Source organism: Oryzias latipes, chromosome 12 (assembly GCF_053564925.1).
Source record: "Oryzias latipes strain Hd-rR chromosome 12, Olatipes_Hd-rR_3.1".
In the NCBI taxonomy this organism is placed as follows: Eukaryota; Metazoa; Chordata; class Actinopteri; order Beloniformes; family Adrianichthyidae; genus Oryzias; species Oryzias latipes.
The window spans coordinates 15,081,251-15,316,944 of NC_136248.1; the positions used below are offsets into that span (position 1 = coordinate 15,081,251).

At 40.3% G+C, this 235,694-nt stretch overlaps 4 protein-coding genes across 6 annotated transcripts; 3 read left to right on the forward strand and 1 right to left on the reverse strand.

Annotated features, from left to right (window-relative positions):
* The first annotated feature begins 86,387 nt into the window (after positions 1-86,387).
* mmp17a (matrix metallopeptidase 17a) lies at positions 86,388-208,781 on the forward strand. 2 transcript variants are annotated; one of them, XM_023960393.2, is made up of 10 exons: positions 86,388-87,023; positions 126,591-126,723; positions 126,858-126,993; positions 156,367-156,653; positions 176,713-176,889; positions 178,186-178,288; positions 185,150-185,232; positions 185,724-185,876; positions 189,142-189,399; positions 205,371-208,781. In XM_023960393.2, exons 1-10 carry the CDS (start codon positions 86,889-86,891, stop codon positions 205,688-205,690), a joined length of 1,785 nt encoding a protein of 594 aa, XP_023816161.1. In that variant the 5' UTR covers positions 86,388-86,888; the 3' UTR covers positions 205,691-208,781. The 2 variants fall into 2 exon arrangements, with proteins under 2 accessions (XP_023816161.1, XP_078811873.1); XM_078955747.1 differs by lacking the exon at positions 86,388-87,023 and adding an exon at positions 98,337-98,449.
* LOC144996348 (uncharacterized) lies at positions 149,755-151,851 on the forward strand. Its single transcript, XM_078955748.1, has 2 exons — positions 149,755-150,284; positions 150,411-151,851. Exons 1-2 carry the CDS (start codon positions 149,852-149,854, stop codon positions 151,706-151,708), a joined length of 1,731 nt encoding a protein of 576 aa, XP_078811874.1. The 5' UTR covers positions 149,755-149,851; the 3' UTR covers positions 151,709-151,851.
* An 8,619-nt stretch (positions 208,782-217,400) lies between the features above and the next one.
* Positions 217,401-220,866, forward strand: LOC101155945 (T-box-containing protein TBX6L-like). 2 transcript variants are annotated; one of them, XM_023960392.2, is made up of 9 exons: positions 217,401-217,511; positions 217,829-217,979; positions 218,060-218,162; positions 218,674-218,838; positions 218,924-219,070; positions 219,155-219,231; positions 219,304-219,362; positions 219,436-219,628; positions 219,722-220,866. In XM_023960392.2, the coding sequence occupies exons 1-9, from the start codon at positions 217,496-217,498 to the stop codon at positions 219,894-219,896; spliced, it is 1,086 nt and encodes a 361-aa protein (XP_023816160.1). In that variant the 5' UTR covers positions 217,401-217,495; the 3' UTR covers positions 219,897-220,866. The 2 variants fall into 2 exon arrangements, with proteins under 2 accessions (XP_023816160.1, XP_020563446.1); XM_020707787.3 differs by lacking the exon at positions 217,401-217,511 and having other exon boundaries at positions 217,674-217,979.
* A 2,908-nt stretch (positions 220,867-223,774) lies between these two features.
* Positions 223,775-233,825, reverse strand: crkl (CRK like proto-oncogene, adaptor protein). Its single transcript, XM_004074855.5, has 3 exons — positions 232,649-233,825; positions 230,756-231,230; positions 223,775-225,367 (listed from the first exon to the last, which is right to left on the reverse strand). The coding sequence occupies exons 1-3, from the start codon at positions 232,957-232,959 to the stop codon at positions 225,233-225,235; spliced, it is 921 nt and encodes a 306-aa protein (XP_004074903.1). The 5' UTR covers positions 232,960-233,825; the 3' UTR covers positions 223,775-225,232.
* Between the last annotated feature and the right edge of the window lie 1,869 nt (positions 233,826-235,694).

A 235,694-nucleotide genomic window follows, 5' to 3' on the forward strand; every position in this document is an offset into this window, starting at 1 on the left:
CTTTAATTTTTCTCAAAAAAAGACAGTTTGCATTATAACTTGGAGTGTCTCATACATGGATTCATCCTGTCTGTGTTTACTAATGTTGAATCTATTTTGAGAGGTACACTGCACTCTGTCAAAATGTTTTTTCACAAGTTCCAAACAAGTTTGGGTGGGACATGAATACACTAACGTGACTAACGTGTAGTGGTGTCGGAACTGTTTTCTTTTTTACCGTGTTACTATCAATTATTAGAGTTAGCAAAGTCACTTTAACATTCGTTTTAGCTGAATCAGTCATTTAGTTATTCTATGTGTTGTAAACAAGTTAGAGAGTTACAGGTATGGTGATGCAGCTAACGCTTCAAAAATGGCTAACGTAACATGTTATAAACAAGTTCTAGAATTACTGTGAACGTATTACTGTGAAAGTCTGACTGGCTAGGTCACTTATCTCTGAATCTTATGTCTTGCTTAATGCGTATTAGAGTTCAGTGTGCCTTATATTCTGTCATGCCCATAGCAAAGCAAAACTGAAGATGAGATCTCGTTTCTGTCACATTTACGTCTCCTAGACATAAATAAGAACTGTTTGAGACTAAACTGCTTTTCTCATTCTTCTCAAACATTTCTCCTGAGAAATAAGTCTCACAGTAAGCACTGTTTGAGATCTCAAAATTCTCTCACAACTGTCTCTTCTCCAGATCTCAATTGAGAGAAAAATGAGCCATATTATGTTGCGCTCAAGTATGTCTCAATTTGATATCCTTACTTCAAATCCCTATCTCAGTTACATCTCAGTGAAAGCCCTAAATGGTTCTGTCTCTTGTGCTCAATAATTTAGATCTTGTTTTAGCCTATTTTTTTATTGTCTCAGCAAAAAGAAAAATGAGTCCCCTAAAATGAGTCTCATGATGACACCATTACAGTTCATCTCGAGAAAATAATATTTTTTATTTTGTTTATGTTCAACTTAAAAAAGTTGTTTATTGCTTACATATTTATATAACTTAATTACAATTTCAAGAAAAAAAGTTAAATCATTAGGACGGGCATGTCCTCAAAAGACATATTTTTGAAACTTTTTAAAAAATATGAAATTTCAAGACAACGTTGCAGTGTCGATTTAATAAACTTTTTTTTTGACTGCTTAGATAAACATAAATGAACAAGAATGTATGTTGGGTTAATGATGCTAGGTTTAGTTAAACACAAACACACGCATGCACTGGCACACATGCATGCACGCACAAGTGCATATACACACACTTATATGTTGGTGGGTATAAAACATTTAACACATTGATGTCTGAACTAAATAAAGGACATTTGGGATCATATTTGGATCACCTTAAAGAACAAGAAACAAAAAATAGATTTTACATTTGAAACAAACAAATAAAATATATAAATAAAAATAATCAAATAAATAAATCAACTTTAGGACGGTACAGATTTATGGGGTTCAGTTTGAGTTACTTTATCTTTGTCTTTAAAAATCCCCCTTCATGCAGCCTTACAAGCTGAAAATATTTTCTGTTTTCTTGATTTTAGTCTGCATCATATTGAACAAACAGAAGCCTGGAGTAACCCGATTTGAATTTTAAATAAACTGTATCACAGCCTCACTTGACACAGATTTCTGATTGGTTGATCACAGTGGGAGGGAAAACTCATTGGTTGACGTCACCAACGGGCCGGAATCTGCAAGCGGGAGAAGTGCAGAGAACGAGAGACTTTTGACGACCGTTTGTCGTATTTTTTCTGCGTTTTAACAATCCGTGGATGAATCTCCAACATTTTTTTTTGCTTTTCTGGAAAAGATTCAAGTAAAATCTTTGAACTTTGCACGGTAAGTTTGCGATTTCTTGGGTCCTTCATAACCCCCCCCCCTTATGTGACATATTCAACAAAAGTTTGAAAATAGACCATTTTTGATGGTGCGCCTTAAAATCTGATTGCGTCCTATAATGCAGACATTTTGGTAATCAAATGACTGCGTATCTTTTACTTGTCTTGCCAAAAAAAATGGATTTCCTGTAGCTTTAATGTTTACCATGACATTATACCTTTTTTTTGTTTGTTTCAGGTTATACTTGTGCATAAAAACAAATCACAAAGCACTCCATGAGGTTGTCTGTAAAAAGTACAACTTGATATTTAATGACCAACAGTTTTAGTTTTTTGTTAAAGAGGCTGGACAGCTCATTTGGCTGCATGCAGGACTGGCGCATGGGAAACCAGGGTTCGTTTCCCAGGAGGCGTGATGAGCTTCATCCAATGTGGGTTCCTAGGTAAGACCCTTCACCCTGCTGCCTAACTATGTAGCCATAAGGGGGACCCAGGTCTGGGTCTTCTTGTGCCAGTCCCCAGCCTGGATATAATTCCGGGTTGTGTCAGGAAGGGCGTCTGGCATAAAAGTCTCTGCCAAGCCAAATGAGCAGATAAGTGACAGTTGATTCGCTATGGCTGCCCGTGAGGGGATATGTCGAAAAGTGTGCAACAAGTTTTAGTTTATCGTTAGTTTTTTAAAGTCCATGTAAGTAAATGTTTCTGCAAACACACTTATGGCAGTTTAGGTTGGCGTTAAAATCCTTGCTGATGACATTCTCCTCTGTCATGCAGCCTTCACTCAAATTTTTTGTCCCACAAATTTCTCCGTCTGCTCCCCGTGTGCAATCAAGCTCATTCTCCATCTACCTATTGTCCTTGCTACCTCCACTTTGGCGCCAGTGCAGAAGGAGTTCTCACATCATGATGTTTCCTTGAATTTTATACAGAGTGAAAGATCACGATTGAGTCTACCATTTTTTCACATTAGCTTTACAATACATTTTACTTTCTGCATTTGTATCAGAGATGTTTCTTGGATGCCCATCAGTCATTAGCATTCTGACGCTACAGCTATTGTAAAGACACCTGTTGTTTCTTTCAATGACTGCAGGATTGTTGAACTTTAGATCACCTCCAGGTTAAATATCTGGTATTATGGGTAAAAATAAGCACAGTTATTCAGTCTAAAATAAAATATTGAACAATCTTATTCGCAGTAATTTCTTCTAGAAGTATTTCTTAGTTTAAAATTTTTAAGCCATGTTCTTACTGTACTTGTTATTGACATGATGCTGAAATACATATATATATATATATATATATATATATATATATATATATATATATATATATATATATATATAAAAACGCCCCTCTCACCCTCCGCGGGTGGTTTCTCCTCCAAGCTCGGGTCCTCTACCAGAGGCCTGGGAGCTTGAGGGTCCTTCGCAGTATCTTAGCTGTTCCTAGCACTGCGCTTTTCTGGACTGAGAGGTCTGAGGTCTTTCCAGATATCTGTTGTAGCCACTCCTCCAGCTTGGGGGTTACTGCCCCGAGTGCTCCAATTACCACAGGCACCACTGTCACCTTCACTTTCCATGCTTTCTCCAGTTCTTCTCTGAGTCCCTGGTATTTCTCCAGTTTCTCATGTTCCTTCTTCCTGATGTTCCCATCGCTTGGTACTGCCACATCCACCACAACGGCTTTCCTCTGTTCTTTATCCACCACTACAATGTCTGGTTGGTTCGCCATTACCATCCTATCAGTCTGGATCTGGAAGTCCCACAGGATCTTTGCCCTCTCATTCTCTACCACCTTCGGAGGTGTTTCCCATTTTGATCTTGGGGTTTCCAGTTCATATTCTGCACACATGTTCCTGTATATTATTCCAGCCACTTGATTGTGGCGCTCCATGTAAGCTTTCCCTGCCAGCATCTTACACCCTGCAGTTATGTGCTGGATTGTTTCAGGCGCCTCTTTGCACAGCCTACACCTTGGGTCTTGTCTGGTGTGGTAGATCTGAGCCTCTATTGCTCTGGTGCTCAGGGCTTGTTCCTGGGCTGCCAGGATGAGCGCTTCGGTGCTGTCCTGTAGGCCAGCCCTTTCTAGCCATTGGTAGGACTTCTTGATATCAGCCACTTCAGTTATGGTCCGGTGGTACATCCCATGCAGGGGTTTGTCCTCCCATGAGAATCTGTCCTCCAGCACTGTATCCTCTGTTCTCCATTGCCTGAGACATTCACTGAGCACACTGTCATTTGGGGCCTTGAGTTTGATATACTCATGCATCTTGGATGTTTCATCCTGGATTGTGGCTTCTACGCTCACTAGTCCTCGGCCTCCTTCCTTGCGGCTAGCATACAGTCTCAGGGTGTTGGATTTGGGATGGAACCCTCCATGCATGGTGAGGAGCTTTCGTGTTTTAACATCCGTGGTCTGTATCTCTTCCTTTGGCTATCTTATTATTCCTGCAGGGTATCTGATAACTGGCAGTGCGTAGCTGTTTATTGCCCCGGTCTTATTTTTGCCATTGAGCTGGCTTCTGGCCTGTGGAATTCCAAGGTACTTGTAACTGTCCTCGATGTCTGCTATTGTTCCTTCTGGGAGTGAGACCCCTCCTGTGTGGAATACCTTGCCTCTCTTAGTCACCATCCGGCTACATTTCTCGAGCCTGAATGACATCCCAATGTCAGTACTGTAGATCCTGGTGGTGTGGATCAGGGAGTCAATGTCACGCTCGCTCTTAGCATATAGCATGATGTCATCCATGTATAGGAGGTGACTGATGTTGGCCCCATTTCTGAGTCGGTATCCATAGCGAGTCTTGGTGATTATTTGGCTGAGGGGGTTCAGACCTATGCAGAACAGCAGTGGGGACAGAGCACCACCTTGGTATATACCACATTTGATGGACACTTGTGCAAGTGGCTTCCCATTGGCTTCAAGGGTGGTTTTCCACAGCTTCATTGAGTTTCCTATGAAGGCTCTTAGAGTCCTGTTGATGTTGTACAGCTCCAAGCATTCAGTGATCCATGTGTGTGGTATTGAGTCATAGGCCTTCTTGTAATCAATCCAGGCTGTGCACAGGTTGGTGTGTCGTGACTTACAGTCTTGAGCGACTGTTCTGTCGACCAGGAGTTGGTGTTTGGCTCCTCTGGAGTCTCTACCAATGCCCTTCTGTGTGTTTCTCATGAATTGATCTATGTGCCTATTTATCTTGGTTGCAATGATGCCTGACATGAGCTTCCATGTTGTGGACAGACAGGTTATTGGCCGGTAGTTGGATGGGACTGCACCCTTTGAAGGATCCTTCTGGATCAGGATCGTTCGCCCTTCCGTTAGCCATTCGGGGTGAGTCCCATCTCTTAGCAGCTGGTTCATTTGTGCTGCCAGGCGCTCGTGGAGTGCGGTAAGCTTCTTTAGCCAGTAGGCATGTATCATGTCAGGGCCCGGTCCTGTCCAGTTCTTCATACCTGAGACTCTTTCTTGGATGTCTGCCACTGTGATGGTTACTGGATTCTGTTCAGGGAGGTTGCTATGTTCTTTTCTCAGAGAGACCAACATCTGGGCATTGCTGTTATGTGCTGTCTCTTTCTCCCATATACTTTTCCAGTACTGTTCAATTTCTAGCCTTGGTGGGTCTGCTCGGCTGTTTTGACCCTGCCACTGACCGTACACTTTTGCAGGTTGAGTTGCGAAGAGCCTGTTTATTCGTCTGGCTTCATTGTCTCTTGTGTACCTCTTTAGGCGGCTGCTCAAGGCTAGGAGCCTTTGTTTGGCAGTTTCCAGTGCTTCAGGTATGGGCATCTGGCTGTATCTCTTAGGTACTTGCTTTCTCATTGTACCTCTTTGAGCCTCTGTCAGCTTACTCACAACCTTCCAAGTTGCCTTGATTTTGGCCTCGGTTTTCCGGCTGGGTAGCTCGGTTGGTAAGGTGCAGGACAGGAAACCCGGGTTCGATTCCCAGGGCGGAACGAACAATTAATGGTAATGGAAAAAATGGCAATGAAATGTGCCAATTACCATAACAATGACGGGCAATTAACATCACCCAGTGAGGGTCCTTGGGCAAGACCCTTAACGCTAATGCCTACCTCACAACATGAGAGACAATGAACCACATGTCATGCTGGCTCAGACGTCGCCCGGCCAAACAAGGTCTGCATCAGGTGCTGAGGGACCAGAGCAACAAGGAACAAGACGGAAATGGACTAGATGTGAGAACAAGGTTCTGTTAGAATGCTACTACTAAAGTAATCCCACCCAGAGAGGTTACATGCAGAGAATGTGGAATGAATGGAGATATATATATATATATATATATATATATATATATATATATATATATATATATATATATATATATATATATATATATATTCTATTACCGTAGAGTCCCCTCTACATAATTATTACACAGGACATTTCTACACAGCTACTTGTGAGTCAGCATCATCAACTCTGTCAGGAGGATTTGTTTCCATTATCTAAATTGACCTTGTGGTACCAAGGTCATGCATGATCATATGTGGTTGTTTTTCTATCCAGGGTGTATCTTGTCTTCACCCAAAGACAGATGGGAAAGGTTGAAGCTCACTCCCATGATCCGAATTATGAGGAGGCAGATAAGAAGAACGAATAGATCTAGATCTGCAGAGCTTTAGAACACATGACAAAGTATGTAACTTGTTAAATGTCTGGAGGATTTTTTAAACAAGTTGAAAAGTTTCATGTTCAAGGTGGTTGATGTTTGTGAGGTACTTTGCTAACTGGATGTCCTTTTAGCATACAGGTCTTTAGCAATTGAGCATGACAATGAGTATAAATTAATGGGTAACCCCTCCACCCCATTCTGATGCATGTGGTGCAGCAAAGCACATTAAGATCCAATATGTCAGAGCTTACTGGTTTTCTGAATTTCTCATGTCTTTTTAAGTCCATTGTACTTTACAGCACTGATGAATATGGTGTGTAATAGATAATGTATGCTTCTGTTTAAAGACAAATCTGCCACATATCAATTAAACTAAAATGTACAAGAATAACAGACTTCCTTTGCATGCTTCACCGTCACCAAAGCAACTGAAGTCTCTCAGCAGGATACCAAAAAGAGAACCCAAAGGTCTGAGGATGGAAGTTGAAATTTGCTGTCTGGATTGTGAGGATGGGACAATATTTTAAAATGCAATGAAGTTTTAGTTGATTAGACCTGACTTTGTCTGAATTTGAATTTTTTTTGTGGTACATTTTTGTGGTTCGTGAAGAGAAAAAAAGGAGGAAAGCGACTTAAAGATTTCCTCTTCTGGTCAGTTAATCAGAAAGTGACAGACATTTACGATAGGGCCTTTGAAAAAGCTGCCAACTTAGCTATCAAACAACATGAAAAGATGTGTTCTTATGTCACTGTCAAGATTATTGTATTTGTCTTTGGTTACTTAATCACTTTTTTACTTAAAATTGCTTTGCACCTGATAAAACAGGGAATTATGAATATTGTAAAATCTACCATAATTCAGTCTCATCCTGCAGTACCAAGCAGATGCATTTCACCTGTTTGAACTGCAATTAAATAGATCGTGTTTCCAACTCCCATTACTCAAATTTCTCTGCAGATATCTATCTTTTCTTGAACCAAGTATTTGCTTTAGACCATCGGACCAGTCTCACTGGTGCCATTGCCTCAGACCTGCCTTCCAGGCTCATCTTTGACCTGTTTGAGATTTTGCCTACTCCGTTCAATACTTGTGCTTGACAGGTTTACACTGTTTGTGATTTTGGAATCTGGATATCGTTGTTTTAGATTTCTTTTTTGCAAAGGATTAGAGAGGGCAGACAGATGGATAGCCCTGTCTTAAAGGCATTAAGTGCTTTTTCAAAAACTTCCTATGATAAAAGATTACCTTGTGACAAAACAGGACACATGAGTCAGTTTGCATTAACATCAAATGCTGATTTTTGCTCCTTCCAGTTAGCCGAGGAAATGCTTGTATATTTGTAGACAACTGCAGCACTTCGAACTAGTGCTGGAATAATCGCCAGAGGACTGTAGTAAAGAAAACTGCAGCTGGGGTCAACAGCCTTAAAATCAAAGCACCAAACCGTTTCTCAGAACTGTGCTTTATATAATTTTAACAAAAATGTGTGTTTTTTGCTGTCGTTATTATTTAAAAATTCAAAAAAGCTCTTAAAAAATAAATAAAATAAATTGAAAAAATTAAAATAAAAAAGAGAGAGAAAAAAAAAGCATTGTTTTCTAAATATTTAAAGATTCAAACTCCATTGAAATTTTTTTGACTCACAGCTCTTCATGCTTTTAAATTGTTCTTCGCAGAAAGAAATTTAAAAGTAACCTGACCCTCCAAAGTGCAGTCATGGACACATCCTAGAGTCAGAGTTGCTCAATGAGATGTCATATTTTAATGGAAGTAAAAGTGAAAGATTTCTGTCTTCCCCTTTATCCACGAATCCATTATTGTGCTAAATGGGCTAAGACAGGGTTAGGATTTGAGTTCTGTGAGACAATGTGAAGGAGTTTAAGGGAAGAACTCAAAGATAAATCACTTGCAATATGTGAGTAGTGTTTCACCTTTGATATTGGAACAATGACAATTTCTCTTTCTATCATATCTGTGGGGCATAAAGTGAACAACTCTATTTAATGTCTGGAAAATCTTTTGGATGTTTTAAATGTAGGTTCTCGGTTGGACTGACAATCCAGATAAAATGGAACATTTAAAGCAATGGTACAGAAATGCATGCTCTTTAAACTTGAAAAAGAGGATAGAGATGAAAATATTTTTTTTTATTTGTTAAAAAACATTTACAAGGAAATGTTTTTCTCAAAACCAGAGTAGAACTCTTTCTGATCCATCAAGAGCCACTGAAATGACGCTATTTTGCTTTATTTTTTCCCTGATACCTCCTTTGTTTGAGTTCAACGACACTCATTTCTGTTAGATAAAAGTTAACAAAAAGCTAAGGGATCATTCAAACAAAGTCTGATTGATATGATTGCTGAAAGCAATCAAAGTATGTTTTTCTACTAAAGCAGGGGTGGCGAACAAGTTTGACACCAAGAGCCAAATTTTTTTGACTGTGTGAGCCAAAGAGCCACACCACACACTGACCTTCCAAGACGTACACACAAACACGCACTTAAAGACATATTATTTTCCATAAAACACTCCTCTCCCAACAACACAACAGCAAGTATTTTACTTGTGTCTATTTCAAGGAAAGTGTTCACCCTCAATACACACATCAAATGCAGCTTAGCCAGAGTTAACACAGCGACTACCATGGAGGTCAGATACACCCTCCACAGACACAGGCACCTCTCTCTCATCTCATACACACACATACACTCTATCTCACTCTTTTTTCTCTCTCTCTGTCTGACACACACAACTACTCAATGACGTGCAGTGAGGTTGATGGCTGGTGAGCCACCAACTCCTCTGAAGTCAGATTTATAAAGATAAAAACGGAATATTTCACTTTTTATCAAACAGCATTTAACTGGTAATTCTTTATATCTCAACATTCCTCTTTCAATAACCCATACACCAACAAATACACAAACATCTGGACAGAGCAAGTAATTCATATTCACAATAAACACATTAAATACATTACATTTCAGATGTCTGTAGCTGTCAGATGTCATGGAGCTGTCTTCTGCTCTTAGCCCTCTGACTCATGGTTTTACATCCAAGATTCCCCACTTCCCGTGAGTCTAAGGGGCTGAAGGTGGGGCTAACCCCCGGGCCAGTTGTAGCCTCTCTGAGCAGTGAGTGTGAGTGTCAGTCAGAATGGACCGATGCCTTGATTTTACGTGTTTCAAGGTAATAAACAGGGACTCGCAGACATATATTGGGGAGAACGTCGACAGCAGCTTGAGAGCAGCTCTTTTACACTCGGGTATTTTTCCATTCTCCAAAACGTAACAGGGCCTTCTTTCAAAGAGATTTCAGCTCAAACATCTCCGGTTCTCTCGCTGCCTCATCAGTGACAAGCGGGGATCTTAGGCAGTCTGCCTCTGCATTAGAAGGATAGATGAGAAAAGTGATCTACTGTCGTTTCTGCTGCAGGTCCTCAAACCGCAAAGTAAAGTTTCCGTCCAGTTGCGCAAGCAGCGTCACTTTCTGCACTTTATTCATTTGGATTGCAGCCTTCTGCAGTGAGCTCCACAAAGAAGAAAAGTTATGGAGAGAAATTAGACTCAGTCGGATTTGTGCGTGCGTAATTCTTGATTTGTGCGTAAATTAGGATTTGTGTATGCAAATTCTTGCTTTGTGTGTGCGTAAATTAGGATTTGTGCATAAATTTGGATTTGTGCGTGATTTGTTACTCACATAATACGTTTTGTGTATAAGTTAAAAAAATGTAAAATGAAAAAAATACAAAATGCAATTTACGTATGCCCAAATTAAGATTACAACAGTTTGAAACTACTTACACACACATCTTTAAAAAACATGCACAAATCCCTTGTTATAAAAAGTGGGAGGATTGCCATATGCACTTTGAAAAGCTTCAACTTGTTAATAGAGGAGACAATTTGTGTCAGATCAGGAAGTTTTTAATTTTCCCCGGAATACGTTTTGTTCTTTTCTGCCATGAACAATTTTACTGCTTCCAAAAGCTCATAATAATAAACATAGTGACTTGAAAAGTGAAAGTAAGAATCGTCCTATTCTTCCAGAAACGTCATGTGTTCATCATTATACTCTGAAATAAGCCATTTTTACCATGAGGGTAACAGTCTGCATGCACATGAAATTTTCACTTATTTTTTCCAGCTTTGGGCGTAACCCGCCCAAATGATTGGCGGTCATGTATGTGTCAGGAGCAGCATCAAAACACACTGCTAAATTACTTTTATTATTATTTTTTTTAATACCCTCTGATGGATTTGAGTGTAGTTTGACAGGGAAAAAACTATGAAATGAAGCACAATATAGAAAATATGATGAGACACAAAGAGCCGCATGCCTATTGGCCGAGAACGCATGCGGCTCGAGAGCCGCGCGTTTGCCACCCCTGTACTAAAGTATTTCACCAATAGCACCCAACCTTGTTTGAAACTCATTAAAAAAAAAAAAAGACTGATATTCAGACAGCGCTATGTACCTCTCAAAATTACTTTGACATCAGTAAACACAACCAAAATTAATGCATATGTTAGGAAATCCAGATTTTTTTTTAAACAATTAAGCCTACCAAGGGCACCTTATAGTGCAGAAAATGCTGTACTTGTAAAAAATAAACAAATGAAATAAAATAAGTCTTTACTGCAGTCCCATGCCTCCCCTTTTTTTTGAAAATTACCTATCAATTACAAAAAAAATATACCATTTTGTCAAGTCTTTGAATGTTTTGAGAGAGTTTTAAATAAAAGTGCAAAAAAGTATTTTCATGCCTAACTGATAAAATGACTCATCAGCTGTGAGGCTGACATGTGTTTTGGTGCAGAGAATTTTAAGCAGGATAAATAATTCATGGACCACAGAGCGCTGTATGTTGTTTAGGAAGAACTGTTCTTCTCTCCAAGTAATGAGGACGTTATCTGCTGTATTGGTTGTTTATTTATTTTTAAGACTAATTATCTTCTTTTGCATCTCAGTTTGTCACTTTAGTTTTTCTCCATGTTTTCACCATTTCTTTATCTTAATTTCTTTTCATTCCCCTTCTCCATTGTTTTTTATTGTTTAAATCCTAGAAGCTTTTTTAAGACAGCTTTTCTTTGTTTCTTATTCGTAAATTGTCCATGGGGATGATGCTGAATGCTCTGCCTTTTGTTGTCTTTTTTGCTTTTAGAAATAACTTAATTTTTAGATTTAAGAAATATTGGGTAGCTGTAACAAACTTTGCACAATGTGTGGAATCCTCTAGATGTGTTAGTTTTATGACAAGGAAAAAAAAGTGAAATTTAAACATACACTACATGCTGCAAATGGTATATGATGTGCAGCATTGCAAACAAGCTGGACAGACTTTAAGTGTCTGACCTTTCAATTATGAACAGGGAAAATGACTGATCCCTGAGGTGGAAACCGGCATAGCCCCCTTCCTACACCCACAGAGACTAACCCTTGACCAGGTCAGGCCCCGCCCTGCCCACGACCTCTCCCATGGACTTGGTCCCAGAGGCCCCTGGAGGAGGTTGGGTGTCAGTCTGCCCTTCATGTGTGCAAACTTAAAGGGCCTATATCATATTTTTCTTAAGCCTTTTAGAGTAAACTTTATCCATATTTAGGACAATATATTACCTTTGGCAAACTAAAGAATCTTTTTTTAAAAGGAAATTTGAGTTATTTTTGTAGCTCCTTTTCCTAAATGGAAGTAAGATGACTTGATGTCTGAGGCACTGCCTTTCACTCCTTGTGGGTGCTGCCCATTTCATGATGTCGACCCGGAGCCTGCCTCGGCAGAGTGTCTGTGTTTCATCGCCAAAAACAAACATCTGAACTTTTGCAAAGATGGATGTGCACCACCAGTAGGAGACCTCAAAAGGGGCCGGTGCAATGTAGTTTGGGTGGCAGTCAAGGGCGGGTCCCTCGACGGCCCAAACCCCGGTCATAGAACTTGGCTTTTGGGACATGGAATGTCACCTCTCTGGGAGGGAAGGAGCCTGAGCTGGTGCGAGAGGTTGAGAGATACCGTCTAGATATAGTCGGGCTCACCTCCACACATAGCCTGGGCTCTGAAACTCAGTCCTTAGAGAGGGGTTGGACTCTCTACCACTCTGGAGTTGCTCAAGGTAAGAGGCGACGGGCTGGTGTGGGCTTACTCGTCAGCCCCCAGTTCAGCCGCCAAGTGTTGGAGTTCATCCAGGTGGATGAGAGGGTCATGTCCCTCCGCTCCGGTTGGGGGACAGGTCTCTAACTGTGGTTTCGACTTACGAGCAGTTTGGAATACCAGACCTTCTTGATGTCTCTCGAAAGGGTACTGGAAAGTGCCCCAACGGGTGACTACATTGTCCTCCTGGGGGACTTCAATGCCCACGTGGGCAATGACAGTGGCACCTGGAGGGGCGTGATTGGTAGGAATGCCCCCCCTGATCTGAACCCGAGTGGTGTTTTGTTATTGGACTTCTGTGCTCGTCATAGTTTGTCCATAACGAACACCATGTATGAGCACAAGGGTGTCCATCAATACACCTGGCATCAGGACACCCTAGGCAGGAGGTCAATGATCGACTTTGTAGTTGTTTCAGGCGAACTTCGGCCTTGTGTCATGGACACTTGGGTGAAGAGAGGGGCAGAGCTGTCCACCGATCACTACCTGGTGGTGAGTTGGATTCGCTGGCGGGGAAGGAGACTGGAAATGGGTTCTGGGGAGCCTTACTGAGTGTAGTCCGATCTCTGTATGACCGGAGTAGAAGCTTGGTTCGCATAGCCGGCAGTAAGTCAGACCTGTTCCTGGTCCACGTTGGACTCCGGCTGGGCTGCCCTTCATCACCAGTTCTGTTCATTGTTTTTATGGACAGAATTTCCAGGCACAGCCAGGGGCCGGAGGGGGTCTGGTTTGGGGCCCACAGGATTTCCTCTCTGCTTTTTGCAGATGATGTTGTCCTATTGGCTTCATCGAGCCAGGACCTCCAGCGTGCATTGGGGCGCTTTGCAGCCAAGTGTGAAGCGGCTGGGATGAGGGTCAGCACCGCTAAATCTGAGGCCATGGTTCTTAACCGGAGAAAGGTAGTTTGCCATCTCTCGGTGGGTGGAGTGTCCCTGCCCCAAGTGGAGGAGTTTAAATACCTTGGGGTCTTGTTCAAGAGTGAGGGAAGACCGGAACGTGAGATTGACAGGCGGATCGGAGCGGCGTCCGTAGTTATGTGGTCGCTGTATCAATCCGTTGTGGTGAAGAGAGAAGTGCAAAGCTCTCAATTTACCGGTCGATCTTTGTTCCAATACTCACCTATGGTCATGAGCTATGGATCATGACCGAAAGAATGAGGTCCCGAATACAAGCGGCTGAAATAAGCTTCCTCCGCACGGTGGCTGGGCGCTCCCTAGGAGATAGGGTGAGAAGCTCGGTCACCCACGGAGAGCTCAGAGTAGAACCGCTTCTCCTCCACATCGAAAGGAGCCAGTTGAGGTGGCCAGTTGTTCCGGGCATGTCCCACTGGGCGGAGGCCCCGGGGAAGACCCTGGACACGCTGAAGAGACTACATCTCTCGGCTGGCCTGGGAATGCCTCGGATTCCCCCTAGAGGAGCTGTAGGAAGTGGTTGGGGCAAGGGAAGTCTGGGCATCTCTGCTTAGATTGCTCCCCCCGCGACCCGGTCCCGGATAAGCGGAGGAAGACGGATGTGCATTTAAAATAAAAGTGTTTTGCTGAACACCGCTAGCTATGTGGAAAAAGTGGGGGGGTGTGTCAGCATGGGGGAAGTACTGGCAGCAAAGACTCTTCCTAGAAGGGGCTGTTCTCACTTTGTTACATCACAATGTAAGAATCCACTCGTTTTTTCGTGGATACGGAAGGGCTGGTGCTCTGAGAGCAGGGTTGATGGGGAATATTTAGAAATGCATGAATGAAGCAAAGCACCAATTTGAGGTTGTTTTTTTTTTGAGGAATTGACATTAAAATACACTTAAAAGCTCAAAAATGTTGATTTTGTATACAAGCCAGGGGGTCGGCAACATGCAGCTCCGAAGCCACATTTGGCTCTTTCATCACTGTGCTGTGGCTCTCTGTGGTTTTGTAAAATAAACTACTATGTTCTAAATTGTCGTGATGCCTTAAACACCGTTGGGTTGTGCAAGCGGGCAGGAGGGAGAGAGCAGCGTGAACGTGCGGAACGGGCGTGTCTGCTGCCTAGAACTCCGACCAGAGTCTGTTATGGGATGGAGAATTCTTCTAAAAAGACACTACATGTTGAATCAGAAGTCATCCATCAGCATAACCTCTATGGGTCGTCTGTCGACAAGGGGTTGTTTTTTTGTGAGCAGGTCTGAACCAGGAGTGGGTCGGAACCAGGTGAGCTGCTCGTCCCCGGAGCGACTCCCCTGTGCTGACGACTATGGTCGGCAAGCAGTAAACAGGAAAGGTTTATAAAATGGATTTTTTCCAAAACAAAACAAATAACTAATGGGCTGATTATTGTGTTTTTAAAAAAATCTAAATGTCGACATTTTCTAAGTGAAGTTCTATGTGACTATCGACACGACTACCGGCCGGTGTCTAATCCCATCAATGTTTCAACCCAGGTATGGACAACGATGGAGAATTTAGAGAAAAGTAAAGCTCCGGAAGAAACAGTACATTTAATGGCACCTCAGCAGAATTGTTTGCTTTCAACAACTTTACCAGTATGATTAATATGTCATGAGGAATTAGCAAACAACAAAGTCTCAAATCTGGAAAGACATTCCAGAATAAACATGCAGCTTTCTGCCCAACAACATCCTGATGGAGATGAGGGGAAAAAGTCATTTGTTGACAAAAATCTGTTCGAGAAGCAGATTACCTATTAGTTAATTACCACATATTTGCTAGTTTTGTGGCCTTTCAGGAAGTAGTTCTCATCTCATCGAAACCTCTCTTTGTGAACTTTAAAAGTGAGTAATATTCTGCCATTCACTGGAAACACCGGGTTTTCCAAAGGGTGTTGCATCTCCCTGTGTTTTAATTTCTGTGGGAAACTGATCCAAATGGCCCTTTGAGTGGTAAAGGTTGCCGACCCCTATTAGGCCCTTTAAAACTATGTGGGTGAAATGTATTCCATTTATTAACTATGCAGTGTCTTTTAGATGCACACAGTGCATTAAAGTGCATAATAATTGCAACTCATTTAATGTTTTTCTGATTTTGTGAGTTTTTAGTGTGGGCAATTCGTGGAAACTTGATGAATATGTTGTGTATGGATAGTGTTGTGTGGTTGCAGGCGGTCAGGGCCATCTAGGATTCTTTCTTTTATTGTTCTTTAAGATGTGATATAGGGGCAGAAATAAAATGTGGAATTCTTCATGAAAGGAAAAAATAAACAGAAAATGTAAAGCAGGATTGTGTTTGCCATTTTACCTTTGTGTGTTGGGTGACCAGGGAACACAGGGAAAACTCCTGTGTTGGACATGTGGTGTGGTTGCTGCACTGATGCTGTCACCAACCAGAGATCCTTTATCAAAGGGAAATTATTTTTTGCTTTTGTTTGCTCCTTTTCTCATCAACAAACTCAGGAAAGTGTATAGCAGAACGCCTCAAGATGATGTGTCTAAAGCTTACATTACTCGCACATGCTGGTTCACTCTAAGACAAAGAGAAACGTTACTAGTGATTTCTGTGGATTTTATTTTAACAATACTGTAATGAGTATTTGTGATGTTTTTGTGATTATTTAAAGTGAGTGACTGAGAAACCGCTTTTATTTGTCTGGGGTTTTCTGTGTTATTCATTGACGGTCTCTGCCTGCCTCTGCAGCCTCACATGCAGCGTCACATCAAGGTAAACTCCGTTTGTAAGGCGTTTTTGTATCACCACTGACAAAAATAAACAGTTCATATTGGTCAGTAAAACTATATCCAATGTTTTGTTCTGTAATGTTAGTGGTTAAAGTCGGTAGGAAGAACAATACAGTCTGGCGATATCGTGATGAGCACATAAACAAAACCGATCATGTCTATGACATGGACACTTTGGGGCTTTTCAACTTTTAATAGCAGCTAATCTTTTAGTTTTGATGAGCAGATGAGGGCAAAAAATCTGGAGTTCTTTAATTTTGTGTTAGTCAGGACAAACATGTCACACATAAAAAAGTCTGTTTTTGTGGATATTAATCATTAATTTAAACTTGATTGACTTATTTACTATGTTTTATAACTTGAATTGTAACTGGTGTTATGTTTAAGCCTAGATAATTACTTTTTTAGATATAATTGCTCAAATGTCTGACTAGTGGTTAGACGTCCTATGTTATTTCTCTTGTCCTCGACAATAGGTCACAATCGTCACCAGTCTTTAAAATTGTGAAAACATTACCCAAATAAAGATATGGGTTGAAAATGTAGAAATATCATAAAAATCAAAAAAAAATTTGAACAATATGAAAAGTAAATTGAACATATTCAGTTTTTCTGAAGGATCTTTTGTCCTGACTGTCAAGAATCAGTGAGTTCTAAAAAAAATTAGAACGAAAACCATGAAAAATTTAAAACGATGATCATTTGTGTCTTTTTTGTTTGTTTTTTAATTGAAGGAAATACACTTCTATGTGTTGCAGTTTCCTTCATACCATCAAGAACCAACACAAACAGCCGTTGATACAGCGACGGCAATTATAACAGCAAGGCAGACAAACTTGCATGTATTAATATGTCTCTTGGTTTGATTTAGCAGCACACACTACAGTCTGACTAAAATGTGTTTCTTTTTGATTTTGGAAATTCTTTGAAAGGTTATGGAAAAGTTATGGAAAACCATTGCTAAAAAATGTGTACAAACCCTGTAAATTCACCAATAAATTCCCTCCTAATGACTCAGTCTGAGAACTCAGGTTCCTATGTGTTTCATCAGCATCTTCGGTGTAAAACCTTTTCGTGTTTCAACACTGACCATTTAAGCTGATGGCCATGCCTTAAGTGGCTCTCCTACTGGGGCTTAACATTAATTCATAATTTTGTTCCTTACTAATGGTTTTTTAGGCAAGTAATGAGTACAGATTCTCTGGAGGCTTTCTTCACTGCTTATTTCTGAGAGTCTGAGCCTGTAAAGGAAAACTTTCCACCAAAAGAAATCGAAGTACATAGATGTTTTTTTTTAAAAACCCAATCCTTTAGTCAAGTTTGATCAAGGTTGGGAAGAGATGATCTTTTTATTGTTTGCTTATAGGCTACAGTTATGTCATGGTGTTATTTTTTGTGTGCAATTAATTAATAATGACCTGTAATTATTTAATTTAATACATTTTTTTCAAAACTAATCTAATAATTGCTGTGAAAAGCCTAATTTTAAAATATTTTTATTTAAGATTGTGATACTGTGCCACAGAAAAAGAACAAAATACAATTTAAAAAAGAGGATTTATGAAGTTTAACAGATTTCCAACCTGTACTTTTACATCACCAAGGGGTATTTCTTTCAATCTCGAACAATTAAGGAAAAATAAAATAAAAACAACAGGTCTAATTGAACAGATCAAAAAACAGCAGTAACACTTATCATAGGAATCCAAAAAGTATTTGCCATGAACGCCTTATTAATATCATATGTTGACATGTCTTATTCCACGACAGCAGGACAGTAGAAAAGACATGAGCATTTTTTTTTTTAGTTTCCTTTCACCTGTTTGGTGAAATTTGAAGAGTGAGATGCAGCAGAAGAGAAAGAGAGAAGAGAATATAAGAAATAGAAGATGACACGAGGAGGTGACTCCGGAGGAATTGAACACTTTAGACTTTCACCTGGACAAAAACAAAAAATGAAAGCAGAACCTTCCCTCTGAAATGATGCATTGTTTGACTTATGATGTTTAGAAAAGTGGTTCAGGCGCACCGTGTTTCAAGTGGTCTACTTTTTGTGAAAAACAATTTTAACTTACAAATATAACAAGAAAAAGTGCTAATAATGATTTATTATTTATTTATTTTGTAAGTGACCATGTTATAAACAATATAATCCCCTTCGAGGTGTGTAATCAGAAATGAATGGACTTCACAATCAGGGCCTTTGTATAGTCATTTAATTTTTTATAATGGAATCCTCATGCATGCCTTACATAATAGTTAAAAGAAAATAATTCACTACATTGTCTGAAATTCATTTATCCAGACTAATGCGATAATTTGACACCACAAATCTATGATATATGGTTTTTGGTCAGAGAGGTGTCAACAGTGCACAACTGTCCATGAAAAAGTCTTGAACATTTTAGGTTTCTCCTCTAAAAGGATCACAATAGACCTGGTTGTTACGGTGTCCCAGACTTTCCATCCAGAATGGCTGAGAAAAGTTCTCCTTCTGCTGGACAAATCCTTGTGTGTGTCTGAATTTGTGTTCGATTATCGTAGCTTCTGATCAGCTCCTACAGCTGTTCTGGCCGAGATAAAGCACAATCGTAAGCTTTTCAGTTGTCCACTAAAAGAACAGATAAATCTGAGTCAAATAGAATTGTGTCAAGAAGCCTCTCAAGAACTAAAAACGTCTTTAATACTGCACATTTTTACTGTATTCTTTTTGAGGAAGTGGGAAAATAATTTATTTAATTATTTGGACAGTTTTCCAGGTGTTGATAAATGCTGTGGGGTAAAGGTGACTGTTTTACCAGGTGGCAAACTTTCAATTGCCCCTGGGAATAAAAGCCAGACAGAGGCTGTAAAGTTAAGATTTATTAGCATTGCCCTTGACCAAATTTCTTTTCCTTACCAGCCTATCATCTGGTTTTAATCAGATCTCATGAAATATGTAGCTTTTTCACAGTCATAAAGCCAGAATGACATGGGAATAAAACATGTGTGAAAGTCTTTCTTCCAGTGCAGATATCTTTTTGGACACTATTATTTTTTTCTTTTTTTTTGATTAATGTGGACCAGTAAACTGTTACGCTGAAAGGCTGAACAGTAACTTACTGAAATGTGCTGCTTATGATAGAGAGGAGAATTGTAACTTTAACATGCACATGTTGAATCTTTGATACCGTTCATAGCATTTTAGCCGTAATGTGTGTGATCCTAATTTAACCCATTTTGTAATTAGTTTAGATGATAGATTTTAGTAGGGTGTACATTTAATCTGTACATGAAAGTAAGAACCTAAAAAAAAAGGATGCATGGACTCAGATTTATTAACTTAAGGCGCTGACCTGGTACTATTTATCATTAGCTATCATGTTTTTAATCTTACCCCTACTTTAAAACACCTGGTTGTAATGACTGTCATTGTTTAAGTCTCTGCAAAGATTGATAATGAGCCGAATCAGGTGCGTTAGAGCAGAGTAGCTGAAAACATGCATGGCAGCGTGCCCTAAGGACCAGGGGGTTGAAAAACACTGCCATGGCTGTCAAATCCATTTGATTAAAGAGGTAATAACAGGGTGCAGGTTGATCTGAGATTATTTAGCACCATTCTCCTCCTAAAACAAGAGATGTAAAACAATTTGTAACAGAGAAACCTTAGGTTTTGAGACTATAATCAAATTAACTTTTATAATAAATAGTTAAGCCTTTGACACTAAACTATATCCATATCGTTATATATATATATATATATATATACATACATATATATATATATATATATATATATATATATATATATATATATATATATATATATATATATATATATATATATATATATATATATATACATATATATATATATATATATTGCTCGTTGTGGGTGTAGCCCATTTCATGACACCAACCTAGAGTTGACCTCGTCCGCGTTTCACCCACGATAACAAGCAACATCTGAACTCTCGCAAAGATGGAAGTGCATATTTTGCATGTGAAAAGAAAGATTTTGAGCCAACTTGTCATGGCCTGTCAGCTACTCCCTCCTCCCCCCTCCTTCCTGTTTTGGACGCGACCAGCTGGATCCACTTACCTCATCTTCTCCTGCCTTCATAAGCTCCTCCTGGATCATCAGCCGGTGCCAGTTCGTTGTTCTTCCTATGGTGCATAGTCTGGTCAGCTCATGCTTTGACTCTTGTCACGTTACCTTTTGCTCATTGCTTCTCTCGCTCTGCTTCAGGACTTAAACCTGTTGGATACTCACCTGGTCACTGTCCACCTACGCCGCAGTCCTCCCTCGGGAATTCTGCCTCAAGATCCCTCCAGCCAGCCGCCGCTCCTTGCCTAAGGAAAAAGCCTGTCAAACTCTGTTCCCGATTAAATCTCTTTAAACTTACCGTTGAGTCCTAGCCTCTTTCCGGGTTCCAGCAGCTGGGTCATTCAGAACTCTCGCCCGAAACATGACACAACTGCCACTAGCTCCGTGGAGAAGGTGGGTATTAGCCTGGAGGCGATGCTGGGAGGGCAGATTCTTCCTGGAAGGGGGTGTTCCTCACTTGTCTAAGTCACAATTGATTTTGCATGATACAGGCCTTTTAACTATTTAATTATTTAATGTTAGTATGCTAAAAGAGGTAGGTAAATTTGAATGATATAATGACAAAAAGTACACAAGTTGCAAACCTTGCTTATTTTAATTTGGCTGGTTTTTTTTCAGGATAAAATCTGCTATCACATTACCATGACACAACAATTTTTTTTTTCTCATGATAAGATAGTAGATGTCATCATCATGAGAACAAATTTCCTTATGAAATGATAACTATGCTTTTTTCTCGATTTTTCTACAATCCGCAGGAAAACAAAGCTACGACGGAGTATTAGGGCCACCAAAAAAAAAAAAAAAAAGTAAAATTACGAGATTTTATCTCGTAAATTTAGGAGATAAAAACTCGTAAATTTACGACTTTTTATCTCATACATTTACGACTTAAAATCTCATAAATTTACGAGAAAAAAGTCGTAGATTAAGGAAAAAACACCGAAGTTGTCCGTTTATCGGAACCTAGCTTGAAGATGAAGTATGTGGAGCCTTTTGTGAAGCTTCATTTCCGGATTATTATAGGTTTAAAACAAAGAGATTCTGAACCTTTTGGCGACTCAAAATCAGATTATTTTCCGTGTAGCAGTCTTTCCGGGGTTCAGTGTCAGTAAAGCGGAGTTTAATATGTAAAATAAGGAGCTCAGAGACACGTTTGGGTGTAGACAATCGCTGCAGCCTTTATTCTCCTTTTCATTCACATTTTCTGAAGTTCATTTGTCTCATTACGTCATGAACCTGTCATCCCAACACCAATGCGGAAGTAAACAGTGTTACATACGCCCACTCCTGCAGATGAAATGTCCCGTTTCAGCATAAAACAATAAAGAGGAATGAAAATAGTGTTTTATATTAGCTTTGGAACGTTGAAAATGCCAAAAAAAAGTGCTCCTCCTTTTGTGTGACGGAAGCGTCACACAGACGTAGAGTCTTGTCTTTGGTGAAGAAAGGATTCAAGCGAACAGCTGCAGGGACACCGACGACGGCTTCATCGGGCTGCAGAGATCCTGCAAACCAACCATCAATAAATAAAACTTTAATGAATCGTAAATCAAACAAATGACCTTCCAGACATTTGGAACGTTATCAATAAACATTCAGCTCACCTGTTCAACAAAGTTTAGTCGGTCTGCTCTGCTGCTGCACGGCGTTCACCTGCTGCTCTGCATGCTAACTTCCACTGTAATCTCCTAAAATTACGACTTTTTTTCTCCTAAATTTACGAGATAAAATCTCGTAATTTTACTTTTTTTTTTTTTTGGTGGCTCAAATTTTTTTTTTTTTTGGTGGCCCTAATACTCCGTCGTACAAAGCAGTTTGTCAGAGAAAATGTTGAACACCAGAAGAACTTAATGATTTATAATTAATTTCTTTAAACGCGGTCTAACTCAGCCTGAGATTGTTCAGTACGGGCTGGCACTGTAAACAGCTCTGACCTACTTCCGGTGGCTCACCTGACTCACAATTGTAAACCGCAACTCATTTTGTCCCATAATATTATCCCGTAGCTCTCAGTAGTGTGAGTTTGGTTGATGAAATGAGCGGATATGTGGCAGAAGTGGCTCTGAGCGCGAACTTCTGACTTTGGCTCACAGCTGATGAGCTGTCACTCTTTCCCCGGAGCGGAATCCACAAGTGAGGCGAGCCCTCAATCATGAGATTTTATTTAGGTGTATAATAAATGAGAAGAGTAGTTTAATTAAAGAAACAATACAGCGTTTAGATCGTTACTGATAGAGAGTTCTGTTCTACCATAACTCCCTCGGTAACTTTTTCATGGCTCTGAGCACTGACTTCTGCCATGAGCTGCTTAATAATATCTTGTTGACATTTCTTATTCCATAGTTTATCACACCAGCATGACAGTAGAAAAGACATGACCATATCCTCCTCTGCTGCTGCTGCAGAGCTATGTCAGGGCGTGCTCTGTTACCATGACAACACATGCACTGCGTAATGAAGAGGTAGTCCACTTTTTGTGAAAAACTATAGATACTGTTAAACAAAATTACAGTACTAATATTTGATTACATTTCTTTTTTTTTTTGTTGCAGAGTGAACACCCTATAAGCAGGTCGTTATCCTTTTTTATTATCAGGCGTATATTTAAAAAAACAAACAAGCTTCACAGAAATCTACCATCTGACGCGATCAAACCTTTGGATTCTCATTTTAAGAACACACAAAGGAAAGATGGGCTAGAACTTCAGGATACAGGTCCTGGTCCTCTTGTGTTGGACACTTGAAACCCAAAACCTCTGTGTGTGGCAGAAACCTTCGGATGGGACCAGGATAGTGGTGCAACTGCAGCTGTGTGAAACACATGTAAATTGGCAACAAGAGTTTTAAAGAAACATTGATTTTCTCATGGTTACGCAGAAGAGACTTGATGAGGAAGAAAATGTTTTGTTCAGTGAAAGCAGAACCATTCAGAGATTTAATTTCACAAGCAGAGTAACCGCTGAACACATCAAACTTTCTGTTTCATTTACAATTTTAATAGAGAAGATGATCGGGGCATAACATGCCTGCATTTTAACAAAAGCGCAACAAAAATAAAGGAAAAACAACCCAATTTCCTCCATCATAAAACCTGGTAATTAGACCTGAATCATAAATTACATCTGTGACACAAATGTTACAGAGTAAAAAATGGAAGACCGGAAGTCTCGATCAGAAACGATCTAAACTTTGCATTGTTTCTTTAATTAAACTCCAAGTCTTTTATGGGAAACAATGTATCCACCATGTCAAAAGTCACTCCGATGCTCAATTTATAGCGGAAAATTACATTGAAGCTTTGGTGAACCAGCTCGTGGGTCACAGCTCACGGCTGTGAGTCGCGACTCAAGTCTCGTGAAACGCTACAGACTTGAGTCACGACTCAGGAGACACGAGTCAGGTAAGCCACCAGAAGAAGATCAGAGTTGTTTTCAGCATTTGCTGTCTCTCAGATATTGCTGATGTTGTGGTCATAAACAACGTCCAAAACAGCAGCCAGTGCAGCTGCAGTTGTTATCAGTTTTATCAGTGACCAGATGAGGGGACCAGGTCATCTTCATGGTTCCAGAATGATGCATGAGACGGGCAAGCTGGAAGGGCTGCATGTCACTTGGGACTTGCTTTGTTATCATAAGATATTAAAGTGTTTTCTTGTGAAAACAAGATAGTAGATATCATTGTCAAAAGGAAACAAAAAAGGAGACAAAAAAAGAAAGCAAGGCAAGTAATTGATGCCTTCTGTAAAAAAGTAATTCTTCATAGTTCATTTAAAAATGTAGCCATTTCTATGCACCATGGTAACTATTAACTTAAGTGGCACCCTCCCCCTGTCCTATTTCTACTTTTTTTGTAAGTAAAAGCTGTGAATTGCTTTAAAAAACTTCTGTAGGGAGAATTAGCTTTTTTCTCAGTATTGTTTTGCAAGTTTAAAGCCCAATCTACTGCCATACTTGGAGCCACTCTGAAGTCTTGTCTTGCTTCTCATTACATCACCTATCTGACAATTTGTCTCTGTCACACATAAACAAAAAGTCAAAAGCTCAAATTCTGTGTAGTAACAGGATTTCTTTCCAAATAACTTTTTTCTCACTCCCAACTCCCACTTTCACACTTTCAGCCAGACTATGGTTCATTTAGCTCTTTCTGATCAATAGCAAGATTGCATATTCTACCTAAAAATAAAACTTGTACAATCACAAACTAATTTAGTAAAAATGTTGAACAATGATGTCTCTTTTGCTTCAAGGCTTTTTACAAAGTCTGATACTCAAGCTTCAGTTCTTTAAAGACAACATTGCCACAACACAGTTGTTTAACATTGGCTAATTTTAAAAGACAATGTGCTCTCATCAGTCACTGTATTGTATACACCTTAATAGTACCGGGTTGGACTCCCTTTTGCCTTCAGAACTGTCTTAATCCTTCATTGTAAACATTACTCAGAGAGTTTGATCCATATTGACATGAAAGCATCACACAGTTGCTGCAGATTTTGTCGGCTGCATATACATGATGCCAATCTCCCATTCCACCACATCCCAAAGGAGCTCTATTGGGTTAATATCTGGTGACTGTGGATGCCATTTGAGTACAGAGAACTCATTGTCATGTTCAATAAACCAGTCTGATATGATTCCAGCTTTGTGGCATGGCGCCTTATCATGCTGGAAGTAGCCATCAGAAGATGGAAGGACACTGCTGTCATAAAGGGATAGACATGGTCAGCAACAATAGTCAGGTAGGGTGTGGCGTTGGAACCATACTCAATCGGTACAAAGGGGCCCAAAGTGTGCCAAAAAATATCCCTCTCACCATTAAACCACCACCACCAGCCTGAAACATTGATATGACCCAGGATGGATCCACGCGTTCGCCAAACTCTGACCCTACCATCTGAATGTGGCAGGAGAAATTGAGACTCATAAGACCAGGCAACATTTTCCCATTCTTCTACTGTCCAATTTTGGTGAGTCTGTGTGAATTGTAGTCTCAGTTTCCTGTTCTTAGCTGACAGGAGTGGCACCTGGTATGGTCCACTGCTGCTGTAGCCCATCTGCCTCAACGTTGGACTTTTTGTGCATTCAAAGATGCTCTTCTGCAAACCTTGGTTGTGATTATTTGAGTTACTATTACCTTTCTATCAGCGGGAACCAGTCTGGCCATTCTCCGCTAATCCCTGGCATCAACAAGGCATTTTCATCAACAGAACAGCCGCTCACTGGATGTTTTCTCCTTTTCTAACCATTCTCTGTAAACCCTAAAAATGGTTGTGGGTGAAGATCCCAGTAGATCCGCAGTTTTTGAATCACTCAGACCAGCCTGTCAGACACAGACAACCATGTCACATTCAGAGTCACTTAAATAACCTTTCTTCCCCATTCTGATGCTCGGTTTGAACTGCAGCAGATGGTCTTGACCATGTTTACATGGCACAATGCATAGAGTTGCTGCCATGTGATTGGCTGATTAGAAATTTGTGTTAACGAGCAATTGGACAGGTGCACCTAAGTGGCCGGTGAGTGTGTAATGTAGCCTATTTATGTTTGTCAAAAAGCATTTTTGTCCTTACAGACGAAAATGGCAATCAAACCTCTGTTATCACCAGAAAACAATACAATGATAAATAATCTTTAGGTAATGCAGATTTGAAGCAAAATGCAGCTCTATTGTAGATCTATATGGAATGAATACTTTTCCTCTTGTGTCTGTACAATGCTTGTTCTGAGACTTTGTTCTGCTCTGAAATATCAACAGACAGTGGAGTAAAGTCTTTACTTTTGGGACATAAAATCGTCCAATTTGAGCTGCTTGGGCTTTCTTTGTATGAAAAGAAACAATCAAGAAAAACATGTTGAGCTCAGGTGTGAAAAAGGCCAGACCTAATGAAATGTCTGTTGTGATCACTTGTTTCTGACAAAGAGAGAGACAAACATGCCAAAGTGGCTGTGGGGACCTTCAATTGACACAAAACAGTCAATTATTTATGACCCTGGATGGATGGATGGATGGATGGATGGATGGATGGATGGATGGATGGAGTTCCTTTCATCCACCAACTCATTCCCTGTAGTTCTTATGTGTGCCGGTATCCACACAAATGCAACAAAAGGTCTTGCTTGTTGTTATTTGTATATTGTCGGTTACATCTCCAAAATATCAGTTCTGCTGTTTGAATATCTGCTTCTTATACCCTCTAATGATGCACTGGAATCTGAGCATACAAGGCTTTTCAGTGGTCTGACCTCCTCAATCCATTGACATCATTGGACTAAAACCACAATTATCTATTCTGTCGTATTTGCCATCCAAAACTCTTGGGATACACCCTATTCTGTGTATCCTATATTTCATTTAGCCCTTGTGCTATCCTTGGCACTTTAACATTGGGGGTTGGGTCATCTAGACCCACTAGACGGTGCGCTGAACCTTTTTTCTTCAATAATTTGTGAACCTCACTGGTGTCCATGGATTACATGAAATCTTTCCAGCTTTATCCATCTTTGTCATGGTAGGGGGAACACGTCAATGTAAGGGTGGGGTCATCTAAGATAGCACAAGGGTTAATATGTTTTTCGTTGGTTAATTCTGTTTATGTCCCTTTAGGTTCGCCCAGTAATGTTGTTCCAGTTGTAACCTCCGTAAATCCAATAGTAGCTCTGCCATCTCAATCTGAAGTGCTGCTGTTTGTGTTGTCTTGAATGCTTCTGTTGAAATTCTTAAGGCTTCAAACTTGGCGCATGTCTAGCTCGCAAAGACACGTTGTTGATGTTGAACCATGTACAACACTGCCATAGTCTAATGTCGCTCTGATGAGCCCTGTATAAATTCTTATGAACTATAGCTTGTCTGCACCCCAGTCCCTTCCCACTAAGCATCTCATCGTATTTAGAATCTTTTTTTAATTTATCTACAACAAGGGTGCTCATTACATCGATCGTGACTGAAGGATGTGACTGTAGATCATAAGCCATCAAAGATAAAAAAAATGTTGTTTTTTTTTTAAATCCGTCACCGAATCATCATCTTCACCGTGTAATACGTCACTTGATTGACATGCAGAACAGCCAATTGAACATCCTCTGAAACATACGTCACTATGTTTAACTACACTAAGAGCACTTATTTTTTTCTTCCTTTCTTCTCCCTGGAAAAGCCCACTCCGGCCAGCAGTAGCACTTATTGAGGCCCGGGTGCCTCCTTGATAGGAAGCAAGACCAAGACGCTATGTCTGACCCAGCCATCCTGCCACAGTACTGCCCATGGAGAATGGGCTGCCATTCGCTCAGCCAAGGTTAAGCCTGTCGCGCTTTAGAAACATCATGCTCCCCCCATAACATGGTTTACAGCAGAGCATGAAACGCCATCATTCCTGCTTTCTGTTTTCATAATAAAACACATTTTTGTTCTAACTATGTATTACTACAAACATACTATTAATACATATGACAAATATTTGTGTAATCTTACTGTGTAATTTTTGAGTCATTACTTTAGTACATAAGCATAGTATTTATGACTAAAGTTGTCAACTTTAAGGTTAAATAAATTTAGTTTGGCGTATAATTCCAGGCCATGACTGGTATACCCTTGTCCTACATGTCATGCACTGCCATATCACAATGATTTGTGTACTTTTACAGTGTAGTTTTCTAATTATTAGTACACGAACATAGCATTTTAGACTAAACATGCTGTAAAAAGTGTCAATTTTGAAGTTGATTATAAGTGACCTTGGTTACTGCCCCGAGATCTCCAATTACCACAGGCACCACTGTCACCTTCACTTTCCAGGCTTTCTCCAGTTCTTCTCTGAGTCCCTGGTATTTCTCCAGTTTCTCATGTTCCTTCTTCCTGATGTTTCCATTGCTTGGCACTGCCACATCCACCACAACGGCTTTCCTCTGTTCTTTATCCACCAATACAATGTCTGATATCTCATATCTGGAAGTCCCACAGGATCTTTGCCCTCTCATTCTCTACCACCTTCGGAGGTGTTTCCCATTTTTACTCTGGGGTTTCCAGTTCATATTCTGCACATGTTTCTGTATGTTATTCCAGCCACTTGATTGTGGCGCTCCATGTATGCTTTCCCTGCCAGCATCTGCAGTTATGTGCTGGATTGTTTCAGGCGCCTCTTTGCACAGCCTACACCTTGGGTCTTGTCTGGTGTGGTAGATCTGAGCCTCTATCGCTCTGGTGCTCAGGGCTTGTTCCTGAGCAGCCAGGATGAGTGCTTCAGTGCTGTCCTGTAAGCCAGCCCTTTCTAGCCATTGGTAGGACTTCTTGATATCAGCCACTTCAGTTATGGTCCGGTGGTACATCACATGCAGGGGTTTGTCCTCCCATGAGGATCTGTCCTCCAGCACTGTATCCTCTGCTCTCCATTGCCTGAGACATTCACTGAGCACACTGTCAGTTGGGGCTTTGAGCTTGATGGATTCATGTATCTAGGATGTTTCATCCTGGAAAGTGGCTTCTACGCTCACTAGTCCTCAGCCTCCTTTCTTATGGCTAGCATACAGTCTCAGGATGCTGGATTTGGGATGGAACCCTCCAAGTATTGTTTCGAGTCTTAACATTCGTGATCTGTATCTCTTCCTTTGGCCATCTTATTATCCCTGCAAGGTATCTGATAACTGGCAGTGAATAGCTGTTTATTGCCCGGCTCTTATTCTTGCCAGTGAGCTGGCTTCCCAGGACATGCAGAGAATGTCGTCACAGGAACTTCAAGCTGCTTAGAGATGGTTTTATGGCCTTTACCTTTACGATGTTTGTCAATAATTTTTTTTTCTAATGTCCTGGGACAATTCTCTCCTTTGCTTTCTGTTGTCCATGTTCAGTGTGGTACACACCTTTTCACCAAAAAGACAACGTGACTTTTTGACTCTCTTTAAATAGGCAGACTGACTGATTATGGGTTTGAAAACAGCGGTGATGTCAATTAAAGGACATACCTGAGTTCATCATGACCCCTTGGCAATTACTTCTCTGTCTTTTATGGAGGTACCATCATTTTTGTCCAGCCCTATTTCATAAGTTTGTTTTTTTAAATACTTCTATTAATCAACAACTCTAAAGTAATGGCTGATTTCACATTTTGAAGTGTATTCTTAAAAAGCATAACCCGCAAAGGTGGACTAGACCCTGACATGGTACATTCCTGTCCTGTCCCATTAGCAACAAAATAGTTCATGGAGCGAAAAATGAATAAAATTTCTTCCTTGCATGGGAGACAATCACAATCTTGTTTGTGGATGATATTTATAATATGTTTAGGAAATGTTTCATTCAAAGAGCAATACTACACCTAGCTGTATTTATGTCTACAACACTCAATGGAATTTGAATACAAGTTTATACAATTTTTTAAAACAGACAAAAAGCTAAACTTCCAGTACTTTTAATGGAACAAACCTTATAAGCTGATAAAACGTTATGATTTAGTTACATGTTTTTTTTAGCTTTTGTGTTTCCTTCAGATGTGCTGCTTAAATACAGTGATCCCTCGTGTATCCCAGGATTTATGTTTTAAAAATAACCAGCATCTTTTTAAATCTGTGACGTAGACGTCATTAATTTAGATATTGAATATGCTTTAAAGCTGTAAAACTTTTCTGTGACACGCATTTAAGAATGTGCTGAACGTGCATTCTTGAACGCAATTTCAGCATATGGTGTTCATTCTGGATAAGCAGGGAGTGGGTTCACCTTTTTTTTTGCTACTGTTTACTAGCGCATCTCCAGAGGAGTTCAAGGTGGAGGTGGGACTACACCAAGGATCAGCTTTGAGTCCTTTTTTGTTTGCTATGCTGATGGACAGGCTGACAGACGAGGTAAGACAGGAATCTCCCTGGACAATGATGTTTGCGGATGACATCGTAATTTGCAGTGAGAGTAGAGAGCAGGTGGAGGAACAGCTAGAGAGGTGGAGGTTTGCTCTGGAAAGAAGAGGCATGAAGGTCAGTCGTAGTAAGACAGAATACATGTGTCTGAACGAGAGGGATCAAGGTAGAAGCGTTAGGTTACAGGGGACTGAGGTGAAGAAGGTGCAGGAGTTTAAGTACTTGGGGTCAACAGTTCAGTGTGATGGGGATTGTGGAAAAGAGGTGAAGAGGCGAGTGCAGGCAGGTTGGAGCGGTTGGAGGAAAGTGTCAGGAGTGTTGTGTGACAGAAGAGTGCCAGCAAGACTCAAAGGAAAGGTGTACAAGACAGTGGTGAGACCAGCTCTGCTCTATGGGTTAGAGACGGTAGCAGTGAGACAGAGACAAGAGGCTGAGATGGAGGTAGCGGAGATGAAGATGTTGAGGTTCTCCTTAGGAGTGACCAGGTTAGACAGGATAAGGAACGAGTACATCAGAGGGACGGCTCATGTTGCCTGTGTCAGCGACAAAGTCAGAGAAGCCAGACTGAGATGGTTTGGACATGTTCAGAGGAGGGATAGTGGATATATTGGTAGAAGGATGTTGGAGATGGAGCTGCCTGGCAGGAGGGCAAGAGGACGGCCAAAGAGGAGATACATGGATGTTTTGACAGAGGACATGAAGTTGGCTAATGTTAGGGTAGAAGATGTCCATGATAGAGTGAGGTGGAAAAGGATGATTCGCTGTGGCGACCCCTGATGGGAAAAGCCGAAAGAGAAAGAAGAAGTTTACTAGCGCATCTCCGCCTCCTACAGTTGGAAGAGGCTCGGTGGGATGTGTCAATTTCTCCTCCATAATCAATTTTATGCTGAGCCCTCCAGGTGCCAGTGGTTTAACAAAAAAATCTGATAAACCGTACACACGAATTGTTAAACCGTGCCCACGGATTAATCAATTGCGTTCGTACTGTTGCGCTATCGTGCGCGCACTGGCTTTGTGTTAGCAGGCAGGGGAAGGTGCTTTGTTACGGTGTGCGCAACGGAGGAGGCTTCGGACCGCAGTCTGTCCGGCTGTTCTGCGTGAGCAAACTGCTGGACTCAGAAGAACCGTGTCTCCCTGGAGATTTGTATCTCCAAGCAGTGGACCGGCTTTCTGACGGGCGGAGGTTGCTTTTGAAGGAGCAGTCCTGAGAAACCGTGCAAACAACCATGTGAATTTGTGTTACCAGTCAAGTCCAGACAAAATTAAAGGCGGATGTTTTTCGAGTTTAAGTTCATCCACAGCTAAATGTTGTTAGCACGGCTAATGTTGTTAGCACGTATAAACCTAATCCTAAACCCATCTTTGGGTTTAGTTCGGCAAGAATGAAGCACTGGCTGCACAGATTTTTAAAAACTATAGGCAAACATGCACTTAGTAATAATCATAATAATAAAAGCCCGTTTAGAAGAACATCTCGCACTACAGTACAAATCAAAAGTTTGGACACACCTTCCATTCATTTGAATGAGAAGGTATATCCAAACTTTTTGTCTGTACCGTATGTTGGAGCTTAGTTTACAATGGGACTCCAATTTCTTCCTCTATGGTCGTACCGTAATTTAACCAGACCAATCGCTATCTAACACGTCATTGGACCCACGTACAGCCAATCAAATAGTGTGATGTCATGATTGGTCACCAATGATGACTGCAAACATGAAGCTACAAGTCCAGCAGCTCTGCTCAGAGTCATGCACATGTAATGTTTGGCAGTACAACAGTACGACCACAATTGATTATTCCGTGGGCACGGTTTAGCAGATTTTTTTTTTACCACTGGCACCTGGAGGGCCCCATAATTTTCAAGCGGTTGGCGCCTCTGTGTATTAAAAGGGGCATTAGCCATTTGTCACTACCAAATCCTGGTCTCTGATTGGTCAAAGTTCAACCTGGTTTAACTTGCCTTGCATGTTTAATGGCTGCATGTTTTGGACGTAGAGCTGGTCAAACTTGCGTAGCGACGATAGTTGTCAACACAGAAGTCTGAAACGCGCACACTGGATCTGCTGCTGTTTGCAAATCAGGAGAACATTTGGGTGGAGGAGACAGTTTACATGCTTCACACAGTTTGTCAGGTTTGGAAACACTGTATCAGGAATTGAACTGTCTTTTAAAAAAGGTCAAACCAGACTCTTCTTTCTAAGAAGGCTCAAATCAGTTAAGGTCTTTTGATGCTAAAAATGTTTTACCAGTCACCTGTTGCCATTGTGTGTTTTTTTTATGCTGTGGGAACAATAAACAAGAGATACAATATACAAGAGACAAGAATTGCTTACAAAAACTGCTGGAGAAGTGTGCGTCAGGTGATGGGGTTTTATCTGTAGAGGAGCTGGTGGAGGGACAATTGAGGAGCATATTGAAGGCCGTCCTTATGCACAAAATGTACCCTCTGCAGGCCTCTCAGAGAAAAAGAGGAATCGTCTCATTGCGCTGCAGAACTGAGAGGTTCCGAAGGTCTTTTATTCCGGCCGTAATACTGCCCCATAAGAGGCACTGCTAACAGAGGATCTTATTTATTTTTATTTTGTAATTTTTGGCATTCTATTTGTTTTTATTGTTGTATTTTAAGTTGACTTTTAACTAATTTATTTATGCATTGCGTATTCATCGTATTTATCTTGTTTTTATAGTGCTAGTTTAGTATAATTTATGTTCATGTGTCCTTTCCGAGTGTGGTTTGTGTGCTAGCCAGACAGTTGAATTTCTCCAGATGGTGTTATAAAAAGTATTCTCTACTCTACTGTACTCTCTACTTGCGTTTACATAGACTTTTTATTGGACGTGGCCATTAAATGCGTGTTGCTGAGCGCAGACTCATCAAGAATAAAAGGAAGGATGTAAAAGACAGTGGTTACACTACCTATGCTTTATTAAAAGCAAAGCACTGAGGAAAAAAACCTTCCCAAAATATTTTATTGCATCCTTGTCCTACATTCTTATACAATAGCAGCACCAAAGCTTGCTTTCTTATTGTCTTAATGGTACAGCCATGCAATGGTTAACAAAGAGTAAGGTCATAACACATCTGAACTTCTTTTTGAGTGGGAGACGCAATGGCCTTCCTGGAATTTCACTGGAAGCATTTTTGTGCATTTAATCAGAGCTTGATGAGGCAGAGCTGGAACCTGACCTAAATATGAGACACAATGGAGAAGCGCCAAACAATGACACAGACCTGTCAGGCTTTTACTGATTAGAACAGCTCCATCGCTCTTTTGGGACCAACGATCTTTTTATCTAACTGTTGTTGACACAAACATTGCCTTATCAACTGCAGGCAGTATTTATTAGGGCTTGACATGTTATCACACTCACTATGAGTAACACATTTATAAATTACTTCCGCTAATTATTTTAGCACAATTTTCTGTTTTGATTCTTAAATCTGAATGGTAAATGGTGTGTACTTGTATAGCGCTTTTCTACATTCCTTGAAGACCCAAAGTACTTTACAGTCGCGGCCCATTCACACACTGATGTGCTGCCGAACAAGGTGGGGTTCAGTGTCTTCCCCAAGGAGTCTTCGGCGCCTGGGTGGGCAGGGCGCCGAAGACTCTGCACTATGGCCGACTATAATGTAAAAGTCTTTCACTCATTGCTTTTGAATGGTGAGTCAGAATGTCGGGCTTCTAAAGGTGGATCGGATCTCTATTCTGTGTCAGCTGATGCCTTAGTCACATGCACCTGTACAAGTGCTGTGGTTTTTTTTATGTTGTCCAGGCCCATTCAGGGTCATGGACAGTCAATTAAGTCCCAGTTTAGCATTTTTAGATAATTGGATTTAAATGTGATCAGACTATTAATTCAAGTATTTATTTGTAAACATCAACATCTTTCTGTTTTAATCAAGGACATTTGTTAGTTATTTGGGATAAGAAATGCGATTGATATACATAGTTATAAATTAATCAGCTTGCCTATATTTGTCATGATCAGAACACGAGACGGACCCAGATGCTGAAACCCAAAAGGAGGAGACAGGTAAGTGGTTGGTAAGTAAGATGATTTATTTTACCGATCCAGGCAAGACTGTAGATAAATGTGGCTGTAGATCTTGGCTGGGAAGCCTGGCGCAGAGCGTGGCTGTCGCTCGAGACGAGGAGCGTGGCTGTGGTTCTTGAGAGAGGCGAGGCTGGAGTTCTTGATGAGTGGCGTGGCTAGAGTTCTTGAGGAGCACAGGGACTGTGGCTCTTGAAGGTGGAAGGCGTCAGCGTGAGTTGAATGAGGCTGCTGCTCGAGGTGGTTAGACTCAGGTGACTCTTGTGGCAGGAGGTAAACCTGAGGAACAGAAGACAAGAGAAGACAAGACAAGACAAGACAAGACAAGACAAGACAAGACAAGACAAGACAAGACAAGACAAGACAAGACAAGACAAACGAGGCACGAGACAAAGGGACCCAGCCGTGGATCTCACTGAGACTAGGCACCATCAGGGTTAACGAACTGGCGAAGAAAGCTGGAGCTGGGTCTCCTTAAGAAGCAGGTGTCTTGATGAGGTGAGTAGTCACAGCTGTGAGTCAGGAGCAGAGCAGAGCTGGGAGGGGGAGGAGTCTGACAGAGGCACCATGACAATATCTTTGTTTATATAGAAAAATATTGTAAAATAGAATAGAATATACTATAATACAATAGAACTTTATTTATCCCACATAGGAGAAATTACCTTGGAACCTTAATTATATTCAAATCAACAGATAGATGATAAATAGCACTAAAAATACAATCTTGGACACTTGTTTTTAAATGAATCAAATATGTATTTTATTATGTATATTATTATGTGTTTTTATTTATTTATTCATTTATTTTTGGTGAATCTATTTCCCCTCAAACAGAGACACTTATCTTTGAACAGGAGCTGTCTGCTGTTCCCTGAGATAAGAAAAAGAAACCTGTTTTTTTTTTAGTTATTGGATAAACAAAAACAATTATTAAATGTTAACATCTTGTTGCTCAATGACTGAGGTTCTGATTACAGTTTGAATATTCAATAAAAATAATATTATCCTCTCATTTTTTATGGGAACTCTTTTTCAGAAAACAATTTTACAATCAAATACATTTGAATATATTATTAAATGTTGCTGCAATGGCGTTAATCTGAAAAAAATCAAGCGATTAATCAGGATTATAAATTTTCCTAGGTTCATAGCACTGGTATTTATATATATAGGTAACATTTTAATGTGCATTTAAGAGATACATAAAGGAAAAAAAGTCCATATTTTTTTGTTTTAGCCTGGCAATGAATATTTTTTTAATGAGTCTTGAACCAATTGACCAGGATTTAGTTGATAGAATTTATGACTAAGCAACAATGATGTTTATCAAGGACTATTTTACACTCAAATATTTTAGATCCAAACCATAAATGGACAATTTTCTGAATATTTCGTTATGCAATGACTCAAAAACTGGTTGATTTATTTCTAAGCATATTGGGAGACACAGCGTTCTGTGAAGTCGTGACCCACCGAGTTCTTTCATGGCAACAAGTTCCATCCCTGTCAGGAAAATTACCACAGTCTTTTTGCACACATTACAGACTGTTGTATGCCATTTTTACAGAGAGATTTTAACTCGAAAGAAACAGCTGTCGTTATAATGTTCAGAACCAGATTTGTTGGCTAACATTCACATCTCCACTGGATAAAAATTTAAAAAATAAACAAGTGTACACTTTTTCAAAAGAATGTTTGTACAAGTTTTATTTTGCAGAATTTTTCAGCTGATGAAAAGTCATTAAACACTAAGAAAATAGAAATAAAAAAGCCTTTCTGCAAAGCGGTAACTTTTAGATCCCTTTTTTAAATAAGATCCGAATGTGGGTGTGCATATGATCACAGGGGAGAGTTCTTACTCTCCGATCATCTTTTGCCAAAGCGTTCCCAGTGGTCTTTTATTTCTGAAATTCACCTCTGAACTGTGGATGGGACTGTTGGAGCAGGGCAACACCGCCTGCCTTCCTTTCCTTCCTTTCCTTTAGCTTTTAGTTTTTGATTAAAGGAAACTGTATTCAAACCCTGAAGGATTAAAATACCTTGATTTTCTTGTCTTATCAGTACTTGTGTTTAAAAATATGCAGAACATCCAGCTCTGTCTATGCTTTTGCATCAGAGTAGATGAGAGCTTGGTTCTATTAGTCACTGGTGTTTTCTATTCTTCCTTGTGACAATTTCTCACATATGAGTGGGGAAGAATGGTAAATGGCGTATACTTGCAGTTTATATCATTTTACTACCTCCTTAGAAGGCCCAATGTGCTTTACTCTTATTCACACACTTGCCATTCACAAATACTTTCACACTGATGGCAGCTCCACGGCTGAACATTGGCGCCAACCTACAACCACAAGAAGCAATGTGGGGTTTTAACTACTTGCCCAAAAACCCTTCTACACATGGACGGACAAAAAAGGAACTGAACTTGCTTTCTTCTGATCAGTGGTTGACCGCTCTACCTCTGCACCACAGCCGCCCCAAATTTTGGCTGCTTTTTCCTAGTAATAAATAAAATGAAACATGTGATCTTCTCATTATTATTTTAATGTAGCCACGATGGGACCCAAGCCAGGGTCTTATTGTGCCGGTCTCAAGCCCGGAAAAATACGGAGGGTTTTTTCAGCATGGGCATCCGACATAAAATCTTTGCTAAACCAAATATGTGAATCAGACCTCTGATGTCCGTACCGGATAGGTCGAGGCCTGGTTAGTAACGGTGTTGGTGGAAGTTGGACAACTAGGAGAGGAAGGTTATAAGTGTTGGACTGAGAGTAGGAACTTTGTATGTTGGAACCACGACAGGAAAAGGTAGAGTGTTAGCTGACAAGAGGAAGGTAGACATACTGTGCGTCCAGGAGACCAGGTGGAAGGGGAGCGAGGTTAGAAGCTCGTTGATCTGGTACAGTAAAGTCCCAATTTTTGTTGAGAAACGGTTCAAAGTGAGATCTATCAAAGTAGCCCTTACTGCCACAAACACACAAGTTTGTGCAGCTAAACGACAAGCCTGATGCCTCAGTTTACTCTAGATCCATGTGGTTTTCTGCAATAGACCTGGTCAAAGCTCTTTGACCATCTGACATCAGTGTTTACAAAAGTATTTTAACTTTGAATTGTAAATCAAGAACTTTTGCTGATTTTGAATTGGTTCCTTCCAAAGCCATTGTTTTTTTCTCTCTCAGACTTCCACTCACGAAAGTCATAACTCATAGCTGCCATCATAAAAGCTTAGCTCTCTCTTGCAGATGACATTAAGGACACATGTGATCTATCATACATAGCCTTTTCTCATCTTCAGTTCTCTCTTAGCTGCACCCCATTTAGCTGACATGAAGGAAGACTGGCCAAAGCTGCTGATTTATTCATGGTAGAGCACCGTCAACAAATTGACATCAACCTTTAAACAGCAGACTGTAAAAAGGTGTTGTCCCCCCCAAAAAGTTTGAGAAGACAAAATTCAAAGGAGAAACCTTGTACGTAAGGTGAGGATGCAAAGCATATGCTTCTCTAAAAATCTCATTTTTGCCAATTAGGTTGAGAAATGACAGTTTTAAGAATTTCCCTTTTTAACACACAGGTTTAACCTTTAATGTTTAAGATGAATTAACCATAAAAGGTTGACCTTTTTTAAAAATAAAAAAGTCTTACTTAAAACAATGTGGTTCACTGATGACTTTTGATTGATGATCTCTTGCATTTTATGGTTGCATATTTTTGCCTTATTTCTCGATGAAAGCAAAACCATTTTATGCTGAGAAAAACCTGTCAAATCAAAAGTCGACTAGCCCGGCTTCTGTTAATTTGGCATGTCAGATAATAGCAATTTTTATGATAATTACTGTCTCTTCCAGGCAAATTGAAATCTGATGCTAAGTGTCTGCTTTTGTGTTGTTATTCAAAAGGGGACTGATAGACCGGCACAAGGCTAAGTGACCTTGTTGAAATGAGAATGTGACTTCATGAATATAAGAAAGTATTAGCAGGAATTAAAATGAGGCGACAGCCATTTTTCAGCTTAGCTGGATTATCATCATCTTCCACTCCATGAAATTGCCTGAGCCCCAAAAGACTTTGATGTATGTTGGTCAAAAAAGATTTCTGTGGCCTTTATTAAGGAAACAAGTGAGTGAAACTATCAACCTCCACATCAATTTGTTCACCACACTCCTCCTCCTGGCTACACTACCCTCTATTTTTTTTATTTCCCATCCTTCCATATTCATTCACTGTCCCAATCTAATCTGGTTAAATGGATCGATCCCCACGTGCAACTCGGTGGAAAAACATTCAATACAACACCCAAATGTCCACGGACAAAGAGAGGGTCACATGAAAGTGCAACGCTCACCTCCCTGCATTCAGATGTGCATGAATAACCAAAATGAAACACTGGGTTTGGAATAAATCAAATGGATTTTCACACACAAGAATAAAAGACTCAGATTTATGTGGCCTGTAGATGAACCGGGCAGCCCTGTTTTAGCACTCTCCTAATTAATAGCTGCTGTGCATCAGTGTGAGTGGCAGAGTGGAGCAGTTGTGGGAAATTAAGTTGACTTTTTTAGGTTTCCTGCAGACTAGAAGGATAGAAAAGGAGAATAGAGCTTTTGATTATGAATGCAAAAAATCTGTTTTTTTTGTCTCATTCATATTTTGGTGGTGCTCAACAGTTACATGTTAGTTTGTTTTTTGCTTTAAAAGTCCCACTCTAATTCTCTAATATCTCCCCAGTGGTATTTTAATTGTATTTATTCTGTATTTAGCCAAATTCAAAAAACCTGTGTTGTTTAGAACATAGTTTCTGCAGAGCGACAGTATTTTATTAGAAATCCACTGCTGAAATGTGGGCAGAACTGTCCCTCTTCCTTTTACATTTATCCCCCCTTTGCTTATAGCCCCTCACATACCCAACCATAACATTAGCAGTGCAAAGTTTGGAGCCAAATGCCAACTAAGACAATAAAAAACCAAGACGTACATGGATTTAGTTGTCTACACTACAAATGGAGCGGAGCAGGGAGTCTGTACGATCTTTTACAAACTGCATTTGTCATCTGCTCCTGATTCACAATGATTTGAATGACAAAATACTCAGAAATACAATTTTAAGCCTAATTTTCTTTGTATATATATGGGTGATTACTTAAAAGAGATGTTCGTTCAGATGACAGGTTGACCAGGAGAGTCTAACTCCTGGTCAGCACGGTTAAGGTAAAGGGCTACAACGCAGGAATCCAGGGTTCAATTCCCGGATGGGAATAAACAATGGTACTGGGGCAATTCATATCACCCAGTGGGGGTTTTGAATGATGAAGAAACTGTGGAACATCTTTTTTTTGAATGTTTGCATTTAAAAAAGTTTTGGTCTTCTTTTCATAATTGGCTTAAATCCAAAAATATCATCAATAACCCTTTAAATTGGAATACAATTAAAATTTGATTACAATTAATTGACAAAAATCTGGTCTTTCTGATTAATGCACTGATTGTAATTTCAAAGCATTTTATTCATACTTGTAAATTCTTAAAGGTAAAACCTCAAGTTAATGGATTACTCAACCGTCTCAACCTAATCTCTAAATCTTTTTTTTTTTTTTTTTTTTTTTTTTTTTTTAAACTTGTCCTGTCCAACAGCTAGGCAAACAGATGAGAGCTGAGGGCCTCTTGTGTTGGACATATTTTATTTTAACAAGAGGGGTTATTAATCTTCAGACAAACCAAAGGTATGTCTGAATAAACCCCTTTTGTAATTGAGGCCAAACTTTATTAATTTCAATCATGTTTGAAAATCTTTGGTGTTGGACCGGACGGAAAAGGAAAGAGGGGAAGAAGAGAGAGGGACGTTAGAGAGAGGGGGGGGTAGGAGGGTGATAATAGGAGGGGAAGGGGGGTAAGACCATGAAGCAGCATAGAGCAGACAGGTTTACTGGTTGTTTATCATTACGGTACGGTTCAAATGTAGTACAAAAAGGGCGGGGCCTGTTCACACACACTCAAATATTATCAACACACCTGCTAGCTGCAAAAATGTCCACATGTCAACATGTACACAAAACAGATAGTGTTCACGAACGCATACCTATGCCTTAAAACCAACTAGTGTGAAATCTTTCATTCATTCAATCATGCAAACTATTAGTGCAAAGGTGAGCTAACACCTGTGCTCAAGTGAGTGTTTATGTTCTTCTACAATGGATGGTGGAATGTGAAAAGAAGGAGGAGCGCCCAGCCACCCCCACACCCAGACCCCCGCCGCAGCAGCAGCGGCAGCCGGAATTCCCCCGACGCCATACGGGAACAGGAAGGGAACAACCGCCCCCCGGGCGACCAAGACCGCCACCCAGGCCAGGGCCAGCAGGACCGCCGCGAGGCCCCCAGAGCCAGAGAGCAGGGAGGCGCGGAGGGAAAGAGAGCGCCGCCCCAGCCCAGCCAGGAAAGCAGCCCCCCCGCCGCGCCGGAAGAGCCCAACGCAGGGCCCCACCGGAGAGGGACGCCCACAGCCCCAGACGAGCACCCCACCACCACCCAGGAGTTCCGGGCACCCACCTTCCTTGTAAAATGTGTGTGCGTGTATGGGTGTTTGAGAGGGTGTTTGTGTGCATGTGTGTGTGTTTATGTTTGAGTGTATATATTGAAGGGGGAGGGGTGTGTGTACTAAGGGGGGTGCAGTTAAAATTGGCGAGTAGGGCACTAAGGGGACATCTCCTGATTACTCATAGTGATGTCCCCTCACCCTCCACACCAAGGGGCCCTAAATGTCTAAGGTGCGGTTAAAATTGGCGGGTAGGGTGCCAGGAGGACATCTGCTGCTTGCTTGCAGTGATGTCCAAGCACCCCCCCCTACCAAGGACCCTACATGTCTAAGGTGCAAATAAAACCGAAAGTAGCCCCCCCCAAGGCGCATCGCAGGCTAGACCCTCCACCCCCTCACCCTAATATGAGGTTATATGAGGAAGGGGGTAAGTTGGGGACAGCTTGTAGACTGTCCCCTGGTGGTCAAACAGCCATCCCCCAGCCCCCCCCCCAGCAAAGGGGCCAGGGCCACCCAGCCCAGGGACCCCACCCCCGGAGGCGCCGACACCCCAGGCCCGGCACCACCCACCCCACACAGAGAGAGAGGAGCCAGAAAGCGTCGCCCCCCCCGGAGCAAGCCCAGGCCCCCACCCCCAGACGCCGGCCCTAGAGGAGCTCTGGTCAGGCCTCGACGGGACCGAGGAGGCCAACCGGCCGAGGCAACCACCGATTGCCTCAGCGGAGACCCCGAACCGTAAGCCCCCTGACCCGTACCAATAATGGGCCCCCCCTCCCCCCCAGAACGCCCCCCCCCCCACAGGACAGGGCCGACAAGCCCCCCACCCCACCCCACCCCGCAGCCGGAGCGGGTGACACCCAGAGCGACCGGGGGCCCCGAGAGGGTTGTCCCGTCCCGTCCCAGAGCCAGGGAAGGGCCGATCCCAGCCCCAGGTGCAGATGGGCAGCCCATCCGGCGCCGCTGGGCCCCCCCCCCCGAGCAGGGCCCCCCGCCAACCCCCCCCCAGCACAGGCAAAGGGACCACCCCCCCAAGCCAAGCCAGACCACCCCCCCCCCCCCCCCACCACGCACCCCCACACCCAAGCCCAGAGGACCACGCAGCGCCCCAGCCCGCCCCACCCAGGCACCAGACCCGACCCCCCGACCAACGGAGCCCCCCATCGCCCCGCCAGGCACCGGAAGCCCCGACCCCCACCCCAAACCACAGCAGAGGGGCAAGGAGCAGCGACGACCAAGCCCCCCACCCCCTAAGTCATGGAGTCAACCACAGGAGACCAGAGAGACTGAATTCTTTCAAAGTTACTTGAGCTTTGGGCTGACATTTTTTCCAAGCTGATATGATCAAACAGCAGATTTCTGTGTTGACTTCTGTTTATATTTTTCTTGTTTTTCCAATTTATTAAAATAGTTTTTTTGGCAATACAAAGAGTTATGAAAATGATAGATGCTAATCCTTCTTCTATATCGATGGCACTCATGTCACCAAGCACACAAAGTGACGGTGAGGCAGTGATTGAAACCTTAAGCCAGACTGATAAATCGGCACATACCTGCTGCCAGAGAGCCTGGACAGGAGTGCAGAACCACAGTGCGTGCATGTAGCTGTCGGGTAGATTATTATCACAGTGCTCGCAAATGTCTGAGTTACTGAGACCCATCTTGAACATCCTCTGTCCAGTGTAGTAAATTCTGTGAAGAGTTTTGAGATGGATTAGCTGCAGATTTGGACTTTTTGTCAGTTTAAAGGTGTTTAGACAGAGTTCTGACCAGAAGCTTTCATCTGTGCTGATGCTCAAATCTGCATCCCATTTTTTTGTTGGAAGGGCAATATTGTTATCTAAATTACATAAAAGTTTGTATATTTTGGAGAGAGTTCTATTCATTGAAAAATTAATCAGAGTGGTAACTACATCTGGTAGCTTTAAATCGTTGTCTTTAAATTTATACTTTTTAGTAATACTTGATTTAAGTTTCTGATATTCCAAGAAGTTATTTATTCCATGTTTGTCTTGAAGTTCCTGGGGAGTTATGAATCTTCTATCAGTAATTATGTGCTCTAGTTGTTTTATGCCCCCTGCTTGCCAAGCTGGGAAGTGAATCATTTTTTTGTTAATAAGGATGTCCGGGTTGTTCCAGATGGGTGTCAATTTGCACGGTTGAATTGATGATTTTGATATTTTGAGAAATTCCCACCAGGCTGTTAAAGTGGCATTTATATTAATGCTTTTGAAACAATCCTGTTTTTTAACTGTTTGGCTAATAAATGGAAGATCTGATAGGTTGATCTTTCCACATAACGCCTGTTCCAAGTCTAACCATGAGTTAGTTTCTGGATTATTTTTTAACTATTTTAAGATGTATTGTAATCTATTTGCAAGAAAGTATTTGTGGAAGTTAGGTAATTCTAATCCTCCACAGCTTTTTGCAGTTTTTAAAGTTTTTAGACTAATTCTTGCAGGTTTGTTGTTCCATAGAAAGCTTGATATGGATGAGTCTAATGTTTTGAACCATTTTAACGGCGGTTGTGTGGGAATCATTGAGAAGAGATAATTAACCTTGGGTAAGATTTTCATTTTAACCGTGGCTACATTGCCCATAAGGGACAGAGGCAGGTTGGTCCAGCGTGTTAGATCGTCCTGTATGCTTTTCAGTAATGGGGTGTGGTTTAGCTGCACCAGTTCTGATAGTTTGGGGGAAAAGTAGATACCCAGATATTTGATATTTCCTGTTTTAACTGGAATTGTGAGTCTTTGATCCATATTTCTGTTGAGTGGTAATAAAACAGACTTATTCCAATTAATGGAATGGTCTGATATGGAGGAGAATTCATTTATGATCATTGCTGTTTCATTTACAGAATGTAAATTCCTTAAAAACAGTAATATGTCATCCGCATAAAGACTAATTTTATGATGGCTGTGTTTGGTTTTTATTCCTATAATGCTCTCATTCTGTCTTATTGCTGCAGCTAAAGGCTCAATGAATATAGCAAAAAGAGAAGGAGAGAGTGGGCAGCCCTGTCTGGTTCTTCTTCCAAGAAAAAACCTGTTTGAAGTCTGTTTATTAGTTCTAACTGATGCATTGGTGTTGTGATATAATATTTTGATCCAATTGATGAATGCTTCTCCAAAACCAAACTTATGGAGGGCAGCAATAAGGAACTTCCAATTTACTCTGTCAAAGGCTTTTTCAGCATCCAGCGATAGTACCGTCATTTCCTGGTTTTCAATGGTGGCAAAGTCTATTATATTAACTAGTCTACGGGCATTATCATCCGAGTGTCTGCCTTTGATGAATCCAGTCTGGTCGAAGTGAATTATGTGAGGAGTGATTTTTTCTATTCTCTGTGCTAGTGCTTTGCAGATGATTTTTACATCTGCATTGATTAAAGAAATAGGGCGATAGCTTGAAGGACTAGTGGGATCTTTGTCTGGTTTTAGAAGAAGAATTATGTTGGCTGAGTTCATGTTAGGTGGCATTGATTGGCTCTCATTAATAGATGTGACCGTTTTATAAAATGTTGGTGCCAGTTGTTCCCAGAATTCTTTATAAAACTCAGCAGGAAAGCCGTCAGGCCCTGGTGCTTTACCATTGGGCATAAGTAACAGAGCTTCATGAAGCTCAGACAGCGAGAGCGGAGAATCTAAGTTCGTGATTTGATCCTCATTTAGCCTGGGTAGGTTTACATTATTAAGAAATGAGTCAATACTTTGCTCTGAGGGATTGATCTGCGGTGTGTACAGGTTTTTATAAAAGTTTTCAAATGCATTATTAATTTTGACCGGGTAATCTCTAAATCTTTACAATACATGAATCATAAGAACGCCCAGACATTGTGTAATTTATTTGATCTATTTAAACTTTTGTAATAGACCCTTACTTTATTATTTTTTAAGTTATATTTATTTGGTGTGTGGTTGGTGACCCCTGCTTTATACAGTATATGTGTTTGTCTGGGAGAGGTTGGACTGCTGGGGTGAACGAGTCCTCTATGTAGGTGGCTCAATTGGGAGCTGCTGCAGCTGAGCATGGACCTGCCTCCTACACCTGTTCCTCGTGATGTCATCTAAATTGACCAATGTCTTTGGATCCACACCAGTTTAAAAGTGCTGTCATGGCTCTGAAGAAATGGTAGCTTTTGTTATACCCTTCCTGGTGGTCGACGTACCCACTAAGTGAGACTTAACACAAGATTTCTTTAGAGATATTTGCTTAATTGTGGTTCCTCATATACAGAGAATGTTTGTTGTTGAATGTGAATCGATAGTTTAACTTCTTTTTTAATGCCTTATGGCTCCTCACATACCTTTTTCCTCCAAACTGTATCCTCTATCATCAGAAAAATACCACAAAAATAGAATGGGTCTTTAAAATCAAATTTTTTTAGTTTATTTCCATCTCAGAAAAAAAAAACATAACGTGTATACTTTTGGTTAAAATGCACAATTGTTTGTCACATTTTAATGTCTATCCTGTAACACTGAATAACAGTGGTGAACCTCACAAAAAGCATGTAGGAGTTCGATCCCATCAGTCAACGTGTGATCTGCCTCTCCATGATTTCTGTCTAATGAGCCTGGAAACAGCTGCTCACAAATGCTTCCCTGAATAATATATGTGGTGTGTGAGTGCTTCCTTCACTCATCATCTCAGGGTTTTCTTCATCACGCTCGTAGACTACTTGACTGATGAGGAAGAAAAACAAAAAGTCATGTAAATCCATCCCATGGTATTGGTTTTGTTAATCTTAATATTTGGATTTTTCTCTTAATCAAAAATAAACTGTAAAACTTTCCCCTCATTGTTGGCCTGAGGGTCACAACAGAAAGAACATTTTGTTTTGGATATTAGGTGTGACTCTGATCTGCCTTTTGTTTTTGATGATTAAATCTGCATAATAATTTAAAGAAATTTTAACTTGTTTTTTATTCATTATAATTAAAATCGCTCTTCTTTATGTCTCTTATCACAAAATCTGGCAAGGGAATCCCTTGTTCTGCGGCCTTGTTCCCGCATTGAAGTGGCTGTTGCATTTGTTTTTATTGACAAAGTGAGACGTGTTGAGATGCAGCTCTGTATCAATTCCACCACATGTTGAAGAGTTCGTGACAAATTAGTGTGGAGAAAACTGGGAATGTAAAATGTGTTTGTGCCGAGCAGATTCAGCTGTGGGGCGTTAATGAGCCCCCGCTCATCCACAGCTCCCCTCTACATGGTCAGGTCTTCTTCACAACACAGCCAGGACATCAATGTCAAGATATGGAGTTGGCCACTTGATCATGGAAATGTGTATGTTGTGTGCAGAATAACATCAATGTTATGAAATTCTTGCGGTTACGTCCAAACACGTTTATTTTGTGTAAATATGTATCATTCAAGACTTTGTATGTGTCAGGGTTGCAAAAATTGAAGCTATACAATAATACTTGATTATTTCAGTTTGTTGTGATTTTTTACCAAAGAAATTATACTTAATATTTATCTAAAAATATACTTTTTTTAAGAGCCAAAGCTAGCATTATACATAACCAAATTATTTCTTCTAAAATTATATTCATGACTTCCTAATGCATTATTTTTAGTTTTTGTTTTTTATTTTAAATTCATAGGGGAACGCCCATGTAAACTGTTCTTGGTTGAATTAGCTATGAGTTGCCAAAAATCACTTTTCTAGTTGTAATCACCTCATATCCATGAAACTGATCATTACTGTAATAGAATCCTTCAGTCTTGTTCTCCCCTCCACATTGAAGTGGTCATTATTATCAAGCGTCCTGTTTGCAGTGTCTTATTCAGCTTTGTTGATTCCATCAAAGTAGTAATTAAAAACTGAAATTGGACTTGCTTTCTTTGGCCTTGGAGGAAAGGTGAAAAGCCTTTGGTAAAAAAAAGGTAAACCAAGTACAGTTAACAGATTTTTTTTAACCTACTACATCAAACGTAGTCAAGTATAAATGTTTTCCAAAAGTTGGAATTGCATTTCAAAATTGCATAACAAAAAAACATGACAATGACATACAATGTTTAACAGAGTCATGTGCATCTTTTAATCCCAACATGTCTGTTCATTCATTATTTTCACATGCAAAATATTATGCGAATAAACACATAGCAACTCAAGGGATCCGTCATTTAAAAGCATGGCAACGAATGTGAACAACATTTTGATTTCAAGCAGATACTTTCACATTTCTACCACGGCACTAGCGCTCATCATCATCGGTCAAAGGAGACATCGGCGTCCTGTTCAGGCCATGAAGTGGCCAGCTCCTTACACGTGGGAGCGGCTACAGATGAAGCCATTTTGGGAAATTTTGGTTGGTGATTTTACAGAGGAGCTGTGGAGCCAACAATTCCGCATGACATACTCAACTTTTGATGAGCTTTGTGATGCTGTGGGACGTCTTGTGGCGCCCCTGCGCAGTGCCCAAAACAGCCAGTTCCTACCAAGAAGGACATTTCTTCATGTTCAGTCATGTTGGTCACATGACTTATTTAATTTTGGGAAAAAAGTGTTTCCATTGCAGTTTTGTCAGTTTACGCCTCCAAAACCACCTTCTCCAAGCGCAAAATCTTTTTTTCAATAAATACAATTTTTTTTTTTCAATATTATAGTTTTTCCATGAGCCAAATTCCTTAACACAAATGTAATTTGTGTCATTTCCTAGTCAATGTTCCTATCTGGTTTGGTGTCACTCTCCACGAGTTGTACCCATGTATTAGTTGTTTTTTGAGAGTGTGTTTTTGTCAGCAGCCAGTGACAGCTTGTACTACGTCTAGGATGCGCTCATGGAAGTTCATTCTTGTCTTTTGTTGTCCTGTCAAGCAGCTCAGCAGACACAGATTTTAATAGCCTCTTTTGTTGGACAGATTTTGTTGTTGCAGTTGGGGTTGTGTATGTTCCTTTCATGGATTTTATGTACATTTGAATTAGTCTCGTTTATATTTGAAGAAAAAACATTCAATTCAATTCAATTTTATTTGTATGTCCCAAAATCCCAGCACTCGTCTCAATTGGCTTTGTGCCGGTAATTGTAAAATATACATAAAATCCCAAGGATCATAAATACATGGAATTCAATAGGAAAATTCATAAACCGAACTAACTAAACAGACTAAGCTAAACTGGGCAACCCTGCCCTCAGACCCTCATTCACAGTAAAGAAAATGTGTAACTTTTAATTCTGGAGTGGATAGAATAAAGGGCAGGAGGAAAATTTAGGGAGAGGAGTTAAGAAAACATAAGTTGGGGGTTACAGAGTACAAAAAATAGGAAACAAGTAGAGATAAAGACGAGAAAAAACATTGAGATAGACATCGAAAGTTGCTTGAGGCTTAATGTTGTCAATGTCAAGGTCTGGATTCTCTATACACATTGAGTACACATTCAACCATTGTCTCCACTCTTGCAGCTGTAAATTTACATACTATGCACATACCGACATGCACACAAAAGCATCCATACTTTACACATCAGCAAAAAAGGTTTTTTGAGCTTAAGAAAAAATCACCAAACTTTTATCCTTATTGTATGATATTAACTCTCAACCCACACACCTGCGTTTTGTGGCGTCATCACTAACATTGAGCTGGGAACACAGACCTTCACTTTTTGTCCTCCAGTCTCTCCAAAGCTAAAACCTCTTTTTTTTTTCAAACAACTATCACACTGAGGTTATGCCATTATGGTTTTTAAGAAACTGTAGGAAACTAAATCTGAATTTTCCTGACACTCTGGATCCTCCCTCTTGCTCCAATTGTAGGGGCACTTGGAGCCGTAATTGTGTTCGAATTTTTTTCTTTTAATGAGGAGCCGTAGCGATTCAGGACTGGCTATTCCTCCACCGGTAGGGTGATCAGCGTCACACTTGTCAATCTACAGCTTGTTTAATAACCATCAATTAGAATTACTTGAGAACCAATGGACCCCTGGCCGCTCATTGAGAACCCCTGGTCTAAAGCTACAATCACATTGCCATTGGCGATGGGCATTACTTATTAACTTGCGTAACTGTAAGGGTTCTACGTTCAAAAGTCCAAGCTCACAATGTTGCTGCGCAAGTTTTTAAAGCCGTTTTCAGGCTATACGTACAAAACGCACAGAGATAGAATAAAAGTTCCAGGTTAAACCAGGTCAAACTTTGACCAATCAGGGACTTCGATTTGGTAGTAACATATGAATGCAGTCCTTTTTAATTCATGGAGGTGCCAATCATTTGATCATGGAGGCGGAATTAATAATTGTGGTTTGTGCCCAGCCGGCATCATATGACACCAAATCATTCATATACCAAAATACAGTTGTGAAAAAAAAATGCCTGGAGCAAGATTTCGCACTTAGCCTCTTCCAACTGTAGTTAGCTCACGTGCGCTAGTAAACAGTAGAAAAAGAAAAAGAGGCCCCTATCAGCAATGTAAACAACAAGAATTTGCGTTTAACATCACGTTTTGCCCGGTGTTTACGTAACTTGATGTTAATGCAGACTTATAGAAGTCAGTTTTTTTCCAAAATAAAACATTTTAGAAACTGTCATTTCTTTGTTGCTTGTCTCATTTTTAATTTTACAAATTTTCTAATTAGAATTTAACTCTCCAAGCTTTTTGTATGTATTTCAATGAAGATGCATTTCCTTAATAAGCATGCCGTTTTTCACTCTCCCTTGCACTCTCATTAACGAAGGCACTCTGATTAATTGACGGCGGTCCATGATTTGTGCCGACTGTTGAGCAGTTTCCTTCAGGGGCTTTCTTTTTTTTTTGCAGGAGAGAATCCCACTCTTGGCTGCCCTGAATAAATCCTGTATCTCAATCAGCATTTCTACCACATCAGCAAGCAGTAAACAAACTCCCTCCTCCCCAAATAGTGCTTCATCATGTTGTTACATGGCTAACTATGGAGATCTGTCGACAAGCATTGGTGCAGTGCAAGCACACAAACACAGAGGAAAAGACTTAGACTGGCTTAATTAGAAGAACATATTCTTGTAGTTTCTTATCTGTCAAATAAATTGAAGCAAGTTCATAAAAAGATATTTGTTTTTTTTAGCGCTGAGCCTTTGTGTCTTCTGATACTGAGTTTTTCATTTTCAGGAAGAAATGCTCTCCTGAACTCTGCTGTAAATCAAACCCGGCTGCACTTGAAAATGATGAGGGTCAACTTACCTGCAACTTGTACCTGGTTTTACTGTGGCTTGATCTCAAGGGCAACCATGTGTGCAACACGTAGCCTGCAAAGAGATTAGCTTAACAGCATCCCTCCATCTAAACTCCTTCTCCAAGTCTTATGGCTTTTATCCTCATCTGTAACCACGTGGAAGCTTAAAATTTGGTCTAAAATTAGGCAGAAAAAAAGAGACATTTGAACAACATCGCACCAAAAATGTCAGTAGAATTTTGTGAGAAGACCTTGAAAAAAAGCTTAAAGTCAGAAAATGAAAAGAAAGGCTCTCATGATCTTACCATATTTTCCGTGTTAGGCGCACCAAATTATAATGCGCGAGATGAAAGATTTGGAGATCAGTCCGTCAGTCAGTCTTAATTAATTATGGTCAAAGTAAGTCTAGAAGTTGTTTGTAACACGTTATCTGCATTAGCATATTCACAATGATATCTTCATTTGTTTTTTATCCTGTTTTTTCTAACCTGTTTTTGTCTTATTGATTTTTTATCTTGATGTTCATAATATTTAATATTAATATTAATTTAATATTTAATATTCATGTTTTACTTCACCCAAAAAGGTGCTTGAAATAAAATGTATTATTATTATTGTCTGTAACTCCCAACCTTGCTAGGACTGATACTGTTTGTCTGTTTGTTTTATAACTTGTCCTGTCCAACAGCTGAGCAAACAGATGAGAGCTGACAGCCTCTTGTTTTTTTACTGTTATAATAAGACTTGTGAATCTTTTGACACAGTAGGTGTATATTTGAATCAACCCCTTATGTAATTTAGGCTAAACTTTATTCATCTTACTTATATTTGTAACAGTTTTATAACCTTGTTATTAACAAGGTTATAAGGCATTTTTTCGCTCGCAAAATGCAGGACTGCTTGTGGTTCCTAGAATTAGTAAAAGTACGGTTGGAGGTAGAGCGTTTAGTCATCAAGCCCCTGTCTTATGGAATAAACTCCCAGCTCATGTAAGAGAGGCCGACTCAGTTTCTACATTCAAAGCTAGACTGAAAACATTCCTCTTTGGACAGGCTTATTGTCAGACTAGTTAGTACTCAGAGATTTTTTAACTTAATGTTAATTTGTTTAAATTAAACTTAATAATAACTATTTCTTTTAAAAGGCTGCTAGAAGTTGAAGCTGGGGTAACTATGGTGCACTGGGGTTCTGTCCTCTTTCCTTTTTTTACTTCTACCCTTCCTCTCCTCTATTCTTGATCATTATTCATCATTTAGTTTTCCATGCCGCTGTTTGGTGCAGTGCGATTCATGTATTGTCCCTCTTTCCCTCTCCCCTCCTGGGGACTGGGAGTGCTTCCAGACTCCAGTTGGCTCATCCGTGCTCCTGTTCCTGACCGTTTACCTCGCCTTTGCTCCTGATCCTACACCTGGCTGTGGATCCTGCCTCTGGCTCATCTCTGGCTCGTCTCTGCTCTGTACCTGACCGAGTACCTCGCCTCTGCTCCTGCTCCTACACCTGGCTGTGGTTCCTGTCTCCGGCTCGACTCGCGCCTTTGACTGTCCCCACAACCACGGCTGGATGAAGCTCGTCTGCTGGACTTTTATATATGTAGTTGTAGATTTAGATAAGTTAATTCTTCTCTAAGATTTCTGGTAAATCGCCTGTCCGTCCTGGGGGAGGATCCCTCCTTCATGTGGGCACCCATGAGGTTTCTTCGTTTTTTCCGGAATCCGTTTTTTTTGGGAGTTTTTCCTCACCGCGAAGGGGGGTCTGAGGGCAGGGATGCCAGTATAGCTTAGTCAGTTTGTTAGTTCATTTTAGTATTTTTCTATTGAACTCTTTGTATTCGTGATCCTTTTGATTTCATGTTTTACTTCGAAGCCCATCGAGACGACTGTTGTTGTGATTTTGGGCTATACAAATAAAATTGAATTGAATTGAATTGAATTGAACACATAAAATAAAACCGCAGTCCGACATCGCTGCACGTCAGCCATGTTAGCATATTTACAATAACTCCCAACCTTGTTTGCAACTTGAAAAAAACGTTAGATATCCCTCAAAAATCGCTTTGACATCAGTACAACCAGAATTCATCCACATATAAGGCGCTATGTATCATACGAAGCACTGTTGTTTTTTGGGGGAAAATGGTGGTTGAAAATATGATGGCCTAAAATGACGAGAAAGGAAGGACAATGCTATTATTTAAAAAAAATGATCAAGCAAAACCTTCATACAGTAGGCCTATTTATAAAACCTTCAATTGCCAAAACAAACACTTAAAGAATTTGCTACAAAACTGCTAAAGTGCAAAAACCTGCAGCTTTTCATCCAGTAGCTTTTTTGTTTTTTCGTAACCCTTTTGCTATCTTATTGGGTCCAGACCACCATGATGAAGGTGGATAAAGGTGGAAAGATTTCATGTAATCCATGGACACCAGTGAAGATCACAAATCAGTGAAGAAAAAAGGTTCAGAGCACTGTCTAGTGGGGTCTAGATGACCCAACTCCCAATGTTAAAGTGCCTAGGATAGCACAAGGGTAAAGTGTAATATATTTGTCATGAAAATGCATTTAGGCTGTTTCTGCATTAAAAAAAAAAAAGAAAAATATTATAGCCTATGAAATTTCATATTATAAATAGTGACAATTTTTGTGGAGGAGCTTATAGGATGTTTGCATAGATCAGGAACTTTTTTAGGTTCTGTTATGTCCTTTTAATCTCAAGAGCTTTTGATCGTCTGATACTGCCAAAGCCATAAAAGTAATTCATGACTTCCGTCCTCATCCTACACGACAGACTTTCTTTTGAAATGTAACTAACTTAAACATTCATCAAGGTGTGTTTGGCTCAAGAATTAGGAGTCATGAGTGCAATCAATACCTTTATGAAGACAGTGTGCAGGACTTAGTGATGGACAAAACCCATAGAGAGGCTCCTTCGAGCTGCTTTTGAAATATTTCTCCCTGTGCTCTTGATAGCAGCCTCAAGCACAGACTGATTGCAAAGAGTTGAAAAGATTTGGCGGCCCCCCCAACCACCCAGTCAATATGCTAGTGCAGAATTCTCTCCAGACGGAAGGCACCAGAGGGAAATACCATCAAAACACATGACCCCTTTGTGTTTCTATCCTCAAAGTCAGGGATCTCTGCTCAGTATCCCAACTTTAATAAATTCCTAATTATTATGGAGAGAAGCCAGCTCGTCTGCTGGTTTCTTTAACCCAAAAACCTTTGAAAGTGAGTGAGGACCTCAGTGTGTTTGGTGTGAAAGGTTTCCATCAATACACCTTTTCCTTATCTAAAAAATGAGGGCAACAGTCGGAGCAGTAACCCGTGAATCCAGGCAAGTGTGTTCTCATGACATTTGAGAAATATACCTCTGCTGGTGGTCCTAATACTTCCCAGAAGCCTTTTTCCTAGCAGAACATATCCCAAACAACTCCATCAGATGGCATATCCACTTAAAGTCCCACTCCGATCATCTTTTGAATAATGTTAAAGTGTTCCCAATGGTCCTTTAATATAATTTATGCCGTTTTTATCCCCCCAAAAACCTGTGTTGTTTTCTAGGACATAGTTTCTTCAGAGCGGCAGTAGTTTATCAGAAATTCACCACTGAGTTGTGGGCGGGACCACTAATGCAGAGTAACCCCCCCCCCCCCTCCCTTCACCCACCTGTTTAAATGCTCTCCTGTTAGCTTGCAGCCCCTTTTACTAGCCCAACCCAACATCTCAATGAGGACAGCTCTTGGGAATATGATTGAATGATTTATTGATGAAACAGAAAATTCTGCATGAAATAGTTATTTGACATTTAGGGTCTGGGCAAGAGATGTGTTACAAGCATGGGATGCCTTGGACCATGGTGAAAAACCCCAGAGCCCAGATGCTGATGGTGGTTAAGACCAGGCTGAGCTATAGCAATGAGCTAGGAGGAGAACAGGGCATAAGGTTTCGTTAAGTTTTCAACGTGCCATTTTTAAGCAACGATTTAGAAAAACTTGTTTTTATTCAGCTGAATGAGTCTCTCCAGAAAAACAACATTTTTGAGATAAAACCAGTCTGGCTTTAGATCAGACCACAGTACTGAAACAGCCTTGTAAAAATTTTTTGATGATGTTATGTGTGACTTAGATTCAGGTCAGATCTCAGTACTAGTTCTGTTAGATTTAAGTGCACCTTTTGATACTGTTGATCACCTGATCCTTGTAAACAGACTTAAAAGTCTTGGCCTTTCAGGGACTGTTCTCAAGTGGTTCGAATCTTATCTCATGGAGAGAAACTTTAGGGTAAGCATGGACACACTTTTCTGGGGCCCATGAAATTAATTGTGGTGTGCCTCAAGGTTCTATCCTTGGCCCCTTGCTTTTTAACCTTTACATGCTTCCACTAGGGAATGTCATCAGAAGCCACAACATCAGCTTTCATAGCTGTGCCGATGATACCCAACTGTACATAGCTATGTCTCCTGATGACACAATACCAATAGATGCACTTTTTAACTGTATTTTAGATGTGAAATTATGGATGGCAAATAATTTTCTGCAGCTCAACCAGGAAAAAACTGAAATTTTAGTTATCGGTCCTGAAGCTAAGAAAGAGAAACAGTTTCTGAAATTAAGCTATTCAGAAACAGTCAAAAACCTGGGCGTTATTTTCGATTCTAAGCTAACTTTTATCCCACATATAAAACAGGGGGCTAAAACTGGTTTTTATCATCTTAGAAATCTATCTAGGGTCCGCCCACTACTCTTTTTTTGCTAATATGGAGATGCTCATGCATGCTTTTATCATGAGTAAAATTGATCACTGTAACACCCTGCTCGCTGGTCTTCCAAAAACCAACATTAGGAACCTTTAGCTGCTCCAAAATTCTGCTGCACGAGTTCTTACAAAGACCAGGAGGCGAGCTCACATGATCCCAATTTTAAAATCCCTGCATTGACTCCCCGTGTGCTTCAGGATTGATTTTAAAATACTTGGAACCGTTTTTAAATGTCTTAACAGTCTTGCGCCTTATTTTTTCAGATCTTTTAGTAAGATATGAACCCTCACGGACCCTGAGATCCTCTTGCACTGATCTGTTAACTATTCCGACTGTAAGAACCAAAACCTACGGAGAGGCTGCGTTTCAGCACTTTGGCCCCCGTTTATGGAAAAGTCTGCCTGAAGACCTGAGAGCCGCAGAGAGCATTTAAGTTTTTAAGAAAAGGCTAAATACCCATCTTTTTAACCTGGCTTTCAGCTAATTTTTTACTACCACTATTTATTTATTTATTTTGTTATTTATTTATTTATTTTTATTTATCCATTTTATCTTGTTTTATGAACTTACACTAGATTTTAATGTGTTGTTTTAATTTTAATTTATCTTATTTCAATGTTTTATTGTTTATTGCTTTTATCAATACGTTTACTGCTTCATTCTCTTTTTTTATTTTTTTTATTTTTTCCGGTGCTTCATTAGTTGGGACCTCTCCCTCTGGGTCGGATGCTGTTCGGCCTCTGCGGCTCTGGATGGGACCTGCATCACCTCTTAGCTGTGGTGCAGCGGTCCCCGCCTGTGATGCTGCATTTGGCTGGTAATGCAGCTGTTCACAGAGAGAGAGAGAGGTTCCAATTATCAGCGTTTTTGTGCTCAGCCTATTTCTTATTTCTCAATTCTCATTGTCTTTCCCCATCAATTAGGGGGTGGGAGATGTAAGAAGTGGGGGGTTGTGTAGGTACGGGGAGGGGGGCCCTATTTTGTTTTCATTTATTTATTTTTTGTGCTTGTTTATTTTAATATTCATGCTTGTTTTGATATTATTTATTTTGTTTTGTTTTAATGTAAAGCTCTTTGTGTTATTCTTTCATATGAAAAGTGCTTTATAAAGAAAGTTTGATTGATTGATTGAAGGGAGGGTCAGCAGAGACATCTGGATTGCGGATAAACAAATGTCTATGAATTTAAAGACGGGAATTTGATTGTGATTGGCTGTGAAGAAAATGGGCAGCTGTTTGTTTATAGTGAGGACTAATTAATGAGTGACGTATGTTGGGGAAAAATCAGCAACCCAGCACACCTGTAAATGAGGTAGATCTTCCTTGTTGAACTTGTGCCACAGCTTCACTTAAAAAAATGGCGAGCACTGTTGGAGCTATCCAGCTGTACAGTTTTGAGCCAGATGCCATCTCAGACGAGGAAAACAAAGACATACACGGATCTATTTGTTTATAAGTGAATGAATCTGAATGGGGCAGAGCAGGGACCTTGTAGCCTGCCAATTGTAGCTTCTGTGTCACACCTACAAGCTTTTTTCAATGGCCTTTTTTGTCTGCTCCTGATTCACAACAATTTAAATGAAAAAAAAAAATACTCAGAAATGCAATTTCAAGCTGAATAATATTTTTGCCACAAGAAAATGTAAAAAAACAAAGATTTTCATTGGAATGGGTCTTTAAACCACCCTAAGAGGACCCCTGTCCTGCACAACTGAACATCCTACTGTATCCTATCTTTGCAAAAGACATCAGGAGGCTTTCCAGTGGCCTGGCCTGCTAATTGGCCAGCTGGCCGTAAGCTTTACTTATTTCCTTTTTTTACAAGCGGAGCAACTGATGCTGGTGAGTGGGAGATAGTTGTCTGTCTGTGCACAGGAGTAGAGCAGAAGGGCCGAACAGAAACAGCTCTCTAACAGCTGGAGAGGCTGTCAAAGGTGGAAAAATATACAATGGCATGCAGATCCACTCCTGAGAAGTCAATGGAAAACAAGTAAACACAAGTAACTCGAAGGATGCTGTCAGTGGAACTTTTTCTTAAAATGTATATTGTTATTCAGATCCTCTTCCTGTGGGTTTATTGAGATAAAAAATATTTTTGAAAACCGTGAAAGAAATTGGTTTTTGATCTGAACCACACATGTTTTTTTCTTAAAAAGACACCTTATTGTTTGCATGTTTTTTTTAAAGATTTCACACAGGCAATAGAAGTTTAAATAACAAGAAAAAAATCTGTTTTTTCAGTTTATCTTCATTGAATGAAGTATTACTTAACATGATATCAAGCCATTATTTTAATCTTGTGACTCAGTAGAGTTCATATAAATAATATAATATGTATAATATATATACTGTATATACAAAATAAAAATATGACCTTTACATGCTTATTAAGGAAATTCATACACTTTTAAAATCAAATCACATTAAAAAAATAGAAATCCCTTATTCTAAGAACTTGTCTTGTGGCAAACTGAGTGTTGTCTTGTCAATGTTTTACAATTTGGCTGTGATAAATAAGTTATCAAAATAAATATTTGTCATAATTTTTTCCTTTTTGTAACAAAGTGGCTTGTTTTTATTAAGCTGTCAGTACAGCGTTATTGGATATTTTGCAATGTAGATAATTCTGATTCATTGTTGTTAACTATAAATGAAAAAAAGGATCAATAATTGTAGACCCAAGCCGCTCATTACTGTTTCGTTTTTTTTATCCAATTCATAAGTAGTCTTCATTTTTTGACACAAATTATGTTTTGATGTAGAACAACAGCATTAACAGCATCAGACATGTTTGATGGTGTGTTTTCTCTTCTTCGCATCTCTTGTTTCCCTCCTGCTTTGGAATTTTATTGATATTTTATTAATGTTGATCTCTAAATTAGTTATTTAATATAGTGTTTAAAAAGAAAAATACATGACAGCAATGTAAGGTATCATGAGCTAAATGCAATAGTGTTAAAGCACTAAATCCTTCATTTTCTATGAAGCAGCTCAGAGGTCTCAGCCTAAAAATTGTCCTGACAGCTGGTTTTATTTTGTGAGGAATTACTGACCCAGTCAGGCTCTGCAAACTCTCCAGGGAAGGGTGAAATTTCCAGCTTTATACTGAACCAATTTACAGAGCTTTTCCTCTGGTTTTTTATACTCTTAGTTGTTTCTCACCAAACTACATGAGATATGTATGGATGGTTTAGATTCATTTTTAAATCACCATGGAAATGAAATAACTGAGAAAATGTTCTAAAAATAGAAGAAAGGGTAGCTATGGGTGAGAGAATCAGGATTACAAATTCTCTAAAAAAGAAAAAAGAAACTATAAATTGTAGATATAAAAAGCATAAGTTTTTCTCCTTTTTTTTATTTCAGGATAGACACAGAAGCCAAACCCAGTAAAGGAGTACTGGACCAGATCCAACGAGCCAGCAGACAAAAGGCCCTCCTGATGTCAAACAGGGTCTCACCACACAGTGGGAGACATTTTTCACTGCCAGCCCTCTAACCGATCAATGGAACAATAGGCTGTCAAAGCAAAAACCACTGAGAAAAGGCACCTGGGTTTGCCGCTCATGAGTGCAAAAATAAATAGTCTTTTCTGATTTTGCCATATTGAGCAAATCTGAACTTCCAACTCAGCAGTGTGGTGGGTTGAACTCGCTCAGTCACTTAGAAAGGGCGTTCTGCTGTCACAATAAACAACGTGTTCAGAGGTCAGACACTCGCCTTGCAACGTTAGCTGTGTGGAGCAGTACAACAAACGTTAATCTGATTCAGGATTTAATCTTGAAGCCTTAGTATCTTCAGGGATTCAGAGCTTTCTTTACTTATTCCCTGCAATTAGTGAAAATTTTTCTGTGAGCTTTGCGGTCTTCATTAAAACCTCATTAATAGCATGCAGTGCCAAATCCACAGTTTGTGTGTCTTTTTATGAATAAAGCTGAGCTGAGATAAACACCATAAATGAGTTTACATACTTTTAAGATAGATAGAAAGATAGAAAGATAAGAATACCAAAAGTATTTGCTCACCTGCCTTGACTCACATGTGAATTAAAATGCCATCCCATTCCTAACCCATAGAATTAAATACTACAGCGTCAATTCTTCTAGGAAGTCTGTCCATAAGGTTGAGGAGTGTGTTTATAGGAGTTTTTGACCATTCTTGCAGAGGCACATTGATGAGGTCACACACTGATGATGGTGGAGAATGTCTGGCTCTCAGTCGCCGCTCTAATTCATCCCAAAGGTGTTCTATCGGGTTCAGGTCAGGACTCTGTGTAGGACAGTCAAGTTCATCCACACCAGACTCTGTCATCTGTCTTCATGGACCTTGCTTTGTGCACTGGTTGACAGTCATGTTGGAAGAGGAAGGGGCCTTACTTCAAACTTTTCCTAGAAGGTTGGAAGCAGGAAATTGTCAAAAATGTTTGGTATCCTGAAGCATTCAGAGTGCCTTTTTCTGGAACCAAGCCTCATCCCAGGGCAAACGAATGCTAGCAAACCGTTCTTAAACAAAACAAGAAGAATTCTCTTCTGTTGCTCCATGCTTGTCCATTGTGTGAACACCACCAGCTGAATCCACATTCATGAAGCTGTGTATGATGCACAAGTGAATGCACCACACCAACCGGTGTCTAGGTACCTTCAGAGATAGGGTAAAAAACTCGGTTACCTGGAGAGAACTCTTCTAAATCAGTAGGTACCAGTTGAGGTGGCTCTGACATCCAGACCCCCATGGTCCAGATGCCATGTCCAACTGGGTGGAGGCCCCAAGGGAAATCCAGGACACACTGGAGAGACTATGTCTTTTGCAGGGAATGCCTCAGTGTCCCCCCAGAGGAGCTGGAAGAAGTACTCAGGGAGAAGGAAGTCTTGCCATCTTTGTTTACACTGCTGCCCTATAGCCCACTCCAATCCACTTTATTTATAAAGCACATGTCTCAAACAGGCAGTTTCCAAAGTGCTGTACAGTGACCCAGTCCCAGGTGAGTGGAAGAAAATGGATGGATGGATGGATGGAATTCACTACACAATAAAAAACCTAAATAAGCATGTTTTGTGTGTATTTCACCAAACTGCTTGGCTGGAAACTTTTACAATTTTTTGCCTTGGCATGACTAAGGCGAAAGTAGGTATGATTTTGAGTTCTTCAACAATATTTTATCTTCTTCATGTTTTATTGCTTGATGTTGTAGATGCAGAGGTAATGCGGTCAATCTCTGATTAAAGGATTGCTGGTTCGGTTCCCAGCTTGCCCACCCATTGTCTTTGGGCAAGACATTCTACATTGATCCTGGTGGTTACAGTGTTCGGCAGTAGAGCCGCCATCTGTGTGTGTATATGTGTGTAAATTGGTGATGTGACTGTGACAGTGAAGCATTTTGGGCCTTGAAGCAAGGTAGAAAAACACTATCAGAATGTTTCATATACCATTTATGTCCTCCCTTCAAAAATGGCTATTGCCATTGAAGTTCCCCTTAAAAGAAACCGATTTATGTGTGTCTGCATGTTGCACTGCATGCATTCGAAAGACATGCAAACCCCACAGGGAAGGGATATCAGGATAAGTTATACCTCATTATATACTGTATTTTTCATAGAAAACCATGTAGACTTGATCCAAAATAACATCCCTAAAAGGATTCAAGGAGTCTTTTGTTTTCTGTCTTTTCTCACTAATTTAACGAGAAAGGATGTCATTCGGTGACAATCTGGATTCTGATTAGTGAAATGAGGAAAAAACGAGCCTTGTGCCTCATCTTCGTCTACTTTAGCATCAAAGGAAGACGCTGTGAACTTTGTTTACTGATAATTCTATTAAATTCTTCTTCCAGATGATTCAAAGGCAGGAATGCCCTCAAGGCGTACAGCCAAAAATATTCATCAAAATACGTTCCTGTGAATAAATAATCCAGAAAAGGATTATAACTAGTTATTAATTGAGACGTAGGAGGATTTTGTTTTCTATTTAGTGTATGGATCCGAGAACAGGCAGTTTTATGGAACTTATTTTTGGCAGAAGACGAAAATGGAAGATAAAGGAAACAGTAGTGGTTTTGTGTGTAACAGGCGTCAAATCGAGTTGAAAAGGTTTCGCATATGAGTCTTGATTGGCAGTGCGGCTGAGTGAGATTTCTGTAACAGATGTGGGCTTCAAAGGTGAAAAAGGCAACATCTCCACCTTTTGTCAGAGCATCTCAGCTCTTGTAATCTTTTTAGCATCAACTCTGGCCCCCTACATTTACAACCAATTAAAACTTTGAGTTGTTCCTGGCAGAGGCATGTAGACCTCTGTTATGAATTATCTGCAACCATTTCAGGGAAACGCTTCAAGGGTGAAACTGCACGATGTGATTACAAAAGAATGGGCATCAAACTGTCAGCCATTAATTATTCATGAACAGTGGCAGCAGGTCAGCCCATGCACCTTTAATCAATCACAGTGTACATATGGAACCTGTTATTCATTTGAAAGCATTTCTTTTAAGACCATTTTAGAAGTAAACCTTTTGCTACTAAACTGACTTTTTTTTTTCATTTTAAAACTTTATTAAAAACCCGTTCCACTAAAAATCGTGTTTTTACTATGTTCTTGTTGCATTTTTTTCATGATGGAGGATATATATATATATATATTTAGAAAATCAAGTTTAAAACTCAACTTCAAATCGTTGTGAATCAGGAACTTATGTAAAAATGTGGTCTGAGAAAGGTTGCAGTTGTTTTGTAGAAATTATAATCGGCAGCCGACAAGCTCTGTGTTCCGCCCTATTCTGGTGCATCCACTAGCAGAAAAAAAAGGTCCGTGTACGTCTTGATTTTCCTCATCCGAGCTGGCGTCTGTTCATCTTCTAAACCGTTTGTTCCCTTTCGGGGTCACGCCGCTATCCTGGCCCCTAGTGGGCAAAGGCAGGGGACATCCTGGACAGGTCGCCAGTCTGTCGCAGGGCAAAAAAATCACAAACCTATGCACACTTACAGTCACCAATTAATCAATTAACCTGTTTTTGGATGCTGGGAAGAAGTCCCTGGAGAAAACCTAGGCATGCACGGGAAAGTGTTCTGTTTCAGGTCCCCCAGTCAGGACTTGTTGGGAAGCAAGAGCGCTAACCACCGTGTCACTGCGCAGCTCTGGAAGAAAAAATAAATAAATAAAAAAGAAAGCCGAATGAGCTGGCATCTGGCTCAAAACTGTACGGCTGGATGGCTCTGATCCTGCTCACCATTTTTGTTGCACTAATGTTAGGTTGGGCTTTTGAGGGGCTGTGAGAGAATGTAAACAAAAGGATAATCGGAAATGGGGGAAAGTTTGCTTCGTACCAATGCTCCCGCCTACAACACTGAGACAAATTCCTAATAAACTGCTGCCACTCTGCAGAAACTATGTCCTAAAAAACGACTGCGGTTTTGTTTTGTGGGTTTATTTTTTTTTTTTTTTGGGCTAAAACTGCACAGTCCTAATTTAAAGCCAATGGGAACACTTACAATAAATTAAAAGATGATTGGAGTGCAACTTTAAATCAACCCAATCCACAAATTCTTTCACAGTTTATGGATCTCACATTTATGCTGGAAATAAGTCCCTTTCATTTTGAAGCTTGCATAAGTTCCAAAAAATACTTGGCACTGTATGAACAAGCTTGATAAACTCAAACATCCTAAAAACGTTTTGTCTTCAAGAAAATATAGCAACTAATTAAGTAAATTAATAACAGCTCCATAACATGATTAGCCATAAAAAGGGTGTCTCAGAGAAGAAGAGTCTACAGGCAGTAAATGAAAAAAGGTTTTTAAAAAATGACTGAATTATGGAATACTTAACCATATACATTAAACCATTCGTATCATATTTGAAACATGCATTTTAAGTTCTCTATCTCCTTAGCATCAACACAAATTTCCTTAAAAACACATTGTGTGTTAACTTGGTCCATGTTTTCTGCCCTGTCGTTCATTAGCATGGGAATACTCATGTAATGCTCATTTCCATGAAATCTCAAAAACTTTTGCCGTGAAAAGTTTTGGGGAGAATCCTTCATCGATTCTTATTCTTTTTTTTTAATGTCTATTGGCTGTATTAAAAGAAAGCAAAATTTGCTGATAGTTCATTCTTTATAAACAGTAACACAAAGTTAAAAATGTGTGAATCAAATTAGAGACAGTGGGTAAATAAGGGGTCTTTTTTAATTATAGACTAATGTCAAACGTTTTTCATCTTGGACGAAAGGTGTGGTATGCAGCCAATAAGAAAATTTGGACATTTTCCACGTATGAAATAGTCTTACATAGTCATATGCGTGATATTCGTCTTCAGAAGTGTTTCTTGAGTGTGTCAGTCGTCGATGTGCGCAGATGTCTGTCGAGAGTTTTGGACGATGGGTTTTTCTGTGAATTCAGTTTTGAGCTGTTCAAAGTTTTTGGTCGGCTGAGAATTATGCAGTTAATGTGTATTTTACATAGATCTACGCCATTATTCCGTAAATCTTACACAATTGTGTGTGATCAATGCGAGATGCATATGCAAATTTGCGGCTTGCCATGACTGGTCCACGAATGTCTAAAAGACTTTTCAGGCATGTACCACCGATGTTGCACATACAGCAAGCATATCATGGTAAAATTATGTAATTGATGCACAAATCACTAATGAATTGCATATAAACAGCAAAATGTTCACGCACGGTTCCTGTTCTACTTTGATTTACTTTTTTTTTGCATGATTTATTTGTACTTTTTCCGTGGTTTTAATGTGGTTCATTTGTAAAACATCTGTGAAAATTTCACGTGAAGACCACACCTTATCTAACTTTTTCAACGTATCGTCAAATGTCATCCTTGCAATACGTGCAACATACGTGCAACCCCTACTTCAAAGCACTACATGTTCCCCTTCATTTTAATTCAATTCAATTTTATTTGTATAGCCCAAATTCACAACAACAGTCGTCTCGATGGGCTTCGTATCGGTAATTGAAAAAGTTAAACATAAAATCAAAAGGAGCATAAATACATAGAATTCAATATGAAAATATTAAACTGAACTAACAAACTGACTAAACTAAACTGGACATCCCTGCCCTTAGAACCCCTTTCGCGGTAAGGAAAAACTCCTAAAAAAACGGATTCTGGAAAAAACGAAGAAACCTCAGGAGTGCCCACATGAAGGAGGGATCCTCCCCCAGGACGGAAAGGGGATTTACCAGAACTCAGAGAAGAATTAACTTATCAAACACTACAACTACATATTTAAAGTCCAGCAGATGAGCTTCATCCAGACGTAGTTGGGGGGACAGTCAGGGGTGCAAGTCGAGCCAGAGACAGGATCCACAGCCAGGTGTAGGAGCAGGAGCAGAGACGAGGTACACGGTCAGGAACAGGAGCACGGATGAGCCAACTGGAATCTGGAAGCACTCCCACTCCCCAGGAGGGGAGAGGGAAAGAGGGACAATACATGAATCGCACTACACCAAACAGAGGGAACTAAATGATGAATAATGATCAAGAATTGAGAAGAGAGGAAGGGTAGAAGTAGATGAGAAAAGAGGACAGAACCCCAGTGCACCATAGCTACCCCAGCTTCAACTTCTGGCAACCTTTTAAAACAAGTATTTATTGTTATTAAGTTAACATGTTAACGTTAAGTTAAATAACCTCTGAATACTAACTAGTCTGACAATAAGCCTATCCAAAGAGGAATGTTTTCAGTCTAACTTTGAATGTAGAAACTGTGTTGGCCTCTCTTACATGAGCTGGGAGCTTATTCCATAAAACAGGGGCTTGATGGCTAAAAGCTATACCTCCAACTGTACTTTTACTAATTTTAGGAACCACAAGCAGTCCTGCACTTTGCGAGCGAAGTGTTCTGTTTGGATGGTACGGTACTATGAGATACTTAATATAGGACTGGGCCATACCATGTAAAGCCTTATAGGTAAGCAGGAGGATTTTGAACTTGATTCTAGAATCAACTGGGAGCCAGTGAAGTAAAACTAACACAGGAGTGATGTGACCTCTTCTGCTAGTTCCTGCTAACAATCTAGCTGCTGCGTTCTGAACAAGCTGGAGACTTCTTAAGGAACTCGTAGGACACGCTGCTAACAAAGAGTTACAGTAATCCAGCCTCGACGTAACAAATGCATGGATGAGTTTTTCAGCATCACTCTTAGAAAGTATATTTCTGATCTTAGCTATATTCCACAGGTGAAAAAAGGCAGTTCTACACGCCTGAGATATGTGAGCCTTAAATAATAAATCCTGGTCGAATAAAAACCCAAGGTTCCTGACTGTGGAATTGGGGGCTATACTTATGCCATCCAGGGAGACTATCTGATCAGACAGAGCATCTCTGGGGTTTTTAGGACCTAGTATAATGACCTCAGTTTTTTCTGGGTTCAAGAGGAGGTAATTAATTGTCATCCAGGTCTTGATGTCTCTGATGCAGGCATTAAGTTTCTCTATATGGTCATTCTGGTCAGGTTTCATGGATAAATACAACTGCGTATCGTCGGCATAACAGTGAAAATTAATGCTGTGTTTCCTGATTATGTTTTTTTACTAGGGGTAGCATATAAAGCATAAACAGGACGGGTCCTAAAACTGAGCCCTGTGGGACTCCGTAGTTAACTCGAGTGCACTGAGAGGAATGTTCATTTACATTAACGAACTGATACCTATCGAATAAATAGGATTTAAACCACTGGAGAGTAGATCCTCTGATCCCTATGTCATGCTCTAATCTATGGAGTAAAATACTGTGGTCGATAGTGTCAAAGGCTGCACCGAGGTCTAACAGAACCAGAATAGAAAGTAGTCCCTTTTCTGAGGCCAATAACAAGTCATTAGAGACTCTAACTAGTGCAGTTTCCGTGCTGTGGTGAGGTCTAAACCCTGACTGAAAGTCTTCAAAGTGGCTGTTGATCTGTAGGTGGCAGTAAAGCTGCTTAACTACAACTCTTTCTAGGATTTTAGAAATAAAGGGGAGGTTTTATATTGGTCTATAGTTGGCCAAGATGCTAGGATCCAAACTGGGCTTTTTCAGAAGAGGTTTAACAACTGCATATTTAAAAGACTGTGGCACACAACATGTTTCCAGAGAGGTATTTATCATCATTTATGTGGAATCATTAATTAGGGGAAAGGTTTCTTCAAAACTTCTAGTGGGAATTGGGTCTAACAGACAAGTTGAGGATTTGGAGGACGTAATAATTGATGCTATTTCCGCTTGATCCACAATAGTGAAGCAGTCTAATGTTACAGAGGTTTCTATGGACACCTCCACTTCTACGGCTTCAGCCTGCTCTGGGCTGATAGTAGGAATAACTTGATTCAACGTATGTCTAATATTCGAGATTTTACTATCGAAAAATATAAGAAAATCATCAGAGCTGAGAGAAACAGGAACATATGGTTCTAATGAGCTCTGAGTTAATTTAGCAATAGTGCTAAAAAGAAATCTTGGATTATTTCCATTCTCTGATATTAAGGTTGAATAGTACTGGGTTCTAGCTCTACGTAGAGCTTTTTTATAATTTAATAGGCTATGTTTCCAGGTATTCAGATACTGCTCTGAACCGGAGCGGCGCCATTCTCTTCCAACTTACAGTTTACCTGTTTAAGAGATTGTGTATCAGCGTTAAAACATGGTGCTAATCGGTTTTGTCGAACAAACTTATCCTTCAGGGGGGCAACAACATCGAGTGTACTCCTGAGGGCTTGTAAGGCATTGTTAACAAAGTGGTCATTTATACTAGGACTGATGCTATGGGAGCTGGACTCAGAGTATTTTCTCAGAATGTCACTAAGAATTGGTTGAACTGTGAGTTTAAACTCAGACACAGAACGATCAGTTAAGGTTCTTCTAAGCTGTATCTTTTTCACTTGGGCAGTAGCATGTTCTACTGTAAACTGGAAGGTAATCAGAAAGTGATCAGAAATTATGGGGTTAAGAGGAAGGACACTCAGCTGGCCAATCTCTATACCATGGGTTAAAACAAGGTCCAGGGTGTGCTTGTGACAATGAGTGGGTTCATTAACCTTTTGGATGAAACCAACATCATCTAATAAAGCTGCAAAAGCATTTCCTAGACAGTCACTGGGGTCATCAACATGAATATTAAAATCCCCTATTATTATAGTTTGATCAGAATCTAAGACAATAGTCGATAGGAAGTCGGAAAACTCAGTTAAAAATTCTGAATGCGGACCGGGGGGGCGATAAATAATGATGGGTAAAAGAGGATTTCGAGTCTTCCTGTTTGGGTGATTTATAGACAATATGATGCTTTCAAAGGAGTTATAAACATTTTTAACTTTACGGCTGAGAAGTAAGCTAGACTGGGATATTACTGCCAAACCACCTCCTTTCCCTGAAATCCTGGATTTCTGATAGTTAGCATAAGGGGGGGGGGTTGCTTCATTCAGACTAACATAGTCATCCTGTTGGAGCCAAGTTTCTGTTAAGGCTAGAAGACTGAGGTTGTTATCATTGATTAACTCATTGACTTACAGGGACTTAGAGGAAATGGATCGAATGTTTAATAAACCACATTTAATTACATCATAATTCTGCTTGTGGGTACTGCTGTCTGTCACTTTAAGGTTTCTGTGACGCGCTCCTTTCACTTGTATTTCACCACATAAGCTAAAGCTAGAACCTGCTTGACTTTCCTTGCATGCGTTTTGCACCAGCACTAACCACTAAGTAAGGGAGGCTCAGAGGAGCGTTTTACACTGCTGCTCTGCGCCTGGGTCTCATCTCTGGGTTGTCAGGTTGACCGACTAAGGCTAGCAGAAATGTTTCTAGAATGAAGAGCGGCACTGTCCAGAGTAGGATGGACGCCATCTCTCCGCATGAGACCGGGCTTCCCCCAAAACGCGCTCCAATTATCCACAAAACCAATGCCGTTTTTTGGGCACCATCTAGAAAGCCAGCGGTTAAGTGATGAAAAGCGGCTGTACATTTCATCACTGACTAAGTTCGGCAAGGGACCAGAGAAAAAAACGTGTCGGACATCGTCTTAGCCAGTTTACACACCGAAGCTACGTTTAACTTAACCACCTCTGATTGTCTCCGTCGGGCATCATTACCGCCTGCGTCAATCACGACTCGACGGAACCTGGACTTACTCTGAGCTAACATCCTAAAGTTCCCCTCGATGTCACCAACTCTGGCCCCCGGTTAACACCTAACACCCTTCCTGATCGAATATTGTGTCAAGGCTTGTATTTTTAGACATGTAGACATTCTTTTACTCATAGATGACAACATTTTGATAAAATAAAAGAAAAACTCAACGTTAAAACACAACTTTGACAGAAACGTCTATATTAGCTGTAATCTAACATGGAACTTTTGTAATCCGTGCCCTAGCAAGTTCCTAAGGCTTGATCCTTCCTTCAACTTTTCATTAAGGTCATAAATGATGGATTTTCACATCATTACACCACAGTAATAAGTTATTTTGATATAAGAGTCTACAGAGGTGAATTCAACCAGACTCCTTAGTATCACTGTGTCGTGTTGAAACAAACGGCCTAAATGTTTTTAAACAGTGTATTCCAAACTCTATTTCTTAGTGAAAACTCTCAAACCAATTTTGGTCAGTAAACCTAAAAAAAAAAAAAAAAAAAAAAGGATAGAAAGACAAGAACATCTGGTAAGTTTTTAGATTGTTGGACCACACGATCCCTAAATAAAGTAGTTCATATAAAAACAAGCCTATAAACTGCTCCAAGTGTGTCTCGGACCCATCGAGCTGTAAGTTCGAGCTGATCTCAAACACATTTCCACTCCTTCTGAAGATTATTTTACATCTTTTCCACTCATTTCTCTCTCAACAGGCTGATGAAAGAGTCCAGACAGGAAAAATAATACAGTGATAGATGATGTCACACTTCGCAGAGTCTGTTCTTGCTCTGAGCAGCAAAGCTGTGCTCTAATAGTTAGTCAGACACTTTAGACAAAAGCTGCCTACTTTAATGTCTGTCATACTGCACTCATCCCATCAGATTGGGATTCTGCTCTGAAATATTCAAAAGACCCAATCTGATGAAAATTGTGTTTTTAACATGTTCTGGCATTTTTGTCATGATGATGGACATATGTAAAGAAAACTAAGATTAAAATTGCATTTCCAATTATTTCTTTGCTCAAACTGTTTTGAGTCAGGAGCAGATGTACAATATGCTGTTGCTAGTTCTAAGCTTCTGGTCAGAAATTTGTCTAAACCTTTAAACTGACAAAAAGGTCCAAATTTGCAACTACTCCAATTTTAAACTCTTCACAGAATTCACTATACTGGACAGAGGATGTTCAAGATGAGTGTCAGTAACTCAGACAAATGCGAGCACTGTGATAGTAATCTACCCGGCAGTTACATGCATGCTCTATGGTTCTGCTACCTGTCCAGTCTCTCTGGCGACAGGTATGTGTCGATCTATCAGTCTGGCTTAAGGTTTCAATCACGGCTTCAACGTCACTTTGCGTGCTTGGTGACATGAGTGCCATCGATATAGAAGGAGGTTTGTCATGACTAGAACGCGGAACGGACACAAATGCTGGAACCCAGAAGGCAAAGACAGGTAAGTAAAGAGGGGAGTACAAAGTTTATTTTGATTTCTTGAAAGTTCCAAAGCGATGCCTTGGCTAATCGAGGCTGCGGCTCTTGATTGGAGATTCTGGTACCGTAAGTGGAGAACTCCCCGAACGTGGCGTGGCAGGTGGTCTTGAGGAGCACGGCAGCTCTGTAGATGCGTGGCGTGGCTGGTGGTCTTGAGGAGCACAGGACTGTGACTCAGAGTGGCTGGACACGTCAGCGGTGGGGTGCTGTGGCTGCTGCTGCTCGAGGTGGTTAGCTCAGGTGACTCTCGTGGCATGAGAAGAAACCTGAGTGTAGAGGACAAGACAGGATTAGCTCAGACAGAGACAAGGGAGTCAGACGTGGAGAACTCCTGGAGACCAAGCACCGTCAGGGTTAACGGATTGGCGAAGAATGATGAAGCTGGATCTCCTTTTGTAGCAGGTGGCTTGATGAGAAGAGTAGTCACAGCTGAGGTGAATGAGCAGCAGCGCTGGAGGGGGAGGAGTCTGACAGGCCACCATGACAAGGGTTAGTATCTATCATTTTCATAACTCTTTGTGTTGGGGGAAAAAAAAGAAAGGGGAAATAAATAAGAAAATAATTTTAGAAATATAAGAACAATATTAATTTTCTTTTTTTTCCTGTATTAATTTAAATCAATACAGGAATATGCTGTTTGATCATATCAGCTTGGAGTAACTTTGAAAGAATTCAGTCTCTCTGGTCTCCCATAGATAACTCCATGACTTAAGGTGTGGGGTGCCTGGTCATCGCTGCTCCTTGTCTGTCTTGCCGCGGTCAATCCGGACGAGGCCCACGGGGGGGGGGGGGGGGGGGGGGGGGGTTGGGGGCATTTAGGCTGGTCGGCCCTGTCGGGTGGGGTGGGTCGCCTGGCGGAGGGGGAGGGTTGGGGTCTCCACTGAGGCAATCGGTGGTTGCCCCGGCTGGTCGGCTGCCTGGGTCTCATCTAGACCTGACCAGAATTCTCCCAGGGGGGCGGGGTCCGGGGTGGCGTCCGGGGCTTTCTCCGTGGGGGGCGGCGCTTTCTTGGCTCCTCTCTCCTTGTGTGGGGTGAGAGGTGTGGGGGCTTGGCGCTTCGGGGAATGGGGCCCATGGGCCCAATGCTGGGGGTGGGGGTGGGAGATGACTCATGACCGGGGGCCGGGATTCACATCACACTTGAGCCTGGGGGTATCAGTGTTCCTTTGGTGCAGGTTCTGGACCTTGCTCTCCAGCGCTGGCTTTCTCCAAATTCCATCTATGGGTGAGCCTGGTCGGGCCATGGTAACAATACTTCTTGTGGACCCCCACCGCTCTGTGACGTCTTTCTCCTGGGCAGGGGTGGCTCGCCCCTGCCTTGCTCTTACCTGGACCAACCGTGGACCGGGTGGGCGGTTGTCTGGAGCGTAGGGCGGGTCTCCCTTAGGGGGCCTTGGCCCGTGCCAGGGGGTGGGGGAATGCCCAGAACTCCTGAGTGGCGGTGGGTTGCTCTTCTGGGGCTGCTCTCTTGGAGCGGGGCCCTGCATTGGGCCCTACCGGCGCAGCAGGGGGGCTGCTCTCCTGGTTGGGCTGGCGGTTGCACTCTCTGTCCCCCGGTGCTTCCCCGCTCTCTGGCTGTGGGGGCCCCTGTGGCGGTCCTGCTGGCCCTGGCCTGGGTGGCGGATGTGATTGCCCGACGGGCGGTTGTTCTCTATCTGCTGCCATGCGGGTATTGGAGGGGGGGGCCCTGGCTGCCCCTTACACCGCGACAGGGGTCTAGGTGTGGGGATGGCTGGGTACTCTCCCTTCTTCTTTTTACATTCCATCATCCACTTTATTTTTTTTTTTATTTTTTATTTTTTTTTTAAATTTGTCCTGTCCAACAGCTGGGCAGACAGATGAGAGCTGAGGGCCTCTTGTGTTGGACAGATTTTACTTTAACAAAAGGGGTTATTAATCTTCAGACAAACCAAAGGTATGTCTGGATAAACCCCTTTTGTAATTGAGGCCAAACTTTATTAATTTCAATCATGTCTGAAAATCTTTGGTGTTGGACCGGACGGAAAAGGAAAGAGGGGAAGAAGAGAGAGGGACGATAGAGAGAGGGAGGGTAGGGGGTGATAATAGGAGGGGAAGGGGGATAAGACCATGAAGCAGCATACAGCAACAAGTTTACTGGTTGTTAATCATTATGGTAAGGTTCAAATGTAGTACAATAAGGGCGGAGCCTGTCCACACACACACTCAAATGTTATAAACACACCTGCTAGCTGCAAAAAAATGTCCACCTGCCGATATGTATACAAAACAGATAGTGTTCACACGCATACTTATGCCTTAAAACCAACTAGTGTGAAATATTTCAGTCATTCAGTCATGCAAACTGTTAGTGCAAAGGTGAGCTAACACCTGTGCTCAGGTGAGTGTTTATGTTCTTCTAAAATGGATGGTGGAACGTGGAAAGAAAGAGGGAGAGTGCCCAGCCATCCCCACCCCAAGACCCCCACCGCAGCAGCAGCGGCAGCCGGAATCCCCCCAACGCCACACGGGAACCGGCAGGGAACAACCGCCGCCCGGGCGACCAAGCCCGCCACCCAGGCCAGGGCCAGCAGGACCGCCGCAAGGCCCCCAGAGCCAGAGAGCAGGGAGGCACGGAGGGAGAGAGAGCGCCGCCCCAGCCCAACCAGGAGAGCAGCCCCCCCGCCGCGCCGGGAGAACCCAACGCAGGGCCCCACCGGAGAAGGACGCCCACAGCCCCAGACGAGCACCCCACCACCACCCAGGAGTTCCGGGCATCCCCCCGCCCCAACCCCAGGTACGAGCCAGGACCCCCCAAGGGAGACCCGCCCCGCACTCCAGGCAGCCATCCGCCCGGCCCACGGTTGGTCCAGGGAGGAGCGAGGCAGGGGCCCGCCGCCCCCGCCCAAGAGGGGGGAACCCCGGGGAAAAAAGAGGGCCCACATGGGGTGTTGTAAATATGGCCCGACCAGGCTCGGCCACAGTTGGAAATTTGGCGGGGCCCAGCGCTCAGGAGCAAGGACCAGAACCCACCCCCCAGGGACATGAACACTCCCGGCTCAGATGTAATGTGAACCCCCCCGCCGCGCGGAGAGAGCACCGCCGGGCCCAGGGAGCCGGCACCCCGGGGACACGGCCGCCGTCGCAAAGGGGCCCGTACCCCCCACCAGGGAAGAGGCAGGGGACAGATGGTCCTAGGTCCCACCTTCCTTGCAAAATGTGTGTGCGTGTATGTGTGTTTGAGAGGGTGTGTGTGTGCATGTGTGTGTGTTTATGTTGGAATGTATATATTGAGGGGGGAGGGGTGTGTGTGCTAAGGGGGGTGCAGTTAAAATTGGCGGGTAGGGCACTGAGGGGACATCTCCTGATTACTCACAGTGACGTCCCCTCACCCTCCCCACCAAGGGACCCTAAATGTCTAAGGTGTGGTTAAAATTGGCGGGTAGGGTGCTAGGAGGACATCCGCTGCTTGCTGGCAGTGATGTCCAAGCACCCCCCCTACCAAGGGCCCTACATGTCTAAGGTGCAAATAAAACCGAAAGAGGGGGGGCCCACTCCATACGGCAACCATAGGAGGGGGGCCACTGCCTAGTAAACCCCCCCCCTCAAGGCTCATCGCAGGCTAAGCCCCCCACCTCCTCACCCTATTATGAGGTTATATGAGGAAGGGGGTAAGTTGGGGACGAGCTGGTAGACTGTCCCCCGGTGGTCAAACAGCTGTCCCCCCCCCCCCCCAGCAAGGGGGCCAGGCCCACCCAGCCCAGGGGCCCCACCCCCGGAGGCGCCGACACCCCAGGCCCAGCACCACCCCCCCCACACAGAGAGAGAGGAGCCAGAAAGCGTTGCCCCCCCCCCGGAGCAAGCCCAGGCCCCCACCCCCAAACGCCGGCCCATAAGAGCTCTGGTCAGGCCTCGACGGGACCGAGGCAGCCGACCGGCCGGGGAAACCGCCGATGGCCTCAGCGGAGACCCCGACCCGTCAACCCCCCCTGCCCCGTACCAATAGTGGCCCCCCCCCTCCCCCAGAATGCCCCCCAACAGGTCAGGGCCGACAAGACCCCCCACCCCACCCCCCCCAAGACCCCGCAGCCGAAGCGGAGGACACCCAGAGCGGCCGGGGGCCCCAAGAGGGTTGTCCCGTCCCGCCCCAGAGCCAGGGAAGGGCCGATCCCAGCCCCAGGTGTAGGTGGGAAGCCCATCCAGCGCCGCTGGGCCCCCCCCCGAGCAGCGCCCCCCGCCAACCCCCCCCAGCACAGGCAAAGGGACCACCCCCCCAAGCCAAGCCAGACCACCATCATCCACTTTAGATGAACATAAAGACCCACTTGAGCATCTCACCTTTGCACAAATAGTTTGAGTGATTAAATGAAATATTTCACGTGTCGGTCCAAATGCGTGTGTGAACATCAGTTGTATTGTGATGTGAACATTTATACATGTTTTGTATGTGAGTTTTTTTGGAACCCACAGGTATGTTTGTGGCATTTGGGTATGTCTGTGGACAGGCCCCGCCCCCTTTTGGATTTATGTAACTTATAAACTTGACTTTAATGCCTGTAAACAGCAACTTGTTGCCTTATGCTGCCTCACGGTTCAACCCCCACCCCCAACCACCCACCTTCTTTAATCACCCTCCTGGAACGTTAAGAGGGAGAAGCAAACCTTAATGATTAAAAGCTTACTTTGCTTTACGAAAACTAACAGAGAATGTCGTCATCATGAACAAAAGTGGAGTTGACTCTTTGACAGTCTTATACTTCCTGTGTGGTCTGAAGCGGCGTTAACAGCAACTGTTAGCTCGGTGACAAATGCAGACAGTCAGGCGGCATCCGACCGCGATGAGGACACCAAAGTCAAAAAAATGACTGTAGAATGCTGCTTCGACTCAGCATTACCTGGGCTCATCTCCTGTGGTGCAGCTCTTTGTATCTCTCAGGGTCACGTCGCGGATAAGCTGCAGGAGTCTAGACTGCACCGACACCCCTTCCTTTCCTGGCACTTGTTAAAGAGCATAGTCTCCTGCCCTTTAGGAAAAGGGACGAGTGTGATGGTTGAGGCCGTTTCTCAACATGCACTTCTAACCATGAGACAAAGGCAAAAATGTACTTTTTAGAAAAATAATATACAAGCAGGGGGTGCTTGTTTTGCAGATAAATAAAGGAGAGCAAGAAGAAAAGATTACCACAGGGCAGATGTCAATAAGCCTGAGGCAAGGTTTCAATGAACTTCCATCAAAACTCAGAAAATATTCACAGAAAGCAACTTTGTGAAAAAAAAAGATGGGATCTGGATTACTGCTCAGTAGAAAATCCAGAATCTGACCTCCCTTATTTCACATTCATATGTTGTTTCCCTTTTATTTTTAAGGTACAAACAGAAGGGAACACCCTTTCCCAGCTTCACCAAGACGATAAGATTTCATTATGCTTTGCTCCGTCTTACTTGTTACACATTTAATCAAGGGTCTAATCGCGGGATTGCCACTAATCACAAACACATCTTGAGATCAATATGTATTCCACAGAACCTCTCGACAGAAAACACAGCGGCGTGTGGCATCTGCTGTAAAACCAAGCAGCTGGAGAGGCCCATGAATTAAACATGAATCTCACAGAAGCACAACCGAAACCTCCTATATTCTTTTAACGACAAATGTAACCTGTAATGAATAATGCATTACAGCACGATTAATCCAATAGTTGAGCCCTAATTGGATTATTTTGGTCATCAGTTAAGGGAAGATGACTGAGGGAACACAGCAGTCTCTAAAGTGAATCTCCACTTTTAAGAACTCCCCAAACACAGAAAGATAGATGGATAGAAACATTGCACTATAATTGAAGTGCCATCAGTTGTTTTTCTTGTCATAATAATGTCTAAAGAGGAAACATCACTAATTTATAAACCCACACAAGCTGGTCGGATTATTTTAGCAACTCATAAATGAGATTTCCAAATAGTAAGAGTATGATGATTGTTATACAGAAAGAAATGCTTGTTTTTGAGTGAAATGGAAAAAAGGCAGAGGAGAAAGGCTAGGTTTGTCTGACAAATGAGTCGGCAGCCGAGGATCAGACAGTTCCCGGCAGCTAAGAAGAGCTAACTGAGGCAACAACTTTATTTTATTTTTCTATCTGAGTAAACACTGATGAATGGTCATAGAAAAGTGATGAATCTTTGTTGTCATTGCACATTTCTAGAGTTTGAATTACCATAACAAAGTTGGAGCACAAGATCTCCATTCAGTCCAAAAACAGCAAATGATAATCAACTATTTAAACGCACTTAATAATGATAATGGATTGGATTTATCTGTGCTTTTCCAGACGCTCAAAGCGCTTACAGTGTGTCCATTTTTCATTCACTACTTTCATACTACTTTCATACTTGGTGATGGTGAACTGCTGTTGTAACCACAGCTGCCCTGGGGTAGACTGACAGAGGCGTGGCTGCCAGTTTGCGGCTACGGCCCCTCTGACCATCACCGGGACATTCATACACATTCACACACCAGTGGAGCTGCACTGGAGGCAGGGAGGGTGAAGGTGAAGGTGAAGTGCCCCCCCCCCAAGTGCCCCCCCACCACCACCACCACCACCACTTGGCGGGGGGGGGGGGGGGGGAATCAAACCGCCAGCCCTTCGATCATTGGACAACCTGCACAACCGCCTGAGCCACTTCAATGTTTTCAGTGGCCTTTAAATTATGATTATGTTGTCTTTCTAGGAAATAGTTTCTGCAGAGCGGCAGGAGTTCAATAGAAATTTACCTCTGAGTTGTGGGTGGGACCAGTGGCGCAGAGTAAGCCTGCCCCCACTTCCTGTCAGCTATCTGTTTACACACTGTCCCGCCAGCTTAAAATCCCTCAACCTGGCATTACCAGTGCAAAAAAAATTTGCTGTCCATTCATACAGTTTTAAGACGGTTTTCAGCACAGACGAGGAAAATAAAGAGGCACGTGGATCTAATCATCTAAAAGTGGATGCATCAGAATGAAGATTGCGGCTTGCCGTTGTAGATTCTAATTCACACCTAAAAGCTTTTTTCAATGGCATTTTTCATGTGCTCCTGATTCACAACGATTTAAATAAAGAAATTCTCGATCTTAATTTTCTTTGTATGTCCTCCATCATCACAAAATTGCCACAAGAACATGTTAAAAACACCAAAAACACACATCACATTTAATTACCCCTCAGAAAGTGCATGTGCTGAGGAGAATTCACAATTATGGCAAAGATTTATTTATTACATCTGATTTGCCCATGGCTGGATGGATACACATAGTATCATGTTTTCATTAAATAGGCCCATGGCCCTGCTGTAAAAGCTGTCCCTTAGTCTGTTAATCCGTGTGTTTAGCACTCTGAAGCATCTCCCAGAGGGCGGCAGCTCAAACACCCGATGTCCTGGCTGCGTACTGTCAAAATGCAGCAGGCTCTCCTGAGACAGCTAATGTTGTGAAGGTCCTGTAGAGAGGGGGGAAGGTGGATGAAGATGATCTTCTGGGCAGATTTATCACTCTTAACGGTGCCTTTCTGGGTGTCATGGTGAGGTTGAAGAACCAGACAGAGAGCACCAGAACACTCAATAGAGGTACGAGATGCTCCAAATGCAAGAGGAAAAAGAAAAAAAAGAGAACTGGAAGGAACAACTACCTCATGTCATTGATGTTGCAGTAAACATAAATCAACAGGTTATTACCCTTGCATCTATTGTGTGGTCTGTACACATGACTTCTTGAAATTTCTCTGTGGTTTGGTTGCAGGAGAGGAATTAAACACATTGGGTATATAGAAAAATGGGCAGCATGTTAAACTGTATACAGATAAAGACAAACGACATCATGACAGGAAAGACGGAAGCATGAATAAGGAGGCCAGAACCTTGTGCGTTACACAGCTGAAAAGGTGGACTGAAAAGGTGGCGGGTTTTGGATTGTCTGTGCCCGTGAAGGGGTAAACGGGAGGGACACATTTTAAGAGGAGTACTGGTGCTCTTTGCAGTTCTCTTCAGGCTCCTGCAGCCACCTTAAGAGACGTCATAAAAATTGAGCTCACCATTGTCAGGCGTGTGGTATTTTTACAAGGATAATGTAAGTTACACGCACTTGTGATGAACCGGTGATGCTGTGGTTTCCTTTACGCAGCACTTTAGTTGTTAGTAAGGCGCGCCCATTGGCTCCTTACAGACTGTGCACAAATGCTGCACAGACGAGGCGTCTACGAAGTGCACTGCATGTGATAAACAAGTGCCCATAAGATGGCGGCAAATCAAAGATATTTAACTTCCCAAATGTAAAACACGAGAAAAAATTTGAAAACGCATCAAATAATAATAATGAAGTGGATTTATCTGCGCTCAAAGCGCCAATGAGTCCATTAACCATTCATACTTGGTGATGGTAGAAGCGCGGCTGCCAGTTCATGCCTACGGTCCCTCTGACCATCACCGGGATAATTCATGCACATTTATGGTGGTAGGTAGTAGCGTTAACTCCCTCACCAATTCAATTGCTTGTCTGTTCATTCCCCCCCTCGGCAATAGAATCCTGGTTTCCTGCATGTCAGTTGTTCACCTTACCAACCAAACTACCCAGCCGCTACCAAATAATGAAAAACATCATCCTTGTGATTAGGAAGAATTGTCACAGACTGAGACTCCACATTGAAAGTAAAGGAACCCAAAACTCTGCCTATACTGAAGAGATCAATGAGAGTTAGTCTACATTTGCCTTCATGAACCAACCTATCAAATCTCCATCACTGTAAGTGTAGTAGACATTCTATCCAAAATTTACACTTACCAATACCAACAGACATATTTCCATCAATTTCAATCAACACATTTCTTTATTCCTTCCTTTCCACCATTTGCTTCTTGTATTTTCCCTACTAGGTCAAAAACACATTGACGTTTGGTCACATGATAAAACTTATTGAGATGGAGAACTAATGAGTTTTTTTGTTTTTGTTTTTATTTGCATGGTATTGAGAGTTTGTGGTAGTAGGTTAAAGTATAGTTAGCAGGTGTCAAGAGCCACTTTTGTTTGTGGGGGAGTGAATGTAGTACTTTGTTAAAAATTGAGTTGTGTTTTTATTTATTTATTTCATCCACTTAACAGTAATTCAAGTTGCCTATACCTGTTATTCAATTATCATATTTTTTCAATCATATGAAAGAATTGAGTGCAAGCAGCACTAAAGTGAAAGTTTGGATGCAGAGGCAGCTGTGTTTCGTGTTTTTGTGAGCACTTTCGCCCACCTCATAGATGTAGTATAGATGACAAACAGTGCTCGTTGTGTCTTAATTGCTGCTTGATGGTTACCTCTGTTTTACAGAGTGATCATGTCGTTGCTGTCATATTTACCTCATGCCCATAACAGTCGGTGGAAAAAGGAAACTTGTGAGTTGAGGTCGTTTTAACTTATTTTCTTTCTCAGCCTGCTTTCCCCACTGCTCAACATGGCATAAAAAGCGTTACAGAGGATCATCTCTTCAGTTCCCTTGAGGACCACGGCTTAAGAAAAGCATCCTGAGTGACTCATCTCACCTGAAGCCTTAAAGTCCAGGACAAACCATCTAAGCAACAGCTTTTATTCCAAGGCCACTGGCCCAACTCACAGTTGGTGGTGCTGGGAAATATCTGGGGTATCAAAACCTTATCAAGTGATGCTCATTTTTATACATTTCTTTTGATGGTTGAGTGTTAATGCAGGTCATACTGTTATTAACAGCGGTGTTATCTATCTGTTCATCCATCCATGTATCCATCCATGTTTACTCAAATAATTTGAAATGGACAAAAGTATAGATAATTCAATGTACTAAACGTACCTCAACGATAATAAAAACTAGTTTTTTTAAGTATTGTTCAATAGAAAATATGTGAAATTGAAAGATTTGGCCTTTGGTGTGTTATCCCCATTAAAACAGTAACTCCCATCTGTCCTTCTGCTGTTGCAGGGCTAATGCCATTCACATACATCTGAAGAGTAGCATATCATGACAAGATTATCATATCACACCAACTGTAACAGTACTATTTACTCCATACAGAATCACTTTTTTTGGAAGCCAGAGCCTCTCACAGGTCCAGGTCATCAATGTAATCAGTATGCGTTCCCCATTGACTTATCTGGTTAAATAAAGGTGAACTAAACAAAAAAAATAATTTGTAACTTGAGGTGGCTGCTACAGGACGTGTTCTCGTTAAAATTCCATGCTGTGAGGGCTGGGGCAAAGGATGGGCCTACTATTACTTTTAAACTATGATTTTTTGATGTAAGAAACCCCAAATTTTTGCTTAAACAATAGTATCTGGCAGAATGCTAAATTGTATGAAGGACTGGGAAAAACACAGTTTCCAACGTCTTCGCCTCACCCACCTGTCCCTGCTGTTGACTTCTATTGAGGAATGAAAAGTTATTATTCAGTCATTCTATTTGTCAGAGCAACCATTCTTGGTCTGTTGCGTTTCTTAATATGTTCTTGATAATCCTATTTTTTTATGATTTTTTTTCTGTAGTGCAAGTTATTGAAGTTATCTATTGACCAATCACTGTTTACTGACGTTGTTTACTGAATGTGCATCACATGTCCAGTGTGAACTTAACATTAGACGCTGACAGTTTGGGGTACCTTTCAGTTTGAATTTGTTGCCAAATTCCTAAAAGTCTTGTCCAGACTGCGGTTTTTATTGGGTAGAACAGAGAAAATGTATGTACCTGTTCAATGTTAGGCTCGACTCTGACCTATAGGATACATCCTTATGGTTATATTAAAGATATTTGATCTACTGTACACATATTATTCCAGCTAGTCCTCAGGGCGTTGTATGCCTTATTGTTGTCCAGTGATCAGTACTAAACATTCATGAAGTGCACCTTCAAAAGTAACCGCTAACCAGTGTGCATATTATTAACAATTTGCTATGACATGCCAAAGCTACTTTTACTTCCTATTATATACTTGCTTTCTCAGTTTACTTTTAACAGTAAGCTCATTTCTTAAAGAATAAAAGTCTCTGAAGCTACTGTAAGCCTTCCCATTAAACTTTTCCTCTACCAGCAGAAATTTCATTAAAACTTAGCTGAGTGCTTTCTGACACACAAACAGCTGACAGACTGACAAACCGCACCAATCACAGACACCCCAACTCAGCTTTCACCTGGGCAAAGGAATAAAAATGCATTATCACAGTTAAGGCATGACTTAGCAATTCAATCTCCTCCTGGGGTCATTTAAAATAGCTGTCATTTTTTGCCTTCTATATTATGCTTAGATCAATCCTCTGACTCCGAGAGGCTCGGATTCCTCTCCTGCTGTCATCAGTGATGGAAAAAACCATTAACTGAAGTAGTGCGCTCACAAGCACATTTAATTTTACTTTGTATCTTGAATCTGTAAGGTTTTGACACAAATGTAATACTTGACTGCACCTACAGCCTCTATGGGATGCTGTTCAGTTTTCGCTTTAATTTTAATTTAAAAAACACATTTAAATAAACAATAATTGGCCACTTTATTAGGTATACCTTGCTTGTAACGGGTTGGACGCCCTTTTGTCTTCAGAATGGCCTTAATCCTCTGTGGCATAGATTCCAGAAGGTACTGGAAACATTCCTCAGAGTTGGGTCCATATTGACATAGTAGGATCACACAGTTGCTGCAGATATTTTATAGAAAAGAGTCAGTGACAGTCAAACAACTGCCTGTGTCAACACAGTTCCTACAAAGGGACAATATTCACAAAATTCATTCCTCTGGGTTTTTATGCAATCTGCATTTTAAAAGACAATCGTGAATATGGATTATGCCCTCCAGCACAGTCCGTTCGCAGCCAGTGAGCCGGACGATCCTAAAGATTCTGATGGGGAGTATTTATGCGTTCCCATTGAAGAATTAAAAACCCCACACACTTGTGGGTTTTACAAAAGCTATATATTTATGGATGAAATAGAGAAATTACACTTCTAGAAACACTAGGGGAGAAATCTGAGCATGGGGAGTGAAGGCTTTATTTTTGTTTAGCAGCAACTGTTTTGTGGGTTGCCATTGGAGATCTAACTGTCCAGTCCTGTAATGATAATTTCTGTGAGAGAAATAAACAAAAAGACAAATTTCAAAGCATGTTTAGCTGTTAAATGTGTGTTAGGTTGAAACATCCAACCCTGCAGGTGTGGACATTTGCATTTAGGTTAGTGTTCAATGTATGCGTCCCAGTTTAATGGAGGGGGAAAACTTGCACAATGCTATCTGGGAGGTAAATGTAGGGGAGGAAATTTGCAATAAAAACTGTGATACTGTAAAATTATTACTTAGAATTTATTATAAGCTTTTCAGAATTTGCTGTTTTTTTCATTTGCATGTTTTCTACAAAGAAGGCAAAAATTGAAATTGTTATGAAGAACAAAGGGACTGCAAGCCCTCAACAAGAGAAGGAATCTGATCACTCAAACAAAGCAGCATCAAATATGCATGTAGCCCCATGTCATTATCTCTAATATGCAGAATTTTCAAGCGTTGATTTTGTAATTTTCAAGTTCACCGGATGGCAGTCGCCGCTCTCTCTTCCCACTTAAAGTAGCTTCACCCCTAATCATGCTTATTTTAAACTCTTCAAAGCAACATTATAAAAGAATAAAAAATGAAGCGTGCTCACAGTGCATCCTTCCTACAAGCATAAAAAAATCAACCTTTGAGCAATTTACCCAAGGTAGGATTGGTTTTTAAATTATAATGGTTTTTTTGTACTGCGCCTAAGGCGGGTCAACTTTTGTGTTTCCCAGGAGACATACTGGTGTTTGCAAGAGCTGAAGTAACTAGGGGCACATTCACAGTTGCACGTTTAGACCTTGTTTGATCTGTTGTCCCTTTCTGCTGTGTTCAAAAAGGTGTGAATCCTCCAAACAAATCTGACTTGGCTTGAGTACGCAGATGTCGCTCACCTGCAACTGTCAGGAAACTGCTAACCGTTCCAAGCTGCATGGGCAGAAAAAAAAAGGAAATCTCTGAGTGTCTAACAGGAAAATATGAAAACATGCAATTTGAAGTATCCACGTGTGACGGCTGTCCAAGATTTGACTGAAATCTCCTGAGCAATCCTTGGCTCTCACTTGGATCTTGATCCATCCAACTGGTCCAAAAAACACAAACAAACAGCAAAATTATTATAGTGAGAAGCCCCTCACCCAGTGATTCTACTGGGTTGCTAATGCTGGTATTTTATTTTTCATAACTGTAGAAAATGGATTTATTGAGTAAAAATATGTTCTACCTAATGGGATTGTGACGACACCCATAGAAAATGGCTTCCGGTTCCAACAAAGGGAAGCAAATTCAGTTGCCATTTTTTTGCGTAATGGACGTTGCCTTCTTGGATCCAGAAAGAGTCAGTAAGCAGTGATTGATCCAAGTCAGTTTGAGTCAACATTTCTATGGCAACCACTGTGCCCAATCAGGAGTGAGATTGCTGGAAGTCCACACCCCTACCACTCAGTCAAACATTTTAAATGTTCGATGTGAGACCACATACCTTTTTTAAGGCATCAGATTAGTGTACAGAAAGAAATGTAAAAAAAAAAAAAAATAGGATTAGCAAAAACATGTTTAAAAAAAGGTACCTGAGGAAGAATGTTTATTCTGACAAATAGAATGACTGAGTAAAAGCTGTTTATTCATCAATGGAAGTCTATGAGATTTTGGCTTTTTGGGGCCAGCGGTACTTCCTCAGTCCAGTTCTTTTATACAGTCAATGGTTTTAACCCTTATAGGCGGTGATTGACAGTCCCCATCTTGTTAGCATTATTCCTATGATTTACCAAAATGTCAGCTTTTTCAGAATAAGATCAAAGTTCCCTTTTTCATCTTATTTTCTACCGTCATCGCCTTATTGTCTTCTTGGCATAATGGTGGAATTTGATGGTAAGGGCCACTTCCTTCCATGGAGGAGCTGGTTCTCCAAAAACCTTCTCAGTGCAGAGTGATGATGGGCATAATGCAGACTGGTGAAAGTGTGTGAGGTTCCTTTTGTTGGGATGGATGATGATTGATGATTTTCCATTCTTGTATGCCACTATTTGATTTGGAGATAACTGAAACGTAAAAACAAACTGTATATTGAAGCAGGTCAATAAATTATTTAAAAAAAGGCTTTCACAAAGTGCAAAACCTGATATTTGTCAGCTTATATTGGAAATCTGGAGTTTATAAAACAAGCCTCTGACTATTAACAGTTTGTGGAATGTGAACCTGGCCCTCATTTTCTGGTTTTACTAGTTTGCATTAAAATCTAACACCAATGGGAGAATTATAGTCATATATAGTTTTTTAGACAAAATTGTACAAATGAAGTAGTTTTTTTCTTACCTAGATGTGCCGTAAGTGGGTGAGAAAAATCTCTAAAAGTCTTTGAATTTACAGTTACTACTGTGTGTGTGTGTGTGGCAGCCATAATCATGCTTACATAAAAGCCCACACACAATGCAAAACAATGCATATTTATTGACGCTATGAAATAATTCCTGCTTCAGAAGTGAAATGTAGAGTTTGTAACGCTTTGAATTTATTTCCCCAGTCATCCAAACACACTCATAAAACTTAACCAAACCATAAAACGAAGACACGATTCAATGCTAAGAAAATATTTATGACAAACCTGAATTCAGCTCACGATTTCAATGACTGAAGGGATTTATTTGTTCTGTTCAGCAAAAAAAAGTGTGACATTTCCACAAGAATCAGTCTAAAAAGGATGAAACACTTCAGGTAAAACGTGTGCAGTGGGATGAGAGAGCCAAATGGACGTTTTAATCTACTTTTAATGGAAAAGTGAATTACTCAAGCTTCTTTTCACCATCAGGGATGTATTCAAATGCTGCAAGTATGTACCATATGCGACGGGACAGACAGGGACTGTTGACGGTGTCTCTAACACAGCAAAGCCTTATGCTACAGAGCAAAAAAAACTCCACAGTTTCCATTTTTTTTAGTGACAAATGACTGCTGTGATGGATCGGTATGCTTTTCTTTACTTACACATGCAATTCTTCCCACCAGAAATTCAGACATGATGCTCTGAGAAACGAGAAAATCCTAGTTTTTTTCTTTTTTTTTTTTTTTGCAACAAACATGATTTAAAAATGCAATCATTATGTTATTGAAGTCCAGTGATCGGCCAGCCTATTAAATGGTCTTGAAATATACCGCAGGGGCACATTGCTCCTACAGACAGTGGCAGTACTTACTGGCATCATCTGATGGATTCATCATGCCCTGCGAAGAAAATAAATAAACACATTCATATATTCTGCAGGGGAAAAAATGAGCTGCCTAGTACCACAGCTTCATGTACAGAAGTAATTATCTGGGTCTTTGTTTCTTCTGATGTTTGTGCAAATGCAAATATAATAGAGGCATAATGAGGGTTGCTAAATGAAAAATCGCAGAAACATATGCATTTGCTGTATTTCTGTGAACTCGTTTCTGTTATGTATATTTTATTCTGTGAAGTTGGATTTGTTGTGTTCTTACCTCCCACATGTTCATCTGAAGTGAGCGTTCTGTTGTTTTGTTAAAAAATTCTGACACCAAAGTATGAGTACCAAAATGACAAAATACAGGGTTGTTTGGTGCTGATTAACTAACAGGTATAAAAAACGGAAAAAAAAAAAAAACGTGGAGTGTATTCTCTTACGGACCAATGTTTGTAAACAAAACCCGGTGACTAAAGATGTCTTCAGTCATTGGTCAGGAGCTACGAGGGCGGGGCAAAACAACCAGAGAAAGACGGACATGCTGCACTTTACAATTCTTATTGGGGGAGTTAATTTATTAGAAGTTTATATTGCGATTACCAGTTTTGAAGGTCGGGAACAAGACTTTTACTTGTTACTTTGTTACGGAGAAGGCATGCTGCAAGGCAGTTACTGACAAAAAGGCGTACCGTGTGTGCTTGAACTCAGAAGATGCTAGCAACTGCAGCGATGAGGAGACGTCGGGTATGAAGGTCGGCTAATAAGTGTTTATGACATATAGATAGTTAGGAAAACAATGAGCAGCAATGTGTAATACGTGAAAGATTGTTTTAATGAGTCTAAATGTATCCAATCATATTTCAATGAGTTGCTGTGCCTCATCATTGTGGTGGTATGGCATTGTTTTTAAGAGAATTCTGTGAGGAACTAGCTTTTAGCATGACGTCACTGCAGCCCGTGCCGCGTAACGACACACAAAAGCCTGTAAGAAGTGTTTTCAGTTGCTAAAAAACGTTCAAACAAATAAACAGTTGGACCCTTTTTTCTGTTTGATAACACAACAATCGTTGCTTTACATTTGTCCATAGCTCATTGGTTGCTTCATTCCTATTCTGTTTACATTGGCTACGTTGGCCGTTGTTGTTCAGTTGTTTCGCTCTGAGAATGTTTTATTATTTCAAGCAAAGTGTTTTTTTTACATATAATTCCTATTGAACATTAATTACATTTCAGACATAATAGTTTTATTTTTTTGTTCTTAAGTCATACTAAATACAAGAGACTGAACAAGCATAATAATAATAATAATGAAAAAATGAATGGGGTAAATACAAGTCAATGAATGGAATTATAAAAATATTTGAACATACAATCTATTTCTGTTCTAGTTTAGATTTTTGCAAACATCAACTAATACATAAAAAAATAATTTAAGACAGTTTCCATCTAAATGAACAAGGACAACGATGCTTTTTTTTTGTATTATCAGGTTTATTATTTGTAGAAAATCTTGTTTTTTTTCATTATTTATCTATGTATTTTTATTTTTTTTTTGTGGCACTCCCGTCCATCCATATCCACGAGTCAAGAGAGCAGAGCAGGTGGTAAAACGCCGGATAACAAAACAGACTTCCACAAAAATGTCATTACCTCAAGAATGCAATCAGGTAATGCCTGTGTGACTGACATCTTCAGACCCCACAGACCCCCCCCCACCCCCCCACCCCAGCAATCACCAGAAGTGGGGTTGCTGTCCCTCATGCGGCTTTCTTAAGATTTATGTCTGAATGTCTGACTTGTCCAAAGCACTAACACGCAAAAACCTTGTGCGTGTTTTGTGTGGAATGAGCCAGTTTGACTCCATCCACGCGCGCAGCTTTCCCCACGTGAGGATGCGTTTAAAGCCTTAACCCTAAATCCCCGAAGACTCAAATTACGCAGCCAGCGCGTCATAAATTCGCCATCCTTCACGGAGGGGCAGAGGCGCAGATCAGCCCTCCTCCTTCATCCCTCCCTCCACCCTCTGAATCTTTTGGGGAGTTCTCTCTCCTCGCTGTGAGCGTCGACAGGCGGTCTCCTCCGCTCGGCATGGTTTGGAGCGGACCTGCGCGCTCGCTCCACGGACATTTAACGCGGCATGGAGTTGACATAAGACTCGACAAAGCAAGTTCCGTTTGGTCTGAAAACAAAGTTAGTCCCTCTCAGCGTCGCTTCAGCCAGCAGTTTTCATGTGTTTTATCTGTTTGCGCTCTGCGGGCGCATTTTTTCTCTGTTTCGGCGTGATTTACGCGGCGGATGCGGCTTTTGCGCTCGACGCGCGCGTGCTCCGCAGGATCAGTCTGTCGTAGGGAATCATGATTTCTCGGGTTTTTCTGAAATCCACGAGGAATACCTCCCCTGACATGCTGCTTCTGGTGCCCGTGCTGTCGTTCCTGTCCCTGACTGGAGCGGCTCCCTCTCTGACCACGGAGCAGCTGGACATGGGGGTGGTAAGTTTGTTTCGTGCAGTTTTTGCGCACAGAAATGATTGCATATCATGCAATACTTTTCCAAACATCAGTGAGTCTGACATGTAGTTTTCTGCATCTGCAGACTCAGCGCAGACTGTTTATGATGGGGGGGATTACAAAAAAAGTCAAAATGTAAATATTTCAGGCTCAGTAGGGTATCGACATTCTCCACAGCATGCTGACATAGTAAATGTCTCACATTGATGAATTGGAGATTCACATCCGGCAGGGACGTTATACAAAATGTTCCTTTTTCTGTTATCCCTCTAAAAAATCTCTGTCATCCCTCAAACTGAGCAAATGAGTTGGATCACAGGGAGATGTGATGGAGGAGCAAATCTGCTGTACATTTTCTTATAGTGCTACTTTAGATTAATGACAGCTTCTTTAGGAGATGTACCAAATGCTATTGGGTGCTTATGTGATGCATTTATAAAAAGGAATCCATTTAGTATCCAGGCAAATGTTATTTTCACCAGATTCAGGCTCACAAAAGTTTTACCTTGAAATTCAACAAGTTACTGTTAATTACAAAACATTTTTTTTTTTGAGGGGTGGAAATTAGATATGCTGGCCCCATCATAACTTACAACATTGATTGATTCTTCTTGAATTCAGAAATTACATATTGCTTTGATAAATCGGAATTTTAAATGAGGAAAATCTAAAACATCATCAAATTTATAGGTTTAAAAGAAGTGACCAAACATTTTCTTCACATTGTCTGCACTATTCAAATCTCTGTCATCAGTTTATGTTTGATGTGGATTTTCTTGTTTAAAGGTTTTTAGGAAAGACCCACTTCCCCACGACCGGGTAGCTCCAAATTCTTCTCGCCTTTTTGTTGCACCATGTTAGGGGTTGATGATGTGAGGGGCTGTAGCTAGTGGGTGAGAGTGTAAACAGATGGATGTCGGGAATTAGGGGTGGGCTTACTCTGAAACAACGGTTCCGCCCACAACTCAGAATTACCAATTGAACTCCCTCCGCTTAGCAGAAACTATGTCCTAGAGAACGACACAAGTTTCTTTCTTTTTTTTTTTTTGCCTAAAAACGACTTTATCCAATTAAAAGATGAATGAAGTAGAAATTTAAATAAGGTTAAGGGATATATGGCTCAATTGTGTGGAAGAGATTCAGCTCAGAAGTTCTTCTCACCAACTGATAGAACTTTAAAATTGTGCCAAACATTAAAATGTAGCTTTAATTTTAATTTGAATGCAGTTAAAGCTTTAAATGCTTCTAATATTTTGAATCTATATGTATTTTTCCTGTACATAAAAATGACTTTTAAAGGTATGACACTGATTAAATGGTGAAAATTTGCACATTATGCATAAACATCTGTAAATGGAGTTGTTTATGTGCAACTTCCTATGCAAAAAGCTTCTCTTGATGTCCTAAAGACATATTTCTGTCAGATTTCTTTAAGGGTTTGACATTTTATGCTCAAACCCCCCCCCCCGTCCCGAAAAAAAAGTTATTTGGTTACTTTTACAGTAGCTTCAGAGTTGACATACTGAATTTCATTTTTATCCCTGAGAAGTGGTTAGTTATGTTTTCTTTCAATTTTATCCACCTCCTTTAATGATAGACGGTCACCGTTGTGGTGTAAAACAGTCATTGTTTACTCCATCACAGGCAGAAGCATATTTTCCCTCCGGCTGTTTGTTTGGAGAGCTTAGTCGATCACAGGAGCTGGGCGGGCAGAATGACAGATGTGCGCCCTTTTCCCTCGTGACTGTCTGATTGACTTTTAAATAAGACTTTCTCCTGCATTGATGAAACTGCTCTCAGCTGTTGAAAACAGGTGGATAATTGGTTGTCGAGGGTTTTGGTGGCCTCTTGCATCCCGGCTCGTTCGTGTTCGTAACTGCAATACATTTGGGACCCGGTCTGGAAAAAAACAGTCTTTTGCCCACAGAAGCATGTCCTGATATCCAGCTGCATAATCCCATCACACTTTCAAAGCCACGGTGGGGCTTTTAGTGGGGCTTGAGCACGGGACCTATTTGTTTCTCTGTCTACCGGTTCACAGTGACCATAATTAACTGCCCTGTAAAGGGAAGCGCCGCTCGGAGGCAGCTACACTCCCCTCTTGTTGTTATCAAGTGCGGGGTGTCAGTGCGAAGCACCAATCTGTAATTTTCTGATTTAACAGGAACTACACAGCAGCTTTTGTGTTATTTTCACCATGTGTGACCCAGTGTGATGTCATAGTACCCATGAAGACTGTTTTCAGCTCTTGTGCAGAAAGTTCCCACCAATTCACTGGAACAGGAGCTTCATTGTTCTAAACAAACAAGCAGAAACAATGAGGGTCGTAAAAGGTCTGGACCTCCCCTGATGGGAGAATATTAATTGGTATGATGCCTGGAATAAATGTGTTGCAACACAGTGGTCCCCAAAAAATCCACGACCTACATTTTTTCAGTTTTACTTGTAATCTGATTCTGAAGGACGTTTTATTTTGGAAAGCTACTGGATTTTCCCACCACATCAGAATCATGTCAAGTCATTCGGTCACGTGTCCTAAATCTATGGAGTTAATTCAGTCCCAAAAATCAGAAATGCACACAAGCTGTTTCACAAATACACACGCTCTGATTCACAACTGTAATTTTATGCAAACGTGCAATATAAATTTGGAAATCCATATGTTGTGTATCACAAATGCACACTAAATGTTTCACACATGCACAATAAGTGTTTATCACTAATGTGCACGCTGTGTTTCACAAAAACACAAGAAATGTTTCAGAAATTCATAATAAACGTTTCAGAAATGCACAATAGATGCTTCACAAACATGATTTTTAGGTACACTTGTAATATGAACTCACAGATCGTGCGAATTGCAGAATGTGCATTTACAAACCCGCTCTCATTTGTGAATCTCCCCACATTCGTGAGAGAAATCCCTGCGGTCAATTTTGAGACTCTCCTGACGCAGCAGGTCAACTAATGTCATCATTGGCTAATAAATCTGTCAATCACACTCATCAGCAAAGCAGGCGTGTTCGTTTACAGTCAATCGAATGGCCCCTTAGACTTAATCTACGCTTTCCCAGTATTTCTCAGTATTTCCCAGCATTGAATCCAGCGAACTGTGTCCTGGTGATGGCATTTTCAATGAATATTTCATTCGGAATCGTTTGCTACTCCTTTTGCTCTCTGTGGGTTCCGCACATTTCATGACCTAAAGCAGGGGTGCTGAGATTTGATTGGCATGTGAGCTACTTTTTAGATGACAATGTCTTAAAGATCTAACTACATATACAGTGCAGACCAAAGGTTTAGACACACCTTCTCATTCAAATGAATCTTCCCATTCCAACCAAAAGAGTGTCCAAACTTTTGGTCTGTAATATATATATATATGTATGTATGTATATATATATGTATATATATATATATATATATATATATATATATATATATATATATATATATATATATATGTATGTATGTATATATATATATATAGTAGTATTTTGAGACTAAAAGACAGTTTAATAAATATAGTGTTATGAAATAGTGGTACATAACATTTCTTTATTGATAATTCAAAAACTAAGAAGAAAGAGTACACAAATATTTGTGAGGAGATACCTTTAGTAGTAATAGATGAGGCGTTATTACAAAATCAGAAAGCAGCGACCATCGTATTTATGCTCTGCTGTAAACCGTGTGATTTGGGGAGCATGGCATTTCTAAAGCCTCCTGGCTCCGTGGGAAGCGCGTGCCACGGAAAACACTGCTTTCTAAGTCAGCTCAGATTTATCAGTGGGGCTGCGGAGCCGGAAGCAGGAGGAGACACTGGGGCGATCCGGGCGGATCAATAAACACTCCAGCGGGCTGGAGTGGTCTTCTGCCGGGGACTTGACGTGCCGCGCGGCAGAAAGCGACTTTCTGATGACAGACACAATTTGCGCTCAGTTTTTATAAACACGCATGTGCAGTGACGTATGTATCAGAGGAAGTCAGATTGGCCGTTCTGCATGTCAATCAAGTCACGTCCTTCTCTGTGAGGATTTTGATTGGCTGGCGGATTTTTTAGAAATAGATTTTTTGGGTTATTTATCTTTGCTCGCCTGCGATCCTCCCTCATCTCTTGGAAGATCGATCGGTCGATCGCGATCGACGTAATGAGCACACCTGCCGTTAAGTCTCAGCAGCGCGTCTGTGTTTTGCCAATGAAAACAAACAAAATCCGAACTTCTTGGATGTGCATTTTGTGCATATGACAGGAAAGCGTTTTGCCGACCTCCGCTAGCTCCATGGAGAATGCGGGTGCTTGTGCTAGCAACCGCACCCGCAGTGCAGACTCTTCCTGGAAGGGGCGGATCCTCACTTATCCATGTCATAATTTGAGAACCCACTACTTTTAGTGGTTTGGGAGGGGCTGGTGCTCAGAGCCCAGGTTTTTAGAGGAATACTCAGACATGCATGAATGGATTGAAATAGGTTTGTTTTTTGAGAGGAAGGAACATTAAAATACACTCAAAAAGTCCCTTTTGTATGATATAATAGTATTCTGTATATACCCGCCAAGAGTAGAGACTGCATTCTGTGCAGATGTCCAATGTTACGATAATGCTGCTAATAACTTTAAAAGTCGGATGGGGTTGAAGTTGGTGTGGGATTATTTTAGCTTCCACTTTAACAGTATAGGTTAAGGAAAAATCTATATCAAATTTTAATGGTTCATACATGAAATATAAAGTGAAATTTAAACCAGTGGCAGATATTTTACTCCTCAAAAGTCATGGGAAACTGGAAGCTGGAAGCCTCGTACTATAAAAATATTTGTATGGCATTAACCCTTGTGCTATCCTAGGCACTTTGACATTGGGAGTTGGGTCATCTAGACCCCACAAGACAGTGCGCGGAACCTTTTCTTCAATGATATGTGATCTTCACTGGTGTCCATGGATTACATGAAATCTTTCCACCTTTATCCACATTTGTCATGGTAGGGAGAACACGTCAATGTAAGGGTGGGGTCATCTAAGATAGCACAAGGGTTATACCGTTCTGTAGTCTGAAAAAGGTTGGTAGACCACAACAGATAAGGAACAGCTTATCTAAAACTAAACTTTAGGTTTATAATATTGAAGAAACTTACTAACTTCGATAAATTTTCTTGTCTATTTTCCTTAACCACATGTGACCAAAAAAAAAAACGAATTAAACTTAAATTAGCTCTGATGGTTTTTATAAGTAATGGTTACCAATAAAGAAGTGAGCTAGATCTTCATCCGAAAGGAGGGTTTGAGTGATATCCAGATGATGAAAGAGCCAGTTAAACCACAGTGGGCCATCAGATGTTTTTGGTGAGATACATAGAGAGGAGGAACTTGGTTGCAGTAACTATTTAGGAAGGTTACTTGTCAAAGGTGTACATTCCTGTTCTGTTGACCGCTGGAGAAATTAATAATGACCAAATCAGGTGTTTTCTGTCCAAAGATGTACGTTGACACGGGGCTCACCTAACAGCTTCAACTGAGCAGGAATGTTAAAAATGTTGACACTTTGGTCGGGTTTCATCCCCTTTAAATCTGCACTCCTCGTTTTTGGCCACTGTTGTTTAAAATAATTAAGAGTAGAAAAAGGCACTAAGGTGAAAACCTTCCCCTTTTCACTAGACTAAATGTATTGATTAATCCTTGTGCTATCCTAGGCACTTTAACATTGGGAGTTGGGTCATCTAGACCCACTACACAGTGCTCTGAACCGTTTTTCTTCAATGATTTGTGATCTTCACTGGTGTCCATGGATTACATGAAATCTTTCCACCTTTATCCACATTTGTCATGGTAGGGAGAACACGTCAATGTCATAGGATAGCACAAGGCTTATACATTTTATAGATGTTTTTGTGATGCTAACTTAAAATTCCAAACGTATTTTATCCACTTGTAGTTTTGTCAAGGGTCGCTGATAGAAAGAGTGTTGAACTGAACTCTGTTAGCTAAGCTGATTTCTATTTTTGTTTTTTACATGGGACTCAATGAAAAATGGCAAAACCTGTCATCTGTGATCCTTAGAGGAAACATTTCATATTTACAGCTTTGTTTTCAATTCTGAAACAGAATTTGGGATCTTTGTAAGAATATTAAAAGGCAGGCAGACACTAAACAGTCTTATCCACTTATCTTAAATATAAATGTGCTTTTATTCTGAAAATCAGTGTTTGTTTGTTGTTCTTGTTTATTTTTTAATAGGGATTGCAGGTTTAGTTCTGTACTGTTGGTAACTTGGAACTGTTTCTACTAAAATATGGATTTCCTACTTGTACCACATGTAGTAAAGACTTTTAAGAGCACTACCATTTCGTTTTTAGGCTGAAGACATTCTATAGGAGAGGAAACTGCTGTTTTCTGAAACATGAAGCAAAAAAAGGGGGAAAAAGTGAAAGTTTCCCATTTGGGTTAAGATTCTCATTGCATAATGAGAAAAACCAACCACTGTGAGTCAGATGTTTGAGCTCTTTATGTGGTAAATGTTTCCGCATAAAACAAAAATACTCAAAACCACAAATAGAACACAGAGTTTTCAAGCCAAGACATTTTCTTTTATATAAAATTGTTCCCGTGGTGTTACAATTATGATTATGAAGTTTTTATCCAAAATCCCAACATCTAAATGTGTTAAAAAAGCCGTATTTTGGTTTAGTTTAGTTAGTTTAGTTTATCTGAATTCTCTGTTTCCAAAATCTCCTCTATATGGGCGTGGCCGTTGTTGCTGAGCTGTGTAGCCCCGCCCTTGATCCTCCCTTTCTGCATGCTGCATCTTGCATGAGTGAAAAGCTCAACTTAAGCTCAAACATTTCTCTTCAACGATAAAGAAACCGTAAAAAGGGACATCTTTTTGGTTCCAAATTGAATTTTTTTTTAATTAATGTGTGGGATGACAAAACGAATGTGTGTACCATACCCAGCTGTTTAATGAAATTACACATGGAAAAGAACTTTAATAAGACCAGGAAAAATGGTTTTTAATGACATTATAATTCAGCCTACATTGCAGCAGCAAGCAGCACTGGCTGTGACTCAGAACTGATTTGATGCTAGCACATGCAGAATGTTGAATTCACTTACACAGCAAATAAAATAAAGTGCCTGAAAGAAAGTGACTATTCGCACATAGTTTCCAACGGACCCCGAGGAAGGGTTAAGTTTAGGATTACAGGTTAGGGTTAAAAGCTCCATTCTCACCGAATGTTAATGTTAAGTTAACCGTACAGACGCAATCTAAGGTCCAGCGGTACAATTTGAGCGACGGGTGCGGTGTAAAGGTCTGGCAGCAGTGGATACTTGGTACCCATCTGAACCAAATCACCAACCAAAGGCGGGTACTCCCTGGGATAGTCTGTGGCAGGGCAGAGGAAGTTGGAGCGATCGCGACCACTATGCCGACTCCTGGTAGGCGAGCTGGCGGCCAGACAGAGACCCATTGCGGGATGTGGAACCAGCCTGCTCGGGTTTCCCTGAACTTTTTGATATTTTTCTTATTTCCATCAAGGCAATAATAAAAAAAAGGTCCCGGGTGATTTTATGCTTGTTTTTATTTTGACCCTCTCTGGTTAATGCGGGACAGCAAGCCTTCAAACTCAGTCAGAGAGAGAACACCTTTAAATTTAAGTTTAATTTTAAACACATGCAGCCAACAACAAAATCCAGCCTTGAACGCATTGAAAATACAGCAATGTGCCATTTTATCCTGCCGCACCTGAGGTTGTGCACGCTAGACGGGATCTTGTCTGCAACCAGATCCTTTTGTTGGATGGGACAGGTCAGGGAGCCTGCTCAATGCACATGCACTCCTGGGCCGTTGTGACATCACAACAGTGAATTAATTCAAACCGAGCGTCATTGCGAGTTTGAATGAAAGCGCATTAAAAGGAGAAATACTTAGGATTGCAAAAATGAAATGATTTCTTATTCCATTTGTTCTCTTTCAGAAAAAAAATGCCACAAGTACACGTTAAAAACTCAAGAAACAGGATGGAAACAGGAGGACTTTTAATCATCAAAACGAAATCTGAAACAGTGAATGATTTGAATTTGCTAGAATGCAATTTTGACATGAAACCAAGGATTTGTGAGGATAAAACAAAAAGATTAAAAATTTTATCCAGACTGGAGTTTGTTCGCTCTGGTGCTTCGCAATTTGTGTGAAGCAGCTGCGCCTCCTAATGCAAGTAGGTCTCCAGAGGCAAGGGGGGGTCCCCACAATGCTCATGTCCCAAATATTTTCATCATTTTAGAGTTGATTGCTTTGTATTCAAATGAATGTTTTAAAATGCTTAATTTCTGATTTGAAGTCCCACTTTGATAATCTTTTATTTATTTTAAAAGCGTTCCCAGTGATTTTTTAATCATGATGATGTCGTTTTTAGCCAAAATTTAAAAAAGTGAGGATTCAGTGCTTGGGTTTCTGTGGTGTTTTTCATCATGTTCTGTTTTCTTTGTCCGTCTCACCAGGTTCAGGTTGATCGTCCACAGCTGGCTTCATTTAGTCAATCACCTTCAGTCTATTTAAGTGTCTGGTTTTCAGTTTCTCATTGTCATGTCATCTGTTCTGCTGTTTTACGGCACCAGTTTGGTTCTCCCATGGTTCTGTCATGTTTAGGTTTTTTTATTAAATCTTTTAGTTCCTGTCACTATGCCTGGTCTCCTGCATATTCAGTCCTACATCCTACACCAGTTCCTGACAAAAAAGAAATCTTTTCCTTTGCTAGTTCAATAGAAATTTGGCAAGGAGTTGTGAGTGGGACTGTTTGCATGGAGGAAGCCTCCCTCCACATCCCGACATCCATCTGTTTACACGCTCTCTAGCTACAGCTACGAACTTTCTCCAATGGTAATTTTTTTCACCGGCTACTCATTCACAACGATTTGAATAAAGAAATACTCAAACACAAGCTTTTTTGTTTTTGATTGCTTTTGTTCATAAATGTCTTCCATCGTGAGAAAAACACTACAAGAACATGTTAAAAACACAATTTTCATCAGACTAGGTCTTTAAAATATAATTTTCCTTTGTTATATTTAGAATATTTCCTCTTAAATCTCACTTTTTTTATAATTTGTCACATTAGATGTCCGAATACAAGGGGAAGATGTTTGGCTCTACAAAAAGGTTTTGATTGAGCGCAAACTTAAAAAAAAAAATTTTTTTTCTTGTCAGATTGTGTAATTTTTCACTCCATGAGCTATAAGGAACATAAGGAGATTAGAGGGTTGGGAATGCCTAAAGGGAACCCCATTCCTTGCAAGGCGGCATCTAATTCTCATTTAGTTTTATAATTTACTCAATGAGAACACCATCTGGTCTCGGGTCCATTAAGTAAAAAGGAAAAAAAAAAGCCTATTCCGAGCTGCCTTTCTCCACCCACCTATCCTTGCCAGACCTCATAAGGCTGAAGTCGCATGCAAGTGGCCTGCTCAGCTCCTCTGCCACTACTTCTCATTAGCTCTGTCTTTGCTTCTCTTAAGTGGGAATTTCAGCAGTATCATATTTTGTTCCCTCAGCTTTTTTAGTCTCCTTACGTTTTCTTCCGACAACCCAAATTGGAGGCTCCTTCTCTCCCCCTCCACCATGAAATCATGGTTGTTCTGAATATAACTAGAGGGCTAGAAAGGGGCTCAAAGAGAAATCTGGATGCAGACGCAGTCATGAAAAGTATAGTGGAAGGATGGCTACAAAGAAATGAGGGATAAACCAGAGAAGAAAGCACATGAGAAATAATCAGAGAAAGTTTTTACCTTTTGATGCTAAACTTTAAATAGTTTTGGAGTCGCTGGGTTCAACTGTTCCACGGCAATATCATGTGAAGCTTCCAGGTCATTTCTGTGCTGTATTTTCTTTTTTTTTATTTCTTTTTTTTAATCAGTCGTTTGGACTGTTGCCAAGTGGGACAAAGCTTATTTTTTGATAGTTTGACTGAAGTAAAACCTTTTCCCCCTCACACACTAGATATGTCTTCCCTTCATGGGCATCTAATAAATAACTAGTGATATGAATATGAGGGACATTATAGCGAATTTTTGAGGTACACAATTACCCTTTGATAAATCTTGTCAATGAATTCAAGACAAGGGAACAGGAAAAAAAACTATTTAACTATATAAGTATTTCCAAGGTGTTTAAGAGGGGCTATGGAGACCCACTCCAATGTGCTTTTAGACATACAATTAAGCTTACATTTGCATTTCTGAGTATTTCTTTGTTCGTATCATTGTGAATCAGCAGCAGACAAAAAAATGCAATTGGAAAAAAGAAGAACTTGCATTTGTTAGGTGCAAGAATATGCTGGGGGGGCACAATCTCTCTGCTCCGCTCCATTCTGATGCATCCACTTGTAGACGAATAAATCCATGTATGTCTTTGTTTTCCAGGTCCAGGCTAGTGTCTGGCTCAGAACTCTACAGCTGGATAGCTCCAAAGGGCCATTTTTGTTGTACCGGTAATGCTAGTTTGGAGGTATGAGGGGCTATATACAAATGAATGACAGGAAATGCAGCAACTCAGAGGCTAATTTCTAATGAACTCCTGCCACTCTGCAGAAACTATGTCCTAGAAAACAACACAAGTTTTTATATTGGCTTAAAACAGCATAATCATAATTAAAAGACCATTGAGAACGATTCTTTACAATAGATCAAAAGATGATTTGCATGACATTCTCAGCAAGACATTCTCTAAGATTTTTTAAATTTCCCTTAATGAGGTTTCGGGTTGCTTAAAAGACACACTCCTTATATCTCTCCCCTTGGTTCATTCTTTGATCTAATTCATATGCATTTGCTGAAATGCACCTGACTTTCATTGCCATAAAAGTTTTTTCCCCTTATCTGTGAGTTGAGATACGGTTTTACATTTGCTAAACAAAGTGAACTACCAATAAAGAAACAAACTTTGATGCCAACCAACATCCCAGTTTGAAAGGGCCTTAAAAGAGGCAAAATAGATTGTTTCGTTTTAAAATATTGTGTAAAAATTGCAAAAAAAAAAGAAGGGAAAAGTAAGTTAAAAAAATGTGTCCTACGCGAAGTTTCATCTCCAGTTTTGTGGGTACCGGTGCCTTTTTTATGTGGTTTTGTTGGTTTATGCGTACATCACAGACACACCAGGTTGTATTTGTCAGTCAACAACAGCTGTTGCTGATGATGCTAATCTAAGGTTTTCAGTTGCTTACTGCTATATTATTTTGTTTTCCCCTTTTTTTGAGGATTGTCGCACAAAACATGTCACATCGAGATTGTGTTTTATTGCACTTTAGATCATATTTTAGTTTTTTTCTTCTTTTGGTCAATTTAATAAATACTATCACTACTATTAAATCTATCTCATGAATTTTCACAACCATCATCTCTACAGTGGGATTGACTTAACATGTAAGTTCCCCTCCGATCATCTTTTCATCTATTTTAAAGCATTAGCTTTTAATTATGATTCTGTTGTTTTCAGCCAAAATTTTTAAAAAAACTGTGCCGTTTTCTAGGACATTCTGTAGAGTGGCAGGAGTTCATTAGAAATTTGCCTCTGAGTTTTGGGCATGACCATTGGCAGGCGCCTGTGTTTGGCAGCGGAGCCGCCACCAGTGTCTGAATGTGTGAGTGAATGTGTGTGTGACTGGGTGAATGGGTCTGTGACTGTAAAGCGCTTTGTCCTTGTAGGAAGAAAGGCGCTATATAAGTATACACCATAAGTATACGCCATTGGTGAGGAGTAACCCTGCCCCCCTTTTCTGTCACACATAACTGAGAGTTCTCTGTTTACGTCACTGGTGCAACAGAAATAAAACAATATTGGAGCTATCCAGCTGTACAGTTTTGAGCCAGATTCCATGTCATACAAGGAAAACATGGATCTATTTGTCTGCCAGTGTTTGCATCAGAGTAGCAGGGAGACTTTGGCCCGTCATTTCAGTTGCTGCGTCACAACTGTGAGCTTTTTAACCCCTGTGCTATATTGGCATGTTAACGATGGATGAATGAATGAATGAATGAATTTTCTTTGTATTTGTCCTCCATCATCAGTAAATGCAGCAAAAACATGTTAAAAACAACAAAAACACAATTTTCTTCAGTTTTTTTAGTGAGAATGTTGGGAAAAAATCATTAAAAGAAATTTCTATCACTGAAGATTTTATAGCCAGTGCTTTGCATGTGTCCTATGCCTTGGAATATTTACTCCTTTTCTACCTGTGAAATCTATACTTTGTGCCTCTTGCCTTGGCACAGTTGTTTTGCACCAGTGACTTTTCTTTTTTAGTTTGGTTAAACAGCAGCAATATATTTAATATTGTGGCAAAGCCGGGCTGATTTTCTGCGACATAGTCGCACGCAAGGCTGTGTTTTTCCATTGGCTCCAACAGGCTCTATTACTTGTGCAGGCCAGCACCACGACTCCTATAGAGACAACCTCAAATCAGCTCCATGTGGACCCTTCTATTTTAACATGCGGAGTCTTGCCTTCCTCCTTGTCTTCGACCACATCAAGGCTGTGGTGGCTGTTCCATTTCAGAAGACCGATTCCTTCTTGTAATTGCAGTGGTTTCTGGTCCTGTGCTGGCTGAAATAATCTATAGCATTGCCAACCAAACTGCCAATGGACCGCTTTAATAGCTGGATCAAGAAAACCCCAAAGCAACAACAAAGCTACTCTGAAATTACTCGCAGAAATTGGCAGAATAGTAGCAAATGTGGGTTTGTGTGTGTATGCCTCTTTTTGATTGTGTATTTATTTTTATTTTTTTCATGCAGGATGGCTTGTGCGTTTTGAGTGATGGTCACCACCACACCAGTGAGCTCATAGTTTGTCTCTAAAATTGATGTCTCAGAAAGTAAAAGAGGCTATAAAAAAAGGAAAAGGGAGCGGATTAGGGTGATTGCCGATCGTCTTTGGAGTCAACTCCCAAGTAGAGTTATGTTGTCATGATCTGATTTCCCAAAGGTATCTAAGTGAGGAGTATTACAGAAGTGCGAGGAAGACTATAAGAGATTGAGTGGGTGGTAGAAATAACTTTTGTCTCTATCCAGTTATCACTGATGATTACAACTACCGTCTGCAGTCCACAAATGATTCTCAGCTTCCTATTAAGTGAGTTAAATGAGCTACTTACTAACAGTCTGCTAAAACTTAAGAAGTATCTGGACTGCAGTTATGTGTGAAGGGTAGGATCAGTTTTACATTTGCATTAAGGTTAAACCGCAGAGCAGGCCTTTGCTCTTTTAGGCTCCAGTTTAAAATAGACCAAACTACACATTGAGATGCATAAGCGTGTTCGCGTCTGGGGTGAATGTGGAAATGCCAGCTGCTTGCATTCCTCTGCCAAAGCCAGAGACATATTGTAAGGATCACTTTTGTGACATGCTGGGGCTATTTTAGAGCTGTACCATGCGTGCACACAGGGAGTCTTTAAGTATTCCCCCACAAACACTCCTTTGAACTTTATATGGTAGCTATAAACATGGATTCCAAGTCTAATACTTTCTCATAGATTTAACCTGCTCTGCCACAAACATGCGGATTACTATGGGCACCACTCTGTCCACATGAAAACAAATACTTTTACAACCAAAGTCTTTTCTGGCCCATCGTCCACGATAGTTACTACCTTAACAAATGTACCAGTTTTGTTTACATGGCAACCAGTTGCAGCTTGGTTAACAGAGCTTGTAGTGTCATGCCTGGTTTACATTGGTCCGTCTGCGGTGCGTGGGGAGTCTGTCCCATAACCTTCAGTTGGTTTACATCGTCTGCGTTGCGTCTCCGGTCCAATCCCTTCTCTCCCTGGTCCCTGAAGGAGTGGTTTGTCCTGCCACCTGTGTGTCCAGTGGTTCATTCAAAACTTTCCTTCCTCACTGAATCCTTGTAAAATACATGTTTTGTGTCGTAAATGATATGTTTTTGTACTTCCAAAATTAAAGTTACATTATCCATGATTGCTGGTGGTGCTTTTTTAATTTGTATTTATAGAGACAAAATCAGATACAATGTTTAAAAAAAACAAAATTTTTTTCATTGTTGTTGTTGTTTGTAATTAAAGAAAAACACTTAAAGACCCACTCTGATGAAAATCATGTTTTTGATGTTAACATGATCTTGTGGCATTTGTCTGCTGATGGAAAACCTATATAAGGAAAGTTAAGCTTAAAACTGCGATTGAGTATTCCTTTATTGTTGTGACTCAGGTGCAGAAGAAAAAATGCTGTAAGGAAAAGGTTGTAGGTGTGACGTAGAAGCTATAATCGGCGGGCCACTAGCTTCCTGCTCCCCTCCATTCTGAGCCTCCACTTGTAGATTCATGGGCGTCTTCGTTTTCCTTATCTGAGCTGGTATCTGGATCAAGACTGTACGGCTGGATAGCTCCAATGTTGCTCGCCATTTTTGTTACGCGGGTAATGTTACTTTGGGGGACGTGAGGGGCTGTAAGCTAGCAGGAGAACGTGCAAAAAACTGATGTTGGGAAGTGTGGGCAGGGTTACTCCACAGGGTTGGTCCTACAAAAATGAGACATTTCTTTTTAAATTTGCCCCAAAATGGCGTAATGATTATTATAAGACCGCTGGGAGTTCTTTTACAATAAATCAATAGATGATCGGAAGATCGTTTTTATGAATTTTCTTTTTTTTTTTTTTTAAATCAGGAAAATAGGGAAAAATGTATCTTGAAAACCCAAAAATGTTAGCGGACAGTTGATGAAAAGATGGTAGATAAGACCCCTACTGATGATGGGCATTTTGGGTTTCTTTAAGCTGTTTTACACAAGCACTGCACACTCGATGAACTAAGATTGTCATAGTAATTTGAGTCTTTCACTGTGTGTGAAAGGCAAATGCAGAGCGTCCACCTTGGCACTCTGTCTCTTTCACAGGCATGTCTGAAGAAGTGGCCAGACTGCTGGGAGACACTATTATTTCCTTGTCTGAAAAAGTCTAGAATAACTTCAAAAGGGCCACTATTTTGAAGTCAAAGTGAAAATCCTCAGTATTACACTCTGAGATGGATGGTTGAAACAGAAAAAAACAAGTGGAGGATTGACACTGTGATAGTTAAGAGCTTGTATGTTTATTTATGTCTAACTTGACAGTCTTCTCTTTTATCTTTTGCTATCAAGGGAAAGTGGCCAAGCTTTATTCAGCTCCTCTGCCTTCAGGGCTTTCTCTCAGTGTCATGCCGCTTTACCGCCCACAGAGAGGGGAGCTTCAAAGAAAGTTTGGGGGTTTTTCCCCTGAGCGAAGCCACTGAAACTTGGGGTCTGTTAAATGATCTCCAGTTACAGTGGGTTTTTGTAATTGGCTCCATCAGTTTGGATCTCCTAAACCTCTTGTGGATTTCTTCTGCGTATTAGATGCTGTGCCACAATCTTTGTCAACTAAAATTACCCCGGAACTTTTATCCACTGTTTATTTCAGTGTGAGACATTCATTCATGTCCGGTTTTGATGAAGCACTGAGCATTTTTAGGTTATTTTTTTTTTTAAATTAATTTAAGTGTTAAGTGTTATTGGTTTGCTGACTTTTTTCCCAAACAAAATTAACTTGTTAAAAAGGAAACATTTAGAAGCATCAACATACATTAAACATATTTATTACTCAAATAATTTACATGAAAGTGTAACAAAAAAACACGATGTAATAGGCCTATGGTTTTTTTATCTCCTAGAGGGAAAATTAAGGTTTTCTTTCTCAGGTTTTCAATAATTTTCTGGTATAAAATTATAGTAAATAAAGAATGCATTGTCAATATCCTCCCTTTAAATTCATTTTGATTAACATATCTTGTACATTTTTTATCAACTATACTTTTTACTGCATTACACTTATCAATACTTGCTTTTAGGGCTGGGCGAATAATCGATTATTTTGGTTAATTCAAATTTGTTGTTACAGACAAATTATTGTTGGGAAAATCGAGATTTTATTTTTCCAACTCTTTGCTCTTTTGGAGAAAAAAACTATGTTATCTTATTATTTATCTAATATATTCCATTGTTTTGGATTTTTGTTAAAGAAAATAATAGCAGGGAGAAAAAAAATCGAAAAAATTGGAGATTTCATTTTTTGGCCATATTGCCCAGCTCTGCTTGCTTTCTACACTTTTGGGTTTACATTTTTAATTTCATTGAAGTGAACAGTGACACTTTGAACTGTTTTTTCTTTTAAATGGCTATGCTGAAGTGGTTCGAAAGCTGAGGCTCCATTTTTCTTTGTTTTATCACAAGGGTGCGTGTTCTTATGGCTCCCCTATGGAGAGATCAAATGTGGAGATCAAGTTTTTGGTAACCCTGGTGTCAGACAACTGATGGGACTGTAACTCTATCCACATTTTTACAAAAAGGCTGAATTCCACCAGTGTTTGTTGTTCCTAAAAGTGTGGCGTACAAAATTATACATGCTGTGTGAAAAACTTCTAGGAAAAAAAAAAAGAGGTCTGTTGAGGTTCATTCTGTTCAGTGTGGTTCCACTTTATTTTTAGTCCCCTATTGTATTCTTCACTTTCTCAACTCTTCATTCTTTCTTTGCCTTTTGGTCTCCTTTCCCCCCTAGCTCCTCAATATTGACAGAATTCACAGAGGTAATCTCTTTATGCACTTCTTATGCATCAGAACATATTTCCGCTGACATGTGTCTCCTCACCTTCTTCGCTGCTCCCCCGGGGAACAGACAGGAGTTGAGTCTCAGCTCTCCACAGAACCAGCTGTTTTCAAACCCAGGATTAAGCAAGTCACTTGCAAAGACATTTTTAATCCTTGTTGTCACATTTTCACACTTGCAAACATGCAAATTACGACACTTTTTCATTCCAGGTTTCTTGGAAATGAGATTTTCACATTCAAGTAAATGGAAAGTGTGTGTTGGAACGAGCAGGTCGTCAGAGTGTATTGCATTCTTTCAACATGTCAGACGGAGATCCCATTAAATGCGCATTGTGTCTAGAGAAGAACTAAATACGTCCTGAAGTGAAGTGATTGAGTGTTTCTGCAGATTGATGCATACGCCAGCTGCTTACAAACTAGTGTTCTGGAATATTAACCACATCCTACATTCATGCCTTTCCATTTCACTACATACCATCTACAGAGCCTTGCTAAAGTCGAGAATATCCAAAGTGAAACCAAGGTCTCTTTAAAATTCAGAGGATTGATAAGTAGAAATTGCAAATTTTTATGTTATCCTTAGTGTATATCCGCCATTACAGCAGCTTGCACTTTTTCTAAGATGACAGTGTCACTTTAGAAAAATGAGCTTCTGAGGGGGAAGAGTCATAACACATGAAGGATGTCTTTAAAAAAAAAGAGGACTTACTGACACAAGTTGGGTCTTTTAGTTCTGTCTTGGCATTTGCAGCATTTAATTAAAAATACTATATATATAAACTTTTGGTCTGTACTATATATATCTCTATATATATCTATATAGAGATATATATATCTATGTATAGATAGATAGATGGATAGATAGATATAGATAGATATAGATATAGTACAGACCAAAAGTTTGGACACACCTACTCAAAGATTTTTCTTTATTTTCATGACTATGACAGTTGTAGATTCACACTGAAGGCATCAAAATGTGGAACTATATACATAACAAAAAGTGTGAAACAACTGGAAATATGTCATATTCTAGGTTCTTCAAAGTAGCCACCTATTGATTTGATTTCTGCTTTGCACACTCTTGGCATTCTCTTTATGAGCTTTAAGAGGTAGTCACATGAAACGGTCTTCCAACAGTCTTGAAGGAGTTCCCAGAGATGCTTAGCACTTGTTGGCCCTTTTGCCTTTACTCTGCGGTCCAGCTCACCCCAAACCATCTCCATTGGGTACAGGTCTGGTCACTGTGGAGGCCAGGTCATCTGGTGCAGCACCCCATCACTCTCCTTCTTGGTCAAATAGCCCTGGGAACCAGTCATGTAGAGTCCATCGGTTCACCTTTTCTGCGTCACACAAAGACACGGTGGTTGGAACCAAAAATCTTAAATTTGGACTTATCAGACCAAAGCACAGATTTCCACTGGTCTAATGTCCATTCCTTGTGTTCTTTAGCCAGAACAAGTCTCTTCTACTTGTTGCCTTACTTTAGCAGTGGTTTCCTAGCAGATATTCTACCATGAAGGCCTGATTCACACAGTCTCCTTTTAACAGTTGTAGAGATGTTTCTGCTGCTAGAACTCTGTGTGCCATTGACCTGCTCTCTAATCTGAGCTGCTGTTAAACTGTGATTTCTGAGGCTGGTGACTCGGATGAATTTATCCACCGCAGCAGAGGTGACTCTTGGTCTTCCTGTCCTGGGGCGGTCCGCATGTGAGCCAGTTTCTTTGTAGCGCTTGATGGTTTTTGTGACGACTATGAAGAACCTACAATATGACATATTTTCAGTAGTTTCACACTTTTTTGTTATGTATATAATTCCACATGTGTTAATTCACAGTTTTGATGCCTTAAGTGTGAATCTATCATGAACATAAAGAAAACTCTTTAAATGAGAATGCGTGTCCAAACTTTTGGTCTGTGCTATATATATATATATATATATATATATATATATATATATATATATATATATATATATATATATATATATATATTGTGTGTGTATATGTAAAGATTGTTGAAACAGTTCATTAAAATAGGACACTCAAATTCTACAATCACGTATTAGGGCCACCATAATAAAATATGAGTTAAAGAGTTGATATTTTACCCAAATGAAGTTGTAATTTTATAGCCTATCATAGCAGCATTGATGGATTTAGTCGGCGCATAACGTGGCTGGGGGCTTTTGCAATAAATGTTATTTTCGAAAAAGTATGGCTCTAGTTTACTTCCGTCAATTACAACTATTTTCTCATAAATTTACGACCTAATTCTCGTAAACTAAAAAATTTTCCTCATTATTTTATGACTTTATTTTAAAATATATAATCATTTTTTTTATTTTTTTATGTTGGCCCTAATACTTTGTTGTAAGATTTACTGTGTTTAAAAAAAAAAAAGAAAAAAAAAGTGGGGACGTGTATTTTAGTCATTTGATTTTTTTTTAAAAACAGCATTTTTTTGTTCTCTGCTAAAAATCCTTTTGTCAAAATTAAATTTTATTAATATGTAAAATTAAGTTTATTTCTGCAGATTTTTGTTTTAAAGACATAAAGATTGACCTTTTTGCAAGAGAAACTATGATAAACTTTGTTAGCTCGTGAGTTACTACTGACTCGTAAAATAACATGAAATCCAGCATTAACACAACTTAAACTTAGTATCACCAAAGAAAAATATCCACTGAGTGTAACTCAAAAAATATGACTAAGTTCAAAGCAAAGTTGATATTCAATTAACTTCTCTTAAAGTTTAAATTGAACTGTTTTACATAATTTACTTCAGATTTTAGCTCAGAAATACTTTATGGATTGCCAAAGGGAAATCATGAATTTAATTTAAATTAAACTTCTGACCAGACTTCATATTTTTAATGTATTCTTTTTTTAATCATTTAGACCCAATCCCGACTTGTTTACAAAGCTGGAATAAACTCTTTCTTTAAACCATTTCGTGTGCACTACTTGCAATTATATAACTATTTAAGAACTGAGACCCTGCTTAGACTGAAGCTCAGAAATATAAACATAGTAAAAAATACTATATATAAAATGCTAGTTTAGCCTTTTATAATCAAAATATGTAATATCTGAAGGGACAAATCATCACATTTGAAGAAAATATTCCAACTCACATGAATGGTAATTTGAGATCAACAGTTAGTTTTCATCATGCTGACGTTTCTGCAGCTGTGTCCTTAGCATGTTTGGAAACTGACAGAGGACACCAAGGTGGGTTTATAACACAAAAAGCTCCAATTTTGATTCAGCCACAGTTAGATTCTGTCATTCTGTGTAAAACTTCTGACTCCTATGAGGATCCAGTATGAGATGGCTGCTTGGGATGCCACAATTCTCACTTTAACCCTATGTTACACCATTGAACCAAATCATGGGGAAAGTGAATCATTGCATCTCTACTGCATAGTTTGCATACTTTTACGTTGAAAGTCTTAAACATATGTGTTACACCTGGCTTAGTATAGCCAACTGAAAGGGTGATCTTCATTATTACTTGTTTTTGGCAAATTAAAAAATGATTTTTTAAAATTTTATTTAGAGTTTGTTAATATTGTGTAACACAATAGTCATATATCTAACCAGGTCAAAACCATGACCAATAAGTTGAGGTTTGCCTTTGTTGGATCCCTAACTATATTTTTATTTAGTTCATCTGTTTAACAAATATGTTCAACTGTTGGATATGCATTACGTGCTGCTGGAGGCCTGGTTTTGGACATATGAGCCCATTTTCCCTGGTGACTGCAGGTTGGTCATTCTTGGCTTAGTCTCTGGAATCAGAGGAGGGAATATGCTCAGGATTCCCAGGCAGTGGCATGTAGTCTGGAGCCAGAGGACCTTCTGGGTGGTTTGTGTCTTACGCTGGACTCTGCATCAATAAATCACCAATTGATCTTTAACAGTGGTGTTTGTATTATAAGTACCTATGTGATGCCTGAGATTATTCCTCTACTTCATTAGAGCTGTGATAGTAATAACTGAGTCTTGCACATCATGTAATCTTTTGTACAGCTTAAAATAAGCCTCCCATAAAAGTATACATCTGTATATACATATTTTCTTTCTTGCAAAATTTAACCTTGAAGTCAGATTTACACAAATGTAAGAAAGTACAGAATTAAGTGTAAATCTCATTCATCATTCAGACTGAACGTCCAACCCAATTTGTCATATTTCTACCACTCAGCCCACTTTTTAATCTTTTATTTCTTTTATCTGTTTGGCAAATGAAGCTAAAAGATCCGCTTATTTCTGTAGAATTAGATCGACTGTCACGACTTCAGAATATTCTTGGGCGCTTTTCTATCAGGCACACCTCAGGAAGCTTAGGAGTTTTTTGGTGTCATACTTTGAGTACAGTTTCTCTTAGGATAAGCGGTTGATGTAAAACAAGAAACAGATTTTAAAAAAAAAGGATGTTATCAGTCCATCTGCTGCAAAACATATGGATATTCTGACAAACGTCAGTTAAAAGAAATGTTGTCATTAAAGTGCATGATTGGAAGCTGAGGACACCTTGATGTAGAGCATTTCAATCTGTGTGATATGGATTATTGGCCACTGAAATATTCTTTTAGGAAGATCAGTTTTGTAGATTAAAATGTTTATAGTCAAAGCTTTCCAATTAAAAATCCTTCTTAGAGCTTTTTCATTTATTAATTTATTTTTATCTGCATTCAAAAATGTATTTCCCTGTCTGTGGATCTTGGTGGAGTTGTTGGGTCATGAATTAAAGTTTGGAACAGCAGGTCATAACAAAGTCTCTTGTTATGAAGCAAAACTCTTTGGTATGTGATGCACCAGGATTAGCTTTCTAAGCATTTACCTGGTGAACTTTGTAAGTACATCTGCTGTACTGCTTAAACACTGGAGTTTATTGGATATATCACACTGCTCCAAATGGGTATTATTGGCTGTAAATAATTATATATTGGTATTAAACTATTACCAGGCAGTTAGGATGATGGAAAATGGGTGCAGAATATGAACTTGAAATGCCAGAGTAAAAATGAGAGGGCAAAGTTCCTGTGGGACTTCCAGATCCAGACTAACAGGATGGAATGGCGAACCAACCAGACATTGTAGTGGTGGGTAAAGAACAGAGGAAAGCCATCGGGGTGGATGTGGCAGTGCCAAGCGATAGGAACGTCAGGAAGAAGGAACATGAGAAACTGGAGAAATACCAGGGACTCAGAGAAGAACTGGAGAAAGGTAAAGGTGACAGTGTTGCCTGCGGAGCACTTGGGGCAGTGACCCCCAAACTGGAGGAGTGGCTACAACAGATACCTGGAAAGACCTCAATAAATATGTATATATATACACTGAAGATAAACACAGAAACATAACTTCACATGAAATTGGAAAATTTCATGTATGAAGACAAACCTTACAAACATTGAAAGTTTAGCATATTCTTTTAAATATGTGATTAAATGATCCTGTTTGTATGGTTATAATGTAGTATTTAATTGTTATTCTCAATTCAGTGGTGGAACTCATTATTGAAGAAGTGTGTAACAAAAGTGATGTGAAGAATCTCCTGGTACTTTAAAATCCTCCTTTCAAAGCTTTTTATTTTTAACCTTAAGTTTGACTGCTGAAAGCCAACGCACATCAACCTTTTAAAATTCCAAGAGGTGGAAAATAGATCTGACCTCATTCTTGTGGCGTTAAGGAACAGTGTAAACACTATAATGGAGTGTGCAACATTGCGACCCTTGGAGAGTCAGCGAGGTCGCGGGGTTAAATGTCTCCTAGTGACTCATTTCCTGTCAGGAGGGCGAAGATGCAGGGACTCCGCAGCTGTTCGTCAGGGTTAAAACAGAGAGCTATTGTGAGCCGGCAGAGATTACATGCACTGATGCAAAACTGACTCAGTTTGACACGTGACACCCTAACCGGATATTTTCTGTCACAGACATTCCTCTTTTATGTCTAATGGTGGCCAAATTTGAAAGCCATCTGTCATTTGGACAGATTAGAACAAGGATTGGGGTGATTTATCCTGATGAGGGCTAATTTGTAGTGATCACACACACAAAAAAAGCTGTTTTTAACCTCATGCACATGCATAAATTAGTACCCAGTTCTGGTTACGTTGTTTATTGTAACCCTTGCAAATGTCACAGCAGTGTCTGTGCTGAGCCCAATTTGTTGGATATCGATAGAAAATTTACTGACACAGTAACCGGTCAGCATCCGTTTTAAGTACAGGGTAGGAAAATGTCAGCGCGGAGGTCAAGAGGGATTAGTTGGTTTTGAAGCTGTTGTTGCTATGGAAAGATAATGGCAAAGAATTTTTCTTGGAAATCGGCTGTTTGGAAAGAGGTTGTGGTCGAACCAAAGGCGCCATGGTCATTATTCAGTTTGTTCCAGCTGATATCCTATATGCAGAAGATGTGACACAAATCTAACATGAGTAAAACCAACTTCATGAGTAGATTTTTCAGATTGATTCTGCTGTGGTCTGGAGTTATTTCTCCCACCATATAACATCCAACGGAGGAAGAATCGGTTGAGCAATGACTCCACGCTGGATTTTCTTTTGGCACAAAATAAATAATAGAGATAAATGACAATAATCCAGTGGCAGTCAAAACAAAAAAAGGGTTTGGTTTTTTTCTCTAATTCATCATTGACGAGGTGCCTTCAGCTAAAGCAAATGAGAAATGACTGAATGCTTGTGATCCTGGTTCTGGCTGGAAAATGCCCCACAGCCTCCTTGTGTCCACACCAAGCTGCCTGATTTTGGAAACAGTTTTGGACTGGCACACACATCAATTACTGAGTCTCAAGGTTATTGTGGGGAGGTTTTCCTTCCACAGAAAGAAAAAAAGAAGAACCTGAACAAGAAAAGAAGGACAAAATCATTTTTGTTCTCCTTTATTGAGACTGGCAGCAAACTGCACACTAAACTCTGAATGTGGCAAAAGGCTTGGAAAGAGAGATTGATGCTTTGATCCGTTTCTGCTTGTTAAACTGCTGTCCAGTCCCCCTTTCTGTGGTCAGTTTCAATGCTGGACTCACAATTCAGTTGTTCCTGTTAGATACATTTATTTGGAGTCAGTTGGTCTCGCACTTAGATGATGCTTTTGATCCAAATCCAGCAAAAGAAATGCTCGGTCAAAGCACATATAGGATATATAGGGTTGGATCTAAGAAAAAAAGTATTCTGCATCCTGTGTGGCACTAAGGCTACATTTTGGAATGTCACAAACTTTTTCAATGCTTTTATTTTCCAACTAATGCTTTAACTTTTACAGAAAAACTGTTTTTAGCATTGATGGCTGCTAGAAACCATCTGAATCTTCAAGTTTATGAAAAAACAGAAATATTGTCTTATAAACAATGTTTCCATGCAGCCTTTTTCTAAAAATCATGGCTTAAAACAGATTATAAATAAACCAATTATTTTTATTTTGAGCAATCAAATATAGTCACTTCGTCTTATTTTTATTGTTAATAAATGATATTTGTACCAAACAACAGGGGCGGAGCTACTGGGGGGGGCAGTTGCCCCCACTCTACCCCCAAACTTTGAGCCAATTTTTGTATCAATATCTTTGTTCATCAATACAAGCTTCTTTAAGGATTGCAAAATTCATAATTAAAATAAAAACAACATTACATGTCATTAAATTAACATAATATGTTGCCACCCTTTCACTGCGGCATCTGATATTTTCTATTCCGGGATTCTGATCCACTTTTTGCTTTCATGCAAGTCACAAGGCACACCACGAACCGAAAAGGTGAAAAAAATGGGTAAGACTTTACAATAATGGCCCCTTTGTTAAAGCTATTTAATGCATAATGAAGCATTAATTAACTATAAGGGAGACTCTATTTTCTGTATTGACAATATAAAGTCATTTGATCAAATAAATGGAAAGAAAAAAGTATCTTATGATCTTTCATATATCTACTCACTCATTCAGAAACCTGGTCTTATTTGAAAAAACACAGAGCTGATATCCTGGGGATGGTTAATGCTTTTTAGACCAATTAGATAAAATTGACCACTTGACCATCTCTCAAGGTAAACTGGTTAAAAAACACTGTTCTAGTCTAATGGGCCAAAATTTTCTCATTTCTGCTGTATAAAAAGCAGATTTCCCATAAAGGGGAAAGAAGTTTTTTTTTTTTAATATAACTTTATTTTTATTAGTTTCCGTTACATGAACACAAATCAAAAACCAGCATCACAAAAATAAAAAGGTCAATTCTAGGTGCTTCATAAATCTGTTATACAGTGTCCATTTTTTTAAACTTTTGGTGTGATTGTGCCTCATGTAGTTTCAGTCTGTATGTCATTATTTCCATTGAGTATATGTTGTTGATTGTTGTGTCCATTGCTCCTTTGAAAGGATCTCCTTAGTGCCCTAGTTCCTGGTTAACGTTTTTTTGGCGGCTACTGACATAACTTTAAATAAGTATTTGTCACTTTGGTGGATTGAGTTTCCAGAGAACATGAACAGATAAAACAGTTCTAGTAACAACGGAATTGTGTATCCCAGCACTTTGCATGTGAGATCCCCCATCATCTTTCGAAAACCTGTTACATTCTGACATTTCCAAAATACATGTGAATGGTCAACATTTATTTCTCCACATCCACGCCAACAGCTCTGATTTGTATTTAACTGTTTGTTCCTCAGTTTAGGCGTTATGCAAAATCTTATAAGGTTCTTCCAGGCAAACTCTCTCCATGTTCGGGATCCAGTGGTGGCATGGTGGTGTCTCCACATGTCTAACCAATCCTGTTCAGTTATCTTTATTTTTAGTTCTCTTTCCCAGTTATCTTTTACTTTTAAAGTTGTATTTTTGTCATACTCCATTAAAGATTTATATAGCGTACTAATCAATTTAGTATTGCTGTCTTTAAACGCCTTTGTTATTGTTTGAACTATCCCGCCCTCATCCCCAGAGGAGTCGCTCTTTATTGCTTTCTTATAGTAGTTTCTCATTTGTAAGTATCTAAAAAAAATCCTGTTTTTCAAGGTGATTGCTTAGACAAGTTCTCAAAACTCTCCAGCTGTCCATCCTTTTCTAACAAGCACTATGCTGTTATTCCTTTTGTAGTCCAATATTTATAAGTGTTATCATATTCTGCTGGTTTAAACTGCATATCATATGCTACCCACTTTATTTTTTCTTGCATTATTTAAGATTTTGGATTTTTGAAGTAGTTTGAACCATATATTTAGTGTATGATTTGTTATGGGATCTAAATGCCTTTTCTTTGTTTCATATAACTCTTTTTCTCCAATAATGTTTTGAATGGGTTCTTGTAATGTTTCACATTCAATATTTTTCCATTTTCCAGTATAATGGGGGTTACACCAACAGCATAAGTACCGTAATTGTGAGGCGATGTAGTATTCTCTCAGCTTTAGTAATGCCATACCTCCTTTGTTCTTTTGAAGCTGGAGGGTGCCATATTTTATTCTGGATCTTTTATTGTCCTAAATGAATCTGGTTATTGTCTTATCCCACCTTACAAATTGGGTGTCAACGATCTGTGCTGGTATAGCTAGAAATAAAAATAAAAACCGAGGCAAAATGTTCATTTTCACTATTTCGATTCTAGAGCTGAAATCTAGTGGAAGTGTTGACCATCTTTCCTTTTCTTGTACTTCTGAATAATTTTTAATGTTTATATTTTGAATGTCAAGTGTCATTTCCACACCTAGGTATTTAATACTTTTCATTTTCCAGTTGAATTTAAAGTTGTTTCTAATATATTCAGAGGGAACATAGTTAAATTTTAGAGACTGATCTTTTGAAATATTTATTTTATATCCCGATACATTTTCAAATGTTCTCAATAGTTTCATAAAATGTGGAATTATGGATTCTGGTTGTTCAGGGTAAGCTATAAAGTCATCAGCAAACAATCCTATATTATGTTCAACGCCATTCATTGAGACTCCTTTAATTTCAGGTTTTTCACGAATTGCCTGTGCCAGAGGCGCGATAAAGAGGGCAAATAGAGTCGGGAAGAGCCTGCAACCCTGCCTTGTTGATCTTTCCAATTTAAATGTTTCTGTTAAATTACCATTTATTTTAATTCCAGCTGTTGGTTGTGAATATATTGTTTTTATTATTGTTGTTATTATTTGTTATTGTTGTTATTAAATCCCATTTTTTCTAACACTAGGAATAAAAATGTCCAATTAACGCAGTCAAAAGCTTTTTCAGCGTCTATACTTAGAGAACTGTACTTTTATGTTCTCTTTGGGCTCTTTCAGTTAAATGCAAGGTTCTCCTAATGTTATCGTGTGTCTGGCGACTTTTTATGAATCCCGTATGGTCCTCATCAATAAAGTCAGGTAGAAATGTGTTTATCCTGTTACAGATTATGGATGTATAGATTTTGTAATCAATATTTAGTACTGAAATAGGTTTATACTTAGCGAACGACTGCTTGTTTTTCCCTGATTTTAAAAGCACTGAAATAATTGCTTCGGACCATGAAATAGGCATTTTATTCTTTTGTAGGGTCCAGTTTAGAGATCTGTGTAATATTGGAGTCAGCTCATTTATAAATATTTTATACCATTCGGCTGGGAACCCGTCACTGCCTGGGGATTTGTTGTTTTTCAAAGAGCTTATGGTTTTTAATATTTCCTCTTTAGTAATTTCCGTTGTGAGTACTTTATTTTGATTTAATCCAATAAATGGCAGATTTATATTTTTCAGAAAGTTTTTTTTATCTTTATCACAGGCTGAAGGAGGTTGGGAATATAGTTTTTTATAGTAGTTAGTGAATATTCTTTCAATTTCCTCCGGATTATTTGTTACTTTATTGGTCTCGGGATCAATGACTTCGTACATTGTATTTAGCATTTGTTGTTTTTTAATTCTTTTGGCTAGTAATTGTGTTGATTTAGGCCCTACTTCCTGATAGCTTTGTTAGAAATAAATCAGCTTGTTTTTCTATTTCTTCTTCTAACATTTGGTTGATTTGATTTTTAATATTTATTAATTTACTTAAATTCATTTGTTGATATATTTCTGTTGTATTTCTATGTATGAGCTGCTGTTCAAGTTCTTTTAATTTTACTCAGTATTCTTTATATCTTTTTAATTCTCTTTTTCCGCAACCATGCTGTTTTCGCTATTAGTTTTCCCCTAATTACTGTTTTAAGAGTATCCCATAGCACTGTAGGGTCTACCGCTCCATTGTCATTGTCATCAATATTTGTTTTATGTCAGTTTTTATGTCCTTTATAATTGCTTCATTAGTCAAAATCCCAACATTCAGTCTCCATGTTCTTTGCTTGTTTCTATTTGACATATTTATTTTCATGTGCAGAATATTGTGGTCAGACACATCCCCACATTCAATTTTACACTCTTTAATGCTTCTAATATCAGATTTAGAAACAAAGAAATAATCTATTCGTGAATGTATTTTGTGACTTGTGGAGTTATGTGTATAATCTTTCTTACAGGGATTTAAGCTTCTCCACACATCAATTAATCCCTATTCTTCAATGGATAATTTAACAAATTTGGCAATAGTCTTTTTATGTTTGTGTATACTAGTTGTGTGTAATTTAAAGTTTAAGGCTACATTGAAATCTCCTCTGCAGATTAGAATCCCCTTAGCTTCTACAGCAATTACATTAAACAGGGATTTAAAAAACAGTTTATCGCTTTCAGGTGGGGCATATACATTTACTGCGTCTCCCATTCATCCTTTAACAACGACGTTCTGCCCATCCTTCCCCTTTATCACTTTGTCAGTCTCAAATTGAGTTTTGTTTGATATCAGAAGAGCGACTGCTCGTTTGCGACTTTGTCTGTATTACCTGTAATATGTATTTCTGAATCCTAGTTTTTTAAGTTTCTCATGTTCCTGATCATGCAAATGGGTTTCTTGCAACAGAGCTAATTGTATATTTTCTTTTTTTAATTTTTGCGAGGCAATAGTCAAACTACACATTTACTAAAGCCTTCATTTCCATGCACCTAGATAATGACCAACTAAAAAACAAATAAAAAAACTGTACAACCTGAACGTAAAAAAGAACTGTGACTTCCACATGGAACAAAGTTCAGTCTCCCCTCTGTTGTCCCTGTTGGTGGGTGGGCAGGGTGTCCTCATTCCAGATGGGGGTCTGCCTCTAGACACAAGTCTAGTATTGTCCAACGTTCCTTCCTCCTCAGTCTGTGAGCTCTGTCTTGGCCTTTTTGTTTAAAATCGGCTCTATTTGTAGTGTCCTTCTGGTTATTTCCTCTGGTATTCCTGAAGCCTCTTGTGCACGCCGCGCTGTTCCTCCGATACGCTGCCATCCCTCTGCTGCTAGGGTCCGGTCCGGTCCGGTCCCCTGCTGCTGTCGCTGCTTGGTGTGTTAACATCAATTCCTCTCTTCTTTAAGTCCTGTGCAGCTTCCACCGCGTTGTTGTAACTTTGGACGCCCTCTTTCCAATGAATCCTCAGCCTGGTGTACGGGGTTTGAAACCGGATTCCCCGCTCCTTTTTAAATGTCCGAGTATGAGCGCCTTTTTTGTACTGATTCTGCTGGGTAGTCGTGGTCAAACTGGATTAGCTGGTTGTCCACTTTTGTTTTATTCTCCCAGGCTTTCTTCAGGATCATTTCTTTATTTTCAAAACTCAGAAAATTGACCACTATATGCCTCGGGCACTCGCCTGCTTTGGGTTTCATCGGGGGGGTTCTTTGTGCGCGTTGTATCTGAAGATCAAAGTCTGCCGGTATGAGAAGCTCTCTTTTAAACAACTCGTTCAGATAAATTGTAACTGAACCCCCTTTGACTTCTTCTGGTAAACCGAAGATTCTGATTTTGTTTCTCCGGGCTCTGGCTTCAGATTCCGTAACTTTGTCTTGCAGAAGTTGCATCAGTTTTTTCATTGTTTTTAGCTCACCGTTAGCCTCCATGTTGCACGCCTCCAAAGTTGCGATGCGTGTCTGGGCTTCAGCTAGGTCTGCTTTTTGACTTTCCAGCGAGTTGTGGTGCTCTTTGAACTGTCGGTCCATATCTTGCCTGAGGGAAAATATTTCCTGTTTCAGTTTGTTCTTTGCCCCTCGCAGCTCTGTCCAAGTCATGGATCTGAGCACTAATTTTTGCTAGCCCGTCTAGCATTAGCTTTGTGTCGCTGTGGCCTCGCTGGTTTTTGTTAACTTCGCTGGCCGCTTCTTCCATCTCGTGCTAGCTGTTTCCTGGTTCGGTCAGTTCGTTCCCTTCTTTTTTTGCTCTTCAGCTTTTCCGCAGCGTGTTTCCTCCACTCATATCTAATTCTCCGTTTGTTTTTTCGAGTTTGTGGAGTTTTTAGTGAACCGAGTGCAGGAGCTTCAGACTGAGTGTGTCTCCTCTATGCCGTCATACCGGAAGTCTCAGGAAAAAATGTTTTATCGTTAAAGGTGGACATTCTGTCATTTGTCTTAGTTTTGCTGGAGACCTACTGGCAAAAAAAAACAAGTTTCTTTTTCCTTCCAGGCTTCAGATTCACTCTAGATTTAACCTATAAAACTTGGATTGCATTTTTCGTTGCACATATACACAATATTTCTTCCATAAAGTCTTTTACAAATCTTTTTTTTTTTTAATTCCTCTACTTGTAAGCGTAACAGATGTCCTACTGTTTCGCAGGGTTCAACAAGCCATGAACTCTGAGCTTGCATCAACCAATGTCTGTCACACATTTGACTTCATGTTCTGTTTAAGCACAGCCTCTTCTTTGACATGATTAAGGAGCCCTGCTCCATGAACACATGTCTCACTTTGTTTTCTGTCACTTTGTTAAAGAAGGTTAAAGCTCTTCATGTGAAAGAAGTTACCAATTCTATCAGGCCGTTTACAGGACTGGACTCTGGCACTGTTGCAAGGATGTTTAGCCTATTTGGTGCTGGTATATTAGTTTGTAACCTTGTGATATTTTTGGTGCTTAGGAATAGACTAGGATAAAGGGTTTGTGTGTAAAGTCTTTATAAGATTTTTTTAATCGTATATGCATAACATAAAATAATTTTATTGTACAGTCTTTGCTGTATTGCGGTTCAGGTTTTGTTTTTTAACTGTACACTGGTTGTACGTCTTCCATATCCTGATTGGCTGATGACATCGTCAATCAATCTCCTTAGTGTTGCGTCTCCTGTACAGAATTCATGCAGTTTGCTAAATCTATATTGAATCTTGATTGCAATCAGAAGATTGGTTTTATTCTACAAAAGGGTTAGACATTTGTAGAGAGGGGTTTTACAGTCTTAAAACATCTGGGATTCTACTTGGCAGTTTTGACCTATCGCAGATTGTTTTTAAAATGTAAACAATCTGGTAAACAAGGGAACACTGTCGTCAAAAAGCCACATAGATTCCATTCCAATCTCCTTAGCCTTCGCCTAAAGTTATGTTCGCATCGCCCTCTGCAATACGTGTTCAAGTGGCCCCTCAATGAAAAGTCTTGTAAGTGCACATAAACACATGTTTCAAGTGTCTGTGCTCAAAACAATTGCGTTCACGCGTAGCTACAGTAGTTTTTATGACATTTTTGAACAAAACGCACGGCCATTGAACGCATATTGCATGTTAAACCAGGTCAATGTTGCTATGTTGTTATATGAACAACATAAAAGATTTTTCCATTAAGATGTCTTTCAAATGATGCCTTACAGGAGGATGTTGACATTGCAGGTGTTCTGTTATAAGTTTTTAATTTAGTAATAAAAAGTAGGCAGAAAATCCCTGAAGTTTAGTGGATGTTTGGAGGACAAAACATGAACTCCATTCTAAACCATTTCACAATGTCATTGCATCTGTACATCAACCCCTGTTTTGTACGCAGTAGAATTGAAATCATGCACCACTCAGAGGGATCATACAAAGTATATCATACTGCTCTATCCTGAGGGGAAGATTTTAAAGCTTTCTCAAATGCAAATGAGTGAAAGTGTGCACTTTTTTATTACTAACAGAGCCGGAGAAATTTGAAATTTTTCAAAGTGAAAACTATCAAGAGGTCAAACTTTCTTGCAGCCAGATTGACGTTGAGCCTTTGACTGGGAGGTACTAAACAAGCTGCTAAAAAGGAATTATGCAAATCAGCAACATAGCGATTTTAGGGAATAAGAAAACAAATTGTGCTGCCACGGGAGATTTCAAGGAGTTCAGAAGCTGTTTTTAGTTCGACCAAATGCATTTTTATTGACGTATCACCAAAGTCCTGCAACGTTTATGGCCTACAATTTTTCCTTTTATCATTTTTAGACCCCTTTTGCCATATTTTTTAAGTTTGATTTCTTATAAAGAGATATTTATAGTGAACTTATTTGTGATTAAAAAACCCTGTAGGCTGCACACATGCACTATCTTATGAAAAAAAACTGACATAAGTCATTTTAATTGATGCCCCCTCAAACAAACTATATGGAAAAAAGGTTCCAGGCCAAGATGGATAAACTACTATTTTGGAATAACTTCAAAATATACTGGACCTTCTCGTATGTGCAGCAAAATTCTTAAAAAAATGATTATGTCTATGTGCCCTGAAAAACTAATTCCCTGTATAAAAAGAAAATAATTTATAGGGGTAAGGATTTTAAGATCTTCTTTTTCATGGAGTGTGTTGTATTTAAATTGTTCCTACTGGAGTTTTATGGATTTAAGGAAGTCAGTTTGCTTATAGCAGCAGCTAGCAGTGGGTGCAGTTTATTTTTGCTGGAAAACGGGCAGTGCATATTTTGCCTGTAGATTCTGTATCAAAAAGAACAGACAATTAAGCAAAACTCAGCGTTAAGCTAGTTTTGCCACAAAGTTGCCTCTTAAATCAATGAGAGCTTTAACTAGTCAGGATGCAGGTTAATGACTCTTTTAATAATATGGGCGACTGTGGAGCAGTGGGAGGCGGTCGACCCCCTGATCGGAATATTGCGGGTTCGATTCCCGCCTTGCCCGCCCATGTGTTGCCCCACCTTGCCTCTGGTGGAAGGTTGGCGACAGTGTTCGGCAGCAGAGCCACAATCAGTGTGTGAATGTGTGTGTGAATGTATGAATGGCACAGTGACTGTAAAGGGCTTTGGGCCTTTGAGGAAGGTAGAAAAACACTATACAAGTTCAAGCCATTCTTTTTAGTTGCTGTTGCAGACCGATGACACATCTGTTTTTGTGACAAACTAAGCAGTTTAGTTTGGAATTGTTCTTAGTTTTGTTTTGTTTAATTACTCGTACACTTTTGCTTCATAGTGCATCAATAGAATTCTTTTAACCAGAAACTACAATTCATAGCCCAACTTCTTTTTATTGGTCTCTTTATGAATCTTTTAAAGGAATGCAAAAAAGCAACTTATTATTATCAGAAGTTTTGGTATTTCTTCATGTGGTCAGACATATGAAAAGCTTTTTGCATAGATTTTCTTTTAAATTTAAGTGCCTGACTTCCCAAATGATGCACATTTTCATTCAAAGTAGCCAGTCATTTTTGTATGGACGAGGGGGGTCAACTGTGGGCACCCATGTTGCCATAAATGTATATCTCTTTCTGTTACTTCTTTTAATTTGTCACTGCTGCTTGATTGGCCAAGGCTCCCTTTAAATCCAGACAGTCATTATTATATAATAATGGATATCAAGCAGTTCTGCAGAACTGATGCTGCTGCACAGTTATGGCATTATCTTTTTTATGATCTCTTCATTTTTACTTGTCTTGGGTTATTATCTCAGCTTGCTGTTCATAAGTCCCAGCTTGAAACTGAGCTCCCATTAACTGGCAGAACCACAACCACATCACAAGGCAGTCCTGTTGCTTTTATGAAGCAAAAGGCTTTAGTTTCAATAAGATAAAAACAAAAGCCTTGGAGTGGAAAAATAAAGGAAAAGGCAGGTATAACATTTATCAGAGTTTAGAGGAAGTTAAAATCAAACTATGCTGTATAATAGACAACTAATGTTTTTTGTGTGTAAAATTTATGATGGCAGTTTAACGTCAATAAGGAATGTCCCGGATGCTACATCCTGATCAGCGATCGGACATTTATTCTATTATTATTGTGATCATCGCGGTATATTTTCAGGCTTATTATTACAGATAAATGTTATTGTAGAAGTCTGTGCATCATGAAACATGATCCACATGAAACACGAAATACAGACACGTGGCTGAGGCCAGCTCTAGGATGACGTCATGAAATGGGCGGCACCCAAAAGCAGTTAAAGCGGCACTCTCTTTCCCCCCATGCCTCCCTGCTCTCTGGCTCTGGGGGCCTCGTGGCGGCCCTGCTGGCCCTGGCCTGGGTGGCGGGCGTGGTCACCCGGGGGGCGGTTGTTCTCTGCCTGCTGCCGCGTGGCGTTGGGGGCTTCTCGCTGCTGCGGCGGGGGTCTGGGTGTGGGGGTGGCTGGTTGCTCCCCCTCCTTCTTTTCACATTCCATCATCCATTTTAGAAGAACATGAACACTCAACTGAGCACAGGTGTTAGCTCACCTTTGCACTAACAGTTTGGGTGAATGAATGAAATATTTCACACTAGTTGGTTTTAAGGCATAAGTATGCGTGTGTGAACACTATCTGTTTTGTGTACATGTTGACATGTGGACATTTTTGCAGCTAGCAGGTGTGTTGATAACATTAGAGTGTGTGTGTGGACAGGCTCCGCCCTTTTTGTACTACATTTGAACCTTACCGTAAGGATAAACAACCAGTAAACTTGTTGCTTTATGCTGCTTCATTTTCTTATCCCCCCTCCCCTCCTATTATCACCCTCCTAACCCCCCCCCCCCCCCCCCCTCTCTCTTCTTCCCTTCTTTCCTTTTCCGTCCGGTCCAACACCAAAGATTTTCAAACATGGTTGAAATTAATAAAGTTTGGCTTCAATTACAAAAGGGGTTTATTCAGACATACCTTTAGTTTGTCTGAAGATTAATAACCCCTATTGTTAAAGTAAAATATGTCCAACACAAGAGGCACTCTCTCTCTCATCTGCTTGCCCAGCTGTTGGACAGGACAAGTTAAAAAAAAAAAAAACCCAGACGAAAAAAAAACAAGAAGTGGAACAAATAAATACAAATATAAGTGACATGAGTATGCATGTGTGAACAATATCTGTATTGTGTACATGTTTACATGTTGACATTTTTGCATCTAACAGGTGTGTTTTATAACATTTGAGTGTGTGTGTGGACAGGCCCCGCCCCTTTGAGATTTGTATTCTATCTGTACCTTACCGTAATGATAAACACCCAGTAACTTGTTGCTTTATGCTGCTTCATGGTTTTACCCCCCTCCCCCCTCCTATGATCCCCCCCTTTCTAACATCCCTCTCTCTTCGTCCCTTCTTTCCTTTTCCGTCCGGTTCAACACAAAAGAATTTCAAAAACAATTAAAATGAATTAAGTTTGGCCTGGATTACAAAAGGGGTTTATTCAGACATACCTCTGGTTTGACATAAGATTAATAACCCCTGTTGTAAAAGTAAAATATGTCCAAGACAAGAAGCCTTCAGCTCTCATCTGTCTGCCCAGCTGTTGGACAGGACAAGTAAAAAAAAAACGAAAAAAACAAAACTAGCCTATATCGTATCAGAAGCAACCCAAATTTATAAATGGTTAGATTGATACGATGAAGACGATCATAAAAAAATCATCATCATATTTATGCTACAACAATTTGTAAAGAAAGTCATCATTAATTTAAAACAACCTCTTGGAGATCTGAATCAGATCTGAAGATCCTAAAGCTACAGTTGCCAAACTTTCTCACATGACTAATTATTGCCTATTTTTACTAACTATTTTTGACACTTGCACTACTTTTACTTGATTTTTGAAGCTACTTCATAGAAGTTCACTGTTTAAATGATAAAAGGTACATCAAATACATTTAGGGGACAACCTGGATTTGTTTATTAAATATGTTAATTTTTTTATGTGGTACAGAAGTTCTGGATCAAGACTAGGTAGCAGCAGATACTCGGAATCAGATCGGAGCTAAAAAATAATCTGATTGGTACATCGCTAATGTCAATGAACTAAAACTCTTTTCCAATATGTCCAGTTTTTAGATTTTTTGCTTTCTCTCTACAAAAAGGTAAAGCAAAACAGTTAACCTATTGATTTTTTTCTGAGAGGTTTGAAAAAAGCTTAATTTGGGATGCAACACTGTGCCTAACTGAGTTTCTTAATTAGAAATGAAGAAAAAAAACTCTTTTGGAGAGGATAGATTTTCTGTTAGGATTTCTGTTCATCTCTCACGCTGCAGTTATTTCTTTTATCTTTATTTGAAGTTTGAAAAGAACCATTATTTTGTGGGTTATTAAATGAGTGAGATGCATTTCAATTAGTTGACTTTATTCTTCAGTTCTTGTGTCTCCGCTTGCCCTGTAATAGTTTTATCTCTAAGCTGCCACTGTATCATGAAGGAAAATGGTGTTGTTACTTTTCTCCACTTGTCTTTTTTTTTATGTTCTTATTTTTCACTTTGAAGTTGAAGAGCTTCTGTTTAACTCCAAAAAAACCCAGAATCATCTTAAACATGATTTATATTTGGTATTTTACTAAAATTACTCAATCTTGATTATTGTTATCTATGTGTGTTGAATGTATTGTTCACAAAAGAACACGTTTAAATTAACCAAATTTAATTGTTTTAGTAAATTTATTTTTTAACTTTAAGACAAAATTTAAGTTAATAAAAAAAAAGGTTGGTTTATTTTTTTACATGTTAAATATACACTATTGGTCTAATAGATATAATTCATGTATTAGTTTTTCTGAGTCTGACTTCCCAACTTTTGCTCATGCTTGTCTTAAAAATAATAAAATTATTTTAGGGCATTTTATTTTCTAAGGACCATCAGTTTTGCATGACGATGGAAAAGCTGGCTTTGTGTGTGTGTGTATGTGTGTGTGTGTATGTGTATGTGTATGTGTGTGTGTATGTGTATGTGTATGTGTATGTGTGTGTGTGGGGGGGGCACATATTTTACCTGATGAGGTGTGGTTTTTGGCTGTGAAGGATGTAAAAGAATCCTTTATTTTCCAAAAGGGATGTTTGAACTAAGAAGCAGTGGATGCAGTTTATTATTTCATAGACTCCCCTGTGAAGGTTTTCCCTGTTACTCATACTGTGGAGAAGAAAGGTTTTTCACAAAATACTGAACAGATCATTAAGTTTGTGTTAAATTAATGTGTTTTCTATTTTAAGTTTTTGAAATAGCCACTAGCCTGCTTAAAAAACTAGAAAATCTGTGATGAGTCAGCATTTTTCAAAAATTCAGTAAAAGTTGTTTGCAGAATAAGATGTTGGACATTTAATAATTTATTTTTGATTTTGATTTAAAAAAAAGATGTTGCACATATTAAATGTTGTGCTGAAAATTCAAATAACTACAGGGTCATGTATAATAGGTAAAAAGGGGCTCCTTCTAAAGCTGCAGAAAAATAAATAGCCCTGATTTCTTTCATTCATTCATTCATTCATTCATTCATTCATTCATTCATTCATTCATTCATTCATTCATTCATTCATTCATTCATTCATTCATTCATTCATCTTCTTCCCCCTCATCATCTTTGTCCCTTTCGGGGTCACGGGGCTGCCGGAGCCAATCCCGGCCACTGGTAGGCGAAGGCAGGGGACATCCTGGACAGGTCGCCAGTCTGTCGCAGTAGCCTTGATTTTTTTTTTTTTATATTTATTCAAAAACCTTTCCCTGCCCACCTGTGTTTCCATACATACAGAAGAAGTGTTCCACCTCTTTGTAATTTTCCAATTAATAGTCAGGGTAACCCTTGTGTTATCCTAGGCACTTTAACATTGGGAGTTGGGTCATCTAGACCCACTAGACAGTGCTCTGAACCGTTTTTCTTCAATGATTTGTGATCTTCACTGGTGTCCATGGATTACATGAAATCTTTCCACCTTTATCCACCTTTGTCATGGTAGGGAGAAAACGTCAATGTAAGGGTGGGGTCATAGGATAGCACAAGGGTTAAAAGGTTGAACTGATAACAATCAGTAAGGATCTTTTCCTAGTAAAAGAGGAGATGCAAGAATAAGAAAAATGGTTTCTTTTTATAACCTTTTGAACCAACACAAACTGTGCTGTTGTAAAGGTATGAATGATCAGGGTATGATTGTATTAAATTAGTAACTATACAGTTTCTCTTTTTCAAACTGCATTTTTTCGTCTGCTCCTGGTTCACAAGGATTTGAAGAAATTCTCAGAAATGCAATTTTAAGCTTAATTTTTTTTATAAATTATCAGAAAAATGCCACAAATCATGTTAAAAACACTCAAAATTGTGATTTTCCTCGGATTGGGTCTTCAATCTTAAGCTTGATTGAAAGCAGTAAAATGCCTGGACATAAAAATCCCAAATAAACATGATGCTTTAATCACAAAATACTGACACTGGTCCACCGCTTTAACATGAAGCAATTTACAGAAATTACGTTGTTTCATTTGGTTTTCAAGCAAGCATGAGAGTTTATGATCCATTTTAATTTCAAACGTAGTTTCAACTTTCTCTTCAGCTGACTTTGCTACATTTAATTATTTTGGTGTCATCCAGAAAGGGGAGGACGACGCTTTATGTGCAGCAGAGGACATTCATTACTCAGATTAATTAGCAAACTGAGATATCAAGATTATTAAACTGTCTTTATAAACCAGTCTGCAATGCAACTGCAGCCGTTATACTCAGAGATGGGAAGTAAATGTTACAAATGATCCAACTTCGTGAAATGAGCACTGCAATATTTACTAAAGAATGAACAGTGTGTTCAGCCACACATCACTCCTGTTCAATTACCATCAGATTAATGAAAAGAACCACATTTCTCACTTTTTATTTATTTAATTTTTGCTGAATTCGATTTTGATTAATTTTGGGATTAATTCCAAATACTTTAACACACTTCTGTGATTATTTTGCTGTTTTTTGGCAAGAAACTTCAACGTCTGGGTTTCACGTATCTGTTGATCCATGAAACCAGATTAACTCTTCATTTTTTTCCCTCCTGGGAATTCATTCTCTCTAGCAGTTTGATGTGTTTGCATCCACAGAGGGTCAGTTCAGTTTCGCCTAAACTTCTGATCTCACCAGATGGCTCAGGGGAGCTCGAGGAGGCGAATAATCAGAGAGCAAAATGCTTCACTAAAGCTCAAGTCATTCAGCAAATGGGATTTTGCCGGTGTTGTCAGTACAGGAGGATGGGTCTTGCTATCGATCTCCGTCTCTCACCTTTGATGAGTGCCGATTGAAAAACCTATTTCAAATCTGCATGCTCCTGTTGGCTAACAGATTAAGAGCGTAGAGGAGGAGGAGGAGGCTGCAGGGAAGCGGAAACAAATGAGACGAGGAGGAGGAGGAGGGGGGGGGGACAGAGAAGCAGCATGAGGAAGAAAAGAGCAGCAATCACAATGCAGCTCCTGTGGATCCATCAGTGTGATCATGGATCGCACTCACGGAAATCAAAACGAAAAATGTAGGCATGCTTGTAACTGTTTGTACAGTGTGTTGTCATGACGAACAAACAGAAATGAGACATTTTGATTTAGTTTATATGCTGGTTTGAAGATAGTTAGGTTTTAGTCTAAACAGTAACAGCAGTGAGTCCTGCAGACCACATCAGCTCTCACTGTGTGGAGCTCAAAACAAATCCATGGGCAATAAAAGAAAATGAGAAAAAGAATAAAGAGAAATAAATTGAAGACCATCCCTGTGAGCACCTGAAGCAACGATTGCTGTGGAATCTATATTTGAATAGTGATTTAGGGTTCTTCAGGGGCACATCACCTCAGGAAAGGCCCTATGGAGTTTATATATATGTGCATGGAGAGACAGTAAGCATCATACGAAACATAAACAGGTGTTGGTGCTTTTCAGCAGCTTTAAAGCATTTAGCATGCTTGAAATGAACCCAGCTGACCTCTGCTGTTTTCCTTGCAGGACTGGCTCAGTAAGTTCGGCTACCTCCCGCCGGCTGACCCGGTGACCGGTCAGCTTCAGACCAAAGAGGCCCTGACCAAGGCGATCAAAGCCATGCAGAAGTTTGGAGGACTAAAGGAAACTGGAGTTTTCGGTTTGTGGCTGCATTTGTGGGGAAGAATCGTTGATAGCAGCAGTCATTTTTAAAAGGGATCATCACAAAAACGATGTTTTCATTTGTACAATCTTGCAGGCACACTTCTCATTTAATTTTATTTTTTTCTGTAGACCAAGCCACTCTAGGCCTAATGAAAACACCCAGATGTTCATTGCCAGATGTGCCTCAAGTGGAGGCAACACTCGGGCGCAAAAGAAGAAGTGTGACTCCACAGAACAAATGGAATAAGCGGCATCTCACGTGGAGGTAGGAACCACATCTGCTCTGCTGCTTCATCATCACTCATTTAGAAAAGCACCATGCTGTGGTCATACTTTTTTGATTCAATTTGCCTGGAAAGTGTCTGATAGTTTTTATAATGAAGAGATGGATATCCAGCGTGTGATGTTTTAATTAGTCTGAGAAACTAACTCGCCTGAAAAACTGGCTCACAGCAAAGATGTGGAACCTGCAAGTGTGAAAAAGTGTGGAGTGAGGCAGAAATATACACAGATATACAGAAGCAGACATGACACTGTGACACTGTGTGCTCTGTTAGAACTGTGCTGAGTCTGCACTCAAATACACAGGAACTTTAAGAACTTGTCCTGCTGGGTAACCAAACATTTTCTCCTCAAATCTCTAAAAAACACAGCAAATGGGGTTATTTGTTAAAGTTTTCTAAAGTCTCTAATGATACAGGCAGTTTAACGAACCCAACTATCAAGAGATACCACCCTTGGGGTATCTTTTTTTTTTTTGTATAATGTAGTCTGAGAGCAAGTTCCATGAAATTCAGTCCACCACACTCCATATTAAAAGCTTGAAACTTGAACAAAATGAAATGTTAAACTACAAAACACATTTCCACACTATAAAAGCCTTTTTTTTAAAGCAACAGTGCACCTTATAATCTACAATGTCTTGTATATTAATTAAATCTGGTTGTGCTTATAGATATCAAAGTGATTTTTAGAGGTAAAAAGAGGTCTTTTATTTTTCAAAGTTGCAAATAAGGTTGGATTTTATTGTTAATAAGCTTACATGGCTAAGGGAGCCGAGGGAGGAGCTGTGGTACTGTATGAGGTCGTCTGGAGTGGCAGAGAAGTATGTCAGAGTAGTTCAGGACATGTATGAGAGAAGTATGACGGTGGTGAGATGTGCTGTAGGTCAGACAGAGGAGTTCAAGGTGGAGGTGGGACTACACCAAGGATCAGCTTTGAGTCCTTTTTTGTTTGCTATGCTGATGGACAGGCTGACAGACGAGGTAAGACAGGAATCTCCCTGGACAATGATGTTTGCTGATGACATTGTAATTTGCAGTGAGAGTAGAGAGCAGGTGGAGGAACAGCTAGAGAGGTGGAGGTTTGCTCTGGAAAGAAGAGGCATGAAGGTCAGTCGTAGTAAGACAGAATACATGTGTCTGAACGAGAGGGATCAAGGTAGAAGCGTTAGGTTACAGGGGGCTGAGGTGAAGAAGGTGCAGGAGTTTAAGTACTTGGGGTCAACAGTTCAGTGTGATGGGGAGTGTGGAAAAGAGGTGAAGAGGCGAGTGCAGGCAGGTTGGAGCGGGTGGAGGAAAGTGTCAGGAGTGTTGTGTGACAGAAGAGTGCCAGCAAGACTCAAAGGAAAGGTGTACAAGACAGTGGTGAGACCAGCTCTGCTCTATGGGTTAGAGACGGTAGCAGTGAGACAGAGACATGAGGCTGAGATGGAGGTAGCGGAGATGAAGATGTTGAGGTTCTCCTTAGGAGTGACCAGGTTAGACAGGATAAGGAACGAGTACATCAGAGGGACGGCTCATGTTGCCTGTGTTAGCGACAAAGTCAGAGAAGCCAGACTGAGATGGTTTGGACATGTTCAGAGGAGGGATAGTGGATATATTGGTAGAAGGATGTTGGAGATGAAGCTGCCTGGCAGGAGGGCAAGAGGACGGCCAAAGAGGAGATATATGGATGTCTTAACAGAGGACATGAAGTTGGCTAATGTTAGGGTAGAAGATGTCCATGATAGAGTGAGGTGGAAAAGGATGATTCGCTGTGGCGACCCCTGATGGGAAAAGCCGAAAGAGAAAGAAGAAGCTTACATGGCTAACATGAAGCAGTGTTGGACTGACTTTTTTTGATGTGTTGCATGGTTGGAAGCTGTATTGTAAATAAGCTAACACAGCTAACGTGTTCCAAAGAAGTTCTAGAGATACTATAAGGCTTATCGTTTGGTACACCTTATATATATGACATAAGTTTGAAAATAGACCACACATTGATGGTTGTTGCTCACCTTTTGGCATATCCCTTCAGGGGTCGCTTTATCGAATCAGCTTTCACTGATTCACACAGGTGGTTTAACAGAGAGTTTAATGCTGGACATGTATTTTATCCGGCCTTGGGACCGGCACAGGGAGACCCATAGGTCCCATTGTGGCTACATAGGTAGGCATTCTTACCTTAGGACCCACACTGGATGAAACTCAATGCGCTCCCTGTTTCCCGACGCCAGCCAACTGAGCCATCCAGCCATCCGCTGTATCCAATTCGTAGCAACCATAGTTCGCCAAATAATTTGGAAAATACGGTATTCAAAAATGTGTAAAAACAAAAAAATAAATACAAAGGCTTGTAAATAAAACACTCCTACTTTACATGCATATTCTGAGTAAAATCCAAGAAAATGATCATTTATGAGTATATTTCAGGACTTATATTTGTATTTATTTGTTCCACTTCTTGTTTTTTTTTCGTCTGTTTTTTTTTTTTTTTTTTTTAAACTTGTCCTGTCCAACAGCTGGGCAAGCAGATGAGAGCTGAGTGCCTCTTGTGTTGGACATATTTTATTTTAACAATAGGGGTTATTAATCTTCAGACAAACCAAAGGTATGTCTGAATAAACCCCTTTTGTATTTGAGGCCAAACTTTATTCATTTCAACCATGTTTGAAAATCTTTGGTGTTGGACCGGACGGAAAAGGAAAGAAGGAAGAAGAGAGAGGGATGTTAGAGAGAGGGGGGGGGGGGGGGGGGGTTAGGAGGGTGATAATAGGAGGGGAAGGGGGATAAGACAATGAAGCAGCATACAGCAACAAGTTTACTGGTTGTTTATCATTACGGTAAGGTTCAAATGTAGTACAAAAAGGGCAGGGCCTGTCCACACACACACTCTAATGTTATCAACACACCTGCTAGCTGCAAAAATGTCCACATGTCAACATGTACACAAAACACATAGTGTTCACACACGCATACTCATGCCTTAAAACCAACTAGTGTGAAATATTTCATTCATTCTATCACGCAAACTATTAGTGCAAAGGTGAGCTAACACCTGTGCTCAGGTGAGTGTTTATATTCTTCTAAAATGGATGGAGGAATGTGTAAAGAAGGAAGGAGAGTGCCCAGCCATCCCCACACCAAGACCCCCGCCGCAGGAGCAGCGGCAGCCGGAACCCCCACAACGCCACACTGGAGCAGGCAGGGAACAACCGCCCCCCGGGGGGCCAAATCCGCCACCCAGGCTAGGGCCAGCAGGACCGCCGCGAGGCCCCCAGAGCCAGAGAGCAGGGAGGCACGGGGGGAAGAGAGCGCCGCCCCAGCGCAACCAGGAGAGCAGCCCCCCGGCCGCACCAGGAGAGCCCAAGGCAGGGCCCCACCGGAGAAGGGTGCCCAAAGCCCCAGACGAGCACCCCATCACCACCCAGGAGTTCTGGGAACCCCCCCGCCCCAACCCCAGGTACGAGCCAGGAGCCCCCAAGGGAGACCCGCTCCGCACTCCAGGCAGCCACCCACCCGGCCCACGGTTGGTCCAGGGAGGAGCAAGGCAGGGGCCGGCCGCCCCCGCCCAGGAAGGGGGCACCCCGGGGAAAAAGGGGGCCCACAAGGGGTGTTGTAAACATGGCCCGACCAGGCTCGGCCACAGATGGAAATTTGGCGGGGCACAGCGCTCAGGGGCAAGGACCCGAACCCACCCGCCAGGGACACGAACACCCCCGGCTCAGGTGTAATGTGAACCCCCTCCCCGCATGGAGAGAGCACCGCCGGGCCCAGGAAACCGGCACCCAAGGGACACGGCCCCCGTTGCCAAGGGCCTCGTACCCCCCACCAGGGAATGGGGAGGGGACAGATGGTCCTAGGTCCCACCTTCCTTGCAAAATGTGTGCGCGTGTGTTTGAGAGGATGTGTGTTTGTGTGTGTGTGTATTTATGTTGGGATGTATATATTGAGGGGGGAGGGGTGTGTGTACAAAGGGGGGGTGCAGTTAAAATTGGCGGGTAGGGCACTAAGGGGACATCTCCTGATTACTCACAGTGATGTCCCCTCACCCTCCCCACCAAGGGGCCCTAAATGTCTAAGGTGCGGTTAAAATTGGCGGGTAGGGTGCCAGGAGGACATCTGCTGCTTGCTGGCAGTGATGTCCAAGCACCCCCCCTACCAAGGGCCCTACATTTCTAAGGTGCACATAAAACCGAAAGGGGGGGGGCCCACTCCATACGGCAACCATAGGAGGGTGGAGTTTTTTTTGTCTGTGATGCAGAACAAGAAGGTTTGTTAAAAGGATTGTTAGTCAGACTGTTTTAAAGCTCCAGCTCCTGTTGCTATTTTTGCAGGACGTGAAACTTGAATGCCGAAACAATAATTACAGCAAATCTTTATTCTGTTGCAGGCATCACCACAAATGTTTAAATGTTTATTATCAGCATAACCTTTATCTTATATTTATGCGTTTTTCAACTATACTTGTGATGTTGAGTTACATGCATTTTCCAATATTCTAACTTTATTTGCAGTTGGTCACAACAACTCAGACTGATCTGCTTTCTGCTCCTGATTTGTTCTGTTTCTTTTTTTGGGAAAATATTCACAAATTGATTTATAAATGTTCCATCAACAGAGGAAGGACACCTTTATGCATTAATTCAATTTAAGATAAACTAAAGAACCATAATTTAGTTTTTCCTTTTTTTAATTGGAGCCACTTTTGAATTTGATATAATTTACAAAATAAATAGATAAATAAAACCCCTTGTTTTATTTTATTTTATTATTATTATTATTATTGGTTAAAATGAAAACTTCTCATGACCAAAGCAACCTTTATTAGAGAACAAACACATCTGCCAAACTAGGAAATGTGCAGATATCCCATAAGGCTCCTCATTAAAATCTTTAATGTGAAAGTCTCCCTCTGCAGTGCAGCAAGGTGCACTAAGTTCACGGAAAGTTTTAAGAGGCCTTCATTAGACAGTTGACAGGACGTTAAATGGATCTACTCTAAACAGAGGATTTTCTTCATTCTATGTAGTGTCAGTCAAAATCTTCTTCTTTCTTTCACCAATTACTCCAGCTTTAAGTGGTGACCCAGAGTGAAAAATAAAGCATTTAAAACCAAAGAAAATCCCTGCAGCAAAACTGTTCTGTTTCATTCATGTCTTTAGTACTTAAAGCCAAACTAATTTGGCTTTAGCTGAATTTACTCAGGAATGAGAAGTGTATGCAGCTCTCCATTCATTCCATGGGGACTTGTTTGTGTAGTGGGAGGAAACTGTTGTTTTAAAGCACCAAGATGATTCTCAATTTACAGCAGTTTTTTTTATTTGTTTTTGGTTTTTGCTGTAGCTATGGAGTCAGTTTTGTAGATTTTTATTGATCCTTCAAATCTCTTTGAATCTTAACTGGGTATAGCTTAATCCATCGGCTTTATTCTGTATTCTGAACTTGACCAATTGCTGCAGGCAAAAAAAAAAAAGGGGGGGGGGGGTAGCATGACACCCGTCTAGACAAATGACTACATGGACAAATGATGTGTAGCATCTCTTATTTGTATGTGGTGGACTGAACTGATGTAGGAGTGGAAAATACGGAAATACAGAAAAATACGACTTTTTTCCTATTTTGCAGTTCGCAATTTCTGGTTTGTCTTGGCTAAGTGTTCTGGGTCATTATCCTGCTGGAAGACCCACCCACGACCCATTTCAAGCCTCCTGAAAGACGGAAGGAGGTACTCACTCAGGATTTGAGAGTATATGGCTCAATCCATCTTCCCATCCACACAGTGAAGTAGTTCTGTGCAGAAAAACACCCCAAAGTAAAATGTTTCCACTTCTATGCTTGAAAGTGGGGATTGTGTTCTTGGGGTCAGAGGTAGCATTTCTCTTCCTCCAAACACAACGGGACGAGTTGATGCCATAGAGTTCAGTTTTGGTCTGATCTGACCTCAGCACCTTCAGCACTCAGGCAGGTCTGCACATGTGCCTTCCTAAACAGGGGTACTTTTCGAGCACTGCAAGATGTTAAACCATTCCAGCGTGAAGTCTTACCATTGGTTTTCGTGGTGACTGTGGTCCCACCTGCGTTGAGATCATCAACTAACTCCTGCCATGTTGTTGTAGGCCTATTTCTCACTGTTCTCATGATCATGGAAACACTAACAGGTCAGATCTTGTTTGGAGTGTCAGACTTAGGTCAATTATGGTGTAATTCTTGCAATTTGGAATAATTACACCAACAGTTGTCACCTTAACTCCCAGCTACTTGGTGATGGTTTGGTGGTCCATTACGGTCTTGTGCAGGTCTACAATCTTCTCTCTTAAATCCACTGAACACTCTTTTGAGTCTTTCCCATGTGGGAGAGTTTGGACTCTAACTGACACCTGTGGACAGGTGTCTTTTATACAGGTGATTATTTCAAACAGGTTGATTTGGAGAGTCTAACTGGTCTGTGTGAACCAGAACTCTTAATGGTTACTAGGGGATACAAATACTTATTTCCCTCAATAAAATTCAAATAAATGTATATAAATCCTCTTAAGTCAATTTCCTGATTGTTTTTTTATCTCTAACTGTACAAATAAGTTTGTCAATTTATTTTAGGTGCTCAGACCTACAAAATCAGCTTATTTCCTCTACTGTGCATCTTTTAACTACCCTTATTCAGTTAGAACATGTCAACCGGCCAATACCAGGTTAACATGAAGAACCAGTCTCTCCACATTAGCCCTGGGAGCCCAACAAAACGTGCATAAATAAGGAAAAGAAAGGAACAATGTATATTCTAAAAAAAACAGCAATGCAGCTTACAAACAGTTGAAACTTAATGACCCCATCATAAGCTGTAGCTAAAGCTCATTTCCTGTTATTTTTCCTCTGTTGAGTTTGAGAGACGTTTCCAAAACAAAATGCTTCAGGGACGAAAGCTATCATTATCCATCCATGCGGCCCAAAGGTCTTAACGACGGATCTCTTTTGCCATCCACCCTGCTCTTTCATCCACTGTTTTATAGCTTCTGGCCTCTGACCCACTCGCACTGAACGGGAAGTCTTGCTTCTTGCTGACCGCTCAACATAAATTACACTGAATACATATATTCATGACATAGTATTCATCAGATTGTTTTGCCCTTTAGCTGCTTTTAGTATTATGAAATAGCATTGACCATCAGTGGGATTGTAAGGACAGCATTAGAGTGCGAAAAAGGAGGAGGCGTTGAAGCGTATTGCTGATCTTTGCTTGTTTTCTCGCATTATCAGGGGGACTCAACATAAGCTGCTCCGTGGGCTCGCATGTGTGTGTGTACTACCAATTGGGAAAAAAAGAGAAGACAAATATAGATAAAGTATATATATATATATATATACTTATACGTATGTTAATGCTTTGCCTTCCTACGGGTGGGCTTTAACTTTCATTGTCTCCTTTGTGCTGCTGCCAGTCATGCTCCTCTCCTGTCAGCTCTGCCTTTATTAAATAAGACAGCCGTGTCTTCAGTCCACCGAAACGCCTTCATCTCCACCAGCCCTTTTATTTGTTGATCGGTTTTTCGGGACCTGCTATGGATTATATGCTAAGTTTATAGAATTCTGCTGCAGAAATTAAGAAAAGCACCTCAATAAAGAACCGCATTTTTACCCGTTTATTAGACTCCCTCTGTGATCCTCAGAGCCAGAAGAGGACTTTGTCATTTTCAAACTGGTTTTATTCTGTTGTGTGGATCCTATTTTGCTTTAGATAGCTGAAGCAGCAATTAGTGAGTTATTTGTTTGCTCAACTACACATCTCAGTGTGGAGAGCCATTACATCAGTGAGACCACATGAATAACTGCAGCATTTAAAATATCCTGATGTGGGTCTCGAAAAGTGATTTGTGGTTTATGAAATCAGAACAGCTTTTATATCTTTCATAGAGTGATAGGGATTATCGGAGAACAGTATTTGAGGGTAACTAATAAGAATCAGATGCCAATTTTGCCTAAATGGCCTATATATATAATCTTAAAAGCTTTCAGTGTGAATTACATCCATATATATGATAAAATATTACTTTTGGCACACTAAAATCTTTTTTTTTTTTATGAAATGTGAGTTATTTTTTCTACCCAGAAGTGACTTAACTTTGCCCTTTAAAAGTTGTCCCAAATTCATTAAAAATAAAGTCTTGTGAGATAAATCTTCCATCATTAATGTTGGAATATACTTCCAACCTGTAAATAGTTGTGTGCAGGCTATTTGTTAATGTGTGAACTAAGTCATGCAATTTAGTTATGACACTCTTATGTTTGGACTTTTTATTATCGACTCTCACTCTAACATCCCACTCTAGTTATTTCTTTCTTCCTTTCTTCCGTCCGGTCTAACAAGGAATGCATACAAATATAATTATCATAAATAAAACTTAGCCTCAAATACAAAAGGGGTTTATACAAATATACACTCTTTTTGTGTGAAGATCCATAAACCCCTAATGTAACAGTAAAATCTGTCCTACACAAGAGGCCTTCAGGTCTGATCTGCTTGCTCAGCTGTTGGACAGGACAAGTAAAAAAGAAAAAATTTAAAAAAGAGAAATCCAACATTTTTGGGTTCATGTCACCCAAAACATAAAAACAGCATCAGAACTTTTAATGGGATTTAAAAACTATACTGTTGAGAAGTTTTTAGCTCGTGCTGGTTTGCGGCGCCTTCCGTCCGTGAAACCAGGGTTCGACTCCGGGCTGCTCCCTGTTCCCTTCTCTACCTCTGTGCCGGTTCCAAGCCCGGTTTGAGAAGGTTGCGTCAGGAAGGGCATCCGGCGTAAAACATTGCCAAATTTACCATGCGACTTGTTCGCTGTGGCGACCCCTGATGGGAGAAGCCGAAAGTGGAAGACTGTTGGGAAGTTTTTCAGTCATTCTTCAAAACCTGAGGACACTGCAGTTTGATCACATTTGACTTTCATGCAAAAGCTGCAATTTGCTCATGCCTGATTAAGTTGGCAGACTGTAGTTGTTACACAGTCAAAGAGAATAATGGGGTCAGGTTGACATCACACACCTCTATGCGGAAACGGGCTGCATTTTAGTCAGCAAAAGACAGGAGGTAAATGCAGATGAATTAACCTGAGGGCATATCTGTCAAAAACAGTTCATAAATGGATTTGTTGGTACTTTTTATGATGAATTGACAATGTGATCATTTTTATGTAACATGATCAAAGTGTAATTAACTAAATATTTGTATTTAAAATGTAATGAACATTTTTGAATTGTCAATTCCAAAATGGTTGCCTAATAGATAACAAAAAACATCTCTGAGACATGAAGATGCAGACATTTCAGCTTTACTGGAAGAATTTTATTTATTTTTACTGTAAAAATGTGTAGAAGTTAATTTTCAACTTTCAGCTTAAAAAATGCTTTGTATTTTCTAAAGGTTTCACACTTGCTCTTATTTTGCTCATTTTTGGCACATTTTTCCAAACAGACTAAAGACAAGATCAAAATACCGCCTTGGGTTTGTTTATAGTGAGAATCCATACAAAGTCAGTGAGTGTTTTGACTTTCTCTTGTTGCACATCATTTTAAGTTTAGGGGATTCTTTAGGAATTTATGTTTTCAAAAAAATAAAACATAAATATTTGGTTTGTTAGATAAATAACTTAGAAAAGAATCTGTCTGCAGGTTCGGGCTTTTGATGAAGACTACAATACAGTGTAAACATTGCACAAAAAGGCAAAACTTTTTCTTTTTTTTTTACTTTTCGTATTTGCAGCATTGACTGATGTGACTAAATGTGATGTGACAGGGGAGTCCCTAATCAAGCAAACGCCTCAGCCATAATCTGCATCGCTTTAATTAAAAGATCCAATTTCTGTACAGTTAGAAGCTGGGAGTTGCCAAGTCTTCTTGATTTAGCTCAGTGCCACGTGATTGACAGGAGTCTGATTGGCACTTCACACCGCTCTCTGCTTCTGTGCTCACATCCTTCCCTGCATTATGTTTGGTAAATGTGCAGAGGACGTGCTGTGTGGTTGGTGTCAGTTATGACAAAGAAGAAAGGAGAAGTGGTTTGGCGGAATAACAGCTAACTGTTGGGCTTAATTTAAACTGGGTTGACTTTTTTATTATTGTAATGATATCTTAAAGTCTCAATGATGAGTCCCAGTCCTTAATCCTAGTTTAAATTTAGCTTTTTTTCCCTCCTTTTTTTTCTGCCAAATGTACGGATTCCCACCACTGCATTTGGTCAAGTATGTGATCCGCATTAACAGCCAAGTCGTGTAATGGCCCACTGTTAGCCCATTACCTCACATCGGTAGCCCATTATCACAGCAGACAGCCTGGCACTCTTTAGCAGCCTGACTGATAACTTGTATAAGCACAGATGGAGGGGACGAAGATGAGGAGAGAGAGAGAATAAACAAAGAAAAACATGAAATGAAGCAACATGTTCCCTTTCTACTTCCATCACATGTAAAAACAAAAGCTTTTCTTTGTTGAAATGCCGTTAAATCCCACCTATTGGCACATCAAATAATTTGTGTTACACTGTTTTATTGATTTTATTCAGCTGGGTGCACGAGTGAACAGTGTAGGAACCTAAGCACACGTTTAATCACCACAGAAACGAATGGGTGAAAGTCCACAGTTCCCGATATATCTTCCTGTTAACAGGATAATTAATGAAGCCAGAGAGAACGGTGGTTAAAGTTCAAGGTTGCTATCAATAAGAGGATTCGGGTAAGTTTATAGTGAGCATAAGTCGCACTTTTTTGCATATTTTGGGTGGGGATGCAACCTATACTCAGGTACAACTTAAATATGATTTATAATTTAAAAAAAAAGAAAGTAACAACCACTAGAGGGCACTGTAAGTGTGTTTGCATTAGTATTTTTCTACCAATAGCAACACAGAAGACGCTGTTCAGTCTTATGCTACGTTCACAGCGGCCTCAGCAACGCTCGTTCCATCCACAACTTCCAATGAAAAGTCTTTGGAAACCTACCTAAATGTGCGTTTTGGGCTTCTGCATTCAAAATTCTTCAGTCGTCGCAACACAAGTTTTCAGCACCGTTTTTTGGACTTTACGTACACAATGCACAGCCATTGAACAAGCGTTGAAAGTTAAACCAGTTGAACTTTACCCATCAGGGACTCAGATTTGGTTGTGACATATAGCCTCCTTTTCAATTTACAGAAGTGCCAACCGTTTGAAAATTAATCATGGAGGAGAAATTACTAAATGAAGTTTGTGCCCGGCTGGAATTATATGACACCAGGTCTTTCATACATCAGAATAGAGTTGTGAAAGAAAAAGTCTGGAGCAAGATTCATGACATTTCACACCAAGCCTTTTCTAACTGTGAGGACATGTGCTAGAATCGGGTAGAGACAGTCCAGTATGAACACTGTATGCTAAAGGTGCGTTCAAAAGCTTGATTTCAGCGTATTATTCATGCCCGATGTGTAAATAGCTTTATTCCAGACTTGGTAAAGGTGTTCCAAACTGACACAATGGATGAAGAATTTAACAGAATAAGAGATTTGAAGTCAAAGAGTTTAGTTGACTTTTTCTCTATGCTATGGTTATCTGAATAATTGTTCATAAGTTGCACTTACTGTATATACTAGATTCCTCCTTTGTGTCATGTGTTTACAGTAGTGAAGTATAAATATATTCAGCCTATTATGTTAGTAGAATTTGCCTTTCAAGATGAAATGTCCATTCTTGTTCCCATATTTTTATTAAATGTCTTCCAATAGTGTGACTTATACTCCAGTGTGACTTAATGTCCAAAAGATGTTGTAAATATAAAATTCCTAATAACAGCAGCTCAAGCTTTGACAATCTATTTCGCTATAGTGTCTCTTTTTATCAAGGCAATGAAAAATTGACGGAAATGTTCAAATTGATTACCTTTAAACATAGAAAATGTCAGCTAAGTTATTCATTGAACACAGAGCGAAGTCAAAATGCAGGACGTGATAAAACCTTTTTTAGAAGCACCACACAAACTGGAAACCACAAGAGGGCCTTAAGGTTAAATTCGCAGCTCTTTACCTGGCTCACAGAAATGGGACTGATGGCTGGTGGCCTCTTGGTTTGGATTGAAACTGAATGTGACGACTAAATGAGAACTTTCTGCTCCTTTCTGTGTTCTGGATTGAGGCTTCCAGAATATCCAAGTTCAAAAATGCGAGAATCTTTTAGCTTTCAGACTTCTCTGCTGTGACTTCAACGGTTTGATCTTAGCTGTCTTTCATTACAAATCTAACAGCTGATTTCACTAATCTCCTGTTTGAGGTTTACTTTTTTTTTGGCAATGCCCCCTTTTGTTAAAACAGTTCTTTTCCACGGAGCCACAACACACCGACCTGGAATTGACACACTTGATCCCAATTTACTGCTTGTCAGCTTTCCATAACGAAGCTGTCCTGCTTTTCTGCAGCTGACGTGCTTTGTTAAAACAGGGTTTTGGGGGTTTTCGCTGAACATTTCGGTCACTTTATCACCACTTTCCTCCCTGCATGTAATGCCAGTTTTAGACCCCTACAGTGAATCATTCACCAAAGTGACAAGAGATACAATTAACAACTTTCAAAGACAACAAGGAAAAGTGTGTTCTTTCTAAAACAGGCCCGTCAATTCTACAGCTGTAGGTTCATCTGTAGTTTGTGTTTTTGTCAGAATGACAGGGGGGGGACAAAAGGATGTGTAATATGTCAGCCGCTTGTACAGACGCCTGCTTCAAAAGCCATGAAAAGCCGGAAAAAACTCTTGTTTTTATCTAGTCTGTTGTTATCACTGCTGATCCAGAACAGGTTGTGCAAAATATTTCTTGGATTTATATGTACAATAACAATATTCCATTCTTTGTATTTTTCCAGTTCAGTGTTGCTGTGAATAAACGTGGTTTCTTAATATTTTAATGTTCAATTTATAGTTTTTAATGCCTTTTTATTGCACTTTATGGGTAAAGCTGAAGTTTTTCACACACAGTATAAATAAAAGTATACTTCACGCTATTAAATGACCTTTAGGAAAACATTTACGAAGGTAGTGAAGCAAATCGACTGCTTAAACGTCAAATTAGTTCTAGACTTAATCAAGTTAATTGTTTAGATGAAGTATCGTTTCATCAAATTCACAAATTTATGTATTCTTTTTTAATTATCTCTTATGTTTATTTTGTGTTTTAAATGTTAATATTTATACTTTTATTTTATGTTTGATGAGTTTAAATCTGTTTAAACAGGTTTTCATAACTGAACATAAGATTATAAATGTAATGTCACAAACTGAAAAATTTTTTGACAAATAAATCAGCACATTAGTATGTGAGCTACATTTTTAGATATTTTTACCTCATATATAATCTATCTAGATTACACTGTAAAAAAAAAATAATTTAAATTTATAGGTAAAGCTTGACTGGTGTTCCTCAAATTTCACAGTAAAAACTAAGGTGTTACATTTAACAATATTACATTTTAAACTCTTGTTTTTTTACAGTTAATTTTGAGTAATTCTTGAGTATTTACTGTAAAATGAAATGTATTTACCCTGAAGAAACGCAATCTTATACATTAATTTCACACCATAAAGACTGGCAGCTGAGTTTACCAGCATACAATGGTACTTTTGATGGCATTTTGGTTTAAATACATTGGAATTTATTAACGTTTTTGTTTAAATGATTATCACCATGTGGCTGTAAGAAAATCAAATTTACCTCCATAAAAATGGAAATGTTAGCCAAAATTGCTAACAGTATTTGTTGGAAAATATATTCGAATTTTATAGAATTTGACTGTAAAATTATATCCAGCACTGACCCTTGAAAAAAGCAATGTCAGACAGTAATTTTGAAAACTTTCAGCTGTGTTTGCCAGAAACTCACTGTAAAATATAGAGAAATTATTATTTACATTTTGGTAAAAATGTATTTCAGTTTTTTTTTTTTTTACAATAAATCCCACTAAACATTTGTAATGAAAAACTACAACTCTATTTCTAAGGACTAATATGATAATGTAAAACGTTTAAACATTTTCCAAACAAACACTAAGGATTAAACCCCTAAAAACCTTTTAAATGCTACAGTTAGAATAGGCAACAGAACGGCAGTTTTTCACTGTAAAAGATATAGCAGATATATATTTAGTGTATTACCATTGATTGATCTCATCCATCAATCATTTAAAGGGTTTTGGTCATACTTTGAAACCCTTTTTTCCCTTTGAAAGCCCGTGTCTTTGTTGTCATTAGATGCCACAAACTTGTAAAAATCCCCGCGGTGGAGACCTTTAAAAAAAGAAAAGAAAGTTGCTTTCATCTTATTAGGGACTTGTCATTTCTTTTTTCCTCTTCCAGATTTTAAACCATCATCGCAGGGCTGATGATTGTGATAGACAGAATAGAGGGATGAGGAAATGCAGATAGAGAAGCATGGGGTGGAGGGCTAGACTCAGCCAAAGCCTTTTAATTTAGGCCCTTTCATCCTCAGCCTGAATGGCATAACGTGTGAGGAAGAGCGTGCGCGTCTGTGGCTATGAGCGCGTTCGCTAGTGTACTAATAACAGCTTTTGCCATAAACACAGCAGGAGCTTTTGCCTTTCATGTATGCATCTTTATGTCCTGTTAATGCGCATATACATGTGTAAATGCAGAAGAGCGCGGGAAGCGCCAGGAGCCTTTAGTGTGCGAGGTAATCTGATTACGTCAAGTAGAGGCAGGGACGGACAGGAGGTGGACAGTTGGCGTGTGAGCGTTGGTGTTTGCTCCTTTTTTTTTTTGCTTTTGATGTAAGGCTGTGTCTCTCTGGAGCAGCGACGCCATGGGAGGTGAAAGCCTGCTGAGAGGATGAAGGCAGGAAGACAGCAAACGAGTCTACTTCTTCTCTCCTTCCATCCCTCAATTCCTTTCTGTTCACTGGAAGAGATTCATCTGGATCAGAACTCTGCTTCCGACAACACAAAAAGATTCACTGGAAGTATGTGGAAAACAGCGAGTCAAGCTGCAAAAGGATTCTGAGTGTTTTGCATGCACACTTGAGCATTAGTCTGTATTAGCTAGAAGACGTTAAAACACCCTCACTCCCACTGAAGCCTGGTTTGTTCAGAATCATAAATCAAATGACCGCCAAAGTCGTATCTGGAAATGAAGGCCAAGGAAATTAAGTCAAGGTCATTCCGTTTTTGTTGACAACCGTTACTGCTATTATACTTTTAATGGCAGGAGGTGGGTGTGAGGAAACCTTTGTAAAGTTGTGGGAAAGTCACAAATGAGCTAAACATGCTGGGTCACAGGCGTGGAAAGGAATTATAGTACACAGAAAAAATAATACAAGTAATTTATCACTTCTTAAAGAACCACTCCAATTAATATGGTGTTTTTGACAGGTTCTAGTAGCATTTTTCTCATGATGGAGAACATTGATAAAGAAAATTAAGACTAAAATTGCATGATTGAGTATTTCTTTATTCAACTTGTTGTGAATCAGGAGCAGACAAAAAACTGCCCTTTGAAAAAGAGCTCATTTGTGGTGTAGAAAATACTCAGGGTGGGCCACAAGCTGCCTGCTCCAAGCACTTTGCAATGGAGAGGGGAAGGGGGGCGGGGTTGCTCCACATTAATGGTTCTGCCCTCAACTCAGAGGCCAATTTCTAATGAACTCCTGCCGCGCTGCAGAAACTGCAGAACCATAATTAAAAGACGACTGGGGACGCTTTTGAAATAGATCAAAAGATGATCGGAGTGGGACTTTAAGCAGCCACAGTCACGGCTCAGCCCTGCTTAAATCACGCTGTTTTGACAGCCAGCAACATAAATCTAAAAGCAAAAGTAAAGAATCGCTGAAGCTGAGGGGGAGCAAACAAACCAGATGTCCAGCCTGCGGCAGCTGGATACACAGCCAAGACAGGGACAGGCGGTCCAGACGATGAAGAACTTGTCCTGAGCTACCTGACCTCTTCCATAGGACCAAGGGTGAGAAACCAGCACGCAGAGGAGGAGGAGGAGGAGGAGGAGGAACGCTGGAGCACATTTGACTAGGTTCATAAAGTGATCTGATCACCAACGGCATGGACTAAAAGAAGCTCAATCATCCATTTCTGCTCCACTTGAAATTGTACATGAAATGAGAATATTCTGGATCTAAGTAAAAAGTCAGCTGGTGCTCTTGGCGCAGCAGTTGGCTGCTGGTTAAGTGTTGGCCTAGAGAAACAATTACACTTTAGAGTTCACTGCAGTGATAAGCTCTGAATAATCTAAACATGTAGCTGCACTGGCAGGGCTGAGCGGATAAGACTCAAACGAAATAAAGTTGCTTTGAAGGATTGATGCAGGAGAGTAGTACATATAGTGATGCCCATTGAATTAAGGTGTTTACAGGAGGATCACGACGCACCCTGAGTATCACCATGGCACACAAAAGAAGAAGGGACATCTGTTGGAATTTTTATGAAGAAGATTAAGTTAGTATTTTCAAGCACCTGTTGGCCGATACCATCATCTTTTATTCCTGCTCAGACTCGTGCGATAACTGTTTCTGAAAACCGGACATGCCGCTATGTGAAAACCAGTCAACAGTGATTGGTTTGAGTCGTATCTACGGTAACAAATTTCGCCAAACAGGGGTGAGCTGATTGTGAGTCCCTACCTCTTTGCACGCCTCTACCTCTTGAACACTATTTCCATTGACTGTGATATTGTGCAAATTGGATTTGCGATACTAAATTGGCCTAATGAAAATGAGAAAAAACTTCCATATATCCAAAAAAGTTGTTGCGCTTGGAAAAGGGGGATTTTGAGGCTTATCCAAATCGACATATTTCTCAAAACTAGACTTTTTTTCCAATTAAAAGAGTCTCAGGACCAACAGCCCTGCACAGGTAGACAGTTTGCATCAATTTTTTTAACATGCTGGGGCCGCAGAGTTGCCTGAGCCCGTCCCGGCTACTGTTGGGCAAAGGAGGGATACAGCCTGGACAGATTTCCAGCTTCCAGGTAAGTCTGCTTGCTATGCCAGCACCCGGATGGCTGGCTGGCGGCAGACAGAGCAATTCTGAAAAAGATATTCTAGTTTAATTCTTGTGTTTTTATCCCCTCCTGGACTAATGTGGGTCACAAAAGCATAGAAATAAAAAAAGCAGCTTTTGCAGCGGAAGTGGAACTGCAGTGCCTTGCAAAAGTATTCGGTCTCCTTGAACTTTTCAACCTTTTGCCACATTTCAGGCTTCAAACATAAAGATATAAAACTGTATTTTGTTTGTGAAGAATCAACAACAAGTGGGACACAATCATGAAGTGGAGCAAAATGTATCGGATGTTTCAAGATTTTCTAACAAATAAAAAACTGAAGAATTGAAGAATTTCTATGCCCAATATTTCACTGAGCAACATAAAACGTTTTACAACGTAAAACAGTTGGACCTTTGTTTTTTTATATTTGAGAACCTGACATGATTATAGAATAAAAATGAGATTAAAGCGAGAAAAAAAACGCATTAATTTGTCTGTAATTGATTAATTACCATTAACAAGATCATTTGACACCTCTAGTTTAGGATATTGACATGAGTGTCAAAAAAAAATCCCCTTATTTACGCACTGTCTCAAATTTAGTCCACACGTTCTTAACATGTAATTGTTGGAAGCAGTTTATTATCAACACATTAAGAATTATTTCAAGACAAAAAAAATAATTTAAAAAAATAACATATGTGTTAATCTCATCATAACGTTTTGAAAATTGGATAAACTTTTTCCCGCCAAGAGTTTTTTGAGATTTCATGGAAGCGGCCATTTTGAAATGAACAGGAAAAGCCCTTCGACTGTCTCTAGTGGAATAACGATGAATTACAGGGCAGAAAACATGAACCAAATCTACACAAAGGGTTTTAAAGAAGATTCTGGATCATGCTAATGAGATAGGGGGATCAGAAATGTGTATCTAATGGTTATATAGGGTACACAAACGTTCAAAATTTGATATCCTACTTCCAAATATCCAAATAAAAACTTTCATTACTCTTTTTTTACGCTGGCTGCTTTAAAAGCATAGGCTCTGCCTGGCTTCTTGGACTCCCATCTTTTTAGAAGGCCACATGTGAGACCTTATGCTCAGACTACCGTACTGAATCTGAGTTCCCATTTTTAGTGTTTGGTCCTTTGTTTAGGTCTTATTTAAAACAGACAATTGGAGAAAATCCAAAATAACACAGGCTAAAAGATAATGAAGAAGCTGTGTGCGTGAAAACGCGGCATGCATTTTTTTAAGGTTGCAAATGTTCTTCCTGCCACAGCTTTGACAGTAAAAAAGAAAATCCATGAGCTATTAGGCTACGTTCACACTGCAGGCTGAAACGACCCAATTCCGAATTTTTTGCCCCTAAGCGGCCCAATTCCGATCTTTTCATGACAGTCTGAATGACACAGATCCGATCTTTTCATTGCGACCCAGGCCCCGTGGGTTTGCCGTCCTGATTCCGAATTGTAGCCGTTCTTTTCAATTGCGACCGCCGTCTGACCGGCCAGGCCACTTGATTCCGAACTGTACGTCATCGACACGCAACAAACGTCATCATTTTGCGTTGAAGTAGGCGGGAACGAGAATGTAAACATCAACCATGGTGGACGATTCTGCTGAGACCAGTCAGTGGAAGGGAAGCAGGTCACTGATTGGATTAATATTTGGGCTGATCGCTCTTTTCAGGCCAAACTCCAGGGCTCTTATCGCAACTGGGCGGTTTTTTTGAAAAAAATTCCAGCTAAATGGCAGAGCGTGGTGTTGAACCTTTCCCGCGATAACTTTTTTTTCTTTCTCCCCTTCCGACCGTGCTCAGGAGCGCGGGGGACCCGAGGCGATCCTCCTCCTCCCTGTTCTGATCCTTAGATTCTCCAGAACGGGTTAATAAAGAGTCCATAGCATTTATTTTGGGGGAAACCTTCTTTTATTACCGTCCTCCGTAACACACAACATGAATGCGCGCCCACACTGCCCCCCCCATTCTCTATCGCGGCACGCGCTTGCACACACACACGCGGGCGCGCGGCCCCAACACATACACATTCCTCTTCCACAACAGTGGGTACAGACGATCCCGACTCCAATGCCTTCTTAAAATGAAAGATTGTAATTGTGCTGCTCCTTTGTGAAAATAAATTTAATATTACAAAAAGAGCTCCGCTTTTGACAACACTGTTGTTGACATCCATGTTAACGTTGGCTCCGCAAACAACGAGTGACGTCGTTCACCGTTGAGTATTCTTCTGGCTTCTGCGCATGCGGGTCTCGTTTGGGTCGTGTCACGGTCACACTGGAGATCACAAAAGTTCGGATTTACTTGGAAATGTGAACGGTCTAGCAAACAAATCAGATTTTTTCAAAAAATCCGAATTGAGCATTAAGCCCTGCAGTGTGAACGTAGCCTTAGAGACATTTCTAAGTTATTATATGCCACTGTTGACAACTAGTTACCAAGGGGATTTCTGATGGTAGAGCAAAGAAACAAAATAAAAACTCAAAAGGAAGCTTGACTGATGAGTCTTTTCATCATGATGCTCTTTATCCTAAAGAATTCAAGTAGAAACAAAATAAATGTCTAAGCTTTTTGACAGAAACTCAACTTTTAAAAAACCAAATGATTTTAAAATAACAGAAGCGTTTTTATTTAAAGATTGTTTGTGGTCACAAAACCGCTTTCCACTGTTTTCTGGCCTTGATACTTTCTGAGATTTTTTTCCCAGCCTGACATCGACACCCTCATAACCAAATCAGAATGTTCAAAAGGATCAAAAATAATGAGGCTTTTGTGATGTAGCTACATTTGTTGATGCATCATTTTCAATAAAAGCAAGTAACACTTATAGATTTGGGACACTTGTGGTTGCAGCTGACAAACTGGGTATAAACAGACAAGTTGCATCCTTTGTCCAGAAAAAAAAAAAAAATTAAACTGGCCATAAAATTCCATCATACAGGACCAATAATTGAAGACATTTTATTATTTTTTTTATCATTCCATACGTAAAATTTTCCAAAAATACTTTCCTCAAATCACAAACTGAACATATTTACCAGGATGTTGTTTTCACAAATGGATGATGGGCAATTGTTTCCAGCGTTGCCAACACCTCAGTGAGAGACGCAGCTTTTGACAGACTTGGATGTTGCTAAATGATGTCACCTCTTTATTAACATTTTATTTGCTTTTGGGGAAAAAAAGTTGTAATATAAGCAATAAATTCTAAACACATTTTAACCATGCTTGGGAGTAGCAATGTCACCAAAAGATACACTTTAAAGGTGTTGCTTGTTTTTATTTTCTAACTTTGTGCAGCTTTGCAACAAAGTCAGACAGACGCACACAATGGACGAGGCCAGTCACTGAGTCCCAGTGACAGTTTGCGTTTCAAGTGCAGTAATTTTTCTGGGAAAAGAACATAAACGTTATTTTAAAAAGACATAAACCGCTGGAGACTGCTTTTGAGTGGGCGGAGCCTCATAGTAGCACCAGCTGGTGAGGGGAAAAGTGACGGAACAATTCGGGCTTTCAAATTCGCCTCCAAACACCAGAAAAAGTTGCAAGATTTTTCTCTCACTGCCTTTGAGAAAACAGGTCGGGAAAGTCGCCAAATATAGTGGGAAAGTTGCCAAGTTGGAAGCAATGTTTTTTTGTATCCAGATTCATTTGGCATCCAGAGCTTCCTGTTGGGTCAGTGAGATAAGTCAACAGAAGCAAAAAAGCTAAATTAGGAATGACCAACATTTTACTCTCTTTTCCAGATTCTTACTCCTAACTTGAATTTTTAATGGTACATTGCATGGTTGCATACAGATTGGTTACACAGCATTTGGAAGGTATGCTTAAGCGCACTATGGCAGTGTGTCTTGCACCAGCATGAGATGATTGGCTAACACACTTCTCAATCCAGTGAGCTACATCATACTGAATCAAGGTGCATTTTGGAAATGCTATGTCCTTGAAAAAAACTCCTCTTCTAAACCAACAAGGGCAAAATCTATGTGGCATCATGACTTTAAGAAAGAAGTATAGCAAAGTTTTTCACCCATTCTCTACACTTCCATTACATTTGTCCTTGTCCACATCTTTTGGCAGTTTTTTTTTAAAAGCCTTTCCTGACTAAATACAAAAAATAAAGGTTCCACTTGATTGGCAGCTAAAGAAATTATTACTGTAGTTTGAGGCTTTAGCAGAAATCTTTGGCATGTAAAAAACTGTAACTCCCACCTTGCAAATGGTGAAAAAGAAACATCACTTTTTTTTTTGTACAAATGTCACAAACATTTTAAACCTCAGCATGCTTGTCTACAAAATATTTAAATATTTGAAGCCTATATTTGTGTAACTCTCCAATGAAATGAATACAGTCACTATCTTATGGCTTAGTGCATCCATATGGGGGGATTAAGCTGTATGGGCACTTTTGGTTGTCTGTAGCCATTAATGGTCGTGAAGAGGAATAGGGGCAAAGGTGTGTCTTAGAGTTCTCTTGTGGCTCGTACTGCCACCTCAAGGGGCGACATGAAAATTAAATGTACCATTGTCGTCTGTGGGGTAAGTGTATAGTACTTGTAAGGATAATGGAAGACTTATGATGTACGAGTGACGCTGTCGTACGGTGTCCGACACGCCGCACTTCAACCTTACTTACCCTTTATTTGTTGTTTAAGTGTTTGCTATGGCATGTCGCCCAAAGAAAACATGTGCATGAACATTTTTGCTCACCAAGAAGTCTACAATCTGAAAATGTTGTGCAGGCTACCCGAATGCCCGTACAGATTTGACCATTTTTCGCCCGCTGACAGCCCGTATTCACCCGTAAGGGCAGTTTGGAATATAAGGCATTAATCCAAACTTGTGGAAAAGAAGGGCAGCGGTGCCACCACAGGCCTGTTGTCCCAGCAGACAATACTCCCAAATGTTTTTTGCAATAGTAGTAGTAAAGTCTGACAATAGACAAAGCCACTTCTGAAGGTGGGGTGGGGGTGTAGAAAGGAAACAGGGGAGACAGTGGAATGGAAGATATCTGGACAAAGTTGACATGAGGCTCGAGTGGTTTTCAGTTTGTTCATGTCCCATTTCTGCTGCAGCTGTCAGCGGGAAACGGCTGGAGAGATGTTAAGGTGATGCGAACGCGGATGAAAACTTAATAAGGAAATGGGAGAGACAAATGTTCATGAGTTGTTGTTTTTGTTTTTTTTCCCAGAAGCCTGTGTCAGTTTTCTCCAAGTGCACATTGTGTTCTCAGCATATTATATGAAAGCAGTGGGAGCACCTGAGCATGAAATACAAAAAGCAATGGAATTACTGAATAAATGCAAACAGCACTTTTTGTCCAGGTCTCTCCCACTGGCAGACACGGTGTTCTTGACCTTTTATGGTTTTGTGTTCCTGTAAATCGAGGGCTTCTTCCACTGAGCTCCTCTGTTTTGCTGCCACTTCCTCTCTTGTCACCTTTTTTGTCTTCTATTGCACAATCTCTTCTGTACTCAGCCTTTCTTTATCTTTAAAAGCAGCCTTGACGCAATCTATCACCTTAATAAAAAGGTCCTTCTTTAAGGCTAAACAAGACTGTACATAGAAAAAGTGAGAAAAGTTATTGTCTGTTTGTGAAATTTTCACAGATGTGTCATCAATCATCACAAATCACGTTAAAACCACGGAAGAAGTACAAATAATCCATAAATGTAGAACAACACCCGTCCGTGATTGATGCACTATTTATTTGCAATTCATACATCGCATCGGTTAACGGTTGCGCCAACTGAAGTGGCAGCAAGTTCGTGTAGCGCTGTGTTTTTGCTGTTAAAAGTAGCTTTTTGTGCTTTTTCTTCTCATCATTTTTGACCGAAATGTGCATCTACAAATACTCGAGAGATATCCTCCTTCAATTACGACACACATCGAACGGATGTAAACATCCGATTCCTCCGGAGATTAAGAAGCCCTTCCGTGGATGCCGTGCTGGGGCTAAACTAAAGGCTAGAAGGTGGAGAAACAAGCCCTTCGTCCCATCGATTATCATGGGGAATGTAAACTCTCTACAGAACAAGTGTGAGGAGCTGGTCGCCTTGATAAGAACTGACGAGGCATACCGTGTGAGTTTATATCTGCTCACAGAGAGCTGGCTGACTGACGTGATCCCCGACTCAGCTGTTAGCATCCCCGGCTACGCACTCGTCAGAGCGGACAGAGAGGTGGAACTATGCGGAAAAACGAAGGGCGGTGGACTTTTTGTGCTGGTCAGCAACAAGTGGTGCCATCCCGGTCACATTACGGTCAAAAGTAAGATCTGCACTCGTGATGTGGAGCTCTTGGTGATCGGTATAAGACCATACTATCTTCCACGAGAGTTTTCCAACGTAGTCGCCATCGTTGTTTACATTCCGCCGCGGGCGAACCCATCGTCAGCGTGTGACGTCATCCAGGAAGTGGCTGCGAGGGCTCAGTCTGCACACCCAGAGTCGCTCATCATAATATCGGGGAACTTCAATCATGTTGATGTGAGCTCTCACTTAGGGGTTTTCACACAATATGTGAACTGTTCAACTAGACACAAAAACACTCTGGACCTGTGTTATGTGAATTTAAGATCTGCCTACACTGCAGTGGCTCTACCCCCCCTTGGTAGGTCTGATCATAACCTCATTCAGCTCAGACCATCATATAAGCCATGTGTGATGAGGCTGCATAAAGCTACCAGATCCTTTAGGCAGTGGACTCCTGAGACAGCAGCCATGCTAAGGGACTGTTTTGAATCCACTGACTGGGACTTGCTGGTGGGAGACAGTGACAGTGACATCGATCAGGCTGTGGTGTGTGTCACTGATTACATCCACTTCTGTACAGATGTGGCAGTGCCTCTGAAAAAAGTACGCTGCTTTCCCAATAACAAGCCGTGGATTAAAAGCAGTATGAAGCACCTGTTAAACCTGAAGAAGCAGGCCTTTAAGACTGGTGATCGGCACAAAGCAAGGGTGGCTCAACATGATCTAAGAAGAGCCATAAGGCGCGCCAGGAGGGATTACAAATCTGGGCTTGAGATGAAGCTGCAGAATAAGAACACTAGGGAGGTATGGAGCGGCATGAGAACCATTACTGGCTTTAAGGAGAGGGGATGGACTGTGCCTGGTGATGTGGCCAAGGCGGATGAGTTCAACCATTTTTATAATAGGTTTGACTCAGTACACGCTCACCCATGCCCAACCATCAGTGACTCTTCCACCTCTGCTGCTGTGACTGTGACCGGCTCCCCTTTTCCACCCAGTGACAGATCCTTGACTTCTGCTGCTTTGACTGGTTCCTCTACTCCACCAAGTGGCGGCTCCTACACCTCTGCGGCTGTGACCTGCTCTTCTCCTCCACCCAGCAGCGCCTGCTCCAGCTCCAGCCCTGATGCTGTAACACCTATAAGAATAGAGGAAGTGTGCATAGAGCTCAGGAGGCTCAATGGTTGGAAATCTGCTGGTCCTAATGGAATATCACCACGGTTGCTAAAGGACTGTGCGTCAGAGCTGGCGGTGCCTCTTCAAACCATCTTTAACAGGAGTCTTCAGACAGGATGTGTCCCTGGCTTGTGGAAGACCTCATGCCTTGTCCCAGTGCCCAAGGTGACAAGGCCTGTAGGGATGAAGGACTATAGACCAGTTGCCCTAACATCTGTCATAATGGGGCGGCCGTGGTGCAGCGGTAGGGCGGTCGTCCCATGATCGTAAGGTTGCAGGTTCGATTCCCGCCTTGCACGCCCATGAGTCGAAGTGTCCTTGGGCAAGACACTGAACCCCACCTTGCCTCTGGTGGTAGGCGGGCGCCTGTGTTTGGCAGCGGAGCGACCACCAGTGTGTGAATGTGTGTGTGAATGTGTGTGTGACTGGGTGAATGGGTCTGTGACTGTAAAGCGCTTTGTCCTTGTAGGAAGAAAGGCGCTATATAAGTAAATGCCATTTACCATTTACCATGAAGACTTTTGAGAGGCTACTACTCCGGAGGCTCAAACCCCAGGTGGAGGGGGCGCTGGACCCCCTTCAGTTCGACTATCAGGACAGTATGGGAGTGGAGGATGCAGTCCTTTATATGGTCCATAGGGTGCTCTCCTTTCTGGAAGGGACTGGCAGATATGTGAGGGTGATGTTTTTCGATTTCACAAGTGCCTTTGATACAGTCCAGCCTCAGCTGCTGAAGAGGAAGCTTGAGAGGATGGGAGTTGATCCAGGTTTTGTTCGCTGGATCCACAACTATCTGACTCTTAGGTCACAGTTTGTCCGACTAGGAGACTGTGTATCTGGGACATTGAGGAGCAACACCGGAGCACCACAGGGAACTGTACTATCGCCTTTTCTCTTCACACTCTACACTGCTGACTTTAATTATGCATCTGCAGCTTGTCATGTCCAGAAGTATTCGGACGACACTGCTATTGTGGCGTGTGTAAAGGGAGGGGATGAGAGTGAGTACAGGGAGCTCATTACCAGATTCACCTCCTGGAGCAGGGACAATGGTCTTGTGCTGAACATATCAAAGACCAAGGAGATGATTATTGACTTTAGTAGGAAGTCCTCCTACCAGCCAGTGATCATTGATGGAGGGGGAATCGAGGTGGTTGACTCCTACAAATACTTGGGTGTGCACCTTGACCACAAACTGGACTGGTCGGAGCAGGCTCATGCTCTGTATAAGAAAGGGCAGAGTAGACTGTTCTTTCTGAGAAAGCTGAGGTCCTTTGATGTATGTACTGACATGTTGCTCCTCTTTTATCAGTCGGTTGTGGCGAATGCTGTCTTCCATGGGGTTGTCTGCTGGGGTGGCAGTATGACCACGAGGGATTGCACTCGATTGGACAAACTGATTAAGAGATGTGCATCTGTGATCGGGAGGGGGGTGGACTCTCTGGGATCTGTGCTGCAGAAGAGAATGAGGGCTTTGACTCAGAGCATCCTGGACAATCCCAGACATCCTTTGCACAACACGATGTCAGGTCAGAGGAGCACACGGAGTAATAGACTCCTTTCACTGCGCTGCAGGACAGAGCGCTTTAAGAACTCATTTGTCCCTACAGCTATCAGGCTGTTTAATGAACCTGCCTGATATGAACTGATAATATTTTGTGAACTGTCTTTTTACTGTTGTTTGTTGTGTGTGGTTGTGTGTTTTGCTACCGGACACCTGAATTTCTCCTTTGGGAGATTAATAAAGTTTATATCTATCTATCTATCTATCTATCTATCTATCTATCTATCTATCTATCTATCTATCTATCTATCTATCTATCTATCTATCTATCTATCTATCTATCTATCTATCTATCTATCTATCTATCTATCTATCTATCTATCTATCTATCTATCTATCTATCTATCTATCTATCTATCTATCTATCTATCTATCTATCTATACGTTGTGCGTCAATTACGTAATTTGAACGTGAAACGTGATGTAAAAGTTAGACATTGGTAGTATAAGCGTGAAAGGTCTGTCAGACATACGTGAAACGGTCTTGGAAAGCCACAAATTTGCATATGCATTTCGCAAAAATTACACACTATTACAAAATAATAGAATATAAACTATGAAAAATATGTGTAAATTGCGTGGCTCTCAACCAACCAAATATTTAAAATGGCTTAAAACTGGATTCACGTATAGACCTGTCGACTAAAATCCTCAACAGAAAAAAAAAAGAAAATCCTCCACGGACATCTGCGTGCATCGACAAAGGAAAAACACTTATAAAATACCAAACTTTCCTACATGGAAAATGCACAAAATGTACGCAGTGGCTGTGTGACACGGCCTTTAGAAGGGTAGGTTCATGACTAAACATCCACCGTAGATTTAATCAAACTCACCCAGGACTGCTAAAGTGTAATTGTCTAAGGTGGCACAGATACACATTACAGATTAATTTGCCCAAAAAAGCACCACTATCATTTCAGAGGAGAAGAATAATTTTAGTCTGTTGTTTTTAAATAGTTGCAGAAAAATCAGAACACGGTGAGTCTAAAATTTCTGTAAATAGTACATTTTTACTTTATCAGGACCTTTTCTGGATTTTTTTTAAACAACGAACCAAGAAGAATTTGCAGAATAGTGAGAAATGAAAAACTTTTTCCCCAATTTTAATGCTTGTTTTTACACTATGTCGATTTTTTCATATTTTTTGTGTTTGCAGACAAACAAACGGGTAGAGTTTGGTTCAAATCTAACTTGATAACTTTGTTTTTAATCACTTTATCTCAATACATTCTATTTTCTTCTAGCTCACTCTCATCATGACTTGTTATGACTTGACTGTTGCACCCTCAGTGTAAGAAGGAGCGCTACCGCAGGTCATTCCTCCCCACAGCCATCAGACTGTACAACACCGTGTCAAAGTGACACTCCACGGTCCCAGGGGTGTTTTTCTGTTTAGTCATTGATTCATTTACTTTTGTTGTAGTTGTTGTTTTTCAATTTTAAATTGTTTTTTGTTCCTGAACAGTTGTTTGTTTTTGTTTTTGGTGTGAACTTCATTAGTTATTTCTGTATTTTGAAAAAAATTGTAATGTTTTTTTATAGTTTACATGTTTTGCAGACCGCATGTTTTTTACACTTTTGCAGCTGTATTTATTTAATATTTAATATTTATTTCTTTATTTAATAAGAATCTCATTTTTGATAATTATCTAATTTATTCATTTTTTATTATCTAATATAAATGTAATTTGTGATGTCCTTTATTGATGTTATATTATATAGATTATTTCTGAATGTCGTGTTGCTGCCACAGAAAATGAAATTTCCCCATTGTGGGATTAATAAAGTCATCTATCTATCTATCTATCTTATAACTAAATCCTTCTTGTTTGACATTTGACAATACTATTTTCTTTAGATTTACAACAAGTAAAAAGTTGTTTAAAAAAACTTTCACTTGCATTTTTTTCTTTTTGCTTTTTTCCATTGACTGTACATGAGAACTGGACTAAGTGACCCTTTCCCCTTGAATTCCAAACAGGAATTACCTGATGGTTTGAAGAAACCAAAATCCCATAGACTTCTATTGGGAAATATAGAATTCTATGGGCGACGTCACTCTCACTTGGTTCAGTTCTCGTCACAATCAATGGATTTTCCCCCAACTTATCAGCAAACTAAACAACTTCTGATGCATTACTGCCCCAACAAATGAAGCCTGGAATTGTTTTTTCTATTACAGTTTTTCTCAGTCGCTTTAGTACAATTCTCAGATCAGAATTGAAGTTTGCAAATACGTGCGTGCATTTCTCAAAACAATTTGTACAAACAGCAAAACACTATAGATTTCTTGCAAAAGCCTGTAGCTCAAAATCTTTAGTTCATCTCTCAAAACTACCGGTAAGTCTTTATGTCATTGAACATGTCAGTGCCATCAGAATGTCAAGTCCTTGTGTCATTGTCTACGAACAAGACAGTCAAATTACTTAGTCATGTTGTCAATATAACTGTGTACTTTAGAGGGAGGTTCTGATGGAAACTATGGCTAAAGTTTTGATGACAATTGTTGTAAAATATAAGTTACACCTTTTTTGTTTGATTGCAAGAGACTGGACAAGATTCACATTTACACTTTTATTGTTCATATTGTAATTTGTTGACAGACCATGTCCTACCAACATAGAAAAAAACCACTGCAAACAGTAACACAAAGGGGAAAAAAAGATAGGACAATATTCTGTACAGGCAGTGCAGTAGGAATTGGTGAGGTCTTCCTACACCTCTTGTCGTTCCTGTATGTTAGGCCACAAATTCTCATCCACATCACAGCGAATATCCTCTCTTGCAATGCAGCAAAATATTTTTGTCACATTATGACAACTTGGTTAACCATTTTGCAGTTAATGACCTATACGATGAACTAAAGACTAGGTGTTTTGAGGAGTAAGACTATTGCACAGTGAACTATATAATACATTTTGATCAACATGACATAAACAATTGATAATGTAGCAAAGAGCAGAGAATTGTACATAATCATTTGCATGGATGTACCAAAGCAATTGCAACTTGTTCAAAGAAGTGAGAAACTGCTTATATGATGTGCACAAGTGACATCATGATGTGAAGATTGAACAAATAGTTTTGGGAATTTCATTCTGATCTGAGAATTGTACTAAAGCGACTGAGAAAAACTGTAAGTTAATGTGTTGGGTGTATTTTTGGGGGGTTTACCGTTAGGTCTTAGTTCAAGAAGACTTCATGAGTTGTTCAAACTGAAAATAATTTATTACCGAAAGAGGTGTTATGCCATAGGTGTCACCTTGACTGATGTTGGTGTCTTTTGTCATGATTCTCATTTCTCACTTTGTCTTGTTAGTAAACAAATTGCAAACATTTTACAATCTTGTTTCAGAGTGAGGACCTTCCCCAAAGACTCGGCTCTGTTGGGCAGAGACACCGTCCGAGCGCTCATGTACTACGCCCTGAAAGTCTGGAGCGACATCGCCCCTCTGAACTTCCACGAGGTGGCCGGAAACGACGCGGACATTCAGATCGACTTCACCAAAGCCGACCACAACGACGGATACCCCTTTGACGGTCCGGGAGGAACGGTGGCACACGCCTTCTTCCCCGGAGAGAGGTTCACAGCGGGAGATACACACTTTGACGACGACGAGGCGTGGACGTTCAGATCACCAGGTGAAAAAAGAGTCAAGTTGTTGTAGAACTCAACATGATCATGGATGGATGGATGGATGGATGGATGGATGGATGGATGGATGGATGGATGGATGGATGGATGGATGGATGGATAGATGGATAGATAGATAGATAGATAGATAGATAGATAGATAGATAGATAGATAGATAGATAGATAGATAGATAGATAGATAGATAGATAGATAGATAGATAGATAGATAGATAGATAGATAGATAGATAGATAGATAGATAGATAGATAGACGGGCTTTTAATGTCATTGTCCATTGTACAGTGAAATGTAAGGAATCATCACATAAAGCCCAATGTCAATTATCACACTCCTGAGTTTAAAGCTTGATAAAAAAAAATTCTTGTGTCCTTGTCAGCCGTTCCAGCCTTTATTTATTCATATTAGATAAATGTATAAAAACATTTAGCTTGCTCTTGTAATGAATTTGCTCCCATGTCATCTTTAATTGCTTTTAGAAACACTGTTTAGTCATAACAAATCCCAACAATTTAGGTGAATAGCTGTGATGTTGAAATGCTGTGTTCTGTTGGGAGACCTTGCATTCATGTGCGTGCCACTTTGACACACACCACCCACCTGAACAGACCAAGCACCTCGTCCTCCATAGCAACAGCTCTCTGCAAAAGGTAACAGCTTCCCCCGGCAGGACTGTGCAGCATAAACTGCTTTTGAACGGCGCAGGGAGCACAATGGAGAGCGAAAGGTAGCCGGCCTCCTCAGTTCACAATCCAATTGAGCATCAGCAGGATATGTCACGTCTGATACTCTGGCGAACCGAAAGATCTGCTGTCCCGGACTGTCACGGGACAACTGGAGCTCTGTCTGTGCTGATTTTGGAGCACGCAAGAAATGTGGTGGAATTAGATTGAACTCCAACCTGGTAACAGGGAGACGGGCCTCCCAGTGACTTCGTTAGCATCTCCAATAACAGAACAGTCAGATCCTATTACAGCACAGGGATGTCCACAAGTCTGTTTCTTCTTTTTAAATACAGCAGTGTTCCCACTTTTATAATATTCAAAACTTTTGCAGTCAGCCGTCATTGATGGAATGCTAACTTTATGCTCTTGGGGGCTTTCTGAAACTGAATTATTTAAAGCTGTAATATGGGTTCTCAGAAAATGGGCTTTTTTTTATCAACAGATATCATCTCGTATCAATAGAGACTATGGAAAAAAGTGTAATTTCTGTTTGTGGAAGCTGATTATTTTATCATACCATCCATTAATGTAATGCTGTTCCTGTCATTATTGACAAAAAAAAATTTGTTATATTAACAAATATGAGATACCTGTAGTCATGGTAACGAAATCTGCCAATGGCACTAAAATCATTTGACTCCTGACATCCGAATATTAGAGTCATGTTTTGCTGTGGCTTTTTCCACTGAGAATGAATGCAGAAAATAAATGAAAGCAACAAGCGCAATAATGCATTTCTCGTTCGCTCCACAGCACTACGCGGATCAAACTATTGGTGAAGGAATAGCAAGCCTTAAGTCGCTATGGCTCCTCCTTCAAAGAACACTTTGGGACATCACTACAGCTTTAAATGCCCCTACAGTTGGAGCAATAGGGAGGAGGCAGAGGGGTAGGGAAGTAATTCGGTTTTGGCCAAGGCTTTATCTCCATAGCTACCATTTTCTTTTTTGGGTCACCTCCAACAGGTCTGTGTGAATTTTGGAGGAATTGATAAAAGTTAATTTTGGGATTTCCTAGGAAACTGAAGATTTTTGCTAACTATTTCTAATATGTTCATAGTGTACGACATAAAGGCCGAATCCGAATTGTGACTTCCAGTGCTTGGTAAATACATAACAACATCGGTTTTATAACACATTTCAGTCTAAACTTCCGTGCTTCAGAGCACACCCACGTGAAGGAATAAGTTTGTCCTCCTCCCACAAGCGTGACAAAGATCACCCCACCAGCAGAGGGATGGCCAACCTCAAGCCACTACTTGGAACCACTACAGCTCAAATGCCCCAACAACTGGAGAAGGGAGCAGCCAGAGTGGTAGTGAAGCAATTCGGATTTAGCCATTATTCAATTCAATTTAAGCCATGGATTCATATACTCCTGTAGAAAAATATTGCGAGCAATAGATCAACTGCACTTTTTTGAACGTCGTCCAAAATCTACAAACTTTAAAACCCACATTTTTCCCCACTAGCCTTTCAATGATGCTTGAGGAGTAATGAGGGGATAGATTGTAGAAGCTTTTGCACCAACAACATCACGTGTGTCTTTGTGTGTTTCTTTGGTGCTACACACTGTTCATGACTGTTAGGAGTTTTTGGACCTTTTGAGTTTATTTCCGTCATTGCAAAAACAAAATGATACTTGTAGTCTCTGAGTACTGCGAGCCATTATAATGCAGGTTTAGCAGTGTTTTCTCCTTACATAAAGTCTTTTGGAACCTTTGTTAGATTCATGTGGCTTCAAAATGGTTTTGTGTTCCGTGTTATCATCAGGTCTGTCGGCGCTGCTGTGATCGGCCTTGAAAGACGTTTCATTTCGCTGTGTTTTTGCTCAAAGCTGCGCTTGGTAATGAACTGGTCGGAGCAATGTTCTCCTGAATGATTTCACCAAATTTCTCTCATCAAGCGTTTCTCAAAACGCCTGATTACCTGCCGAGGGAGATTTGTGAGTTCGAAATGAAGCCTCGCTGACAGCAGCTCTAAATGGAATTTAATCAGATCTGCCAATCAAAAGTAAATTAGCTCGTATTAGAGAGATATCTGTCACTCTCAGACAGATCAGGAAAACACTGCACAGGGCTGGGGTGTCGGAGCTGCTGATACTCGCTGATTCATTATTCATGTGTTCATTAATAATACAAAAAGATTGCATGTGCACGCTACCCTTTATCACAGGCTTCTCCTGCATCTCTATCACTTTGAGTCTGTTTTATTTTGTGAGGTGTTGTATGAGTTTATTAACATGCGCTCTATAAATTACAAGAGTTGTCCCGTCTACAGACTGCAGCATTAGGATTGCGTTCGTTCAACCTCAAGAACGACAATAAGTCGGTGATGTTTTTTTTCCTATTGACTTATTTTGTTGCTCTTCTTCTGAAAGCATAGAGGGCGGTTTACAAGACAAATAAAAGTGAAATGGACAGAAAGCATAAACTTGTAGAAAAAATGTAATTAAAACATACTAAATATTCACATTTTACCTTGGTTTTTAGGGTAAAAATCCTCAAAGTAACATTAGTGATATAGAAAGAAAACAAAGCTTTACGGTTACTTTTAGCTGATCATAAGCTGAAACGCCATCAAGCAGAGATTTTAAATGATAAAATCTGTTGTGCAGTTTCTAACACTTGTGTTTGTTCAATTGTCAGTCTTATTATGTCATTTTAAATCCTTGACTCAAGAAAGTTGTGTCTTTGTTGGTTTTTGCCACTTTAAACAACTGAAAATCCTTATCCAGTTCAGTGGCCCTGTGGGTGAGTGTCCACCCTGGAAGGGTGTGAGCTCAAATCCACGATTGATGTTTACCAAAGGCTGTAAAAATGGGACCCCTTCCCTCCCCTGCTTGACATTCAGCACTAAAGGGTTGGACTGGGGGAGGTTAAACCTTGAACTGCACACGGCTGTGTCTACAGCTCACCCACTGCCCCCCCAGGGGATGCAAAGAACTAATTTCAACTTTTCAATTTACTGCCAAAGATAATGTATTTTACAACATTTGTTGAAATATTATTATTTTAAATATTACAAAACACGTCATTTAAAAACACTTGCTTTTTTATGATCAAATCAAAGCCAGAAATGTAACTTCTACAAAAACTCAGTGCTCGTTTCACAATTTTACACTCTCCATGCACTGTTATCAGTGTTAAATAAAGGATCCACTACCCTCTGGTCCATTTTGACCTCAGCGTGAGGTACTGCTGCAGTGGAGTGTATTTGTGCCTTTTAACCCAGCTGGTGAGCCCGAGCCTGCATTGATCTCCTGTCTTTGATTGGTTCTGTCAGGGCTGTGAACCATATGTTGCAGGACAGCAGCACAATCTGTTGCAATTAGACCTCCCACCAGGCTACTCCAGTAGCAGGAGGAGTGGGCAGAGCTGGAGAGCAGTTGGAGTGAGGAGGCAGAGGGGATGCATGGAAGGGGGCAGCAGCTGCGTAGATGTCAGTGTGGTTAATGTGAGCAGAGGACTCATGTAGGAGGTCAGGGCCGGCCCAGGTGCTTTTTCCTGTGAAATAGTCCTACTACGGCGCATTTAAACAATTGTAATTAGTATTATAGGTCCATGAATGAATAAAAGAACGAATCTTGACTTATATTGCATATTTATAAAAAATAACAGCAATTACAAAAGGCAGTAAAATTCAGAAAAGCTCATTGAAAAAATGTAATAAATGTAATAAATGGGACGATCAGCATATATATATCGCCGAATCTTGACTGCAGCGGTGGTGCTGCGCGACGCGGACTATATGCGCCGCATCACGTAACACATAGTCCGCTTTTTGTGGGAAAACCGATCCAAATCGGAAAAAAACAAGAATTAAGGACTAAAATTTGGTTAATATCTATTGCTTTTGTAAGTGACCATGGTATAAGCAGGTTAATGGCCTTCGAAGTATGCGTTATTACTTTTTAACGCACTTCCCGGAAGGCTTCCACGGCGTGCGTAAAAAATTAAAAACCGCACACTTCGTAGGCCATTAACCCTTACATATATGCATTTTCTAAGACTTATAAGTCCTTTATATGATAAACTCCTGAAAGTGGCCTCTTTTCATACATGACATATACTTTTCGTATATGAAAATAAAACATTAAATGTAAGTTTTCTGCAAGTAAAATGTATATTCCTTACGGGGAAATTGTGCTTTCTTTGTATGTTGTTTTTACTTTTATTATATGTCATCAAATTAAAATGACTAACCTAGTATAAAAAACATATATAAATATGTATTTCATTTATTTTATTTTACCAGGAAATTCCATTGAGACTACATCTCTTTTTCAAGGGAGACCTGGGCCAAAGGGCATCAATACAAAATAAAGAATGGTTAAAACAACTTAAATAAAAATACATTACAAAATACAAATGCAATAAAAATTGAAATGAACAGTAGGACAATGACTAATAGGTCAATTATAAGTGGTACAGATAGGTCAAGGGTGACATGTGCATGTTTCTTTTAAGAGCTCAGAAAGTTTTGCTTTAAAACAATTCAAGGGAATAAGGTCACTTAAATGCAGAGAGTTTTGAATATTATTCCAGGAAAGCGGAGCAGCAATGGAAAAGGCTGTTTTTCCTAATTCACTGATGAATCTAGGGACATAAAGAAGCAATTTGAGTGAGGAACGAGAGTTATATATATTGTTAACAGGAGAAAGAAGACGGCACAGATATTGAGGTAGTTTGCCGAGAATGGCCTTATAGGTGAATATTAGCCAGTGTTTCTGTCGCCTGACTTTGAGTGAAGACCAAGAGAGCAGAGAGTACAGTTCACAATGGTGGGTTCTGTATGCAGAGTTTGTGATAAAACGCAGGGCACTGTGATAATCTGTGTCCAGACTACGGAGAGTTGACGAGGTAGCATTCATATACAGAATATCCCCATAATCCAAAATTGGGAGGAAAGTGCTCTGAACAAGTCTTTTCCTCACACCTGGGCTTAAACAAGATTTATTTCTGTAGTAGAAAGTAGAAACCCAGAAGTGCTTTTAGCTTTTGTATGTATGTTTATGTATCATTACATACAAGTTGTTTGTTTGTTAATGCTATATAACATCATAGTAAAATATATTTTCCTTACAAATTTTCTACAAGACTGTTTGTTAAACTATAAATAACTGTTGTAGCATTATATAAAACAACATACTTTTTATGCATGTATGTGTACAATGTCAAGTGTTAATTGTTAAAATTATATGAAGCACATATTGAAGTGGCATGACTTCATTTGAAATTATATGGACACTGAGATTGCATTACAAATTGCAATTACAAACAGGCACATCACATACTGCCTTAGTACCACTTAAACTAATTTCAACTATTACAATTTCCCTCCCCTTCACATAAATACAGTTCTTCAATGTCTATAACACTAAAGACTAAATTTAAATAAGGAACAATCATGTAACGTTTAGGGTTGGTGGAGGACGCAAATGCAGGACAGGAAGCAAAATCTATTTATTTAACAAAGGACGCTGTACCACAGAGAATCCAAAAACCAAAAGAGTAACATAAACTGAGGACAGACTTGACTAGACTTGACAATAGAAGCAAAACCACTTGAAGGGGGGAACAAACAGTACGGATCAGCACAAGAGGAAGGGAGTGACAAGACATATATACTTACGGGGCTGACAAGACACAGGCGCCAATGATCAGGAAAGATTGGGACGAGGGACGTCAAACTAAACTAAACAAACAGGGAAGGGCCTTCAAAATAAAACAGGAAACAACCTAAAGAACCAACCCAAACCCTAATCATGACAATTAATGACACAGCAACATTTTTACGTTTCGCCCGGAGTTCTGTAATCTTGCCATTTATTGTGGTTCCGATGCTGGAGATCTGTGTCCCTGGCCACCTCTCAAGAGTTGCACCTACATATAAACACACACACAAACACACCTACACACACATATGAGAACTTAGTGTGCTTTGTAATGTCAAAGAGACCAATAGAAATAGGAAGAATCATTATATAATGTTGATGTAAAATAGTGCCAGATTCTCTTGGTACCACTTGTACAACCAAAGGTGGTAGACTGTCATTATGGTAAATGAGGTCTAAAATGTGCACACACACACACACAAATAAATAAAAATCTGAAAACTTACTGTAAATGGCGTCCAATTTATGCTTGTCCAATTGTAGACGAGCATCGCCTCCGCCTCGTTTGCCCCCACGAAGATTGCTCACCAGCAGTATCTCTGGTGGGAAGACTGGTGTGACCAGATGTCTCACAAATCCAGTGGCTGAATGTGAATTTAAACCGTACGTCCACGCAAATTTCTCCAGTTCCAGGGTAGATCTCCACCTGTTTAAACAAGGAGAGAAGTGAATTTAGGGTTAGAAAAGTGTATATTTGTTCAGCTCCAAATAGTTTAGACAGCAAATTACACTAACCATACTCATTCAAAAATGTATGTACCATATTCATTTATTCTTTAAAAAAAATGACCTTAGAAGACTGCGAGTCCTTCTGGGGTGGAGTCACAATGTCAGACACGGAACTGGATTATGTAGCTCCAGGGGGGGATGGTGGTGAGGAACCAAAACTCTGGGGGGGCATCGGTGGTGTATTAAGCTCCTTTTAATTTAATTTAATTTAATTTGTATTAAGCCTGGATCGCTTAGTAGGTACAACCGAATCAATTACATTTTTCATGGTTTTCATGAGTTCTGGTATATCTGCACACAGTACATCAGAAACAAAAATATAAACACAAAAATTATTTTACATCAGTGCCAAGTAAAAAACAATATAGTACAGTAATGGCAGGATAAAATGCTTTAGAAAAATGATTTGACAAATAATTTAGTGAATAATATGAACAACCATCTCCTTCAATTTAGTGTTCTCCTCTTTCAGCTCCTTGATCTCCAGCATTAATTCAGATACTGTCTTTTCTGGATTTCTATCCCTTGAACTAGTTTGTGGATGACAGTACATCTGAAGAAATTCTTTAGCAGGGTCTTTTCTTTTCTGTACCTTTGACTTCTGGGTGTCCAGAGAAAGAACAATCAAATCATTCATACAGAAAATGAAAAAACAAGTGATGTTTCAGTTTAGTAGCTCAACTGCACAAACAACAGGTTCAGTAACAAGAACTACAATTGATGGTATATATTTTAAAGCTAAACATTGCAGTCTGTAACTGCAAATCAGAACTACAAATCACTTCCACAATTTGATGTAACATTCATTGAGAAATATTACAAAAGAGCAACATATAACTTGATATCACCTTTTAATATTTGCTGTCTGGATACAATATCATGTTGCTAATGTCATTAGGAATAGTTGGTCCTTAAATCCATCCATACATCTTCTGACCCGCTCCATCCCTTTACCGGGGTCACGGGGGTCTTGCTGGAGCCCATCCCAGCTAGTCACAGGCTAGGCTACATTACACATGCCTACTAATATAATAATGTATGTGGAACCACTATCATACACTTTCTTCATATGTTACCAAAACATACAAGTTTCATATTGTCCTATTTTACTAAGGATCTTATAAGTGGTTTGACTGTCTTATGCTTAAATTATAAGTTTTAGATAAAAGAGACATAAAACTTGTTGGGCTTGTAAGATTCATACATATCATTTCCAAATGGGTAATGTGACATAAAACAGTTGATTTATGTCAGATCAGTCACTGAAGCATCAGATTTGTAATATTTTATAAATCTAACCTTAATTCTTTATAATTTGCTTTGTAAATGTGTCTTTGTTGCACTAAGGCGTGTGGTCCCACTCCAGTCATCTTTTGATCTATTTGATCTTTGATCTGGAGCATTCCAAGTGGTATTTTATGCTGTTTTTAGCCAAAATCCAAAAACCTGTGTCATTTTCTAGGACATAGTGTCTGCAGAGCTGCAGGAGTTTATTCAAAATTTCCCTCTGAGTTTTGGGGGGGACCAGTTATGCAGAGCAAGGCTGCCCGTACTTCCTCTCATCTCTCTGCTCTCCCACTAGCTTACAGCCCCTCACACCCCCAGTCTAACATTATCAGTTTAACAAAAATTGTGACCAATATCAGAGCTATCCAGCCATAAAGTTTTGACCCTGATGCCCGTTCAAACGAGGAAAACAAAGACGAACAAGCATCTATTTCAATACGGAGAGATCTTGAAAGTGGGATTGAAAGGTTTAATAGTGAAGCATAAATATTCAGTAGTCTTTGGTGGCTGGGCTCAGGGCCAGAAAGATCTTGCATGTTTGTGATTACATCAAACCAAGTGAAGAGACCCCAGAGCCGACACGCTGATGGTTGTCAAGGCCTGACCGAGGCGAATCAAAGAGCCAGGAGGAGAACGGGGCAGAGGTGGGCCAGCAACATGTCTGGAATGCAGCTATACAAACTTCAGTGAATTCATAGGCAAGGATTTCACTGTGATTGGCTATGAGGGAAGTGAGCATTTGAGCTATTGGCTCAGAGTGAAGACCAATTATGTCACATGTGAGTGATGGAAACCAAGCATACCTGAAGATGAGGTACATCTTCCTTGTTGAAATTGCACCAAATGTTAACTTGTCTATCAAGTGAATGCATCAGAATGGATTGAAGCAGGGAGCTTGTGGCCCAACCAGTGCTTTTTCTACATTACAAATATTTTTTTTTAACTGCATTCACAGTGATTTAGAAAAAGAAATACCGTATTTTCCGGACTATAATTCGCTGCGGAGTATAAGTCTCACCAGCCCAAAAATGCATTATAAGTAGAAAAAAACACAGATAAGTCGCACTGGACTATAAGTCGCATTTTGACAGGAAATTTATTTGACAAAATCTGACCAAGAACTAATAACTTTCACAACCTCATATGACACAATCATAGCAGACTGTTTATCTAATAATTTCACAGTAATCGTTCTCATACTTATTTATTTATTCCTTTCATGAAGCATCATTGGCCAACTAATACTCTGTTTTCATCCTGTATTTGTAGAAGCAGTTGTCATTTTTATTGCATTTCTGAATCTATGAAATCATTGAAAAATAGAATATTATGTTGTTAGCCTTCAAGATCTTATTGTAAAAAAAGGTTTGCTGATTCTCTGAGTCACTTAACATACTCTTAACACTTAACATACCTCATACATCAAATACATCATCTCTGTTCCTCACAAATGAACATAACAGGAGGGTTAACAATGTATTTAGTTCAATTCATTTCTAATATAAGTCGCTGCGGAGTATAAGTCGCACCCCTTGCCAAACTATGAAAAAAAGGGCGACTTATAGTCCGGAAAATACGGTACTCAGAAATGCTACAATAGGTTTAATTTTCCCAATAAATGTCCTCCATCATCAGAAAAAAAGCCATAGAAGATGTTAAAAATGGCAAAAATACTATTTTCCTTGAAGTGGGTCTTTAAGGAATATATGCTGGAGCACATGAAAGAAAGTTAAACTACTTTTGATTTCAACACATCGCACTTTGTCATTCTCACTTTGCCGTCTCCAACTCATAGCTGAGTTTTTCTGCTTCCACAAATCCATCTGCTTGTGAGACAACACACAGCCTTTTCCAACACAAACAAACTAATCAGATTATCTGAGGGAACCATTTTTTTTAGCAGCTTTCGCAGAAGCATAGTATTTCCCTGACAAAAATTCTCAAGCTGGCCCTGAAGGTAAAAAGGGAGTGATGGTGCTTTTGCAGGTTACATCAAATCATCTTTGAAAAAAAAGGAAACTTATCAGACAAATCCAGAGCTGGGTAATTGCCTTCGCTAATCCCATTTCCCCATTTCCTGTTGCATTGTTCTCAGCGAGATGCCAAATCCAGGTCGGCTGCAAGGCCGTCCCCCGATGTGCACGATGATGCTGAGCGGTGTAAATTAAACACCGCATTTAGTCAACCATCCAGCTGTGTGGACAGGCGCCGCGGCCTTTCATTAGGAGTGAGTGAGTGGTGGGATCAGACTAATGGAGGTCTGAAAGTGTTGTTCGGCTTTGACATACAGCAGATTGTTTTTATTAATCATCACTCAGCGAGAAATCAGTTTTCTGCAAAAATGATTTCTGTGACCAAAAATCAAAAGCATCAATAAGCAAGTGAATTTTTCACAGCACTCAACGGCCGTGTGTGTAAAAAGATTTGTGTATTTTAGGACCACTTTACAAAAACATCACACGTCCTCTCTATAAGTAATATTAACTCTGAGTCTTGTGGCCAAAGATAATTCAAGGTATTAAATGTGTGCTCACTTTTTGACCCTTGTTCTCTTAAGTACTGAGTGTGTATGTGATGAAAGTGTGTTTAAATTCAATGAATTGATTCAATGAATCAAATGCTGAATCGTAGCATCAGCTTGGAGTCCCTGAACCAAACTTTTTGTATCTGTCAGTCAGAGCATCTATACAAACTTGCCAGTTATAAAATACTAATCAGCTTTCTTTGGTAGGCTGATATGTAACAGAGGAATTTGTTCTTTTGTGAAGTTACCAGTTAAAGCCTTAGTCAAATGCACCCGTACAGGAGGTTGACCGGTGTGGTGCGGGTTTTTGGGTTGTCCAGGTCCGTAGAAGGTTGTAGAGAAGAGCGACTGCATCTTAAAAGGGTGCCCTGCAGTTCCCCTGAGCCTGTTTGGCCATCTTAAGGGACGTCATAAAATGGAACAAACCGTTGTGTGTTGTAAATGCGTTGTGAAGTATTTGTAAAATTGAACGGACTCATGACATAAAAGTGTTGCCTTTACGCTGCACTCTAGACATTAGTGAGGTGGGAGTACTGGACCCTTTCTGACTATATGCAAATGTCCCCTCATAGGGTATGCACGTTATATGTAAGTGCCTGTAGAAGGCCTGTAGGATGCCCACATTAACTACGCTGTGATTGTCTAATGTCCTCATTTCCAACAGACAGGCCACACGCAAGGGACGCCCACTTATAGATTGAACAGCACTAACGGGCCCTTTATGCAGTTTGGGAGGGAGGGTTGGAAAAAAAAATCCCTACCATATGCCTGCGTCACACCGTCTTCACCCTTGCTTATCATTACGTGTTAAGTGACCTTTGACCTTTAAGTGTGCATGACTGTTTTCTCTCTACGGACTCACCGAGCAGTCTACAGTCTTAAAATTTCATGCGGGTCACCTGTGCGTCCAGTTTAGATTTGCCAATCTTTCACCCACAGACTGCCCTTATCCAACCATAAGGGCAGTTCGAGATTATGAGGCATTAGGAGACAAAAGGCAGTGTTGTCCACACAACAATCTTTTTACATGTATTCTAAAGGGATTTAGATATTCACTACATGTTTGTTTAAGTTCGGAGGAGTCTTTTCAGCAGTTCTCTGAGATGCTCCATATGTTTAAGGCTTGATTACTGCATTACTGCTGGTGCCAAACTACATGAACCAAAAACATGCACAATTTAGTATTTGTTTGTTTTTGTCTTGTTGTTCCTCTAAATAAAAAGAAACAATATTGTCCAAAATATTATGACTAGGATAAAAATGAGTATTAAAACTATTCATTTGTAAAAGTAAAATTCTTGGCTGCTTGTGCATCTGTATCTTCCTGAATGGAAATCTACAAAACGTCTTTTTTTTACATGTTGGTGCTTCAAGTTTTTTTGTAAAACAATCACAGTTGTTTTAAACAGGCTCCCTTGTGAGCGCCATTATGCTTTTGCTCTAAAAAACAGAAATTAAAATGAACACGTTTAAAAAAATCAACCCTTTTAGAAGAGAAGCGCTGTCACTGGAACAGAAAGGCTTATCTTGTAAACCCCTTTTTTTGCTCAGTTGCTTGAATGTGAAAAGCTACTTTGAAAAAAAGAATCAATTCAACTGAACAACACAAACCTCACGAGAACGTTGTATTTATTTTTACAGCTTAACTTGAATCTAATTTCCATTCACGTCTTATCAAAGTTTGAACTTTTGAAACAATCTTTTTCCTGCGTTCAAGGTGATAAAGTCCAATAAACAGCCTTAAATGTAAAAAAAACTAAATTTTGAACATCCAAAAAAAAAACAATGTAAAGCTTCCTGACACTAAAAAAATGCATGTACATTTCAGAATAACACAAAGACCCCTGCTATAAAACACGAGTTGATTAATGGTTATAAAGCTGTTTATGTGCAACAGAGAGAAGAGAGAAGAGAGAGAAGTCATATCTACTGGTGCACCAGCTTTACCTGATTACCTACAAGCTGCATGAAAGCAGAGCTGGAGCTCACTGTGGTACCAAAGCCTCAGGAGCTTCAGCTGAACCCAACTGCACAGCTGAAAGTGTTGCTTCAAAAAAAAAGCAAGAGAAGACATTTATCAAGGGAAATGGGTATGGAAGTCAGAAAAAACTGGAACAACAATGAAAAATACTGGTCTTTCTTAGTGAGAAATTGCAAACAAAAAAAAAGTCTAGGTGTCAGAGGAGACAGTTGCATGTGCTCGGAAACAGAAGGAAACCCTGGCAAATCCAAAGTCAATCACAGAATGGGAGAAAGAGTTTTTGAGACCTCCAAGATAGCTTCAAGAACAGTCTAACTCAGGGGTGGGCAATTCCAGGCCTCGAGGGCGGGTGTGTCTGCATGATTTCCAGATAGTCTTGCCCTACTCATGGCTGATTACCTGGTTCAGGTGTGTCCAGCCAATTAGAACATGCCAGAGCAGGGTATGCTGGAAAACATGCAGGAATGCGGCCCTCAGTGCCCACCTCTGGTCTAACTGTATTAGTTGTAAGTAGGTTTCAGATTTAACTGTGAAGAGAAGACTTTGAGCTGTAAGTTCGATAGGAAGAGTTCCATTGTTGTTGAAAAAAACACGTAAATTGACGAGATTTTTTTTCGCGTGCATTTACGACTTAAAATCTCGTAATTTAACAGTTATGACTTTCTTTCTCGTAAATTTACAACTTAAAAGTCGTAATTTTAGAAAAAGACAAGGAGCATTAGATGCACATGTCTCTATGTGGAGAGCTGGGTGAATTTATATTTTTAGACAAACGTATATGTGTAAGAAATTACATTTTTTAGTAAGAAAACACCCGAATCTAGTACAAATATCACATAGCTTTCAGGAGCGCCGAATAGTTTGAAACTGAGTTGTTTTTTCCGCCGGTAGGAAAAAAAAGTCCTCATTTTCTCTTTTTCCACCATTTCCGTTGTGCTGCGTTTTATGCCGTTGTGCTTGGGGAATGCCGTTGCGTTGTTCATTTTGTATGTAGTGTGAGCCCTGTTGGCCACCGTATGAATGGCCTTGCAAGAAAATAGATTTTTTTCAAAAAATCTGAATTGAGCATTAAGCCCTGTAGTGTGAACGTAGCCTAATACTTTTTAATGAAAAGCTAAAGACGTTAGAGAGATCTAAAAATCGACCAGTAGTGTAGGTCATTTATTGGACTTTAAACCGGGGCTTCCATCCATTTCCATCCTTTTGAGGGTCATTGGCTCAAAGCCTAACCCAGCTACATTTGGGCAAAGGTGGGGTACTCCCTGTACAGGTCGTCAGTCTGTTCCTAGGCTCAAAAGAGCCTTGTAAAATAAATGTTTTTAATTTTGTTGTTCAAATGTGTAAAACTGAGTCAAATGTGTTGCTAGGAAACTGTTAAAGTTATTTTTCCCTTACCTTGTTATTATCTGTCCCTCTGTGTTTTTAAAGATTGTGGTGCAGGGGAAAACGAAATTGCAGAGGAAAATGCTATTTTAATATTTAAAAGAAAATGTCATTGTTGTTGGGGGCAGACTTTTTCCCTTCGTGGATAATCAAAGGGGTTATTTTAAAGCACAGTTATGAGTTTGTTGGTGTCTTGTTTTTGCCACATCAAAAACTAATCAACAATGCTGAAGTGAACAAATCAAAACCAACAAAAAAAGTTTGGCTTTATAACTTATTATTTAAGCCCAAAACGTATACTGTAATAGGTAATTCAGGTACTGGTAGTTGACATAAAGAGGATATATTAAGGATACAACTTGAGTCTGAATGTGTCTGGTAGACGTGTCAACCAAGGAATAATCTCATAAACCAGAGGTTTCCAAACTTTTTCAGGCCACGGACCAGTTTAATGTCTGGGAGTATTTTCACAGAACACAGCTGAAGTGAGTGTCTGATTTGTTTAGGTTTTTTTTTTAGTGTCCAGTTTTTCCTAACCTTTGTGGGTAAGGTTTATTTTTATTCTCTCTGAAATATCTGCAGCTGTTTTGAACTTTATTTGTACACAAGATTATGTGTGGGGACCGTTAAAATTTGATCTAGATCTTCCCATAACCCATTACTGCTAAATGGGACGCTAAAATTCCGACTCCAACATCAGTCTCATCCCACTTTAAGGTGCGATGCATAAATACAAAAAAGGGTTACCAAAATTGATATTTTCTAAATACAATCATAAAAGTGAATCCACCATTTGAACAATTTTATTAGCAGCATCCTTGTAACATTGCACTGCTGGTTGCTGAATATTATGCACTATTATTATGGTCTGTGGGAACAACTGTCCGTATTTGGAATAAAAACTCTCGTTTTTGGTCTGTTGAATGCAGATTTATTTTATTTTGAAGTCGAAGGTTCTTCTTCTGTTTCCTCACAGGATCTTTTCTCCAAAAAGAAACTTTTCAAATCCGTTTGTTTTTTGTTGACTTTGTTTCAATTTAGTGGTCGGCACAGCAGCTTTCAGAAGCAGATGGATTTTTGAAATGACAGAGGGACTTGACAAGCGTCAAGAATGAGTGGAATGTAGAGAATCAGCAGTTTTCCAAAATAAAATTTCCTTCAGAATCAGATTATAAAGAAAACATGAAAAACATAGGCTGTTTTTTTTCTTTTCTCTGCAGCTCGGTACAACAGTCTCCGTACCAGTACAGTTGGGGACCACTGCTTTAAAGGACTCATTATTTCTGCTGTGTGGAATCAAAGGAGGTCTGGCATTCTGAGCCCATTTGGTACCAATAACGTTTATTCCTATGAAAAAGTGACTGTTTGTTTTAGCCACAGCGCCATCAGGTTTCTGGCTAAAATATTTGCATGTAGTTATTTCTGTCACAAAATGGGGAGACGGTTTGTTCCAAATGCAGCAGGTTCTATTAGCACAGGTAAAAGGCCACTAAGCTAAATCAGGGTCAGGCAGGCACGGGTCAATAACGAGCATGGGAGAATCAGAGAAGAAACAGGAGTAGTCAGGATCCAGGCGAGATTCGGGGCAGGCAGCAGGCAAACAGTCAGAGATAAAACAGGGTCAGGAAATCAGAAGATCGGTTCCCGCCGATGACCAGAGGGGGAGCTCTGACTTCTGTCAAGTTTTTTGTATGAAAACAAACAAAAATCTACTTAAAGTGAACTTTTTCAAATTTTTACAGATTGACTTGATTTTGGTGGTAGGAGAAAATCACCTGCAGGTTCTCAAGTCACTTTAGTTAGGTTGAGAAGCCCACATGGTCTGTTCTCAGCAGTTTGCAATAAAAGTATTTGGTTCAGTGTATATCTATACCTTGTTGGTTACTGGTGAATCTTAAAAAACACAGATTAACCTCTTTAAATGTAAGCTGCTCTTCATCTCTCCCCCCATGTTTAGGCTTTCCTTCCTTTAGCTCTCTGTCCGCAGGCGTTCCACTACACCAACTCTGTCAGCTGTGTGTGGACTGTAAATACAATGACACGGTAGATCCTCTTCGCTGAGCCGCAGTTCCTTCACGCCATCTTTCCTTTGTTCACCTGCGCCATGTGCTCGGGTAGATTAGAGTTGGCCTTTGTCTCCCGGATACCCCAGGTGAATCCTGTAAGTCTGACTCCGTTCCCTAAACTAAGTCTAACCCCAAGTAGACCGATTCCAGCCAAGCCACCAAGGAACATAAAGCCAGCTCAATGTGACATGCCCGCTCCCCCATTTATTTGCAAATCTCAGCCTCTAAGCTCAAGGTTTTTGTCTCACTCCAGAGTCACACCAGCAAGTTTTCAAGCCTTTTCTTTCTTGTTTTGACTGAGCATGAAAGGAAGTTGTTTGAATGGCCTGAAGCTTCTTTAGATGTCATTCCACGCTCAGATTCTGACTGGCAGCTCAGGTACTCAGGCAGTATTACCTTGGTTATCACACAACACCACATTCCCAATGGCACCCAAAGCTCTGTAAGCTGTCTCTCATGCTGATAGACTCGCAACTTATCCAAACGATTCAAAACTTGAATGAAAAGGCTAAATAATGTATTATATTTTTCAAAAAATGTGTATTGCTGTTAGGAATGTACTGTGAAGGATGCTGTGGAATTAGAGAGTATACATGTCACGTTAAAAGAACAGTTTACACAAAAAACAAGTATACACAACTTTGTTTTAGCCTCAAAAGCACGTCCACATGCTTTAGTCTGAATGACAGCTTTAATTCTGAAAAAAGGTTGCTTTTATTTGAAATTGCCCCTTTTTTTCCTGTCGTAAATCAGCTAGATGTTTCCAAAGTCTAAAAGTTGCAGCAGGGTATTCCCTGGAAAGGTCGCCATCCCATACTTGGTCCATTTCTTCTAAGGTCTAAGATTAGTTATTTCTCTGTCCACAATCCATATTTCCACAGTGTGATGGCTCCCAGCCCAGATCCTTCTAAACCCACAGAGTTCACCATCATCAGTGGATGAGGATAAAAAGAGTTTTTTTTGTGTGTTTTTTTTACACTGTCAAGTTTTTATTGGCATTGCTGAATGTGGTTCCAGGCACAGAGTGTTAAAAAAGGGTTCTCAAAGGAGGACTTCTCCATTGTGGTTGTATTAGATACTGACGGCTCTTGATGCACTGCCACCTGAGAGGCGGCGGATCACCGGGGTGCAGCTTTTGGCCCTCACCTCCTCCCATTCAATTCCCCCGGCGTATTTCGTTGTTGAATGGGATGTTGTTCACATTGATTTCAATCTGCTTTTTAAAAAACATTCAAGTTATTTCAGTGATCATTGTGGGTTGTTCGCTTTTTTTTTCCGTTTGTTTTTTTACAGATAGGTTCCAAAAATGTTGCCCATGTGTGTATTTACTGGCAAAACAAACTGTGTTGAAAATTTTCAAACTGTAAAAGTTTATCTAACTTCTACTGTTTTCCTTTTTCTCAGATTCATAATATGGTGCTGGTCCCCAGCCCGGATAAAATACATTCTTGTGTCAGGAAGGGCATCCAGTGTAAAATTCTCTGCTAAATACAATCATAAAAGTGAATCTGCTAAAACAACTGTGTAGTTACAGTTGTTGCTCAGAGCAGATGTTGATTCCTAAAATGGGAAAAAGCCACAAAGGTTCATGCACACAATAAATTCTTGTAAGGATTGAGCGCTTCAGTTGCATTCTTGTTTTGTTTTTTTTCCTCTGTCAGTCACATCAAGTTTAGGTTGTCAATCATCCACAGCTGTCTTGATTTGTGTTAATGATCTTCAGTGTATATAAGCGTCTGGTTTTCTGTTCTTCCTGGTCAGCTCGTCTGCTTTGTCGCCTTTTTGTTTCTCTGTGGTCTTTGTCATGTTTAAGTTGGTCTACTAAATGTTTACGTTTTAGTAGTGATGGCGGAATGATGTCCCATAAAGCACTGAAGCATTCCAATTGCTTGACTCTGGAGCTGATGCTCCAAAGTGCTTCATTTGCTCCACTGCGCCCCCAAGTGGACAAAACATTTTAAACAGGCAAAGTGATAATGAAACCATCATGATTCTGTGGTACTGAAAGAGAGATTAATATGGAACAAATGAAGGATTAAATATGTGAATGTTTGTGATATCAACATAAATTATGACTACATACTACACATACTACATACAACCCTTGTGCTATCCTATGGGGTCAAGATGACCATTGACGTGTTCTCCCTACTATGATAAAGGTGGAGAGGGTTTTATGTAATCCAAGGACACCAGTGAAGATCACAAATCATTGAAGAAAAAAGGTTCAGAGCACTGTCTTGTGGGTCTAGATGACCCAACTCCCAACGTTAAAGTGCCTAGGATAGCACAAGGGTTAACATGGATTTTCTTTTCATGATACATTGGTCAGATTGAAAGAACAAGTAGGAACACGTTGGACGTGGGCGTGTGATGTCATTGTGCTTGTGTAACAATCAGGACAGCAAAACAGGGGCAACAGTTTCTCCTAAATCTCCAAACTGACCGCAACTCTCCATCAAACACCTACATTTTGAACCAAGCCGGAGGGATTCATATCAACTTTAAAAACAAAGGCATGCATGGATCCATTTGTCTACAAGTCAATGCATCAGAGTGGAGCATCGACTTGCTTCAGTAAAAAATCCAAAACCACTTCCGTAACCCTTGTGCTATCCTAGGCACTTTGACATTGGGAGTTGGGTCATCTAGACCCACTAGACAGTGCTCTGAACCTTTTTTCTTTAATGATTTGTGAACCTCACTGGTCTCCATGGATTACATGAAATCCTTCCACCTTTATCCACCTTTGTCATGGTAGGAAGAACACGTCAATGTAAGGGTGGGGTCATCTAAGATAGCACAAGGGTTAATCAGTTACCTGGAACAGTTGGGGAGCGAGGCTGTAGACGTCATCATTTTCATCTCCTCCCCTAAATGACGCAAGGCTCGATATGCTCAAAACGCCCCCTCCATTACTCTTCATACCTCTTGAAGCATCGAACATCACATCACTAATTAGGTTTCTGACACAATCCTGGTCTTCTACACTTCAGGTTGTGTCCCATCACTTCCTGATAATTCTGGTTTAATTGAGTGAAGATGAGACTTTTATGCTCTTTAACAGACCTTTAAATCTGAAGTCTTCTGGATCCTGATTTCCGACTGCAAAGAATAAAATCATTGAGTGCATTATTGTATCAGGAAATGCATTGAATTTGACTCTGATTTCTGTAATCTCTTTCAAATTAATTTGAGAAAGGCAATAATTAGAACATTTATTGAAAGCAAGTTTAGGTTTGGATCCACATGAGAATCCCAGTCGGTAGTGATTCTCAACTGGAAAGCACATTGACCTAACCATAAATAACTACATTAATGTGCCGTTTTACTTCATTTTAATTTAGAAGTTGCAAACCATTTTAAAAAATCAATTTACTTTATTTTAAGTTAACACTTGCTAAACAAGCGCTAAGGCAAGTGATAAAGCAAAACTTTAAGGTACCAAATAAATTCAAATGTCATTGGTTTAAAATTAAATGCATTTCTGTTTTTTTAGGATGAATTATCTGATGCTAATGAAAAAGGAAAGATTTAGTCTAAAGTTACACAGTCCATCCACCCCTGCACTGTGTCTGTACCACATTTGAACATGTCACACTCTCAGCTGACAGAAGCAGATGCTGGCCACACCTCTAACAGCCTCTTTTTCCTGCATTTTGTTTTATCTCTCCCAGACTCTCACGGGATGGATCTGTTCGCAGTGGCAGTCCACGAGTTCGGTCACGCCATCGGCCTCGTGCACACCTCCGCCATGGAGTCCATCATGAGACCCTATTACCAGGGTCCAGTGGGAGACCCTCTGAAATATGACCTGCCCTACGAGGACAAAGTGCGAGTCTGGCAGCTCTACGGTACGGGAGATTCAGCTTTTGTTTTTTTATGTGGAGGTGACAGAAAGAAAAAGGAAAACGCATTTCAACTCCAAAATGTAGTCAGAAGACTTACAAAACATGTGATGCTACGTTCACACCGGGCACGTGACGCATGATCTAGAACATGCTAAATACAAACTGGACAAGAAGGAAAAGGCTTCTTCTTCATTTTCTTTTTCTACTGTTTACTGTCCGCCACCCACAGTTGGAAGAGGCGTGGCAGGAAATGTAGCAAATCTTGCTCCCACCTTTTTCTTTCACAGCTCCATTCCGATATATATGAAAGACTTGATGTCTTCATAATATTTTTTTAAACGTCATTTTCTAGAACATAGTTTCTGAAGAGCGGCAGTAGTACTTCATTTGAAGAACCGCAATTATTCATTTCTCTTCCATGATCAATTTTCAAATGGGTTGCCTTTTCCATGAACTAAAAGAGGCGCACTCCATAAGTCACTAGCAGGACCCTGATTGGTCTAAGTTCGACCTGGTTTAACGTACAACGGCGTTCAACGGTGTTTTGTACTTACAGCCAGAAAAAACAGTCGTAGAGACTTGCGTAGCAATGCGTGAACACAAGAGTTTTTAAAATTGATGCTCAAATCCTGCGTTTACGTGCGTTTACACAGACTTCACATTGAAAGTGGTTGCTTGAACGCTTGTTGCCGAAGGCGATATGAACGTATTCTGAGTGGTGAAGGAACAGTTGTTCACCATGCAATGAGTTGTGGGATTGAAAAAAACGTTTCTTAGCTCATTCTAAATCCCAACACAGAAACTTCTCTCATTAAAAGTAACGTACCTTCTGGACTTGCCCTCAACCTGACTCATGATCTTTGGCTGTCATTATAAAGTCTCCCACCTTGCTGGTGGAAATAGCTGTTTATTGGTGACAGTTCCGCAGAATGAAGGTTCCTCATGCAGGAAGCAGCGATTGATGAGCTCTGTAGAGCATGGATATTGATTTAATGAAAACATGGATGGAGTTAATAGGACCTTGTTACGGCAGGTGACCTTATCGCACCTCGCCTTCACACAGGAAGTTGCAGCGTGAAAAACGTCAAAGTGAGTGATGAACAGAAGGAGTGTGTACTGCAGGCTTAAATGAGGGATTGCGATGAGAATTAATCGGGATCCCACCGAGGTGCTGTGGACTGAAGTTTGTGAGTCAGATGTGAAATAGGGAAAAAGGGGGGAAGAAAAACAACTAGAACCGCCGAATGTGTTGTGTAACAAGTTGGCTTCGTTAACTGATTGTTGCGTTTTGTCCTGCAGGAGTGAGAGACACGGTGTCCCACACAAACCAGCCGGGCAACCCCTCGCAGACAGCTGAGCCTCCTGTCCTGCTGGACCTTCCGGAAAACAAATCCACTCTTCTGTAAGTGAAGGAATATATTCAGGATTGCTCGGAATCTGGAAATCCAGCTCAACCCCGTCACCAATCCTTCTGTTCTCAAATTGAACACAGAGACGTTGCATCACCCGTCTTGTTGGCTGCAGCAAATGTTCCCCAACCTTGCAGCATTCAGTCAGTAAACCCTCATCATCATAACACTGAGGTTTGGACTGGGGAGGAATGCCAATAAAAAGTCACGGCATGGTTGTGGTTGTGAGCGTGCAACCAGTTCAGGAAAAGTGCAGCTGCTTTGTCAGTGCAGACGTGCATGTCAAATTTAACAAAATCAAAATGAGAGGGAAAAAAACCAACAGTCAGCTGTGCTGCAGCTGAGGCTAAGGTGGTGCAGATGTCATTATTCAGAAGAAAAAGATCTGAGATTAAATCCTGTCATGTGTGAAAAACTGTAAAAAGCAGATCTTTGTAAAAGTGTGATATTTAAAAAAAAAGTAAAACATCAGCAGAGTTTAACTTTTACCAGTTTAATTTCATTTGAGTGCTTGTTGTAATCAATAAAAAGAGTTACACACATGAGCCTTAAAGACACACTGGTGAAAATTGTGTTTTTAACATGTTCTTGTAGCATTTTTCTGTTGATGGAGGACAAGTTTAAAGAAAACTCAGTTTAAACTACTTTTCTGAGTATTTCTTTTTTCAAATCATTGTGAATCAGGAGCAGAAGAAAAAATGCCACAAGCTCCCTGCTCCATTCTGATGTATTGACTTGCAGACGAGTAATTCCATGGATGTCTTTCTTTTCCTCCAACATTTCTCGTCAATTTTGTTGCACGGCTAATGTTAGCTCGGGGTTGTTAGTGGCTTTAAAACAAACGGATGATGGGAAGTGGAGACAGGCTTACTCTGCACCAACAATTCCACCCACAACTCTGTTAATTTCTTCTTCTTTTTTTTTTACTTGTACTTCCCAACAACTGAGCAAACAGATGAAAGCTGAAGGCTTTTTGTGTTGGACAGGTTTTACTGTGTGTATTGGTACAAACCCCTTTTTTTTGTTTTTCTAATTATTTTTAATTTATTTATTACATTTTTTATATATTTTTTCTTTCACATTTTCATACAGAGGAAAGGGAGAGGGGAAACTTGTGAAGGGGGGGGGGGGGGGTAGAAGACAAAAAAGAGAGAGGGGGAGAAAGGTCAAGGGGATGCAAGTGCTGTAAATTTCTGTGGTAAATTTCTAATGAACTACTGTGGCTCTGCAGAAACTATGTCCCAGAAAACGATTTTGGTTAAAAATTGTAAAATCATAATTAAAAAACAAAACAAAAAAAACACCATAATTTGTTTTACAATACATCAAGAGATGAGTGGGACTTTCAGTAACATGATGCTTCTACATTTCATGCCCTGTTGCCGCTTTTATTATTTTAACCCTTGTGCTATCTTAGACCCTTACATTGAAGTGTTCTCCCTACCATGACAAAGGTGGATAAAGGTGGAAAGATTTCATGTAATCCATGGACACCAGTGAGGTTCACAAATCAATGAAGAAAAAAGGTTCAGAGCACTGTCTAGTGGGTCTAGATGACCCAACTCCCAATGGTAAAGTGCCTAGGATAGCACAAGGGTTAAAAATAGAAAAATGCCCCCATTTAATAATCAAAATGATTTCTTTGGATTGTTTCTTTAATTCTCTTTAATTTTTCTTTCCCCTTTGTCCTTTCTAAGGTTGATTTAAAGTTCTGTGATTCAAGAGCAACAAAATTAGCCGAGAGTGAGATTGGGAGTCTGCCCATCTAATTAAGTAATTCCCTTAAGAGGGCCGGGCAGCTAACAGCCTCTAGTTTTTGGAGGTTTTCAAGCATAATTAAACCAAGTTTTGTCCATTTTTTTTTTCTGTGTCCAGTGTAGACTGAAACCGCTCTGCTTTTACCTCAAAGCAAACCCTCAAGAGATCCATTAACAAAAATGTCCAAACATGTTTTCTTAGGGAAGTCTGTAATGCTTTGCGGTCTCACAGAGAGCACATTAGCAGTTAGTCTCTGAACAGGAGAGTTGAGAAGTAGCCAAACAGGCAGTTAGTTTAAAAGTTAACCAGCTTCACTCTAGACTTTAAGACCATCTCTGGCTTAATTAATACATTTGCGCTAACCCTTTTAGACGATGACATGGGAGAAGGCCAGATTAGTCCTGACAATTGGAGCACTAGGCATAGATGTACTTTTAATTGAGCCCTGAATAGACACCCTTGTTGGTAATATAAGGCCTGGCGGGCTCCCACTCGCAGCCCCTGCTTCATTATTGGCAGGCAAGCCACGTCAGGCTCCTACATCACTTAAAGACCACTGTGATGAAGATTTCACTGTGACTTTCTGATAAGTTTGACTTTTTTTAATTAGCATACCATCCCTAATTCATGCACATTTGTATAATTCCCATCACCCTTCTATTGACATACTTTCCCGTTACCAGTGCAACAAAAATGGCGAGCAATTTCAGAGCTATGAAGTAAGTTTGGACTTCAACAGTGCCCTGCTTGAAGCCTAAATTGTCAGCTGACGTTCACCGCCATATTGGCTCGAGTTAACTCAGCCTAACTAAGACATTCCAAATATGGGGAAAAGGGGAGGACGGAATGAAGTTGTTTTTTTCTCTTTTGTTTTTGTTTACGCCTTGTCCGCCACTCGGTCCCTCCAGGCTAACGCTAACCGCTTTAACTAAAGTCTCCAACAAGGCAACACAGCAGTGGGCTAATATTCACATCATCAATCTTTTTCGGTAAGTACTTTTACACATAATATGTAAGGCGGTGCTTCACATGTTTTCCTGTATTTTAATACGAACAGTCCCTTCTAATTTTTAACAAGTTCGAAAATGTTATTTATGTGCAGCTCATATGTCATATCTTAATATAATATCTTAGTGTAGCCTTTATATACACGTTTTTTAAACGTTTATTGGTTAACGTGTAAAATGTAATTTCTTTCTCTAAGTAAAACTGTTGGTAAATGATCATTTCTTCCACTGACAGTCCAAAGAAAAGTAAATACTGAAATTTTCTTTGAAAGATAAATTCATTTTCTTAAAGTCCCTCTATGACATTTTCTTTATATAAAAACGTTCCCGTGATTATGAATTTTTTAGCCAAAATCCCACGACCTCACTGTCTTTAGAAAGCAATATGTCATGTTTATCTGAAGGCTTTACAGGGGTGTGGCCATTGGTGCTGAGCTGAGTAGCCCCGCCCCTGATCCCGCCTTTCTGATGATGATACCTGTGTTTATCATCATCAGGGCACAAACGACACCGACTGAGTCTCTATTTTCAAAACGTTATCTTTAGCGATAAACAGTGTAAAATGTTTGGTTTTAAATCGACACTTTTTGATCAATGTGTGAAATGACAAAAATAAAATAAAATAAAAAAGGAAATAAAATGACAGAAAGTGACTATTCGCACTTAATTTTCCAAACATGTGCTGAACTTTTGTCTTGGCCGCACGGATCCAGATGAAAGTTTAATTTTAGGATTACGGGTTAGGCTTAAGTTATGTACGCTCTCACCAAATGCGATTCGCGTGGCAGAGGCTGCCAGTTTTAATGTCGAGTCAATGGTGCAGACGGGATCTGAGATCCGGCGATTTGAGTGGCGGGTGCGGTGCAATTTGGTACCCTGTCTGAAGTTTCTGAACACAATCGCCCAACAGTAGCTGCGATGGATACTGTTGGGCGAAGGCAGGGTCACCAATCCCAATCTCCATGCCTGTTGCTTTATAATATTTTTCTTATTTTCATCGGGACAATAATAAAAAATCTCCCTTGATTTTATGGTTGTTTTCATTTTTACCCTCTCTGGTTAATGCAGGACAGCAAGCCTTCAAACACAAATGCAGAGAACAACTTTAGGACTTAAATTTAATTTTAATTATGTGCGGCCAACAACAAAATCCAGCCTTGGACGCACTCAAAATGCGTGCGTGAATTGCTGCAATGTGCCATCTTCTCTTCTGCTGCACCTGAGCCTGTGCACGCTGGGCGGGGCAGATCGGGGAGCTTGTGCAAAGCACATGCGCTCCTGGGTCGTTGTGACATCACAACAGCCCATCAATAAAACTGAGCGTCTTTGCAATAGTTTGATTGACCGCAATTTAAAAGAAGAAATACTCAGACTTGCAATAATGAAATGATTTTTTATTACATTTGTTCTCTTTCATAAGAAAAATGCCTTACACATACATGTCAAAAAAATTTAAAAAAAAACTTGATTTTCATCAGAGGGGGACTTTAAAAGATTTGTGTAAAGATATTTACATATGTATTTTGAGCATTAACAAGATTAAATCATTTTCATTGTGTATTTTTAACAAATCTTTGCAAAAACAGCACTTGCATTATTTATTGATTAAAATGAATTGTTTTTCTTACAATTACAGTCTGGAGGTGAAGATCATGTCTGTCGGGCATCAGAAAGTGAAGCTGAACAGTTATAGCGATTTGGGATCCACATTTCCTGGGCGGACTGTGGTGGAGAGGCCTTTTACCTTTTTTTACTTTTAAGCCAACAAGGAAGAGCAGCTTCAGATTTTCTCACTGTAGCGGACGTGAACGCCCGATGTCAGGAGTGTGGAACTGGTCAGCAGGCCAAAAGAGGACGTCCAGCAGCTACACTGCTCACCTTGGCACAAATGTTTTATTTTTTTACATTTCTTACTGAAAACTTTTTTTCTGAGGGTAGATAGGCACTCTTTCGGATAATTTATTAGGTACTTAAAATGTGAAAAATAGACAGGGTTTTTATAGACGATGCTTTTTAACTATTAAATTGTTCACAAAAGTGTTTCCTCTTTTATTAATTTTAGATTCAAATTACTTTTTACCCTGCATTATTGAAAAGCAATCCCATAACACCTTTGCTCTGTGGCCAACAGCCATCATGTCAGGTGACTGTTTAAAGAAGTCCGTACTTTCTTTAAATGAAGGTTAAAATGTACTGAATTGTCGGAAATTCTTGTGATGTTTTGAATAATTGAATGTGTTTTAAAAATAAATACATATTATTCAGACCTGACTTTGACCCATAATTCCTTTTGTTTTTCGTGCATATTAAAACATCAATATGATTAAAACAGAAGAGACTGGTCACTCAAATGTGTTAAACTTTCTTCTTTTTATAATCACACACTTTAGCAGGAGTCTTCTACAGATTTCACAAACCTTTTTTTCTGCCTTAAAATGTAAACGTTGGATTGTATAAGCCCATTCAACACGACAAGACGCAGGCAAAACATTAAGCATGTACAATGTTGTTCAAAATGAAATGCTTAAATTAAATTAAATGTTCATGTAGAAGGAAACTCTGAAAGTTTTCTGTATGTGTTCTTCATAGTTTTACTGAAATCTGGATCATCTGTGTGATGCCAGTCGCTTTACATAAAGAGATTCAGGTGTTACTGTAGCATATCTGAATCCTGTTTTTATATATCATGACTTTGATAAAAGAAAAGAAAATGAAAATACAGATAATTAAAGATATTTATATATTTTGAAAATAATTAGATTGAATTAGAATTAACAGGAACGACCAAAATATAAATATGTTTTTTATGGTTAAAAAGTGTCAAATATAAAGTGAAAACGGTAACAGAGGACTCCCAGAGTACAGTTCAGTACAGTTTACAGCCCGACAGCAGAACACAACCCAAAATATGGATTAGAAGCTAAAGCTAACACAGATCAAACAAGCTAAGCACCCGAGTTCTGATCCCAGAATCCACGGCGATCATCATCAGTCATTCTTCTTCCTGGGAACCGTTTTTTTTAACTGTCCTTCACTATTTTTTACTTCAACAACATCAACACAAAAACATACAGAAACGGGTGACCCTGCAAAAAGAAGCATAATCCGGTATACCTTCACTGTAATGCATATTGCGAAAAGAGAAATTAGAGTTAGCAAGAAAACAATTGCATCTAGAACCATCTAGAAGGGGCTCCGTGTCTATTTGCACATCATTTTCCAAATTCGTGTGGCCAACCCTGATCTTTTTTCTGGGCCGAATGGACCCAGAAGAAGAGTCGAGGTTAGGATGACAGTTGCAGTTCCTGAGCGTGGCTGTTTGTGCAGCTCACCACTCTTCCGAGGGATGGTTCAAATGCAGAGAACCCATTTCACACACCTATAAGCGTGACAGATAATGTGTAGTTTCATTTTCAATACGTACGGCCAATGCAGCAAGGCGCATCCTGGCTGCACATATGATGTGGGGCCAACATGAATTTCTATCACTCTTTGTGCACGTCGCACGTAAATACAAACAAATAACATCGGACCAAAAGAAAGGTAGAAAAAAATTCACTCCCTAAAGAGTGTTCCTAAATCTAATATGTAACCATTGATAAAATTAAAAGCCTACGCACCAGACATTAGAGGGCTTTGTTTGAGGGGTGAAAACGCTCACTCTAAGCACCAGCCTCTCTGGTCAGTTGTGGTACTGCAACATTTTGTTACTTCCTGTTTGGCTTCACCTCCCACCGGCTAGAGTTACTGCTTCATCTAGACGTCTACAAGTGGATACATCAGAATAGAGTGAAGCAGTTTGCCGTAGTAGCTTCTACATCACAGCTACAAACTTTTTTCTGCAGCATTTTTTCGTCTGCTCCTGATTCACAATTAAACTAGACTCAGAAATGCAATTTTAAGCTTCATATCTTTTCATATGTCCTTTATCATCAGAAAAATGCCACTAGAAAAATATGTTTTTCATTGGAGTGGGTCTTTAAAAAATGTTAAGTAATGAATTAGAACAATGTTTGGGAGGTAAAAGTCTTTGGTCTTTTTTTTTTCATACTTATCCTCACTTTATAAGATTTGTTTGATGTCTCTCAGGCTGACAGGAGACGTTCCAGACAGATGCACCAGTCACTTTGATGCCGTGGCCCAGATTCGAGGGGAGGCCTTCTTTTTCAAAGGTACAGTAGCAGAAAGGGAGAAAGTGCATTGTGGGGAAAATAGCAAGGGCTAAGCTAAGGAGGAGATTGAAGAGGGGGAAGCCACCCATAGATACTCAAATGAGACATCAGACTTTCATGCTCACCCCCTGAAAGAGTGACCCCCGAGCTTTCCTCCATATATATATATATATATGTAGTGTGGATCAGTAGTGTATGCTGACATCCCCACAGATGGTCCAGTTGGAGCCTTTTTGAATATTTTATGCAGCTCATGGACTTTCCACGTCAATGGTCACATTGTAGCTCTTGGGTTTTTCTGAAGAAGGAATGAAGGAGGGGAATTTTGTTTTGACCATGGAGTTGTGTGTTCCTGCCACGAATTTTATGTCCCCTCCCTCTGGCATTTCTGTAATGTTACAGATCAGACACACACATTTCTAAGGAACGTGTTTGCTGATGATGTTCAGTTTGCAGAGGGACAAACCCTTTGTTTGTTCTGTTGCTCGTAGGGAAGTATTTCTGGAGACTAACAAGAGAAAAGCACCTGGTATCTCTGCGTCCTGCTCAGATCCACCGCTTCTGGAGAGGCCTCCCTACCAACCTTGACAGCGTGGATGCCGTCTACGAGAGGCCCGGAGACCACAAAATTGTATTTTTCAAAGGTAAAGTATTAAAGCAGTTGTTCCAGTGTTTAAAAGTCACACCAAACAATTTTTCTTAGCTTGGATATGTCTGAATTGCCTCCCTACTCTCTAACTACCAAAAAAACTATATTATCTAGTGCACTTGATTTTAAAAGCAAAGACACCACGCTCACAATAGCAAATATTACATCAGTGATTTTCTGAAGACCAGCCAACCATTTTCTTAACCTGCTATGTCCCTTTTGGGGTCACAGAGAAGCTATAGCCCGTGCCGACTACGGGCTACACCCTGGTCAGGTCGCCAGTCAGTTTCAGATTTCCTGAAGTAAAAACCTAATAAATATAAACATTTCACAAATACTTTTAAATCAAACTATTGTGTTCTGATAATAAAACCTTGGATGGTTTATAAGAAATATATTTGAATCATTGTTTTCACCTGAAAAATCGTTCAATCGTGGTCTATTTTCTTTCTTTTTTGGGTCATTTTAAATCATTACAATGACCAACTGCAACAGAGTCATTGGGATGGCAAAGCACAACAGGAGCTGTTGGAGGTGCTGTAGGCCTTCCTCAACAATAGAAGAAGACATCCAAACTTACTGCATGTGGTGCGTTCAAGAAACGCGCTTCACACTGTTTTATGAACGCAAATCCGGCCAGTTGTGTACACACCAGACCGCCGTCACACAAGCAAGTAGCAACAAGAAGACAATTCTTCTTCTTTTGTGTATTTACTGTTTATTAGCCCTCGTCTGCCATCTACAATAGGTAGAGACTCAGTACGCTGTCAAAGTTTTCACAGCTCTGTTCCTATAGGAATCAGGAATCAGGAAACTTTATTGTCATTTTATCATGATAAAACGAAATTAGGCTCTCTGGTCCCGGGCCAGCCGTTTACATTCAGACATAAATAAATATAGTATCAATAATGATATCAGTCTGTTACGGAGTATTGCACATAAGTATTTTTCAATTGCACAGTATGTTATGTTAAGCATTGCACAGCCCTGTGATATTGCACTTGGGAATTAGCTTGTTGTCCATGGAGAGGGGGGGGGTTGCAGTGATCAACCGGAGTTCAGCAGTCTGACTGCTTCAGGAAAGAAACTGTTCCTCAGTCTGGTGGTCCTGCTGTTTGTCTTGGAATTGTTATTAATCTGACTGGACACAAACCACAATTATTAATGTCTCCATCGTGATCATGTTTACTACGGTTGGTATTTCAGTGTTTTGAAGCGGACACCACCAACACTTCACTACTAAATCCACGTCCCCCAATTGGTCGCAGTGCTGTATTGCTATAAAGTTAGACCAGTTGAACTGTGGGTAGAGCTCACGACCAGACTTAAAAACATGCGTGATCACGGGCGTTCTGGACGCAGAAGCCCAAAATTCTGGAAATATTACGCCATTGACTATAGACTGGGGATGAGCCAGTGCACTCCATGACTGCAACACTTCCACAGAGCATCCTTAACGTGTTTCTAAAAGGAATAAGACCTCTGTCAATGGATGAAGAGGATAGATGTAAAGACTTGATTGGGGTGCTACAATCTAGTGAGCATCCCTGCACACTGGTGTTTTGCAAAGACTTCTGGGAAATATCTAGAGCACTGGATATTGGAATTGTGCATTCATAGAGGTGTAATTCAAAATGTACTATATAGTGCACTAAGCAGTGAGTAATGGAGGAATTTGGACACAACCCCTTGTCTTTCCTTTAAAATTTTAACAAGTACTATCATGAATTTAACAGTTTAATGTCATTCCTCCCTGCAGCTGAAGTCTTGTGTTCCTGTGAGGTGTGTAGTCAGGACCTCTAAAGGAGAGTGTACTTGAGTGTGCAGTTTTAAGTATCACTCAGAGGCCTTTCATCGGCAAAAATACTTGGGAGACTGCCGTAGTGGGTTTTGTCAGGGGTGGGGACAAATGGTGCGGTGTGGAGTGTGATGGGGAAAGGAAAACTCTTTGTCCTGATTATTAATTTCAGAAAAAATGAAAATTGCAGGTATAAAGCAACCTGTCCATCCGGGTTAAATAGGTTTGGAGGTCTTCCTGGCTGCTCACCTTTGCCTTTTCTTTGATGGAGACTATTTTTAGAGGCTTGGCTGTCTGCTGTGAGGTGTTGCCTAGTTTTCCTACAGTGGACAGAAAGCAGCAGACCCACACACTGAGGTTCCAACAAAACTGTGGAAAGGACTCATTTTAGACATAAGGTGTGTTCACAGCCGACACACAACTTCCGTTTGGTGAATCCCTCCAGTGTGCAGCTGTAACCCTTGAGCTATCCTAGGGATTTTAACATTGGGAGTTGGGTCATCTAAACCCACTAGATTTGTGATCTTCACTGGTGTCCATGGATTACATGAAATCTTTCCACCTTTGTCATGGTAGGGAGAACACGTCAAAGGTGGGGTCATCTAAGATAACACAAGGGTTAAAGAGAGCTGTGGAGTCAATTTTACTTTGTGCAGCTCACAATAATGGACTCAGGGTTTGGTTGGAAAAAGATAGAGAGGAAGTGTAAAGAGAACGTGCCAGATTTTCATAATAAAACCTACATTGGGATATTCTGTTTAATATACAGGAGCGATTGCACAAGCTTAGCTATGGCAAATGTAATAGTTTGTTTTTCATTTTCCCTGCAGATCATCTTATTTTTCTTCAATTTGCCAAACAAAATATCCCAGTGAGATCAACAAAATGTGTTTTTTTACATTTTTATTAGAATCCTTTCAGTTCTTAGTGTTAAAGGCATCACCCATTATTTTTAAAACATTAACTTTTGATATTTTTATTTACATCACTGTTACACAATAGAAATGTGTTAATTGCACAGTGGAAAACTTTTTTAGGCATCACTTTTGGAACATGCGCGTTCTTTTACAGTACAGAATGTACAGTATATTTAAGTGGGTACTTACAGAGTAATTTACATGGTACTTTTTTGTGCCTACTCGGTGATTACATGATACTTGCTGCTTTTTATGTGGTACTATTTGGTTTATACTTATGTGGTACCAACTGGGTATCTATGTTGAACACACTGGGTTTTTAAATAGTACCTACTTAAAATGTTGTGTAAATGTCTTTTGTAGTACTTACCACATGTAAGAACAAGGTAAGTACAAATAGAGTACTTTGAATTTAAGTGTCCCACTATATTTAGAACATTTTTGCAAAATGTTTACAATTTTAGGTTATATGGCCAAAACAAATACTTTGTATCCATGAACAAAAACACAAATGTAACACAAAACCTTTCTGTGCTCCATTTTAGGTCTGAAGTACTGGGTATTTAAAGACAATATCGTGGAGGAGGGTTATCCTCGACCAATCAGTGACTTTGGTCTTCCCGTGGAGGCTGTGGATGCTGCCTTTGTTTGGCTCCACAATGACAAAACGTACTTCTTTAAGGACAACCGCTTCTGGCGCTATGACGACCACCTGAGACGTATGGACCTGGGCTACCCCAAAGACAGCATCCTCTGGAAAGGACTGCCATCTGAACTGGATGACGCCATGAGGTGGTCTGACGGTGAGCGATGCTTGATTCCCTGCCCTCTGCTTATAAAAAATGTTTTTTTTTTTGTAAGTTAACAAGTTCAAACATATTTCATCTTATTCAATAAAAAAAATGTAATTTTTGCACTTGTTTATGTGAACTTTTCACTTGATCTTTTCAAGTGGCAATTTCTTTTTTTCATTTGATTTTCTCACACAGCTAATATTCATGAGTGCAGTTGCAGTATTCAGATAAGAGGCATGTAGAGTGGTGGACAAAATTGTTGGTATCCTTCAGTGAAAGAAAGAAGTCCACAATGCTCACTGAAATGACTTGAAACGTTCAAAAGTAACAATAAATTGATTGAAAATTAAATAATCAAAATCAGCCATTACTTTTGAGTTGTTGATTAACAGAATTATTTAAAAAAAAAACTAATGAAATAGGGCTGGACAAAAATGATGGTACCTCCATTAAAGATTGAGAAATAATTGCCCAGGGGGTCATGATGAACTCAGGTATGTCCTTTAATTGACATCACAGCTGTTTTCAAACCCATAATCAGTCAGTCTGCCTATTTAAAGTGAGTCAAATAGTCACGTTGCTCTTTGGTGAAAAGGTATGTACCACACTGAACATGGACAACAGAAAGCCAAGGAGAGAATTGTCCCAGGACATTAGAAACAAATTATAGACAAACATCGTAAAGGTAAAGGCTATGAAACCATCTCTAAGCAGCTTGAAGTTCCTGTGACGACAGTGGCACACACATCAGAAGTTTAAGACCCACGGGACAGTAGCCAACCTCCCTGGACGTGGCCGGAAGAGGAAAATTGATGTCAAATTGAGGAGACGGATAGTTGGAACTGTTTCCAAAGAGCCCAGAACAACTTCCAAAGACATTAAAGGTGAACTCCTAGATCAAGGTACATCAGCGTCAAATCACATCATTCGTCGTTGTTTGAGCCAGAGTGGACTTCATGGGAGACGACCAAGGAGGAACCCACTGTTGAAAGGAAATCATAAAAAAGCCAGACTGGAATTTGCAAAAATGCATTCTGGGAAAATGTCCTTTGGACAGATGAGACAAAACTGGAGCTTTTTGGTAAGGCACATCAGCTCTATGTTCATAGACTAAAAATGAAGCATACAACCAAAAGAACACTGTCCCTACTGTGAAACATGGAGGAGGCTCAGTTCTGTTTTGGGGCTGATTTGCTGCATCTGGCACAGGCTGTCTTGAAGTTGTGGAAGGTAAAATGAAATCTCCAGATTATCAAGGCATTCTGGATAGAAATGTGCTGCCTAGTGTCAGAAAGCTTGGTCTCAGTCGCAGGTCATGGGTCTTCCAACAGGACAACGATTCAAAACACAGCCAAAAACCCCCAAGAATGGCTAAGAGAAAAGCGTTGGACTATTCTGAAGTGGCCTTCTATGAGCCCAGATCTGAATCCCATTGAACATCTGTGGAAGGAGCTGAAACATGCCATTTGGAGAAGACACCCGTCAAACCTGAGACAACTGGAGCAGTTTGCTCATAAGGAGTGGGCCAAAATACCTGTGGACAGGTGCAGAAGGCTCATTGACAAATACAGAAACCGTTTCATTGCAGTGATGGCCTCCAAAGGTTGTGTAACAAAATATTAAGTTATGGGTACAATCATTTTTGTCCAGGCCTTTTTCATTAGTTTTTTTTTTTTTTAATAATTCTGTTATTCAATAACTCAAAAATAACGGCTGATTTTGATTATTTAATTTTCTATAATTTTAATTTATTGTTACTTTTGACTGTTTCAAGTCATTTCAGTAAGCATTGTGGACTTTCTTTCTTTAACTGAGGGGTACCAACAATTTTCTCCACCACTGTATGTATTCGTTTGTATGTGTGTGTCAGTAAACTTTTTTAAAAACTCTTTTGACACAGCACAGTAGTCTGCGTCCAATTCAGTCTCAAACACATTTAAATCCTGGAGTTCCCCCAGTTTCACCTCACTGTTTGGCCTTACTGTACGAACTCAGTATGAAGGTCAAAATGTCACCTCCGTCAGAGCAAAGCAGCTACAGTCATCTGAAACTCAGAGGAACAAAAGAATCCAGTAAAAGAGAGACGTTTTTGCTCTGAGGCATGAAGATCTTGATGGTGCTGGATAGAGTTTTAGGATCTGACACATCCCGATAACAGTGGGCACCTGGCTCAAAAATTTCCATTCATTCTTCCTCTGAGCTGGCATGTCATGAACTCTCCCTGCAGGGCATTTGCATAGAAGAAAGCTGTTCTCCTGTCAGGAGTTTAGTGGTGTGTGTTCTGTCTGCTGAGCTTTCATGCTCTCAGGCTTTTGATGAGTCGAACTTTGTGTGTGCATCGACGTGTGTGAGACCATTCAGTCGCACACATATCACTTAGCTTCACTCCCGGCTGTTACCGCCACTAAGCCAGGAGAGCTGAACCTGCGGGGATGAACTGCATTTACAGAACAGTGAGCCACTGAACTCTGGGAATTTTTAGATGCATTAGATAGAAAAGAGGTTATAAAAACGAAACTAAATGACAACAGTGAGGTGAACAGATGAAGATAAGTGAGGAGTGTTCTCCCTCTGTTGTGAGGGTGTTCAGAAATATTATTTTAGCTTTAGAGAACCCAAAATTTGTTTTAGATATATACCATAATAACTTTGTTTCCATGGTAAGTTCTCATTAAAGACCCAGCCTAAAAATAAAATTGTTTTTTTGTATTTTTAACAAGTTCTTATGGCATTTTTTTCATGGTGGGGGGCATTTATAAGGAGAATTACGTTTAAAGTTGCATTCTGAGTATTTCTGTATTAAAATCGTTGTAAGTCCGTCTGAAAACGCTTGTAGCTTACATGTAGATGCTACTACAGCAAGCCACAAGCTTCCTGCTCTGCTCCATTCTGATGCATCTACTTGCAGACAAATTGATCCATGATTGTTGTTGTTTTCTTCATCCAGTCTCTGCTTCAGCTGGTCCCGGATGTTCTTTTTAGGGTTCAGGTCAGCGATCATTGCCGGACATACAACATGAGACGCTCTGGCTTTCTGAAATCCAGCTGTAAAACCTCTGTGTAACAGAAAGTTGGTCTGGCAGAATTGGTGGATGATGATGACGTCTCAAGGGTAAGAACATGCAGTGACGGGCCACCAAACGGTTTTGCACTGACTGGTGATGCCGGTCCGAAGTGTTGTACCTCCTCCCCCAAAGCGAACCATGTGGACCATGTTGACCTTGGCGTATTGCTCACCTCACCTTCTCCAGCAGCTTTGATGACTATCATTTCTGCGCAAGGTGATCCGGCACTCATCAGTGAACTGGGCAGTAGAGCATTGTTGCATTGTCCAGGTCACATGGTCTCTTACTTAACTAGCAAACATTCACAACGGTGTCTTGGTGTCAGTGGGGTCACCTTCAGCGGTTGTCTGGTCTTCAAGTCAAAGCGGTGGATTCGGTTGTGAATGGTTTGTCTGGAAACCCTAGTGCCCCCCACGTCTGGTAAACGGGCTTACAGCTGTGTGGCATTTCCAAAACCATGTCTTGAGCGCAGAGGTCCTTTGGTACTGGTCATGGTTGTAGTCGGTCACTTGTGGGGCTCCATGTCTGGGTCTTCTAGAATTTTTTGCTTTTGGTTCCAAAAAGTAAGACACACTGTACACAGTGAGACCATTGTGTGGAAAATCCAAAGTGAGGCGTGTCTATCACCCCAGTGCAATGACCTCCCTTACCCCAAAAATCTGTGAAGTAAAACACTGTTTATACGGCATCCACAGAGTTTTTCACAGTATCCTTAACTTATTGTGGGTGGTGTATGTGGTGTGATATCTAGATCAACATGACTCAATCGCACTCTGAACTCATAGGATACCAAACCCTTGAATCAACTGATCCAGCCAATTGCTGAAGAACAAGCAGGACTGGAGATCTCGTAGACCAGGTTTCAAGACCAATCACATGGCCTTTGGGTTTTTATGCACTTTAACCCTTGTGCTATCCTAGGCACTAGACACACTAGACAGTGTGCTGAATCTTTTTTCTTTAATGATTTGTTACTGTTTGTTGTTGCAGCATTGCTCCTTTCTGTAAAAGTAAACAGACCGTTGTAACCCTTGTGCTATCTTAGATGACCCCACCCTTACATTGACGTGTTCTCCCTACCATTACAAAGGTGGATAAAGGTGGAAAGATTTCATGTAATCCATGGACACCAGTGAAGATCACAAATCATTAAAGAAAAAAGGTTCAGCGCACTGTCTAGTGGGTCTAGATGACCCAACTCCCAATGTTAAAGTGCCTAGGATAGCACAAGGGTTAATGGCTTAATACAGCCTGAAACAGCCTGTGAGCTCTGACGAGTTGCTTTGAAGAAAGAAAATTCTACAAAAAAAATGAATATTATCAGCCACAACTCCACTGCTATTAAATGTAGAACAAAATTATAGGGAAAAGATGCTTTCTCTAGCAGTAAGGGGTTAGAAAAGGTCAAAAGGAGCTAATATGCGTCTTTGTAGATCTAGAGAAAGCTGATAACAAGATACAGAAAGGAGCTTTGGCTAACACAAATCATAGCTGTTAATTCTGACGATCTTTTTAAATGCTTTTCATTGTGACATGGCATGGCAAACAGCTCAATTGATTTAAATATAATGATTTCTAAACAAAACTAAAAACAAAACAAGCAAAAAACACAGTTGTAGCACAAATTGTATGTCTTATCAAGTTTAGTAAAAAAAAAAATTTTAAATGATCAAAGATAAATGCAAAATATCACCTGATCACATCTGTTTGCTCAATATTTATGCATAAATAGCATTTATTATTTATTGATTGGTTTGGTTTTTTTGTGCCTCTGTAAATCTCGGCTCATTCGTCCCACCCGCCTGTAATGTTCTTTTGGATCATTCCGTGAGACCCAGATGCTTTCATTATGTTGCCATGGTGAGAAAAGGGGTAAAAAGAGAGGGCAATTAGCTTTAATACTCATCAGTATTGTCTAAAAAGCCCTACTTTTAAGGTAAAATGTGTACGGCACACACTTTTACTAGTGGCCTGTAATTATAGGACTGAAACATGACTGCAGTGCAAAATCAAGAGTATGTGAAAGTATGACATCAGTAGAAAAAACAACAAAACAGGTGATTGCATTGAAGACAGCCTTGCTTAAAAAAAACTCAATATGAATTGGAATCCTTTTTTAATGTATTTTTCAGTATAATCTGAGAGGATGTTTTATTCCGTAACTCTTCAACCATTTTCACGATCAACTCAAATCAACTGATTCTGACGCTTAGAAGGGGCTTTTCTTATTGACTTTGCACAAATACAATGCACAAATGTTGCAGCCCAAAGCCACTCTCCTCCATGACAGAATCTGCTGATTTACGTTGATTGCGTAAACACTTCACTTCCGTAAAGTGTTGCATATCAGCTCAAAGCTGCCATTAGAATCCCCTGGAATTGCGCTAATTGCGTAAGCGGTTAAAGAGTTACAAAAAAATGTCAACACTGGAGCCAAATCTGCGGTGTAAAATGGTTAAAAGATTTTTTGTTTTACCCAGAATCCCACGTTTCAAAAAGCATTAAACAGTTGTCGACGTGCAGTGATATTTAGTGATGTTTCAGTGTAAAGGAAGGTTATTACAGTCAATCATGATGCTTGTTTCATGTTTTTGTGTGATCAAACAGAACTTCACATTAACTAAGAAAGCAAGAAGTCTTTGCAGAAAATGTATTATTGATCATTTTCAGTCCAGCCCACAGTTTTATGTTACTTTTTATGCTGTTATTTCTTAAAGCCAATGCACTTCTGTGTTTGTGTACAGCCTTTTACTAAAATTAAGATCTCTGAATCTTTCCAAGCAGAGCTCATTTGAATGTTTGGACACAGAAAGTAAGCACTGATTAAAATGTTTTTCTGACATTTGCATAACCTGTGACTCATGTACAGCATCTAAAGGAAGGAGTTTTAAAACTCAGGACTAGCTGTTCTGAAATCTTTGCACCACCTTCTAACATTTCACAGCTGCACCCTTTAGGGGTGTCCAAATCCATCCATCCGTCTCATCCTCTCCTCTACACACCAACCACCCCCAGGTCCTCTTTAGCTTCATCCATGAACATCCTCTTTGGTTTTCCTCTTGGACTTTTTTTTTAATCTAAACCGACAACATGGCTGTTTTTGCCACAGTCTTCTACACCATCTATCCATAGAACCCACTGAATCCCTTTTGGGGTCACAGGGGCTCTCTGACTCAACCCAGTTTGGCGAAGGCGGGATACACCCTGAACAGGCGTGTATGACAGTGAGGCACAAGCGCTAACCAATGCACCATTGGTGCTCCCCCAATCTTCTACACCTTTCCTTTTTATTCTTGCTGACACCTTATTTGTCACACATCACACCTGAAACCTTCCTTCCAACCTGGTAGCTCTCACCTCTTTACCTCTTTACCACACTATCCATTGGTATAGACTGTTGACTTGAAGTCCTCCATCTTCTTCACCTCTGCTCCCTGAAACCACTTGAGTACCTCTCATTTAGTTGACCTCTACCTCTCTGAATGTTCCTCCACCTGCTCCCTCCTCCCACCATATATTACAATGTCATCTGCAAACATTATGATCCATAAATATTTCTGTCCAACCTAATCTGTCAGTCTGTGCATCACCATAGAAACAAGAAGGAACTAAAATTAATAAAGAAAAATCAACAATCACTTCGATTATGGACCTAACAGGGAATGTCACCCATGACCCGGTAAAAATTAATAATGCGTTTAAAGACTTTTATCAAAACTTATACACTCCACAGATCAATCCATCAGAACAAAGCATCAACTCATTTCTCAACAATATAAACCTGCCCAAGTTAAACGAAGATCAAATCACAAATTTAGACTCTCCGCTCTCGTTGTCTGAGCTTCATGAAGCTCTGTTACTTATGCCTAATGGTAAAGCACCAGGGCCTGACGGCTTTCCTGCAGAGTTTTATAAGGAATTCTGGGAACAACTGGCACCAACGTTTTATAAAACGGTAAAATTTATCAATGAAAGCCAATCTCTACCACCTAACATGAACACTGCCAACATTATCCTTCTTCTAAAACCAGACAAAGACCCCACGAGTCCTTCAAGCTATCGCCCCATTTCTCTAATTAATGCAGATGTAAAAATTATCTGCAAAGCACTAGCACAGAGAATAGAAAAAGTCACTCCTCACATAATTGACTTTGATCAAACTGGATTCATCAAAGGCAGACACTCGGATGACAATGTCCGCAGACTCGTTAACATAATAGACTTTGCCACCATCAAAAACCAGGAAATGACTATACTATCACTGGATGCTGAAAAAGCCTTTGATAGAGTAAATTGGAAGTTCCTCATTGCTGCCCTCCATAAGTTTGGGTTTGGAGAATCATTCATCAATTGGATCAAAATATTATATCACAACCCCAATGCATCAGTTAGAACTAATAAACAGACTTCCAACAGATTTTTTCTTGGAAGAGGAACTAGACAGGGTTGCCCACTCTCCCCCTCTCTTTTTGCAATATTTATCGAGCCTCTAGCTGCAGCAATAAGACAGAATGAGAGTATTAAAGGAATTAAAACCAAACACAGCCATCATAAAATTAGTCTCTATGCAGATGACATATTACTGTTTTTAAGTAATATACATTCTGTAAATGAAACGGCAACAATCATTAATGAATTCTCTTCTATATCAGACTATTCCATTAATTGGAATAAATCTGTTTTATTACCACTGAACAGTAATGCGGAGCAAGGACTCACAATACCAGTTAAATCAGGCAATATAAAATATCTAGGTATTTATTTTTCCCCCAAAATATCAGAACTGGTGCAGCTAAACTACACCCCATTACTGAAAAACATACAGGACGATCTAACACGCTGGACCAACCTGCCTTTGTCCCTTATGGGCAAGGTAGCCACGGTTAAAATGAAAATCTTACCCAAAGTTAATTATCTCTTCTCAATGATTCCCACACAACCGCCATTAAAATGGTTCAAAACATTAGACTCATCCATATCAAGCTTTCTATGGAACAATAAACCTGCAAGAATTAGTCTAAAAACTTTAAAATCTGCAAAAAGCTGTGGAGGATTAGAATTACCTAACTTCCACAATTACTTTCTTGCAAATAGATTACAATACATCTTAAAATGGTTAAAAAATAATCCAGAAACCAACTCATGGTTAGACTTGGAACAGGCGTTATGTGGAAAGATCAACCTGTAAGATCTTCCATTTATTAGTCAAATAGTTAAAAAACAGGATTGTTTCAAAAGTATTAATATAAATGCCACTTTAACAGCCTGGTGGGAATTTCTCAAAATATCAAAATCATCAATTCAACCGTGCAAAATGACACCCATCTGGAACAACCCAGACATCCTCATAAACAAAAAAATTATCCACTTCCCAGCTTGGCAAGCAGGGGGCATAAAACAACTAGAGCACATAATTATTGATAGAAGATTCATAACTCCCCAGGAACTTCAAGACAAACATGGAATATATAACTTCTTGGAATATCAGCAACTTAAATCAATTATTACTAAAAAGTTTAAATACAGAGACAACGATTTAAAGCTACCAGATGTAGTTACCACTCTGATCAATTTCCCAATGAATAAAACTCTCTCCAAAATATACAAACTTTATGTAATTTAGATAACAATATTTCACTTCCGACAACAAAATGGGATGCGGATTTGAGCATCAGCACAGATGAAAGTTTTTGGTCAGAACTTTGTCTAAACACCTTTAAAATGACAAAAAGTCCAAATCTGCAGCTAATCCATTTCAAAACTCTTCACAGAATTTACTACACTGGACAGAGGATGTTCAAGATGGGTCTCAGTAACTCAGACATTTGTCAGCACTGTGACAGTAATCTACCCGACAATTACATGCATGCACTATGGTTCTGCACGCCTGTCCAGGCTCTCTGGCAGCAGGTATGTGCCGATCTATCAGTCTGGCTTAAGGTTTCAATCACAGCTTCACCGTCACTTTGTGTGCTTGGTGACATGAGTGCCATCGATGTAGAAGGAGGATTAGGCTCTATCATTTTCATAACTCTTTGCATTGCTAAAAAAACTATTTTAATAAATTGGAAAAGCAAAAAAAATATAAATATAAGTCAACACAGAAATCTGCTGCTTGATCATATCAGCTTGGAAAAAATGTCAGCCCAAAGTTCAAGTAACTTTGAAAGAATTCGGTCTCTCTGGTCTCCCTTAGCTAACTCCGTGACTTAGGGGGTGGGGGGGGCATGGTCGTCGCTGCTCCTTGCCCTTATGCCGTGGGCCGGGGTGGGGGTCGGGGCCTCCGGTGCCTGGCCGGGGGTGGTGGGGGCTCCGTTGGTCGGGGGGTCGGGTCCGGCGCCTGGGTGGGGCGGCCTGGGGCGCTGCGTGGTCCTCTGGGCTTGGGTGTGGGGGTGCGTGGTGGGGGGGTGGGGTGGTGGTCTGGCTTGGCTGGGGGGGTGGTCCCTTTGCCTGTGCTGGGGGGGGTTGGCGGGGGGCGCTGCTCGGGGGAGCTCTTCTAGAGCTCTTCTAGGGCCAGCGTTTGGGGGTGGGGGCCTGGGCTTGCTCCGGGGGGGGCCGGCGCTTTCTGGCTCCTCTCTCTCTGTGTGGGGGTGGTGGTGCTGGGCCTGGGGTCTCTGCGCCTCCGGGGGTGGGGCCCCGGGGCTGGGTGGGCCTGGCCCCCTTGCTGGGGGGGGGGGGGGGGGGGGCGGGGGACAGCTGTTTGACCACCGGGGGACAGTCTATCATCTGTCCCCAACTTACCCCCTTCCTCATATAACCTCATAATAGGGTAAGGGGGTGGGGGGCTTAGCCTGCGATGAGCCTTGGGGGGGGGGGTTTACTAGGCAGTGGCCCCCCTCCTGTGGTTGCCGTATGGAGTGGGCCCCCCCTCTTTCGGTTTTATTTGCACCTTAGACATGTAGGGCCCTTGGTAGGGGGGGTGCTTGGACATCACTGCCAGCAAGCAGCGGATGTCCTCCTAGCACCCTACCCGCCAATTTTAACCGCACCTTAGACATTTAGGGCCCCTTGGTGGGGAGGGTGAGGGGACGTCACTGTGAGTAATCAGGAGATGTCCCCTTAGTGCCCTACCCGCCAATTTTAACCGCACCCCCCTTAGTACACACACCCCTCCCCCCTCAATATATACATCCCAACATAAACACACACACATGCACACACACACACTTTCAAACACACATACACGCACACACATTTTGCAAGGAAGGTGGGACCTGGGTCCGTCTGTCCCCTGCCTCTTCCCTGGTGGGGGGTACGGGCCCCTTTGCAGCGGTGGCCGTGTCCCCGGGGTGCCGGCTTCCTGGGCCCGGCGGTGCTCTCTCCGCGCGGTGGGGGGGTTCACATTACATCTGAGCCGGGGGTGTCTGGTCCCTGGGGGGTGGGTTCTGGTCCTTGCTCCTAAGTGCTGGGCCCCGCCAAATTTCCAACTGTGGCCGAGCCTGGTCGGGCCATATTTACAACACCCCTTATGGGCCCCCTTTTTTCCCCGGGGTTCCCCCCTCCTGGGCGGGGGCGGCGGGCCCCTGCCTCGCTCCTCCCTGGACCAACCGTGGGCCGGGCGGGTGGCTGCCTGGAGTGCGGAGCGGGTCTCCCTTGGGGGGTCCTGGCTCGTACCTGGGGTTGGGGCGGGGGGATGCCCGGAACTCCTGGGTGGTGGTGGGGTGCTCGTTTGGGGCTGTGAGCGTCCTTCTCCGGTGGGGCCCTGCGTTGGGTTCTCCCGGCGCGGCGGGGGGGCTGCTCTCCTGCTTGGGCTGGGGCGGCGCTCTCTTTCCCTCCGTGCGTCCCTGGCCTCTGTCTCTGGGGGCCTTGCGGCGGTCCTGCTGGCCCTGGCCTGGGTGGCGGGCTTGGTCACCCGGGCGGCGGTTGTTCCCTGCCGGTTCCCGTGTGGCGTTGGGGGGATTCCGGCTGCCGCTGCTGCTGCGGTGGGGGTCTTGGGGTGGGGATGGCTGGGCACTCTCCCTCCTTCTTTTCACGTTCCACCATCCATTTTAGAAGAACATAAACACTCACCTGAGCACTGGTGTTAGCTCACCTTTGCACTAACAGTTTGCATGACTGAATGACTGAAATATTTCACACTAGTTGGTTTTAAGGCATAAGTATGCGTGTGAACACTATCTGTTTTGTGTACATGTCGACAGGTGGACATTTTTGCAGCTAGCAGGTGTGTTTATAACATTTGAGTGTGTGTGTGGACAGGCTCCGCCCCCTTTTTTTTTTTTTTTTCCCTACATTTGAACCTTACCATAATGATTAACAACCAGTAAACTTGTTGCTTTATGCTGCTTCATGGTCTTATCCCCCTTCCCCTCCTATTATCACCCCCCCCCCCCCCCCTCTCTCTAACGTCCCTCTCTCTTCTTCCCCTCTTTCCTTTTCCGTCCGGTCCAACACCAAAGATTTTCAGACATGATTGAAATTAATAAAGTTTGGCCTCAATTACAAAAGGGGTTTATTCAGACATACCTTTGGTTTGTCTGAAGATTAATAACCCCTCTTGTTAAAGTAAAATATGTCCAACACAAGAGGCCGTCAGCTCTCATCTGTCTGCCCAGCTGTTGGACAGGACAAGTTAAAAAAAAGGAAAAAAAAAAAAAAACCAAGAAGGAACTGAAGCTAATTCCATGATGCAGTCCCACCTCCATCTCCTCTGTAACACCTACAGCACAACTCACCTGTGTCCTGTCTTCCACCTCCAAACCACAGCTCCTTTCTCTGTCTCCTGTTATAGACTTTCTCTAGATCTACAAAGACACAATGCGGCTCCTTCTGACCTTTTCTGTACATTTGCTGAAGCATCCACATTGTAAATATTACATCTGTGATGCAAGAGACCCTTTCTTGGCAAGAAAGCATTGAGATGCTCACAAATGCTCACTTCTAACCTCAACCTCATTTATACTACTCTTTCCCCTGACTTCAATGTGCGACTCATCAGTTTTAATCCTCTGCCGTTGCCACAACTTTGCACGTCTCGCGTCATAAAAATGAGCAATCCAAGCCATGACCAATTAGGTACAGAGGTTCAGTTTGTGATTCACGTATTTGATTCAGCTAAAGTTTTGTGTTGGATGCCCTTCCTGACACAACCTTCCGCATTTTTACCCAGACTTAGGACTTGAACATGAAAGCACTCTGACATTCTGAGTAGAAGAAAAAAAACTGTGGGCTTCATTTCTTCATTCTCCAACAATAGAGAATTTGAAGGAGGGCGAGGGAGTGGGTGTGGGAATTACAGAGGCAATATACATTTAGAAAAAATCTGTGAACATTTACGAGTGATTAATTTAAAGGTTTGAAGTTGTTTTAAAGCTGAATGAAAGAAGATTTTAAATTCTCTATCCTTTTGTACTTTTTTCCTCTCTTTTATTCAAAACGCCTTGCCTTTTGCCAGGGCACATTTGTTGATAAGAACATGCTCTGAATCTGTCTCAACTACTTAAATAAAGGCTTTTTAAAAATCCACAGGCGGAACTGGTATATGAAACATGGTCTCTGTCTATAACAAAGTTCAGTGTTAGAAAAGTAATATTTAATGGGTAATTACCAGCCTGGATTTAGGCAGCCCCACTGTGGGGTGCAGATAGAATATCAGGGGGGGCAAATCTGGGCGTGCTGAGACTTTGGGGTGTCATTTCCCACCAAGCCCCAAAAATGCATAAAACCACACTATTATCATATCCGAATAGCTTTTAAAATCCAGGGCACTACATAGTCCGGCACTATATAGTTTTTTTAGTAGTTAAGGATCAGGGTGGGAATTCAGACATAGCCCAAATGTGTAAATCGGGTGAATCAAAGTTGAATCAAATCAGATCGAGTGAATAGAAAGAATAGAAAAATTGTGAATTGAATCGTATTGATTCTGGAAACTATTGGTAATACCCAGCCCTGTAAAACACAGCTGAGCAAACAGTGGCCCCCGGACCTGTGGGCAGGGCTGGAGGGGCGCGTTATGAGCGCCATCTCGTTTGCAAACAAGGAGGCACATGGATGAAATAAAAACTCCTGCAGGCCAGAGTAGTCCTCCGCCTGGCAGAGGATGGACGATTGGTCATTCTGAATGTCAACTGCAGAATGGCCAGTTGATTGCTCATCCTGACACTGCCACTGCATTTACCGGGCTTGGGACAGGCAGAAGCAGGACATGGTCATTTTTTATTTTGGTAGATGGTAGATTTCTCGCTTCAGTCAGACCTGATGGGAGTTAGGTTTCTTTTTGAGATTGTGCACAGAAAACGGTTCTTTAGCTGCTGAACATCCAAATCTGGTCATCCTGATCCCATCCAAACATTACACAGTTTATCAAATCCTCCTGAAAGTGAGGACTTTTATATTTCCTTTGCTTTGAGATGTTATGTGACGCTTTTTTTTTTCCATTACATACCAAGGCCAGAGCATGGAGGGGATAAATTAAAGTAGATGAAACACCATCCACTCAACAACAACAGTGTTGCAGGCCTTGAAGCGCCTGAGTCATTAGTGAGAGTAAATTCACGCCTCTCCTGTTTCTCTTGGCTTCCTACTTAATAATAAGCTGATATTATCTAGTGTTTACATCTCTCTCTGCATCTTTGTCCTCATCACAAGTTAATGTAGGAGAGGACTAGGATGGAGATGAGTAGCCTTGAATAAGACAGACACCTACAAAAATCATCAAAAACTTCAGGGAAATCAATAGTTTTCTAACCATGAAAACACTTAAACTCAGTGGAAACGTCATTCAATGTCAAGTAGGCTTCATTCACTCTTTTTTTTGCCCAGGTGAATACAGTGTTTTCACTCAGTATAATCAGATCAGAAAGTGCTTTTGCTTCTTTGCAGGAGTGCAGAGAAACATTTACATCGTCACATATGAAGCTGTCTAGCAACAAGGTGGCGCCTCCATCAGAGATGCGTGCTGCCAAAGGCCATTTGGTATTTCAGTGACTCTAATTATCTTAAGTGCCCTGTAGAGAAAGAAGCGGCACAGTGGCAGGGATATCAGTAATAATGAAGTGACACAGTGCAGTTATGAAGGCCCAAATGCCCATTAGGCATTAATTCAGTCTGTTCTGGATGACACACAAAACAGCTTTACTGCTCTGTGCGTATTCTTTAAATGTTACAAAAGCAATGCATGCAAGGATATTTGAGATGTACTTACTGCCTTGAAGTATTCAAGTACTCATTCTAAAACAGGCCTGTACAAAGTCCGGCCAATGGGTCAAAAAAGCCCACATCAAAATTTTCACCAGCCTGCAGGCTTCTATCACAAAATAATTAGTGTGCACATTCTATAAACTGAACAATTGCTTGATTGTGATTGGCTAAATTTTGTTTTAAGCCGTTGTAAGCATGTGGCAACACTGTCGTGTGGCGCTTTCTTGCCCATTTCTAAAATCTCAACTGTATATAAAAAAAGAAAAATTGACAGCAAGGGACAAGAGAAATTTGGTAATTTTTCTTTTTTAGTAAAATATGAACTAACAATGCTACGGTCACAAAAACAATTTCCTGAAAAACGTATGTGTGACCATCTCGAGAGCATCCGTCTTAGACTGGTGACCTGTGCAGGGTGTACCCTGCCTTCGCTAACTACTACAAGCAGGGAATAAGCAGTGTGAAAAACTGACAAATAATTTTGGGAAAAACAAATTTAAATATACAGTACAGACCATTCAAATGAATGGGAAGGTGTGTCCAAACTTTTAGTCTGTATTGTATTTGTTTTTTATGTGAAGAAATAAAAAGTATGCCAGTATGCAGGTTCGATTCCCGCCTTGCACGCCCATGCATACGAACATTAAATAGTTCATATGCATTTAGTGTTATTAACCCTTGTGCTATCTTAGATGACCCCACCCTTCCATTGAGGTGTTCTCCCTACCATGACAAAGGTGGATAAAGGTGGAAATATTTCATGTAATCCATGGACACCAGTGAAGATCACAAATCATTGAAGAAAAAAGGTTCAGAGCACTGTCTAGTGGGTCTAGATGACCCAACTCCCAATGTTTAAGTGCCCAGGATAGCACAAGGGTTACAATAGGTGAAACAACATCACCCCGTCAAACATTTTCAGCACTTTGCAAGAAGTTTACACACCCCTGCCCTAAAATCACTAATTAAGAATTATTTGTACACGCCCACCTCTGGTGCTCAATGAACTTCCTCTGGGCTCCGTCTTACAACAAAATTATTGCCCTTTAAAAAGAAATAACTCTCACCTAAGATTTAGCACAGAGTAACTGTCAGACCCCCTAGTTGAATTATCACCCCACCACCCTGGTAATGACATAAAAATAAGAAACAGAAAGCTCCCAACAACACATTTTGTTTCACCAGCTTTGCTGTGATTAGTCGGGCTTCAGCAGAATCAGAGTTGCGCCTTAATTTCTGCACGGTCTCGGCAAAATTACTGTCACATCGTAATAAATTGTTTTCCTGGTGTTATGGCTGACAAATGTAATTGCTTTAACCTGACTCTGCAGGGATGAAAAAAAAATGTTAAAATGAAATAAATAAAGCTTTAAGTTGCTGCAGACTCTTTCAGTAATAAATCAAATCTGAGATTTTTATTTATTTATTTTTGTTTACACCTGACTACTTAAGCCTGCATTTACAGATGTAGCAGTAAACAGGTTTTCATGTCTTGTTTCTGTGTCCCCTCAGACGGGATCCGGGGGCAACTGTTTTAAGTGCACAAAGAGATGCGCCTTTGCTGTGTAATCTCCAATTATATCCACCATGTTACAGGCAGGGGATTTGTGAAGCAACAGTGGGAAAGAGCTGCACACAAACTCTTTGCAATCACCGAGTTATGAAATGAGAACCTTTCCGGTTTCAGCTGTTCCGCACAGCAGATAAAGGTACACGCATTCTAGTGCACTCTGTGACTAATAAGGCTTATGGCTCTGCCTTCTGTCTCGAAAGGTTCATCCTATTTCTTCAAGGGGAAGGAGTACTGGCAGGTGCCGGGCAGCAACATGGAGGTGGAGGCTGGTTCCCCCCGCCTGATCGCAAAGGACTGGCTGTTCTGCACGGAGATGCAGTCGGACTCTCCGGACACAGAGGCCAAAAGCACCGAGACCAGGGTCAACGTGCACCGCCACCCCGACCACGCAGAGAATGGGTTCGAGGTGTGCTCCTGCACCTCCGACACCGCCTCGCCTATATGCCCCTCCCCAAGCCCGATGTGGCTGCTGCCCCCCCTGTGGACGCTCCTGCGGAGCCTCGGCTCCGATCTGCTATGATGCTGAAACTCAGGACTAAGAGCCCCAGCAGCTGGAAAATGTTAATACTATTATACTCTTTTGGATTTTATTTTCTTTTTTCACTGTTATTTATTAAAGGTGTCGGTTTTTGGGGACACCGCCAACATTTATATGAGCGCCATCCAACTTTTAATGCTTTAAAAATGTTTCATTGAGTCATCAAAATGCCACACGTCCACAAGTTAAGACTTTATGGAGTAGAAGCGCGTTCCCAAAGCGCTTCATTGGGTTTCTTTGTTCTCCGGGTGCAGCAAAGCCTCACTAACACTAATTTAACTCATTGTGAGCCAGAAAAAGAAACTTTTTGGCACTAAAGCTTTTATTGTTTATGTCCTATTTACTTAAATTGAAATAGCAAAGAATCACACTTTTAAACATACTACATTTTCCGCAGTGTAGGGCACGCCGGATTTTAAGGCGCAGCATTAATGAGCTATTGTCATATATATGAACTTGTGTCATATATAAGATGCACCAAACTATAAGGCGTATTGAGCGAGAAGAGTCAGAGATTAGTCGATCAATCAGACTTTATTAACTCTAGAATGTATTTGTAATACACAACCTGTTAGCCACGTTAACATGTTCACAATATTGGTAACTCCCAATTTGGTTTGCAACTCGTAGAGGAGACTGATACCACTAAAAAAAAACGTTACTGTGACTACGCTAACTCCCAACCTTGATGGTGACAAAAAACACAGTACAGTGGGGCAAAAAAGTATTAAGTCTAGCTAGCCCTTGTGCTCTCCTAGGCACTTTAACATTGGGATTTGGGTCATCTAGACCCACCACACCTGATCGTTTTTTTTTGAATGATTTGTGATCTTCACTGGTATCCATGGATTACATGAAAACTTTCCACCTTTATCCACCTTTGTCATGGTAGGGAGAACACGTCAATGTAAGGGTGGGGTCATAGGATAGCACAAGGGCTAGACCTCCAAAGATTTTCTATTGGGTTGAGATCTGGAGACTAGCTAGGTCAGTCCGGGGCTTTAAAAAGCTTCTTACAAAGCCACTCCTTCATTACCTGGGTTGTGTGTTTGGGATCGTTGTCATGCTGGCTGGCCCAGCCACATTTCATCTTCAATGATCAGAATGCTGATGGAAGGAGGCTGTCACTCAAAATCTGACGATATATGGCCCCAATAATTCTTTCCTTTACACGGATCAATCGTTCTGGTCTTTTTGCTGAAAAACAGCATGATGTTTCCACCCCCATGCTTCACAGTGATTATGGTGTTCTTTGGATGCAACTCAGCATTCTTTCTCCTCCAAACACGATGAGTAGACCAAAAAGTTATATTTTATTTCATCTGACCATGGGACATTCTCCCAATACTCTTCAGGATCATCCAAATGCTCTATATTAAACTTTAGAAGGGCCTGCACATGTACTGGTTTTAGCAGGGGGACACGCCTGGCACTGCAGGATTTGAGTCCCTGGTAGCGTAGTGTGTCACTGATGGTAGCCTTTGTTTCTTTGGTCCCAACTCTCTGCAGGTCACTTACTAGGTCCCCCCATGTGGTTCTGGGATTTTTGCTCACCGTTCTTGTGATCATTTTGAACTCACGGGGTGAGATCTTACAGGGAGCCCCAGATTGGCGGAGTCTACCTGTACCTGTTTGCATCTCGTAAAAAAAAACTAAATGATAAGACTAAAATAAGCAATACTGTGACTACGCTAACTCATAACCTAAAAAAACGCAGTCTGACACCGACACACTTTGGCCGCATTAGCATGTTCACAATAAAACTAAAAACTGCTTCACAACCAGAATTAATCCATATGAAAATAATGAAGGCTTTTTGGTGCCCCTTATAGTGCGGAAAATACAGGAGTACCCAGTTGGGTAATTAACTATCTTTCTCAGTTTAACTTGTTAGAAATAAACAGATTAGTTTAGTAATCTCTCACATTCTAAACGTTATACTAAATAGATTTGTTCTCTCCTCATTCAATGCAAAGGTGACTTTAATAATTTCCATAACTCGCTGCAATGAACTTCATTTTTCAAAGAAATGACAATAAAAATAATTTTATAGAGAATCTGGGAATTTGAGTAACACAAACTCTGCTCCAGCGTGTTGTGTACAATAACAGGCAAAATGTTCAGAATATGAGAGAAACACGTTTTTTGTCTTCTTGGTTACAAAAAAATGCTGTTTTATTTTATTCTGATCTAGTTTACATCCATGTGGTGAGAAAATGTTACCGCAGACGTGGCTGCAGCAGCTCCACAGCACAACTATCCATTTGTCAGGAGACATCTTCAAAATGTCAAGCAAAATTATTTACCAGGTTAAACAAAACCACAATTTATTCCATTTTATTTTTTCAATATGTGTATAATATACCAAAAAAGATTCTTCTTTTGAGTAGTTTACAAACTGAACAGTTTGGAGGATTATTTTGAAAAGTTTTACAGCAATCCAACATTGAAAACAAACCACACTTTGAAAACTTTTCAAAGTAAAACTGAGACAGCTTCAGGATATTATCAGCTCTTTTTTATGGTAAGAAAGCACCAATGAAAATTTAACTGTTTGGGGTTTTTCGTATTTTTTTACAATTATTTTAACACTTTAAAAACCAAAATTCTAAATATTTTATTAAATGGCCAAAACATGTCCAGAGCTACAGGATTTCTTCCTTTAAGGGGAAAATTCTATTTGTTTTAAAAGCCTACTGTTTTACATCCAGCCGGCTTTTTTTCTGCTTCATTTGTTTTTTTACATTTTAATACATTTTCATCCTAATGGTGGATGTTCTTTATGAGAATATTTTGACCTCCACAATTGTCACAATCACTTTTCATGAAAACCTTGCTGCCTCTTCTCTCATATCACAGGAAAAAACTTTGATTTTATTGATTTTTGTTAAACGTTAGAACGTTTTTTTATGTCGTTTCCATTTTTTTAAGCATCATGTTTAAGTAATGCCCTTCATCTATTTACAAAAGTGGAGTAAGAAACAACATCAAGTTGACTGTATATTTTAAGCTGTGTTTTTTTTTAATGTAAAGTATTTTTGTAAAAAAAAACACTATTAAAAACTATAACTGACTGGATTGTGTTCTTTTTGAGGGCCAGCTCGGGGAGCTGTGTGGGAGCGGCTGTGTAATTATGCAGCCTTTCTGAGAGGGAGTCAGGGCTTTAAAGCAGATCAAGATAACGTGGCAGCATGCAGACACCAACTGGGAGCTGCTCTCCATCCTTCTGATGTTCTCAGGCATGTTTGTGTCTTGTAATGGTCACTGCTGTGCATCAGGAATGCAAATCGCAGCACATCAATCACCCAGCGCGCTCAGGAGAGATCTGCGGGCAGAGCTTTATACAGCACAGCCATATTTGTTAAGAAGAGCAACTAAGGGAGGGAAAGAAAATAACTAAATGCAAACGCATTAGATACTGCAGATCTGTGTGCATCTTTGATTAAATCTCATTGATTGTGGTTTTACCATCGAAATAACATGGTGGTCTGCAGATTCAACCTTGCCACGGAGGCCTAAGGGTGCCAAACCAAAACTTTCATTTTAGTTAAAGTTAAGATTAAAGGGATTAAGAAGTTGCTTGTTCACCGCTTGTGCCGACCTCAGCATGTTTCCTTCAATTCTTCAGACACACTCCACTGGTATTAATTAAGCGTTGAGTCTCTGCAGCCGTCGAGAAAGCACCTGTGCCTCCAGGCAAAGGGGAGCCAGGAAGGGGTCGCAATCAAGTGTCTGACAAGAACCTAACAGATGACTTAGACGGGTTTTATTTAGGACGACTGGAGCGCTGACAAAAACCTGGGGTTTGATGAAAGTTAGCGTCTATGGAAATTGTTATGCAGCAGCTCTTGAGTTGCCAGCATGACTCATTCTGCTCTTCTCAACTAAAAAGGTCATGTTGTGCTTCTTTTTTGTGTAAATCTAATTCTGAAATACTTCCATTTTTGCACCAATTAAAAATATGTTTACATTGATTGAAAAAAAATGTAAGCAAACCAAACCTTTCCAACATAAACACAAACATGTAAGAAGTCCATAGACACCTTCATCTCTCTAAATTTTTTATCTAAGTGTCTCAGTATGTTTACACCGGAGTAGAATTCACAATATAGTCATTCTTTTTATTCCAGATGCCATTTTACATTATGCATTTGTGATTTTCAAAGACAGTGTATTTTGGGGCAATCTCAGGCTGCTTTTAGACACTGACTGTGGTTACTTGTACTACTGTATAGTGGGGTTTTTTTTGTACTTTTGGAGTGTTTTCTGTCTCTGTTTTCTTTCTTTTTCTTCCCCTCCTTTATTTGTGTGCAGATTGGAGCCCAAGTTGGACCACCTGATTGGCTGAGGACGCCCAGCTCAGGATTTTTTAAACACTGCCACATCAACTCTTGGAATAGCCCCCCCACCCCCACCCGGCAGCAGCAGAGTGTTACTTTGTTGTTGTTAGAGGCTTTGGTCCTTGTATTTTGGGGGTTTCTTGAGTAGTTTTGATTTTTTTTTCTGTAAATCCCAGTTTTTTTTTTCAGCCTGGGTTTGATTGTGAGAGTTTTTGAGTCGTTGGTGTATTTAATTTGTTCCTTTTACCTTTATGTGACATCCTTCTACAAGCCCCTAGACAGGGTTGTAACAATGGCTACTTCCCACTCCAAAGAAGTTGAGCCAATGCGTCGCCATTTCTGTTTTTGCGATATGGGCGTCGCCATGTTGGACTCATAAATCGTCAAAAAGCAGCGATTGGTCCAAGTTGGTCTGAGTCCTCATCTCTATAGCAACCACTCTCACCAATCAGGAGTGAATCTGTAGGGAATTTGCATAATTTGCATAAATAAAAAGGGTTTTCAGTCAGGTTTAGAAAACAGTTTAATGTTTCTCAATTTATTTTTAATTCACAAACACTTGGGGGGGAAGTCAGCTATTTTGAGTAAAGCTCAAATATGTCAATGGGGGTTCTGACTGGCAGATGAGTTGATGAACTAAACTCTTTTCAACCCTCCCAAATCCCATTTTCAGCACATTTTTGGTTTGGGTGAAGAAAACTCCAGTCACTAGGGCTTCCAGACCTATTCCAAGCTACATTTTTACCATTCAGAATCCTATGGAAGGTGTCAGAAATTATTTGTCCGGCGTGTATATGACTATGGCGGATACACAGATGGGGGGGGAGTTTGTTAAAAACAATGTAAATGCAGCTGTTTGCTGTAACCCTTGTGCTATCCTAGGCACTTTAACATTGGGAGTTGGGTCATCTAGACCCACTAGACAGTGCTCTGAACCTTTTTTCTTCAATGATTTGTGATCTTCACTGGTGTCCATGGATTACATGAAATCTTTCCACCTTTATCCACCTTTGTCCTGGTAGGGAGAACACGTCAATGTAAGGGTGGGGTCATCTGAGATAGCACAAGGGTTACAACATAGCTGTAACAACAAGATCAAATAGAATCCTGATATCTATGTTTGTGAACAAGCAAACTGCATCCACTGCTACATTTTTTTGACTCAACTTTTACTACCAAAATGCTTTAGATCATCATTTGTTTAATGTTTTGCGCCACGTTCAGATGCCTTTTAGATTAAGACAAAAGAACACGTCTCTTTCATTGCGTTCCGAACATTTCATTTTCTTTTTTAAAACATAGATGCAATGCAGACTGGTCTTTAATGAAAACATCTGATTTAAAGAAGCAGTTTTGTTGCAAATTTAGCTTCATACTGAGTTGTGTTCCTAGAGCTTTCCTCTTTACAAAACCAAGAGCATCTCCATATTTGTGTTTGAGAAAAAGCAAACTGCGTCCACTGCTAGCTTTTTGATTCATTTTTACTGCCAAAAAAACTGGCAACTCCTGTGAATTATCATTTTTTTATGTTTTGTGTTAAGTTTGGATGTCTTATAGATTCAGACAAGAGAGCGCACGTCTCCTACGATGCACTCAGAACTTGTTTGAGAAAGAGCAAACTGCATCCACTGCTGGATTTTTGACTCATCTATTACTGCCAAAATGACATGAACCTGCTGTGGGTGATCACTTTTTAAATGTTTTGTGCTGAGTTCAGATGTCTTTTAGATCCGGACAAAAGCCCTTACAAGGTTGAGGACTTGCAGGAGCTGAATATAAATGGAGGAAAAATTGGACAGGAAGCTGCAACAGACTCAAACAAACACCGGAAAAAACTAGCAGCCAGAGAGCAAAGTCACCGACAAACATAAAACAGGACAAACAAGAGCGGAGAGGAGAAAAAAAAATGAAATGTCATCCCTGCACAGACTGTGGCAGAAATAAGGAAGCAATTTCAGCTGTAAGCACTCACGCCGCTGATCCATAGGGGATGTATAGGAAACTGTCTTGGTGCAGGGCTGAGTATTTGTTTACTCAGGCTTAGACTTCAGCTTTCCAACATTCAGACGAGTTATGAGCAAAGAGTTCAGCCGGATAATGGAACTGATCTGGAGATGAAACCAGAAACAATCAGCGGACAAGAAACCGTGTGCAGCAACAGTAATGCAGCTGATCAAAATGGAAGTCACGGGTTGCTGTGTTTTTGTTTCATCATCCAACTATACGCTCTTGTTTTCTGATCCATCTGGCTTTTCCAGGTGAAGCTGTCACACTTATCAGAAAGATGGGGAGATGGCAAGAAATGATTGGAAACACGACCCTTGATTTACTGAATTGACTAATGTTTAATAAGTTTGCTTCCGGAAAAATTCACTGATTAAAGTCTGAGCAAGACCAGGTGACAGATGATCATACTGACTTCAAATGTGCTGCCGTTTGTGTGTCTATGGTGCTTCCTGTGCATGCAGAGCAAATCTTTAATTAGAAGAAGGAAGGCCTGATTTTGCTGCCCTACTTTTTGGCTTCATGAACTCATTATCTCTGAGTTTCAAAATCTAAAAGATATTAAGCCTTTCATTTTGCTCAGCAAAGGACAACAACAAACTACTACCCACCATTTCTTTGCGCTATTTGAGCTTTGAACGTCATGTTACCAGGCTTTGTAGATTAATTTTTGTTATTATTATAATTATCCGAGTGTCCTTCTTTTGCCAGTTCTCATCATTTTTTTATAATTACTATATAATTTCCATTTTCAAAATCCCACAAATATAGAGATGTCTGTTCTAACTTAGTAAAAATGTCACCAAAAATACTGATTCATTTTTTTCTGGATTAGCACCTACAAAATTAATGTACACTGAGATGCATTTGAGACTTTTCCTGATTGCTTTTAATTTTCTTTAAATGACTATCTGACTTAGAAAACATGTTTAAAAAAACATTTTTTTACATTTTATTACAAGGTTTACTTTGAAAAGTCGCACAAATATAAACATAATTGTTTTAAAAATGTCACTTAAAACCCTAACTAACTTTTTTCTGTATTAGCATCTATAAATTGTATGCATAGTGAGAAATTTTTCAGAATTTTCCTGCTTTTTTCTTTAAAAAAATATCTTGGTGATCCGATTATTTAAAAATCATCAAATAATCAGGAAAAAAATGTTATTTATTTATTTTTGCACAGTAAAGTACAGCATATGTCGTAAGATTTATTCGAAGCTTAAAAAAAATATGTAATATGTTAAATGTGCAGCCAAATCCCCATCCCACCCAATATGTTACACTTTGCTGCTCTCTGCTGGTGACAAATGTGAAGTGCACTGCATGACAGCAGTGCCATCAGGCGAAACCCAGTTCAGCGATAGGATGTTGATAAAAACATTTCAGAGTTACTCCCCACATCTGGGGTATGCACCACAAACCAAGAAGGAGGTAATGTAACGTGGACAAATTCAAATCTTTCAGGATGTCAGTTTAACCCTTGTGTTATCTTAGATGACCCCACCCTTACATTGACGTGTTCTCCCTACCATGACAAAGGTGGATAAAGGTGGAAAGATTTCATGTAATCCATGGACACCAGTGAAGATCACAAATCATTGAAGAAAAAAGGTTCAGAGCACTGTCTAGTGGGTCTAGATGACCCAACTCCCAACGTTAAAGTGCCTTTTTCATGACTTTTTCCTCTTTTCTTCTCTGCTGTTGCCTTTTCTCCGTCTTTCAGAAAAAAAATATTTTTATATCTCATCAATTTCCATATTCAAATTTTATTTTTAACTTTCAAAAGGTTGACATTTTTAGCAGCAAAAAGTGTAATAAGAAAAAAAAGGATTTTAATGTCTGCAAAGAAAGCACAAACATTTTTAGTAATAAGGTTTTTAGCCATTTTAAATTGTTAAAACACATGGACCATGAAACACATGGCTTCACAGCCCCCACTATTATTTAAAATTAAGGCAATAACAAAGAGCTTTTCGCTTTATTTTGTTGTCACTTTCCTTTTTTATTGCTGTGACAAAACATAAAACTGAAAAAAAGGTTAACAATTTAATCTGTAATTGTACTTTTTGTGTTTCCAGTTCATCAATCTCTGCAAGATTGATGAGCATGAGCTTGTGATGAACCTTACTTTAGCCCTATTTTACTGTTGGTATCCCAAAGTAGGGGGGTTGTGAACCAGCGTCACCTCTATGCGGATGTGCCAAAGCTAATTTCATCAGATTCAAGAATTTTTTCTTACATATTGCAGAAAAATGTCTGCCACAGCCTTGTTCTTAAACACAGGTTTGCTATTGGTAAGGATACATATCGATCTTTTGATCTTTTGTAAAAGCGTTCCCAGTGGTCCTTATGATTATGCAGTTTTTAGCCAAAATGAAATGACCTGTCATAGTTTCTGCAAAGCAGTAGTTGTTCATTAGTAATGCGCTTCAAAGTTGTGGTTGGGACTGTCTGCATGGAGCAACCTCCCTCCCACTTCCCCTCCCTGCTGCAGAGCGGAGCAGGGAGCTTGTGGCCCGCCCAGCGCATTTTCCACATTAAAAATGTCTTCTTTTTTCCAGCAGAATTTTTTCATCTGCTTATGATTCAGAGCAATTTGAATAAAGAAATACTCAGAACCAGGACCAGGGCCGGACCAGAACCCAGGAAGTGTTTCGGTAATCCACCTGATTGGAAAAAGAAACAAGATGGAATCTGGACGAAAACATAAAAAAATGACTAGGTTTATTTTAAAACAGAACATTTTGGAATTTTGATTTCAAATTTGTGACTTTTTTTTCCCATTTTGGTGCAAAGTTAACCAATAGGTTGTTTTTCCTGAGGAAAAAAATGCAGACTTAGTGAAATGCTGCGGTAAAGTAGTGTTGGAATGATGAGATAAATGACTATCCGACTTAAAAAAGACACATGAACCTAGAAAAACAACAAATCCTTCAACACCACATAAATGCAGAATAATTTCTGCACCTAAAAAGTGTGCCACAAAAGACAAGACACCACAAAAAAACAACAATAATAAGGATCATCAATACAATTGATTCCAATTTCAGCGGGCCAGATTAACCCTTGTGCTATCCTAGGCACTTTAACATTGGGAGTTGGGTCATCTAGACCCACTAGACAGTGCGCTGAACCTTTTTTCTTCAATGATTTGTGATCTTCACTGGTGTCCATGGATTACAGGAAATCTTTCCACCTTTATCCACCTTTGTCATGGTAGGGAGAACACGTCAATGTAAGGGTGGTGTCATCTAAGATAGCAAAAGGGTTAAATAGTTTAGCAGGTCTCTGGGCCGTAATATTACCCGTGCTTTAGGAGATCTGTCAGTTCTTTTAAAAGTTGGTTTGAGTGACATATAGTTCTCACTGAAAGCAGCCAGCGGTCAGGTTGGTTTGTCACCACACAGTTCCACATTCTACACATCCACTGACACAGTTACGAGCAAGAGCCCCCCAAACGCCAAATGACGTAACCGTGACTACGCTTTAAAAGAAACTGTGGGTTTCTTCTTGATGAGTGGCTCAGCCGTCCTTGCGTAACACAACCTAACTTTGAAAAAACACCAGTGCCTTTTAACTCAAAATTCTGCTATATGTGCAAGGTTTTTCTTTTCAGTAAAGTCATAGCACACCAACTCTCTGCTTTCCCTCATCATCAGAGCGGTGAACCGAACAAGCAGCCACATCTGGGAGTCGCCGCCATGGAGGTCGAGCAGTGCATCTCTCAGCTGCAGCACAACCTCATCTACAGAAACCACAGTTTCCTGTGCCGAATGATATTTTTGATTGCAAAGACTGCTGCGTTCTCTAAACAAACGTCACTGCAAATGCGGCTTTCTCCTTCACACTTCACAGCTGCAGAGCTTACCCTCTCTGCAAAACATGAACCATGCTTCACAGAGGATGTCATCAGTGAGTCCTGCTGCATAGCTGAAGTCGCACACGCCCAAGGCAGGAGCAGAACAAATTCCATCTCCAAGTCAGTTAGGCTGACTGAGGCAGAGGAGAAATGTTCCAACACGTCTTCATTTGGACTCAAACGCTCTTAGTCACAGACAGAAGCACTGCTGCTCTCTGAAGAGAAGAGAATCATTATGCAAAGCAATGATGCTTTCAAAAACAGTTTCATTTTCTTTTACTTCATCACTTCTGTTTTGGTCACTGATTGTCCTTCAATCAAGATTTTTTGTTGTTGTAATATTTACTTTTTTGGCACCAAATTGTAAGAAATTTTCTAAAAGTCAGTTTGAAGAGTCGTTTTCCATCTTAAATTTGTGTAACCCTTGTGTTATCTTAGATGACCCCACCCTTACATTGACGTGTTCTCCCTACCATGACAAAGGTGGATAAAGGTGGAAAGATTTCATGTAATCCATGGACACCAGTGAAGATCACAAATCATTGAAGAAAAAAGGTTCAGAGCACTGTATAGTGGGTCTAGATGACCCAACTCCCAATGTTAAAGTGCCTAGGATAGCACAAGGGTTAAACAAACAAAATGCTAAATTGTGCCCACACAATGATAATTTGTTTGCTAAAAATGCTAACTTGTGCAAAAAATATTAATTTGTGCACACAAAAGGCTGTTTTGTGACCGCCAAATACTAATTGTGCATACAAAATGGTAATTTGTGTCCAAGCAATAAAGCAAAATACGAGTTTGTGTGCTCAAAATGCTAATTTATCCCTTGTGCTATCTTAGATGACCCCACCCTTACATTGACGTGTTCTCCCTACCATGACAAAGGTGGATAAAGGTGGAAAGATTTGATGTAATCCATGGACACCAGTGAAGATCACAAATCATTGAAGAAGAAAGGTTCAGAGCACTGTCTTGTGGGTCTAGATGACCCAACTCCCAATGGTAAAGTGCCTAGGATAGCACAAGGGTTAAGGCCACAGAATGCTAATTTGCGCCAGAAAACACCTTTTTTATGCGTGTTTAGCTTTTTATTTCTTGAACTGGTAAAAACCCAATAATAGGTCACATATAATCCACTTTTGAATATTGTCTATAGCAGCACTACGGCTCTGCTCAGCCTTTACTCCTTCCCCACTAACTGCTGTTGAATACTTGAGGGGGCAGGAGCCATTTGCAGAGTGATGTTGTTTTTTAATACACATCCACCGCTAGGAAGTGACCCGTTTGTCTCCATACTGGACTCCTTACGATGAGGGTTCATCTTGTAGGGTGAAAGCATTATTTCTGTTCTAAAAGTCACCAAAAAGCCACAGCACTAAACCTCTATGTGGTTCAGGTCAGGTTAAATTCTCACCTGTCCCTTTGGTGTTCTCTAACTACACCCCTCCGGACAGTTCAGGCCACACCCTCCCAGTGATGGCCAATCAAGTTCAAGACTGGAGCCTCTGCCGGACAGAGCCCTGCAGTTTTTTGACTGAGCTGGATGTGTTTTGGGGCTTTTCAGGAGGATAAGAAGACATGCAGAGCATCTCTGGTAAGCTGAATTTGTGGTTTTTACTCCTCCAGCGTGTAGGCAGACGCTTCTCACATGTGATGCTCTGACCAGCTCCAGCAGGATGCCTGAGGCGCTGGAGTTTTTAGATGAGTCTTAACTTGACTCGTGTTGCTTTTTCACTCATGGAGCAATGTTTGCACACATTCAGTCAGCGAAAGACTTTGCAGCGTGAAAACATCAGCTGAAATAGATGCATTTATGCTCAACGGCTTAGTAAAGGTTGCATCTATATCAATTCCAAAATAAAAGGCCTTTTATGCTGATTTGTAACCATTCTCATAAAATCTTCTTCACAGACTTCAGACTGAATGCTTCCATGCCTTTATTATCCCAGCCAGCAGCTCAGGCCTACCTGCAGGGATCCGTAAAGGTGACTCTGGAGAATGCAGATCTCTGGAAGTCTTTTCATGACATTGGGACAGAAATGATCATTACAAAGCACGGCAGGTAAGAGTTATCCCAAAAAAAGAAAAAAAAAGGATGAATTTGATTGAAATGGAAAACAGTTTTTCCTTCTTTTCCTTCAGGAGGATGTTCCCACACTGCAGCATCGCTCTAACAGGACTTCAGCCTTTGACCGATTATGTCATCATGGTGGACATGATTCCAGTGGACGGCTTCAAGTACAAGGTAGGATCATGAGCAACGCCTCTCTGCAGCATCTTTAGTTTATTCCTTTTTTGTTCTTGCAACAGGATAAAAAAAGGCTGAATATAAAAGCCAGACTCTAGCTGCTGCATATCAAAGCCTTTTATTGCTTCCTGTTTGTGCACTCCCAGCTGGAAGCCCAAACAATTAGCATCCCAAATGAGAAGGGGCGCTATCAGGGAACAGGGGGGGGGAGTCAGCCGCCATACTTCCAGCTCCATTTGGTCAAAGATTGGATAACTTGGAAAAAGGAAAAAAAAAGTTCCTGTTGATGAGTCGGAGTTGATTGGTAGAAACTTCCAAGTAGTGGATCTAGAAAAAAAAGAAACAAAACAAAGGCAATGTGGGGAGAAGAATCTCTAATACACACATTGTTTTTTGCTGAGTCAGCAATCAGATGGCAGAGAGGGGGGGCGGCTGAAGATCTCACATATCCTGAGCCCTCACACTTAGTAACAGTGCTTGTATTCCTCCCCCCTCCGTCTCTCTGTAGTGGAAGAAGGAGAAGTGGGAGGTCGCGGGGACGGCAGAGCCCCAGCCCCCATGGAGGACATACACCCACCCAGACTCCCCAGCGCCGGGAAGGCACTGGATGAAGCACCCTCTGTCTTTCCTCAAAATGAAGCTCACCAACAACACTTTGGACCAGCACGGCCATGCAAGTCCCAGATCACACACAAAAAAAGATGCCTCCGCTCCAGTCTTAGAGAGATGCTTATGACGGCTCATACTGTTTTTAACAGATCATCCTTCACTCCATGCATCGCTACTACCCACGATTCCATGTGATCCAGACTGACAGCTCCCATACGGTCCGCTGGGGCTCTTTCCAGACTTTCTCCTTCCCAGAAACCGTTTTCACTGCCGTCACTGCTTACCAAAACCCAAAGGTAGAAAAAAACAAACAAAAAAAAAGACATGAAAAAGTGGAAAATCCAACTGTTCTGCAAAAATCCATCTTCTTTTTCCTTTAGATCACAAAGCTGAAGATCGACCATAACCCGTTTGCTAAAGGCTTCAGGGAAGGAGGCACCCACTATCACAGCAAAAGGTAAAGACATTAAAAAAACCTAACACAACTTTTAAAAAAAAGAGGACAGATTCACTTGAAATGCTTCTTCAGGTGTCGCTCAAGCAAAAGAAGCTCACAGGAAAGAAAGGATGTTGCCGGCGGTTGTCCAGGTAACCAGTCGTCCACAGTTTGTCTCACAAACCAGAACATGGTTTGGACCGCTGAGATGTCTTTCCCTGTTAGGCCTGGAGAGGGCGCCCTCTGCCTCCCACTCAGTGTGGACTGCAAAGCGTCAGCATCCTCTGAAGGGGAGCCACTGTTCAGCGCTGGAGCAGGATTCATCAGATCAGCACGCCGAGCCTCTGGAGCTGCAGGAGTACGACTTCAGCTGTGAGGAGCAGCGGGTTCCTGCATACGCAGCATATCAGCCCAACAGGTCTCCAAAGGGAAACCAAAAAGAATTAATCATAAATCATCTTTATTGACACAAAAAACACCTACAACTTCTTTTTTTTTTACCCCCCTCCAGGTCGGCTGACTTTGATGGATTCCCACTCCCATCTGGTGACAGGGACCAAACACAGCCCGCCTACCCTCCTCCTCTTCATCCATCTTCCTCCTTGAAGCAGAACCCAAACGGCTACCAGAACCACAGCATGCAAGACTGGAGCCAGTACCCGCTCTTCTCCTACTCCTCTTGGTGAAGCGCCACGCCGAGAAGAAGGACAAAGGGCTTAAACATCCAAGGCCACCTGGGAGGAAATCCTTCCATCTCAAAGACGTTGGCTTCATTTCCTGTCGATGCTGCTCTCTATTTTTATTATTACATGACACCTGGAGAACACACAAGAAATATTAAAGTTTGCTTTATTGAGCAGGAAGCTTCTAAAGGAGAGTCATATGTGGCTCAGGGAACAAAAACTGTTCATGTGATCAAACGATGGAGAAAAATACAGACTGCACAACTAATATATGCAACTGACATGTCATGTGAAAGCATCCAAATACATATCCAAACATGTCACTCAAGTCACATAAAATGAGTATTTGGAGTATTTAACATGTGAATTCTTTTGTTTTTTTTTTATCTATGAAGCTTTACAAAGTGATGCTTTGAGTAAAATACAAAAATCTGTTGTGGCAACATTTTTGCAAGTAAAATGATATAAACCTTTTTTTTTTTTTTAATTAAGGGCATTTTTTTGGTTTGTTTTTACTCTCCAAGTTTAAATTTCATGATCTGGTTTATGTGAGGTATCAAAGATTATACACATAATAAATAATAATATACATATAAAGATTATATACACACACCGGTATATAGGATTCCATAAAAAAAACGTATGTAATTATTTCTTACTTTTTTTTTGTCTGTTCTGAGAAGTCCAATGAATTTCTGTCTGCATTTTTCAAAATAAGACCACAATAAACAGTTGAATTAGACAGTCAGAGATGTTCGATGTTCACGGACTTTCCTATGTCTTTTTCTAAACAGGTATCACCTTTTTAGCAGCAGATGAAACATTTGTACAAGATTCGTACAAACGAATCAGTAAATTCAATCTTTTCGTTTTGTTATATCTCTCTGATTTTAATTTGAAATATCTGGTTTGTGTAAAGTATCCAAAATATTTGCATTGGATTCTAAAAAATAAAAAAGTGTTTTTATTAAAATATTTTTCAGTTTCTTTCCTGAGAAGTCTGATCAAATATTCTGTTTGCAGCCTTCAAAATAAGAGCTTGACAAGCTGTAAAATTTGGACTAAATAAGGACTGTTTGATGTTGACAGAATTTCTCTGAACTGGTATTATCTTCTTAGAAGCAGACAAGAGTTGTAGCAATATATTAGCAATTAAAATGAGGTCTAACATAAAAATTAGGCAAATTCAATCGTTTTATTTTTGTTCTGGCTCTGTGAGTTTATTTTAGTTTTCTACTGTAGCCTATGTGAGGTATCAGAATTAGATATGTTTTTGCATTAAATAAAAAAAAAATTCTTATCTTATTAATTTTTTTACAAATATTTTTCAGTCTGTTCTAAGAAGTCCAATAGAATTCCATTTGCATTCTTCAAAATAAGAGCGCAATGAGCAGTAAAATTAGGATTAAGGACTCAAAACAGCTAAAAGAATAAAAAAATACTATATCTTTCGTAAAAGTGAATCGCTTCTTGTCCAAATGGAAAATACTTGGAACATTTTCAGATAGCCTTTGTTTGTAGCAGGAAGTTGAAAATGCTGAATAAATATTTGTGTGTGAGTGTGAATTGGTGCCACTTATTACTAAAACATGAATGGGTGATGCAGCACCAGCGTTTATAGACATAAACTCTCTGAAAACTGGACTTTGAACCTGGTTCTAACAGCTCCACACGTCAGTGGTACTGTAAAAAAAAAAAGGCTAAAAAGTCATCAGCGACTAAAAGCACAAGCATGGGATGACTGGAAGAAGGCAGGAGTGGGGGGGTCTGCACTGTAAATGATTTACAACAGAGCAGGGGGTGGGGGGTATCTAGGACACTGACAGAGCTTCAGGGAGCAGCGCAGCAAAGGAATGTTCTGGAGCTCCGTTCATCTATGATGTACAAAATATGAATGTGTTGTTTTCTCATTCTGTCGGTCATGCTGGAGCTCTGTTTGCTGAAGAACCTTCAGATGATCCTGAAGTAAATAAAAGAGCATTTTGTGGATACAAATGAGTATTTTAACAGAATTTGCATTTTGGAAACAAATGAGCATTTTATGGCACATCCAGTAAATTAGTAGTCTGTAGACACAAATTAGCATTTGGTGGGCGCGAATTAGGATTTTGTGGTTACAAATGAGGATTTTGCAAACACAATTAACATTTTGTAAACACATTAGCATTTTGAGCACACAAATGAGTAGTTTGTAGACACAAGTTAGCATTGTGTTGATATAAATTAGTGTTTTGTGGACAGAAAATAGTATTTTGTCGGCACAAATAAGCATTTTGTGCTCATAAATTAGCCTTGTATTAGCAACTTTTGCTCAGAAATGATCAGTTTTTGTGTTTTGTAAACACAATGAGCATTTATCAGATATAAATATTAGGCTTTTTTTGTGCACACAAATTACTATTTTACTTTATCTACATTTCCTACTACTTCCAGTAATTTGTGTTTACGGAATACTTAATTGTGAACACAAAATGCTAATAATAAATGCTAACGCTGTGACTAATTTAAGGGAACTTTTTTTTGAGAATGTCACGTCTGGTTCTCCGTCCAAAGAAATACGTTTATTTTACAGTAATTTAACAATTGCTTGGTCACAATGTTCAGGATAAAACAGAACAACAGGAAAATAATTGTGACTTATTAATATCTAAGGTTTTATGCCAAAACTGGAGCATCCTCGTTGAAATAAAAAAAAAAAGGTTTTTAGAAAATAAAAATTTACTGGTTGCTGATTTTTTTAATCAAGCGTGTGATTCAAAATATAAAAAAAATAACATAAAAAATATGTACATGATCAAAAATGCATCAACCACTGGCTGGTTAAAAATATTCTATGAAATCACCACAATGATGAGTAATAGTCTCTTCCTGAGATCCTTTGAGCAAAACAACAATGTGCAGTGCTTTCACCACTACATGTTAGCTGCCATTAAAGCAGGCTGCAGGGCAGGCTTGGTAATGGACTGCAGGAATGCCTTCATCGACCATGCCACACATCCATTTACACACACACACACACACACGGCGTGTGCCCTAAGGAGAGGTCAGACTCCACTAAGTTTGATTCATTACAGTTATTTGCACTGGAGTTACAATCACCCGCCATCTACAGGAATACATCGATTAGCTAGAAGGACAATTTAACCCAGGATGTATGGATTATTGGCCTCACTCAGCCTCATCACATAAACGCAGGCCAAGTCAAATGAAATCCCACCTACTTGTATTCAGATTCCATCACCTGTTCCCTCCTTTTTTTTCCATCCCAAAGTTGTTTACGTGGCCGTCTTCGGTCCAGGTCGACCCCTTTTCCTTTGACCTGGTTCTGGCTAAAGCTGGTGAGGGAATGCTAATCTACAATACTGATACATGAGGGGAGGAGCGGAGCGTGAAACTGTTTATTGGATTGTTTGCAGACTGCCGGCATTTGATGATGTTTTTGAATTGGTCCTTTAGGTCTCAAATAATGACACCAAGATGAGAAACTTTGTGTTCTGGTTGCCAGGAATAGCAGAAAAGTTCCTAAAAATGTGTCACAACAAATCAATGTTCCTGTAGAAAGGCAGTCATAACAGAGGGAGGAGGAAGGAATCACTTTAATTTATACATAGTTTTAAATAGTCCAAGAGGAATAGAATTAGCTGAAAAGTGCTGAACACACGGAAACTGCCCTTCAAAAGTTTTTCTGTTCCGCATCTCTTCGGGGTCAGCTGACGTTCTTTTCTTAGCACTTCATTAAAATGCATTAATTGCTTCCCTTCTCCTGGGCGCAGCAGACTCCAGAAGTGGAGCTGTCGGAAAACAGAGGGGCCGCCCCGCGGCGCGCTCCACAAACGGGCCCCGCCCCCTCCTCCTGCCCCGCGGACAGACGAGGAACGCGGTTTAAAGAAGTAGACGTAAATTTTATTTACTTGCTCTGTACATACAGGGTCAATACCGGCAGAGGTAAGAACCATGGGAAATATTAACACATGTTACATAGTGTAAGAAATTAAAAAGGCACAATTTTCAATTCTGAAGTACAAGACAGGTTTTCCTAAAATAGAAGAACAGTAATACTGTTAATGCCAATACAAAACAAAACAAAAAATCAGAAGCAAGACCAGAAATATGGAAATAAAAATAAAAACTAAGTTGTATTGCTTAATTAGAATTCATTAAATCCTGACAAACAGAACCCAGCTAGGATGAAAAAAAAAAGATAAATCTTTTATTTAATGAAGAGATAAATTTTAAAAAGCAGCATTTGACCAACTCCCCGGCCAAGAGGTCATGCACAGAGGCAACCAGCAGGCATTTGGAATTCCCTTTATTTGATTTTTTTAATGTCCTTTTTGATTTTTAACAATAGTCATTTTGAAATAATCCACTTAAAAGCAGGACAAAAAAAAAACACATGAAACAGAAAAGAAAAACAACTTAAGCTGCACAACTTGAGTGAACGGCTAAGGAGGAGGAGGAGGAAGGGGGCATTATGGCAGAATTAGGAGTTTTCATGGTTTTTTGGACGTAAATAAAACCGGACCAAATGTTTAAAGAGGTTAACACTTAAAGTCAAGATGAAACGCTAAACCATATCTTTTGTTTCGATAGTAGTCAGATGTTTTTGGCAAATACATTGCTATTTGAAATCTTATTCAAATTGGCACTCCTATGCGGCGTGTTCAAAGTCTTTTAGAGCTGAAAGCCGTTAGCACGAAGAACTTTATAACCTTTAAGCTTTATCGGTAAAGAAGAAGGAAAAAAAGAAAGAAAAATCATCAGACGCCATCGGTACCGACAGAATTCAGAGTCCGCCCTCCAACAGACGAAGAGGAAGAGGTTGATCTTATGGCACCGATCAGATGAACCGCCACCCCGGCCGTGCCACGCCCCATCAGGAAGGTGGAGGCAGAAACCATTGGAAGAATCCGACCAATGATGTGTGCGTGTCTGCGGATGGCTCCGCTTCAACGGCGACTAGAAGGATTGGAGAAATAATGGCTGGCTTGTTCCTCATCGATTTTGTTTCCTACCAAATCCAGATTATTTTCCATATCTTGATTTTTCAAAAGCATGGTCTAAATTGTTAAAAACTACACATGGACGTTTCCATACAACTTTCAGTCTGATGCACTGTCATGTGGAAATAAAAAGAGACTGATGAAGAGGAGGAGATAAACTGCCCAGCCTGGAACTAAAACCTGAAAACGGGAGCTGAGGAAGGAGGGTCACATTTGAGACCACAGCTGTAAACTCTTTAAAAGCCCGGTGACAGCTGGCTAACCCCCCGCCCCACATCAAGCAGACAAGCTCGTTACTGTGACGCTGGCGGGACAGGTGGGGCATCCAGGGTCGCGTCAGTCCCCCTCGTCCGGGTTCAGCGGGTCTACGATTTTGACATGAGTGAAGGGAAAGTGCCCCCTGCGTCCGTTCACCTCGCCCTCCCACTGACCGCTGATGTTCATCCGTAGAACTTTGACCATGTCGCCGACCTGTGAGGAGAGAGAAGCAACCAATGACTACGCTGCAAGACCTCCACGTCCACCTCAGTTGGGCTTGATCACATGACATAAGTACAAAAGAAGCGCTTTAAAAGTGTTATCAGCCGATATCCCAAAAGACAGCATAACCAGCAAGAAATTGTTACTTTAAATGTTTACATACATGCAAGACAATCTCATGGCAGCTTGAAGTTTCTAACAAATCAAATAAATCCCATTTGACCAATCGGATGAACCCGCACGGCGTTGATCTTTAGACATATTCCTTTAAACCGGGGGGGGGGGTCCAAACTCATTTTCACCGAGGGCCACGTCAGCAGAGTGGCTGTCCTCAAAGGGCCAGATATGACTTATACATGTAACTAAATGTAATGTAACTTAATGTCAAATGACTCATTTGTTTATTATAACTTTTTAAAGTGACAATTACAGTTGCATAGAAAACATGTTTGCTTGTTACTCTAACATAAATCCTTTTACATTTGATTCTGTCAGGTTAGGTTATATGGACAGTGTTTAAGCCTTAATGTATAGTTACCCAATCTGATATTTCAAGTTCAATTCCCCCTAGATATGAATAAATGCACTCCAATTTCTATTTATTATTCTACGAAATTAAAAACTTTTATGCTCTCGCGGGCCACATAAAATGACATGGAGGGCCACATTTGGCCCCCAGGCCTTGAGTTTGACACATGTGCTTTAGTTTTGGGTGTGACGGTAACCGTATCACCGCGGTGATGAGATGATCGCTGCGTTGATGACTCATCACTGCACGTTCCTCTTTTTTAAATTCTTTTTTGAAAGTTCTGCATATGGTGCGTGATTTGAACTATGATAAACACATTCACACATTCATCTTTGCTAATTATTAACTTTTTCTGCGAGTTCTGTGTTCAAACTTCAAGGTCTTCTGGGGGAATTTCCATTGTATTCATTTCCATTACAACTTGCATTCTTGAGTGTGCGACGCGGCCGCCCGCCAGAGGATTTTGTGTTTTTTGGGGGGGCAAGAGTCCCAACACCATGACTCGTGCTGCTCATCACCGCGGTGATCAAAAATCCCAAACCGTCACAGCTCTAGCTTTAGGGGGTGGCCACAGCCAATCAGTTTTCTCTACTTAGCACAGGTGGTTTGTCAAAGAGTTTGCCCTTCCAGACACAACCCTGTATTTTATCTGGGCTGGGGACAGGCACAGGGAGACCGTTGACCAATCGAATGGAGCTTTATTGTGTTCATTTTTCTCACAACATGCAGCCCTGGTGACAACATTAAAGGGAAACTGAAAGTTTGAACACATCCCCTCTTTAGCTTTAGCATCATTTAGCTACACCCGGTCCCACAGTCCAAATTATGAACATAGGAGCATAGAAATAAAAGGACAGGTTAACAACAAAGACATAAAGCTGGAATAAGAAGAATGAAACTAAAGCTTTAGCCTGAAAAACTGTCAAGCTACGCTCACACTGCCCTCTGCAACAAACATTCAAGTGGCCTCATCCAATGAAAAGTCAATGGAAATGTGCGTAAATCCACATCTGGGCTTCCGTGAGCAAAAATCACGCATAGCTACGCAATATTTTTGAGACCGCTTTCAGGCTCCACATACGTGCGGGCGGCCATTGAAGGTAAAACAACGTCGAACTTCGGCCAATCAGGGATTCGGATTTGGCAGTGACGTATTGGATGGCGTCCCGTTTAAGTCAAGGAAGTGCCAAACTGTTCATGCCCAACAAACCTCTTCCAACTTTAGGTTGCGGATAAGTGCTAGTAAACAGTTGAAAAAGTAGCCCCTCCCTGCTTGTCAAGTGTGAATGCCGTGGGTTAAAAGCATGTCACATGTCCGTGGCATCAAACGACAAAAACCAAACAAAAAAATCCATCCAATCATCTTACTTCAAAGAAACGAAGTTCAGTTCTACATGCTTTGTGCAGTTTCCCCTAACGTGAGCAACAAGACAATAATGACACAAAAAAAAATGTTATTAGGCTGCGAGCTATGACTTCTTCCCAAAACAGAGGCTGATGGGAGGAAAGACATGATGCAACAGAATAAGGTATGTGCTGTCAGAACTAAACAAGTAGGAGATAAATGAGTCAAACTGAAAGGAAAACACAGAAAAGCTTCATGTTCGGATTCTCGTTAGCTGCTGTGCAGCTTAAGGCAAAAATAACAGAGGCTGGAGAGTTTGTATACAGCAGAGTGAATAAAAGGGGTTGGGTCAGCACATGTGACCCACTTCCAAAGAGATGGCGACAGATTTAAGGTATATTCTACACACACAAGTTTCATGTGTTAACCATCTGAGGAAAAAATAGTCAAAACGGCAACATTTAAAAACATCAGTGGAGATTTAGTTTCATTACTATTCTATTTTGCATTGTCATTTCAATAAAGTTCCTTAGAAAAATCTAAATGTAAAGCAGCCTAGTTTTTTGAAACACTATCTTTTTGTTGTTGTTGCTAAAACCCAAACTGATAAAACTCACAACTGTAGCTAATAAACTTAACCCAAACCTTTAGCTCATAATTAATTGCCTTCATTAAGACACAGGACTTAAAAACTTCATTCAAGATCATGTATTACCAATGCTGATAAAATAGACAAGCCAGGGGGTGACGAAAACATCCCCTCCCCCAACAAGGTAAGAAAATAGGGCAAAAATGTCACAGTTGGGGCAAAGGAAGCCCCAGTTTACAGTAGAAAAAAAAATGTACAAGTTTACACTTTATTCATTTCAAATTTTTTTTTTTTTTTTAAATAGTGTAATCTAGGAATGGAATACTTTGTTGCTCCTGAAAAAAAAGCTTCCTTGATGGAGATAGAAATTGACGCAAACTGTTGATTTCCTTCCACACTCATTTCCAGCTTCCTTCTGGGAGCTCTCACACACTCGCTGCCCTGTTTGGTTCCCCGTCTTCATGTGTTTTTCATCAACTGACCTAACATTGGTGCCGACTGTGTTGCTGCCTCTATTTTGCATTTGTCTATTTATAAGAGCTGACACCAATACACAAGCTGCCACCACTGGTTCAAAACTTCTCTCTACTCCTCCTTTCTTATTGCTTCCAAAAATATAATGATAAAAAGAGCAAATAGCTGAAGCTTTTTAGCACACAAAAAGCCCTAAAATAAACCCAAAAAAGAGCCATTTTTATCAAAGTTTTTTAAAGTGGGTAAGACGTTTGTTAGTTTGGGTAAAATTATAGATGGAGAATAAAATCGAAATTCACCCCAAAAAAAACTGTTTTTTTGTTAAAAGGGCTTTTCTACAGAGTTGAATTGTCACTTGTGCATCACCCTGCCTTCAGTTTTAGCATGGTTGTCGTTTATTAAGCCTAGTAAACGACTTGGAGAGTGGGACCTAAAAGTCTCACCCTCCAAATTAAAGAGGGAGACTTTGACCTTTGACGTGAGGGGCAAGACGGGCAGGAGCCAGAGGGCAGAAATGGGACAGGCCTATATCAAGTGCTCCATCTTTTACAAACCTTTAGGCAACAATCTGTGTCCATGTCATGACCATATTTCAAACTAGTCTATGAAGGACTTTCTGAACTATTCTATACAACCATGGATTTGGTTCTGTTTCTGCAGGTCAACGACATTGAGCATCTTTACATGCTGAATAAATTATCAGACAATGGTTATTTGACCTTAAACAGTTACGATTAGAAAATTCTGGCCAAAATGTTATAGTACAATATGAAAAGTGTATATGTGGAAAGTAACAGAACTACAAAACAGGCAACACATTTTTGCTGTGAAGCATTTGGACTTCATAAGGGGAAAAAATGGTTGTTTCTCTGGGAAATATTAGGAATTTTTCCTTCATTTCAATGGCGTGTGCAATTCTGAAATCACATAAGCATATGTTCATGTAAGAAAATCCATTTCTGAGAGAGAATTCTACAAGTCTGACTTATGCCATTTCCACGATTACATCAAAAATCGTGTTAATCGCGTAAATAGTTCAAGAGTTACGATGGTCAAAAGAATGTCAACACTGGACCACTCCAGGATTTCAAAGTCCTCCCAGGTAGCCTCCGCCATGCTCCATTTTCACACAACATTTTACCATCAAAGCAATTTTAATATAAAGTTAAATAAATGTTCAGAAAGTGACTAAATCAACCGCAGGCACCATCTTATTTCTTATTCTATCAGAGAATTCTAAAGAAAACCACATGAAGATCCAACCAATCAGAAAGCTTCCAAGCTTCTGTTGTAATTCTCACCACATTATTTCTGCGGTAAACAGAACAACAGGTCGACAGCAGGTCATGAGTTAATAGCCAACGGTGATACAAACAGGAGTTTCACACAACAAGAGGTGTAGAGCATAAAATAGATCTCCTTTACAGTTTTATTGGCTATAAACAAAGATATTGATTGTAACTATGTGGTGGGAGTTTTCTGCATGTTACATAAACAACAGTTACAAAATAGTTCCATTGAGAAGGCTGGAGACGTTATCAGAACGTGTTTAATCTACTGCTTGTGTCTTTATTCAGTACTTCCAGTTTCGGATTTTTATTTGTTCATGCTTCCATTAAAAATACAGTGTTCAAAATCAACATGATTATTAAATGCTGACACATTTTAATATGAGCAATAGGCTAAATTAACATTTAGCTAACTTCCGTGTTGGACTATTTTCCCCCTCCGAGAAATCACCACTGATCTATTTCCTAAGTAGTTTTTCAAATGTTTATCACTTTCTGCTAAGTGAGACAAAAATCTACATCATAAAACAGTTGAAACTGAATATATTCTACTAGAAGTGTGGTCCAGGACTGTGTGTTAATACTGAGAAACACTTTAGATAAGCTCCAAGCTCATCTACAACTTAACTTTTTGACAGGTCTACACAGTAGCTCCCTTTTTTAAGATGCAGACCAAAATACCCCAAGATAACCAAAGCCTTTGCCACAACTTCAACTTTTGTTCCTGTTCAGAGAAAACAATCGAAGACATAAGCATGTTACACCTGACCTTCAAATCTAGCAAAACCACTGATGTGATAGACATGAATAGACAACAGCTGTCTCAGGGTGTCCATATTTTCAGACTACCCTCATCAGAAAAGAAATTTGTATACAACCACACACACTTCTTGAATAAATCTTCACACAATGACCCGATAAACCCATCATTTTAACTCAATGGTGGTCCTGTCTATTTGAACGTGATTTTTTGCTGTTGTCAATCCTAAAAAAGTGACTGGCTTCATGACAAACAGATGAATTCGGGGTGTATTTTCCCACAAGTCTCTTTAAATCTGAAAATTTTAAAAAACTCTCCCCAAGTAAATTTTTGGTGATGCAAAAGGACAGAGTATTTACATATAGAAAGACAGATAAGAAGGATTGAACTTACCTCTAGAGCAAGGGCAGTTTTGTCGTAGGCACAGGGCACACGCTTCTGAATGGCCTTTGCCAACACAGGACCATTCTGCATGGAGGGCAACGGGGCAATGACTGCTCCGGGTGTGCCGGGGGGCATGGGGGGAGAGGTCTGGGGCTGGGCATAGGCGTTAACAAGGGAGTGGGATGGCTCCGGGATACCGTAGCTGTTGGAGTTGCGCGAGCCGTGGGAAGGCTGGCCAGGATGGGGGGAGGGTCGTACCAATTTCTCCACGTAGGGCACGGGGATCATCCCGACGCGTCCATCTTTATTTTTGGCACTCCACCATTGTTCCTCTGGCTTTTCCAAAATGATAAGGATCTCCCCTTTCTTGAATGGAAGGTCCTCCGCGTCACTACCAGTGAAGTCATATAGTGTCCGCACGTACTCAAAGTTATCCTCTGGACCAATCATAGACTGGACCGGACCACCAATAGTGCTTGGGTACCTGAAAAGATATGACCCAACTGAAATGTTTTGCGTAGAAGAGTGTATCAATGGTTCCTTGTTAACCCTTTAATAGACATGAAACAACACATGCTCTTCAAACTACTGTAACTCTTGGACCATTTACCCAAGTAACAAAATTCCAACAGATTCTACAGTTGAGAAAACTGGCTAAAAATGCACTGATGCTTGCACTATACATGCATCAGTTTGTAGTGAAGTGTGCAGATAATAAGTGCATTATTGTTATCTTTTCCATTAGTATGATCTCCTTTAGAGATTAAACGTTAGTTCTTGGTCACGTACTATGTTAAAAAGTGCGACTTAAACTCCAGTGTGACTAATAGATGATTTCCCCCCTTCCTTATGATGTATTGTTTAGCTGCTGCAACTTATAGTTCAGAACATATGTTAATTGCCTAAACGGTTGAAGAGTTACTGTAATTCAAGACCATCAACACAGCAGCTAAAGTTACGGTGTCAAAGGGTTAAGAAAGGTATCATCTGCATGAAGTGCACTAATGCCTTGGTGTGTAAGAGTGTGTAAAAACACTAGAATACACACGCAAATGTACTATACCCTACAGGGGTGTAACGATCAATTGCCTTAAATGATTTCCAGATCGATTTATCTGTTGTTAATAGAATTGATCTATACCATTATTAAATTATTTCAAAATGACCTTCAAATCGATACAGGAAAATACCATTTGGATTGTTTATTTTTCTATAACGTAAAAACGACCTTGAGAGAGGACAACAAACGTGATAGCGGCAAAATAAATAAATAAATAAAATAAAAAAAGATCAGTCCATCGTTCCAGTTCAATTTAAGGAACTACTATGAATTTAGCTAAGACGTCACCATTCAGTGTGGTAGAATGTTCTAAAAATGGCCTTTGTATTATTCTTATGTGGAAAAACAAAAGTGGGCTGAACTTTGTTAGACTAAAATACATTTGCCATTAATTGTTGTTTACTTGTTTGTTTGTTTGTACACATATTTAATTTACACCTGATTATCTTCCAAGAAAGACAGGGAATCTGGAAGATTTCACCTGCACTGTTGAGTATCCAAGTATTTATCTCTGAGTCGAACTGGTTGAAATTTTGGCGAAATATGTCATGGTGGATTGATTTCAGGTCAGTGGATGATCGGATCATTCAAAATGAATCAATATCGACTATGAATCGGGTTGGCAACTATGAATTATGATACAAATCGAACTGTTACACCCCCTAATGTCACACACAGTTGTGTACAGATCAGGCTAGTTATTCATGAACATCTTAGCTAATGTTAAAACAAACTCAACAGGAACTGTCCAATAACATGCTAATTCAACGACATATTTGCTGAGGAATAACAGAACAGAAAGTGGTCGTCTACCGGGATGCTGGAAGACGTCACGATCGTACCTGGATGCTGGTTCTATTAGCGTTGTTGTGTCCAGGTAATGGATTTTGTAGAACTCCAGAAGGGCTGGGAGGTTTTCGAACTCTTGATCTCCTATCTTGAACCTCTTACTGGGCAAAGAGTTGATGATATAGTGAGATACTTTGGAGTTTTCGGACACCGACAGCACGTAGTCCCCGGGACAGGTGGACGAGTCTCGCACCAGAAACATGCCGTGTCTCTGCCCCTGTAACCTGTTCTGCGCCTCCTGTCGCGACACTGGTCCGAAATACCAGGCCGAGCGATCAGACGAGTCAAATCGGGACGCGGACATTTTAAAAAAAATCTTTAAAAAATAAGTTAATATAAAGAAGAAAATGAGAACTATTGAATAAGTTAGATTCAAACGGGCCTATCGCATCCAGCTGCAGTACTTGGCAGATGCGGGGTAGGGCGTTCGTCGCCCGAGGACCCGATTAAAACAAATAAACAAAAGATCAACCTGACGTTTTCAGCGACAGGCTGCGACCGACCTGCTGATCCAGCCCGGGAGCATAATGTGACGAGCAGCTAACGGCCCCGAAACGGACGAACATCGACGGAAACTGAAGCAACAAATGATCAATAAAGCTTCCTCTCGTTGTTCCGCCTTCCGCGAAAACTCACAATTATTTAGCTTCAGTTCAGTCAGTGTCAGTTACGAGAACGGAAAGGGTGGCCTCAGGCGCGTTCCATCTCCATGTTTGCAACTAAAAACAAAAATTGTGACAGCGTAGAGAAAGAAAATACCGACTCTGTATCCTCTTGGTGTCACAAAAAGGCGGACGTCACGGAATTGGGGTGTTTAACTCCCCTTTCTCGGGTCGGAGTAGACTTTTGAGGGGGGGAAAAATGGCGGCTCGCAACACGTCTTCACACCAAAAAATGATATGACGGCCGCCGCGTGTCTGCTGCGCTCCAGTTCTCGCGTGCATTCCTCGAGTGCCCGCGAGAGATCCAGGCGTGCCGGTTCCGTGCGATATCCGTTCTCTAATTTCAGCGGGTCCCGCTTGTTTCAGCCAGCAGAAAGCGCAAGCAGGACACGGGAAAAATGGCGACGGGAGGGCTGGTCCCGCTTTCTATCTGCACGTCACGGAGGGGAGCAGGAGAGGAAGGGGTGGGGCCGTGGGCGGAGGAAAAGGTGGGCGAGTGATGACGTTTCTGGCGGGCCCACTTTGATGTGTCACTGTTGTCATTTCATGTCCCTTGCTTTTATTATTGTGAGTAAAAAAAAAGTGTGTTCATTAATTTGTTTCGGATGCCCTTGTCTATATATTCTGTAAAACTGTTCATTTTCAATAAAGTTTTCTTTTTTAATGTGCCGGTTTAAGTTTTCTTTTCTTTTTCTTCCTATTCCATTTTAGACCTGACAAAACACCAACCAAAAGATGTGCGGCCAAATTTTCAATGATCGCACGGCTAATAAACAAAAGGGAATCGTGTGAAGCAGGAGTTCCTCCATTTAACCACCATGAGCAGGGCCAGAGCTACAGGGGGGCAGAAGGGGGCAGTTGCCCCCAACCAATTTTTGAAACAGTATTATTATTTTCACAAAGATTAAGAAATCATTAATGCAAGCTTTGTTAGTAATGGCACCTCAGCAAAAAAAAAAAATGCAGTGTTGTTATTAATAACAATAATAAAACTATGAAACATGGTTAACCCTTTCATTTGTAATGGCCTTCCTCTCTGCTTATCACATTTGCCACCCAATTAAAGTCTACTGCCCCCCCATATGAAATGTTTTAAATCCACCACTGATCATAGACTAGGCTACTATTCTGAAGTAAATAAGAGAGAAAAAATAACTTAATAAAACCAAACTACTCAAATATTGTGTGAGAAATGTCACAGTATACCAGGGGTCTGCAACCTTTGGGCTGATTTTTCTCTGACGTAAACCTGGCAGGAGCTTCAGTAGAAAAGTACATCAGTGCTTTGTGTTTGTTACTGTTATTTTTATGCTAAATAGAAGTGAACCATTGTTTTTGTTGGTTTTAGCCTGAATTCATCCATCCATGCATTTCCTAAACCTGCTGAATCCCTTTCAGGTTCAGGGAGTTGCTGAATTTGTCAGAGATTTTAAAGCAAAAATTTTTAGCTACACTTTCAAAACTCCTTATATCTTAGTGCTTAGATATTTTTTATGGCTGATACCTCTGCAGATGTGTAGCTTTATAATAGACTGAGATATAGACTCGCTAAAATGAAAAAGCCCGTTTTCTCTGTTAAGTATCTCTAAAGGAGAAAAAAGCATGTTTCTCTTATTTCATTTCCTGATGTTTCTTAACTTCCCCTTTCACTCGATCTTAATGTATATATGGTCTGGAATTGGACGGTGACACACTAATAGTAAACTGCTACTTGACTCAATAAGAAATACAACGGAAGGGAAAAAAAAGAGTTTTTAAAATGCAAAAGGCTGTGCCACATAAAAATCCTCCCTGACAAAACACAATAGTGGATTCATTTGACAGGCAAAACTCTGCAGCAGGGCTGCTACTTCTGCTCTGTGATGAAAGTAAAACACACAAAGAGGTAGCTCTGTGCTTGTGGTTTCAGCGGCTATGCCTTGTGAGGCTACAGATCAAGACAGTGAACCTCTCATCAGAGCGCCACTGCCAGAATACAAACGCTGGTCTGACCAACCGATTCATGCCAGTTCCCAGATTTCAGGGAAAATAAGCAACGAGGCAACTAATCTGTCACGGCGAAGGCAAGAAAAACAACTTAGAAACTGGCTGGTATTTTTTTAGAAACATCCTGATGCAGGACCTTTGGGCAAACCCCAGTGCTAGTTCCTTTTTTTGATGCTTCAGATCTTTTAGTTTCATTTAAATACCTAGTTGTTGTTTTTTTAATCATAAATCACCTAAATTTAAAAAGAAAAGCAAATCTGGTTGGCATTTAAAAAAAGGATTGAAACCTAGGATGTGTATTGATTATGGCCTATTATAGATTTGAGCAGTGTTTACTTTAGAAACATCTCCACCTAGTGGACGCTCTAAGAATGACATAAACACAAAATGA

Excerpts from the sequence above, each read along its gene's own strand:
- mmp17a (XM_023960393.2), top strand. The coding sequence starts at position 86,889 with ATGATTTCTCGGGTTTTTCTGAAATCCACGAGGAATACCTCCCCTGAC. Across the intron at positions 156,654-176,712 it reads GTGGACGTTCAGATCACCAG|ACTCTCACGGGATGGATCTG; the intron begins GTGAAAAAAGAG and ends TATCTCTCCCAG. Across the intron at positions 189,400-205,370 it reads CGCCATGAGGTGGTCTGACG|GTTCATCCTATTTCTTCAAG; the intron begins GTGAGCGATGCT and ends CTGTCTCGAAAG.
- crkl (XM_004074855.5), bottom strand. The coding sequence starts at position 232,959 with ATGTCCGCGTCCCGATTTGACTCGTCTGATCGCTCGGCCTGGTATTTC. Across the intron at positions 231,231-232,648 it reads CTAATAGAACCAGCATCCAG|GTACCCAAGCACTATTGGTG; the intron begins GTACGATCGTGA and ends ATATCTTTTCAG. Across the intron at positions 225,368-230,755 it reads AAACTGCCCTTGCTCTAGAG|GTCGGCGACATGGTCAAAGT; the intron begins GTAAGTTCAATC and ends CTCTCCTCACAG.
- LOC144996348 (XM_078955748.1), top strand. The coding sequence starts at position 149,852 with ATGTGCATCTACAAATACTCGAGAGATATCCTCCTTCAATTACGACAC. Across the intron at positions 150,285-150,410 it reads CGGTCACATTACGGTCAAAA|CGTGTGACGTCATCCAGGAA; the intron begins GTAAGATCTGCA and ends ACCCATCGTCAG.
- LOC101155945 (XM_020707787.3), top strand. The coding sequence starts at position 217,789 with ATGCTGATTTGTAACCATTCTCATAAAATCTTCTTCACAGACTTCAGA. Across the intron at positions 217,980-218,059 it reads ATCATTACAAAGCACGGCAG|GAGGATGTTCCCACACTGCA; the intron begins GTAAGAGTTATC and ends CTTTTCCTTCAG. Across the intron at positions 219,071-219,154 it reads CTGCTTACCAAAACCCAAAG|ATCACAAAGCTGAAGATCGA; the intron begins GTAGAAAAAAAC and ends TTTTTCCTTTAG.